Here is a 216,372-nt window from a genome sequence, read left to right as displayed (position 1 = left end):
TGTCCTGGGAGGAGACCGGTGACAAGCCTGTGTCCTGGGCACTCAGGCGCCGAAGGGCCCCCCTCCCTCCATCCTTGGCAGGGACAGGACAGGGTGGAGCTCAGTTGCCCTGGATAAAGCCCTCCTGCATCAGGGAGGCATTGGAACCAGGCAGGAGGGTGACACGAGGAGGCGTGGAGGTGGCCAGTAGCAAGGATGTGCCCTCTGCACACATCCACGTTTTCAATCCCTCTTCCATTTTCTTTCTGAAATATGGATGTAGCCATACATCCCATTAAACACACAATGTAATGGTACTGACTGAAGAATGGCTGTCACCCCCCCACCCACCAGGGTGTCCTGCATGGTGGCCCCCTGCCTGTTCCTCCTCATCTGCCCCTGGGCTTTTCGTGGCTGGTTGATTCCACTCACTAAACCTCACACACCCTCCACGTTCCTCCCTGTTTGGTGACTGTGCTCTGGTGGAGGCAGTGGGACCACAGCTTGTTCACAGCCACTGGCTGAGGCCCATCAGAATCTCAGCTGCCGCCTTGTGAGTGTGCAGGGGACTTCCAGCAGCAGCGATGCCAGGCGCTGGGTGGTGACGGACCCCACCAGCTTGCCCTCTGGGGAGGCTGCACAGACCGTGGCCCACCAAGCATCATTGGCTCAGGAGCTTCCATCTTTCAGGCAGAATGTAGCAACCACCTCGGGGTGCACTTCTTATCACAAGTCCTGTGCACTGCGTGGCTTGACTGGCCACAGGCTGGAGCCTTGTGGGTAGACAGGTGGTGTTTTTGATCTCCGGGACCCATGCTGGGTCAGAGTCTGCCCCACAGTATGCACGTGAGAATGTCACTTAGCAGAGTAACGGCAGTAACAAGCTACAGCCAGAGGAGATCCCGTGAGCCTTTGGTCAGGCCTCTTCCCTGTACTTCTCCACCTGACCCTCACTTTACAGATGAGGGAAGGGAGCAGCTCCATCATTTGTCAAGGCCACATGTGGCTTATGCATTACAGGACTGGGATAAACGAACACCTATAAAAAGAGCCACACCCCGTAGGAGGGCAGGTTATCCGAGGGCCCGGAGAGGCCTCGGAGGAAGAGTGGGCGGAACAGCAGGGGCTTCCAGCAGTGGGACTGCCCTGTTTATTGGGGACCTTTGCCTTCTCTGTCTTCCCGTCTGACTGTGGAGGCAATGACGTTGTCCAGGACGGAGGTGAAAGTAAGGATTCGAGGACAGACACGTCAGGCCGGAAGAGCGTTCTCTGAGGAGGAGAGCTGTGAGATTGAAGCCCATGGCCCACACCCGCCTGCCCCCCTGCCCAGGCTTCTGGGTGGCAGTGCAGCCATCCTGGGGTCCCTGTCGGGCCCACTGGCTGTGGCCAGGGCTGGAGTGTATGCGCACAGGACTCACACAGAATCCAGAAGGTGACAGCAGAACCCAGGATGGGCTAGATTCAGACCAGGGCTGGCCAAGGGCCGCTCAGGCTCGAGGGTCTGGTGAGGGGGCTGCACCAGTGTTCCTCCAGCTCCTGCTCACTACCACCAGCCAGCAGGCCCTGCAGGCCTTGTGCCTCCTGTCCCCCTGCCCTCTCATTCCCCTCTGTTAGCTGTCGCTGGTCTGAGGGCTGAACTGAAGGCTCCCAACCCAATCACTCTACCATCTTCTGAGCCTGAGCAGGGGCTAAACAGGGCCTAGGGCCCACCCACCATGACACTCAGCTACACGGAGCAGACCTGGGTGCTGAGCTCCTTGAAGGCAGGGTCAGTCTTCTCTGGCTCCCCTCTGGGAGTCTGAAAAGCTGGTCCACTGGTAGATGGATGAGTAACCGGTCCCCTGGGCCTGCAGTTGCCTGTGGGGAGGCACCTCAGCACAAGCCAGGCTGACCCTCCCCAGCGAAGGCATGAAATGGACTGAGGCTTCCGGGCCAGAGCCAGGCCTGGGCCCGTGGAGGATGTGGGCCTGCCCTCAGCCTGGAGCCTGGCCTCTCTAGCAGAGTAGCCACTTTCCAAGGGCCACTGCCAGGCTCCCTTCCCTGTTGACACACAGCTTGTTACCACTTCCCTCTTGAAGCTCTCCCAGACTGCCCAGGCAGAATCCCCCAGATAAGGAGACAACCCCGAGGGTCAGGACTTTTCCTGAGGATGCCAGCGGAGCTTCCAGCCCCCAGCCCAGAGCCTTGAGATGGCCAGGCCCAGAGCCTGGTGCCCACACTCCCTAGAGGAGAACAAAAAAAAGTATTTCATTTGTCAACCAGGTGGCGTCCTGCCAGCTAGATTTCTAAGCCTTCCCAAGCAAGAACCAAGGTGACCACCAAGAAACTGCTGGGGCACCCCCAGTAGGGTGCAGGCAACCAACCTCCTGGTGAAGCGAGCATGAGAAAAGCTGGACTTCCCTCCAGGCTCAGAGATCCCATCCTGGGCAGCCTGATGCTGGGATGCCAGCCTCGCAGGACACATGCTCAGCTGGCCCTCTTGTCGGCGCCGTGCCGCTGGTGGGAAGACGGCAGGGCGCTCTGGGCACGAAGTCCAGGCCTGTCACTGTCCTGCACTGAAGAGCAGCCCCGGGCTTCCCAGGGGACCCAGGATGTAGTGTGAGCAGAGACTTCAGCCCCCAGGGAGCTGGGCTGCTCTCCGAAGGGGCAGGCACACTCTGCTGAGGCTATGGCGCGGCCAGGATGGGAAACTGAGGCTGGGGGGTGAAAGTAGATGGGGCTCAAGGGCAGAGGCCCGGCCATGGCACCTCCCAGCAGCCAGTGAGGTTTGCTCCGGGGCAAGGGAGCCACGCCAGGTGCCAGCTGGAGGTGGGGGCCCCAGGGCAGGGGACTGGCCTGCTCTCGCTGCCCCAGGCTCCCCACAGCCCCAGGCCCACAAGGTCACAGCTCCCCCTGGGATCATACCTCCTCCCTCCTACCTGGGAGGGCAGGGCCAGGGGAGATGCCCTCTCTGTCACCTCCTTCTAGCTGGTGGGTTCTACACACTTCTGTTCCTTCAACAAATGGCTGAACGAGCACCTACTGTGCACCATGCCCTGGCTAGGGTCCATTCACCAGAGTTGGACAGAGCAGGGAGGAAGGCCACCAATGTGTTGGGGAGCACGGGGCAGGGGTGGCCGAGCTGGGGGTCACAGGGCAACCCTGTTGCAGGCACCGCCCCTGAGCAGAGACACCAGGAAGAGTCCCAGTATTTCCGGCCGAGTGTAGGGCCCTGGAGCTGTGGGGAGGCACAGCTGGGTCTGGAGGGGCTGGGGCAGGAGAGTGACCATCTCTGCCCTCAGGAGCCTCCCAAGGGACAGGGCGGACAGACCCGAGGCTCATCTGAGTGTGGGGACACCCAGGACTCGGGTTCTGTGCCCGCAGAGAACGCAGGAGAGAGCCAGAGATGCAGCAGGGGCAGTCCACAGTGCGGAGGGCCTGAAGGGGGATCGTGGGAAGGGGCAGGTGGGGGTCCGGACGCAGGACAGAGGGCTGTGGGGGCTCCTGGTAGGCAAGGAGGAAGAGCCAGCCCTGAGAGAAGGGCTTGGTGCACTTGGGCACCCCCAGTGGGGTGCAGGCCACCAACCTCCTGCCACCATCAGCTCTCTTCTGCCTGACACCTGCTGTCTCCAAATCCTGAGGGAATTCTGTGTACATGGAGGTGGCATCCCGCCTGGGACAGGGGAGGGTCACCACCAGCCCAGAGGAGGTGCCAGTGTGAAGCCAATGCCCCCCACCTATGACCCACACAGCCCCAGCACATGGGTGCTTGGCAAAGGCTCAGAACTCCCGGGCCCAGCTATCTGGGAAGCTGGGCCCTTCTGTTCCCGGAGCTGGCGCTGACCCAGGCCCTTCCCCTTGGCAGCTCGGAGGAGCCTGCCATCTAAGATGGGGAGCAGATGGGGGCACCTGGGGTTGCCAAGCAGAGGGTGCCCCCTGTCCCGCCAGCACCCACATGGCAGGATACCTTCGCCTTAGAGACTGAATTAGCCCTGACTCCAGCAGGGGGCAGGGAGTGGGCGCTGCCTAACTGAACCAGGCCCTACCCTCCAGCCCTTCCCCAACACAACTTAGCCGGGGCTGAGCAACCTCAGGGTCCTGGAGTGGCACTGGGCAAGGTGGGAGCAGAGCAGGAGCCAGGCCCAGGCCCACCAGCTCCAGCCCAGAACCGTCCTGGGCCTCCCACCCTCCGGCTCTCGCCAGGGAGGGCCGAGGCCATGTCCTCTGCCTTCACCCTCCCTCCTCCCAGGGCTGCTCTGGGCCGTACCCCAGAGGGACCCCTACAGGTGTTCCAGGAGCAGGGGAGTGGGCATCAGTGCCCAAGTTGGCCCTCGTGTGTGCCCAACTGCCAGTGTGGAAAAGCCCAGGGAAGGCCAAGTAAAGGTGCGGGATCCCAGGGAGCCAGCCCCTAGGAGGGTGGTGACAGCAGGGTAGGGATAGGCTAGGCTGGGGACAGTTTCTGTTTCAAAGTAGAGTCCTCACCCAGGGCCACCCCACAGCCTCAGCAGCCGGCCACCCCCCCAACCCCCACAAAAGACCATTTTCTCCTCCCCAAGAGCATGCAGGGAATCCAAAGGGAAGATGACTTGGGCAGCAGCCTTGCTTGGCACCCTACCCCGAAGCCCTGAAGGCAGCCTCGGGAGGCAGGCGCGGGGCAGGCTGTGCCCTGTCTGGGCCCAGGGGCCGGGCTCTCTCCCTGGGAGAGCGGCTGCCGGGAGCAGCAGGCAGACAGGGGCAGCGAGCAGTACAGCTCTGGAGGCCCAGGGCAGCCACCTCCCTGGGGCCTACTGCAACCAGCAGGGAGGTCTGACTGCCACTTCCAGCCTCTCCCACAGGGGTGCGGGGACATGCGCGAGGCTGGCTGTGGCTGCTGGGGTTCACTCTTCCCCTGGCCCCCGTCAGCAATGACACCAAGCAGGGGTTTGAACTGAACTCAAAGAAACTCACTCTTGAAGAACTCTTACAAACCAACGAAAAAGGACAAGTGACGTGACTGAGCAGCGGGTGAGGGGCCTGGGCAGATGCTGCTACGGACATGTAGACGACTGACACGCAGGTGGCTGCCATCGGTCACAAAGCGTCCATGTGCTCCCCCTCCCGGTCACACGCCAGAGAAACGAAACACACCGTCACACACAGCCATGCCCAAGCACCCACAGCAGCCGTGGCTGGCAGGTGGATGGTGTGTCCCCACTCTGGACAGCTACCTGGGTACGAGGAGCAAAGCATGTGCTGGGCCTTAGCACATGACGCTCAGCAAGACACACCTGTCCCTAAGGACACACTCGAGTCTCCCAGGTCCAACTCACACGAGCCCTCAGCCTCAGAAGGGGTCTATCCATTGTGCCTGAATACACGCCTGTGCTCTGGACCCTGGGCTGAGGCCCCGGCCCCACTGGATGAAGGGTCCTGCTTCCCACCTTCAGCAGCCCCAGGAGAGGCTTACATCATGCCCTTGGCAGGTGCGAAGGCTGAGGCTAGGAGGCACCGGGCCACACAAATCACGAGGCTGGTCTCCAAAATCAGACCACAGACCCATCTGAGGACAGTCAAGCACGAGGGACCCACACCCAGACCGAGGTGGCCAAGAAGCCTGCAGCCTCGCAGAGGAAGGTGTGGACGCACATCACGGTCCACCGCGCTCCAGCACTCACGAGAGCTGCCTGCCTCTGAGGCGCGTCTGCCGGCAGGACAGGCCTCAGGCAATGGGAGGGCACCAGGCTTGTACTTACCAGGGAGGGTCCATGTCTGCCCCTACCTGTCCTCTCTCCCTCCCCTCCCACAGGCCCTGTACCACGACTGATGCTCCGCTGAGAGGGGGATCCTGCTCCCTCCTCAAATCTGCCCCAGTGGAGTGCCGGCAAGACCCCACGTGCCTCTTGAGGTGCATGTGCAAAGGGATGAGGCTTCTATCCAGCGCTCTGCCTCCATCTCTTCTTGGGGGCCCGAGGCCATGCTGCCATGCCGCAAGGCATAGTGGGGTCCTGAGGCAGCTTGTTGGGCAGGCGTGCAAGTGAGCAGCCTCGAGGGATGAAGCCTCACTGCCATGGGGCAAGACCAGCCGCTGAGCACAGCAACCTCAGGGCGTCAGAATGGTGACCACACAACGCTGCTGTTCAAAGCTAAGTCTGGCCTGCAGCCCAGTGAGGGCTGACCGGCATGGGGTGGTCCAGACCTCTCTTGGAAGGATGGGACTGCTGTCCCCAGCTCCCACGTCTACCCCTTGCAGCTTCTGCCCGGGGCACGAGCTGTGTGGGGCTGGATGGTGAGCCCCTGCCCGTGGCTGGCTCCCTGGGAGGCAGGCATGTGGCAGGCACCTGCTCCATGCTGCTCTGACCTGAACGGGGAGGGGATGCAGGGTGGTGGGTATGGGCAGTGGGGGCCAGGGGTGTTGAGCCTCACCCGTCTCTGAGGCCTGAAGTCCCCAGCCCGGCCGCTGTGTCAGCTCTGAGGACTCAGGGGTGCACAGCCCTGTCACACCTTTAGCTCCCAGGCGTGAGGGCCATGGTGCCACACTTCCCACCAGGTGACCACCCAATGCAGAGCCACCACTGGCCAGCAGGGGCCGCCACGCCACCACGTTCTGCTCGTGTCTGGCTGATCCTGCAGGTCAAGGGAGGAAAGGAGAGCAGGTTTCCTCTGGGTGGCTGGCCTCGCCCCCTTCCCCACCGCAAATTACTGGGCCTTTGTAATTTGGTGGCACAGTTGCAACCCCACAGACCAACCCTAAATCCCCACAGTGGTGACCAGATAGCACTTTCAGAAGGACTGTCCCCCCAGCTCTGCCAGATGCTGGGAGGGCAGATGCTCCTGGGTGTCCCCAGCCCAGCCCCCACACGCATCCAGGGCCCCGGTGTTCCTCCAATACCACCTGCCCGCCAGGACCCTGGAGGGAGGGCCTGCTGCTCTGGTGAGGCAGCTGTCACGGCTCGGGCACTGCAAGCCCAGTGGGAAGGGACCAGCTCCACCTCCCACACCCTGCAGACAGTGGGAACCACCACACAGGGGCAGATGCTGCCCAGGCTCCTGTCTCCTGAGCGCCCAGCAAACACAAGGCAGTGGCCTTGGGCTCCCTAAGGCCTTGGGGCACCCTGTGGGGCAGGGTGGGAGCAGCCACGAGGCCTGTTTCCTAAGGAAAGTCAGCTGGTGGGTGACGGGCTTCTGGGCCGCCCCCAGGAGCCAGGATCAGCCTCTGCCCAGGCCACCCCTTCTCTGGGAGGCGCCCCTCGCTTCAGACGCTCAGTGTGCAGCTGTGAAATCTGATTCCATCCCAGAAGGGGCTGCAGATATGTAACATCACAGTATTAGGACAAAGTCACACGTTTCATGGCCTGGCAGAAAGTTCTTTAAAGTCTCTTACAATAATAAAATCCTTGCTTTCTCATCCACAAATACCTGTCTAATCTCACTGAGACAGAATCAAGGCACCAGGTGGCTGGAATGAGACATCACAGCTTCGAGCTCTTTCCCCACCTGAAGGCCAGTGCACAGCAGGCACCTCACTCGTGGCTGGTTCTGTGATCATGCCCAAGGCTTCCTGGGGGAAGCGAGCCACACGGTCCCGTCCCCAGCCAGGCCCACTGCTCCGCCAGCCCCACGCCTTCAGGGACGGCCCATACATAAACTGGTGCAGTTTTACCAGGAAAAGTAAGATGGGCTGTTTATGGATAGTATGAAATACAACCCCAGCACATGACTTATAGGTGACACAAATGCACAACTAAACATAATAAGCTTTTTAAAATGTTATTGGTTCTATAAAAGTGATTTATCTTATTAAATGTAGTCATAAAGAAAAATCAGAGGAAAAGCCACACATCGTCACCCAGTCCGTCACCCAGATGGACACCGTGGATGTCCATTGTACAAGCACCTCTCACATTTACAGAGAACCAGAAAAGTCTAGAAGAACCGCCAGGATAGGGATGTTGGGCTCTGACTCTCTGGTCCTGTTCGAGCACATGTGCAGCTTCTGTGTCTTTTGCCAGCAGGAAGCAGCTGTACCAAAGATCCCAGAAAAGTCTGGGATTTAAACTCAGCTCTGAGAAAATGTGAAAATGTGACCAGTGACTGGATTGCTGTGGATAACCCCGTGAACTATGCAGCCGTCCCAGCACGTATTCCCTGGGGCAGGACTCAGCTGCTTTCTGGGCATGCGCTGAGCTACTCAGCACCCAGCCACTCAACCCGAGGTGCACATGCCCCCCAAATCACTCTGGAGCTCTCCCCGGTCTGGGGGTGTGGTTGCAGGGTAGTGGCCCAGGAAGTCCACATCTTTGTCCCTGGAACCTTGAATCTGACTTTGCCGATGTGATTAAGGCTCCTGAGTGGAGAGGTGGCCCTGAGCTTTCTGGGTGGGCACTGTCACCCCAATGGTCCTTATCAGAGGGCGGCAGCGGGGCCAGAGTCCGAGATGTGGGATGGATGCTGGAGGTCCGCTCTGAGGATGGAGAAGGGCCTGGAGACATGGCGTCTCCGGATACTGGAGACCAACCCCTGAACTGTGCAAGGCAGGCAAACAGACCTGTTTCAGACTGTGGCCTGCAGAATGGATAGAGCAAATGGTGTGTCTGAAGGTTTGATCTGTGGTAACCTGGTGCAGCAGGAAACACAGGTACAGGCTGGCTACTTCGGCAGAGAGACCGCCTGCTGCTGAAGGTGGGAGGGACACGGCTGGCAGTCAGGGAGGCTGCAGCCCTGTACCCCAGGCTGCCTGGTGCCCTGGGTCCCCCGCCACCCCTGCTCTGAGCTGGAGAGCCAGGCCTGACCATGGCAGCCTGACTTCAGCTCATCTCCTGCCTCAAGACACTTGGCCGGTGTTCTGGAAACAGTCTTTGGGCACCTCTGAGTGATGGTGTTGGCTCGTCATGCCATAGGCGAGAAATAAAGGGCAGCCCTGACTGCGGGCCAGGGTGCCTCTAGGGGGGTGGCAGGGACACACGGGGCAACAGACCCGGGGAACCAAGGTGATTCAGGAAGCTGCTGCCCATCGTGTAGCGGTGCGCTGGCCTCGCCCCCCACCTCCTCTCCTGACTGGCCAGGACCATTTATGCCAGCATCATCCCTATTTGCAATTCACTGGATGTATCTCAAAGTGAGAATTTACTCCATCATGTGTAGAGGAAGTTCAACTACACAGGGTTTAATGCAAAACAGCTTTTCAATTTCTCATTCTGAAATAATCTTGGACTTCCAAGAAGCTGTAAAAATAGGACAGAGCTTGTATGCCCAGCTTCCCAAGTAACACCTTAGGTCATCAGGACAATAGTCAAGCGTCCTGCAGACCCTAGGGCCTCACCACCTGCCTGCCATCGTCCTGCCTGGCCCAGGCCCACATGGCGGTTAGGGACTGTCTGCTCCGCCCTGCTGCTCCAGAGCAGAGCCTCAGCATCCTTCAGGAACTTGGCCCTTCCTGAGGGCGCATCCTGGCCTTCATTCTTAAGAACAGACCTCACTTAGGTTTGCCCAGGGTTTTTCCATTAGCTTGCGGCTTTGCATTTTTGGCCAGTTATTACCAGTGATGCTCAGGGTGTCAGACGGCATTCACTGTGGGCCAGCCTCACCCAGTGGTGACCACCTGGCTGGGAGGTGGCCTTCCCATGTGATAGCCAAGCCCTAGAGGGGAGGTCCTCCAGGCTGGGCAGATGCCCCGTTCCACACCCACTATGCCCCATCTTGGGGCCCATGGGCACTCATGTGCAGGTGTTCTCTGCTGTTTGCTGCTCTTCCAAGTTTCCCTCCATGTCAGACTCCACGAATACTGATGCATTCATTCAATCAATCATTTACAGTGCCTTGGACTCCTGAGCAGCAATGCATGCCAGGGGCTGTAGCCCACATACTCATTTTTTTGCTCAAATTGCTGGAGATTAGCCACAGGGTGCTCCTTCCCATGGCCTCCCGTGTTCCTCTGACAAGCCCCTCCATTTCTTCAGCAGTTTGCTTTCTGCCACAAGGTGGTCCTTTCACAGCCTTGGTGTCAGGTTCTTGTCAGAGGGTGGAGTCAGCGTCCAAAACCTGCTACTGGTCGCTGGTTATGGGCCCCTCAGTGGTCAGAGCTGGGACATCCCTGCATGTGGACACGGCACACACCTGTCTGTCTGCATCCAGCTACCTTTACGCATGCTAGAAAACCACGAGTCCGATATGCCTGGCCCTCCGACCTGCAGTACACCTCTGGTCTTTTCACTGTCAGAATATACAGCTTCTGAATTGTTGCCCACATGAAAAACAGATTTACTAGCCAGAGTACAAGAGAGTATCTGGCTCCAGCTTTAAGCAAACTTGTTTCCAAAGTGACAAGGTGAGTCTGTCCCCCATCCCCGTCCACTGGTCCGAGTTTGCATGCATCCCCCAGAGGCTGTGCTTCTGCTGGGGTCCATCTGGGTCCCGCCATCCTGGCCTACGGTCAGAGCATGTGAAACACGACACGGCTCAGGGTCAGCAGTGTGCTGGGGTCCATTCCCAATTCTGTGTCTGCATAAATACGTGGGCATTCCCATGGTTTGCCAGTGTCTTCCTGCTCAGCACATGGTAGACACGGACTTTGGACTGTGCTGTTTTCACTGAAGAACATGTTCACAGCATGAGGCCCCCGAGCTGGTCCGGCCCTGTGGCCTTCCCCACTCTCCGCCACATGGGCGGGCCGGCCAGTGTCTGGCATTTGTACATGGGGCAGCCACCATGGCCGCCGCAATACTTGGCAGTTATGGTGGCTGCGGTGAATGGCCCTCCTCCCTGGCACTTTGTACTGTTGGAAAATACAGCTTGATGGCTGTTTGGTTTGGTGATAAAAACCAAAGCTTTTCATGAACTAGACGCTAATATGCAGTAGGTCTGAAGCCCAGTTAGAAGCCTAAGACAAGAGGCCAAATATGGAGCAGCAGCAAGCAGCAGGGTAAGGGTGCTGAGTGGGTGCCATGCTAGGGGAACCAGCCACAGGCAGGGGCCTGGATTCAGGGAGGATCAGACCAAAAGCCGCCACTGCCACAGGGCTGAAAACACGGGGGCCCGGATGCCAAGGGGACCCACCACTCCTGGCCGAGCAGCAGAGGGAGGCCACTCCTGGGCCCAGGCCTGGGTCCCCACCCACCAGAGCCAAGAGCGCCTCAGCCACCACCAGGGCACTGTCCAAGTGGGGACATGGCCTGGATTCACAAAGGCCAGTGGGCCAGAGTCAGGGAGGGCCAGGTCTCTGGGGGTGCCGGGTCAGAGGGCAAATCCCCACAGACCTACACACACCTAGCGCTCTGTTCATGGCTCTGCACACACCCTGGCCACATTTCAGTCACCCCAAAATCTGGCTGAGGGCATAGATACCTGTGAGGTTTGAGTGACATGCAGGCAGTTCTGATCACAGCCTCACAGCCGGGTAGCAGGCTGCTCTAAGCACTGACGTGGGAAGGTGATGCCAGGTGCCTGGCACACACTCAGGGGACGGAGCAAGGGCTGGTCGCATGAGTGTGAGTGTGAGCCTTCTCATTGAGTGAACACACTACAGACTGACACTGTATTTTCCAGAGTTACAGTACACGAGTCATGATAGCAGACATCTAGTTTTATAAACAGTCTGATAAAAATCAGAAAACAACCTTCTGATTAGACAAATACATGGTATTCAGACAGTACCAGAAAATAAGAGGACAGACGATCCTCTTCAATTGTACTCTATTTCTGTTTAAGAGCAAAAAGGACATGAACAAGCACTTAAGTACAAAACAAGCTACTTTGCCAGGGAAGGTTCTCAGACAGTCGTGTGGACGACGGACTGAAGCTGAGGCCGCCCGGATTGGGGCTCTGTGCGGCGTATTTATTGTGATGTGCAATCACCATGCACAGGTGGCTCAAGCCCACTCTGAGGAGCCTCCCACCTGGCAGAGCACCCCTAGGAACTCTGCCACATGCATAGATTTAAAGATAAACCTCCCACTCAGGTGGAAGAGAATCTAAAAGAATAATTTTTCAAAACAATCCGAGGAGCTTCAGAACATGAACTGTGTCCCTGGATACAAGCCTCACCCACTGAGGTGGGTGTCTGTCTTGATTTTGAAGGACTACCTCCAGGGCCTTCCGAGTCACGCTGCCTCACCAGGGGATGCCAGGTGACAGGGTTAGACGACGGGCTCTGGACTGCATGGAAGACATGGCCTGGTCCTGCCGTCAAACCTGGGTCTTTGCCTCTGACTTTCCGCCCGTCAAATCTCCAAAGCCCAGCTTTTCCAGTGGTTCCTGTGCCATCAGCTGCCTGAAAGAGAAGGTGGGAGCTGTCAGGGCGATGGCAAGAGCTAGGTGCACGCGGGGCCTGGCGGGCCACTCACTCACTACCACTCACTCCCCAACCACGTCTAAGAATGGACTGTGAGTGGCGGCTGGGCCCGGCCCCTGCGTGCCCCCTGTCTCAGGATGGTCAACCCGCGGGAGAGCACCCCTGGGGCTAGGGCGGCCTTGAGCCACAGTCCCTTCCCACACCTGGGACCCCAGGGCCTCTCTGCAACCCCCTCCTCCTGGATGCCTGCAACTCTAGATTCAAGGGGGCAGCAGCTGACAGAAGCCATGCACCCTGGGGCATCCACACAGGCTGCACGCAGCCCCCAGGGTACAAGGTGGGGCCAGGACCAGGGAGGGAAGGGGGTGGGCTGTGGCCGGGCTCCCTGTCCCCCTGTCCGCATGCATGTGAGGGTCCAAGGGAGCCAGCCTCAGCCTGGCCCCCTGGTCACTGAAGGAGTGACAGACAAGGCAGGGCCTGGACAGCCTTTACCCGGTTCTTGTTATCTTACCTGTGCCTCAACATCCAGACCTATCTGTGCAGGCTGTCTCAGGTTACTCCTGCTCCAGGCCCTGCATGGCCCAGAGCCACAGATCCACAGCTGGCCAGAGGCCCAGTCCTGTGCCTGGTCCCCTCTGTGCCCACCTGTGTGCCAGCCTCACGCTGCACCCATTCAGGTCAGAGCCACAAGGCCAGGATGCCCAGCACAGCGCACCCAAAGCCCCCATCCCTCTCCAGCTGCTCACACTCCAAGGAAAAGAACCTGGTGTTTGTTTTGTTCTGTGGGTAGGGGGGCCTTCCTGTCCTATGTGGAGGTGAAGGCACAACATCCCAGCAGGAATTCCACGAGCCCAGGCCTGGGCAGGCAGCTCTCCTCCCAGACCTGTTGGGAGGACTCAGCAGGACCCTCCAGCCCAGTGGCCCTGCCATGCACTGGCCACCACCATTTCTGCTGTTCCCACCTCATACCACTGCAACCACAGCAGGTAAGGATATCCAGGCCCAGAGCTGACGCTAGGGTGAAGCACACGGCGAGTCACCTGGGTCAGACTCAGGGGCCCAGTGTGTGCTGGCCATACTTCTGCAGAAATACAGCTCACAGAGTAATAGCCTGTTATGCAAACTTCCCAAGTGCTCTACAGGCCATCCCATCAAGGAAACAAGATAAGTTTAATAAAACCACTCAAACATGCGGGACTTACTCTCAGAGATGTCAGCCGGGAGACAAGCACAAGGGAGCACGGATGGGGAGGGGTGTGCACTCAGTTTCTGTGTGCTCAACGATTTCCGTCACAGAAGAATACACTTAAAAATAAAGTCTGCATGTAGGCCAGACTGAGTATGTTGTTTGTGCCCCAAAAGCATGTCCTGGGCTGGACTGGCCACCTAGGGAGCAGCCTCCCGCTCCCAGCCTGGGGCCCCAGGACCGTGCCACCTGGGCCCTTTGTCTCTGTGCCTGGCAACGGGCAGCCTCCCCACAGACATCGGTGTCTCCTGCAAGCAAAGTGGCAGGCTCAGCAGGAGAGAGGTGAGGCAGGCCAGCAGCCAGACAGCAGGGGAGACGAACCGGTGAGAACAGACCAGAATGCAACCAACATGAGGTCACTTCGTGACTCAGTGCAGCTCGTTCGTACGCACCCCATACTCCTCAGGCCACAGCTCCACAGCAACCGGTACCTGGCCTCACCCTGATTGTGGCTTTCCAGCAACGGCACCTCACCCTCCCGCACCCTGGCCAGGAGGCCCAGACTGCATGCCACCAGGCACACTAACAGGGCTGTACAGGCCCTTGCAGTCCAACCCACATGGCCAGACCTGAACTTTAAATGTTTTCAGAGGCATAGTAAGACAGTGGATCATTCATATGTTTGCGCTCTTTGCCAACGATACAATCCCATCTTAACAGTTCCTCCATGAAGAATGTGGTCCATGTGGCCCATGCCTAGCATAGATATAGATGCATCTACACCGGACTAGAAGGGCCCGCATCTTCAAGACACAAGCTTAAAAACTTCATTGAGGGCGAGAAGCTGAAAGCTTTTCCTTTAAGACTGGGAATAAGAAAAGGATGCCCACTGCCCCCACTTTTATTCAACATAGTTCTGGAGGTCTTAGCCACAGCAATCAGACAACACAAAGAAATAAAAGGCATCCAGATTGGCAAGGAAGAAGTCAAACTGTCCTTGTTTGCAGATGACATGATGTTACACATTAAAAAACCCTAAAGAATCCACTCCAGAACTACTAGATCTAATATCTGAATTCAGCAAAGTTGCAGGATACAAAATTAATACACAGAAATCTGATGCATTCCTATTCACTAATGATGAACTAGCAGAAAGAAAAATCAGGAAAACAATTCCATTCACAATTGCATCAAAAAGAATAAAATACCTTGGAATAAACCTAACCAAGGAAGTGAAAGACCTATATCCTGAAAACTACAGGACACTCTTAAGAGAAATTAAAGAGGACACTAATAAGTGGAAATTCATCCCATGCTCTTGGCTAGGAAGAATTAATATTGTCAAAATGGCCATCCTGCCTAAAGCAATCTATAGATTCAGTGCAATCAATCCCTATTAAAATACCTACAGCATTCTTCAATGAACTAGAGCAAATAGTTCTAAAATTCATATGGAACAACAAAAGACCCCGAATAGCCAAAGCAATCCTGAGAAGGAAGAATAAAGCAGGGGGAATTACGCTCCCTGACTTCAAGCTCTATTACAAAGCCACAGTAATCAAGACAATTTGGTACTGGCACAAGAACAGAGCCACAGACCAGTGGAACAGAATAGAGTCCAGATATAAACCCAAGCATATATGGTCAATTAATACACGATAAAGGAGCCATGGACAATGGGGAAATGACAGCCTCTCCAACAGCTGGTGTTGGCAAAGCTGGACAGCTACATGTAAGAGAATGAAACTGGATTATTGTCTAACCCCATACACAAAAGTAAACTCAAAATGGATCAAAGACCTGAATGTAAGTCATGAAACCATAAAACTCTTAGAAAAAAATACAGGCAAAAAATCTCTTGGACATCCACCCCGAAACTACTAGAGCTAATATCAGAATTCAGCAAAGTTGCAGGATACAAAATTAACACACAGAAATCTGAGGCTTTCCTATACACTAACAATAAACTAATAGAAAGAGAAATCAGGAAGACAATTCCATTCACAATTGCATCAAAAAGAATAAAATACCTAGGAATAAACCTAACCAAGGAAGTGAAAGACCTATACCCTGAAAACTATAAGACACTCTTAAGAGAAATTAAAGAGGTCACTAACAAATGGAAACTCATCCCATGCTCCTGGCTAGAAAGAATTAATATCGTCAAAATGGCCATCCTGCCCAAAGCAATATACAGATTCTATGCAATCCCTATCAAACTACCAACAGCATTCTTCAATGAACTGGAACAAATAGTTCAAAAATTCATATGGAAACACCAAAGACCCCGAATAGCTAAAGCAATCCTGAGAAGGAAGAATAAAGTGGGGGGATCTCACTCCCCAACTTCAAGCTCTACTACAAAGCCACAGTAATCAAGACAATTTGGTACTGGCACAAGAACAGAGCCACAGACCAATGGAACAGACTAGAGACTCCAAACATTAACCCAAACATATATGGTCAACTAATATTCGATAAAGGGGCCATGGACATACAATAGGGAAATGACAGTCTCTTCAACAGATGGTGCTGGCAAAACTGGACAGCTACATGTAAGAGAATAAAACTGGATCATTGTCTAACCCCATACACAAAAGTAAATTCGAAATGGATCAAAGACTTGAATGTAAGTCATGAAACCATAAAACTCTTAGAAAAAAACATAGGCAAAAATCTCTTAGACATAAACATGAGTGACCTCTTCTTGAACATATCTCCCCGGGCAAGGAAAACAACAGCAAAAATGAGTAAGTGGGACTATATCAAGCTGAAAAGCTTCTGTACAGCAAAGGACACCATCACCAGAACAAAAAGGTATCCTACAGTATGGGAGAATATATTCATAAACGACAGATCCGATGAAGGGTTGACATCCAAAATATATAAAGAGCTCACACACCTCAACAAACAAAAAGCAAATAATCCAATTAAAAAATGGGCAGAGGAGCTGAATAGACAGTTCTCTAAAGAAGAAATTCAGATGCCAACAGACACATGAAAAGATGCTCCACATCACTTGTCATCAGAGAAATGCAAATTAAAACCACAATGAGATATCATCTCACACCAGTAAGGATGGCTACCATCCAAAAGACAAACAACAACAAATGTTGGCGAGGTTGTGGAGAAAGGGGAACCCTCCTACACTGCTGGTGGGAACGTAAATTAGTTCAACCATTGTGGAAAGCAGTATGGAGGTTCCTCAAAATGCTCAAAATAGAAATACCATTTGACCCAGGAATTCTACTTCTAGGAATTTACCCCAAGAATGCAGCACTCCAGTTTGAAAAAGACATATGCACCCCTACGTTTATCGCTGCACTATTTACAATAGCCAAGATATGGAAGCAACCTAAATGTCCATCAGTAGATGAATGGATAAAGAAGATGTGGTACATATACACAATGGAATATTACTCAGCCATAAGAAAAAAACAGATTCTACCATTTGCAACAACATGGATGGAGCTAGAGGGTATTATGCTCAGTGAAATAAGCAAGGCGGAGAAAGACAAGTACCAAATGATTTCACTCATATGTGGAGTATAAGAACAAAAGAAAACTGAAGGAACAAAACAGCAGCAGAATCACAGAACCCAAGAAGGGACTAACAGTTACCAAAGGGAAAGGGACTGGGGAGGATGGGTGGGAAGGGAGGGATAAGGGCGGGAAAAAAGAAAGGGGGCATTACGATTAGCATGTATAGTGTGGGTGGGCACGGGGAGGGCTGTGCAACACAGAGAAGACAAGTAGTGATTTTACAGCATCATACTATGTTGATAGACAGTGACTGTGAACGGATATGTGGGGGGCACTTGGTGAAGCGGGGAGCCTAGTAAACATAATGTCCTTCATGTAATTGTAGATTAATGATACCAAAATAAAACTAATAAAAAAAATAAAAAATAAATCTCTTGGACATAAACATGAGCAACTTCTTCATGAACATATCTCTCTCTGGGCAAGAGAAACAAAAGCAAAAATGAACAAGGGGGACTATATCAAACTAAAAAGCTTCTGTACAGCAAAGGATACCATCAGTAGAACAAAAAGACATCCTACAGTATGGGACAATATATTCATAAATGACATATCTGATAAGGGGTTGACATCCAAATTATATAAAGAGCTCACGCACCTCAACAAACAAAAAGCAAATAAGCCAATTAAAAAATGGGCAGAGGGTCTGAACAGACACTTCTCCAAAGAAGAAATTCAGATGGCCAACAGGCACATGAAAAGATGCTCCACATCGCTAATCATCAGAGAAATGCAAATTAAAACCACAATGAGATATCACATCACACCAGTAAGGATCACCACCATCCAAAAGACAAACAACAACAAATGTTGGTGAGGTTGTGGAGAAAGGGGAACCCTCCTACACTGCTGGTGGGAATGTAAATTAGTTTAACCATTGTGGAAAGCAGTATGGAGGTTCCTCAAAAAGCTCAAAATAGAAATACCATTTGACCCAGGAATTCCACTTCTAGGAATTTACCCTAAGAATGCAGCAGCCCAGTTTGAAAAAGACATATGCACCCCTATGTTTATTGTAGCACTATTTACAATAGCCAAGATATGGAAGCAACCTAAGTGTCCATTAGTAGATGGATGGATAAAGAAGATGTGGTACATATACACAATGGAATATTATTCAGCCGTAAGAAGAAAACAAACTCTACCATTTGCAACAACATGGATGGAGCTACAGGGAATTATGCTCAGTGAAATAAGCCAGGTGGAAAAAGACAAGTATCAAATGATTTCACTCATGTGTGGAGTATAAGAACAAAGAAAAAAACTGAAGGAACAAAACAGCAGCAGACTCACAGAACCCAAAATGGACTAACAGTTACCAAAGAGAAAGGGACTGGGGAGGATGGGTGGGAAGGAAGGAATAAGGGGGAAAAAAAAGTGGGTGGGCATTACTATTAGCATGTATAATGTAGGGGGGGCATGGGGAGGGCTGTACAACACAGAGAAGTCACGTAATGATTCTATAGCATCTTACTATGCTGATGGACAGTGACTGTAATGGGGTATGTTGGGGGGACTTGATAATACGGGGAGTCTAGTAACCATAATGTTCAAGTAATTGTACATTAATGATATAAAAAATAATAATAACTTTACTGTGGCCAGGCGTTTCTAAAAGACATATACAGAAGTAAATAGTTGTAAAATCCTACCTGGGATTTCAGTGCAGAAGGATAAAGAAAAGAGGTTTTCAGAAAGGGTAAGTGGGAAGCAATGTGCGGAATCCTGACACTGAATCTGGGTGATGGTTGTGGAGGTCCAGACTGTCCCCTCCCTGTGCGTGTCTGTGGACTTTCACTAAAAACAAACCAGAGTCCATGGTCAAAATAACTGACCAAGTCAGAAACACACATGCCCGTCACACTCAAATGGCCCCTAACCAACCAGTGAAGACGCCTGGGGTCCTGGGGCCTGAGCAGCGGCTGCACCCCACTTCCCACTGTGCTCACCAGGCCTCCAGGGAGGCCCCGCCACACGCAGACCCAGCAGCTCACTCTCAGGGCCCTCTGCAAGTCCTTCAGCAGCAGGCCAGAAGCCCTCTGGAGTAGCCCCTGCCAGGAGCTGATTCAGTGAGCTTAGAGGTGGGGGGGGCCTGCTCACACCCTCCTCACCTGCTGGCAGAGACCAACTTCAAACTCTTCTCCAAAGCACAGCAGCGCCAAGAAGAAACTCACTTAGCTCCTGATTTTTAAAGCTGTATCCGTTTAAAAGACAGTGATTTAAACACGTGGATCCCAGCAATGTACTATTTAAAGATGGCAAGAGCTGGACTCTAGGTGGCCCTTTGCCAAACAAATCTAGGCCCCTGTGAGCCTGAATGCGAAAAGTGGGCCCAGGCCCTCGCCTGAGGGCTGTACTGCCAAGAATGACCGTCACTCTCAAAGTCTCCAATGTCCTCACAGAGCCCTCAACATACCAGTGGGCCTAAAAACCACAGCGGGCTTTGCCTCGAGGGAAATGTCTGAGTTTGTTACGGGGAAAACGGAAATGGGGCTCAGAGTGGGCTGGTTCATGTCAACCTGTCTCGTAAGCCTCGTGAGCTAATGAAGGGCTCAGAAGGCAGAAATAAGAGCCCCCGGCCCCACTATATAATCATCTGTTCCTCGCTTTCCTCACTGAGGATTAGAACAGTCGTGACCGTCAGGGAAACCTCCGTGGGTCACAGAAACGCTTTACCTGTGCTCTGGTGAATTCTGCTAAGATAGGAAGGACTCTCACCATCTCTTAAACAGCCTATTGTCTTTCCTGCCACACACACTCGGGGCAGCTCCGAGTCTCAGCAGAAGAAAACAGCGCCTATTTTTAAGGTCCGAGAATGTGAAAGAAACGCCTATCCACGACCTCCCCATCTTTTGACTCGGCGCTTTCCTGATGCACGATTCTGAAACCTTAACGGCAGGCGCACCCCAGTTTGGAAAGAAAATTCTCTGAGGAATGCAAATACCACTCAAAACCAGGTTTCCGCGACGGCCGACAACTCGCCCCGCCGCTTGACTAGAGGCCGCACTCCCCGCCGCCGGCCCCGAGGGCACTCGCCTGTCCATCCGGCACTGCAGGTAGTCTCTCGACTCGCTTCTGCACAGAGCATTTTCAAAGCGACGGTCCCGCAGGCACTTCAAGAACCGCTCTTTGAAGTGCTCGCACTCGCCTGGAACGGGAAAGGAGGCGTCTTCTCTCCGCCGTGGAAGCGGGACGCGCCCGCCCGCAGCCCGGCGCCTCCCTCCCAGGAGCGCGTCCCGCGGGGCCCACCGACGCCCCTCACCGAAGTGGTCCAGCGGGAAGCTGCCCTTGTCCGGGGGCCGCGGCTGGAAGCTCTTGGACCCGAAGTTCATGGCGGTCGACATGCCGGCAGCCCCGGAACCGCCGAGCGCCGCACGCAGGGCAGCCTGACGAGCGCCGAGCGCGTCGAGCGGCCCCTGCCGCAAGCCCCGCCCCTCGCCGCGCGGGCGCTTCCCCTGGGCGCTCAGGCCGCGCAGACCCAGCGGGTGGGTTACCGTGCGACCCTCACAGCCCCCCGGGGCAGAACAGTTCCCCGAGGTCCGGCGCCTGGCCCAGGGACGTATAGCTCCAGCCCGCCAGGAGCTGGTCCCCACACATCCCTGCTACACAGCCCCCGGAAATAGACCCCCGCCCCCCAACCTCTGAGCCCGGCCCCCACCCCGGGGCTGGAGCACCGCGTCCCCACCCCCACCGCGGAGCTGGTCCCGGCGCCTCTCTCAAAAGTCCCGCCTCTCCCCAACAGCCCGTTGACGGGAACCTGACCGGCTACAACGAGGAGCTCGCAGTTTGCCTGTATCTGTAATATCTGCTCTTCGTAGGATCAGGTCAGCTGGAGAAAAGAAAATGTTCTTTCAAATGGTCCAAATCTCCGAAAAATTTTCTAACGTATGTACTGAAGAAAATCCGCGTGTGAGTCGACCGGCCGTTGAAGCCGTGTGGCTCGGGGGTCAGCGGACTCAGCGTCCCGGCTGCCCCAAAGCGCTCGCTGCTGGGAGGCTGAGCGCAGAACTGCTTCTCGAGTGTGAGACCCAGGGGTCCCCAGGGTTGGTTCCTAGGGACCCCCGAGGAGGATCTGCCCCAGGCCTGTCCACTCGCTGGCGTATGCCTGGCTGTACACGCATCCCGCCCAACCGCCTCCCATCATCACTAGGCATCCCCTAAGGACACCAGCCATTGGGTTGGGGCCCATCCTCATAAGTTCATCTTAACTGATCACATCAGCAAGGGCCCTTTTGCCAAAAAAGGAGGTCCCGTTCTAAGATACTGGGGTTTAGTCTCAACATATGGATTCAGGAGGATGCAGTTCACCCTTTAACAGAATCAGAGTGCATCTGAATAGCTAAGGCCCTGGCAGGCACTTAGGATTGTTGTTATGGCAACAGTAACAAAGCAAAGGACTCACTGGAGATGCCAGCTTCTCAGCAGGGCCCCTTCCAGCCTGTACCCTGGCTGACCACCCCACCCAGGGCCTCCCCTTTCATGAGGGAAAGGAGTTCACTGCCCTCTCTGCTCACCCTGATGTCTGGGGTTCTGCCAGGAGCCCCTGCCTCCACCCAGCACTCCCGTCACCCCACCCCATGCACCATGAGTGGGAGACCAGCAGGTGGGGCCTCAGCAACACAGAGCTCAGCACTGGGCCTCTGGATGGACTCTCTTTCCCCAGACCCAGCAGGGCCCAGCACCTCCGCTCCCTCTCACATTGGGGCTGGGCTAGAGCAGTTCCTGGGTCCTGCAGAGAACTGCCTGCCCAAAAGCCCTAACATCCCACCTGAGGCCTGCCCCTTAGCAAGGCCTGGCATGGGTGACCCCCAAGGCATCCAGTGCCCCTTGCTGGGTCCCCGGCATGCCTGCTCCTCTGCGTGTGCACTACTGGGCCTCTGGCCCTGGGTGTGGGCTTGGCTGTGTGTCCAGTGCCAGCATGGTTGGTGGGCTGTCTGGCAGGAGTCCTCAGAGGGTCCCAGGCTTCTGGAAAAGCTCATTCCAGTTTTCAGGCCTTGATTGGCCTGGGGCTCTGGGCCCACTTAAGACTACAGAGGGAAAATTGCACCTTGTTCTTGTCATACAAATGACCCTTTTCCTCAGCTGGACCCAGGGGCCATGCTGGGTTACTCATTAATGCGTCCAGGGTGCTTTTATTACCCAGCAAATAGCACTTTTCTACTTGGCTAGATCTCACCACTCAGCAGGCAAAGGGACAGCCCCTCCCTGGGGCTTCCACAGCCTGTCCAGTGGCCTGAGGGACAAGTGAAGTACTGAAGTCCCCATGACCTAGAGGGGACAGCCAACTTTAACTGACGCATCTGTTCCTGTCAAGCGATTGTTGGTTGTACCAGATGTTTAACTGGGACAGAAGAGAAGGGATTTTATCTGCAGCACACAGACCCTGACCCTTATGGCAGGGGAGGACCGTTTCTGGAACCCCTCTTATGTGCCCGGCAGTTTCACAAGAGACCCAGGACAGTGCCTGGCATACAGTGGATGTTCTGTTAGTATGTTTGAAGAATGCACCCAGTTAGGCAGGTGGTATCCTCAGTCTGCACATAGAGAAACAGGCCAAGTCCTTGCCCAGAGGTGTGTGGCCTGTGTGTCCCCCGCTGTGTGTGACAGACCAGATCACTGGTGTGAAACAGCAAACATTTGTGCTTGCTTACAAATTCATAATGTGGGCAGGCCTTGGGGGAGACAGCCCCACGTGGCCCCAGCAGGGGCACTCATGGCTGGGGGCCTGGCCGGGCTCTGCAGGCTAGGGTCCCTCTCCATGGGGCTTCCCTGCTGCTTGGCTTCCTCTCAGAATAGAGGCTGGGTCCTGTGCGCAAGGCCCCCAAGAAAAGTAGGTGAAAGCTGTGTCATAGAGGTCGCACTGCACTGCCCTGCCATGGTCACAAGCCCCCACCCAGCAGGGAACACTGCTCTCAGAGGAGAGGGCAGAAGGCTCGTGGGTGGGCAGTTGCTGTGGCTGTCCTTGGAAGATGCCATCTGCCGCAGCTGACAAGAGGAGGGGCTGAAACCAGGTCTGTGTGACTCCAAACCCCTCTGGGGAGCACCTCCCACCTTCGGGTCAGGGGTGGCCTCAGCCAGGCAGCCAGAGCATTGCATGCTCCTGGCCCTGGGGCATGCTCAGGGTTGGGCATCTGGCCAGCTGGGCCTGGCCAACCAGATCTAACCAGAACAACGCCCGGGGATCTGCGTGAGCCATGAGGACAGAGTGGGCAGAAGATACCCTGGACCACAGCTGGGAGGCAGCGGGCCTGACTGGTGCGTAGTCATCTACTAGGAACAGAGAGCCCACCAACAGTAAGGCCAGCAGACCCCAGAAGTGAGAATTCATCCAAATCCTAATAACATCATCCGGCCCCTGGATCAATCCTTTGATCTTTCCATTTTAATAAATTCTGCTGTCAATGCATACTTCTCAGAAGGCTGAGAACATAGTTCTCAGAGATGTATGCAGAGCATGTGTCCGAGCTTTACTGAACCCATTAGTGAGGAAACTTGGAGAGGTGGAATTTAGAGAAAAATGCCCCTAACCCCGGTGTATCTGTGTCTAGTCAGAGGAGGGAAGGATGCTGGAGCAAGACCACTGAACAGGACAGAGGGCTGGTTAATGTCTCACAGGACAATGAAACCATAACCTTTGGGATTCTCTTTTGTGCCAGGCAGAAACTGTTTGCATTTTTATAGGAAAAAAAAACACTGCCCTTTTCCTATCCTTTACAAGTTAACAAAACTAGCTGGAGCTCCGGCCTGGGGCAACACTAAATGCTAAGTCAAGTGAAGTGACCACTCTGGGGTCAATGGCCAGTGACCTGGAGGGCAACAATGAAGGGGCTTTGCCTTTCCCTGTGTGTGAGGTGAGGTTCATTTTCTGAATACCGCTTGTATGAGTGTCCTGGGGCTGCTGGGACAGAACACCACAACGGGGGGACTGACACACCCCCCACTCCTCTCAGTTCTGGAGGCTGGCAGTCTGAGTCAGGGTGTGGACAGGGACCCCCTCCCAAGGCTCCAGGAGGCTCCTTCCCAACTCCTGGAGCCCCTGGGTACCTGGTGTCCCATCTCTGCCACTGTCCTAGCATGGGAGGACTTCCCTGAGTCTCGGTATCTGTACCCTCTTTTTATAAGGACACCCATCATGGCATTAGGACCCACCCTAATCCAGGATGACCTCATCTAAATTCAATTAGGTCTGCATGACCCCTCTCTACATAAGGTCACTCTGAAGTTCTGGGTGGGCACTGGACCCAGGACTCCGTTCCCAGACCCAGTCTGTTTTTTTTTTCCTATCAAGAGTCCCAGTGGGCAGAGGGCAGCTGGGCCCAGATGCCGTGGGACATGGAGGGGATCCCACCTAGGTGGCTCCAGGCACCTTTGTAGAACCCCCGGGTGCAGGCAGGACCTCGAAGCTCAGAAGTCATGAGCCTGAACATTGTCATTGGTGCCTAGACGATGGGTGTGCTGGCCTCCAAGAGCAGGTCACAGTCACAGGTCACAGGCCGTGGCCTTTGACAGCTGAACACTCACTCTTGAAGCTAGTTCAGCCCACCCTCTGACTGCCTGCAGACCAATGGGAGGTGGTTCAGCCTGCCTGAAATCCTCTGGGGTCTCCAAGGCACATCCCACCCCAGCCTCGTCCAGCTCCTGGAGGTACCGTCCTCCGTCCCTCCAGCTACCCAACCTGCCCTCTGAGGCCCTGGGGCTTCACCACGCCCACGGAGAATGCATCTGGGACCCTTGTGAGCAGCCTCACCTCCATCTTCTAATTCCACTCGCCTTCGCCATGGAACCTGACAGCCAGGGGTTCTGAGACATGGCTGTTGTTCTGGCCCCTCCCTGGTCCCTGAGCACTGTCCTGTCCTGCTGACTGATTCTGGCAGGGCCACAGGGCTGGGGGGGCTGGGTGAGGCAGCCAGGCTGGCCTTGGGCACAGTGGTTTTGGGGTGGACTGCTCCCCCTCGATTCTGGGAGCTCATCTTAGTTTGCAAGAAGGGACTCCAGTCTGAGTGGGCTCAGAGCTCCCAGCCTGAGGCCCTGACCCCAAACAGCAGGCCAGCAGCTCCTCAGAAACCATAGGCACCATGCTGGACCAGACCTCTCTGCAGGGTGTGGAAGCAGGCGAACCCCCTGACACTAATGGTGCCTGAGAGATTCAGGGCTGAGCCCCAAGTTCCTTGCTCACAGGCCGGATCTGACTGATGACTCTAAGCAGCTCTCCTCTGAGAAGCTCTGAGCCCACCCGGCCATGGGGGACTGCCTGCCACATCCCCCCAGGCACACTGCTGGCTCTGTCCATGCTAATCCCAGGAGCCAACCATGGGTTAGAATGCCCACTGTGCAGACTAGGCAGACAGAGGCTCAGAGAGGTTAGGCCACTGCCCCAGGCAGTTCAGTGAGTGAAGGAGGGGTGGGGGTCAGCCCAAGGCATCAGGGTCCTGGGCCTGCGCCCTGACCCCTTGCCTCACTGCATGGGCAGGATGCTGGCACAGCACTGGTCAAAGTGGCCAATGCCCCAGTGGCTGGGCCCTGATTCCTCCTTTGGGAAATGGGGTGACCCCCCTTGGCTGTCAGAAGTAGCTCACAGCTCCTGCAGATAAAACGCCAAGACGGGCTCAGATGGGCTGGTTCTGGGCAGTCCTCCCACAGCAGAGCCGCCCACAGGGATAGGCAGTGGGCAGCACTAAGCCCCAGCCATGGCGCCCAGCAGGGCTCACATGGGCCCTGGAGGATGGAGCCCCAATGGGGGCCCCCACTCAAGCCAGGCACGGCTCCTCTCTGGCTCACTCCAGGCCCCGCCCCCACTACCCCTCTGCTGGGACACCCCAGGGCTTCCTCTGCAGCTCTATGCCCAGCGATTCAGGGACAGTCACTGCCACATGGCCCTTTTAGGACCCCCATGCTGCCAGTGTCTGCAGCTCTGACTCCTGGTTGTGCCCGTCCTGCCCAGGAGCTCAACAATCCTGAACCATCTGAACTGTCCTGAGCAGACGGGACCCCAGCCCAGGCACCCATATCCGCCCTGGAAATGGGTGCTCAGCCCAATGACCCAGAGACCCTCCCTCACTGCGCCCTGTGCTGCACAACATGACTGGCGACCTGCTTGGTGGTGAGCCCCACCCCAGAGGTGCACAATCAAGGCTGGGAGGGGCGCTGGGGTCTGGGGACGGGTGTGGACAGCAGCCCCAGAGACAGGCCCCATGGTGAGTTGCCCGACTGGCGGGAATGGGCCTCTGGCTGCCTCATGTCAGGGCAGATAGTGCAAAGCAGGCCCTGCCGCTTCTGGTGCCAAAGGCCCTCCCCTTCGAAGCTCACTTGCAGAGGCACCTCCTCCCCTCAAGCTGGGCCACCAGGCTTTAGGAGACCAAAGGGCAGCACAGACAGGCAGGGGCTCATAACCCGGCTGCCTGTTGCCCACCTGCCCCTGCCCTGGCCCAGGCCAGTGCCTCCTACCTCAGGAGACATGCAGAAAGCCACTGAGGAACAAACTCAGGCAAGTTTGCATGGGACATGCAGTGGGGCCCTGCTGGTGGCCTCTAAAGGCCCAGGGACCTGAGGCGTTGTTGTGCAGACCCTCGTGGCCATTCCAGGGCCTCTAGGCCTGGTGGCCCCAGGCAGAGCCCCAAAGCCCTGTGAGCCCCGGCTCTGCTGGGGAGACTGAGGCAGAAGGTTGAGACCTGCCTCCATAGCAGCCAGGAATGAGGATGCCCAAGCACGGGGCCCGGCCACTGGCCCCCCAGACAGCCTAGGACCCTGCCACAGGCTCAGCCCCACATTCCACACATGCCTGTCACTTTAAGCTGCCTGACTATCCCCTGCAAACTGCTCGCTCCACATTCTCAGGGTGGTGGGGGCGGGTGGGGTGCTGGCACGCCCTCCTGGAGGCCTATAAGGCACAGGGCGGGACAGTGGGCCCAGGAAGGGGAGCTGGGGCCTCGCCGCCTTCGTCCTCATGGCCCTGCTGCTCCTGGGCCTCTTGGCGCTCCTGGGGCTCTGGGGGCTGCTCTGCGCCTGCACCCGCACCCCCTCCCCAGCCCCTCGCTGGCCCCCTGGGCCGCGCCCACTGCCGCTGGTCGGGAACCTGCACTTGCTGCGAGTGTCCCAGCAGGACCGGTCACTGATGGAGGTAGGGCAGGGCAGGCACGTCCTGAGGCACAGGTCCTGCTGCTGGGCCAAGCCAGCTCTGAGCGCCCATCTCAGGTGCCCCGGCCCCCATGCTCCAGAACCCCTGTGGGGGAGGAGTTTCGTAGCCAGCCTGGCACTGGCCTGGCAGGGGACACATGTGGCCGGGCACCCATCCTGCCTTGGGGAAGAGAAAGACACCCCACCCCCCAGGGAAGCAGATGGGCCATCTGAGGAGCATGGGCCAGGAATGGCATGCCTGGAGGGCTCCCTGGAGGAGGCAGCATTTGGCAAGAGCCTGCAGGAGGGCCAGATTTAGGGGCAGCAAAGGGGAGAAGGCAGTGCTCTTGGGAGTGTGCCTGCCAGGCAGGCCTTTTTGGAGGCCTGATGGCTCTGACCCCATGTTGAGGGCAGGCCGCCCTGACCTGAAGCCAGGAGATGGCTGGCCCAGGGGTTGAGTGGGGGTGCAGGACTGGCCCCCACTGTGAGGGCTGTCCAGCCCCCTCCCCATGGCACAGCTTCCTACAGGTGGGAGCTCTGATGAGCCCCGAGCACCCTGGCTGAAGTGACCCCCCAACTGGGTGCAGGTGCCAGGGTTCTCAGGCCCTGTGCCCAGGGCTGCACCCGAGGCTGCCCTCTGGTGTGCCAGGGCAGAGCAGGCAGTGGAAAGGAAGGGCAGGCCCTGCTCCAACCCTCAGTGCACAGGATGGACGGCAACTCATTTCCTGACCCCAGGTCTGTTTCCTCGTCTGTAAAGTGGGGAAGTGTCAGCCCTCCCTGCCCTGGGCAAGGATGCTGTGGGGACAGAAGGGGACTGAGCAGATGCTGTGGCCCCAGAGGCCAGCCCTTGCCAGGCTTTCTCATTCTGGGCCCTCACGCTGGGCAGGGGGTCAGAGGGAGCAGCCGCTCCTGTCTATCTGGGTTTCAGTGCTGGGAGACAGGGAGCAGGGGTGGGGCCTCAGGGGCCAAGTCCATCAGGCCTGCTCCCATGTGGACCTGGGAGTCCGGCACAGGCCACCTGGAAGGTGGCTCCTCCTACCCCGCCTCTTCTTGGGGCTCAAGAGAGTGTTTCCCCTGAAAAGAAGCTCATGACAGCTACACATAGCACCAAATGGTGGCCCTGCCTTACTGAAGGGGACGTCCCCCAGGCCCTGCTCCAGCCAAGAACACCCCCGGCCACCCCAGCTGCCCCCGTCCCCCACCTGGCCACCCCAGCTCTGAGTGCCTCTGTGTCTGCCCCACACAGGATGGCCTGTAGGGCTCCCAGGGGACCAGGAGGGGGCTGCTGGGTGACCCTTGCCTATCCCCAGCAGCTCTCAGAACGGTATGGGCCGGTGTTCACAGTCCACTTGGGATGCCAGAAGACGGTGGTGCTGACGGGCTACGAGGCAGTGAGGGAAGCCTTGGTGGGCACCGGGCAGGAACTGGCTGACCGGCCCTCCATCGCCATTTTCCAGCTCATCCAGGGAGGTGGGGGTAGGTATGCTGCTGGGGGAAAGGGGCAAAGGCCAGCCCTGCGTCCCAGCCATGGGCGCCCTGGGACCCCAGGAAGGTGGGGGCCCCAGGAGAGCACTCCCAGCATGGTTCTGAGGGAGGGGCAGGCCAGGCGTGCAGAGAGCCGGAGTGCAGTGGGAAAGGCCCAGCCAGGGCCAGCTGCTGGAAGAGCAGGCTCAAGATGAGGCTGAGGCCCCAGACAGGCTGCCTGGGCCCCGATGGCCGCACTTGCTCCCTGCCTGCATCACCTGGAGCTGCTCACCGGGCACCGTCTGGCCCGCAGGTGTCTTTTTCTCGTCTGGGGCACGCTGGAGGGCAGCCCGCCGGTTCACGGTGCACGCCTTCCACAGCCTGGGCGTGGGGAGGCAGCCTGTGGCTGACAAGGTCCTGCAGGAACTGAGGTGCCTCACGGGACAGCTGGACAGCTATGGAGGTGAGTGGGGGCCAGCACACCCCTTCCTGGGGACCGCTCGCCCCTGAGGCCTCTGTTCCCCGCCCCCAGGCCGGCCCTTCCCCCTGGCCCTGCTGGGCTGGGCCCCCTCCAACGTCACCTTCACTCTCCTGTTTGGCCGGCGGTTTGACTACGGGGATCCTGTGTTCGTGTCCCTGCTGGGCCTCATCGATGAGGTCATGATCCTCCTGGGGAGCCCCAGCCTGCAGGTGAGAGGTTGCTGCTCCTGGCGTTGGGTAGGGGAATAGGGAGCTGACCCCAGCACGGCCCCCCACCGGAGAGAGGTGAGCTGCCGCTTCACAACAGCAGCCCCGCATCTAGCCAGGCCAGGCACAGCCAGCTCCTGAGGTCCCTTGGCCCTGTGGCCCAGGTCAGTCCCTATGCTCTGGGAAATTAGGCAGCCTGGAGCAGTGGTCCCTACCGCTGGCCTGCAATAGTGGGGGCGGGGCATTTCCTCCCTGGGGGGGCCTGGATGTCCCCCAGGAGTCCTTCCATTGTCAGAGGCCCCATGACTCCCTGATCTCCAGAGCTCCCGGCCGTGCACTTCCTTCCCCAAATTCAGTGTGTTCATGTTTGCAGCTGCCACCCATAGCCATGACTCCCCTAAGCCCGTGGCCTGTGTGGGGCATATTCACAGTGCCCCCACAGCTTTTCGCCCCAGCCTCAGCCAGGCCTTGAGCCCCAGGCAAGGCTGCCAGCAGCTGCAAGTCCCAGGGCATCTGGAGCCCATGGCTTCTGACACTAGCCCATGGGTGGAGGAGCCTCTGACGCCCACCGGCAGGACTTGGCCTCCCTGCGGAAGCTGGGCTGGCCATGGCCACCCAGGAGCCCCCAAGAGGGGAGGCTGGAGGTAAGGTCAGAGCGTTCCCTGGCCTTCCATCCCTTGGCGGCTGCTCCGCTGAGGTGCCCTGAACACGTGCATCAGGGATAGTTAATGTTCTGGAGGACACAGCAGTGCTGGTGTGGCCCAGAGAGCAGCCGCCACCTACAGAGTCCCGCCTGCATGCTGGACACGTGCAACCCTCCGAACTTGTCAGACGGACAGCGGGCTGAGGAAGCTCTGACGCCAGCAAATCTTTTTCTGAATGGCTTGCAGCAGATTCAAAGTAATCCTCGCGGCAGACCCGCCCCATCTCCATCCTACCACTAGGTGGATGGACAGCAGGGGGTGGGTACAGTCCCTGCTGTGGCCCCATGAAACCACCCAGGCGGGTCACCCGTCCTGTGACCCCTGCGCTCAGAGCCCCACCTGGGGGCACCCTCTTGTGGCTATAGGACTGACCGGTGAACACACCTGCGGACAGGTGTGGGGCCTGCTGTGGGATGCGTGGCCTCACCCCACCCCCCATCTCGCCCCAGCTGTTCAACATATACCCCTGGCTCGGGGCCCTCTTCCAGCTGCACCGGCCTGTCCTGCAGAAGATTGAGAAGGTGCGAGCCATCTTGAGGACCCTCCTGGAGGAGCAGCGGCCCCCCAAGCCCCAGGGGTGCCCAGTGCAGAGCTACATGGATGCCCTGGTGCGGCAATGCCAGGTGCGCACGAGACAGGGGCATCCAGGGCCAGTGGGGCCAGGGAAGGGTCCATGCTGGTCCTGCACCACATGCCTCCACCTGCTGGCTGGGGGCCTCTCCAAGCCTCTTCTCTTAGTCTGTGAAATGAGGTGTGGCCCACCTATCCTCTGGGGGACTGAGAGGAGGCAGTAAAACAACTATGGCTGGTGGTGCCCAGTGGTTCCTGGCTCCGTCTTTTCCACCAGTGTGTCATCTGCCCTTCTTGAGGCCTGGGCTGGGTTGGGGTCCACAGGGCCCAGCCCCCAGCTGAGCCCACAGCCCCACCTCCCCCTGCAGGGGAAAGACCCCGAGGGCCTGTTTGCTGAGGCCAACGTGGTGGCCTGTGCCCTGGACATGGTCATGGCTGGCACAGAGACCACGTCAGCCACGCTGCAGTGGGCCGCCCTCCTGATGGGCAAGCACCCGAGTGTGCAGGGTGAGCGAGCCCTCCTGCCCGTGGTTGGGGGCTTCCAGGCCGAGGGGGCGGGCTCCAGGGACGCTGGCGCCCACCTCCTGCTGCAGGCCAGGTGCAGGAGGAGCTGGACCGTGTGCTGGGGCCAGAGCGGCCTCCCCAGCTGGAGGACCAGCAGCTGCTGCCTTACACCAATGCTGTACTGCACGAGGTCCAGAGGTTCATCACGCTCCTGCCCCACGTGCCGCGCTGCACGGCCACTGACATGCAGCTGGGCACCTACCTGCTTCCCAAGGTGGGGTGGCCAGGACCCACCACAACCCTGAGCCCTCCTGGACCCCAGCACTTGTGGTGGGCTGGGCTGGGCACCTCAGGGACCAAGGGTGCCTGTGGGAGGCAGGAAAGAGGGTTCAGGAGGAGGGCAGCCCTCAGCCTCAGTCCCCGGGGCTTCCTCGCAACAGACCTGGGTCTTGTGTGTGCACGGGGTGGGGTGGGGGGCTGTCACAGGGCTTTGCTGGGGCCCAAGGGATGCTCTACATGTGAGCTGGGGCTAATGCTGGCCCCAGCGGGTGTGGAAGGAGTTGACCCAGGAAGGGGTGGGAGGGACCCCCGGGAGGGACCCCCCATGCTGGGGACCCACTTTCAGGGCTCCCGTCTGGGTCTGCCTGCTGTTTCGCCTGCAGGGCACACCTGTGGTCCCCCTTCTGAGCTCCGTGCTCCTGGACAAGACACAGTGGGAGACGCCCCACCAGTTCAACCCCGGCCACTTCCTGGACGCCGAGGGGCACTTCGTGAGGCGGGCGGCCTTCCTGCCTTTCTCTGCAGGTTCACGCAGGCGAGGGGGGTGGTGTGGGCCCCTCACCTGCTTTGGGAGGCCACGTCACAGGGATGTGGGAAGAAGGCTTGCTGGCTGCAGACACTGCCACAGCCAGAGTTTCCAGTGCCCGCGACTGCCGCTCAGAGCTAGCTGGTGTCTGAGTCACCAGGCCATACTACCAGGTGGCCCCCCAAGTCCTCCCCGGGTGCCCTCTTACCCTCTTCGGGAGACTGGCTGGGCTCACTGGGGCTGCCCTGTCCCTGAAGGCCGCCGTGTCTGTATTGGGGAGGCCCTGGCCCGGTCGGAGCTGTTCCTGCTATTTGCTGGCCTTCTCCAGAGGTACCGCCTGCTGCCCCCACCTGGCCTCAGCCCTGCCACCCTGGATACCACGCCCACCCCGGCCTTCACCATGAGGCCACCGGCCCAGGCCCTGTGTGCAGTGCCCAGGAACCAAGGTGCTGACTGAGGGTGGTCTGGCCTGCACTGCCGAGCAGAGTCCCTGCCTGGGGTGCTCTGCGGATGACGGAGGCAGGATGGATGGCCCACCGCTGGGTACCGCACCTGAGGGTCCCCAGACTTCTCCTGTCTCCCCCAGGGCCCCTAGTCTGAGCAGGACTCCCTCCCTCCTCCCAGACCCCTCCAGCTCCTACCTGTGCACCCAGCCTGCCTCCCACCGGCACCCTGGCTGCCCAGCAACCTCACTGACGCAGCTTTGCCACACAAGCCTCCACAGGACACCATCACACGGGCACACCTATTGTTTATCTACAATTCACATTTATCTGGCATCCTGTGTTCTATCTGGCAACCCCCTCATGACCTGGGGCCTTCCCATCCTGGCCACCCTCACAGTGGGGGCCGCCCTGTCCCACAGCTGAGCAGGCCCAGGCCCTGGGTGGGGGTGCAGTGGGCTGGCAAGGAAGCAAAGCAGCCTTTCAGCCCAACCGCCCTGAGAGCCTCTTCTCTGGTCACTACTCTGCTTCCGCATTTCATCTGCCCTGGACCCTTCCTGTTTTTGAAGCCTTGGCTTTTGAAATTAAAAAGCTTAGAACCAGCTCCTTGCCCGTCTCTATGGCAGGGCACATAGGACTAGGTGGTGGACAGGAGGCTGGGGTCCTGGGCAAATGAGGCGTGGTTTCTGTCTGTCCAGAGTTCACCTTCCAGCCTGGAAGGAGGCTGGGGTGGGGGGCACGCCTGTGCTACCAGCTGGGGGTGAGGACGAGGAGGGCATCGGATTAGCAAAAATCAGTAAATCTGACCATCTGTCCGAGGCAATGTGGGGCACCTGCCCACAGGGAAGCTGGTGAACAGGACACTGGCGGAGACTGGGCGGGGCCCCCACAGACTGGTGGTTCCAGTGTTGGGCACCCCTGCAGAGGGGAGGGGGAAGGGAAGAAACTGCATGACCTCCCCATGGAGCAGTGTCCGGAGGTCAAAGGGAAATGACGCAGACCTCAGGGGCCAGCACACAGATCACAGGCAGGGCTGTGGTGCAGACACATCAGGACGCTACGCTCACAGTGTGGGCCCTGAGGGCTCCAGAGACAATGTGTGGGCTGGTCCGGACCGCTTTGTCTCTGGGGTGTTTGCCTGCCTGTCTGAAATATGCAGCATTTCCACGATATGAGGGGCACGTCATTCGAGGGGTCACATGACCCAGTGGGCACAAATCTGACTTCACGACGTGGGGGCGAAGTAGCAGCATGCTTCAGAGCTGAGGCAGAACATCCCAGACCTGCCGTGGGAAGCTGTGGTTGGAAGGGACCCTGCCCCCGTGAGGAAGGGCTTGAGGGGGCAGTGGGCGGCTGCCGGGAGACATTGGCATTACAGTGGGAAGCTGGCGTCCGGAGGCCCCTTTTCTTCATTTTAAATGCAGAGCTGCTGGGACCCCGTTGATAGGAGTCCCGCCCCCGCCCTCCGCCTAGGAATGGGGTTCAGGGCACCTCCAGGGTGGGTGGGTCCAGCTTCAGCCTGGGCGGCAGGATGCAGAAACCGAGACTTATTTTCTAACTGACGAGACAGGCATGAAAACGGACCACTTCCAAAGGTGTTAAAGTTTTCCTGAAAGACCCCAATTGGTTAGCTTTTGTTCTATGGTAGTTGAATTTGCCAAGCACAAATTTAAAAAGAATTTCTACGGGGCTGACAGGTGAAGGTCCTGGTGGAAAAGGCTTTAAAACCATACTCTCTGTGCCTCTCAGCCCCACAGGCGGCTGTTTGGGTCCCAGGTTGCACCATGGCCTGAAGCAAGCTGGGGAGTGGAGACAGGGGGAGGCTCATGGCCTCCCACCTGCCAGAGGCCTTCAGGGGAGGTGGACACTCCTGGAGGAGCCCCTGAACTCCAGTGGAGGGGTCCACCTGGACAGGCTTAGGGGGCTCTTCGTGGGGCACGTGCCTGCAGCTCTGGCTGGGCTGCATGGAGCCACCCACGGGTGGGAGACCCACACGGTGACTTCAACACCCTGTGGCCCACTGAACGTGGGGACGCAAGCCCTGGGCTGGTGGTGGGCACCCCTGTCCGATCCTGTTCCGAGACTCAGCTCAGAGGGCAGGCTGGGCAGGACCCTCACCCGCCCAAGCCCAGGACTCGAGAGGGGAGCAGGAACTTGGTGCTGCCCTCTCCTGGGGACCCCGAGGATCCCTTCATCTAACTCATCATCGTGGAGACCAGGTGGGATGCAAGGAGCAGTGCAGACACACAGGCCTCCCTGTGGCCTTTCAGACCACCCGCCATCTCTTCACCCTCAAGTCCTAGTTGGTTTTGTTTTGTATTTTTCTTACTATGGCACAACATACATAACATAAACCTACCATCTTAGCCATTCTCGGTCCAGCTTGGGGCAATAAGCACATTCACACCTTTGTGCAGCAGCCCCTCCATCATCCCCAGGACCTCCCAACTCCCCACACTGACCCCGTTCCCACCAAGTGTCCCTCCCCTCCCCAGTCCCCATCATCCACCTCTGTCTCTGGATTTGCCTCCCCCACGGACCTCACAAGGTGGAACCCTGCAGTGTGTGTCCTCCTGTGACTGGCTTACCTCCCCCAGCACGGGGCCCCAGGGTGCATCCCACTGGAGCAGCTGTTGGGACTGCCTCCCTGTTCAGGGCTGAGTAATACTCCATAGTGTGGAGGGGCTGTGCTATTTATCCTTTACCCATCCACGGGCACTGACAAGTTTGGGATCCTATTTCTTGCCGGCTGCACCTCCAGTAAGCTAGGCCTCCAGCTGCACAACCTTCAACACAAGCCCCTGAAGATGTCCATCAGGTGATAGACAAGCTGGATGCCAGGCCTGGGATCATGTGGGCAGCCGTGGCCCCCGGCCTCTCTAGTGGGGGGGACTTCAGGGCTGGCGGGCAGCTTGGCCCAGCTCTGCCTCAGGCTTTAGGGCTGCCCGGACACACCACATGTGCGTTATCCCTCCTAAGCCACAGAGAACCACCTCCAAGCCACAAGCAAACTGTCCAGAACCCAGGCTGAGTGTAAAGTCTCAGGGCCTGGCCTCCCAGAGCAGACATCCTGTGGATGAAGATCAAGCACCCAGGACAGACTCACGCTGAGCTCTCCTGGGCCAGCCTGGCTCCGTGGCCGCCCAACTCCGGAAGCCCCGTGCACTCAGCCTCCCCTGCACCCTGTGCCATGGGGCAACCTCCATCAGGGGCATCCTGGCTGGATAATCATCATACAGCTGTAAATGCTGAACACTGATTTACCCAAAAGCAGAGACAACTCTCCCAGGGGCTCAGGGGGCAGGGAGAGCCGCCTTGGATAGTAGTCAGCAGGTAGCAGGAGACTCCTGGACAACCACTAGATGCAAATCCTAGAACTGGGAGAAGGCACTGCTTCCTGAGGGCCGGCCGCACTGGCCACCACCTGTCACCATCGCTGGTCACCTGGACTGCCCCTATCCACCCTGCCTGCTGGAGAACAGCGTTCTGACTTAGCAGTGCTGCTGTTTACCCACTGGACACACAACTTTGGTAACAACGGGCTTCAGGGTGACAACAAATGCGGCCTTAACATTTCTTCCTGGAGCTCAGCCCACGAGCACTGGCTGCCCCACCTCTGGGAGCAGGTTCACAACCAGACTGAGATGCCCTGCTTGGCGAGTTCAGCACCCGCACGTGCTGGGCAGCCTCCAGTGGGCGCTTCCCCCAGGGCGCCGGCCTGTTCCCCACCTGTAATCTGTCACCAGGTGAGCCCCCATTTGCAGAATTTGGGGTAAATGAACCATAGTGCCCTCATGGCCAACCTTGGTTTTCTCCTGTCCCAGTGGGTGGCCATCCTGTTGGCCCTCAGCTCACCTGCCGTGGACCTCTGGTTTGCTTCCAGTTTTGGGAGTCCGATGGAAGAACAATGGCCATTGTTAGGGAGCTCCTCAGCCCAGTGCCCCCAGGAGGCCTGCTCGGTCAGGGACTAACAAAACCCCTAGGCATGTGTAGCCATCCCCAAGCTGTGGTTTGGCCCCAGGGCTCAGACCCTTCCCCATGACTGACCAGCATGGGAACCCCAGGGCTGCCTGGTTCCAGAGCATGTCCCACACCCAGGTACGCCCCAGTGGTTCCTGTGTCATCTCCCCTCTGCACCTGCTGCCAGTGGGCGCTGTCAGGAGTGGCCCTTCATGCTCCGACAGGAGCTCTCAATGGGGACAGCCCTCCAAGTGTCAGGGAGCATTTCTGCTCCAGTGAGGGAGCCACTGGCCCATTAACAAGGAGGGCAGGGGCCATCACATTTCCCTTCTTGACTTGACTCCCAGGAAACCCAGAGCTACGTTTCCTTGTTAGTCAACAACAGTTCTTTAAAAAGAACCTGCCTCTGCTTTGTATCTTGTGGATCTTCCTTTACTGTAATTTTCCAGTGTGTTTTTCAGATGGTTCAGAGCCCAGGTACAGCGAGGCTGGCACCCTTGCTGCTTGGCTGAAGATCATCTGTGGAGTTGCAACGCAGGCTTACGGCCCCCAAAGCGTCCTGCTCAGCTCCCCACTAACAGACACAGGGTGGCCAGGGAGCCTCACTCTGCCCCAAGAGCCACCCGGCCAGAGCAGGTGCTGGCCCATCATTCTCACCCAGAGGTGGACATGTGTGCACGTGCATGATCAGAATTTCAGCTGCAGCAGGGGTTGGGGTGGGGTCGGGCCAAACATCCCCCAAGGAGTGGCTGAGCGCCACCCATTCACAGTGGTGTGGTGGAGTGACCCAGAGTCCAGGGAAGAAGGAAGCCCTATATAGCCAGCGAGGTGCCCGCCCAGGGCCCAGGTCACCCCATTGGGGTCCCAGTCTGGCTGCTCCAAAGAGCTCCTCACCACGGGTATCCCACCAGCTGAAGCTGCCCTCACAGCAGGCCCCCTGTGCCCACAAACCAGAGTGGGGGATGCTGCTCTGAGACCAAGCCCCAGGGGCCACGGCCAGGGAGGCCCAGCCAGGCCAGGAGTGGCCACAGGAGGCCCAGGGTCTCATTCTGGAATAAGGGGGCCCATGCCCAGGCCCAGGGCCTACACCTCACAATTGGCACTGTGATCCAGGATGTAACTGGTTCTCATCATGCAGCCTCATTGTGTTCTGGGATCTGCAGTCAACCATTTGGGTCACAAATCTGCAATTTTAGCAACACTTGGTGGGCACAGCTCACCGCTCATCATGTGGCTGAGTCCTGAGAGTGCCAGCGGGCAGCTGCCCCCTCTCCCTTCCTCGCCTAGGAAGTCACTTGGTGCCACTCCTGCCTTCTCCCAGTTTGAAAGCTGACCCCTGACCATGGAGTAGAGTGTCAAAGGGCAGTGGACAAGTTTTAAGACTGCCACACCTGCACCACCGTCTGATCCTCTGCTGGGCCTGCAGAGCATGAAGGGCAGGTGGGCGGAGGTGGCCCAGCCGCCACACCCTGAGTGCAGCCTCCGCGCACTCAGAACCCTGTGACTTCTCAGGGCCCAAGGTACATGCTCTTCCTCAACGCACAGACAGAGCAGGTGCACTTCCTGGCCGGGAGGGCAGCCACACAGTCACTGCCAACGCCAGAAGAGGCAGGTGGCAGAGCAGGTGGCCAGAAACAATACCAGAAGTGCTGCCGCTAGGGGCCTCACGGCCTGACAGACATGCACTCTCTCCAGAAAGCTCTTCTGGCGAATGGGGTCACCTGAGAGCCATGGCCTAGGCGGGCTGGTTTTTATTGAAAATGTAGCCAGATTTTTCCTGAAATGGGTCAGCGAGGCCGTGGCATGGCCCAGAAGGGAGGTGAGAGGTGGATAAGCCACAGCCCAGACCTCTGGGAAAACGGCAGAAGACCAGGAAGCATGCGGTCTGAGCAGGGGGCAGCCCACTCCGACGTGCAGGGCCTGGGGCCGGGGCAGGACAACCCAATGTTGATGCACCACAGCTGACAGAAATGGGGGCTCTGGCCAATCCCTAAGACATTCTGGTAGAAAAGTAGAACTTTCCCTCAATAAGCAGCTCCCCTCGGACCTCGGGGGCTCTGGGAAGCCAGGATTGGTGTCTCTGGGCTGTGCCAGAGTGACAGTGCTCTGCTCTGAGAGGATCGCCTGTCTTCATCTATGAACAGTCTCTGACCGAGACAGGAGGGAGAGGCGGTCCTTTCGGAGCTCAAGTGCCTTCAGGAGGAACAGGGCCCAGCCCCTGGAAGCCTGAGACCTGCTGGTGACCTTGCTGGTCCCGGGCTGGAGCCCCGGACCCCTGGCAGGGAAGGCCTGCCCGCCGCCGGGCCCTAGGAGAGCAGCTGTAGCACGTGCCGCACACGCTGGGACTTCTCCAGCAGCAGGGGGTCTGTGCTGTCGCCTACCCCGTCCAGCTGCTGCATGAGGGCTTCAGCCTTCTGCACTGTCAGCTCACGTGCCCGGCCCTTGAGCCCCTCTAGGTAGGCCAGCAGGGTGGAGAAGTGCTCATCAGGGACCTGGAGGGGGAAGAGGACAAGTGTCAGGGGCCAGGTGGGGGCATGTGGCACATGAACACGAGTCAGGGAAATGAGATGTTCGCGGTGGGGACCCCAGCAGGGCTCTTGGCATGGCCACTGGCATCTCAGCCTTCACCGGATGCCTGCAAGGGGACTGTCCAGCCCGGTGTCCTCACGCCAGCGCCAGAGGGGCTTGTGGTCAGGCCGCGGCAGGCACCATTCAGCCTCTGGGCATGTCTGCCAAGGGCCCTCAGGCCACACCTGGTGCCCTGGCACATCACTCCAGGCAGGGCTCAGGGGCTGGGGGCAGCCTGCGGGAGCAGCCCCTGCTCCCATGCCCCACAAACGTCAGGCTCTGGACATCACTGCCCACACCCTTCTGAAATGCCACTGAATCAGCAGTAAAGACCTTTAAAGAGAAAAATCTGCTGGGGCAGAAGAATGCAGGAAAAGATAACTGACAGCATTTTGGCGCGGGAGATGAGTGATAACTGACTTAGCAGACAAGTTTACTGCTGAGAAAACCAATCATATTACAGATCACCCCCACTCTGCCCCCAGGACTCCAGAACCAGCTGGGCCGGCCACTTTCAGAAGTCAGAGTGAGAACAGAAGTGCCGGAAATCATTTAAAAAGCACTTGGTGACTCACATGCCTCCATTTCAAAACTCACTACAAAGCTACAGTGACCAGACAGTGCGGTACTGGCATAAGATGGAATGGAAGCGAGAGTCCACAAATGGACTCTACAGTCCTTCACATCTACAGTGAACTGACAAGGGTGCCAAGTCCTTCCCATGGGAAAGAAACAACTCCCGAGCACATGGTGCCAGCCGGCTGGGTGCCCGCACACAAAAGCATGAAGCTGGATCCCAACCTCACATTCCTATTCAAAAGTTAACTCAAAACGGATCAAAGATGTGCAAGTAAGAGCTAAAGCTATAAAACTCAGAAGAAAATATAAAACATCTGTGACCTTGGATTAAGCAATTTCTTACCTATGACACTGAAAGACACAAAAAAACTCCATATAACTGGCTTCATCAGAATTAGTAACTTAAAATGGTGAATGTTATGGTATGTGAATTTTAAAAACGAAGCAGTTTTCTAAACTAGCAGGTCTCTAGATTCCTTATTCCAATCAGCAAACTGACCGTCCCTTACCCGGGCCACTGAGATGGGTGGTCTGGGGGCTCTGTTCTGGGTTGGTGGGCCAGGTGCAGTGAAAGGGGAGAGAGTATTATCTGCTGAAGGTGAGCCTTCCCAACCACCTCCCCAGTGGGCTTCCAGAACCGCAGCCAAGCTTGTGCCTGCAGGACTAGAAAACTCTATCCTATAATCCAAGGAATACAAGAGAAGAAACCCAAAGATTCTGATACTGGGGTTCCTGAGCCCAGTCCATCAACCTGCATGGGGCACTCACAGTCCTGTCCAGCTTTGTGGGCCCCTCCTAAATAATGGTGCACCTCCACAAGGCAGCAGACATTTGAATAGTTTCTGATTCAAAGTCAGAAGCCAAACAAACCAAGAGCAACCTGGATAAAAGGTTAAGGAGGGAGAAGAAAAAATTAAAAATGTATTATTAGTATCCTAAGGGAAATGAGAAAATGTATTGCACTTATACAAAAAGTAAGTTGCTATAAAATGTACATTCACAGAAAAAGGCCCTGCACCCTTGCTGACACTTGTAATCATCTGTCTTTTGGTCGCAGCTGTCCTGGTGGCATGAGGTGGCAGCTGACTGTGGTTTGAGTGCACTTCCCCAGTGGCTAGTGATGTTCAGCAACTTTACTGGCCATTTGTGTATCTTTTCTGGAGAAATGTCTGTTTAGAGCCTTTGCCCCTTTTTAAATTGGGGTGTCTTTATTATTGGGTTAGAAGAGTTCTTTATATATTCTAGATATGAGTCCCTTATTAGGTATGTGATTTGCATATATTTCCTTCCATTCTGTGGCTGCAGTTTCACCTTCCTGATGATGATGTTGGCAGCACAAAGTTCTTGGTTTTGAAGAGGTGATGTTTGTCCTTTCCATTTGTCACCTGTGCCTCTGCAGTTGTATTTAAGACACCATTGCCCAGCCCAAGGTCATGAGATGTGTGCCTGTTTCCTTCCAGGAATTTTGGTTCCAGCTCTTTACTGGTCTGTGACTCCCTGTCAGTTTTCATACACGGTATGAGGTAGCATCACCCTCACTCTTTTGCGCAGGGACATCCAGCAAAACCAGCACTACTCACAGGAGACGGTTCTTCCTCAGGGAATGGTCTCCGCACTGCCACGAACGCGAGGATCATTCTGGGCTCTCTGCTCAGCTCCACTGTCAGCCCACCCCCGCCTCGGATTTGGCTTTAGCATCGATCTCATCCTATGAAACCCAATCTTATATCCTGCTCTGAATACCCTCGGGCACACACAGACACATGCACGCACACACACATACAGGTGCACACATGTAGGCAGGGGGCCACCACAAGGTCAGGCCTGTTGCCTTAGAGACTCGAAGTGAGGCTCCTGGTGGAAGCAGACACCAGCGGTTTCTGTAGACAAGTCCGCCCAGAAGGCCACGACAAAGCCGCTTTAGGTCATGGTCTCTGCTGCTGTGAGCAGGCAGCTCTGTGCAGAGTCCAGGTGAGGAGTGTCCTGGTGCTCTCACTGTGGAGTGGCAGAGGCTCAAGGGCGGGCCACCCACAAGCCCGCTGGCACCCAGAGGGAAGGGCAGAACTGCAGGAGCACCCCAAGGGAGTCTGGGGGCACACCGACTGTGGGCCAGGAGGCAGATGTACCCTGTGGGCAGCAGTGGGGCATCCAGGGCAGGCCTGCCACCTGTGAGCTGGTCCTACAAGCTGCCCCCCATGGTTGGGGCAGAGCCTGGGGGGTGGGCAACAGGGAGCTACTGTCCTGGGTCCTGTTTGCTGCTGCACTGGTGGCTGAGGGGCTGCTGGGAAAGAACCCCAGGGGACAGGCTGCCTTCAGCCACAGGTTGCTGGTCACAGGGCAAAGCTGTGTAGAGGGAGGCCTGCAAGGCTCCAACTCCCATAGGGCAGGCCTCCTCGGGGGTGGAGAGGCAATTCCGGGGCTTGGATCTGAGGGGAGACAGGGCAGAAATCCTCATTTACTTGGAGGTGGAGCTGTGAGACTGGGTGGGACCCAGAGGCAGGCCAAATGCACCAGGCTGCTGGCGGCGCCTCAGTCCTGCTGGGGCAGCCAGGCCACTAGTGGTTTCCATTACAATAAAAGACTGGAAAGTGTGCTCACCTCCAGTTCTGTTTAACTGGGCTCCCAAGGCAGAAAAGAAGTGCCCTGTCTATAATCCAGGGACCTGAGCCGCAAAGGGTCTCATTCCTGCCTGGGGCAGTCGCGTCCCCAGCACCCCCGCCTGCTGACTGGGGGAGGGCAGGGCCTCTTATCAGGACTTGGTTCCCAGGACTTTAGACCGTCAAACAGCCAGCATGGCCTTCTCCCTCCCATCCACCATCTGGGTATCTTGACCAGGCACTGCCCTGTATCCCAGTGTTTACTGACCATGGCCTGTGCTGGGCCCTGACTACCTCCAGTCCCCAGGCGGGCTTTCAGACACACCTGTCCTGTCTGCAGGGCAGCCCAGGCAGCCTGAATGGATGGGAGGTTTCGAGAGGTAGGCTCTGCTTACCTTCTAACCTGTCAGGCTAGAGGATCCAGGGGTCCAGGAAAGCTCAAGCCCCTGTCCTCCTGGGATTCACATTCTAGCATGGGCACACAAAACATGTGACTACAGGGCGTTAGGAAGCAGCGAGATGCCAAGGCCCCAAGGAAACGTCTCCATCAGGTGGTGAGACAGCTGGATGTCCCTACGCAGAGGAAACCTCACTGACGGCACCAACAAAATTAACACCACAGGGATCCAAGGCCTAAACGCAGGAACCCAAACTACAAAACCCTGAGAGAAAAACTAGGGGATAGCTTTCCTCACCATGAATCAGGCAATGCTTTCTTAGTCACAACACCAAAACCAATCAACTAAAGAAAAAAATGGAAGACTCAGACTTCGTGGAAATGTGAGCCTGGCTCTAGGCCACCATGTGGTCCTGGGATGACTAGGCCTCCGGGGATGGGCCTGAATGAAGGCAGAGGGCCACCTGGCTGGGGCAGTGGCTCAGGGCGCCCTCGGACCCCTCCTCTGGGGGCCACAAATCTTGCAGCATTCAGGCAAGTTGGAAGAGGCCTGGCAGGAGGTAAGCCAGCCGCCACCTCCCAACTTATCACAGAAGCACCTTGGGCTCTGGGAGGGGAGGGACAGTTTCTGGAATATGAGCCAGTAGGTGGTGGGGGCAGTGGGGTGCTGCACATGGCTCCCCACAGGCTCCTATGGGGCACACCTGCTCCACAGAGTTCTTGGGACTGTCTGCCCCTGGGCTTGGGCTCCTGGGAACCAATGTCTGGTGCCCCACTTGGGTAGGGGCAGGTGCCCTGAGCTGCCAAGTGGGGAGCTAGCACAGGGCTGTGCAGGATGGTGGGCTGTGGGGAAGGGGCGGTGAGAGGCTATGGCCATACAGCTGACAGTCTTTGCCCCTGCCCGAGAGTCTTCCCCACCTCATGCTTGTGGCATATCTCAGAGGTGGGCTTACAAGTGCCTCTTTTACGGAGGACCCCACCCCACCCGTGCTCCAGGGGAACCTCAACCTTCTGCTGGGGCTGCTACAACACGGTGAGGATCTCGCCAGTGATGGGCAGCAGCTGCCGAGTCATGAGAGTCCACCCTGGTAGCGTGACACCAACATGACGGGGCACAGCAACGCCCATCCTCGAGGACAGCACCAGCGCCAGATGCAGGTGAGGCCCCAGAGACGGAAGAGAATGTTGGGCAGTTGCCACAGCACAGCTACCCGTGGGGCTGGCTGTGGACACCAAGGTTCAAGGACCTGGGTCTGGTGAGAAATGGATGTCCCTGATCCCAGAGCAGACCCCAAAGAAACAACAATCGCTGAAGGGGTAACTTCCCAGGGGAAGCCAGGCAGACACCTGGCTCCCACAACATTGGCAGTGTCCCATCTGGGTCTGCCCAGGACAGACAGACCCAAGTGGCCATGCTCTGCAGAGTAACTTGCCTCTCCAAGCACGCTGAGGTCAGTGAGGCCAGAGAAGTTCCAGGCAGAGGCATGCCCACTCACATGGCCGTCACCAAGGACAGGCCAAGTTGATGGCGGCCACACGGACTGAGGCTGGTTCTGAGGCTGGATTGTAGGTACACAGAGAACGTCCTTTTCTGCAGGAGATGCACACGCAGTTCTGGGGGGTGACATGGCACCTCCTGGCCTCAGCCTCACCCCCCAACTAGGAGGAGGGGCATGAAGGCCGCTCTCCTGGACCTTCAGCAGCCTCCTTGGGGAAGGTCCAGCTGGACGCACCTTGGCAGGGGTGTCAGGGCCCCTGCGGCAGGGGCAGGAGCTCTTACCCAGAACCCCGTGCAGAGCCTTCCAGGGCCTGGCTTCACCTCTGTGAGATCAAGGGCTGGACTGGGTGCTCCCAGAGCCTCCCCAGCGGTGCCAAGGCCTCTTTCTTACCAGTGCCTGGATAGGCCCTGTGAGAACTAGCCTCGTGGAGGAGTTCCCTGGCCAGGGCTGGCTGCTGGGGCTGCCCTTCCTGGCCCCCACTGCAGGGGAGGCCGAGTGAGGAGGGCCTGGGGACCTCAGGCCAGTGTGGCCCAAGCAGGTCTTGCCAGTGGGCCCTTCCTCTTCCAGTCACTGGGAGACCTGCCCCCCACCCCCCACACAGTGCACACACCTTGTACCCTGGGAGAGCCCTCACCCCACCCCCTGCACACACCTTGTCATGGTCGTACATGTGCAGCAGGAGCCAGGTCTGCCTTGTCTTCTGAAATCTCCAGCTCTTGTGCTTTTGGGCCCAGCTGGGAAAGCAAGGACGTGCCCTTTTAGGTGGACAGAGGAGCCCCAAGGGTCTGCCTGCACCACCTGGCTGGGGAATGTGTGTCCAGGCCCCTAGTGTCTGAGGGGTTCTGGGGAGACCCTCCCCAGCCTGAGGGCAGCAGACACAGGGAGTATGCCTCACCTCCAAACGCCCACTGGGGGCCCTTGGCCACTGGGCCTGCCTCATATCTGCAACAGGATACGAGGAACACGTGGTCCAGGCCACTTGCCAGCCCTACGATTTCATGACTTCAGAATCTAATGTGAGCATTCTGAACCGTGAGCTCAGTCATTGACCCAGAAGTGTTCACTGCGCTGTGGCAGAGACGGCCCTCTGGAGCCACGGTTGGAGGAGAGAGGAGCCAGGGACCCCAACCCCAGGGGCCACGCCGGTCCAGCTCCTCGGAGGTCAGGGAACAGAGACACGTGGCTGTGCCAGCCCCTCCACATGCCAAGGACACAGCAGGAAAGTCGGCCGCCCACACGGAGCCACCTGGGGGCTGAAGTACAAGGAGCAGGCAGCTTCAGGTGCCCTCGTGGGCATCGTCAGGATGGGGTGGCTGCTCCTGCCCCACCGGCGGAGAGCCAAGCCCTGGGACAGAGGCTCCAGAGGTAGAGAGAGGCTCCCACGCCCACTCAGGCACTGACGGCTGTCTGCGGGAAGGAGGCTGTGCACCAGGAGTCCGCCCGCTACTCTCCGGATGTTTGCTGGGGGAGTTCAACCATTCTGTCTGGACAGTGGCTCCTGCTGGGGCAGGTGCAGGCGTCACACCCACACTGTGTTCTGGGGCAGCAGGCCACCCCGCGATGGGTGCTTTGAGCAGGAGTCACAGGGGCTGGGACACACCAGGCCACCACCCCCCGCCTTGGGGAGCAGACGCCCCAGCTCCACCATTCATTGGCATGGCCGGGGTAACAGACTTAAGGCAGCAGGCCCATAGGGTGACGTGTCCAGCTTCTAGAACAGAGCCAGGCCTGGTCTCTGGCACCAGCAGGTGCAGCCCTCAGCAGGGCCCAGGCAAAAGTGTAGCCCGAGGAGGGGAGGCAGTGTCAAGACAGAAGAAAGCAGGACAGTGCGTAAACAGAGGATGAGACAAACAGAAAAGAGGCAGCTGGGCCAAGGGCCCTGCCCCTGTACCCAGGAAGCCACCACAGCCCTGGGGACCCCTCTGCTGGTTACAAAGTGACTGCCTCCAGGTCCAAGGGCACCCTCAGGGTCTGTGACCTACTGGACCCCTCACAAGTGCTCCTTTGCCAGAGGGTATAACAGTAAGGAGAGAGTGCTGGGGGGACACAGTGGGGTCCCAGGGGAAGGCTCCTCCTCCCAGGTCCAGCACCCTTGGCCCCTCCTCAGCTCTGCAACCCAGCAAGTCCCTGCCGTCTGTGGGCCACAGCTGCTCTGGGCTCGTCCCAGCCCTGGGGTTTTGGCCACCCTGGTGCCTGCTCTGGTGAGCCCAGCATCCTCACCCTCACTATGATGGTTCTTCATAATGAATTCCCCGTTCAAGTTACCATGGGGCTCTGTGTCCCAGCTGCACCTGCCCTGCAAGATGGCACCCGACCTCACCCACCAGGGTCTCTGGTGTTCCCCCTGGGTTGGCAGAGCGGGCGGAGGGAGATGTGGCAGTGTTGAGACCACCACCACGGACCAGGACTTGGCTGCCGGGAGCATTACTGCTGCATTGTAACATGGATGCACCATGAGCTAAATTAACGCCTCCTACCCAGTCCTCGGGTCTTGGTCAGCTGAGTCCACACAGTGGCTTAGTGTGCCAGGGCACACACAAAACCAGGGTGTGCTGGGCCGGCTTCAGATAGGCTGAGTGGGCCCGCAGAAACCCGTGGCAGGCAGGCAGGCAGACAGGCAGGCAGGCAGGGGGCCCCAGACAGACGAGAAAGGTGGGACCAGGGGACAGAGGGCTATGTACATTTCCTCCAGCTGGGAAATGAGAGGCAGGGCATGCCAGGGGCCAGTACGAGGGCCACCTTGAGAAGGCAGTTGTCCGCACCTCAGGCTGCACCCCTGGTGAGGGTGCCTCAGCACCCTGGATGGCGGTGAGATGGCACAGCTCCTGCTCGGATGCCAGGCCCAGGGCCCACCCAAGACACACGGGGTAGGGAGGCTGGCAGGTGCAGTGCTTGTTGTGGGTGAGCCCCAGCCTCTGGCAGATGCTCCCTCCCGTGTGAGTCCCCAGCACCTCACAGGAGTGACAGCTGCTGCCTGCAGTCGCCTCTGGAGGGCAGAGTTTGGAGGTGCGGCCACAGACCCACTCCCCACCCACTCCCTCCGGGGCTGGCAGGAAAAATGACCTTTTGTACAGCAGTCTTCACTGCAGAAAATCTGAGTGTGCAGGAGGGAGGTTTGTTCCAGGGCCTGGCCTCGAGCTGTGAGCTTTGTGGCTCGCCCGGAGACCCAAGGCCTCACTGGCAGCCAGGCAGTGCTGACCAGGGCAGGAAGCGATGCCACTGCGGCGTGTGCTCTGGGCTGCATGGGGTGCCGTGCCAGCCCCATGACTCAGTGAGGGTGCTGAGGACAGAGAGGACCTCCAGATAGGGCCCGTGAAGGCAGGTGACAGCGGCTCCAGCATAGGCCTGTGGCCATGCTCCATGAGGAGACACTTCAGCTCCTGCCTTGCGGCGTGGACGTGGCTGGTTTCCAGTCACGACGCATGGCCCACTGAGCCCTGCGGGCCTCACACCTGTACCCCAGGCCCACCACCTCTCCTGCTCCTGTCCAGGGCCGGCCCCCACCCCCAGCTCCCCACCCCTCAGTGCCGCCACAGGGACCCTCCGGCCACCAAACCACGGTGGTCTTCAGTTCTCACCTTAGAGGACAGTGTCTGTACTGAAGGCCCCGCTCCTGTCACACAACAGGGAGACATGACCTGAGCTGGAAGTGCTCAAAACTGGAAAACCTTCTCACATTGGTGAGAACTGAGATCTCGAGTGGCTCTCTGCAGGGCGTGGCTTCCCAGCCCCCACACCAGGTCTCGGCATCTGCCCGGGAAATGCTCACCACTCAGGGAGACACAAACATCCCATCTTCCTGCTATTCCTGGGTTGGTGGCATTGCCACCTGCCTGCCACATGATAGTCATGGCCTCCCTGACACCCTCTTCCTCACCCCACAGCCTGTGGATTGTGGGCAGGAAAACACAGAGCTAAAACCTACCATCTTGGCCACCTTCAGTCCAACTCAGGGACATTAAGCACATCATACTGCCGTGCAGCAGCCCCTCTGTCGTCTCCAGGCCTGTCTCCCTACACTGACTCTCTGTCCCCTGACAATGTCCCTGTGACTGTGACTCCCCAGGGCCTCCCCTCCTCATGGTGTGTGTCCTCTTGCGACAGCCTTGTGTCATGGGTGCTGTGTCCTCAGGGTCCCTCGGCGCTGGGGCAGGTGCCAGCATTTCTGTCCCGTTTAGGGCCGATCATGTGCCACTGTGGGAGGGACGCCCTTTTGCCATTGGTTCACCACTGGGGTGCTGCCACCCTTCAGCTGTGAATGCCGCTCCTGTGAACGTGGGCGTGCAGGCTCTCACTCCTAAGTATCTCCCAAACCTGCCCCCCACTCCCATCTTTATTATGCCCACTCCTGGGCTCAGGTCCTCATGGGCCCCCTGCATTTCCCAGCAGCCCCTCCCAGGAACCCTGGTCCAGTGCCCATGGTGGTCAGGACATAGTGGTGCAGCAGGCCAGGGCCCACTGATGAATCTGACAAGTTCAACTTCCCAGGTACCAGGTCAGGCAGGCAGTGTGACTTTGTGAGCTACTTATGGTGATGAAGGAACTGGGCAGGACAGCAGGTGACCAGAAGCTGCAGGCTGCTGCAGACACGGGGCCTGCAGCTGCCCACCCACAAGCAGGTCACCTGGACACTGCAGCTCCTGGGCCAGGCTGGGGTTCCAGGGTGAGGGACCCACCCTCCAATGCTCATGGGCACCCAGGAGCTAGGGAAGGCCAAGGTCACGGCAGGCCATAGGGACGAGGCCTGGCTGGGCCCCAGGTTCAAAGCCCTGCACAGGACAGAGGACGGAGGATTCCTTCTGCTGGGCAGCAGAGATGGGCAGGTGCAGAGCAAGCGAGATGCGGCTCTGCTGGTCAGAACCCACCCAAGAGGGTCCCAAGTGGAACCTGGGGGCTGTGCAGGGGTGCAGAGCAGGAACAAGTGGGACCCCAGGGCTGCGGTGGGTTGGCCAGAACAGGCGGGTGAGGGAAGAGGCCATGGAGTGGCCTTTCCTCTGGCCCACATAGACACCAGAGAGTGATCCCGCCCTGCTCCAAGGACCCCAGGGGCAAGGCCCTTTACACACACTGTTGGGAGCAGTCACTGGCCATGGCTGTGGGGTGGCAGGCATCAGTGTGTCCACCAGCTGTAAGCCTGCTGGGCCCAGCTGTCTCCAAGAATCCCCAGCCTTAGAGGAGAAATGTGGTGGAGTCTGGTGCTTGCCCACAGCCTCCCTTGCTTCCAAGGCAGGAAAGGGAGGTGGGTAGAACCCCAGGATGCTGAGCAGCCGACTCACCAGCTGCTCAGCCCGGTTCCAGGAACATTCTGCTTCATACAAAGCCCAGGGGAGCCAGGCGACTCCAAACTTCTTCCTAGAAGACAGGGCTCTAACAGCCCTACCGTCTTCACCATGCCCTTCCCAGCCTGTAACTGGGCTCATACATGTGTACAACACGTACACAGCCCCACAGCCCTGCCAGCTTTCCCAGAATTCCCTGCAGGGCCTCCCAGCAATGCCGTCCCTGAACCCAGCTCCTGGTTCTGAGTCCTGCCCTGTGACGATGGCGATGGCAGGGAGAACGCCAGCAGGGCAGTGATGCCACCGCCGGTGGCATGTCATCTCAAGTAGCAGGAGGCCTTCAGGACACCTCTAGGCCATTATTTTTTGGATTCTCACTATGCTATAGGGAGAGGTGGTATGAGACCCCTTACTCTGGGCCTGGTCACTGCCCTGTCCTGGGCTGGCACAACCCTCCTGGCACTGTGGTTTTTGGCCCACAGCCTGGCCTGCCTGAGCACCTCCCCAGGAAGCCTTCCCTGACTGCTCTGGCCTTGGGGTGGGCTCCCCTGCCGCTGTGGCACCGGGCGTGGACAGCTATCAGCCCTGGAGTCTCCACCTGTCACTGGTCAACGAGGCTCGCACCTGCCCCTTACTGACCTGTGTCCAAGCTCCCTGCTCCCAGGCCGTTTATTCCTCGAATGCCCCAATGGCCTGCTGAGGGTGAGGGCGCCAGCTCATGGGGGCCCTAACCCGCTCCAGGTCACAGCCCCCAGGATAACACAGCCCAGGACCTCCTGGCCTTGCTTGCCATTTAGTCTGGGAGCGTGCTACCTCGAGGCAGGCCCTCCCAGCCTGGAGTGGTACCGTTTCCCTTGGCTCGACTTGCTGGCTCCCGACCTGCAACACCTTCTGCACTCAATGCTCCTGCCCTGCCAAGCATCCTCCTACCAACTCCTTCACACCCAGGGATGTCGGCCGCCTGCCTCGATGGAGAGCCAGCTCAGCCCTGGCCTGAGCTCCCTGCACACTGCCACCTGCTATCTCTGGGACCACCACATAGGACGTGGATGGCAATGACCTCTGGATGGGGATAATCTCCCAGATGACTCTGAAGAGGAAAGCACCCCCTGAAAATCCATGGCTAATGGGTTCTATGAAAGTGGGGAGAGCCCCTGGCCAAATGGGCTGTGCTGACCTCCCCTGGGCCAGCTCACTGTCCCTCTCCTGTCCTCCACAGCCAGATGGCCCACACTCCCAGGACAGCAAGGACTCCAGCCAGAGGTGAGAAGGCCCCCACCCCATGAGGGTGTCCACCACTGGCCAGCTGTCCCCACAGAGCAGCTGCGGATCCCGGGAGCATCCTGTCTTCCTCACTATGGGCACAGTGCCCTGAGTCTGTCACAGATGCACCTGGTGACCCCTCCAGGGAGGGGGTCAGAGAGGAGCTCAGCTGGCTCCCAGATTATCCAAAGTGGACCCTCAGCAGTGGGAATGCTCCTGTTACCCTGGGGCCCATGGTCCACTCCTCCATGTGTACCCGCAGCAGAGGAAGATGGGTCCACTCAAAACCCACACATGTGTGCCCTGAAGCATAGTTCACAGCTAGAAGAAGGAAATGCCCTGTCTAGCAGTGGATGAACCAGACTGTCTGGACACAAACAACGGCATACCATTCTGCCAAGAAGGAATGGCATTCTCCCGCAGGTGGGTGCTCGGTGACAGAAGCTGGGCCCAGGAGGCCACGCACTGAATGATTCCGTGCAAGGGAGTGTCCAGGGAACCCAGGCCACAGAGTGGGTGAGCAGCTGCCACCCCCTGGGCTGGTGAAGGCAGAACAGCTGGCTGTGCGACTGTGCGTACACTAGAACCACCAATGGCACATGCTAAATGGGACCTGTGTGACAGGAGACTGTCTCAAAGCCACTGCCCACAGCAAGAGCACCACCATGTCCACGTGGCCAGGCACAGGGACGGCTGCCCTCCCAGCGTGTCCACATGGCCAGGCGCAGGGAAGGCCACCCTCAGACTTAACTTGCCAGCTCTGCCATTTGAGTACAGTGAGTTTGATTTGCAGAAAGCATAACCCCATCATAACCTGCTTCCCGGCAAGAGGAAAACCAGTAGGGGCCCTGCCAGGATATGTGACTCTGAGCCCCCACAGAGGCCCCTAAACGTTCTGGTACAAAGTAGTCCGCTATGCATTTGCCAACGCAGGCCAGACTCTGCCTGCTTCTAGTGGACCGGTTGGTTCCAAGGCCTCCTGCTGTACCGTCCCAGGTACTCTGCCCCCGCAGGCCCAGGGGTCCCCGGGGAGCTGGCTCTGAACCACACCACCTGGGCCCTCAGCCCTAAGCCCTCCCAGGCTGTGCAAGGAGCTCTACTTACCCATGGAGGTAGTCCAGGGCCAGCTGGGCCCCGGAGCGCTGGGTTGGCAGCTTGGGGGCGGGGGTGGTGCCTGCCTCCCGCAGCCGCTTCCTTGCCTCCTTCCTGAGCTCCTTCTTCAGCTTCCTTTCCAGGACCCTCTTCTGCTCGGGGGACAGTGCAAGGTCCGTCTCCTGCCCAGCCCCACATGCCGCTGTTCCCTGAAAGGAAAGGGGTTGCAGGCCTGTCAGGGCTTTGGGAAGGGGAGCACTGCTACAGGCACCGCTGGTGGTGGGTGGGCTTCAGTCAGGGACCCTCGGTCTCCCAGCCATGCATGAGGCTCCGCAAACCCCTCCCTGCCCTGTAACTGAGGAGGGGGTACACGGAGTTCTATACTCTGGGGACCAGCACCTACTCAGAGGCCCTGTGGGGAAGACCAGGTGTAGCTGCTGCCCCCAGCACCCCGGAGTCACAGCTGCCTGGGGTGGATGTTCCTCCCGTGCACCTGCAGACGGAGCTCTGGGCCTGTGGAAAGCCGCACCCTCCTGTGATCCTCATGGGTGGGGGCCTGGCTCAAGGGGGACTCAGGCTTCCTTTAACAAACAGCATGCACTGACCCCTTCTGGTGTGCAAGCCCCCCACACTCCTGAGAACAGGAGGGGCCCGGGTACTGCACACCTTCCCTGAGGGCAGGTGGGCACAGTGAAGGACTGGCTTCTGTCCCCCAGGGGGTGGTAGCCTCCTGGAGCCATCCTTCCCCTACTGCCCCCTCCCACCAATCAAACAAGTGTCCAAAGATGGGTGCGGGGCTGTGGGGACGGCAGTCATGGTCCACCCTTCCTCCTAGAAAACCCAGAACACTCGTGTTTGCTGATCCAGGCAGATGCACCAGGGGCTCGGCTGCTGCCCCCAAGCTTCCAGGAAGTCGAGCGCCCTGCTCACGGGCAGCCTCCCTTCCTTTCCCCTCCCCTCCCCATCACCAGCAGATCCCCTCACACAACTCTGTCCCATGACAACCTTTGTGTTCCCACTCCACACCCGCTCCTTCCTTCCGGAGCTTTCTAAAACCATGGTGCAGCTCTCTCAGCTCCCCTTTCTGCCTCCTACAAAACCAGCTGGAACTCACCAGCCTGCAGTGGCTTCAGGGCTGCATTGGGAGGGCCCTGGCAGCCACACACTTACATGCACACTCCTGACACACATACACTCTCACACACACCTGACACATATACTCACACCCTCCTGACACACATGCTCACACTCACACTCGTGACACACACACACTCACGGACCTCCTGGCTCTTACCGCACAAACAGGGAGAAGTGGCAGCTGTGTGCACCCTGCCTACAGACAGAGCAGGGGAGCAGCCCCCCGCCCACCACCACACCAGCTTCCAGGGCCAGGAATGCCTGAGCCCCCAGAGGAGCCAGCAGGGGCTCCAAGCCCAAGCAGCTGCCAGAGGGGACTTGGTTTTGAGTGGGGTTCGCTGAAGCCTGGGAGACAGGGCTTTGATGATGAGCTGTGGACCTCACTGAAGGCCTGTTTCTCCCTAGCTACCTGCTCAGGCCCTCCAGGGTCTACTTCCTGTGCCCATGCCAACAGGCTGGGGGGTACCACAGACAAGCTGGCACTGAGAGGAGACAGACAACCTTCCACCCACAGGCCAGTCCCTGCTCCTCTGCAGCCATGCAGGTGGCAAGGAGCCAGCCATCCAGGCCTAAGTCCCTGAAAGGTAAGGACCATGGTAGCGGGGGATCTAGGGCACCTGCCAGAACCCTTCCATAGGCCACCAGCCCTGGCAGCACACTCTGTCCCCGAGGCCGAGGGCCTGGTCATATGAGGGGGGCCCTGACCCGTCTAAGGACTGCTGGGGTGCTCTGAGAGGGGCGTGGTCTCTGCAGAAGGGCACAGGAAGGAGGCAGTACAGGGCAGCCAGGGCCGTGGGCTGGCAGCAGGCACCTGAGCCTGATGTTTCCCAGCACAGGCCTGGGTGCAGCCCCACATGAGGAGACACCACTGAAGAGTCCAGCCATTTCTCCTAGGGTTTCTATGACAACCAGCATTAAGGGTCTCTGTCTACACAAACCTGGAAACTGTAGAAATAGCTTCTTTAAATCACTCCTGCCTTGGCCAATGGTGCCCCCACCATGGCAGCGGCTGGGGCCCACACTCCGTGTCCCCAGGGAGCTAAGTGTTTCTCAGAGGAGCTGCTCAGAGAGCTGCAAGGCCCACCCTTGGCAGTGCCAGGGGTCAGGCAGGTCATGGGAGTGTGCCAGGCAGGGGCCGAGGCAAAATAGGGGCCCTCACCCTGGCATGGCCCAGGCCAACAGGCCTCTCAAGATAACTGGAAACAGATTTATAGGTGAAATGTGTTTTAAGGCTGGTTCTAACTAGACATCGAATGTTAGATGGGCCAGACCAACCACTGTGTGTGAATCAAGTGAGGAACTTCTGACCCGAGACCGAGGAGGAGGGGACCCAGGCCCCAGGCAGTCAGCTTGCAGGGATGGCCCTCCCACTGGGCCAGGCATCCTTCCTGAACCCCAACAGGCTTGCGGACATTCCATCCTGCTGCTTCCCTCGGGCTCCTGCCAAGGAAAACCACCAGGGCCCCTCTCCTGCCAACAGTACTGGGTGGGAGCATGTGATGGCCCCTCTCCAGCCCGCGGTCCCCCAGTGCCCACGAGGAGCCCTGGAAGAAGGCACGTGGGCATCCCTTCTGTGAACAGCCAGCCTGGCTTGGAGGTGAGACAGGGGCCCCCCAAGGAAGGAGGAAAGGAGACATACAGACACAGCAAAGTATACCCGACATCGTGATGTCAGGGGGATGCAGATCAGAGCCACAGTGAGGTCAGCTCACACCAGCCAGGGTGCGGCTGTCAACAAGACAAATGGCCAGTGTTGGCGAGGATGTGGGAAAAGGGACCCTGGGCGTGTGGCTGCCATGGGGAGCAGTGTGGTGGCACCTCAAAAACTAACACTTTAATACCATGCAAACCAGCAACTTCACTTCTGGAAATCTACCCAGAGGAGAACCTATGTTCACTGTAGCACTATTTACAACAGCCAAGATACGGAAGCAACCCCAGTGCCCATTGACAGATGAATGGATGGAGACGTGGTACATATGCATGATGGAACATTACTCAGCCGTCAGAAGGAAATCCTGCCATTTGTGATGACATGGATGGACCTAGAGGATATTATGCTGAATGAAATAAGTCAGAGAGAGACAAACACCAGCTGATTTCTTTCACACATGGAATCTAAAAAGCAAAACAAACGAACAAACAAAACAGATTCATAAATACAGAGAAAAGACTGGTAGCAGCCATGGGGCACTGGGATGAACTGAAGTGAAGAGGGAAAAGTAGTGGGGACGTCTGACATCTTGCTCAAGGTGGTTACATGAGTGCACACACACCAAATGTAGTCTAGGATTTGTGCATTTCACTGTGTTTACCCCAGTAAGGGAAATGCATCTCCCTGCAAGGTGCAGCCTCACCCTCCCCTTCAGGGTGCCTCTGGGGCAACACCTGACTCTGTGGTGCTGAATCCCAGACTGGCTCAGGGTTTGTCAGAGGGGCCAGGCAGTGCTGGGGGGCCCACAAGGGACACTGCCTCACAATGGCCCGAGTATGCCCAAGGCTGAGTGGTGCTCTAACTGCCACAGGGCAGCAAGGCTGCAGAGGGGCCAAGCTGCCCACCCTGGGCTCCAGGGCGAGAGCAGCAGCCCTGCGGCTGCCTTGAGCTGGAAATCGAGGGCAGTGAGGACTCTGAGATGCCTGTCTGCGGGCTGCCCAGGGCAGGTGTGGGGTACCGCTGTTGCTTCTCTGCTTGACCACCTCCCAGCCTTCCAGGAGTGCCTAGCTGCCCTTGGGGTGGACTTGACTTTGGTCAAAGACTGTCTTTAATTTTTCCTGGGCCAGTGCCCTACGAACCCAAGCAATGGTTTCAGTGAAAGTACAGAATCTGTGCCTCCTGTTCCTGCATTGCTGGAAGGAAAAGAGGAAGGTGGCAGTGGGGGAGGGCTGTGCCAAGAAGGGACCTGGCCAGGGCCAGGGCAGCTGCTCACCATGGGCCTCACTCAGTCTCTGTGGGAGTCTCAGCATTTCTGGCCCCAGCCAGGTGGGTTTCCCATTGCTGCTAGCATGATGTGAGCGACCACAGCTGTTTTGGGGTGATACCATAGGAGAATTGCAGGCTGGGAACTGTGTAAACTGGTGGAGCCGGAATGGGACCCAGGGGATTGTGGAGGGGTGGGAGGCCCCAGGGCAGAGGCCGGCTGGTTCTGGGACCACAGCTGGAGACTGGTGGGAGCAGCGTAAGGAGGGGGGCAAAAACACATCCAAATGTGTTTGCCAGGGGCTGTCCGCCAGCTTTCATACAGCCGCTGACCCTAGCGGAACAGGGTTTAATACAATTTTCCTTCTGATTGAGAACGAGCTTTCTCTGGTCGCCGATGATCTGATAACTCTCCAAAGAATGAGGTTTTAATTAGCAAATAACAGTGTTGACCTACTCAGCACTACTGCACACAGCTCCCAGAGATGCCCAAGGGCTTGCGGACAAACTATGGAAACAATGAAAAATCTTAAAAGGAACACAGGAGCCCAGTAACAGCAGCTGGTCGGGGCCCCTTCTGGGGACAAACTCAGGGGAAGACAGGGTCTTAAGAAAAGGGGGTGGGGCATGAGGGGGACCACAGCTGCCTGGGAGTGCCCCCTGCCCCGCCCGGCCCCACCCTGTAGACGCCTACAGGGCCCTCTCCACGACTGGAACACCACTGCTCCCCAAACAGGCGCAGATGCATGAGTGGGTGTCTAACTGCAGGGGCACAAGCACAGAACTTCAGAAACATGTTGTACCACACTGCAGCCCTGCTGTGCTTTGGCTTTTGAGATTGGACAAGATACAGAATCTGTTATTACGTGAAATAAAGCATCAGCAACATGTTCTCATCTATAATTGGACGTCTCTACGGTTAAATTTCAAAAGGCACAAAAGCCAGGCACTGTGTGTGGGCAACTCCAGGCAGGCCGCCCAGACAACGGCTGCGGCACCGAGGGGCCAGCACGGCCAAGGGACCCCGAACTTCACCTCCACGGTCTTGTTTCAGCACGTTTTTTGTGGACTACATAAGTAACAACGCAGTGTGGTAGAGACGCATTTAGAAAGTAAAACCTTCCCAGCTTCCAGGCAATGAAAAAACCCCATACACGCACTCAAAAAGCCACACACCAAATGTCCCACAAACTGGGGGATTGGGTGGAGCCCTGGATCAAAGGGGAACCACAGCAAGGCTATAGAGAAAAGCTGGCGCTGTGAGCAGATGCAATGCACAAAATGAATGACACTTTCCTTTGCCCCAGTGACTCCTGCAAGGGACAGAGAAAGGGCACTAACTTCATTTGAAAGGTTTCCATAGCCTCACCCCAGACAGAAAAACCCTCAAGGGCGGGAGGCTGACAAGAATGCAGACAGGTCCCAGGAAGGCACCTTTCCACTCTTGTCCTAGGCAGGGGCTCCTGGGCTGGGGCTCCACAGGGGAGTGCTGGCTCCCGGTCCCAGGCAGGCAGAACCTCCAGCGCCCCAGCCCGCATAGCCCCAGGGGGAAACCCAGCACCATTCCCCACTAAGGGATCCACAGAAGCCAGAGCGGGGTTCTGCAAACTCCAACCAACAGGACACGTGGGGAGAAAGAGCCTGGGGAACACTGCCCCAGGAAGCACGGGCAATGCCAGCTGTGGGCACCGGGATGGCAGATGGTTTCAAACTCCATGTGTCCTCTCCATCCTTTCCTTCACGAGGCCACCTGTGAGCACAGGCCTGCCATGACAACAGGTGCCCTGGAGGACCCCTGGCAGCCACGGCACCCGTACCCTCTATGCCCTCTCATGAAGGGACCCTGCCACCTCTGGTGGGCACTCGGCCAAGGCCGTGGGGGCGGTGCTGGCTGTGGATAGCCAGATGGCGTGTCCCTGCAGTGCCCTCCTTGTCCTGGGCTCTCCCTGCACATCCCCTCTTTGGGGGCGGGGGCTCGCTGGCTGCACATCTGTGTGGCTGCACCAGGTCCACTGCCCAGCACGCCTGTGACCTAGGTCCACTGTACACAACAGTTCCCTGGGGCAGGCCAGGGCCCCACAGGTCCGGGGTTGAGGGCTACACAGCACCTGGTGCTCCCTGTCGGCCCAAGTAGGGCGCTCCAGAGGGCTCTGGCTCCCCAGCTTTGCCCACCTGCTCTGGGCAGTCAAGTCACACCCACAGTAATTTAGGGCCTTAACATGGTGTGCAGACACCCTGCCAAGCACACTGAGCTGCCAACCACACATCAGAGAACCACCTCCACCAGCCCACCCTGACGGCCCTGTCCCAACCCCAGCTGCCCTGACAAACTCTCGGGCCATCTGAAGACCAGAGGCCCTGTGTCTGCCAGGCCCAACTGTCCCAGGGGGCCTGGCAGTGGCCCAGGCTGGACACAGTGCTGCAGGGGAGCCAGGGGCATCCCCGGCCACAGATGTGTGGTCTCACTCTGCAGAGAACATGCTGGTGGTGAACCCCCTCCTCGTGAGGGCTCTCGCTGGTGGGACAAGGAAACTTCAGGAACCTTTTGCAGCAGCTCATTTTTGCAAAAAACACAAGCAGTAGCCAGCAGGATGGATGATTGTGCAAGGTGCAAAGCCTACAGGGCCTCCTGTCCCTTTCCTGGGGTCCCCTCTGCACCCCAACATGGTGCCAGGCCTTCAGAGTGAGGCTTTCCAGTCCCCATGTCAATTTGGGGATGAGCAGCCCTGTGGACCCTCTGTCACAGTCAGCATGAGGGGCAGGCTTCCCAGGAGTTCCTGCAGCCACAGGGCAACACCAGCCCCACCCTACAGTTGGGGGGCTGGAGATGTGGGGTAATGGGGGCAGCTGAAGATCTGCTGTAAGGGCATCACTGAAGGCCATCACCCAGACCCAGTGGAGCACCATGGGAGGCAGGGTGCAGTACTCCTGTTTGCAGCCACTCCCACAGCCTGCTGAGGGCTTCATGTGCCCGGGAAGGAACCACAGTGCTGGCCATGCTCCCCCCGACCCAGATGCCTGGGTCCTGCCACGGCGGCATACACAGGGTTGGCTGGTGTGACCCACCCAGACCCCTTCCCACAGACCCGGAGGCAGTGTCTGGTTTTGAGCCGGGCTGTCTGTTAAATGAGACATCACACTTGGCTCCTCACAGGCCCACCGCCACATGACACACAGGGAGATGCCGCCCATGCCCCGTCATGAGCTACACCTTTCACAGCTACATCAGGCACCCTGGTTGAAATGTCCAACTGCTCTGCACTCAAGCATCTGGCATTGCCTCTGGGCCCAAACTCAGGCTCTGGAAGGGTTAACAGCAGCTCTCTGACCCAGAGTAGGGTCACTGTAATTCCCAGAGCACCCCAGGAGTGAAGGTACAGTGCTGTCCCTCACCTGGAGAGCTAAGGGAAGGAGCCACCCACCCCCAGGAGGCCCTGTCCCACGGGCAGAGCCAGGCAGGGCCAGTTCTGGAAGAGGAAGAGCGGTGGAGGACGCCACACAGGATGTGGAAGATGGAGCAGGCCCACCTCCAGCCGCTGAGGAGAGCTGGGACGCACCACGGACTTGTCCAGACCAACCTGGAAGACAGGAGCTACCAGACGCAATGTGCACAAGGTTTTTCAAAGCAAGGCGAACTTTTTTCCTCAGTGAAATCTTGTGTGGAAGCCCAAACTCAGAAACCGTGGAGCTGCTGAGGATCCAGCATCCCAGGCTCACAGGGGGATCCTACCTCCACCTGTTTGCACAGTAGAGTCATACCTCTTTATTTCTGTGAGGCATTTCATTTTTCAAAATGTGGTAGAAGAAAAACTCCAGCAGGAGACAAAAGACTCAGGACCCACCCCAATTTACATAAAGATCCAAATCCTCCACTGTGAGCTCGAATGCCCACAGCACAGCCCTCGTGTGCTCTGCATGAGGTCACCCAGCGGGCCAGGGTCAGCACTTGGACTCAGTCCTGCCTGACCCCACCACACGGCCAGACAAGGCCCCACACTCAGCTTCTGGGAGGAGGGTACCCATGGGCCTGCAGAATAGCCACCTGGGGAGGGGAGGCTCTGCACCCTGACAAGCCGGGAAGCGGCTGGGGTGAGGATGTGCGGCCACTGCTAGCCATGGCTCCTTCCCACTGAAGGGAGAGCACACAGGCCCTGGGTCTAAGGCCCCATCCACCTCTGGAGGACGACCAGTCGGGAAGCAGAGCCTGAACTCGGCAGAGCCGGCCCCAGCTCCTCCCCGCGGATGCGACTCCCCAGGCCAAGTGTGCACTGTCCTTGTGCAGCAGCCTGCCTTTGCCAGACCTCCTTGTGCTTCAGCACTGAGAAGGGACCACAGTGCAGAAAAACACTCGATGCTCTGTCCCCTCATAGCTGTGGAGCTGGGAGCCCTTGGGTCTGTGTGGAGCTCAGTACCCTGGTGAGAACCTGATCCAAAAACCAGAGGGGAGCAGCTGACATCAAAGCCAGGGTAGCCTGCTTGAGTGTCCCCAGGCCCACACCAGATGACCCCATCTCACCCCCCACTGGCTCTGGCTGAGAGCTGCCCCATGTCCCTCCTGAGCCACCCAGTGCCCCAAGACTAGTCTGAGATTCATCTCACCAAACCTCCAGACATAGGTGTCACCAGGATGGAAGCCCTTTTCCCACTCTCCTGGGGTCTACTCCTTCCCCAGGGTAAACCCAGCCTGTGCTCCAAGCAGGGGGTGTGGGAGTGGGGATCCCCCCCAAGCCTCACCTCAGGACCAGATGCATGACCCGGAGGATCTGCCGGCTGCCTCTGGGAGGTGGGGACGCAGAGGCTGCCCACGTGAGCCCTGCACTGCTGGGGGCCTCAGGCTGTGTGGGATGGGGGGCAGAGGTCAGGGCTCTGCAACTCAGGTAAGATCAAGCCATTTACGTGACCCCACTGCCAGCAGATCATTGTAATGCCCACAGCACAGGCCAGGAGGGGCCCACCTGGTGGAGAGGGCAGAGCTGTCACCTGTGAACCAGAACTTCCTGCTGGCCTGAGTAGTTTTAGGAGCATCACACTACAGGGTACAGAGCCTGGGGTCTGGCTCCCTCTTCTTCCTTCAAAGTGCCATCAGGCAGTGGCTGCGAAGGTGCTTCAACAAAGGGTCTAGCGCTGGAGCCAGGAGCACGGGCTGCTTGTCAGGCCACCCTGGGGTACAAGCCCCCAGGAGTGGGGCCTGTCACAGCAAGTGGGCAGTGCTGTTTCTCACCAACTGCAGCTGGATGGCAGGCGGCGATCAGCCAGCTTCTGGCAGAGGCTGGAGACCAGGCCCAGAGCAGAGCAGCAGAAATATGGAAGCTGGTCCAAGGCAAAGCCCCCTCTTCCTCCGGTTCTCAACGGGCAGGAGCCACATCCCCAGCTGTGTACCTTCAGGTTCCACTCTGGGATGAAGACTAGAAAACTTCATCAGACTTAGTACCATATCACTAAAACTGTAACGCATGAGAGCAAATTACTTTTTCATTTGCTAAAAATGATGAATAAAAGAGCATTTCCCACAATTTTTTAATTAGACCTTTTATTCTGGAGTATCTAGACCCACATGCCATTGCGAGAGGCAACACAGGGCTTGAGCCTGGCCAGGATGAACGGGCCTCTGAACTCAATTCCCAAAGGCTGATTTTTCCAACGTCCCTCACCACTGCCTGTTTGGCTGGACAAACGTGAATGTACTTAGTTGTCTCTTACTACAGGAATGGAACAGGAACAAAATTTCCCCCTTTCATTGTTTGCAAAATCCTAATTAAAACTTATGCATCAACAACTCAGAAGGTTACTGCTTTGATCACTTCTATAAACTGCACAGCCAAGCCACATGGTGGGACCCTGCTGTGGTGGGCTGTGTGGGGTGGGCGCAATGGCCCCGAGGTCCTGGAGGTGCTGACAGTAAGGCAGACATGGGCTCTGGCCTCGAGGAGCTCACAGCCAGATATAAGTGAGCTCCTGGAGGACAGGGAGCGTGGCTGCCCCAGTCCAGGGCGGCTCTCCAGGGCAGGGCCTCCTCACTCAGCCCGGCGACTCCACGGACTATGCAATGTGGTGCGGCCTGCAGGCTCCTTGGGGTTTTAAATGCATGACACAGGACACACGGGCTCAAACTCTGATAGGAGCACCTATCAGAATATAAAAAAGACCAACTGTGTGGCAGTAATGCACCGTGGCAGGTCTAATGAGCTCCTGACAGTGCAGGAGCTGAGGCAGGGGACACAGAGATGCTGTCACTGCCTTGTGCCAGCAAAGCCACCCATGGTCTGTGGCCAACTTTCAGAGTGGAAGAAAATGCTACATTTCAGTCAGAGGTAGTGAAAACTGAGTGCTTCTTTCTCATACAGGCTCAGATTCCCTGAATTTGAGAGCCCTGGGCTCTGACACCACACAGCCCTGTGAGGCCAGGCTCTCCAATGGGGCCCCCACAGGATCCTCCGAGAAAGAATGCTCTGCCTCATCCAAATCTACCTGGGGGCTCAGGCTTGTTCCATCTGGGCCTTGGGGAACAGGATGAGAACTTCCGAACCCCCTTCCCAGAAACACACACCAGCACACCTGTCAAAGGCTCCAGCCTCCCCAGTTCAGATGAGATGGGGGGCTCTGCCTACAGCCAAGCACGGGTAAAGGAGGGCTGGGATGGGGCCTGCAGGACAGGCCAGTGCTCTGGGGAGGGTCCTCCACAGCCATCTTCTTCCAATCTCATGGCCTTGGCTGACAGTGGGGCTTACCCCCCCGTAGAAGCCTGGGGCTTCCAAGCGAAGGCCCCACAGTGCAGCTCTGTGCCCAGCAGGGCAGGGAGGCAAACACCCCAAGAACTGGGAAACCACAACAAGCTGTGGGAGACGGCAAGGCCAGAGTCCTATGGCAGCCAGGCTGAACTTCAGGAGAAACACCAAAGCCTGACTTCCATTCTTGCCTGTCTTTTAACCCAAAGATTTAAAGGAGAGTTTGTGGCTTGGGGCAGGTTTGCTAATAGCCAGTTGCTTGGAAAAGTCAGAAATGCTGATGTACAGATCTGTGTCCTGTAGCCAGGTGGGAGATGACCAGCCCTACAAAACCTCTTAGAGGTCCCATGGAGCTCAGCCTGATGGACGTCAGTACTGTACAGCTCTCCTGAGGCTGTGCTGTGATCAGCTTCTCAAGTTCTCAGGAACAGGTGGTCCTGAGCCAGCAAGGATGGCCCCTCTGCCCACCCCATGCCTGCAAGGTAAGGGTGAGGGACAGGACACACTCTGCCCTCCACTGTCCACAGGCATCTGCACAAAGGGCTCTGAGGACAGCAGTGCCCCCTGCCAAGAACGCTTCTGGGGAGGAGGCAGACCTGGTTTGACTGCCCCGGGACAGACCACTTTTCACAAAGATCAGACTGGGTTTCTGGGAACAGTGTTATGACACTTCAAGTCGCTATTTCTATCTGGGCCATGCCTTGCTGTTTCACAGGCTGCTCACCCCTGCATTCAGACACAGTACATCCTGTCCTGTCCCTGGAGGGCTCACAGTACAGTGGCAGCAGACACATGGAGGTACAGATATAAGGAACACAGACAGACTGGGGCTTTGCAGGAAAGGAGGCAGGTGCAGAAAGACCCCTGGGCTCTCCTCAGAGGCTGTGAGCTGGGGAAAGTGCTCACGCCCCACCCGAGGGAAGGAAGGTGCAGATCAGGTGCCCATGGGATTAGTGAATGACAGGGGCAGCCAAAAGGCAGATGTCTAGAACCCTTCTTACTTCGCAAGCCAGAGGAATCAGCTGGCAGCCAGCCCTTGGGACAGGAGCCAGCCTCCTGCAGCTGCAGTGTAGTGAGCCCTGTCAGGACTGGCCAGCTGGCAGCCTTGGAGCGCTGCAGAAGTTCAGCAACCCCAGTCCTCCTCCATCAGAGCATTATCTGGGCCAGCCGTCCAAGGCACATCGAGAGCCCAGTGACTCAGGGAACACAGTGAAGAGCTCTGAGGTTCGGCCTCAGAGCTGGGGCCACCAGGAACAGCGCAGGAGAGGCATGCAGCTGAGCAAAGGGAGGCCTGTGGAGAAGGGTGTGTGGAGAGCTGCCAGGAGTGTGTGACTCTGGCAGGGAGATGGGGTTGAGGGGAGGAGCAGCACCTGGCTTTGGCATAACTCACACGGCACACGCTCAGATGTCAACTGTGGGGTCCATGCAGACTAGCAGAGTGCCGGGTGCAGACTGACTCCAAAGCCCCAGCAGCTGGCAAGCTCAAGTGTCGGGGAGCAGGGGCAGTCATCAGGGCCTGAGGTCCCCGGGAAGATCACAGAATGCAGAGCACAGGGGAAGTGCAGGCCAGGGAGTGAAACTTATCTGAGGCCAGACACCTACTCAGCATCTGGCAGCGTTTCCACTTCTGGACAGACTCCCCTGCTGCCTCTGCATTTATAGGAGTGTCAGTGGAGTCTCCGTGGGAAGCATGCTCTCTCACACCCAGTCTTCACGGCCTTTGGGAACAGGAAGTCTGAAGAGACCGCCTGGCCTTCCCATTGAGGTTTCCAACCAGCCAGGCATGGGAGACAATACCCCCAGGACACCACCCTGAGCCAGGGGACCTCACAGTATGTTACACCTGCAGAGGGAGTGTGGGCACAGCCATCCAGAAGGGAAATAGCTGCCTATTCAGCAGGAGCAGAGACGTGAATTAGGTATCCTAACCCCAAGGTTGGTCTTCCTGGGCCTCTTGATGCCAAAGGCCATCAAGCCCCCATCACCCGTGCCACTGGCCCTCACTGTCCCCCAGAATCTCAGCTGAGCCTCTGGGCTGATTTCACCCATATCCCAGGAAGCAAACAGGCCTTGGGCAACTCCCCTTCATGTGGTCTTTGGGTATCCACGCGTAGGATGGCCCAGTGGGCCCTCATCTGATTTGAGGCATATGCATGCTGTGATTTATAGCCCTCCCTGTTTCTTCTGTTACTAGCACGACACAAAGGCTTGGAGCACAAGTGCATTATGTGGGGTCAACAGCCAGATGGGGAACGTCACCATTATGGCTTCTAGGCACAAGTGATGACTGTATAGTCACAGTCACAGCCCTGCTTCTGAGGCGGGGAGCTCTGCAGGTCACTAGCCACGCCCATCTCCTTCCTAACTGGACAACTTTGATTGGCCTTCATTCACTTCCTGTGTGAAACAGGCAACTGGCCAGGAACTGAGGCTGCATTTTATTTTTCATCTAGAAACGCAGCTCTGGCCGGCAGATGGGCTTGAGTGGAATACTAAGTCCTGGAGTTGTAAAAGAGTCTAGAAATAACATTTAACACACACAAAACGTACTCCTCTGCAACTTCCAAAAAATTAGCTGACAGGTGTGCCTGATTTAAATAATCAGTGCTGAACTCATAACCCTGATGAAGACGAGATTTCTAATGACCCAAAGCTGCAAACATATATCCCTCCGCACGCTCTCCTCAGCTGCTGGGGGAGGCACGTCAGCACTTGCTCCCCTCAAATAAAACAACGGTTTGGCTCAAGATTTCAAGCTGGAGATCTGCGGACAGTTTACAGCAGCTGCGGCGCACTGTGCTGTCTAGAGAACCCGTGACTTTGGGTACTAAGTGGATGCCCAGAGCTAAACTGTCCTCCGGCACCTTCCTGTCCCACCTTCAGCCCTAGATAACGGGGCCTGGGGCCGCACGGGTGTGCTATGGGAAACCACAGCAGAACGCAGCACTGGCTCCCCGCTGAGGAACCGCAGCCCCCAGACAAGTGCACCGTCACCGCCCATCTCGCAGGCAGCGAAATGCGATTTTCAAGATGGTTTCATCACACCGGGGAACTAACTGTGGGTCAGGCCTCTCCCACACCGCCGGCACTCCCGCGTACACGCGGTAAGTTTTTACAAAGGCCCACTGCCAAGTAACAGCTACTCACAGCCGCACAGCGTCACAAGGGCAAGGCGGGGACCCTGCGCGGCTCGCCTCGCGAGCGCTTCTCGGACCGCCCGGCCGTCGCGGGCAGGCAGGGCCGCCACCGCCGCAGCAGCTCACGGCTCACCCCGCCCCGGTACTGCGGCCGCGAGCGCCGGGCAGCCACCGGAGGCGGCCGCCCGCCCTCGGGGCCCGGGGTCACCGCCGCACGCGGCCCAGCTCGGTCCCAGTGCACACCGATCTCCGCGTCCACCGACGGCGCCCGCCCGGCCGCGACGCACTGCGCATGTCAGGCCTGCCCGGCTCGGCTGGAACCGGATCCAGCCGGCTGGGCAGTGACGCACGCGCGCCGGCCCTCTCGCCGTGGGCGGGGCCCTCGGCGCGCTCTCGTGGCCACCGTCCCCACGCGCGGGCTCCCGGGAGACGCCCGTAGCCGGCGGAGACGCGCCGGTTGAACCAGGCTACCCCTCTAACGAGGTTGTTTCGAAGACGAAACGGAGGCTCAGGGCAACTTCTCCGTCCGCAGCTGGGCGGCCAAGTGGCACGCAGAGACGACGCTCAGGGGTCTGCGGTGCCCCGGCTCCCTAGCAGCTGCCCCACAAGGGAGGCAGGAGGCCACCTGGTGCAACACCGCCCCCCCCCCCCCGCAACCATGTTCTTCAACCGTAATACAGGCCCACTCTGACCGGCAGGCTTTGGCCCTGAGTGCTGTCCCCGCCCCCACACCACCACCTGCAAGGGGACCCTAGCTTCCAGGAGCCCGGTCTGCTGTCTCCCCCCAGGGCCTCTGCAGGCCAAAGGCTCTTCCTTTGCCTGGAGCATTCCTCCTCCCTTCAGGTCTTAAGTCAATCGTCTGCTTCGAGGAAACTTCTGCTTCGAGCCTCCTCCCCATACCGTGGCCCCTCGCACTCCCTCCTGTGGTGACATACACCCGCGGTGGTCCACGGTTAATGCCCAGACCCCACCCAGACCGTGAGTTCCACAAAGGCAGGGCTGCGCACTCTCAGCACTGCGCTGACATCAACAGCAAATAGCAGGCTCTCAGTAGGGACTACTGCAAGGAAGGAGGCCCACAGCTACCACGCCAACACCTTAGACCTCTTCTAGGGCCTAGTTCCCTCCCCTAAGACAAGACTGCAGGTCCATTTTACGATCCAAAGGAAAACCGCACTCCAGCAGCCGGGGGCTATCAAATCCACCCCAGGGCCTACAGTGGCTCTGGTGGGGGGAGGGTCTGTCTCATGCACCTCTGGTAAAGGTCAGACACCAGGCGTCTGGGACACTCTCCTCTGGCTACTGAGGCATGCTCCAGATGTCGTTTCTTCTTTTGCTGCCCACTGTGCACCAGTTAGTGGGTGTGCGGTCCCAACTGCCCAGCCTGATAAGGATCTCCAGGGTCACAGAGCTAACACTACATCTTTTGTGTTTCTCCTCTTGGCTGTTTCACCTCTACTGTAGGCTGGTTCACACACAGGCTTGTGCAAAAGTGGCAGTGGGGGCGGGCACCTAGGGACTGCAGAGACCTTCACAAGAGCTGGATGGAGGAAGAGAAGGCAGGGAGCAGGGTGGGGACATGCCTGGCCACTACTGAGGTAGGGCAGGGACATGGACAAGCATCATGATGAACTTTCCCTGCCTATGATAAAAAATGCCAAGATATAAACAGTATAGTAAGAACAGGAGGGGCTCTATCTTAAGGCTAAGATTCCATTTTAAAAATCAGGGAATTTAGGAGGTATATGATTTCTAACATATTTTTGGTAATTAGCCAACAATCCATCTTAAGGCAGGGGGAGCAGTCCTAAATGGTATGTCCCCACTGCTTGAAGGTAACCACTACCTTGGAGAACAGGATCAATAAATTTCTTGTGTTAAGTTTATCTTACAGAATTATCTAGAAGACTATGGATGGTGACATAATGTCCCTCACCAGAGATAGACATCATAAGACCACACGTCAAGCCTATGCACCTCCCCTGTCCCTGCCCTTTGCCCCATTTTTAAGAGCCTTAAAAGACAGAATCCTAAGCCCTTAAGTGCACCTCCTCTCTCAGGTTGCCCGCACTCCCCTTTCCTCAAGGTACTGTTTGCCTTAATTAAAGACTTCTCACTGCTCATAATTGTGTTTCTTTCTGTACTCTTCTATTAGTGTCTTTGTTACTCTATTTCATTCTCTTCTCCAGACTTAAGCATGTCTTCACTCTGTCCTACTTCAGTCCTACTTTCCAAGTAGGAAAGGGCTACTGAAATCTCTGAGTTGGGCTTGACCATCACCTGGGTGACCTGGACAGGACTGCAGCTGTACAATCATGTCCTGTAGCAGCCTGCCCGAAATCTCCTTTCTTTACCTTTGGGAAGTTCCCAGAACATAATCTCACTCCATCCAGTGCTCTGTGGCTACTCCAAATCCTGGGGTGATAGGGGTTTAGTTCCTATGCTGTGAAGATTCCAGAGGACACTAGACACCAGGTGATCCTGGCTTCAGGAGTTGGCAAGGGACCTGTCCTATGCTTTCTTCTCTTTGCTTATCCTTGCTCTCTGCAGCCTGCATGGCTGCTGCTATTCACTACTACTCTTGCTTTAACGAATTCCTTCCTTACCTGTATGAGAATTCTTTCTTCTTCAGAGTCAAGAATCCTCCCCTGTTCAGCTTGATGTTTAAGCTGGTACGCAAGGAGAGACCTCCCTAGACACAGCTGCTAGACAACACTACCATGGCCTCTGTACTGTGTTCTCACTTCTGCTATCTTGTTTAATCCTTGGGATGCTGGCACCCCGCCCCCCGATCTCTGATGCCTCCATCAGGGTACAATGACATATCATGGACAGCCCCCCAATCTCTGATGCCTCCATCAGGGTACAATGACATATCATGGACAGCATTCCCCACTCAGCTTGGCCAGATCTGGGGTCTGGGGTCCTTCGTTGTTATGGGAATGGCTGGCCTTCTGGCTTTTGCGCTCAGAGCTTCTTCGGCAAAAGACAGCAGTGCACATCCTAAGGGCAAGGGGCCAGAAAATGCATGGGGAACACTGAAGCTAAGACATCCCTGCAGGCCGAGAAAGCAGTGTAGGCACCGACCCCACTCCACCCCTACTCTGTCAAGGAAGTGCTTCCAGGCGCGCTATTTTTAACGCTGATTAAAGGTTTAAGAAGAGAAACAAACTCCCAGGATAAATAAAAATTCTCGTTCTTCTCCTAACCATAGCTTTACTGCATCCGTGCTGAATCACACGCATGTGAGCTCCTAATTATGGGCAGCACACTAAATCTGGAAGCAGACTAACAGGCTTCCACACTGGACAAGGTGCTGAGCATGTGAGGGCAGCTGAGGAAAGGGTGCTCTGCTATCTGGTCACTGAACCCCAGGTTCACCAAAGAGTGAAGCAGGTTCCCTCTATTGGTGATGGGAGCTGCTGGGCAAGTGTGCATCCCAGCAGGAGCAGGGAAGACAAAGAGGGTGGAGAGACCCAGCTGCCTGGCTGTCTTGGTACCACGGGAATGTGCTTCTCCCTGTGTCACTCCCTGTCTTCTTGTTGGCATGGAGAACTTCCACTGTATGCAGAAGCTGACAATTAGTGAATCCTGGCGTTCCACAGTTGTGCCTTTTTCCATTGTCCCCTCACACCAATGATTCAGATGGAACCCCATATGGCACCCTTTTTCCAGATTCAAATCCTTCAGCAGCAGCTCCAACACGATGCTGGGAGATGACGGAGGGGCTGTTGGAGGCCAGCAGGGCAGCTCTGCGCCCACCAGCCTGGCAATTGCAGACCCACACCAAGAAGCACACTTTGCTACCCAGAGAGGAGGGTTTCCTCTGCCCTGGCAAAAGCCCTGCCAATGGGAAGCTGCCACTCCTGGTCTCCTCCAATGGGCTCTTGTGCAAAGCAGCCCCGCCCAGCTCCCCGTCCGCTGCAGACGGTGGGAGGCGGGTGAGGGGGCTTGCCTGTGCTTCCCCATGGTTTGGGGAATCCAGTTGTAATCCCTCTGCCATTGGGAAATAAACCCCATTTTGCTGGGAAAACATCTGGCTGTTATTTTTAAGGTTAACATTAGATATATTTTATGTGTATATAGTATAAAATACAGACATAGATAAAAACAATAACTGGGGCGGAGCAACTTTTAGTAACATCCAGTTGTTCTTTGACTTTGGGGGCATAGTGACTGCTTGGGAAGGGGCCTGTTGAAGCAAATCTCCATGCGTCAAAAAACTTGCTATTTTATCAGACCCCCATGACCATTTTCTGCCACATTTTCAGCTTCTAGAAAACAAACCTGCTGAAAAGTGTCCACTGTTATCACCCCAGTTCTTCACTACCTATGAACCAGATGGCCATGGGGGAACCTATCCCTTACAATGGTACCAAGGGCTTCCAAGTGACGCCGGCTCCTCTAGGGCAGAAAGCGGTCACTTAGCAAGCCCTCCACGCTTGCTCTTCAGTCTACCACAATGTACTGGGGCCCTGAACACTGTTATATTAACAGAGCCACAGGGAGGTCAAAATATATAACCTTACTCTAAACCAGACTCCCAAGAACTCATAGATTAAACATTTCTGTCCCTGAGCATGTCACGTAAGATCAAACTTACCCTATAGGCGCCGAACTACTAAAAGAAGGTGCATTTTCAAAAGGAATATCATCTTGCCTTATTAGCTAGGGCAGCTGCAGCTGTAACTCTCCATGCTATCCTCCCCAACCCCCAAGAGAAAGACCAAATGCAAACAGACTCTGGAGCAGGCCACTGCCAAGTCCCCAACCAGCAGTCCAGAGTCCCCCTCATATAGAGTGCAGCTGATCTTCCCAAACGCCATGCTAAAATAACAGGAAAACCTGCCAAGCCTCAAGACTGGTAAGCAAAGGGCAAACATGATGTTTCTGTACCCCTGGAGAGGCATGCCCTTAGCCTCATAGAGCACTGGGCTGCAGAGGGCAGCAGTGCACAGGCCTGGGTTCAGGAGCGCCACTGGCAACAAAAGGGAGAAGCCAAGTCACGCGGTTTTTAAAACTCGACACCAAACTATGATGCAGTCAGGAACCCAGGGATAGGGCCCAGCTTCACACAGTTCCTACACCCTAGTCCCATGTCTGCCCAGGATGGTGGTGCTGTCCCCACAGACATCGAGGTCTTGCACAGGAGTGGTCGACCACATGGGGAGCAGCTAGCAAGGTTCAGCTAGGTACAAGTTGCAGCCCTCTGGGGCATACCTATGTTCCCCAGATATGGAATGCCGGTTCCGGCTCAGCTGCAGGTCGGGCTCACTTTGAGGCTGGCCCTGATACACACCAACTGTCAGTTGCTCTTCCTAACCCTGTGTGCCCACTTGGCAGAGGAAGCACTAAGTGGCTTATGTGGAGCTGAATGTTCACTTTCCCTGGTTACAACCGGCTGCAGAGCACCCTGTGGGCAGACTTCTTTAAACCTGGCGTTCCTGGGACTTGGACCAGGATCTCTGGGGTCTGAGGCCAATCACACAGAGAAGGTAGCAGTACTTACTTAGGCGGATTGCTAGGAGAACCCAAAGTCCCAAGCCCTGAATCAAGGCCAAAGACCCCAGATTCATATCCTGGTTCTAGTTTCTGCTGTGTGATGGTGGGCAAGTTGCTTAAATTTTTTGAGCCTCAATTAAATTTAAAATGAGGAAAATATGTATTTCACTGATGCTAAGACACACTGTTCCTCCTTTGAACATCTCTAAAGTCAGGATGCTTCTTACAAGTGATAGGTCAGAACGTAATTGTCAGAGCTTTGTTTTCAGTGGTCCATGTAGTAACAGTGTATGAAGCACTAAGGGTATCCTGGGTTTGATGACGTATGGGAGCACATGCCTCGAAAGGTTCTGAGGAACTGGAGCTGGCAGAGTCAGTCCCCTGGGCTGCCGGACATCAGTGCTGGCTACCTGTGACCAGTCTTGGCCTTGGGACAAATGTGGCCCATTGCCAAAAGCCCACCATTACAAAGACTGCAACTACAAAGGTGGGGGACAGAGAAGTTGAGGTAATGACAACATGGTCAAGGGGCTGCTGGGGGTCCAGGAGAGAATGAGGTTCTGCCCTGCCCTCAGCCATAGGCATGTGACCCCCAGTCCCCTTTCCAATCCGCGGTGGGAAGCTGTCCCTGGGACGGGCGGCAGCCTTGTTGCTATCCTCGTTGTTACTCCACTCAACCCTGCTCACACATGAAACTGCAACTGGCGTACTGCGATTTTCGAAAGAAATGTTTTTGGATTCTGCGCCAGAATGTGCTGCTTAAGGCAGTATTACACCGCAAGAATTACGGAATAAATGACCTTGTTCTTTAAACTAACAAGGCTGCAAATAATGCCGTCTTTAAGTGGTTTTCCTGCGGCCAGTTCAGTTTACAAAGAAACTCCTACCACCAGGAAGCAGAGGGGGAACAGGGGAACAGCAAGCTCGCTGGCAAAGGGAGCAGGTGCATCGGGCGGCCCCGATTACCCACGGAAGCGAGGCGGAGGCGGGTGTGCGCGGGCAGATTAGCGCGCCCCTGACTCAGCAAGAACGCGCGCCCAGGGGGGCCGCCAGCCGCACAGCGACCTCCGGACACACGCGCGCCCTGGCCGGAGTCTAGCCCAGATGAGGGCGGAGCTGCCGAGCCGGGGGCGGGGCCTGCCGGGCGGAGCGGCGGTCACGTGTGTACACAGGCCCGCGCTGTGCGCCCCGCCGCCTCCTCTGGCCCCTAGTTGCGCGAGGCGGCGACTGCGTGCCCCAGGCCCAGCGAGCCGGTGAGTGCGTGCCGCGCGCGGGGCTGGCTTCCTCGGCCCCGCTCAGGCGCTGTCCCCTTGGGGCCGGGGCGCTGTCCTCTTGGGAGGTGGGGAGAGCTGTCCGCGGCGCTGCCCTCTTGGGGTGGGGGCGCTGTACTCTTCTGACGTGGGGGTGTTGTCCCCTGCCCATTAATGGGGCCGCCACCGGCCATCCGGCCCCACAGCCAGACCGCGGCCACTGCCCTGCGGTCATTCGCCTGTCCAAGTGCAGGCGGTCAGAAGCACCGCTTATTCCTCCCGTGTCCTGTGGGGGGGCTGTGTTCTCCCGGGTCACCATGGTTATAGCCTTTGTCCCCTCATGATTGCAAAATTTTAGTACGTTCTGGAACTGTGTCTAAGTGGAGATGTCAAGTCTGTTGTTGGTTGTATTGGACACTTGATAAAGCTACAAAATCCTCTGGGCAGGGAAACACTCTCAAAACTTTATAGAGAAGGGCAATGCTCCCCAGCCTCTGGACACCCATTCTGCTAGCCGCAAGAAACGCAGTACTAAGTTAGCCTCCGGTCACTTAGCCCTCTGTGCGGTGGTTGGAGCGCCTCACAGAGCACAGTGGGGAGTCGGAGGGTGGCTTTACTTAGGTGTCCAGAGCACCTCTGACCCTCTGATCTCCACTTTATCACTTGCGATCGCCATTCCACCTTTATAAAACCAGCTCCTTTTCTTGAATGCCAGGACACCTCCTTTCTGCCTACCTGCAGCATCTGGCCAAGGCCAGCACTCATTAGCAGAGGGGCCAGAAGCTGGCTTTACAGGTCTCTGTAAATACAAGAGTAGGAATAAGACAGCTCTGGCCGTGTTGCAGACTGCTCATGCATAATGGTGACCAGACACTTGTAATTGGGGCACCCTGACAGTGGAAAGAGGCACCATCAGCAATCATGCCACGTGATGCCCACACTCACCACAGAGCTCCTTCAGGAACAGCTGTAGAGTCCAGCTCTCCAAACCAGAGCCTCTGGCATCTTCCTGAATGCAGAAGGCCTCTAGAGATCCCTGGCTTTTAGCAGTTGTAGCTTCTGTTTGGTGTGTTCTGTCACAGGAAGCTGGAACAGAGGTAGTAAAGGCCAACGCCCAGGGCCACACATGGCCAAGAGGCCTTTGGCAAGGGTCCAGGTGTGCCTCTACCGAAGACGGGGACACAGCTTTAGGGCAGAATGCAATGTCAATGCTGACTTGGTGTCCCTGAAACTCCAAACCCCTGGTTGGCTGATGATGATAAAAGCAGGGTCCATCCACTTAATGGGGCACATATGGGTTTCTAGGTTAGGATGTGAAAACTGGTGTAATGACACGTACCCTACCTGGCTGGGAGCATGTTTGTGGGACTGAAGCTGGAAGAGGGCCTTACTACTTTCTGGGCCCAGGAGTGGGCTGCAGGGAGAGGGGCTCCAGGAGCCATATGCCTCTGACAACCCCTGGATGTCCTGTGGAAACCTGAAAACTACCTGCCGCCTGGAGCAACCTCTTGGGGAACCACTGTGTAGTGCACACAACAAAATCATGCTCCTACTGCTACAAATAGTGTTTCCCAGTCACGCCCACGGCTTAAAGACACGCTCCCGGCTGTCTTTACGGCTAAAGCGACTTTCAAGACTGGGTAGCATCAGGTCCTTGACCCAAACCATCACCTGGCATCAAAGAACAGAGGGGACTCAACCCAGAGACTAAAAATGTGAATTTTCTCTCTGAGATGCTAAAATGTTATGCTGCCAAGAAGCAGAGCTCAGTCCCGAGACCCTCCCTCGCAAACACAATGCCCTCAAGTTAACAAAGGGATGGGGAAGCGGGCCAGATGTCCTGTCTGTCCCTCAGCAGGTCCACCCTGGGTCTCTCATCCCACACATGCCGTGGGGCACACCCAGGAGTTTCAGTTTTAATTAGAACCCAGCAAAATGAGAGAGCAATTGTGACAAAAATACCTGGCGGGATAAGATCTTCTCTGTGGTTCCAAGCAGGCCCTCATGTGAGGGCACACCTAGGTAAAAGCTGGGGTGCATCTGGGAGCCTGAGGAGGTGTGAGGCCTGCCCAGAGTCTGAAATGGAGACGGGACCTGCCTGCAGTCAGGCCCTTGTTTCTGAGTGAGTCTCGCTGCCTTTCCCCCCAGGCCTGCTGCACCTGGAAGAAGCGTTAGCTTCAAACCCAGTCCATCAGAGGACAAAGGCCTAGCAGCCACTGCTCTATGACAAAACATGTCCCCTCTTCATGGGAGGGAAGCCCAGGGCCCTGCACAGGCGCCCGTCCCACTGCTTGGTCTCAGTCCCCACAGCCCTTCCTGAGCCAGCAAACAGGCCCACGCTCTCCGTGGAGAGAGGCAGCTCTTTGTTTGTGCCTCTGAGGGAGGTTGCGGGGCTCACTCTCACCACCCTGCAGTTTTCAGAGCTGCAGACAGCAAAAGGCTGTAAAACCAAAGCCACGAATCCATGTAAGAATGGTTCTTATCACGCCAGGGAAGGCAGTTGGTGATAGGAATCAGTATGCATAAGCTCTCTGCATTGAAAACATCAGCCTTTCCGGAGAGTCTGGCTCCTACCAGCTGGATGTTAATTGCAGCTAAAGCCTCTGCCCATTAACACAAAAGGAAATAAACACTCAGGAGTCATTTCAAAGCATTTTGATTGTTCCAGAACATTCATCTGAAGTTGAGGCTTACTGTACAGAGAAGGTCCATGGGCTGGGGGCTGTTGGCTGTCCGCTGTGCCGCCCACAGGCCTGCGCCCTCCTCTAGGTATCCGCAGCGTCAGAGGGGCTCCCCCACCCCCACTGTCCCTTCAGCTCAGGGCAGTTCCACTGCTCCCCTTGGGGAGAGCCTTTGTCGTCACCTAATGCATCCTCCTCCCCAGACAAGCCTGCTGGGCTGCAGGCAGCTCTCAGTACCGGGCAGGCGTGTGGCGGAGACAATGGTCAGAGAGGGGCTAATACCCCATATAAAACTCCAAGAGTGGTTACTGTTGCCAGGTGAACGAGGAGAGGCAAAAAAGGGCATTTGAGGCAAGGGGTTTGCATGGAAACAGGAAAGATGCTGGCAAACCAAGTGGGCCTCCCCCAGGCCTCTACCACTGTGCATGCACACTCTCACGCTGGTGCACGCACACACAGGGCTCCCAGGGAGAACCTAACATGACTGACCCCCAACTTCTGGTGCCCCATTTCCATGGAGATCACTATTTACTTTAGCCCTGGATTTCAGCTAAGTTCATTTTAGCTGTTTACAGACATTCGTTTTGAGGGGCTGGTTTATACCATTTTGGGCTCTTTTTCAAAAAGGCAGAGAAAGATGCTGTCTCACCTCCAAATGCCTCTGACAGCAGGCCCGGCACTAGCGGTGAATGAAGAGAAGGGGCCCAGGTCTCAGCAGGCCGGAGGGGGTCACTAGGGAGGGCAGTGCCCAGTGTGTTCTCAGTCATAACCAGCGCTCTGTCTTGCCCGCCCCCTTCCTTTGCACGCTGTGCACTCAGGTGAGGGAAGCACATGTCTCCACCCGTTTCATGATAGTGCAACACCAGGCATCCCCTGCTTGTCTTGTTCCCAAGCCCTCTGACCACAGAGACCTTCAGCCGTGCAAAGTCTCTATGACCTGACCGTGTGTGGCACAGGGTGTGAGGCCCCCAGCGTGCACTCTCGAAGGTGGTGCTCCCTTGGGAGAATGGCATTCGGCTTGCAGCTGTTCCCCCTCCTCACCCTCCCTCCCCATGGGCTTCTCTTTCCAATGTGACAGCTGACAGAGTTTCTGGGTGAAAGTTCTCAAAGCAGCTTCTTCTGCATTTAACATGTGGGAAGAGGGGGTAAAGGTGCCCAACACCTGGGACTGGCCAAGGCCCACCCTTTTGTGCTGTCTATGGCTGGGTTTATTCAACCTTCCCACATCTCCTGATGATTTCCTAAACCGAGGAAACCAAGATAGTAAAGGACCTGCCTAACTAAAGCCACACGGCTGGTAAGCAGTGAGACGGGCTCCAGTCCTGGCAGTCTGGCTGCAGAGCTGAATCCTAACCACAGAGACCCCAAAAAGCTCAGGGTACCTCATAGCACTTGGGAACAATTCTGGTTGTTACCACCTCTGTGCCAGCTGCAGCCTTCAGGGCACGAGCTCCATGAAAGCAGCTGTATTTATCAGGGAGCTCCTGTTTTAAAGCTCCCTTGAGTGGCCAAGGAGTCCTCAGGCCAGGGTGAGTAAGAGAGCTCTGCAGGAGCGGTGCAGTCTAGTCCCACACAGCTTGCTGCTGTGGGTCCTGTGACGTGCACTCCCAGGCCCGGAACGCCGCTGGGATGATGGCCGCTGTGCACCTGTCCCTGTCTGTCCCACTGCACCCCCAGGGTTGGCCACTACAAGCTCAGGCACTCGCTGCTGCTTGGCACCTCCCAGCCCCTCCCTTTCAGGGCTCCTCGGGCCCTGAGCCCCTCTTTCCTGTGGTCTGGCTATCCCCCAGCAGGCCTCCACACTCCAAACCCGTGTACTGCAGTTCCTTCGCTGCCCAGCATGCTGACTCACAGGTCAGCCACTGGTGCTGCAGTGGGGACTGGCAGGGGGCCAGCAAGGCTGGAGCTGAGCATGCTGGCTGGGGCCTCAAGGCTGTGCGATGAGCTCCTACGGAGGCAGCAGGCACCAAAGCCCTGGAGCAGAGCAGGGAGCCATCTGGGACAGGTGGTGCTTCCCCAGATTTCCAAGCCAGCAAAGAGAGCTGCTGGAGCCAGTGCCAGGCCCCTCTACCTTCACCTGAGGTCATGCAGCAGGCCTAGCAGCCTGGGAGTCAGCCATCTTTGGGCTCTCCTCCACAGCCTGTGCAGCTCCTCCATGCCCGAGCCTGGCAGGGAGCTCCTCAGTGCCCCTGAGGTGTACGGATAGCCCTGCTGAAGAGCCTCCCAACCCAGCAAACAGAGGGAGCCCCAGCCCAGGCCACAAGGAAGGATGACAAGAGGCAGATGACAGCCTTAGGGGTTAGAAATTGGCAGGTCTGGGTGAGCATCTTCTTGAAAAATAATTTTTGGAGCCAGAGGGGTCTTGGAAGAAAACTGCTTTTCTCTTATTCACAAGAGCTTTGGTAATGAGTGTCATCTAGCTGAAAACACACAGGTGCTGGCCAGGAGTCCCGGGAAAGAGAGGGCTCTGCAAACATCTATATGCTTAGAAACTGGGATGTGACATGGAGCCTCAAAGGGCCCCCTTCCCTCATGTGAGAAACACACTCACTGGTCCCAACTCAGTAAGTGGACACAGAGGCAGAGAACAGTGGAGCAAGGCTTTAATGACGGTCTTGCAAGATTGGGTATCTGGTGAGCAGACACACCTGAGGCCCTTGGTGCCAAGTAATTTATTCCCTAGTGCACAAGTCCCTCCCCTGGCTCCTCATTGGCTGAGTACTACAGGGTTCACATTCTTTCCCGGGTAGCCTAAGCCAATTATATCCACATTGGGCCTTCTCTTAACATTTGTCTTAATTTCATTGGTAGGTTTAAAAAACTCAAACAGGTATAGCCAGGCCCTTACCAATTCCACCCCCCTACCCCTGCCCAACTCTCAGCCTGAGCAGCTTCCTGGCATATTTTCCACCATGTGGCCCTTTGTTAATACCTTGCTGTTAAAATGTTTAAACCTCCTGGTGGGAATAAATCACATTTAGGTTTTAGGCTTTTTCTAACACTCAGGCCACCCAGAGGATGCTCAGAGACAAAACCATCACCGTGCACCCACCAGCTGGGCCCATAGTCCTCAGCATGAATCAGCCCTCACCCACCCTGCTGAGGCCACACCACAAGCCAGCAGAGGCCCGGGTGGTAGTGCCACAGCACTAGATGCCACAAATGGGTCACTAGCCTTCCGAATCACAAAATGCTGGCCTTGAGACCACAGCGTAGCTTTTCTATAAAGGGTAAGCTGCTGGAGCCCAAGAGGCGACCCCTCTGTGCCATAGGACAGAGGGTCCCAGCTCTTTTTAAAGGCTTCCCACAGCCTTCAGTGCCCCATGAGCAGCATGTGGGATGGGAGTTCTGAGCACTTTCCCATCACATAGCCAGCCTCCTGCCTCAGGACACGAGCTTGCTTCCTGCTCCTTAGATTCTCCCATATGAAAACATCATTTTTGACTTCCTGCCTCTCCAAAGGCTGCCCTTTCTGTGAGGTGCTGGCAGCCACGCATGAGGGAAGAAGAAAGGCCCTGGGCAGCTGTGTTAAGTGTACAGGGGTTATGTTTCAAGTCAGCTTAGGGGCTCACCCCACAGTGGGGGCTGTCTGTCTATTCAGCCCGGGCCTGGGCTCCAGCCTGTTTGCAGGGAGCCACTGTCTGCTCTCCTCTCTCCTGTCCACTGCTGGACCCACAGGCCTGGAACTGACCTGCCCTGAAGCTGTGGAAGCCTCTCCATTCCAATGGAACAGGACTGGTCATGCCTGTCCCACCCCAGCCATGCCTGGACTGGGCACTCGAAAGCTGGCCCTGTCCTCATGTATAGGCCTTCTCTTTGAGACTGATCAGGAAACCCAACAAGAACCCTCATAGAAAGGAGGCATGTGAGTTACCTTTACATCAATAACGAATGCTTCATAGGAAACACATCCTGGGCAACCCCAGGCACATGCATGGTCCCTGCCTGGAGAGCCACCTCCCACTCCTTTCCAAGCCAAGGTGCCTAGTGCTTGACAGGAGCAGGCCAGCCCCCAGATGCACAGGGACCCCTACAGCCCCCTGCTTCCAGCCCAGGGCACAGCCCACCCCCAGCTGAGCAGATGCCCAGGGTGGAGCAGACCTGCCACCATTACTGTGAACCTAGGTAACAATACACCTCCCAGCCAGGTGTGCCCTTGCTCCATGGACCAAGGCTGGTCTGCAGGCCTGGCTCCCCAGGTAACACGCTGCATGCACTGTGGAGAAGCACCCACAGACCTGTGTTGGCCAGGAACCCGAGGGTATGGGGGCGGGGGGTGGGGCTCTGGCTCAGAAAAGCCACCCTGGGAAGAGGCTGGGACCCTGACCAGGGACAGAACCAGGATGTAGCCAAGGAGACACAGTTGGGTTGGCAGGAGCAGGGGTCACGGAGGGATCCTGGGTGCAGCCCTGCAGGAAAGGCGGGAAGATGGGGGATAGGGAGAGCCCTGGTGTCTCATCTAATGAAGTGGCTGTCAGCAAAGCCACTGCTGTGGGTGTGACAAGGGCCTGGGCAGACACTGCCAGTGGGTGCCCGTCCTGCAGGGATCGTGGGGGTGGCATGGCGAGAATGGGAAGGGGGTGGCCAGGCCAGCCAGCACAAGGCAGCAGAGCAGTGGTGTGAGGGCAGAGGCTCTGCCAACGACCCCTTTGGCTGAGGGGCTCCTGGAAGTCAGATCACGAATCCTGCCACATGGGGAGAATGTGGCAGCTCTCAAAATGAACCCTGGCAGGACGCAGAGTGCTCCTCACAGAGCCAGCCATGGTGGCGCTGGAGAAAATGGGCCCAGCCCCCAGCCAGGGGCTGCCATCTCTGAGTACAAAGGGCCCTTCCTGGAAGGAAGGAACAGAGCTCAGCTAACGTGAGGGTGGGAGCCAAACCACTGTTCTCAGGCCCACCTCTTCCCCATACGGCCTCAGGCAATTCCCAGGTTCCTAGACTTGCAAAACCAGAGTGGACAGAAGCCCAGGAGTTAACACAAGGAAACAGTAAGTATGCGGGCAGGGCCTGTGCCCAGGGCTGACTGGGTCACGGGTGCAGAGCGACAGGCAGTGGCCATCCTGCCCATGCACTTTAGACACCTAAGCTGTGATGAGAGGACCAGCAGCTTCCAGCCCAGGGCACAGCCCACCCTCAGGCCTGCTTCCTGCTGAGCAGATGCCCAGGGTGAACCAGTCCTGTCACCACTACTGTGAACCCTGGTAGCAATACACCTCCCGGCCAGATATGCTTTCACTGGCTACCCACACCACCACTGCACTCAACAGACGCACTGGCACACGGCACTGATGGCCAGCAGGCTAAGCCCCAGTGCAGAACACGCCTGCCAGCTCCTCGTTCATCTGTGCTGCACCCGACAGCCTGAGGCAGGCAAAGCAGGCTCCACCTCAGCGGCACCCAGCTGGAAAGGCAAGGAGCTGGCCTGGAGCAGGCAGGGCTGTGTTCCAGTAACACATCCTCTCCATGCAGTGGTGTCCCTGGCCTGTCCCTGGCCCCTGCCTCCCTGCCTCTCACCCTGCAAGCTCACATAGACAAGACTGAACACACCCGACTTTAGGAAATGCCAGCTGGATGCCGTATTTGTAAAGGGTGCAGCCCCATCCAGCAGTACCACAAGCTCCCAAGACCTCTGACATCTGACACTTGGGGAGGCTGACACCCCGGCAAGAACACCAGAGCAAGAGAGCAATGGGTGTTACTGCTGGCTGCCTGGACACGGGGGCTTCAGGCCTGCAATCTGCCCTGGAAATTGTAGTTCTCCTCTCAGACCTGGGAGAAAGCCACACACAGATGCCAGCCCCAACTTATGACACAGAGTTTATAAATTCTGTTTTTATAAGCTGTCAGTACGTCAAGTCAGGCCCATTTTTAATCTAAACCCAGTGCCGGCAGCTGCCTTGTCCTCTTCCACATGTTGGGGCCGATTCAAACACACATGGCCGGCCGGCCAGCCAGCGCGAGCCAGGCCAGACAAGCACATGAGCCAGGAAGGGATTCTACACAGTTTACTCAGCACAGTGGTTTCCCGAGAACACGTCGACTGCATGTCAGGGTGCCCACGCTGCCCCTGGGGTCAGTGCAGGCACAGGCTCGGCAGCCGTGGCCAGGGACTTGGAGAGCAACAGGCCGCCCAGATGCACCGGCCCCATGGCTGCCAGAGCCTTTCACGCGCAACGCCACACCCTGCAGTCCTATCAGGACACACTGCTCATCCTGCAGCCAGTGTGAGCCTGCTCTCCTGCAAAGCACCCTGGGTGCTGGCGCTGCAGTGAGCGCAGCCCCGCCACCGTCCAGCAGGCCCGACCGAGGCCCCTGCTTCATCTGCAGCTTCAGCACATGGGCATCTGCATGGCTGACTTCCTCAAGGAAAACAAGGAACCCGAGGTGCCGCCTTCCACCCCAAGTATCAAAGCCTTGCCAGGTGGGGTGCCAGCAGGAGAGGGGAAACCCAGGCCCTGGGCGCAGCCCTCTCTTGAGCCAGTGTCAGGGAGGGAGCACCCATTCGGTAGGACTTACCACTGGCCCCTCCAGGAACAACCCTGAGTTTCTTGAAACTGGCTGTAAACAGATAGGGAGGGGCCGCTGAGCCTGCCAAGGGAGGCAGAAACTCGTAACTCACTGGAGGTGAAACAATTGGTGTTCTTCCTCGTGGGCAGCACCAAGCTCACACATGCACAGGAAACTCCATGCTGTGCGGGCAGCTGATCAGGACCCCAGGATGTCCAGAGAAACTCGGACTCTCTGGGGTTCTGGTGGCACCTGCACATAGGCTGCATGCTGACAGGGTCTGCAGTGTGGGCAGAGAAACAGGGTGCCATGAGGTAAGGGGCTACTGGCAGCCAGACCAAGGAGGAAGCTGGGCCGGGCGGGACCATAGAGCTGAATGATGCCTGCAGGGAAGCTGGCAGAGTGATCAGGCTTGTGGGACCCAGAGCGGGGCCTCCTGGGAACCCAGCCTGCCTGGCAGTGGTGCAGACCATATGGCTGGCCTTTCTCACTGAAAGGTGACTGGCAGTTCAGCACCTGTCCTGAGGATGGTGGAGGGCCTTCCTTCTCTCATCCCCATATGAGCCGGCTTGGGAACAAGAATGGCTGGGGATATTATGGGCAGACATTAAGGGGCCTTGGATGGAATGCAGGCCAGGCCAGGGGGGAAATGCTCCAGGGTGAGACACCTCTGCAATGGTCGCGAGAATGCATAGGGGTCCCTGGGGACTCGAGGCCACTGAGGTCGGCAGAAAGACAAGCTCCCCACGGCTGTGGACTCCACTTTACTACCAAAACCACAGCTCAGCAGGCAGGACACATGGGAGGGAAGTCGGCATTCACATGCCTGCAGCCGGAGGTACTGGGGACGGACGGGCAGGAGAAAGGAAAGAGCTGTTTCAGTCAGCTAAGTGATGACACGATAGGGACCATTGCCCAGCTGACCAGAGACCACAGCTTCCCACAGAACCAGTACCAAGGAGGGGCTCACACTGGACCCGAGGGTGTTCTGTAGCAGGCCACCTGCCCCCACCCTGGAACCTTGCCCCTGCGGTACAGAGCACCCCACCAGGGCCAGAGGCTGAGAAGCTCTGTGGCTTCAAAGACCAGTGTCAGTGCTATGGGTGATATTACCTCATGAAAGTGACATGACAGCACGTATGGGCAGAGCCAGGCAGGCTTCACCCACGCTGGCCTGACTGAGCATCTTTCCACTGGCCACACATCGTCTCAGGCTGCTGGATGGCATTCATTAGGACTGCAGAACATTCCTGCCTGCTCCGTGGCCTCCATCTGGACAGGAATTCACGTGCCACCAGCCTCATGGTCAGGTGCTGTGGACTCAGGCAGCCACACCCTGGCATGGGGCACCCAACGTCCCTTCCTTTCCTTCATTATGAGTCCTGACCCAATGTATTGGCCAGCACAGTGCCAGCACATGGCAGAGGGTGAGTTTATGGCAGGTATGAGGGACAAGCTGACTTCACACAGATCACAGATGACCACGCCTCTCCCACACCAGGCTTCCTCCTACTCGGGGACAGCACCACCAGAGCTGGCTCCTCACTGTGCCCCAAGCCTGGGAAACAAACATCTGCTTTTGTGCTTGCCTGAGAAGTTTTCTTTCATTGTTCTGAGAGATCTGGGTGGGCCAAACTGCATTTGGGTGAACGTAAGGTTTTCCCCAAAGAATGGTTACACTGCTCAAGAACCTCTGTTCCTTCTTTATGTCATGGCTCCACCTGCCAATCTCGCTGATTCCTTACACTAGCCATGGACCAGCATCCCACACACTACAGCAATGGACAGCTGCCCACTCAAGGCCAGGATGGGGAGGGAGGAGCTGGGTGGCAGGGTTGGAGCTCCCAGAGCTTGTCCACTCCTGGGGAGGACAAGGCCCTGGGTGTCCCACATGCACCCGGCTCCTCAGGTTTCCAGACCCGAGGGCCACACAGCTCACAGAAGCGCAGCTCTTCAGAAGGTGGGGTCCTCAGCCTCCCCAGACACAAACTTCCTGCTCTCCCAGCTCAGTACAGGATGCAGAGCACCACGTAGCAGTCACATACCTGCCCAGGAAGCTGGTGGGCCAGAGTTCTGGTGCTACCAGCTGGTAGGAGCAACAGGGCAGGTTTCTGGCCACCAGACACAGGCGCCGAGGGTGGGGCAGAGAGAGTCCCCTTACACTCACTAGGAAGGGCCTAGGTGGATGCAGAGAGACAGGAATGTGTGTTGGAGGGCTCTGACCTGCCCCCTTGGCAGAAAGGCAGAGTTCACACCAAGATGGCCCAGCAGCCCCAGGCCCACCCCTCCCACCACCAAGGCCTTTCTGACACGGCCGAGGGGCTACCTGTCCCAGAAAAGCCTGGGAGTACGTCACAGCCCCCAGTTATTGCACAGGAGCCCTGGAGGCTGACCAGCCTGCCTGTGGGCGGTTTGCCTTTCTAGTAACACCTTTCAGTAAAGAAGCTGAAACTGAGGATGGCTGGGGAGCCAGCGTAGTGGGGACAGGAGAGTCAGGACCATAGTCCTCTCTGGACTCCAGGCTGGCCTCCCCGGGTCCCACCTGAGGGCTTCTGGCCAGATCACAGCCCCAGGGCATCCTGGATAAATTTCCCAGGTCAGGGTGGCCCCATGTGGCTGTGAAGGTTACTGCAGCCACAGTACCGTGCTGACACAAGGCAGGCTCAGGTCTAGTGATGGCAAATGGGCCTTGGCAGAAACAAGCTCAGAGCAGGGTCTTTCCTGGAAAGGCCGGCAGTGCCTGTCTGCCCTGCACTGGAGAAGGAGCAGGGCTCTCCTCCCGGCCACTCTGCACTTTGGAAGGATCTACAGGCCCAGGGCTCAGACTGAGGAAACAACTAACTTTCTGCTGCCTTTTCCCACAGCCCTGCCGAGTCCCCACCATGTGGAGCTGCAGCCTGCTCAATGGCACAGCTGGGGGTGAGGGCCAGCAACTCTGCCAGCACCTCCATCTGGTCCTGTCCGCCTTCTCCCTGCTCTATCTGGCTGTTGGTGTCCCGGTTGGCTTGGGCTGCAACGCCCTGCTGGTCCTGGCAAACCTGCATGAACAGAGCAGCATGACCATGCCCGACGTCTACTTTGTGAACATGGCCATGGCAGGCCTGGTTCTCAGCATCCTGGCACCCGTGCACCTGCTGGGCCCCACAGCCTCTGCATGGGCCCTGTGGGGCTTTAGCAGCGAGGCCCACATCACAGTGCTGGTGCTGTTCAATGTGGCCTCCCTGGTGACCATGTACTCCACGGCCCTGCTCAGCCTGGACTGCTACATTGAGCGTGCTCTGCCACGCACCTACATGTCCAGCGTCTACAACACCAGGCATGTGTGCGGCTTCATCTGGGGTGGGGCCCTGCTCACCAGCTTCTCCTCCCTGCTCTTCTACATCTGCAGCCATGTTGCCGCCAGGATTGCCGAATGTTCCAAGATGCAGGACACGGAGGCTGCAGATGCCATCATGGTGTTCATCGGGTACCTAGTGCCCACCGTGGCCATGCTCTATGCTCTCGTGCTCATCTCTCGGATCCAGAAGGAGGACACGCCCCTCGACCAGGATGCAGGGAGGCTGGACCCCTCAGTGCACAGGCTTCTGGTGGCCACAGTGTGCACGCAGTTTGGGCTCTGGACACCTCACTACCTGACTCTCCTGGGGCACACGATCCTCACCTCGAGGGGGAAGCCCATTGATGGGCATGCCTTGGGGGCACTGCTCTTCGCTAAGGACTTGTCCCGACTCCTGGCCTTTTCCAGCAGCTCTGCAATGCCACTGCTCTACCGCCACATCAACAGGGAATTCCCTAGCAAACTCCGGCGGCTGGTGAAGAAAATGCACTGTAGGCACCAAAGCTGCCCCCCTAACCAGGCAGCACTACAGCAGGTGATGGCATAGAGGCCTGAGTGCTGGCCCTGCAGGTGCCATTACCACCTGCTTCAGCTGGCTGGCAGAAGTGTCTGGGGGCCCACACCCTGGGGGCAGTCCCGGGGCCAAGCCTGAGGCTGAGGCTCACCACCTGGTAGGTGAGGCAAGTGACTGCAGTGGACGTATTGCACCTTGTACCTCACATGCTCCCAGCTCTCCCGGGAGATGCACTGAGTAGGAGGCGGTGGCATGTTCTCCTGCAGTTGACTGTGTTTCTCCAAAAAAGACCACCCTCAGGCCAAGGCCATGTTGTTCAAATAGTGGGCATGGGGTGTACAGACACGTGTCAGCCCCTCTGTGTGCATAGGTCTTCCCTGCACACATACCTGTCAGCTCCACACCCTAGACCACCCACGGACCTTCGACACCAGACTTTCTAATGAAGCAATGAAAATTTAAAGCCAGTATTTATTTATACTCTGCATTGTTAAAATACTTGATTCCCACCTTATTTTATTTTTGTTTATAAAAAGAGACATTTGGTAGAAGAGTCACAAGTGTTAGAAAAGTACTGAAATGAAGGAGTGGCACCCAGAGCACACGTGGCAGGTGGGCAGGAGGGTGCTGAGTGGTCGCGTGGTAGACGCAGGCATGTGGGCTGAGACTGCAGAGCTTAAGTGCTTCAGAGAGAGGACAGTCAGCGTGGCGGGTTTGAAGCAAGAAGCAGTGAAGTGGCACAGAGGTTGGCTCTCTCCTTACCTACTCCCCTCCCAGGTGACACCAGTTGGCCTTTTGCAGTATGGCTCTGTCCTAAATTAACTTCCTAAAGTGCACACAAAACCAGAGAATATAAATAAACTGGAGACAACTGCCGTTGGGACATCTCACCTGACATAGAACCTGGAGGGGCTGCCAGGGAAGGGGGGAGGGGGGCCGTGTCTGGCCCCAGGGGCCCCCCAGGCAAAAACGCCCTCTTGCAACCATCAGGTCCCTACTGTCTGGCCTGCTCAGTGGGGCAGTAGCTGGTGTCAGCTGAACGGCAGCCCCAGGGGAGGCAGAGCCCAAACACCCAGTCCTTCCACTGCTCCTCCTGCTGCAAACATCCCCTTCACGTGTGGAAATGGGCCGAGCCACCCGCTTGCCCCCACCCCATGCCTTATGGTTCAGTTACAGGCCAGCAACTCCCGTCCCCAGACTCTGAAACCCAGACCCTTTAAAAACAGATTACTTTTCAAGTATGGCAAGTGTGAAGTGGTCTGAGGTATTTTTCGGGAGAGGTGTGATTAGGGTGCTGCCCCACCCACAATGGCCTGCCATATACAAGGCATGCAGACGCCAGGCACAGACCAGCACACGGTGTTTGCTGAAGGGAGAGTGTGAGCTTGGACATCCCTTAAATACAGCTTATTCTCAATGTGAGTCTCCTTACAATGCTTGGTTGAAGAGGAAAATACTTGACCTGGAACTGGTGATCTGGTAGCTCCCATCCTGTTCTTAGGTTTGTGCATCTGAAAAAAATTGCTGTTTTGTTGTTGCTCAGCAATGTACTGTATTTTTCTTTTTACCTTTGATCCCCTTTCCCTGTTTCCCTGCACCCCCGGCAACCACCAGTCTGTTCCCTGTGTCCATGACCGTGTTTTCTTGTTGAGATTCTACACTGAGATCATTCAGTATGTTTCTCTGTCTGGCAGATCTCACCCAGTGTACACCCTCTAGGTCCACACCCTTGTTGTAAATGGCAGGATTTAATTCTGACTCGTGGCTAATATTCCATTGTGTACGCATACCACATCTTCACCAGCCAGCCACTGATGATATAGCACTTAGGTTGCTTCATATCTTGGCTATTGTGAATAATGCTGTAGTCACCATGGGGGTGTACCTGTTGTTATAGAGTCTGTGGCTGTATTTCCTTCAGATAAATACCCAGAAGTGGAATTGCTGGATCATTAGGGTTTTTCCCTCAGCTTTCTGAGGCGCCCCCACACTGCTCCCTGTGGTGGCCGCACACCAGCAGTGCACAGGGCCCCTTTCCCCACGTCCTCGCCAACACCGGCCCTTTGTCTTGCTGACAGCTGCACCCTGGCTGGTGTGAGGGACCTCACTGTGGCTCTGATCTGCATGCCCCCACTGGCATGGAGCCCCTTTTCACATGCATGCTGGCCTCTGTGTGTCTTCTGTGGGAGTGTTTGCTCAGACCCTCTGCCCTTTGTGACCAGATTCTTTGTTGCTGTCAGGGTTCTATACGTATTTTGGGTATCAGCCCCATATCAGATACACTGACCCATTCAGTCTGACAGCCTGAGAACTGAATTCTGACACTTCTGGCCCCAGGGAAATGGAGGGCTCTTTCTGTGGTACTCTACAAGGAAAGTCACCGGTTTGGCCAGAGTCTCTTGGGATACAGCCTAAGTTAGTTGCCACTATGTTACCACCTGCAGAATATGTCACCCCCCACACAGACAGTGTGATCAAGTTAAGAGTCAGCCTCTACAGAACCAAGAAAACACTCTGCGGGATGGTTCCATGGAGCCTGCCGGCTCTCTTGCCAGCAAACTGCAGGCTGGGTCAGAGCACACCTGGGCGGCCTCTGCTGGCAAATGTGTGGCTTCTACTTCCCACACGGCTGCTCCAGGTCAGGTGCCAGGACTGCCCTTCAAATCCTGCAAGCCTCAGGCTGGACCCTCCTTGAGCACACTGCTCTGCAGACAGTCTGTCCCTAAGGCACGAGGTCAGTGCTGCACGGCCTGGTTCCCGTGGCTGTGACCCCATGTGGAAACCTGGGTGCTGCTGAGGGGCTGTGGCACAAGCCTGGCAAGGCAGACATAAGACTTGCACATGCCACCGTGGTTTAGCGTGCGCTGTAGTCACGGCAAGTAGGCTGGGGCCCCATGCACAGCCTGGCTCCTGGATCACCAGGGGACACGGGATCTGGCAGGTGGGGTGGCTTGTGGTGGTGGTGGTATGTTTAAAATAAAAAGACCCCTTTCCTTGGTTACCCTCTCTGCTCTCTGCACCAGGACAAGAAAGGGGTAAATCCTGAAGTCACAGATCCAAGCAGCACATGGTCTCTGCTGCCTGGTCCCTCAGCCCCACTGTTCTTCCCAGAGGGGCCTAAAATCCCTTCTTTTTCAGTATCTCAACGGCTTTGGTTGACAACTGACCAGTTTCTGGTGTCCCTGGGGGCCTGCCTGGGAGGGGCCTACTGGGGAAGTCCTGTGTTCTTCTGCCTGCCCCTGTCCCGATACCTAACTCTGCAGGTGAACATGCTGAAAGCGGGCCAGCTCTCCCTGGTGGAGCATGGTCCTGGGCTGGCCTGGTCACTGCAGACCGTCCTCCCCTCTGAGGCCCTCCCACTGCTTACGCTGCATTCCTGGATCTTCCCCAGGAGCAAGCCCACAGATTTCATTCTGCCACCAGCCCCATGCGCCCCAGTGCTGACTTCCTATTCAACTCCTGTTCGCCCACAGACCTGGGCTAAGGTCACCTTGGATGACCCCAACGTGGCCTGTGTTTCCCTTTTTTTTTTTTTTATGTATAAGATAATCAATTTTATTTTTAAGTAATTCACAAGTCTTCTCTCTTGGGTAGTTTTTTTTTTCTTTTGTTATCATTAATCTACAATTACATGAAGAACATTATGTTTACTAGGCTCTCCCCTATCCAAAGTCCCCCCCACAAACCCCATTACAGTCACTGTCCATCAGCATAGTAAGATGTTGTAGAATCAGTACTTGTCTTCTCTGTGTTGCAAAGCCCTCCCCTTTCCCCCACCCCCATTATACATGCTAATCATAATACCCCTTTCTTCTTCCCTGCCCTTATCCCTCCCTACCCTCCCATTCTCCCCAGTTCCCTTACTTTAGAGTGCAAAAAGAATGTTAAAAATTTAGAGCTACTCAGAGAAGAAAGAGGAGCTATTTGGAAAAAGCCAAGGTAGGTTGTGAACTCAATCCTACTGTTTTTTAATCAACCAGTCCTGTATTTCTTCCAAAGAGTTTGCAAGATGTTTTAAGTTTTTCAAAATTTACATTCCAAGGACATTAATTTTGCTATCAACACATCTTGATTAATATTTTTGTTAATCCACAAAAACTCATCTACCTTGCCATGCACCATTACTTACAATTCCAAAAGGTGAGTAATGGATTTACTTCATTTACATTATAACATTTATTGTGGGAAATTGGATCTATTGCTAATTGTGGCAGATAAGTTAAGGAATCAAACATTTGTTCCTTATTTATAAAAAGCCCTTGACAAAGGTTAAATCGGGGCAAATTAAGTTGAATTACATGTCAAGTTCTTGAGTTTGAAGTCAGGTAGAGAATCTGGGGGCTTTCTCAATTTAATGGTAAATCTGCCTGACTGGCTGCATCTGCTTGCCTCAAGTTCTGTACATATCAGAAGAAAACTCCACACATTCGAGGATAACCACATCATCCCCAAAGTAGATTTGACCCACTTGTCTGCCAGCAGGTGATGAGATAAGCAAATTGGCCCGCAGTGTGGCACGGGGGGAAGCTGCAAAGCCCCGAATCCAAGTGCCCACTCTGGGACCAGCTCACACAGATTCTGGGACAGGAACATGGACCCTGGCAGAAAGCATATGAGACCACACATGGAGTAGGGGCGAAACAGGGAGGGTGCCACAAGAGAACTTTCTAGAATGATGGAGATATCCCGTATCTTGGCTGGGGTGTTGGTTACACAGGTGTATCCATTTGCCAGAACTCCTCAAACCAGTCACTTAAAAACCTGGGCACTTCCTTCCCTCTTGTGTACAATATGCCCGTCTCACACAGGGACATCCCAGCTGCCTGCCGTCAGCATTGTGAGCCTCTGAAATGAGATGCCAACACAAAGATGCTGCCAGACAGACAGCGCTGAGCTGTTAGGTGTCAGCAAGACAACATGTGACTGAGAGCCACCCTCCGAATTAACCCCCCTTTCCAACCCTGAAGCCATACTGTGGGGCTCTGTCCAGTGGCCAGATGGGCTTCCTCTCTCCAGGGCCACCACACGCTGGCCACAAGCCCCCACCCCTGAGAGAGCTGGGCTGCCTGGCAAGAGCAGTGGGACTTTGCTCATGGCAGAGAGGAAGCTTCCAAAGGCTGGACAGCCGGCGCAGCCCAGTAGGTCACGCTAAGGGACAGACTCGATGCCTTCTCTTGCGGCTTTTGCCCCCGCTCCAGCTGAAGAGCACAGGAAGTGGGACCTGTGGCGTGCTCCCCAGCAACCAGGATAAGTAGTAGGCCTTCTCTTTGGAAGCAATTCCTTTAGGCACTCTGGTCAAGAACCCACGTACTTTCAGATGGCAAGCAAATTCTGCTTTCACAAACACACCCCAGCATAAGCAGAGGGAACATCCCACCAGGAGCTACTCTGCACAGATGCACGCACACACACAGATGCTGCCGCGCTAAGGACAGAGCCCACAGGGGTCTGCTGCCTCCTCCTTGGGTGCTCCCAGCTCCCCACCGAGCCTGGGCTGCCTGGGCATCCTTGCCACTCGCCAGTTGTCAAGCCAACCCTGCCAGTGAACATGCAGATGAACATCCTGGTGGTCCAGGCTGTACGGTCTTGCAAATAAAGGCACCTGAAGAGGTAAAAGGCTCAGAGGACCTAAGAGGGGCTGACACTGACTCAATTTCATAAAGCCAGCAGCTGCCATGAAAGCCTGTCACCCTGTGAGACTTACGGCCACACAGGGCTATCACAGAAAGGTGGCCCGTGACAATGAGTCCTGGATCAGGACTGACCGGCTGAGGCCTGTATGCACAGCAGCACAGGCATTGGGCCTGCCACCAAGGTTCCTTGGTACTCCCCCAGACTTCAGAGGTCAAACAAGGAGACACTTCCGCAGGGGAGCTATCACTCTATTATAGGGTGGCACTCACTGCGAGGCCTGTGCACACTGGGCCCCCATGTGCTGGAGCAGGATCTGACACTCTCCGCCTCCCGAGCAGGAAAGAGCCCCTCTCCTCCAGCCTCTGCCAGCCACCCGCAGAGTGGTCCCCACAGCCTCTCTAACCCTCAGCAATGGCACCCATCTGACAGCTGGGTGCACCAGATCATGCTTGTGCATGACATCGCTTGACGCCAGCTAAGCCAGGGGCACTCTGCTGATGTCAGCTGCTGTTCTTGTCAGGTGGGAGACCCATGAGGAGGGGTAGGAGACATGCATATAGACTCTGGATAGTTTTCTTCAGAACCCAAACCACGCCCAGCATCTGCAAGGCTCTGGGCACCTTCCTGCTATGGATCCATCCCAAAGGGGCCATGTGTGCCAAGCACAGGGAAACCAAGCCAGCACGAGCACTGAGGCGGGTTAGGAAGGAGCCGACAGGCCACTGTGGGGACACGGGCACACTGCCCTGCTGGGGGCTGACTGACTGCCCACAGGAGCGCCTGCAGGGGGCCTGTCTGCTCCTCTCATCAGAGCACCAGCAGAGGCCTCTGATCTACCAGCCAAACACCAAGGTGGTGGCCTGGGCTGGAACGGGGATTAATAAATCCCCCAACAGATTCACCTTTCCTCCTGGAGTTGATTAACACAGCAGGACATGGGAGCCAAGAAGGAAAGCTTGACAATAAGTGGTGATATGGGGGATGGGGTCCCTCTGACATGATAGAGATGTACTCTGGCGATGGCTGTGCAACTCCAGGGAATTACTAAACCACTGAACTCTATTTGTAAAACAGGTAAATTACGTGGTATGTAAAGTGTCCCTCAAAGCTGTTTTTAAACATGTGAAGATGTCTTGTAAGTGACAAAGTCAGCACAAAGGGGTCCTGTCATTACTGTTGGTATTACAGGAAATGACAGCAGGCACCCCCTAGCCCCTGACAACCCCTTAGCCCCTACAACCACTATGGATTTGCTGCTTCTGGACACTTCGTAGAGTGATCATGACATGTGGCCTTGTGTGATTGGCTCCCTGCACTGAACACATGTGCAGGCTGCCCATGGTGCCCTGTGGCATCCCTCAGCCCTTTGGGGTGGTGGTATCTGTTGGAGGGGTATTTGTTTGCTATCCACTCATCCGGATGGACACGCATAGTTCTCGCTTTTGGCTGCTGTGAACATGGGCATTCTGTGTGGACAGGGGTCACCTTGGGAGGCTACACAGTGTTTGTAAGCTGGGCCATGCCTGTGGGCAAAGCCAAGGGCAGATGCTATTGCTGCAAAGAACCCAAGCCTGGGGGTCTGGCACTCACATGGCAGACCCCAATGGCACATCCTGTAAGGGGATGGCCAGGAGAGCCACTGCTCTCACAAACAAGCTTCACCTGCCTTCTCAGCACAGGGCCCAGAAACACAGACACGACCTGGGTGCAGCCAGCACTTGACTCAGCTCCCATGTGAGTCCAAAACCCCACCCAGTACAGGTGTCTGTGCACCTGGGAGGGGAGGGCGTGAGGTCAGGCCTCGGTTTGTTCCCTCACTTAACATTCCCTGTGTGCAGGAACCTCTAGCTGCTGTGTGCTTCACCTTACCCTGCGTTTGGCGTTGAGGGGCCCTGGGCCACAGAAGGGATGCTCTGAGCCAGAGACAAGGTGACACCCCACATGGCCCTATGCTGCCCGGGCAGGCATGTCCACCTGCGTGCGATCCCCGAGCAGAGCTGACAGCCTCAGGCACAGGTGTTCTGAGTGGGGGAGTAAGTCAGATCCGTGGAAATGGGAGATACAGACAAGCACCTTTGTCAGAAGACAAAATGTGCTGGAAGGAGGAGTCCTGGGGAGGAGGGTGTCTGAATGGTAGGGGGCAGGGGGCTCGGAAGGGGTCAGGCCAGGCCCAGGAGCAGCCAGCAGAGGCCAGACTGCTCAGACACACGTGGGCCTTCTTCTGGTGAGCATGCCTCCAGGCGGGCTCAGCTCAGATACCTCCCCACACGGGCTGATTTTGCTCCATCAGGCTCTCTGATGAAGGGGGCAGGGGGCAGGCCAGGCCCGCAGGGTGAGGCCGGGGCTACCACCTTCTTCCTGCTGGCCCCCAATCTCATGCCTGCCAAACAGCGTCCCATGGTGCCACACAGGTATGAGCTGAGTTGGCATGTGAGCGCTGTCCCTGTGGAGCCAGTGGCAGTACACTTGTCACCCCTGGGGCAGTGTTGTCCCACACAGCCCACAGGTAGGGCCCACCTGCTCCATCACTTCCAGGGTCCTTACCACAGCCAAGTACAGCTCTGTGAGTCCATCTGCAACAGGAGGAGACAGAGGCCTGTGGTGACCAGAGTGGAAGTGGCAGAGCAAGGCCCAGAGCCATACATTCAGGCTTGGAACCCAGCAGCCTTGCCACGGCCATGCCAGCCTCTCTGCTCCAGTTCCCTTTGCTCAGAGGCCAGCATGGGGGCTTGGGACCTCTGAGTGGCCTGTCTCCAGCTGGTTGTCAGACCAGGAGGCTCAGGGCTCCTCTTGCTCAGGGCCAGGGGGCCACACCTGGGCTCGCTCTGTCAGGGCCTGGCTCAAGGCTGAGTCCCTCCCTGGGTGCACAGGCTCGGGGCACCACAGGGCTGGACTGGGCTGCTGGCCACGGAGGCCAGCAACAAGGTGCCCCCCATACTCTCAACTGCTGGGGCCCAGCCTCCTTGGTGGGTGCCCAGACACAGGCCTGGGAGGGGGGATGAGTTTTCACATGGTCCTTCTGGGCAATGGTGTCCCAGCACTGGACCAAGTGCCATTCCAGGTGCAGGCAGGCGGGGCGATGTGCTCAGGGTCCGGCTGCCTGACGTCTAGCCTGTGGTCAGGCGGATGGCAGACCCCTGGTGGCACCATGCTGGCCTCAGGGCTAGGTACTCCGAGGGCAGGCTCCACCGCTTTCTTACGGCTAGGGAGGCATGAGCCCGTTCCTGTGTCTGGGTTTGGGTCTGACCTGAAGTGGCAGTGGCTGCCTGCTTTCTGGGAAGGACTGTCCTGAAAGCAGAGCAGCACGTGGAATCTGCAGGAAACCATGGGTGTCCCCAGACACTGGGTGGACACCCTGCCTCTCCATCTGTGATGCTAAGTGACCTCCCCACATATGGTGCTTTGAATTCTTCTGGGTCCCATGGCCAAAATGCAGTGTGTGATTTCAGAACTTACGACTGAAGTCCAGTTTTCCTTACAGAAAGGCAGGTCTCTGTACCGCCTGCTTCCAGTGAGCACAGAGCTGCTGAAGGGGAAGGTGTGATTCAACAAATAATCATGTACCAAGAAGCAAAAAAAGAACAGAAGCTTCCCCAAATCAGGAGGGTCTCGAGAAATGAGAACTGCTCACAGTCACTTTCCTATGGCCCTCTTATCTATCCGGAATGTTAAGGTCATAAATTTTCAGAAAATGGAGAACCAGGAGATGTGGAAGATGAAATTGATGAGCTTCTGGTAGGCAAGATGCTAGCTGTGGGAGGCAACAACAGTGTTCCTGTAGAACACCGGTGCAAGCAGTGACACCTCAGTCAAAAAGGTACCGACACCTATTGAACAGGATGAAGAAGGCAACGAGAAATGGGCCATTCATAAATATGACGAGGATCCAAAAGGAAGCCTGTGTGATTGTGCAAAGAGCAATTCTTCAGAAGTCCTGGGAGAAAAGGAATCAATAGCAAGTAAAGACATAAAATAATAAAAAAAAGATTTTCTTCTTTCAAAGGATGATACTGATAAGTCAGAAAAGCATGAAGAATAATAATGAGCCACTCCAAGAAATAAAACCAACAGGAGATCAAATAGCTTTTAAAAGCAATAACAAAGATGCCAACCAGAACCTCATAGGGCAAAATCATCAGGATACTTTACCCCCATATATGAAGAGAAGGTCTAAATCTTGGACAATACTATAAGCATATATTTATGTTCATGGTCACCAAACACTAATTTGAACTTGAAAAACATGGACTTCTGAATAAAAGCTTCTGATAACAGAGTTTTAAATGTATAAGTTAATAATTTGTCCTATTTGGTTTGAATGGTACAACCAGTTTTGATATTTATATATGCTTGTTTTTGACAAGCAGTTTCCAAATATGTGCATCTCAAACTCTTGTTCAAGGGTGTGGCCTTAACTGTTCAGTGTTGCAATAAAAAATATATTTTTATATGTGAAGGTTAAATTAAGATATTTCATAGTTTTTACTAAACAATTTTACTTCTTTATAATTTCACAGGGCAATATTTGCAATCTCAACACTGTAACAGTTTTTAATGTATTTACAAATTTTTCAAAACTGAGTCAAAACTGTTATTAATGAACATACTTTAATAAACTATATGTGGTTGTTTAAAAAAAAAAAAGGTACGGGGAAGGTGGAGCCAGGAGCAGCGAGGACTGCAGCCCTCAGACAGCCCCCCTCTACCTGTGGCGAGACCCCTCGGCACACCCTCTGGAAGGGCCCTGGGAGCAGGGATCCACACGGGTGAGCTGTCGACCCCCAAGAAGCAGCCACACTGCCGCCTGCCTCTTGCTTTCCCTCCACCTCTGCTTTCTGGCCTTCCAGTTTACAACATTTAACAGCTGAGAGACCGGAGCAGTGTCACAACTGAGCAAAGTCTTCCTCTGAAAACTGAAGTTTATTTACATTATAGGTTGGTCTCAATAAAATATACAATGAAATGTATTTTTCTAGCATTTGCGACTAGAAATGACTGAGCAGAGTGCTCAAGTCTCTCTCTTAAGAAAAGATTAACAATTGCCGTATCTGTCTCCTGAACACGAGCCAGGAAAAGTTTGTCAACAGAACACACATCTAGGTGTTGACCGAAGCTGCCAGAAACTTACTGCTCTGGATCTTTATCCCAGAGCAGAAACACAGGGACGTTGTGATGTGGCAAAATTCAATGGACACCTTATAGTAGACCCATTTGGAGCATATATGTTTCTATGGGTCATGAAAGCTGGAAAAGGAGGGCTCTTTCCATGACAGCTGAGGGGCGGGGCGGGGCTGGGGCCCAGACCGTGGGCTTCTACCCGAAGGGTGGGCGCCGGGGGGGCACCTGGGAAGGAGGCGGAAATTTCCAAGCCAGCAGATCCTGCCAGCCTTCCACACAGGCAGCCTTAGTGCCAGGGCGCGCTCAGGGTGGCAGGGGAAGGGGAAGGGAAGGTCCTGGTGACCACCTGGATCCTCTTGGCCAGCAGGAGGGGACCAAATGCCCCTGTGCCAGCTTCACCTGGTGAATGAGACCGCCACCAAGACACTGTGGCAATGTGCTCCCAGGACTGCAGGCCGCTGGGATGGACACCTGGGCTCCCCCAGCTCCTGGCTAGGCAGGGCCCGGGCCCAGGGGGACACACCCTTCCACCCCCAGGGATCTGAATGCAAGCCCAGGGCGAGGTAGGTACTCACACTGCTGCCTCCAGCAGTCCTAGCGGCCCTGTGCCCCCCTCCTCTGCCCGGCCTCAGTCAGGCTGGGTGCGTGCTATCTGACTCCCCAGGCCTGAGCCAGTCATCTCAGGGTCTGGGGGGCCAGGGCAGTGGGGGCCATGCAGGACAAGACTGTCAGGAGAGGGGTCCTTCAGCAGCACCTGCAGAGCACCTGCTGGACCACACAGCCCGGGGGCATCTCACGGCCACACCTGCCCCATCTCTGCAAGGGCCAGGAGGCGGTGGCCATTGGAAACGGCCTGGCAGCTGGCCTGGTCCACACAGAGAGACCACGGTTCTCTCCTGCTGGAGTGTAAGCCTCCCGGGGCACCGGCATCAGCTGCAGCCCTGAGACCCGCAGTGGGGACAGCTCCGCCCCTGCCGTCAGAGCCGATGCCCTGCTCCCTCCAGCTCTGCCCTTCTGCCTCCCATGTTCTGACAGGGCACATCCTGGCTTCCTCGGACCCTCCTCCAAGCCACCCACAGCCCAAACCCAGTGGCATGGCCCCTTCCTGGGGCTCAGGCACTGGGCTGGCAGAGCATAGCTCCTCCGGCTCTGCTCTGGGAGGGACACAGAGCAGACACAGCACAACGCTGAGGGCTAGCAAACACATGGGATGCAGGGTTTCCAGCGGACACATAGTCACTGTGCATCAGGAGATCCTCGAGTGGAATGAGGAGCATGCCCCCTGCCCAGCCTCCTGAGCACCCAGCCACTGAGACGGAAAGGAACACTTGGTTCTCCAGGAGGGTCAGGCTGTGTGCCCTGTCACATGTGCCTCACAGGGAAGCCAGCTGTGCCCACGAAGGCTGCAGGGACGGAGGGCAGAGCCCATGGCCCTGGCCAGAGCCGAGGCCACACATCCCCCGGATCTGTGGGGCAGCAACCACGTCAAGGAGAGGAACAAAAGACTAAAGGCAACAAAATGGAAACCTCCTTCATCCTTATACCTCAATTAGAGTATTTTCCCTAAAACCTGTAAGAGACATTCAGAGCAGTGCCCAGCATCTGGGTCAGGGCCAGCAGGAAGGAGGGGCAAGCCCCACATGAGGTCCCCACAGAAGCGGGGCCAGAAGGCCGTGCTGCACACGGCGCCCTGCCAAGCGGCTGGGCTTGGGCGGCCTGGGCCAGCTCCCCCACACCACCCTGACCTCAGCCACCAGGCCCAGCATCTGCACCCCAGAGCTGCCCACACAGGGAGCTCTAGAGATTGGGATGGTAGCATGCCCAGCCAAGACCAGAAGGCACTAAAGAAGCCAAGTCCTGCCAGAGGGCGGAGGAGGCCAGGCTGGTGGGCGGGGAGTTGAGGAGGGCCCTTCCCATGACTCCCCCCGACCCCTTCCAGCCACCAGGCTCAGAGAGAGGCTGGTGTCCCGCCCCCAACATCGCCCTCGCCTTTGGTGTGGGGCTGCTGGTGGAGCCGCAACCACAGCCAGAGCGAGCACTGAGGCCCCTCAGGGACGGAGCCCCCACTACAGCCCCTGGGAGAGGCAGCCCGAGGCCAGCGCAACCATGGCAATGACAGGAGGGTGTCTGGCAGACCTTGCGCCCGCAGGAGGCCTTGGCCTTGGCCGCAGCCACCCAGGCAAGCTGAGGCCATGGCAGGGCCACCAAGGAGAGCCCTGGCCTCAAAGGTTGATGCTCTTTTTGCAGAAAAATAGTTTCTGAACAAGTGTCCAGAAACAGATAAGCGTCTCAGTGGAGGATGGCTGCTCATCGCTTGCTCCGTGGTGTCTGCTCTGCTGCCCAGACGATGGTCAGGACTTTGCGAGAAGCATGGAAAACCCCTAATAGCCAACGTGCGGCATGGAATCAGCCCACCAGATGCAGCATGCACAGCTCAGCCATGTGAATAGAGGTCTAGCCCAGGACTCAGGCGGCAGCTGGAAGGGAAGCTCCCTACCCCCAGAGCCTGGGGAGCCAGGAGGCACTGCCTCAATCCAGGAGGCTGGCACTCCCTGGGCCAGCCCTCCTTGCCCTCAGGGAGACCCTCATCCTCATCACTGGAACTGGGGTGCCCTCATTTCCCTGCCTTCTAAGTCTGGGGAGGCATCCAGGGTAAGGTGGGCCTCACAGTTCCTAGAACCATTCCGAAAGACTATTTAAGGAGCAACAGCCAAGAGCTGCTGTAAAGAACACAACATTCTCAAGGCTCTGGCCTTGGAGGGCTCCCAGGGGACCCTGGAGCCAGGCCTACGCAGCCTTTTGTGTGGCTCATGGCATGGAAGGGCCCCACAAGCCCGGGCTCTTGGCCTGAAACTGGCAGCAGAATAAGCCATGGGTCTGACTTGGGGGGGATTCTGAGCCTCAGGTGAGAACATGCAGGTGCTGGCAGCAATGCAAACCAGCTCAGCCACATGGGACCCATGGCGGCTCTGTGAGACGCTCATCACACACTTACTGTGGGGACCTGCAGTCCTTGTGGACACAACCCAAGTGCCCATCAACAGCTAGATGGACAAAAGAGAATGTCTGTATACATTATGGAGTATTACTCTGCACGAGAGGCTATCCCACTGTTTGCAACAACATGGATGGGCCCTGAGTGAGCTAAGTCAAAAAAGCCAAGCCTGCATGGTCCCCCTTACATGTGGCCAAGGCTGCGTAACACAGGCTGAATGGCCAGGTCTGTGTGGTACCCTTATACATGGCCAAGGCTGTGTATTACAGGCTAAAAGGTGAAGCCTGTAAAAAAACAGACTAAAATGGTGGTTTACCAAGGGAGGGGCAAAACTGACAGGGTTAAGGGTACAAACATGCCAGGGGAAGTAAATGCGTGGCAGAGATCTGAGCAGGGCAGCGCAGTGTCCCCAGATAACACACACGCACGGATGTGTGCTGTTCACTCCAGTCCACACTCAGCCTCAAATTCATCAAATAAAAAATAATTAAAAGCTAAAAGAAAACCCAACACTCCCACTCTTAGGTATTCATCCAAGAAAAAAGTAAATGTGTGCTCACGAAAAACCTGTGTGCGGGTATCACAGAAGCTTTGTTCATGCCAGAAACGCAGAGACAACCCAATGTCATGCAAATGGTGCCTGGATGAACTGCAGGTCACCCAGGACAACTCCACTCCGCCATGACGAGGAGTGACTCTGACCCACGCAATGTCCCCCGTGAGTCTCAAGTGCGTCAGGCTGAGTGCAGAGCACAGGCGCACCCGACGCTCTGCCACAGCCTAGGTGACAGCACAAGAGCAAACCACGGCTGTCGGGCGCTGGGGAGGGAGGCCCAGAGCTCTGGGGGTGATGAACCGTTTTGTGCTAGCCCAGGGTGTTGTGTACACAACGACATAGCAGGCACCTCGGCCAAACCATGTAGGTTCTGACCTTGATGCCACCATGGGCTGGCTGCCCGCAGGACTGAGCAAATACCTCGCACTCAGTTTAAGGTGGAGTTAGAGCAGTACCCACCTTGTATGGGACTGTAGGGCGCAAGTGAACTTTCCCATAAAGTGCTGCCTGCAGCATCTGGTAGACGGCAAGCACCGTCCTTTCCTGGAGCTCCCAGGCTGGCGGGGCTCTGCTGGTGCCATTGTGCAGAAGGGGAGGTGAGGTCTCACCCACACATCAAGGGTCAGCACCAGAGCACCAACTCCTGACAGTGGACCCAAGTCCTGGCCTCCACCATCCAACTTGCACCTCGGAAAGATGCCATCGCGAAGCTGCAGCTCCTTCCACCCCCAGGAAGGCCCCTTGCCTCTGGAGAAAGGCAGAGATTAGGGCAAGAAGCCAACAAGCTTTTCTGTGGAGGAGGACTCCAGGACAGCCCCTCCCTCCCCCTGGCCACCCAATCACACAACAAAGCTGCATGCTGGGGCCCCTGACAAGGACAGCGTTGTGCACCCCAGAAGCTCCAGAAGGCCAGCCAGTTTGCAGAGCGTGGGTGCCGTTTCCTGGCTTGTGCTCAGGGTCTACAAAAGATCTTTCCAGTTTGCCTTAATTAATAAACACTGCAATCACTTCTCCTCAGCCTGGCCACCACTCTCTTAATCTGGATGACGCTCAGTGTCCTGGGAATCATTCATTACTTTAAGCACCAGCAAGTGGAAAACATTATGTTCCTGTGTGTCTCTCAGACCCAGAAAGCGAGACACACACCTGGAGAATGTTTGGGTCCAGGACCTCACAGGCTTGTGGGGTGGAGGGCAGGGTTCAGAGGGGTAAGCAATATACTTAGGAACCAAAACAACAGGAACGCAGGCAATGCACATCACACACCCAGCAGATGAAAAGGCGACAACACCTTTGCATCAGACAACTGGGTGTCTCGTGCACATGTTTCCAAATGCAGAGTCTGGGGGAACATGCTGGGAAGAAAGGCCATCACCACTGCGCCCCATTTCTGAGTCAGGTGCTACAATCTACAGTCACATTGTGACTCTGCCAGCCTGGCCCCAAGCAAGGACATACTTCCACACACACGTGCTGCTCAGATGGCCCGTGCCCCCTCTCAGATCAGCGGCCCCACCAGGGCCTGCATCTGCCCTGGTGCAGAGCAAAGCAAAGTGCTGTGGAGCCAGGCCCACCCTTGGGCATTCCATTAAAATTAAGTTTGCTTATTTTACTGCTTTCCATTTCCTCTGAATAAACAGCAATGCTGTCTCCCAGCCTCATCTACTGTTCAGTTAAAATTTAAGATGAGGGGTTATGTATGTGGATATGAAATTATTTCTGTGACAAAGATGAGCCAGGAAGGCTGGGTCCTTCCACACTGTGCTTTACAGCCCCAGCGCCAGGACTTTACAGCTCGGCTGGGATAAAACAGCTCCTGGTTGGCCAGGCCGGGCAAGCTGCAATCCATGGGGGCTGGCGTCCAAGACAGGGCACCTTTTCTGTCTCTAGGGTCCACTTGAAGGGGACAGTCCTTCCAGGCAGGCCGGAGTCTGTCAGCATTTCTCTGGGTCCAGAAGCATAACACACGCAAAGCCAGCTCGGAGCGCTGTGAATCCCGCTGCTCCCTCCTTAAGGGCAGGGGCTCTGATGAGATCAGCAGACAAGGTGGGTGGGCTTAAAAGCAAGGTCCCAGCTCCCCAATGCCCAGAAATCCTTCACAGAAACCCCCCCTGGGGAGACGAAGGCCTCTGCTGGGTGGGTGTGCGTGCAGCCCCTGCCCAACCTCACGGGCACTGCGCCCCGCTCCAGTGGTGACCCCGTGAGTCTGCCTTAGAACCCCAATGGGGCAGCCAGCTTCTGTGTCCACCTTGGTGGGAATGGGGTCACACCCAGAAACCTTTCTTCGTGACAAGCGTGCCTGGTGCAGGCTCTGGGCACTGCAGCCCCTGGGCACATGACCAGGTAACACTGCAGGCACACTCCTGTTACAGACTGGGCACTGCTGGAGACAGTCTTCCACCACATGTCCTGCACCTGAGCGGTGTCGTCTCAGCTGTTGAGGATGTCACAGCATCACAGAGTGTCACCTTCTGGTGCACGCACATCTACACGGCTCTGTCCTGAGCCTGGCAACTGGGATGATTGACTTGAGCACCTTCTTCCGGGGGTGTGCCAGGCTGGGGGTCCTGGACACGTTCCTGCCAGATCTCTGGGTCACCAGTTGCTCTCCCTCACCGCCACCAGCCAGCCAGACTACCTGACCACAGCCAACCTGAGCTATGCCATCCTCTCCTTTCTGTCCAAGGTCTGTCACATCAGTGCATGGTACATGCAAGCTGGCAGTGCTCTCTGAGCTCCTGCTGCAGTGTTCCTCGCCCTCTCTACCCATCTGTACATGGCCCAAGGGGGCCCAGAGGCTGGCAACCATCAGAGGCTGTGCCTTCCACAGCTCCCTGGCAGTGGTGGTCCTGCTGGGCACATCCAGGAGCTGCACAAAACTGCTCCATGCCAGGTGGACCTGCTGACTGCCTGGCCTGAGTATGAAATCATTAAGGCTGCCCTGGGCTTGGAGCTGGCCCCTGTGTTGAACCTGGCCTTCTTTATCCTGCTCACTGCCCAGCTGGCCTGGTGGGCAGCTTTTCCCCAGAGGGACTCAGCCTCTGCTTACTGGTAGTTCCGGCCATTGCCCTGACCACGTTTGCCTGCTCACTGCTCTACATTATGTTCCTCCCACAGGCCAGGCTGAAGCTGCAGAGTGATGTTGGCTTACCCAGGGACAGCTCCTCATGAGCCTCTCAGGGCTGCTCCTGTCTGGGGAGAGCTGTGTGCCCACCGTGCTCACCTTCTTCTTCCATGAACCCTGCAGGCTCGTGCTGCTGACCGTTCCCAGTGCCTCACCTGGGTGTGCTGGGGCAGAGGCCAGAAATGGCTTCTCCTCAAATAGAGTACGGACTTAGGTCAGAGCCCAGCCACTCAGAAACCAGGCAGAAGGGCAGGTGAGGGACTCTTCCTGGCAGTTAGGGAGAACTACCCATCTGCTGAAACTCAAGTCTGTTTGGTAAGAACCAATGGGAATGACAGGATTACTTGGAAGCCAATTAAAAACTAGCTTTCTGGAATCCAACTCTATTCAAAAACATGATACTTTGGCCCAATGCCATGCTCACACTTAAAGAAAATCCTGCAAGTCAAGTTCATGGTTAATGTGTATGTGGGGAGCAAAACCTGGCCAGACACACACCCAACCTGCCCGACATTGTTCTCAACTGTGCTGGGGTTCCATGTTTAGGCCATCTATTAGCTGGTGTCTTTCTCCAACCTAACCCAGCCAAATGACAACAACATTATTCAAATAACTTCACAGCCTTGTTATAATCAGATCCTAAATGGTCATGCTAGTTATTTCTATACTGTCAGAGTACCCAGCATGCAGCGTGGGAAGCTGCCAGCTCGGAGGAGCTCGAAAGATTCACAGCCAGGAGGATTAAAGATGGCAGTGTGAGAGGTGAGCCAGAGGCTTCCTCCTAAAACCACATATAATATGAAAATATAATTAATACAACTAATCCTGAAAGAGCAACAGGAAAGAGGACTGCACCAAACTGCATACACCTGGAGAAAAGAATAAGCCTCATGGAACAGGGTAATGTAACAAAGCCATGGCCCGGCGGGATGCAAGACCTTGCCCCACCCCAGCTCACTGGCGGGAGGAAGAGAAACAGAACAGGGAGGGAGTGGAGGCCTGGGACTGCTGAATCCCTAACTCCAGAGATCTACTCTGGGAGCATGAACCTACATTTCATGGTGCTTTCATGATACTCTCGTGATTAGGGGATTGGAAAGCTAAGACAGGCAGAATTCCTGGAAAGGGTGAGATTTCAGCGACTGGCGGAAAGCAGGGATCCATATCCAGCTGCTCTGGGACAAAAGAAAGGCGGGCAGTCTGAGAGACTTCCTAACAGCAAGAGGGCTGCTAAAGGGGCAAGGATTGCACAGAGCTTACTGCTCAGGAGAAAGGACAGTTAGAAAAAATTGTCTGGGTGCACTCTTCCCTGCAGGTTGGGAGCTTTCACGATCTTCAGGCACTCCAGCTCCCTGGCTGGCTACACAGCTCGAAGGACGCCCTCTGTGATACACAGCCTACTGCGACTTTCTCCCAGCCAGCACCACATGGCTCACAAAGCAGCAAACCCTACCCTGGTGTTAGGCCAGTCAGAGGCAAGACCTGTCTACAGGAACTACAAATACAAAGCATAGAAGCTTATACCTGTGTGCTCAGCCCACTGGTTCAGGCAGTGGAGACAGGCATAGCAGCCGGGAAGCAGGAAACAGCTCTTTCTTTCCCCCAGGCACCAATATCACTCCCCTGCACTCCCCTGTGACCCCCAACATTACTTCAGGGGCTGAGCAGCTCCAGATAGTAGAGCTTCTGGGCAATTGAGGGCACCATATAAAAACACGAAATGCCAAAGGAACCTGGTTCAAAGTAAAATTATGAATACAATGCCTGAGAATGATATAAATGACATCGACCTCATGAATCTTCCTGAAAGGGATTTCAAAATAAAAATCATTAACATGCTCATGGAGGTACAGAAAAATATTCAAGAACTCAGGAATGAATTCCGGTCGGAGATCCAATCATTGAAGAGCACAATGGAGGGTATTAAAAGCAGATTAGATAAGGTGGAGATGATAAATGAAATAGAAACTAGAGAAGAAGACTACAAGGAAGCTGAGGCACAGAGAGAAAAAAGAATCTCTAAGAATGAAAGAATATTAAGAGAACTGTGCGACCAATCCAAATGGAACAATATTTGCATTAGAGGGGTACCAGAAGAAGGAGAGAGAGAGAAAGGGATGAAAGTGTCTTTGAGGAGGTAATTGCTAAAAACTTCCCCAATCTGGGGAAGGAGATAATCTCTCAGGCCATGGAGGTGCACTGATCTCCCAACATAAGGGACCCAAGGAAGACAACACTAAGATATATAGTAATTAAAATGGGAAAGATCAAGGATAAGGACAGACTATTAAAATCAGCCAGAGAGAGAAATAAGATCACATATAAAGGAAAGCCCATCAGGCTAACATCAGACTTCTCAGCAGAAACCTTACAGGCCAGAAGGGAGTGGCATGATGTATTTAATTCAATGAAGAGGAAGGGCATTGAACCAAGAGTACTTTATCCAGCAAGATTATCATTTAAATTTGAAGGAGGGATTAAACAATTTCCAGAAAAGCAAAAGCTGAGAGAATTTAACTCCCGAAACCATCTCTACAGTGTATTTTGGAGGGACTGCTATAGATGGAAGTGTTCCTAAGGTTTAATAGCTGTCACCAGAGGTAATAAAATCATAGTAAAGAAAGCAGAACAGCTAATTACTAAACAAATGCAAAATTAAGTTAACTATCCCCAAAGTCAATTAAAGGATAGACAAAGAGTACAGAATATGATACCCTAATATATAAAGAATGGAGGAGGAAGAAAAAGGAGAAAAAAAAGGACGTTTAGATTGTGTTTGCAATAGCATATTAAATGAGTTAAGTTAGACTCTTAGATAGTAAGGAAGTTAACCTTGAACCTTTGGTAACCACGACTATAAAGCCTGCAACGGCAATACGTACATACCTACCGATAATCACCCTAAACGTAAATGGATTGAATGCACCAATCAAAGGAGACAGAGTCCTGAATGGATAAAAAAACAAGACCCATCTATATGCTGCCTACAAGAGACTCACTTTAAACCCAAAGACATACACAGACTAAAAGTGAAGGGATAGAAAAAGATATTTCATGCAACTAATGGGGAGAAAAAAGCAGGAGTTGCAGTACTTGTATCAGACAAAATAGACTTCAAAACAAAGAAAGTCATAAGAGACAAAGAAGGACATTACATAATGATAAAGGGGTCAATCCAACAAGAAGGTATAACCATTATAAATATCTATGCTCCCAACACAGGAGCACCTACATATGTGAAACAAATACTAACAGAATTAAAAGGGGAAATAGAATGCAATGCATTCATTCTAGGAGACTTCAACACTCCACTCACTCTAAAGGACAGGTCAACCAGACAGAAAATAAGTAAGACGACAGACACATTAGAACAGATGGACCTAACAAACATCTACGGAACTCTATACCCAAAAGTAGTAGAATACACATTCTTCACAAGTGCACATGGAACATTTTCAAGAATAGATCATATACTAGGCCACAAAAAGAGCCTTGGTAAATTCAAAAAGATTGAAATTGTACCAACCAGTTTCTCAGACCACAAAGGTATGAAACTAGAAATAAATTATGCAAAGAAAATGAAAAATCCCACAAACACATGAAGGCTTCACAACATGCTCCTAAATAACCAATGGATCAATGACCAAATAAAAACTGAGATCAGGCAACATATGGAGACAAATAATTCAACACTGCAAAATCTGGGGGAAACAGCGAAGGCTGTGCTAAGAGGCAAATATATTGCAATACAGGCCTAACTCAGGAAAAAAGAACAATCCCGTATGAGCAATCTAAACTCACAATTAATGAAACTAGAAAAAGAACAAATGAGGCCCAAAGTCAGTAGAAGGAGGGACATAATAAAGATTAGAGCAGAAATAAATAAAACTGAGAAGAATATAACAATAGAAAGAATCAAAGAAAACAAGAGCTGGTTCTTCGAGAAAATAAACAAAATAGATAAACCCCTCCCAGACTTATCAAGAAAAAAGGAGAGTCTACTCACATAAACAGAATCAGAAATGAGAAAGGAAAAAGCACTACGGACACAACAGAAATACAAAAAATTATGAGAGAATACTATGAAAAATTACATGCTAACAAACTAGATGACCTAGAAGAAATGCACAATTTTCTAGAAAAATACAACCTTCCAAGGCTGACACAGAAAGAAGCAGAAAATCTGAATAAACCAAGTACCAGCAATGAAATTGAACTGGTAATCAAAAACCTACCTAAGAACAAAACTGCCATACCAGATGGCTTCACTGCTGAATTTTATCAAACATTTAGTGAAGACCTAATACCCATCCTCCTTAAAGTTTTCCAAAGAGTAGAAGGGGGAATACTTCCAAACTCATTCTATGAGGCCAGCATCACTCTAATACCAAAATATGGCAAAGACACCACAAAGAAAATTACAGACCAATATCCCTGATGAACATAGATGCAAAAATTCTCAACAAAATATTAGCAAACTGAATTTAAAAATACATCAAAAAGATCATCCATCATGATCAAGTAGGACTTATTCCAGGGATGCAAGGATGGTACAACATTAGAAAATCCATCAACATCATCCACCACATCAACAAAAAGGACAAAAACCACATGATCATCTCTATAGATGATGAAAAAGCATTGGACAAAATTCAACATCCATTCATGATAAAAACTCTAAGCAAACTGGGCACAGAGGGCAAGTACCTCAACATAATAAAGGCCATATATGACAAACCCACAGCCAACATTATACTTAACAGCGAGAAGCTGAAAGTTTTCCTCTAAGATCGGAAACAAGACAAGGATGCCCACTCTCCCCACTTCTATTCAACACAGCACTGGAGGTCCTAGCCATGCAATCAGACAACACAAAGAAATAAAAGGCATCCAGACTGGTAAGGAAGAAGTTAAACTGTCCCTGTTTGCAGATGACATGATATTGTACATAAAAAACCCTTAAAGAATCCACTCCAAAACTACTAGATCTAATATCTGAATTTAGCAAAGTTGCAGGATACAGAATTAATATGCAGAAATCTGTGGCATTCCTATACACTAACAATGAACTAGCAGAGAGAGAAATCAGGAAAACGATTCCATTCACAGTTGCATCAAAAAGAATAAAATACCTAGGAATAAACCTAACCAGGAAGTGAAAGACCTATACTCTGAAAACTACAAGACACTCATGAGAGAAATTAAAGAAGATACCAATAAATGGAAACACATCCCGTGCTCATGGACAGGAAGAATTAATATTGTCAAAATGGCCATCCTGCCTAAATCAATCTATAGATTCAATGCAATTCCTATCAAAATACCAACAACATTCTTCAACAAACTAGAGAAAATCATCCTAAAATTCATATGGAACCACAAAAGACCTCAAATAGCCAAAGCAATACTGAGAAGGAAGAATAAAGCAGGGGGAATTATGCTCCCCAACTTCAAGCTCTACTACAAAGCCACAGTAATCAATACAATTTGGTACTGGCACAAGAACAGACCCATAGACCAATGGAACTAGAGAGCCCTGATATAAACCCAACCATATATGGTCAATTAATATATGATAAAGGAGCCATGGACATACAATGGGGAAATGACAGCCTCTTCAACAGCCGGTGTTGGCAAAACTGGACAGCTACATGCAAGAGAATGAAACTGGATTATTGTTTAACCCCATACACAGAAGTAAACTTGAAATGGATCAAAGAACTGAATGGAAGTCATGAAACCGTAAAACTCTTAGAAGACAACATAGGCAAAAATCTCCTGAATATAAACATGAGCAACTTCTTCTTGAGCACATCTCCTTGAGCAAAGGAAACAAAAGCAAAAATGAACTCATGGGACTACATCAAACTAAAAAGTTTCTGTACCTCAAAGGACATCATCAACAGAACAACAAGGCATCCTATAATATGGGAGAATATATTTGTAAATGACATATCTGACAAGGAGTTAACATCCAAAATATATAAAGAACTCACACACCTCAACACCCAAAAAGCAAATAACCCGATTAACAAATGGGCAGAGGATATGAAGAGATGGTTCTCCAAAGAAGAAATTCAGATGGCCAACAGACACATGAAAAGATGCTCCACATCACTAATCATCAGGAAATGCAAATTAAAACCACAATGAGATATCACCTCACACCAGTAAGGATGGCCAGCATCAAAAAGACTAAGAACAACAAATGCTGGCAAGGATGCAGAGAAAGGGGAACCCTCCTACACTGGTGGGAATGTAAGCTAGTTCAACCATTGTGGAAAGCAATATGGAGGTTCCTCAAAAAACTGAAAATAGAAATACCATTTGACCCTGGAATTCCACTCCTTGGAATTTACCCAAAGAATACAATTTCTCAGATTCAAAAAGACATATGCACCCCTATGTTTATCGCAGCACTTTTTACAATAGCCAAGATATGGAAGCAACCTAAGTGTCCATCAGTAGATGAATGGATAAAGAAGATGTGGTACACATACACAATGGAATACTATTCAGCCATAAGAAAGAAACAAATCCTACCATTTGCAACAACATGGATGGAGTTAGAGGGTATTATGCTCAGTGAAATAAGCCAGGCGGAGAAAAACAGATGCCAAATGATTTCCCTCATTTGTGGAGTATACCAATGAAACAAAACTGAAGGAACAAAATAGCAGCTGACTCAGAGACTCCAAGAAGGGACTAGTGGTTACCAAAGGGGAGGCTGTGGGAGGGCGGGTGGGGAGGGAGGGAGAAGGGCATGGAGGGATATTATGTTTAGTACACATGGTGTGGGGGATCACGGGGAAAACAGTGTAGCACAGAGAGGCAAATAGTGATTCTGTGGCATCTTACTACACTGATGGACAGTGACTGCTTTGGGGTATGGGTGGGGACTTGATAATATGGGTAAATGTGGTAACTACATTGTTTTTTCATGTGAAACCTTCATGAGTATATATCAATAATACCTTAATAAAAATTAAAAAAAAAAAAGTCTTGGCCATACACGTCTTGCCAAGAACAAAGGTTTGTTTTGTCTTTTAAAATTTATCCTTGCACTGGAGGTCTGAGAGTATCACCCACCCACGTTTGAAGGCACTAAAATAAGAAGCACGAGCCCAGTGGTATGAGCAGTGCAATGCGCTCTGTGCCCCGTGACCTGGCAGGCGACATGCCCATGGCAGGAGCCAGGCAGGTCTGCAAGCACTTCAAAAGCCCTGTCTGCCCTGAGACTGTTTGCAGGTCGGCTAGTAACGTATGAACAAAAACACAAGGTTCAGTATTCACCTTATTCCAAAACTGACGTTCATTATTCCTGCTGGACTTACATCTGATGTTCTTAGTTTGGCCAAGGAGACACGCAAAGAGAAGGTGTCTCCCTGGCTTTGTGAGGCCTGTACCTTTATAGCTCCCTTTCTTTTTGTTTTTACGACTTTACTTTTCTTGAGCAGTTTTGGGCTGATAACAAAATTAAGAATTAAGAGACTTCCCTTATATCCCTGCCCCACACGCAGCCTCCCTAACCCCACAAGGTCCCCCAGATGCTGCATGCTGCATCAGTTACAGTCATGGACCCACAGGGACACATCTCCATCACCCACTCCTGGGTTTACCTGAGGGCCACTCCCAGCTGGGCCTTTGTGGTTTGGACTGTGTGATGACATGTGCCCCCAGTACCATGTCACATGGAACCGTTTCGCTCCCTAAAAGCTGCTGTGCTCTGCCTGTGCATCCCTCCCTCCCCAAAACCTTGGAACCTCTGACCTTCTATGGCTCCATAGCTTTGCCTTTTCCCAAAGGTCACAGAGTTGGAACCACACAGTATGGAGCTTCTTCCACTCAGTGGCGTGCACCTGAGGGGCCCCCATGTCTCCCCATGGCCTGATGGCTCACTTCCCTTTAATGCTGTGTAATATTCCAATGTCTAGATAGCTTCTATTTTAATGAATATTTTGTTAATTTGCAAACTCATAACTTTTGGGAGTTTATCTTTTCAATGCCAATATATATCTGTTACTTTGTGGAAGAAAAAGGATCTAGGTCTCACACAGTTAAGCAGTTTCTGTGACATGCCGTTAAAATATTAAATATTTTCAAATAAGGCTCTTCTATTTCTTCTGCATTTACTCACATATTTGTAAGCCTTTCTATGGACTATGTGAGGTGTGCTCCCAGCGCACTAACCCCGAATGTGAATGACAAAGCTGGGGGTCTGGAGTGGAGGCCCCTGCAGTTCTCAAGCAGGCCAGGGAGCATGGGGCTGGCGTGTTCAGGTCTCCTCCCCGCATGGCACCATCACTGTTCATCGGGTGCTGGGCATTGCGTGCCCCTAGCTGAGTGAGTCTCCTGAGGAGCCTTGTGCAGGTCAGCAGGAGCCTCTGCAGCTATTTCCCAGCTTACAGGCAGGGTCTCGAGTAGCTTGCCATTCAGGTGTCCTGTTCTGGGGTCTCTACTCACATCAGGGATGTTCAAAGGCGGTCAGGTGGGACCAGAACACTGACCGGCCCTGTGTCAACTCTGGGAGTTGTTCAGCTTCTAGCTGGCTGGTAGCTACCCTCAGCCCCTCCAGGAGAATCCCCATGCTATGCAGACGTGTTCAGCCACACTCAGGGGCCTGCCACCCTGACGTGGGAGCTCTTTCTTGACATGGTCCCCTGGCAAATCCAGTTCCCCCAGCCTCCCACAAACACAATCTCTGCCCCTCAACATAGCCCAGGCACCCTGTACTACTTAGGCCCCTGTGTCTGCAGACAGGAGTCAGGGTCCAGAGAGGAGCCAGGGCAGGGCAGGCCCAGGCCTCACTGTCCTGGTTTCCTTCTCTCAGAGGGCAAAGTGCCACACTGCCCACTGTCCCAAAGTCTGAAAACAGCTATCTCCTATATTTCATCAGGTTTCTAATGGTTTTTGGCAGGCATGTCCGTTCTCTTACGTCATTCATGGCCAGAAGTGGGGACACCCTAAGCTAATTCATAAATACACAATAATAGACACCAGTGACTCGCTAGTTGTAGAACTGAGTGAGCTGACTAAAAGCTCACTCTGCTCAGGGCTCTTGGAGAAGCTGGTCCTGGGACGGGGAGGGCAATGTGCACAAGGAGCCCAAGGGTTATTCTGTTGGCTTTGGGGCTGCCGCCAGGCTGGACACTGAGAACAGCTCTCCAAGGGTGGAGCCCAGAGAAAGGTCCAGAGCCCACAGAGAGGAGGCACAAGGAATCATGGTCCTCCAGGAGCAGCAGGAAGGCACCTCAACCCGGAAGAAAGCACACACGGAAACTGAGACAAACTGGGACTGAGTGGAAGGAGAGTGAGGAAGAAGCCACGACCTGCAGCAGCTCCCTTTCCCTGAGGACACAGCCTGGGGACCACTACAGTGGGGCAGGACAAGAACCCAGGTCTTCAGCCTGGCATTCTAGAACAAGCCTCCCATAAACACCCCCTGGGGACTGCTGGCCCCTCCCCAGGGCTGCACCCAGTGTGTGCCCACATGGCTGTGGCTGCCATTGGCAGGCAACCCACTCTCAAAGAACCAGAGGAAATGTCCCCAAAGCTCCCAGCAATGGCTGAGAGGACCAGCTGCCCAAAAAGCACCAGCAACCCACCCATGTTGCTCCTTTACAGTGTCATGAACACCACAGGGCACAAGCATGAGCACCCAGCATGGGTGGGGGGCACGACGTGGTAACCTGAACACCTCAAACCCCTCACACAATGGAAAAAGCTCAACGACAGGACTGCAAAGACCCACGGGCTTTCTCTGGGAAATGGCCTCAGATAATGGAGCCAGCACCATGGGGCACGTTGTGGCTGCTTGCATGTCTGCATGTGCCCAGGACTACAGTCAGAGTCACTAACCCACCAGCCAGGACACAGCTGAGCAGGTGGTATCCACCTGCCCCAGCACAGGTTTGGGATGCCTGTGGGACCCAAATGCTGGAAGTGCCAGGTGGCAACCTACCTGTCCCCACCCAGCTGGCTTCCAGGTGCAATATCCACACCCAGAAGGAAAGGCCCCCCAAGCAAGCTGGCCAATGTCCTGGGTGGTTCTAAGACTCTAGGGACCTGGGGGTCCACAACAGGTCTTAGCACAGCCCTCCTAGGCCAGCTTGCAACCGCCTGGGAGGCTGCAGGCTGCTGGTCTGGTGTGGTCACAGGCTACAGGCCACAACTCCCACCCACTGTTGTTCCCATCTGGGCTTTGTCTCATGACCCTGGCCCCTTTCTTTATAGAAGGTGGCACTTGCTTGAATGCTCAGGGTCGTCGTGAGGACCAGCCCTGTGGAGAAACAACCTCCTCCAGCAGGGAGGGGCTCTCTGCTTACCCCAACTCTGGCAATTGAAGATGCACAAACGCTGCATGGCGGCACTGGGTACCTTTCCACGAATGCCCACCCTGGTCCCCTCTGTGGGCAGCGCGCTAGGCTGTGCTTCCCAGCAGACGCCAGCCAGCACTTGCCTCACTCACATGCTGGGGTCTCAACCGCACACGAGTCCTACATTGACTCTGTAGTCCTCTGCTTGGTGTGAAGCCAAAAAAAGTGCAGCCCAGCCACCAGGGATGTGTCTCAGGCAGATGACTCTGCTCACGGCTGATTCCTCATCAGCCCCTCCCTCCCGCTGAGGGCAGCACACGGAGGTTGGTGGGAGGAAAGGTCCCCCAGGGGAAAGCAGAAGACAATGGGGGTCACAGGGGTTCTCTGATGCCCAAGTGCCAGGCACCTGGCCCACATGGCCCAGCCCCACCGACACCACGACCCATGCACCCACTCCCAGACCCAAGTGTGGCATGGAAGGCAGCCTGTTCCCACTGTGGCTGCGTCCACCCTAGGGGTCCATGGTGTAGGAGGGGAGAAGGCCACTCTGAGGGAAACGCCTCTCATGCTGGCCACCTGTAGAAGGTGGCAGTGAGGAAGAAAGCAGAGAGCAGCTCAACCAGAGCTGGGCACACAGGAGCCGGGAGACACATCCCCACTATCCAGCTGTGCAGAGCGGACAGGGCCTCCTGTGCAGCATCCCACTCGGGCAGGCTGCCTGGATTTGCCACATGGCTGTTCTCTGTGTATATCCAACACTGGGGTATATTTGCAAATTTAGCTAAATGAAAGCTGGTCAGACTAGAATCCTTTTGAGGTTCCCCCATTTGTCCTGTCTGGGGATGGACAGAGAAGTCCACGAAGAAACCACATCCAACACTGGGATAAGCATGCTGGCTGACACCGGATGACGCAGGGAGCACTCTGCTGGTGACCTGGCCGGTTAAATTCTCTGTCTCAGTTCTGTCAACAAGATGGTAACAGCAGCCTCTGCTTCCCTGGGGGCTTAATGAGGCACCACCACCACCCCCCGCCAGATACCTGCCCATGCCACATGAACACTCATTCAAAGCTGGTTTAGAGTTCACGAGGAGGCCTTTGTGCTTCACCAAGACCTCCACAAGATGTTCCCGTCCCTACAACACAGGCACCAACCAGGGGCCAGAGGACTCTGTTCCTAAAATCAGGTCCTGTCCCCTAACCAGTACGAGGGTTCACAAGTTACTTAACCAGCCAGCGCTCTAAGGAGATGGTAGGGACCCAAGACCTTGCAGCCCCAGTTCAGCTCTGATTCTGAGCCTTAAGCACAAAATCAGCTACAGCATCTGTTCGAAAGTGAATTCTGTAGAAAACGCACAGGCGTGGCCAGTGACCCACTTAGGAGCCACCAATGCTCAGCCTTCCCCCACCAGCAGGAGAGCGGCAGGCCATGGGTCTGCCAGTGGGGAACAGCTATTTTTAAATGACATGTCATGGCTGTTCCAAGGTTTGGGTTTTATTTATTTATTTAACTCAAGAGGAAGCTGTACTTTCTCATGACTCACTTCTTTCAAAATGGTGTCTCGGGCATTTTTAGTGTCAAAACCATCTTGAGTTTCTGGCTGGCCAAAAGTCATTTAAATCATACCACCCTCATGGATGTTACCATGTCACTCACATGTTTAAGAAGCTAACATACTAGAACTGTAGCTGAACTCTAAAGCTGGAAAAGATTCCTGCACATTAGTATTTTTCCATAAAAACATAACAGACTATGTTGAAAAATATGTGTGTATTTCCCTAAACACGTATGGGAAAGATGTTCAACTATTATCATCCAGAACCTTCAAGCTCACGGGCAAGAGGCTCACTACAGGCAGTAAGCTCACAGAAGCCACATAGGTGGTGGGAGTCAGGGCAACCCAAGGGCCCAGCCCCCAAATGCTGAGGCCACACGCCCGTGCCCACCATTCTCCTGGGGAGTGCAGCTGGCCCCCGGGGCAGGAACGCTGCTGCCACCTGCAAATGCCTGTTCAGTGATACGAGAGACCACTCAGGCCAACCTCACAGCTTTTGAAAACTTAGGTAAAAAGACACCAGAGGAAAGTGTGAGATCGATGTGACTGTAATGGTGACGTGACCACGGGACTCGGCACTAGCAGCCTGGGCCCCATAGACCCCACCGACCTGAACCACGTACTGGGGTGGCCCTGCCAGCCTCTCCAAGTGGGCGGCGAAGCTCCACCACCAGGAAGTGGGTGGGATGGCAGCTGAGCAAGGGCACAGGGTTTTGTGCAGGCAGGTGCCAATACCTGCCAGGCAGGTGCACCTGGGAGGCTGTGAGAGCAAAGTGAGGGCAGGGGACCCCAAGACATGGCTGCCATGACAGCAGAAAAGTACTCTGGTTCTTGATTTGCTTTCTCTTGGGTGTAAACTCAATGAAATTCTGAGGTTGTTTCCCATCTGTAATTCACATACTACTTAGGAAACTTAGTGGTTAGTTTTAAAGCCAGTGAGTTGCTAAAACATGCAAGAATATCTAAGTTACAACAAATGATAGGTTATTATCTAAAATATAAACAGACCTGTTTACAATCCCTTCAAACTTAAAAAAACATTTCATATCAGTGGGTGAAGAAAAGGCACTTAAACTGTAAACTTACATAAAAACGTTTACATAAAAATGTTTAGTAAAAAAAAAAAAAAAACTTCCATAAAAATGTTTAGTGGGACAGAGCTCACCACCAGTGTGGGAGAAAAAAGTCTGGCGCAGAAATGGTTAATGCAGTCTTGAAAGGAGGCTGTCCCAGCAGGGTGGGCGGGGGACCCTATAAAGCCTGCTTGCTGCCTTCCTGCCACAACACTGGCCATTTGGGCAGGCCAGCCCTGCGAGCCAGGCTGCCAGCTGCGCCAGGGCCTCCCCAGCGACCATCTGCCCACAAGTCCAGAGTCACCACTGCCCACAGGACTGTCTGGCGGCACCTCTGGCCTCCCCTGAGCACGCTCCCCAAGGCTTGCTGAGGAGCCCTTCGAGCGACAGAGACCCATCCACACCAAGGCGGCCAGCTGCACCCCAGGTAAGTCCCAGTCTGGGGTTCCAGGATTGTGCAGGGCAGGTGCCCCAGCCGATGATCTTGCTGAGGTGTCTATCATTGTTAATAGCTGCACGCAGATGGGGATGAACCCAGCCATGGACACATCTCCCTAGAGAAAACCCAAACTATGCCCTAACCATCTCAGGGTGACTGCAGTAGAGTGGCTCCACATCTCGGCTCTTTCTATAGCACCAGCCAAAAATAACGTTGCCCAGTTTCTGTCCTAGCAAGGGTCTATCCACTTGGGGACAATGGGCCGGTGCGGCCATGCAGCTCTGCCCATGCCAGGCATTCGCTCAGCCCAGCGGTCTCGCCGGGTCTCCAACCAGCACTGACACCTGGCACAGGGAGATGACTATTCCTCCCCAGAGACCCAACAGACCTGATGAACTGCAGTCTTCTCTTGTAGACATGGACAAGCAGGGCAACCTGAAACAAAATGACACGTACTGTTTAGTGCCCTTTGCATTCCTAAACCTACAGCTGACTTCCCCAAACCTGTCAGCAGGCAGCCAATCTAGCTTCCTCTACTGCTGCATTTGATCACTGTTTGAAAATAACAGTGTCTGTTAAGGTCAAGACTCCTTTACATGGAAAAAGGTGAAGGTTCATGCTAACACTCTCCCCACATATCTAACTGATACAGGGAGGGTTCTACTCATCTATAAGCTTTCCTCTAAAAATGCAGTCTAAAACTTCCCCAAATTTCCACATTTCAAGAGCAAAATGCTCTGTAGTTTTCACAAGAAAATTGAGAGGTTTTAGAGTCTGAGAGCAATGACATTTACATGCTCCCAACTGGTATTAGCTACTGAAGATGAATAAAGAATGAAAAATGGTTAATAAAATCAGATTCATCAACCACAGTGAGGCAACGGTAGCTGAACACTTTTACAATAATAATGGATACCAAGGCCATGATTTATCCTTTTCTTTTTTTCTTTTCCTATTTTTAAGCACTAATTTCAAGCAATAGGTCATAAACGTCTAGCTGGCAATGCTTCAAATAGGATTCCTAATGGCCTCATAGGGCAAGATGAAACGTCAAAAGAGAAGCAGTTCAAATCCACTTCAACGTGGCAGTGGTCAGCTCGGGTCTCCCCGCAGCACTGACACCCGCTGACTGCTCTCTTGGGCCATGCTGTGGGCTGGGGGTGTGGAGCAGCCTCTGGCCTCCACCCACTCAATGCTGGGAGCGCCCAGCATCCCTGGCTGAGTCCACAGAACTTCCAGAGGCACGGGGAACAAGGGCAGGGCTGCTGAGCCGTTTGCAGTGGAGCCTTGTGCCCTCAGTCTGGCACAAGCAAAGGCCCAAGGGACTTGGCTTAGAGTTCTTCTGCACCCAGTTTCTAGGCTACAGACAGCATTAGCATTAGACAAACAGAGCAGGCTTTACAGTAATTTGTTAAGACACTGAATAAATTCTAAGTATTATTTCCTAAAACAATTATCAGTTATGCTCATTTTCTTTTATTTCATATTATGAAACATAAGTTTCATTTTCAGTATCCTAGCTCAGGATTAGCTTTTAAAAAAGCCTGGCTTCTGCTACCGATTTTGTTGTAATGCATCTGCTCCTCCCCACACAGCACTGTTAGCAGATGGGGTCTCTCTCTGCCCCTCTCATTTCTCTTCCCAACAGCTGCTGAAGTAGATTCTGCTTCTTCTCCTGACACAGTAGTTTTCCTAAGATGCCTGCTGCTTCCTCAGCCACAGTCCCCATGAGTGAGGATGACTCACATGCAGTCCCCAACCTAGGCAGCTCTGGGAGCCCTTGGGAAACGAAACAGGTGTCTTTCTACATGGAGCTGTGCTCCCGCTCGGGGCGAGCAGGCCCCCCAGATGTAGGACCTCCAGCCCACACCCATGCACCGTGCCCATCACTCTGCAGCTGCCGGCTGTGTGCCTGGCTCACCAGAAAGCCCCATTCACGGCTAAATTCCTCTTCCCGCTGCCCCCCAGGTGCCCAGGTGGTGAGACACATCAGAGCACTAGGCACAGCAGCTGACACCACAAGCGTGGCCAGCAGACGCAGACACCCACCCACTTCTCTGCTCCATCTTCTGCAAAACAAACCCAAAGTGCCCACGTCCCACTGGTGACGAGATCGGATCCTACAAATGTCTGGCTCACTCCAAAGAATATCACCTTTCTTTCTAAAGATGCATTTATTGTGTAAAAAGGATTTCTGCGAGCCTTCCGGCAAGTCTTGAACGTCGCAGGTCACACAGGGTGTGACTTCGCCTGCACCCATCTGCACCATGGAGATGTACCCCGGCACCCACAACAGCGCCTCCCCGCAGCTCAATCTGACCTCAGCGCTTGCCGGCACTGCCCGGGTGAACCAGACAGGCGAGCTCTCCGAGCAGCAGTACGCCATCGGGCTGTTCCTGTCCTGCCTGTACACCATCTTCCTCTTCCCCATCGGCTTTGTGGGGAACATCCTGATCCTGGTGGTGAACATCAGCTTCCGGGAAAAGATGACAGTCCCCGACTTGTACTTCATCAATCTGGCAGCAGCGGACCTCATCCTGGTGGCCGACTCGCTGATCGAGGTGTTCAACTTAGACGAGCAGTACTACGACATCGCCGCGCTGTGTACCTTCATGTCCCTCTTCCTGCAGATCAACATGTACAGCAGCATCTTCTTCCTCACGTGGATGAGCTGTGACCGCTACCTCGCCCTGGCCAAGGCCATGCGCTGCGGCCTGCTCCGCACGAAGCACCACGCCCGGCTGAGCTGCGGCCTCATCTGGATGGTCTCGGTTTCCGCCACGCTGGTGCCCTTCACCGCCGTCCACCTGCGGCACTCTGAGGAGGCCTGCTTCTGCTTTGCAGATGTCAAGGAGGTCCAGTGGCTTGAGGTCACCTTGGGGTTCATCATCCCCTTTGCCATCATCGGCCTCTGCTACTCGCTCATCGTCCGGGCTCTCGTCAAGGCCCACAAGCACCGTGGCCTGCGTCCCCGGAGGCAGAAAGCCCTTCGGATGATCCTAGCCGTGGTCCTCGTCTTCTTTATCTGCTGGCTGCCTGAGAACATCTTCATCAGCATTCACCTGCTGCAGCGGGCACAGCCGGGGACTGCTCCCTGCCAACAGTCCTTCCGCCACGCCCACCCTTTGGCTGGCCACATCGTCAACCTGGCGGCTTTCTCCAACAGCTGCCTGAACCCCCTCATCTACAGCTTCCTTGGGGAGACCTTCAGGGACAAACTGAGGCTGTACATTGAGCAGAAAACAAACGTGTCAGCCCTGAACCGTGTCTGTCATGCTGCCCTGAAGGCAGTCCTTCCAGACAGTGCTGAGCAGTCAGACATGAAGTTCAGCAGTGCAGTGTAGGCACCCTGCTGCATGGACAGAGACTTGAGTGCATCTCCCACAGGATGCACGCTAGGGCAGGGACTGGCCACACCACACCTGGCCTCAGAACACTGCCAGGGATGCTCCAGTACCTCAGCTGCATCACCCTCAGGGCCCTAGGAACCGCACCACATGCTGCCTCGACTGTACATGTCTGCACACAGAGCTGTCACTGTCCACGCAGCCCACGGTGTAAGGTCACAGGACTGCAGGAAAGGGCTCAGGACCAGCGTGCACTCATGCTCTCTCTGCATGCTGAATCCTGCACAAGACATCTCTGATGTTGGTCAATGCAAAAGAAGGGGGCACCTTAGACAGAACATCTTAGTTTCAAGGTACATCTGCCATCAATTTGCCATCTTGGGGAGAAAATGAAGTTGGAGCCAGGAACCACTTGGTGGATCTACACCAGGTACTGTGGTACAATTCCCACTGGGGGCTTGTGGTTTTCTTGTGCATGCTAGCAAGCACACCCCGAGTCAGAGGGGAAGCGAGGCACTTCTCAGTACACACCTAGCATTCCTCACCCCTCAGAGGGCCACCCCACCAGCACCTGCTGGGTGTATGACGGCTGCTCAGCCACAAAGGTTCTACTCGAAACAGACACCTGCCTGCCCGCTCAGATCCTCTCCAGAAGCTGTTTGTTTACAATCGTCTGTACCTGCACAGAGGTGGAAGGAGACTGGGAGGGTGTAGCACAGAGGGTACCCAGCATGCTGAGGAATGTAAACAGCTCTCACTAAAATGTAAAAACCAATGATTGCTGGGAGTGCTCAGCCCTTCTCAATAAAACATAGTCATGTGCCAACTCTTCTAGTTTTTTACCTAAGTAGCTCCCTAACAGGGCGGGGTGGGGCAGGACTCTCAGCCTGGCAGCTGAACAAAGCACACACAGGCCCCGAGGGTCACAAGGCTCACGCCCCACCTAGAGAACTCTTCTAGAGGCCAGCACCTAGAGCCAGCCACCTGGACACACCTGGCACATTGCTGCACGATCTGTGGGGACCAGGATGAGCTTCACTGTAGATGCCACACATGCCCTGCTTTCCCAGGAGGCTCTACACGGTCCACTCACAGCCCTCAGGAGGTAGTTGGCTGGGCCCAGCCTAAAGGAGGACGGCAGGTTGAGGTCCCACCTCCGTGGGCTCCCACTCCTGGCCTCCCGCCCTACTCAGGGCCACCTTCTGGGAAGTGCCCTGCACAGGCCCAGAGGCCCTCCCATGGGCAGGGCCTCTGGAAGCAGAACATGAGGTAATGTTTACATGACAGGAAAACAAGCCATTTTTAGTTTTATTAGTTTTTTATGGGTGACAATCTCTGGGAGAGTACTTGCCCCCTGCAAACCTCTGCACTTACCAAACTGTGGCCTTGCAGAAGTACCATCACTAGCACTGAGTCCCGCTCAGGACTTGCTTTCTAAATACACACCCCAGGTCTAAGGACAAGGAGACCTCTAGGGGTAGTAGGTTGTACAGAGTCAGCATGGGGAACAGACAAGGCTTGCCTGGGGCACTGTGCCCTACCTCTAGGGGAGGTGAGGCTGAGCCGTGACTCAGGTGCTGGAGTAGCTTGCTAACAAGTGGGTCCTTCCCACCAATTGCCCAGGGCCTCTGGGAGGTCACCAAATCGAGGTGTAAATGGCTTACTGGCCACCGGGCATGCCCTGCAGAGACCAGGAGGAACCCTGCAATGCCCCCTCCCACAGCCCACGCTGGGGGCCCTTGGCCCCGCAGAGCTCCGTGCCCATGCACTGCAGCCTGCAAGCCATGACCACGACGTTTACTAGATGAGTGCTATTCACTGAGCCCCCTGACCTCAGAGCTGGCAACTCCAAAGGGCAGAGCACAGGCACAGACTGGCACTAGGCACCCAGCCGCACACTGAGACCTGCCAGCCATGGTCACTGTGGCCCAGCTTGAAGGGCCGCAATGGCGGCCATGGAGACAGCAGAGTTGGAGAGCACCCAGCTTTCAGCCCCTACAGGGGAGAGGTTGGAATGTAAGGCCTGGTCTGACTGAGGTGCAGACTGGCCCCATCACTCAAATAAAGGAACCAATGCTGTTAGTCTAACTGGATGGAATGATGCAGTTGGAAACTGAGCCCATTCCTAAGCCCACATCCCTATGTGCACAGCTCTCTGCACCCCCAGGTATCTAACAGGTGACATCAAACCGTGCAGAAGCCACATAAAGCCTGGTGCCTGGGCACCAAGAGGTCAATCAAGGTCACAGAGCTGATCCATTCCCAAAGGTGCATCAGATGGGATGTCTGGGGATGGCAGAATGGAGTCCCTTCCAAGGATCTCAAGGTGGTAACTGTCTGAGCATCAGTCAAGGCTGGGGACCTCACCCCTCTGAGGCAGCCCTTGGCATGACCAGCTGGGACTCTCCCGAGCCCTCCATACTTCCATCCAGGGGCCCTGAGCCCACCTCTGAGGTCACCAAGGACAAGCCTCTCCTTGCACAGGGCCAGGACAGACTGTGTGGGCCTGACAGGGCCATCCTTGTACTCATCAGCCCTCTCCTGCTTCTGAAACGCCTCACCACGAGGCCTTTGTCAGCTGGCACCTGCCTCATGCACAGGTTAGACAGGGCTAGACACAGCTCCTACCTCTGCCCTCTCGAAGCCACACCCCACTGTAAAACTGGCCACAGAGCTGCTTTGGGAGTCCATGGATGGAGAGCAGACACGTGCCGGCAAGGGGCTATAAAAGGGCACGCAGTAGGTGAGGGCCGACTTCACAAGCAGGGGCTCTCACTGAGCAGAGCTTGGACCTCTGAAGTCTCTTTTGACCCTGGGAACCTAGAAGCCTTGCTGGGAGACACCAAAGCCAAGGTCACAACCCAGCTGGGCATTCTGCAGCCTGCCCTGCCCACTCAGACACACGCCCTTCTCAAACACACTTGGCTAAGAGCTGAGGCCAATTTAATTATTTTTGGCAGGAACACCAGTTGATAAAATCACTGTTTGGCCGCTTCACTCTTTCCTGGTGACCTGGCTCTCCCAGCTCTGAACTGCACCAGAGCTCAGTGAACAGGGCTGTGGGCAGGTGGGGCCAGCAGTCAGCACCCAGCACTCCTGGCTATGAGGGCAACATGGCTGCCCCCACCTAGACCCCACACCTCTTGGTGAACTGCGCTGAGGATGGGCGGGGAAGCCAGCAGACAAATCCGTGGTGGGCGGCTCCCCAGCATATGGGCAGCAGTTCTGAAAGCTTGAATGTGCTATGAGCAGAGGACAATCAGCAGCTGTACTCACCCTGAAGCCGGAGTTCTCCAGTGGAAGCGTGAGGACAGGCAAGGAGGAGCTGTGCAGCTGGAGGAGTGGGTACTGCTAAATACATATGAATGTGCAGAGGAACAGGGACATGCACATGGGTGTGTGTGTGCTGAGCGTGAGCATGGATGACCACGTACAGTGCATGCACATGTGTAGACACAAATACATGTGCTCACATGTTCCCTAGCTCTGTGTATTAACGGGAGGAGAAGGCCTGGGCAGCCATGGGCAAACCCAGGGGACAGACCCTGGTCTCTAACTCTGAATCCCTGAGAAGGAAGTGGGCTTCTGGGACAATGGCTGATTTGGGCCGGGGCAAGAAGGTGAAGACAAGCCTGGAACGTATTCTGCCTGAAAAAGCTACAAGAAAATGGTAGGGTCACATGAAGGACATAGAGGCCCCACTGAAGGGTTCCCACTGGCCAGATCTGGGGCAATCTGAGCATCAAGATAATTGGGAAGAGTAGACGATTATAAACAATTAAAAAACAAGAAATCACGAGCTGATTCTAATAATAAACAGATATACATAAAATATAAACAAACAAAATTCAATACAATAACACAGGAATAGACAATAGGAACATATGAATGGAGTGGTGGGGCGCGGGGGCTTGCTTATAGCAAAATGCCACCCACTGAAGGGGATGGCAGATCCTCATCCGGCAACTTCACGGAGAGGGTGGGCAGGCCCAAGCCCCCAGCAACCCACTGCTTTAATGCAGGGGAAACAACAAGCACACAGCAGATGGCATGGCTCCAAACCCAGCGCCTTATGAGGGGCCTGCCAAAAGCAGGCCACACACCTCCACATCCTAATCTGGGATCACAATGTAAATCAAACTGGGGGAAATATCAGAAAGTCCAAAATGGGGACAGAGCATTCACCCAAAATGTCATGTCATAAACACAAAGGCAGAGGGAGTGTCCCAAATTAAGGGAGGGCAGAGACAGCAACTAAAGGCACTATGCGACCCTAACATGCAAAGAGGTGCATGACACCGCTGGCAAGGGCACGCAGGGGTCACAGCAGCTCCCCTGGACTGAGCGTGTGCTCCTGTTTAGTGGCACTTAGGCACACATCACGGTAGTGGGAGCTGGGGGCACACACAGAAGGTGGGCATGTGTGTGAGTCGCACACACATGTCCAAGCAAACAGGACACGGTGTGTGGAACATCAGTTCATGCCCACACCCAGAAGAACTGAAACGTGTCCACATAAAAACCTGTACCCAAGTGTTCACAGTGGCAGGATTCGCCAAGAGTCATAAGTCAAAACCACCCATATGCCATAAACAGGTGAGTGAGCCACAAGATGTAGCCCAGTGGCACCATGGGACACGGGCCACATGAGGGAATGTGCCGGGACACATGCTACAGCCTGGGTGACGTGAGCATGCCACTCAGTGAGACAAGACAGAGGCGCGCAGGCTGGTGTGACCCCACTGGTGGGAAATGCCCAGAGCAGACACAACCACAGACAGGCAGACAGGGGTGCCAGGCAGGGCTGGAGGCCATGGGGCTTTTCCCTTCGGGGGAAGAGAAATTCTCAGAACAGCCAGGAGTGTGGTCACACAACTCTGAGCATACAGCAAAGCCCTCATGTGCCCACCCAGGAGGGTGAATTTACAGTATGGAAATTATGTCTCAACAACGCTGTTGTGACCACATGGCTCAGGCTGGGTCCCTTAGCACAGGTGCTGACCCTGCCTGGATCCGCCCTCGTATCTGCAAACAACCGGTGCCTCTGAGGTGAGCAGCTGCTGGACAGCTCACTGCTCTGCACGCTTCCCTCGTAGCCATGACCCTTGCTGAAAATGGAAGGTCTAAGCCATCTGGAGCCCTAGAACCTGTCTTCCAACGTGTACTGGTTTCTCTCCTTCCTTACTGCCTAGTCGTTTGCACCTTCTCCTCTTTTCTGGGGAAATAATCACTGGCGTGTCTTTCGATAGGCTTTCAGATGAGACGCAGAGGAAGAGCTTCCAGAAGATGAAACTGCTCTGGGTCCTTGGGAGCCATGAAGGCCGGTTCCATAGCCAGTGAGGGCTTGAAGTGGGCTGCAGTGGCCGGCAGGCACAGCCCAGGCCTCCAGTTCCCGCGGCTGCTCTCCGAGGTGTCACAGGTTGACGTGCAGCAATGGCACCAGTGAGGAGCAGGGGTGCAGAGACCGATGCCTATTTACTCTGCACTGTGCCGGGGCCCACTTGCTCAGAATGCTAGGACCAATAGCTTTCCTACCCAAGCTGCTCTGACGTCCCCTTTCCCACCTGTGTCATATTTGTGATATAGCTCCTCCTGGAAAAGCCCAGGGGTTCAAGTGCATGAAGCACACCTGTGGTCATCCACCTGACCCCAGTCCCACCCGCACCCCCGCAGGGCCGGGCATGCCCTCTGGGGTGGGCTGTGGAACCAAAGGCAGAGGGGTCCCTGACAAGAGCGGGATGGACCCCTCAACAAGCAGGGTGCAGAGAGACAGCATCAGCGTGAGGAACACAAGGCAGGGGAGCCCGAGAAAGGCTCCTGGCATTCCAGGCTACTCCCTGTGCACGCGCAACTGCGTGGGCTCACACGCTCAGCAGCCCTGCTTCTCCCACTCAGTCTGTGTCCTCAAAAACATGTCGCCTGCTCAGAGTCAATCTGATTTCTACCATTGTCCAGTGGGTGGGGGATCTCGTCTGGGAACGGGGTTTTAAAAGCCAAAGGAACACAGAACAAAAGTACACCAGAGCTGACTGCATTCTAAGCCTACCAGGGTGGGATCAACCTGAACCTTATCACAAGAAATCAGCTGTGGGGCATCCTGGAAGCACTCCAGTTATTATTAGAAAAGGCAGTGCCCTGTCCTCGGGTGGGCCGTTCTATTGAATTCAAACATCTACTGATACTAGGCCCCTGAAGATTAGGGGAGAGCACAATGGAATGAATAACTTTTTATGCAAAGTTCCTGTCCCTTTTCTCCACCCACTCCATGCCTCTGCCTGGACCACTACCAGTGTGCTCACCCTCTTTCAGCCCTTGTCCAGTACTTCGTGTGGGGGTCCGTCAGCCCAGCTGCAGGTGGAGCTACCTGGAAGCACAGGCTGTCCTGGGTCACCTTCGGTCCCCACATGCCCAGGTCCCAGGCTCTGCATGAGGCAGGACTTTGGTGAGTGTGTATGCCTGGAGGCAGGAAGGCCCAGGGCTCTTTCTCAAAGCCTCAGTGTGGTTCTGGACTGTCACCTGGAATATGGGTGAGTCCCCTGTCCCCAAGGAGCTCCAGCTCTTCCAGGGAAGTCACAGTAAACTCCTAAAACAAACAAGAATGGCAGTGGCCACGACTCCCGAGACACAGCCTGGACAGAACATCCAGTTTTCAGCAAAGTGCATTTTTCTTTGCTGACTCAACAATACAAACTGCCCAGCAATGAAGGATGTCATAGCAGGCCACCCTCAAGCCATAAGCTCTTCCTTCGCTTCCCAGGAGCAGCGCCAGCACCCAGCTGCAGCAGCCCATCTACAGGTGAAAAGCAGAAGGTTCCTGCCTCAAAGTTGCAACACAGAGCCCATGAGCAGCTGCAGTACGACCATGCCTGAAGGCCTGGTTTCAGGGCAACACTCAAATCCGTCAGAAAGTCCATGGGGTCACCGAGGATTCTAGTCAACCCCCAACAGGGGACATGATGTCAGGCAACATATGTAAAATTCAACACTAAAGCATGGAAACCTCAGAGAACAGGGAAGAAAGCACAAAAATAGCAGAGGTAAGTGATTTCGGCCAAAGCCACCAATGTCCGAGGACATCTGTCCACACCACACTCCCCCAGTGAGCGAAGGCCCAAAAAGGCTGCACTCCGGGGCTTCCCCCTGACGCACAGGTGGCTGAGCCCCCTGTGTCACCCTCACCCCACCCCCAAGCACACACACACAGAGACTGGGGAACAAGCCCCCTCACAAAGGCTGCCTTGGGAACAAGAAAATGGTCTCTCTGAGGTGCTGGGGGCCAGAAGCCTGAGCCTTGGACAGGAGTTGAGTTGGTCCTCACCAGCTGCACCCCCACAGCTGGCTGGAGCCCATAGGGCTTCCTGAAGGACGCTGCCAGACGCCACCATCCTAAGCTTGGGAAGTAACTGCTAGTAATCAGGAAGCGGGTGGGACAGCGGGGACAGTGGAGGCGGCAGCAGGCAGGTAAGGGCAGCAGAACAACGGACTTCATGCTGGAATGTCAAATGCAGCTCTTGGAACAGCTGTGCTTATCATGATCAACAGGACAAACACCAGAGGTGAAAAACCTGCAGAAGCACAGAACTACAAAGAAAAACCTAGGAAGTGGGCCAAATGCTGCAAAGCATGCACGTCCACAACTCAGACGAAAGAGAGGATCTTAAAAGCACTGTAACTTTTAGGGAAACTGGATCCATAAATTAAAATCCCCTGAGAAATAAATACCCAGGCCCAGCAGGTTTCATTGGTGAATTCTACCAAGCATGAAAAGATGAGTTAACACTAAATACCAGACAAAAACAATAGCAAAAGGGAAACTACAGACCAGTGTCCCTCCAGAATCCGATACAGAAGTCCTGAATACAGCATCAGCAGACCAAGTAAGCACTGTGTAAAAACTGTTATATGCTATGACCATGTGGTGTTTATGCCAGGGATGTGAGGCCCATTCAATATTTAAATGTCAATCGAAATAACACATCACACTTAAAGGCTGAAGAAGAAAAATCACATGATCAGAGCTGATACAGAAAAACTATTTGACAAAAGTCAACATCAGCATGATAAACAGTCTCAGAAAACTAAGATTAGAAAAGAGTTTCCTCAAATGACAGCGAGCACAGCTCTGGGTGGAAGGAAGGAGATGCAAATGGAAGACACAAGGACCACGGGTCTGGATGTAGTGGTGAGGTGGGCACGAGACTGGGAAGTCACCAGGGCAGCCCAAGGACAGGATGGGCCCCGTCTGAAAACGCTGCCCCTTCACAGAGCCGAGCACACCTGAGGGATACAGAAGCGGTGGTGGTGGCCAGACCAGGATGGGAGCAGGGCACTTGGTGAGAAGGGGTGGGATTCTGTGCACTTGCTGAAGCCAACAGGCACCCCAATGGACTGGATATGGGGCAAGAGAGGAGCAAAGGACAGTGTGTGTGGTCCCATTCCTGCGAGGACCTGGAGCAGCCAACTCAGAGATGGAAACTGGATGGATGCCAGGGCTGGGGAGGGGCAGAGGGGGTGCTCAGTGGGGACAGTCACTCCAGGAAGATGTGAAGTCCGAGGTGATGGTGGGGTGCTGTGCAACACAAGCATGCTTAATGTTCCTGTGCTGCATGTAAAATGGCTAAGCAGGTCAACTACGGTACATGTGTCACCAGGATTTCACCAAGCGCTGGAGCACCAGGGCTGCCACTGCTCCCAAAGGGAGACTGCGAATGGTCAGCCTGGGGAGCATGGGACTTGGGCGGGAAGTGAGGTCCCAAGTCCACTGCTGGATGTTCAGGCAGATGTTGAGCATCAGAGGGAATCTAGGTGGAGTAAAGAGGAAAGTCTGACTGGAGCCACACAACTCAGAGGCTGCAAGAGCCCTGAGCCTAGACCCTTGTGCCCACATGGGTGAGTATGGACAGAAGGCCATAGGCGGGCCACTGGCAGAGGTGCCTTTACCAACGTGAGGCACTGCTCAGACTCAGGGCTGTCAAGAGGCCGACCGGACTAAGGGCCACCCGAAAAGAGGCACCTCGTGAGACCACATCTAAGGAGGCACTGGAGGCAGCTGGCACTTCTAACTGGTCCCAATCATCCCCACCTCCCAGTTCGCACACCCTCTGAATGGAATGACATGCTTCTAACCCACAGAACACAGCAAGAATGGCTGGCAGCCACTCCCAAGACCATGTTACCAAAGACCATGACTTCTGCGTCTCTCTCTCTCCCACCTTGGACGAGGTACCCACAGTATAAGCTCCCTACGGAGAGGCTCACATGGCAGGAACCGAGGGCAGCCTTTGTCCAACAGCAGGGACTGTGAGGCCTCAGTCTAACAGCAAGTGATGACTGGATCCCCCTAGCAACTGCTGACGGAGGTGAGGAGCAGGCTGGTCCCCAGACGAGCCTTCGGGGAGACCAGTGCCCCAGCCGACACCTCAGCTGCTGTCTGTGACAGCGTCAGAAGAGCCCTGTAAGCCCCACCCAGACTCCTGACCCACACGAACTTGGTCATTTTCAGGCACATTTTGCACGAATCCGTTACACAACCATAGATAACTGATAGAGCAGCCCATCTAGCAGGACCCACAAATCCCAAGACCTGCAATTCCACTGCAAGGTGTATGTCCCCAGAAGAGTGTGTGCACATGAATGACAGGATGTACATGAGAGCGGACGGTACAGTACTCTTTATAATTGTCAAAACTGTAAACAACTCGGCAACCATCACTAGAACAATGGATAAATGACGGTATATTTATATACTGATAAAAATCAACACTTGGTGCTATTCACAACAGCTGGGTAATGCTTACAAATAACGTTTAGCGGAAAAAATGCAAAAACATGCCCAATCCACTTCTATCAATATAAAGTTCAAATACAGGAAAAACTATCATCCAGGGAACATGCATGGGGAACACAAGTCTAAGAAGAGCGAGTCGGACTGCGATGAGGTGAAGAGCCAGCCGGTTTCATTTCTTGACGTGGGTGTGGTTTCAGCTGCATGCACTTTCCATTTGCATAATTTACAATAAAAAGAGGGGACGGAAAAACGAAGGAGAGACGTCCACTACAGCTCCAGCTCGTCTGTGGCCATAAAGCGCTTGTAGGAAAATCACAGCTACTCATTTTAAAACCCTAGGCTAAAACTAGAATTTAATGCCACAGTCACTACCATCTTCCAAATAAAATGACCTTAGATCTTCAGTAAAACCAAAGGGGTATTTCAAACCCCACCCCATACTCCACACACCTGTTTGTGAAAGTTAATCAAGTACAGGTTGGAAATTAGACATGACGCTAGTAATGCAAGACTCAGAATGAGAAACTTCTGAAAGAAAGAGAAATCTTCCTGGCCTGAAAATACAGTCTAGAGGAAAGTCTTTTCCCCTAAGGGGTGAGCTTCGGAAGAAAGAAAGGCTATGTGAGCAGAGTAGGCAGACCACAGGGAGAGAGGGACACACAGCTTCTGCAGACTCAACCCAACAGCCCCAACCTGAGACCCCCAGCAGGACCCGGGAGGTCACCCTGGGGCTCCTGGGCCCCTCCTGAGGGCCATCAGGTCCTGCCAGAACCTGCCATCCCAGCTCCACTGCACTGGGCCACTCATCCCACCAACACCACAAATGTGTCCGGCTTCCTGCCTCCCTTATGCTCCAATGTACAGTTTTGCCTTAAAAACTCTTAGACACAGTTTAATCTGCCAGTAATGAATATAAACAGAAAAAATAAAGGCTGACTATTCTGCAAACAGCTTATCCTGAGGAAAGGCCCTGCTGGCAGGAGCCCGCCGGAGGAGCCTCAGGCCCCCATTGCCACCCATTCACTCAGTGGTCCCCAGACCTAAGGGTGGCCGGCTTGCCCATCCCCTTGGCCCTCTAGCTGGCGCCTGCTCTGAGGCGAGCACTTGTCGTCTGTGCTCTGCCAACAGCTCCCCTCATTTGTCTGTCTTCAATAAAGTTCTGTTTTCCTTTGAGAGCCCCAGTTCCACCAGGCTGTGAGAGCCCTTGGGCAGTTCTGAAGCTCCGGTGGCTTACTTGCACACCCAACAGTGAGGGGCAGCAAGTGTGTCAGGGGCTGGTGTGTTTTCCAGAAGAGAAAGCAGGTCAGAGAGAAGGGCACACAGGGCCTCAACTTCAGATTCTTTCCGTCAAAATACAAACTACCAGGAAACACCATTTACAGTCCAGGAACACCTCTATGCTTCACCCTAGCTCCCTTTTCAGACCCATGGGCAGTGGCCACATCCCAAGAGAGAACCAGCCAAGGGTGCCAGGTGGCTCTGCATGCAGAGCCAACCCCCAGCCCCGCGGGCAGCACCCGCCTGTCCCCTGCCCGGGTGAACCTCAGCTCCTAGGATGCGGACTGCCGCCAGGCTCTGGCTCAGCGCAATGCAGCCCTAGCTCCGGGTAGGGCCATTAGGACCCTCAAGCCAGCAGCTGCCCAAACTCTTCCAAACCCCATTTCTGGTCTCAAGAATGGTGCTTGCTCAAGACAACATGCCCTGGTGGAAGGACTGCACAGCTGAGGATAAACAATGGATGGTAAGTCAGTCATCTGGGACCACGACAGCATGCCAGCCTAACAGGCAAAACTCGGAGTGCACGCTGCGCCAGGACAAAGGTGTTACCCTCTGGGCTGAGCCTGCTCTTGCATGTGCATGTAAAAGCAGACAGCTATCTGTGAAAACCCCTCTGTGCACAGCACATGGAACAACAGAATTCATTGTATCCTTAAGTCCCAGCTGCCAGATGCTACCAAGTTACTGGAGTGACATTTGGGGACACAAACACGTGGCCATCTTGGAGCACCTGTGGCTGAGAAGGCTGCCGTCACACCAGTCATTCTTGTGTTTCAATCCCCAACGTGCAGCTACATCATCAGACATTTGCTGAAGAGGCTACGATGGAGCCTGACGTCCTCATATGAAATCCAGGACTTCAGAAATTCAGAGCACATTTCACTTATTAGTTAAACCACAGCAAGGTTTATGGAGTGCACACCAGAGGCCACACCTGCCACCTGCATCATCTCACATACTCTTCCTGGCACCCCAAGACGGTCCACAATCACCTCCACAGATGTGATGCTGGGGCACACAGGGGTCACCCTGCCTTGGGTTACACAGCTTTTAAGCAGGGAGCAGGAGACTTACGTGCAGTTCTGACTCTCCAGCCAAAACTCCACTAAGACTCTATTGTGTTTTATAGCAGGAATGTAATTCATAAAATTCTCAGCTCTCAACAAATGTGCAAATTCACTCAGATCAGTTTCTGTGCCACCAAATGTTAATCCCATTCTTGCAGAAGAGCCTATGCTAACAGGTATGTTACTTGTTCTAACAACCACAGAGGTGATGCCAGCTGTGGCTCTCTCAGCATTTACTCACACAGGGTGTTCTTAAGGCAACTCTGTGGGGTAAGCACATGTTTTGCCCCTTGACAGCCTCAGAGAGAAGTACAGTGCCCGGGATCATGCTGAGCCCATCTTGAACACCCAGTGCTGGGCCAGGCACTAGACCGTGGGACCTGGACATTCATCCACACTGTTGATGTCCCGTGGCCACATACTTCAGTGCCTGCCCTGAGTTGCACTGGCTGGGGGCCTGCTTACAGCCATCCCATACTGCAGGCCAGGCTGGCCCTGGGGTCAACGTGCCTGGCTTTAGGTGGCAGCTGTGCGGAGTCCTGAAGAACATGCGGCTTCACAGAGGTGAAGACAGCATCGCTCAGACCAAACCTGACCGTCAGTGTTGGACTGGGACTTCACCCTGCACACTTATTTCTAGCCTTTAAAGATACTACCTATGAGCACAAAATGCAGGCTCATCAACGTGAGCAGCCTCCCAAGGCTACATAGCAGCATTCAGATGTACCTGGCCAGCTCAAAAGGTCTTAAAAGCCTCTTTCTGAGCAGGGACAGTGAAGCCTGGGCAGAAAAAGGCCTCCCTATGCCATAAAAACTTACCAAATGAATGGTAACTAAACTAGACACTGTTTGTGCTCCTAACAGCAGGAGACCTGAGCTCTGTGCCTGGGAAAACCATCTTCAAAGCTACAACTGTTTTCCCAGCTGTGAATACTCCACCCTGGGAAATCTTTTCATACCATGACAAAAATTATTTTGGAAAGATGAGCAAATATTCAGCCTAATCTGCCCATTCTGGTATTTTAGAACTAAAACTGGAGACTTCGTTGTGTACATTGTTGGACTAAATAGTGACTGGTATGTCTCATGAACGTTAGTGAACGTTATAATGAAATAAGCTTCCCTGAATAAACATGGTGCCAACTCACTTCACTGCAAACAATAAATTCCGTGGCTCCCTCTGAACAGCAGGGAAGTGGAGACAATTCCAGCAGAGGACAGGAAGCACTCTGTGGCCACATATTCCATTATTAACACGTACAGTCTAATGGAAGAAAAATGCCTAACAGCTACGATAAAGGAAAACACATCCCTGCACTGAATAAAACTTACCTGGGGGGAACAGGCACATGCCCCAGATAACTGATGAACCACTGGGGCAAACTTCCCTGTAAACCTTAAAATATCCAATTTACACCATGACCAATAATTCAAGACACACTACATGCCACCCTCCTTCTAACGCCAAGAGGAGAGAAAGCAGGCAGGGAAGCAGGCTCATCAGGAGAGCCAGGTCCCCAACCAGTTCTGCCATCAGCCCTGTGCGGGGCTGTGCTTCCTGTTTCTGGTGGGGGAAGAGGGTGTGCCAACCCGGAGCCTCCTGGGCACTGCAGAGAGACGCGGCCCCCTAACCCAGCTGGCTGGTCAGAGCGGGGCTCAGTCTCTGAAACGGCAGGAGTACTAAACCACGGTGAAAGTCCCATCATTACTTCATGAGGTATTTGTGAGGAAACTGGAAGCCTGAGAGCCAGCCATGTTCTTAGAAAGACTCAGGAAAAACCACAAACATGCTAACATACCAAACATTTCTCTCTCTAAACATTTCCACATTTTCTATGGTTTTTCCAATGGGTATGTTTTCTTTTAAAAGGGTCGGGGGCTCTGTTACTAAAAATTAAATGAAGAGCGATGCTTAAAAAGACCCCTCTGAATCAAGTCTGTCTGAAAAGTTCAACTGTGTCCTTCTAAAAGGCACAGAGGGCGCACAGAGGGAGGGAGCAGGGAGCTGGAGGGGCAGGGCGGGTCCACAATTTCTTCAGCTTGCCGCTTTTATTATTTCAATGCTGTATCCTGGGTAAACAGGTGAGATGTTCCCAGGACATGGCTGGTGCAGAGCACTGGAAATACACTGTTTTCATGCTTCACTCGCAAGACAGCTGAGTCATTCCCCCCACCAGTATGCTGCGCAGGGGTGACCCCCACGCAGCCAGAAGCCACTTCCCACTGAAACACCTTTGGAGACTCTTAGAGACAGGCATCACCGGCCAAGTACAAGTTCGAAGGCCTATTGTCAAAGTCAGGGAGAGTCCTCCTGAGCCACAGGGGATGCACAGGAAGACCTGCCCACAGGGCAGCGGGGCACCTCACTCCCTGGCATCTGCCAAGTGGCTCAGCCCCTCCAAGTCCAGCTGAAAAGCCAGAAGCCAACCCTCTCCGCAGCGACTGGAGACACCAACCCCTGGGGTCAAAGGGAAGGCGTGGGGTGCTGCGGAGGCAGTCTGTGCACAGAGCCCAGAAGGCCAGCAGGAGTGGGCTCACTGCAGCCTGGGAGAGGCCTTGGGGACCGGGGGCCGGGGCGGGGGGTTGGATGCTGGCTCAGGGCGAAAGCCATCAACAAAAATAACTCAGCTGGAAAAATATTTGAAATAAAAGAAAGACAAAGAGCTCTTAGCATAAAGAGTATTTTTCAAATCAGTACAGAGAAGATAAACTTTGCAACAGGGCTGGTAAAAACATACTGGCATTCGCAAAGAAAACAACCAACATTATATGGAAAATGACCTTCACAGTGGTAATCAAGGAAATTCAAACAACCATGAGCCTTCTTTTTCTGTCACACTGGAAAACATAAAAAAATTTACAGTACCCAAGACTGACGTGGGGACTCTTCCAGACAGAGAAGAAAATACTCCTTTATGGAAATACAGAGCAGGGCCCACTCTGCACTAACCGTAGCCTATCTTGGGCAGAATTCAGTCTTCCTGGTCTCTTCTATACGTTTCCCTGTATTTTCTCTTTTTTTTTACATTGGTCATCTAAAACTCAGGAGAGGTACAAACATTGCTTTTTTTAAAGTTACACTTTGCTGAGTTATTCTCTGCTGACCATGAGGCAGCAAAGGTCATGAACATCACCCTGGCTGAGGGGGAGTACAGGCCGTTTTCCTTGGAGGGCAGCCAGATCCCCACAGTAGTGGGGACACTTAGCTTCCAGCCATTCTGCAAAACTTCAGATTTGGCAAATGAGCCAAGAAAATACATTTCAGAGATGAGACACACGTACTCATGGCCAGCCCAAACGGCCATTGCTTGGGACCCCAGCCTTCACCTTGCCTGCTGAATTACACCCAAAAAGCTCGTGGAAAGAGAGACAAGGGTGAGACACATGGGCAGGGCGGACAAGGGCCATGCCCCACTGCACCCAGCAGCATGGGCCTGCCCAGTGCCAGTCCACGGGGCAGTTTCTAGAACAGGTAAAGCCAATTGTACATACCACCGAACCTGGAAAAGCAAGAGCTTTAACCCTGTCTCCCCTACTTCCCAGGGCAATTTCAGCAGCCCTTTTCAAAATGTAAGCACCACGATCCACGATCAGAATGACTAAAAAAAAAGTAGCAAAACACCAGATGTTGGGGAAGACACAGAGAAGCAGGGTCTCACACGATGAAAGTGGGAATGCAGATGGGACAGCCGCCTGGAAAAGTCTGGCAGGTTCCCAAAGAATTAAACATGCATGTGCCAAATGGCCCAGCGAGTCCCCTCCTGGGCATGTACCCCAGAGGAGGAGAATCTGATGTTCATGGGTGTTCACAGCAGCTTTATTTGCAAAAGCAAAGTTCTGAAAACCCAAATGTCCTTCATTCTGTGAGTGGAGGGCTACAGAGAGGTGACACGAGGGAGCATGTGGGGACAGTATATCTCTGCATCTTGATGTGGTGGTTACAGAAAGAAGCCTGCATCCACACATGCAGAACCAGCGAAATCGGAGTAGGTCCCTGGTTGCACCAGGGTCTGCTTCCCAGTTTCTACAGTCTGTTGTCAGTGGGGAACCTGGGGGAGTGTACACAGGACCTCTGTATCATTTTTTTGGCAATTTGACTACTTATCTATAATTATCTCAATGATAAATCTTCTCTATGAAAACAGAAGTGGGACCCAACAGCACAGCTCTTACCAGCTTTCCACAACACTGCTGCCGTCCGGCAACACACTGACACAGCGCTGAGAGCCCCCCGGCCCACCCACCCAGGAGTGGCCCGCACACAGGGCCAGCACTCCCAGTGCTTCTCCCAGCAGTGGCAGGGGGGAAACCAGAGGGCCATCAGCAGGATGCTGGAAGGGCCCCAAACACAGCCCCAGCCCAGGCACCCCAGGACAGGCTCACTGCCTCCTATCCTACTCAGGCCTTGAATCTTTGAAGGGCCACTGCATGCAAAGCAGATGTCTACCTCTCTAATTTATACTCATTGCTCCCAGTTCTGATGTCAAGTGTGAGCGAGCAGATGAAACAGCGCCTCTATGACACAAGACAGTCCCTCAAGGATTACAGGCAGCATCAGGGACTCACCAAACAACTACCACCACCACCCCAGATCAGCTCCTCCTCACAATGTCCTCAGGACATGGCATCCCCAGCCCTCCCCATGGAGGCCGAGCAGCAGAGAGCCCAGATGGCTCAGCACACCAGCAAAAGCTTTGTCCTCGGCAGCACCTCTGGCACTTAATGTTCCTGGATTTCTGGGCAGGGCTTCCATGTTCCATGGATTTGCAAGGAGCCCAGTCAACAGTCTCCCCGTGGACACAAGGGTTAGAGGCTGGGGCCCACTCGAGGGCCTGTGCCCCAGGAAAGGGCACAGGTGTCCCAGCACAGGTAGGTGGAACACCAGCACAATCTGGTGGCTCACTTACTGTCTATGTAGATGCTAACTTTGCATTTCGAACCAAATGGCCTGTCAATCACAAGTGTTATATTTGCCCTCTCATCAGCCCCTGTGCTACAGGGCCCATGGCACCTTCCCGCTGCAGTGTGAGCATCCATACCCAAGACCACAGCAGTTGGGAAAGCTACGGGCCCAGAGAAGGGCCTTGCTGTCTTTCAAACACAGTACAATCCCTGGGCTTCCTCTCAGATGTGGAGATCCAGAACTCGGGCCACCAAGACCTGGTGCCTATGTGAGGAGACCCCCATCAGGGGCAGGTGCCCTGTGCGCGGGACGAAGCCAGGTGTGCTAGCTGCGTGGGCCCTTTCCAGCCTCAGTGGGCTCTATCGTGTAGACCAGAGAATTCAAACTCTGGGCCCAACCCCCACGCCAGCCCATTCAGGTAACTGCGCCTTACCTGGACACAGCTACGCCATTCTGCTTCTGTTCCAGAAAGGCGGCTGGAGCAGAATGACAAATACCACATGGCCCACAAGCCTGAGACATTTCCTAGCTGGTCCGACAGAAGAAATTTACTAAATCCAATTTGATTTAAACCAACTCTCTGCTGGTAGGAGGTAGAGGGATGATGACCAAACACACAGACCAGAATATAAACATCAACCATTTTTATAAAGCATCAGAGAGCTCATAGAAGAGTAAGCGACCTCCAGGCCCACACTGAGGTCATAACAGGAGGAGTGCAACAGGAGGCACAGCCATCGTGTCCTGAGGCGACCCGACAGTCCCTGAAAGTCTGAACTTCGGCTTTAGTGGACGCACAGTGGGAGGGGGTGGCCTCAAAGTCAGGGCCCCCAAAGGCGGGAGTCCAGACGGAGAGAGCCCCTCTGCATCTCTGCAGCCTTGCACAAGTCCTGTGTGAGTCCAAGTTGCTGTGTTTGCCTTTCTGCCTGGAAGACCCAGACAGCTTGTGCACTGCTCTTGGCATGCTGCATCCTGGCACACTGCACGCATGTACATGGGAGATCACGCCGGGCTGACAGCCCTCGGCACAGTGCACGTGTGTACATGGGAGATCACGCCGGGGCTGAAAGCCTCGGCACAGTGCATGCGTGTACACAGGAGATCACGCCGCAGTCGGCTGCCCTCAGCACATTGCATACGTGTACACAGGAGGTCATGCCGCAGCTGGCTGCCCTCAGCACACTGCATGTGCATATATGGGAGATCATGCCGCAGCCGGCTGCCCTTGGCACAGTGCATGCTTGTCCATGGGAGATCACGTCAGTGCTGGGCTGCCCCAGAATCACACTGATGTCGCTGGTTTCTTGAGAAACACTCACCTTCTGAGATAAATACAATCCAAAAAGATGTGTCTGACTTTATAACTTTTTCTGCTCTTTATGGGGTGAGGGTTTGTAGGAGGTACAGCTCGTTTTCAATCATGTTTGGGTGCTGAATCTTACCAAACGCTCTCCGGGCGTGTTCCAGAGAAGAAGGCCCACACTGCCACTTAGCGCCTGCGAGAGGAGACCACAGACAGACCTGGCCACTCCCAGCACCAGAGTCCGCTCTCCCTGCACCTCCCCACCCAAACAGTGATGCTTGTGACTGTAAAGCCAGACATGAAGGAGCAAGGCAAGTGAGCCCTGGCTCGTCCTAAAGCAAGCACAATTTCATAGACCTGCTATTTTTTGCTTCAAGTTGTATGCTGGAAAAGCCAGAGCAAATTACCATATATAGGAGGACATCCTGAAGCTACCTAATCTCTGCCCCATCCCCAAGGAAAAAACCACCTGTCTATTTATCTCCCTTTATAAAGCAGAATTCTTTCCACAGTTTATCAAAATCCACTGAAAAAAATGTGTAACAACTAACATTCCCATGACCTATTAAATATTAAAACATGTAAGTTAATGTAATAGGAAATGAAAACTCTTTTTAACAGCACAAAACCCCAATTATTAACATATTTGCCAAACAAGTTAAACATCCTTTGGTCAAGCTGCTACTAAGTTTTATCAGTTTATAGAGAAGTTAGGTTAAGGGCTAACATGGAGAATGAGAGGAGATGAGGAGGGGAAAAAAGGCTGGCCCGGCAAGGAATGTATGTTTCAGGAAGGATGTGGGGCAGGAAGACCCTGCCCAAGAGGGCAGGGGCACCCCTGTGGCCAAGTCAAGACCCATGGGAAGCCCAGACCCCAGGAGCAGCCACGTGGATGGTGGTAACCACACCAACCCTCACCACCAAGCTTCATTTCTATGTCATGTTACGCGATAAAAAGACAAATTAGGTCTATGCCACCCGAAACTTTGCTATAGGAATGCTGTCCAGGTCACTCATTCATTGAGAAATATGTAAGATCCGTTCAGAGAAAACAACAAAACTTAACTGAATGACATAAAAAACAACAGAATTTTTTCAATAAACCACAGAAATTTATGAAATCAGATTCAAAAATTCATACAAATAAGAAAACACATGACAAATGTCAAGAACACTGCCCCAAAAAACAATTAAAAAATGGGACATACTTACTCTACTAGATATAGAAACATGTTTCTAAAAACTAAAGTATCACACAGTATGGCAGGAGAAGTTAAATTATGGTATGTCAAGATAACAGGACAGTATGTGACAGAATTTAGAGAAGCATATAATTAATTAAGAGAGAAGACTTCTTAAGGGGAGAATACAATTAATAGAAAAATAAGCAAAAAATGTGATGAGGAAATTCATGGGAGAAAGAAATGCTTAAAGTAATTTTAATATGTCTTAGTCTCACTAGTGATCAGAAAAATGTAAATTAAAACAGATTCTACTCTTCATCCACCTGATTAGCAGAACAGGAAGGCAGCTGTGACCCAAGAGCACTGGGCCTTCCCGGCAGGAAGCACCAGCAGTAAACGTGCAGCCCCTCTGCCTGCCCGTTCCTTCTGGGTGTGTATCCAAGAGAAATGGTCGCACACATACACAAACCGACAAGCTGCCCTGCTGTAAATGCTGGGAACAAGGCACATGACCATTAGCAGGGGAGGTGACACTGTCAGCCCCCACCAGGGAAGTATCACGGGGGCAGTAAAACTATTACAGTGGGCCCACACACCCTGATTTGGAAACATTTCCAGGACACAGTAAGCCAAAATGGCATGTTAAATAAAGTACAAACCATAAAATAAAAATTGATAAATTGGACTTTGTCAATACTTAAAACTCCTGCTCTTCAAAAGCCACTGTTGAGAAAATAAGACCAGCCACAGACTGGGAGGATGTATGTTTGCAAAACAAAAATCTGATAAAGGAATACAGCCAGAATACATAACAAACTCTCAAAACTCAATGAGAAAACAGCCCAATCAAAATGGGGAAGAGGACTGAACACACTTTGCCAAAAACAGCCTACACCCAGCTCCTCACCATTAGTTGTCAGCGATGTGCTCACAAAACTGAGGGAACTCATGATTTAAATGTGCAGTTACACCACAATGAAGCTGCTCTAAAATCCACACAAAGTGACGTGGCCAGACCCATGGGCACAGCCGAATTCCAAGTGCTGACACACGTGGGCCCCTGGGGCTGTTGTGCCCACGGTCGGGGCACACGGTATGTGGCCACTCTGGAAAGCCCGATGCAACGTTACTCACCCATGAGAAGGAACAAACACAGGAAGCAACAGAGCAGCCTGTCTCCTACCAATTCCCTGCAGGCCCCAGGGAAATCCCTGAGCACACTGGGGGCATTTGGTAACGATCCCCAATCTCCTACTCCCACCCCCACCAGGTTAAGGACAAAAATCCACTGCCAGGTCAATAATACTTCTTGAGGCAGACGCCACTGGTATGAAGTACTTTGGCTCTGAGCAAGTTCTCAGGGCCATGAAGTTCACAACCTCAACTATTTGATGGTTTTGTAAAGTACTTGTAGGCTTAGTGTCTGCCAAGTTCCCATCTGATTTTCAAGATTAGAAAGGAGGGAAATGCTGGTCCATCCTGAGTAGCTTTGCTTCCTTCCCACGTAAGCACCACTCCGTGGCCTGGAGAACACTGGCATGCAAGGCTTGGCCTCCCATGGCCTACTGCTCGTGGCTCAGCAAAGCCCGGACTGGGCAAGGCTGCCCTGGACCCTGGGACCTGACCAGCCATGGGTGGGACACATTGTTTTCTGAAGGAAAAGTGGTTATTTTCTTTCTAAAAGTTCCCTGTCACCATGCCTTCCAGACTGTCCCTTCTGTCTGGCCAATACCGCTGAGGCCTTTCTCCCACCTACTCAACAACATTTGCAGTGTGAGGGCAGGTGCCAAGAGAGTGCTGGCAGATTCCTTAGCTGGTGCTGGTGGTGCCAACTGCCCATGCTGGGCCACCCACTGACGGCCAGTTCTCAGCCCAGGCACACTAAGGGACTGGGGCTGGCGACACGTTAGGTCCCTCATGTCCCTCTGTGTGCTCTGAAAGGAAGCCCAAGCGTGAGCCTCTTGTCTGTTACCAGGTGACCACACAGGCCAGCAACTTCTCCAGCTGCACCGCCTGAGGCACTACGGCCTCTCGATGTCCCCGCAAAGGTGTTTTTTAAGTGGAAAATGCTCTGCAAACCTAAGGATTCTTGTGAGATGCACTGTGAAGGAGCCCGCTCAGCACCCACTCAGGGCCGTCAGCAGGCAGAGCAGCTGCCGCCTGGCTCACCCATCCAATCTCCAGGTAGCATCTACACCCTGGGCACCCGCCAAAGCATGCAGCCCCCTGCTGGCTCTGAGGTGGCAGCTGTGTTGATGCCATCCCACAAGGCCCTCCTCAGTGAGAATGGAGACAGGGGCATGGCCTGTAGAGCCTGCCCAGGGCTCACTGCTGCTGAGCAGGTCACCCCTTTGAATTTTGCGGCCCTGACCAGTAGCCAGTCCTAGACAGGTTCAAGAACCTGAACTCCTATGCCCGGGCCCACAGGGAGGGTTTTAAAAAGTCAAGAAACTGGCAGGATAGGGTGAACTCTGAGACCCCTCTGGTCAAAGGCATCATCCTTAAGAGGAAGGGTGTGAGCTCCCCCCAACACTCGTGAGCCCCAATCTGGCAGGATTGAGGGAGTAGGCTCAGTGCAGGGGCTGGGACCCTCCAGAGACCTATAGTGGGTCAAATAGAACGAGTGGGCAAGACACCTGGCAGCTCTTCCTTCTACCTAGGGACACAGGGATGTATGGGGGCATCACAGACAACCCTCCTCTTTGCTTCAGGACTGCAAGGCCTGGCAGGTGATTGGCGAGTGAGCTGAGCAAGTGAAGTTGGAGTGAACAGGTCCTCGCTGCCTAGAGCCGCTCCAAGAAGGTACCAGGAAGGGAGCACCACGCATGCTGGGCCAGATGCTGAATGGGAGCCCTAGCCCCACAGAGGCTGCCCAGGGGCCAAAAAGCCCATCCCTGGAGGCTTGGACACCCCGATGCAGCCTTGGGGCACTTGCACTATGGAAGTGGCTGCAGAGACCCGCAGGTCTATCCCGATGGAATCTTCCAGAGGATAATACATGGCCCAAGTGGGACAGAGGCTTCTCTGTTCTCCGTGTGGATTCCAGAGGCTGATCGGGGCCCAGGGGTGGTGGGGGGAACAGCCCAGTACTTTTCCACATGCTCCCAGGAGACAGGATGTGCTCTCTAGGCCTAGTCCACCTGCCCTCCTTAAATTAGGCACAGTGTTCAATGTTCCTTCTTTACAAAATGCCTGACGCTGCTTTTTTATAATTTCCCATGAGAACCAGAGGGTGAGTGAGAGAGAAAGCGTTTTTATCGGCTGAGCCCAGGATGAACTCTCCGGGATGAAGTGGCTCCGTTTCCTTGGGAGACTGGCCCCAGTGATGCAGGAAGGGTCTTCAGAACCCAACCCCTAAGCACAGTACCTAACCCACAGAGAACCAGCTGGAAATGCCTCTGCTGCCCAGCATTGCCCTGGGGGCAGACCTTCAGAAAGTCAGAGCGCCTCGGCCTCCAGGCGGAGGGCTGCGACCCCTGCTGGCTGGTCAGCCTCCAGGCACAGGGCCAGGGGCCCCACGCTGGCCTTCCCAGGTGCATTTCAACTTCTGCCCGCTGCTCCTCAGAGCCACAAACCCTCAGCAGTCATGGGCACGTGACTCTGGAAGGAAGCCTCTGTGCAAACCAAACAAAACTCAGGCATCAAGAGAGCTGGAGGGAAACACCACGATTCTCTGCTTTCCGCTTTTGCTTTCCAAATTTCCCAAATTTCTTTAAATCAACATGCATTAATAATGAAAAGTAATCCTGTACTTCTAAAAAATTACCAGAACTTAACAAAAAGAATATAACTACTGACCTTAGGCAGAAATGTTAACCTCTGCCTCTATTTGTCTTAAACCCACAGTTTTGTGGGTCCTACCAGTAGCCAGCAGCCAGCAAACAGGTCATTAACAAAGGAAAGCTGGAAGCTTCATTACAAATTTAAAAACACCAAGGTGATCGTGTGCAATTCACTTGAAAGAAATTGGAGGAACCCAGAAAAAGCAGGAAGCAGAAATCACCCAAGAAAATCAGGTGTAACGAGGTTCTGTGGGACCTAGAGGTGGGCCGGACCACCTAATAGGACCTCCAGTAGTTCTAAAACAACTGCTTTCCATCAGGATCTGGAAACCAAGATACAACTGAGACTCAAGTGGTGGGGAAAGCGAGGATACCAGCAAATGGCCTGGGCACAGGCGCTTGCTAGGAGCCTGCACTCAGAGCCAGATGTAGTCCCTGGAAACAGCCGGGGTCCCTGCAGGACTTCTGTGCACAGGACAAAAGGTGCCGTGTGCTCAAATGAACTTCCTGACTTAGCGGGTTCCTGACCAAAGAGAACGCAGAGCACGGGGTACCTACGACAAGTCGGGGTTCTGGGCCCCAGCCTGGCTCCTCCAACTCCACTGTGGTGGCAGCTGAGAGACGACCCCCAGCTCCAGGTGGGCACAGATGTCAATACACAAGCATACTTCACACCTGAGCAGCTCCTCTCTGCGCACACCCTGCACTCACAGCATCCACCCCATGGCACCTCTGACAGGGCCACAGAAGGATGCTTTAGTCCACCCATCTCACGAAAGCACAGAGCTGCTTGTGTGGATGGAGCCCTGGAGTTATCTAGACTAGCCCTCATCCAACTGGGCACATGTACCCTGAGGGACGCAAGACTTGCCACAGGGTCAGAGCACAGGCGGCCTCCAGGAATCCCTCTAGGCTGCTAGGACCACATGTGCTGAACACTGTTCTGTGAAAAGGCTCAGCACGGGTGTGCTCGAGGGGCTGGTAGGCAGGTGGGCTCTCTCTTCTGCCTCCCGCTACACAATAGCCTTTCCCCACTTCATTTAAGAAAGGCTGTCACCCTGCCCTGGGCATAAAAACTTCAGGGGCACTAAACAAAGGCATAGTTTGAAATGCTGGACTTATAAAGCAAATGAACGTAATTAGCCAGCACCCAATCCTCAATCCGTCAGGTGGTTTCCAATTGTTTCTTCATGCAGTTACGGTCCCCATGGGCAAAGGCCACATGGCCTGCCATGCTCCATTGCAATGTGTGCCTCAGCAACGCTTCTTCATGGTGAGTGAGTTGTCAGAACTCATAATATCTTACACCGATCTGATCAACTGCATACTAGGAATTGTGAAGACAGCTTAATATAAAAGAAAAAATTTTAACACCCAGAATTCAGGGTAACAGAGAACAAATTTGGATGTATATACATATTTTTCTGGCAGATTTATGTTATGCCATGCATTTTTATGTTAAGGTGTGTACTCCTAAGTACAGATTCCCAGCCACACTTCAGAAATCACTGTGTGAAGGGCCTCTCCTGTCGCGTATGCTACGCCAGCCTGGATCCTCAGGGCACAGCTCCGAAGCCCAGCCCCAGCCCCCGCCAACAACCAAAGTCCCTTTAGTATGGCACCTAACACAGCAATCTGTAGATCCAACGGCGGTAGAAAGGCAGTCGTGGTGTTCCAACCTAAGACTTACTGAAATCCTTACCTGCCCTACAGTTGCTTGTAGAAGGCACTTGTAACCTGTTCCTGCCTCTGCTCCACCCACACGGACACCAGCAACACGACCACCCAACCCTCCCCAGATCAGGAAACCAGGAGACACAAATGCAACTGTGGCGCCTACCTGGGGGTGGGCCTCCTTGCCGCCTGGCTCAGCTTCAGGTGCCAGCAGGATCTCCTGTGCTGACGCCTTCTTCCATTTTTTGTTCTTTTTGTCCATCATTTTGGTAACTTTTCTCTTCTGTTTTGCCATTCTGCAGCAAAGAAAGTAAACTGCTAAATACATAGGAAATAAAAGGTCTTAGGCCATATAATATTTCTAAACAAAGGGGGTCAGGCCCTTTCCCGTTGTAAAGGAAATACAAAACTTTTTCAGAAAATATGGAAAATAAATAAAAGTTAAAAGAAAGTTGAGCCCCTGATTTCATCACCTGTGGACAGCCAGTCCAGCATTCTGGTGTGTTTCCCAAGTATTTTACTTAACATAGCTGCAATCATACATGCGTGATACAGTCCCTGTATTTCTAACTAAACATGAACACAAAGTTTTAAGATTAAGAGAAATTCCATTTTTAGTGGCAGTATCAAAATTTTCCAAAGGTGAAAATTAGGGAAATGTGTCTACTTCCTCATTACTAACTATTTAGAGTTACTTTTATTTTCTACTATTCTGACCTAATTCGTATTTCCCCATCATGGGATGCTGCAGCACTACACAGGCAGAGGGTGACTGTCACATGCCCTGTCACTGGGGCATTCAGTCACGCCAGGGGGTCTGGCACCGACTGGGGCCACGTAAGAGGAATGCCATATGGGTGCCCGGTTAAGACTGCTTTCTGAGGCACAGCAGTGGCCAGGACTCCACGGGTAAGAAGAGAAAACAACGCATGGACTCTAAAACCATGGCCTCTGTGCACTGTGTGATGGGGGTCAGGAGGAATGGCCAGTGTCCCAAGACCTGGAGGCATGCTGAGTTGGGGGAGAGCCCCCCTTCCCTCCTCCCCTCCTTCCCGGGCAGCACTGGCTGCGGGTCATCTGAGGGATCCTGGTTGGGGGGGTCTTCAGTGAAGATCCTTAGTGGGGCCCTCCGAGGGGAGATGTCTGAGGGCAAACATTTGAAGGTTGGATGCCCAAGGGAAACCTCCAAGTGGGGACGTCAGCTTAGGGCTACGACAAGTGGAAGGAGTGGGGAGTGGCTCCTAATAGGTACAGGGTTTCTTTTGGAAGAAGGAAAATGTTCTGAAATTAGGTTGTGGTTGTGGTCACAGAACCCTGTGAATATATGAAGCAAAAGGGAATACTAATCTCTTTCAAATTGTTTGTCATAAGTTTAAAAATTAATGCCCCAGTACTGCTTTTCCCCTCCTTTCCCCTAGAGGTAACCCTGTTTCACAGAGTGGTTGTGAGGATGGCATGAACATGTGTGAAGCACCCGGCACATCCAGAACCAACCTCACCAGCTTCCCAGGTGCACACATTTGCTGGAACAGTTGTTGAAAGAACCATATTTATGCCATTAAAGTTGTATATCACATCTACCAGCCAAGGTTGAACTTCGCTGACTTCACCCTCTGCATCGGCACTATTTAAGTGGCCTAGCATCACCATCAGAAAGCATAAGGCCCCCTACTTATAACTCCTTACAGGCCTTTCTGCAAAAAATCAAGGGACTCAAACTTCTATAAAGCAATGCCAATATTAGTTTTCCCCATATTAGGTGGCAGGGAAGGAGCAGGTTCAGAAGGGCAGAGGGTGTTACATAATGATATTTACCACTAAAATTAGTACTGATTGTGAGCTTACCATGTGCCAGGCCCTGTTCCAAGTGCTTTACGTATATTAACTCATTTACTTCTTGTGACCAAAGAGGAAGGCACATAGATGAGGAAACTGAGGCACACCTATCAGAGTAGGAAATTAGTAAGGCAGAGCAAAAGCTACATCATTTGCACATTATTTAGAAATATGGAAGTAATTCCAGTAGAAAGAGCTAAAAGGCTAAACTACGCTGCCTCTGAGGAGTAGGACTCAGAGGAGTAGGCAAGGGAGAGGGCAGCTGATTACTCTTTCTAGGTAAGTCTCCTAATACCATGTGAGTTTTTTAGTTATACGCACACATTACATACCTAATTTAATAGGTTAAAAAATGCCATTTTTTACATTAAAGATTTTTAAATTCTATTATTGAGTGTTGGCCAGAAAATGATGACAAAGATACCATCGCGCCTGTTGACAGGAGGGTGAATCGGCAGCCTTTCTGAAAGCTGATTTTATGGCATTCACCAAGCACTTCGGCTCAGTGATTCCCTCCTGGGCATTCAGCCTAATGAAATAATATTGGACAGAGATTCATATACCAGGATGGTAGTGACATTCTGTAAAGGATGATAATACCTCTAATCCTAAAAAGCTGAAAACACCACAGTTGCCCAACAGTGCATATCGGGGAAGCAAACGGCTCCTTCATGCCGGGGAAAGCACCTACACAACCAGTACACACTGTGGCCTCCCAGAACAGGAGTAAGAGTTCATGGTATAACGGGAAGTTAGACGCAGGGGAAAGGCTGTGTATATGAAGTACGACTCCTGCTTTGCAAGAGAAACTACACATAAATATGCACAAAGGAAAAAACTAGAAGGGAATACATTAAAATAGCAGCATCTTAGGGAGTTAGAATCACTAGAATGCTTATTTTATTTCCCTTAAACTCTTCTGTAGCTTCTACAACAAAAGCAGAAAAAAACACCTTATTTTAAGATAGCAGCACAAGTGCTCAGTGAAACAAACCGCTTCCCAACGGAAAGCTGCCCTCTAGCTTGAGCAAACGTGAGGAAGCCAGCTCAGGGCTAATGGGCCAGTCTGGAGGCACAGATCAGGGCAAGTCAGGTCAACAGGCTGAAGCAGCCAGGTCTCCAGGGCTGAAAAGAAACTCCAGCCTGAAAGAAATCAGTCAGCCTACTGGAAAAACATCATTCTTTAAATCTGAAAAGATGGCCCAAAGCCCTGGATGTGTTCCTCACCCAGCGATTCTAAGTTGCCTCCGAGGTGTCTTGGCAGGTTAGAGGAAAGGGCACCTCCCAACTCCCTGGGCAAAGGCACTGAAGGAGGGCCAGGCCCTCACCATGCACAGCCCTCTGGGGAAGCAGTCTGAGGAGTCCAGAACCGCAGCTTCACTCCTGTCTGTTGGGATACAGGACTGTCCAAGTTCTGACTTGCCCACTTTGACAAACAGCTTCCAGACTCCACTCAGCTGCTACCTAACTCTACTTTCTCCCTCCCTTGTCCAAACTCCAAACTCATTACTACAAAAACAATCATGCCACTCACCGAGCCCACCTCCCCTCAATCTAACTCACTTGGATCAGCTCCATGGGGTCCAGCCAGTCTTGGACTTCCCCAGACCTGCACTGTGCTGACCACAGCACCCCAGCAGCCTGCCAGCCTCACTGCACCTCGCAGAGTTCTGGGCCTGGCACACCCAGCTCCAGCACCTGCTCCTGCCTGGTGGGAAAGCCCCCCAAAAAGCCTCACTTTGAATCAGAAGCCCTGAGCATCAGGGGATCTCTAGGGCTGTCAGCAATTCCCCCGCAGGTCCCCACTGCTGCCACAGGATCCCAGATCACAATTTGCCTCTCCTAATCTCTGAAACCCTGACGTCTCCTCTTTCTGTAGAGGAGGAGCCTGACACCTGACCACTGAGAAAAGCAATTGCAAGGGGACTCCCACAGATCCACATCTTCCCATGCACCCCCAAGAATGGCTCTGAGCAGCCCCTCCTGAGCCATGCCCCCTCCTTTCTCAACTCATGTTTCCCAATCTTAAGCCCCTCTCCACTCCACACACTCTATCCCCGTTTCACCACCTTCTGCAGCAAAACTCAAGAGCTGTCCACTCGCACTGTCCTTAACTCCTGCCCACCCCTTCTCTCTTGTGCCCTCAGGCTTTCGCCCACCACTGTCCCAACACCTTATTATTATTATTATTATTATTTTTTTTAATAATTATTTTTTATTGAAGGGTAGTTGACACACAGTATTACATTACATGAGTTTCAAGTGTACAACACAGTGGTAGAACATTTATATACATAATTCTAGGTTCCAGCTATCACCCTACCAGGCTGTTACAATATCTTGACTATATTCCTTATGCTATACATTACATCCCGGTTACTAATTTATTTTACCATTGGAAGTCTGTCCTTCTTTTTTTTTTTTTTGTGAGGGCATCTCTCATATTTATTGATCAAATGGTTGTTAACGACAATAAAATTCTGTATAGGGGAGTCAATGCTCAATGCACAATCATTATTCCACCCCAAGCCTAATTTTTGTCAGTCTCCAATCTTCTGAGGCATAACAAACAAGTTTTTACATGTAGAACAAATTCTTACATAATGAATAAGTTACATAGTGAACAGTACAAGGGCAGTCATCACAGAAACTTTCGGTTTTGCTCATGCATTATGAACTCTAAACAGTCAGTTCAAATATGAATACTCATTTGGTTTTTATACTTGATTTATATGTGGATACCACATTTCTCTCTTTATTATTATTATTTTTAATAAAATGCTGAAGTGGTAGGTAGATACAAGATAAAGGTAGAAAACATAGTTTAGTGTTGTAAGAGAGCACATGTAGATGATCAGGTGTGTGCCTGTAGACTATGTGTTAATCCAAGCTAGACCAGGGCAATAAAACATCCACGTATGCAGAAGATTTCTCTCAGAACAGGGGGGGTGAGGTTCTAAGCCTCACCTCTGTTGATCCCCAATTTCTCACCTGATGGCCCCCCTGCGACTGTGCCTGTCTTAGGTTGTTCCTCCCTTGAGGAATCTTACCCGTCTCTGGCTAACCAGTCATCTTCCGGGGCCATACAGGGAAATGTGAAGTTGGTAAGTGAGAGAGAAGCCTTATTGTTTGAAAAAGTTAGCTTTTTACTTCTTTGCATATTTATGCCCTGTGGCTTCTATGCCCAGCATTTGTCTTGAGGTATCTTTACCACTTGGAAGAATTATGATACTCGGTAAATTTGATATGAGGCACGAATTCTATTTAAGGGTTGTAATTAGGAAGGAAGAAGAAAAGCTATAGAAGTAGCAGGCGGAAGAAAACATGGGAAGATTGATTATTTCTTTGATATATCTTCTTGTAGAGTAACTTCAGCATGTATAGGTTTTAAGCTACTACTTAAATTGCACACACACATTAACATAATAGGAGTATAGTTACATAACCAAAGCATATCTGTAATTACCAGCCATCTCCAGTGAAACCAAGAAAACCAGTTAGGCACCTTAGGCATTTGTGAAAACTTATCTATGATATGGTGGATATTGTCCAACTGAACTTGAACAGTCTGAGAGAAATCAGACAAATTAAAACAACCCATTCCTGGGGACTGTTCACATGCCATATGTTCTTTTAACAGTAAATAGTTTGTAGTTGTAAGACTTTGGAGCGCTACAATTTGCACTTCTCCAAATTCTTGGTTGAGTTCCAACAGTATAGATCCAGTCCAATTTTGTTGTTTTACTGTATGCACAGGCCAGCTTAGCTATCCCAACACCTTATTATTAAGATCACCCCCGTGAGCTGCGGACAAAGACTCTGTGCCGGACCATCCCCAGCCAGGCTCCTCTGAGCTCTCTCTCTACTAGGCCTCAACCTTAGCTTATGAAGACGTGAACAAAACACTAACAGAGCTTTTAACACCTCAAGGCCACACCCCTACCATGACCCTGGTCTGCTTAAAAAGTGCCTGCCTGAGAAAACCCAAGGCTGCCAAAACGATCCAGCCGACACCTGAATAGAGGGCTTCGTCCCCCCCAGCCACCTAGAGGGCAGAAACCTAACTTGCGTACATGTTATTGGCAAGCCCAGAAGGTTTTCACAGGGACCAACATCTCCATCCTGTTTTGGGGATTTCCCTACTAACTCTGAGTGACCCCTTCCCCCTCCTTCTCCCTCCAAAACACCCAAGCTCCTCCATACAAATCCAAGGTGAGTGCAATTGACACTCTTCTCCCTTATTGCAAGTTACTCCCAGTTAACATCTATCCTTACTTTAACTACACTCCGGCTTTGCTCACTTCTGCCAGGAAATCCCATGGCCAATTCCCAGCTCTCATCTCACCAGACCTAACAGCAGCACTGGACAGGTGCTGCTCCCCTCCTGAGACGCTCCTTCCTCTTTGCTTCCAAGGCAGACACCACACTCTCTTGCCTCTCCTCCTACCTCTTCACCTCCCTGACCCCTTGACATGAAGGACCCTGCCTCAGTGTTCCACCTACTCTCATTCTCTCAGCATTCTCATTTAGCTGTGTGGCTTTACATACCAACTGTATGCTGATGATTTCCAAATTTCCCCCTGAACTGGACTACTACACTGTCAACTCGTATACATATCACCAACACCCACACAATCCTCTCACAACAAAGTGTCAAAGTCCACATTCTGACCACCCCCTCCACACAGCTAGCTGGTCCTCCTGCAGCCGTCATCCCCTCAATAAACGGCCATCTGGCAAAATCCAGATTGTAGTAATCTAAAATCTGTGGAGTCAGCCACAGCTCTAGTTTCTGAGACATCCAATAGAGCAGTAAACTCGGTTGGCCTTAACTCCAAAACACATCCAGAATTCGAGCTTCCACTTCCTCTACCATAAACCCGGGTCCTGCCACCCTCTCTCATCTGGAGTATTCAATAGCCTCTGCCCTGGCCCCCTGCCCTTCCAGTGCATTCCCACACAGCATCCATAATGACTTTTAAAATACGAAGTCAAGTTACAGCTCACCTCTGCTGGAAAACGTCCCAAGGCTTCCCATCTCACCTAGAGAAAAAGTCCGTGTCCTCGAAAGCGCCGGTAGGTCCCACGAGTCCGCGCTGCTCCGCGTCGTCCTTCCCTCACCTGCTCTCTCCCCGTCTCGCTGTTCATTGCGCTCCCACGTGGTTCACCTGCTCCCATGTCTCCCCCCTCCACCAGGGGTGTCTGCCAGTCACCAAGGTGTCTCGCTGTTTTAATCTTCTGCAGGGGAGCTAATCCCTCCTATTTTTCACTCTCTCCCCCTCCGGAACGCGGGTCCACCAGAGCCGAGGCCGTTGGTTACCTCCACGCAGGCGCCCGCGCGCTGACCCGGAGGCCGTGCGGACGCGCAGGAGAAGCCCACCGAGCTCTCCCAGGGGAAGGGGCGGGACAGGCAGGGCGGCGAGTGGAAGGACTGCGGAGCGGCGGGGTGGAGGTGCGCAGCCAGCTGTCTCACACAGCCGGAGCAGCCGCCTACCTCCGCTCGTCTGCCCACCCCCGGCCTCCCGCCCGGCCCGCGCACCCACGCGAGGGCCTCCCCGCCACCCCGCGACCCCGCCACCGCACAACCCTCACCTACCTGCGCGTGGCCGCCAACGCTGGCTTCCGGCAAGCGCCCAGGGAACACGATCCCGCCCTCCAGAGCGGCGCCGCCCATTGGCTGAGGCCCGCCTCCATCTCCCTATCGGCCAATGGCAAGCGGCAGCCGTTCGGAGGCGGGCCAGGCGCGGGCGCAGACCGGTAGCGTAATCTCTGGGCGCCGCGCTGACCAGGACTGGCGGTTGCTAGGCGACCTCCAAGTGCGAGCGGGCGCGGTACGGCGCGCGCCGGGTTTCCGGCTGCGCGGGCTCTGTCCTGAGCATCACAGTCTCACGCGCGTTGCACGGGTGCCGGCGTTGGGCTGTGGCGGAGCTGCGTGCCCGTTTGTTCCGCGGGGCGGGCGTGCCGGCCGCGGTGGGCTGGGCTCGCCACGCGCGCCTTCCGTCCGAAGCGTAGCGCGCCCTCCGGTGGTAGATGGCGGAGTGCGCTGTGGGCGCGGAGCGGCGGCTTTCAGTGCAAACGCCGGGACCGCCCAGGGGGGGCCACTTGTGCGGCCGCCTCGGCGGGGCCACCCCGGGAGGGCCGGACTCGGGTCCGGGGACGTGGCCCAACAAGCGGCGCCGACTAGCTTGCTTCCGACCGCGTGCTGAGCGCCCGTCTAGGGCACACAGCCTCCGGGGCTCCCTCGGGCGCAGCGCGGGCCTCAAGCATGTGCTTGCCAGCTGCCCGTCTCGGAAGGCGTTCCGCGTTCAAACTGCACCCCCCGGCTTCACCACTCCACTGAAAAACTAGTTTTCATCCGCACATAAGCTTGAATAATACGCAGCAAATAAAAACATGACTGTATTTGTAATCTATTGTTTGTTCTTGCTTTTTTCTCCCTTTTTTTAAAGGCCCGGTAATATAGGTAATTTAGATGAGGGCCATTGGAGGTCACCTGAGAGGCTTCCTACCTCAAGGGGCATAGGTGCAATAATATGATCTGGTCTTAGAGGGGGATGCTCTGGCATGCCCCAGCTAATGGATGCCTAAAAACCTCAGTCATGTAGCAAACCCTGAAGCTCAGGACCGACACACACCTTCTTACCAGGGCGTCCAGAGCACTTACCATTTGCTATTCACCAGGTCTGATTAGCATGATGCCATCAAAACGGGATCAGTGGATGATCAAGCATCCAGTGTCCATTAGACATTGTCCCTCAGACACTGACAGGAATCAGGAATGTTACTATGGCCCCTAACCAGACAATAAAATGTGAACTGCTGTCCCTCCCATCTGAATACAAAAGGCTTCCAATGCTCTCTCTTGATGGGGACAGATCAATAGTCACACACCAGGTGCCAAATGCTATGTTGATCTGTTTAAATAGACTCTACAACACAATTTATAATCACAGCTGTAATTAGAGGCCACCACTCAGCTAGATTGACTGCGGTTCACTGTCACCACCAAAACTCATGTATGTGGAAGTCACTCATGCTCTTAAGTATTTGAAGAGGGCCCTAATCTCGGCAGTTCCACCCAGGATAAGGCACTGCTTCAAATGGACACTCCTGGCCAGTTAAGGCAGTTTTAAGTGGCTTCCAGTTGGCCCTCCTACCACAATGGTTCTCGCCCCACAGGTTAGAACTCTAAGGAGAAGGTTCTGGCAGCTGTTAAGTACCCCCAGCCCAATTTGCATTTAGAGATGGGGAAATGACCACAGAGTGAGTCTGTGGGTCCACTGGACCTGTGGCAGAAGAGGACTGAATTAAATCTCTGGGTTGAAAATTTAACACTAACATTAACTTGAAGATGAACTCAAGTAGCCCCCAGAACTTTGTAACTACTAAAAGGTGGCAGTTTCTCTTTGTTCTCCCTGTTTTCTGAGTCTCAGGGTCAGAGACAAGGCAGAAGGCTGATTTTGCAGAAGCCAAGCCACCCTGTCCCAGGGGCTTGAGGAGGAACCGATAAGAAAAACAAAAAGCAATTGAATCAGCCTGAGAATGTCTGCTTAGATCCTTGCCAGCTGCTACTTTCTACATCTGTGAACACCATGGCCTCTCTCCCACGAGTTCCCCTCTAAAAGCCCTAACTGCTGGTGCTTCAGGGGACAGCGGTTCTTTAAGCACCAGCCTGACACTCCCCCACTTGCCGGCAGATTGATAAACTATTCTTTCCTTTCCTTGGAAACTTGTCATGGTGTTTTGTGGCTTGACTTTGCTGACAAGGACCAGTTTTTGGTAACAAATCTGCAAGAAAAACTGGGGCCAGGACTCCATTTCTTAACTGGCCTGTCAGGCTCCCTCCAACAGGAAAGCCAGGAATCTCAGCACCATGGAAGCAGTACCTTATCCCAGGCGGAATTGCAGAGATTAGGGCCCTCCTCAAGTGTCTACTAATGGATGAATGAAAAAAGAAAATGTGGTATATCCACACGATGGAATACTACTCAGCCATAAAAGGAAAGTATTGCTAATACATGTGACATCCTGGACAAACTCTGAAAACATTATGCTAAGTAAAAGCAGCCAGTCCCAGAGGACCACATATTGTATGATTCATCTATACGAAATGTCCAGAACAGGCAAATCCACAGGGACAGAAAGTAGCCTAGTGGTTGCCAGGTGCTGGGGGAGGGGGCATGGGGAAAATGCGGAATGCTCAGTGGGCACAAGTCTCCTTTTTGGGCATGAAAATGTTCTGCAGCTAAATGGAGCTGGATTACTCACTTTAAGATGGCTAAAATGGTGAACTTTTATGTTACTGATTTTTTGCTCCAATAAGAAAGTACTTGTCCCTCCTTTAATGTAGTTGTATCACCCATTTAAAGGGTAACCGTGTTCATCTGTTTGTCTTCAGTTCAAGGCCCACCCCCTGCCCCGGACATCTGTTGAGTTTCATTGACTATGTAAAACACTAACATGAACCCAGACATTAAAACTGCACAAGCAAGTCTATGCCAAGAGGTGGCATGCTCTCCCCTTCACCTCGCCCCCACCCCTCCCACCTCACCCCATGGAGGTGCCCAGAATTAATTTCCTTAATTTCTGGTTTATCTTTTCTTTTCTAGCAAAAATGAGCAGATGTATGGATATTTATTTCTTCTTTCTTACACACAAAAAAGCACATTCTTCTGCACCATATTCCTTCAAACCATCAGTATATCCTGGAAATCTGCCATCAGTTTACAGACACTCTTTTTATTCCTTTTTACAGCCTCATGGCACTGCACAGGGCAGATTCACTGTGGCTCATTGAACCACTGCACATGGCGTGGAGATAATCTCCGATCCTGCAATGACAAATTATGCCATAATGAATAATCTTGTGCACACGTGTTTTAATATTATCAATGGTATAGCTTCAGGATAGATTCCTAGAAGTGAGATTGTTAAATATATATTTGTTTTGCTAGATACTGCCAAATTTTCCTAACGGTTTGTGCCATTTGGCATTCCCACCAGCAATGTGTGGAAATACCTGTTGCCTCACAGCCTTGCCAACAGAGTATGCTGTCCAAGATTGGATTTCTGCTAATCTAATCTGAGAAGTAGGAACCCAGTCTGGTTTTAGTTTGTGACTCTTCTACCAGGAGTGGGGCCGAATGACCTTTTATACACCCAAGGACCCCCCTTAGGTACTCTTTGTGTTAGCTCATATCCTTCACCCACCTTTCTTCCTGGTTCCTGACCTTTTTCCCCTCAATGTTTAAGTTCTTTATATATTAGAGATAGAAACCTTTAACCGTGATCTATGTTGCAAATACTTTCTCCTAGTTTGTCATCTGTCCTTTGATCTTGCTTATGGTGTTCTTTGCCAGGCAGTGTTCATCACTATGAACATCTTCCTTCATAGCATCTGACTTTGGATCAGTGAGAAAACCTTTCCCCATACATGTTATACAGAAATTCACCCATGTTTTCTTTTAGTATTTGCCTGGTTTCATTTTTTACATTTGGGTTTCTGATACAAGTCCTTTGTGTGTAATGTAAGGTATAGATGCAATTTTATCTTTTCCTAAATGGCTATTCAGTTGAACCAACACTTTTTAAAAAATCCATCTTTGGCCCCAGTGATTGGAAATACAGCTCTTATCACATCCTAGTTTCCACTTGGGTCTGTTCCCAAAGTTTCTGTTCTATGCTTCCAGTCCGTCTCTTCATGTGCCAGCACCATGCTGTTTCAATGAGCAGGTTCTATGGTGTCGTCACAGCAAGCGGGGCTGGCCCCCAGCTCTTCTGTCTCCCTGCTGCTCTTACATGCTTAGTTTTCCATACAAACTGGAGTATCAACTTGTCCAGTTCCAGAAAAATGTTAGCATTTTTACCAGGATCCTCTTGGATTTAAAAGTCATCTTTATGATATGGAGTCTTCTTTCTGAGAGCAAGGACTGCCTTTCCCTTAATTTGTGTCCTTTTCTGCCTTTCATGAGTGTTTCAGTTTTATCTGATGCAGGTCCACATATATCTCACACTTTCTCCTAAGTACCATACTTTATCTTTACTTGCCATTGTAAGTGCGAGTTTTCTCTTCCATCAAATCCTCAGATTATCATTTATGGGAAAGAAGACTTGACTCCTGTGTGCTAGCTTTATATCGTGTTACCTTATGAGATTCTTCCATTGTTTCAGGAGGTGTGTACATTTTACCATCTTCCTGCCTCGTGGAACACTATTTCCTGATGGCTGAGATACTGTAATCTCGTTTTCCCCTTTCTTCAGTGTTAATGTCCTTGAGACTTGGTCTCAGGAGCAGTACTATGTCTTCCTTCTGTCTCTGTCTGTCTCTCCTTCTTCCCGGCTCTGTGACTTTTATCTGTTGCCATGGCTTTCAATCCACGTACACTAATGACTCCAAATTCTACTTCTAGCCTAGGCCTCTAAACTCTCAACCTGCACGTCCGCCTCCTGCTGGGCTTCACTACACAGCAGCCTAAGAACTATCTCAGACCCACAGGTTCAGAGTTAAGCCCCTGATGTTCCTTCCAAACCTGTCCCTTCCTTATCATACCTGCCCCCTCCTTTCCTGTCTGGTAAGTGGCACCCAAGAGGCGGGGTGTCACCCTCGCTCCTTGGCCCTCCCCCTGCACATTTGCTGATTAAAGCAGAAGGTGCAGTGGACTCTGCTGGCACCTCTCTTGCCACCTCAGGTCACTTCAGCACCTGTGACGACCCGCTCCCGCATCTGCCCCGACCCATTCTCCACCTCACAACAGCCAGGAAGATCGTTTTACAAGGTGGATCAGATCACTGCAATATGCATTTTGAGGGTAAAACGTTTGCAATTTAAAAATTCCTTCAAGGCTTCTGGAACCATCCTGAGGCCTAGTGGATACTCGTCCTACTTGTGAACTGGAAGCTGTTTGCAGAACTGTGACCCACGTGACAAATGCAGCTCTAAGGAGGCCCTCTCCTTGGAGCAGGGCGTCATGGCCACATCTGCTTTTGCTGTTATTTCTATTACCACAAAGTCATCTTTTGGCTACATAAGAAGCACTTGCAAATTTAGTGGCACCACTCTGGAATTCCTTACCATGCTATTTATGCTCTCAGAAGCAAATGCACATTTAGGCAGACTCTGCACTGTATACCCTGTGTGTGCACAGACTCCTGGTGGCGAAACTGGGAAGGTCTGATCCAGAAGCCTCCCTGTGCTCCTGCCGGGAATGCCGACTGAGCCAAAAAGTGGGGCTTGGACACCTTGGTACTTTTCTCACTGCACTGTCGTGAGACTGGGCCGAGACAAAGCTCTAACTTAGTCCAGAATGATAAAGAAATCTCCAAAATATAAAATTAGCCAGCTGCTCTGTCATTATGTTTTTTTTAAAAGACCATTTTAAAAGGTAATTTTTGTAGCAATTCTACTACAAGAAAACTGGAGCCTTTAATGGATTCTAGGAAGAAGACCTCACAATGTGCATCAGGAGCGTGTATGGATTCTACAAATGTGGGTTTTAGCAGAGCTCCCCAAACATCCTCGTGAGAGGGAGGAAGAACTAAGGGGTGATACACTCAAACAAAAGAAATTAAAAACAGCAAACCACCTCTTCACACAACATTTCACTAATACCACAGCCTAAACACGCTCCTCTTTGCTCTTTCTGCAATACCTAGTCACCTTGTGTAGCAAACCACAAGTTTAAGGTTTTATATCCATTCAGCAAAATAAAGCAAAGTAAAATTTATCTGGGGAAGGAAGGTTCACAGCAGACCTTCCCCAGATAAAAAAGAAAAGTCAAACTAGTTTCTTACCATGTCCCCCAACACATAACACATTTACAATACTGAATGTCAGAGATCCTGACTCTGAAGCTTAAAACTTAGTAAGTTAAGAATAATTCAGCGACTAACCTATTTCAGGTTTTGTCTTAGGCTTATTGCAAAGATTAAGTTTGGGAGGTTAATTAAAAATGTATTTAAAAACATCCTCAATCCCTTCCAGCATGAATAATCCACACACTGGTTTAGAGTGGATGGGCCAGTTCTATCATTCTTCCTGTGATACTGCACCCAGTTTCTCACAGGAACTGACATTCTCATGGGCCCTCAGCCCCGATTCAGAGGAAGGCCTCGGGGACATCTTGTGAACCTGATACGGTGGTACACATAGCAGAAAGCTAGCAGCAACTGATCTCTCCAGGCTGCAGACTTAACACCAGACACCAGGAACCAGGTATTCAGGCTTGGGGCCCTGCCCAGAATGGCCCGAGCCCAATGCAGGAGAGCCAGGGAAGCCCCCTCGGCAGGCAGGCAGAGACTCCGCTCTACGTGGATGGGGTGGGAAGACCCAAGGCCTCAGGCCCTGGCGACAAGGACTGGTCTGTTCAGCTTAGACATGGGCTCACTCCCATCGCCACAGACCCATGATTCCTCAAAAGATAAGAGCGAATTTCTGGAGGCTGACCGCACACTCACACATCCAGTGGGGGAGAAGTGGGGCCACGGGGTGGGCAGCGCCCAGGAGCGCCTGCCCCCCTCTCAGAGGCCGCGGGCTTCCATCTGAGACTCTGCAGCTGGGCTTCTGAGGATTCTCTGCCCTGGAGGGAAGCTTGGAAAGTGAGGCACAGGGCAGCTCCTTGGGAGCCTGCTGACAGTGTGCTCACGCCCCATAGTTTCTGTGGCTGCTATATGCAGGGGCAAGAAATGATGCCAACAGGTCATACAACTGGCTCAGGGACACCCATCCAATGGCTATGGCACAACTTAATCCTGACCTTTGCAACTCAAAAGTGCCTTCCTCCACGGTGTGCTTCTCAAATGTTCCCACCAAAGCTCCCCAGTGGCTAAGCAAACCCCTTCCCACTCCGGACAGAGGAAAACAGCACAAACTTATTGCTAAGTTTTTTCCCAAAATGCACCTGAACTTTTGACACTAAAAAATGAAATCTCCAAGGATGGTACAACATTCAACTATCCATCAACATCATCCACCACATCAACAAAAAGAAGGACAAAAACCACATAATCATCTCCATAGTTGCTGAAAAAAGCATTTGACAAAATTCAACATCCATTCATGACTAAAACTCTAAGCAAACTGGGCACAGAGGGCAAGTACCTCAACATAATAAAGGCCATATATGACAAATCCACAGCCAACATTATACTTAACAGCGAGAAGCTGAAAGCTTTTCCTTTAAGATCGGGAACAAGACAAGGATGCCCACTCTCCCCACTTCTATTCAACATAGAACTGGAGGTCCTAGCCATGCAATTAGACAACACAAAGAAATAAAAGGCATCCAGATTGGCAAGGAAGAAGTTAAACTGTCCCTGTTTGCAGATGACATGATATTGTACATAAAAAACCCTAAAGAATACACTCCAAAACTACTAGATCTAATATCTGAATTTAGCAAAGTTGCAGGATACAAAATTAATACACAGAAATCTGTGGCATTCCTATACACTAACAATGAACTAGCAGAGAGAGAAATCAGGAAAACGATTCCATTCACAGTTGCATCAAAAAGAATAAAATACCTAGGAATAAACCTAACCAGGAAGTGAAAGACCTATACTCTGAAAACTACAAGACACTCATGAGAGAAATTAAAGAAGATACCAATAAATGGAAACACATCCCATGCTCATGGACAGGAAGAATTAATATTGTCAAAATGGCCATCCTGCCTAAATCAATCTATAGATTCAATGCAATTCCTATCAAAATACCAACAACATTCTTCAACAAACTAGAGAAAATCATCCTAAAATTCATATGGAACCACAAAAGACCTCGAATAGCCAAAGCAATACTGAGAAGGAAGAATAAAGCAGGGGGAATTATGCTCCCCAACTTCAAGCTCTACTACAAAGCCACAGTAATCAATACAATTTGGTACTGGCACAAGAACAGACCCATAGACCAATGGAACTAGAGAGCCCTGATATAAACCCAACCATATATGGTCAATTAATATATGATAAAGGAGCCATGGACATACAATGGGGAAATGACAGCCTCTTCAACAGCCGGTGTTGGCAAAACTGGACAGCTACATGCAAGAGAATGAAACTGGATTATTGTTTAACCCCATACACAAAAGTAAACTCGAAATGGATTAAAGACTTGAAGGTAAGTCATGAAACCATAAAACTCTTAGAAGACAACATAGGCAAACATCTCCTGAATATAAACATGAGCAACTTCTTCCTGAACCCATCTCCTTGAGAAAGGGAAACAAAAGCAAAAATGAACTCATGGGACTAATTCAACCTAAAAAGTTTTTGTTCAGCAAAGGACATCATCAACAAAACAAAAAGGCATCCTACAGTAGGGGAGAATATATTTGTAAATGACATATCCGACAAGGGGTTAACATCCAAAATATATAAAGAACTTACATGCCTCAACACCCAAAAAGCAAATAACTCAATTTACAAATGGGAAGACAATATGAAGAGACAGTACTCCAAGAAGAAATTCAGATGGCCAACAGACACATGAAAAGACGCTCCACATCACTAATCATCAGGGAAATGCAAACTAAAACCACAATGAGATATCAGCATCAAAAAGACTAAGAACAACAAATGCTGGCGAGGATGTGGAGAAAGGGGAATCCTTCTACACTGCTGGTGGGAATGTAAGCTAGTTCAACCATTGTGGAAAGCAATATGGAGGTTCCTCAAAAAACTAAAAATAGAAATACCATTTGACCCCGGAATCCCACTCCTTGGAATTTACCCAAATACAACTTCTCAGATTAAAAAAGACATATGCACCCCTATGTTTATCGCAGCACTTTTTACAATAGCCAAGATATGGAAGCAACCTAAGTGTCCATCAGTAGATGAATGGATAAAGAAGATGTGGTACATATACACAATGGAATACTATTCGGCCATAAGAAAGAAACAAATCCTAGCATTTGCAACAACATGGATGGAGCTGGAGGACATTATGCTCAGTGAAATAAGCCAGGCAGAGAAAGACAAATGCCAAATGATTTCCCTGAAGCAAAACTGAAGTAACAAAATAGCAGCAGACTCAGAGACTCCAAGAATGAACTAGTGGTTACCAAAGGGGAGGGGTGTGGGAGGGCGGGTGGGGAGCAAGGGAGAAGGGGATTGAGGGGTATTATGTTTAGTATACATGGTGTGGGGGATCATGGGGAGAACAGTGTAGCACAGAGAAGGCACACAGTGGATCTGTGGCATCTTGCTGCACTGATGGACAGTGACTGCTTTGGGGTATGGGTGGGGACTTGATAATATGGGTAAATGTAGTAACCACATTGTTTTTTCATGTGAAACCTTCACAAGAGTGCATATCAATCATACCTTAATAAAAAATTAAAAAAAAATAAATCCCCTCCACCCCCCCAAAAAAAGAATTCTCCAAACTTTCTACTCATTAGTATTAGCACTAGGAACATTTAAAATGCCCCTGTGGCTTCCCTGTCCCTTGACACACTGCCATATGCACTCGGGGAACTGCTCAGTGGCACATGCATCAGCTGACCTCTGACCCCCTTAGCTTTAGATTCTCCAAACAGGCCATCAGGGAAAAATGCTCTGCTTTGTTCATTAAAGATGTAGCTACCTAAAGGGGACATGATGTTTTTACCAGATTAGGGAAAAATCAAATGAAACAGCTGATGAGGGCATGGGGAAACTGAGGTAGAGCAAGCTGCAGGACTTTCTGGATGGCCACCTGGTGCTTTGAACCAAAACTGACTCCACGCGTCCCCTCAGCAGGACAGCACTGATGTTATACCTCCAGGGACATCACCAGAGCAGAGAAGCAGCGACATGTCCCATCTAGAAGGTTGTGCAGCCATTCAGAAACGAGCCCTGCTAGTGTTGGTGCGGCCAGATGCTCAGGGAGGCTGAAGAGGCAGGTGGGGCGGCAGGAGACCAAGACCTCCCCATCTGTAACCACACGTCCTTCATGCTAATTTGCAGAGCAGGATGAGCAGGGCATTTCACTTTCCTCACTTCCATACCCTCCTGGGCTAGAATATCTGGTAACACAGTGCTTAAGGGGAAATCTGAGCACCCAGGTCTCTCCCAGCTGAGGTGCAGCAGGCCCCACTCCGCAGTCCGCTTCCTGAGGTCAGCCGTGGTCCGGAGGTAGATGATCCTCCTGACACCGTCCTGTCAGTGGCAGCCTCACGCTGGGTCACAGAGCTCATGTCACTCACCTCGCCTCACCACATGGGCATTTCATTCACATCAAAAGGGTGAATGCAGGACAGTAAGCGTCGGAGGGAGACCATTCACATTACACGTGACCTCCCACAGGACATTGCCACAGCTGCTCCACTTGTTCATGCTTGTTATTGTTGGTAACCTCTTCCTATGCCTAATTTATAAATCAGACCTCTTCAGAGGGGTGTATGTATAGGAAAGACAGAGTCTATTTAGGGTCAGTACAATCCATGGTTCCAGGCGTCCAACTGGAGTCTGGACCCCACCCCCCTCAGATCAGGGGGAATACTGAACCGCACTTAAATATTCCATTCTCAAGACAAATGTGAGCAGACTCCTGAATTGGTAATTCTTCCTAATAAAAGGTGGATATTTTTGACCTTTAGTTTGATAAAAAACTGCACTAATAGGAATATAACGCAAGCTCCCCGTTTTTAAAACTTCTAGTAGCTAGTTTAAAAAAAACAAGTAAAATTAACTTCTATGTTTTATTTAATCACATCCAAAATATCACTTCAACATGTAAACAGTATTTTAAACAATGAGGTATTTTACTTTTCTTTTGGTATTGTCTTCAAAACCCAAGGTTTCAGAGTCTCAACTGGGACACATCTCAACTGGGACTTAAGACCTGACCTGTATTTAGGTTTCATAAAACTTACACTTGAAAAAAAATAGATTCACATACCCAAGTTCCTAACATACTTAAAGGTTTTCTGAAAGATCGAGTCAGCAGCTTTCACTCAAACTTAACGTGTGGTCCCGAGGCCCTCAGCACCACCCGGGAACTTAGACGTGCACATTCTCAGGGTCTCCCCAGAGCCACAGAATCAGGAAGTTTGGGGTGGGGCCTGCCGTCTAACAGCCTTGGCAGTTGAGGCTAAAGGTTGAGAAGCACTGTCCCAGAATGAAACCACCAGGAGAGCTGGAACTGGCTTTGATCACCTGTGTGCACAGTGGGACTAAGTATGGCCCCTCCCCCATCACATACTGAGTTTGGGGAAGCTGAAGAGTAACCACTTGGGTCTAGGTTGGCCCAGGTACAAAGGGGTGTCCGAAACATTCAGATGGATGATCTGGTAAAATCAGGACCAGCTCAGATGGCATTCTGACACCTCCCTGACCCGTTTCCTAACTCCCAAGGTCCCAGGAACGGGGCTGTCCATGGAAGTCTACCGCCTAGAGTCTGTAAGGTCGCATGACTGTACTCTCAGTGGAATGGGACCAGTGCCGTGCAGGTCCAGCCTCTGGACAAGGACTCTCAACAAGGCAGGCAGAAGTCCTACCCTCTTTCCTGGGCTCAGATGGAACATGAGAACACAGCGTGATCAGCTGTCTGTTGTTTAAGTGATAGAAGCTTCCAGAAGACTAGGTCCTTGCCTGACTCAGCCCAGGGCAGAGCAGCTCTTGACCTGGCACACTCAGATCCTTTTTCTCTAAGTTAGCTCTGAAAGTACTAGAGCACAATGTTATCTACAAAGTTAAAATCACACACCGAGTAAGCTGATGTGCCTGCCTGGACAAACACAGCCATGTCATCTCTTTACTTTCCACCTGAAAAAGAATGAAAGAATAGCTTATTTTCTTAGATTTTTCTTAACTAGAAGCAGTTGACCATATAAACACTTAGGCAAGATACATTATTTTAGAAACGAACTATAAAATGTTGCTGCTTGAATACATTTTGTGCTGGAGTGATCTATATTTGTAATTTAGGGAGAGCCCTGTACCACCTTCCTTACGAGTAAGCTAGCCACCAAGGGAACACGCAGCTGCAGTCGGGCCTTTGACTACATTACAACCAATTTTCAGTGTTCGCTCCTGGGACAAAGACTGCTACACCCAATACAAAAGCAACTCTGTGCACACGTGCCATTTAGACCAATACCTGAATTGCTGAGCTGGCCAACTGGAAGACTGTGTTTACAGCTCCCGAGGGCTTGGACTCCGAGGCTCCCGCAGCTGAACACAGGCACAGAAGGCTGCGAGTACTTGCCCGACCCCTTCACATTTGCTAACCAGCAAAGCCACACCCTCAGGACAGTTAACTCACCCTGCTCAGGGACAGACAAGAATCAATCAAATGCAGCTAAAAAGTAATTTATGCCTCTAATTTTATTCAGTAGCAGGCTCAGGCAGACGTTTGCACTGCCTTGAGGAGTACTCCTGGTTAATAACACTATGAAGGAGTTGAACTGTGTCCCCACCAACTGTTAGTTTCAAGTCCTCAACACCCAGGACCCCAGAATGTCACCTCACTTGGAAGCAGGGTCACTGCAGGTGTGACTGGTTACAGAACTCACTGTGGAGGAGAGCAGGACCCTGACTCCATGACTGGTGTCCTTAGAAAGGGCACATGTGGTCACAGACCGGCACAGAGGGCTGCCATGGGAAGATGGAAGCAGGGCTGGAGGCGACGTGTCTGCCGCCAGGGAGCTCCAAGGACGGCCCCAGACCCCCAGCAGCGAGGGCGGGCCTGAAGCAGTCTCCCTCAGAGCCTCAAAAAGCACTAGCCCCACCCACACCTTGACCTGGGACTTCGGGCCTCCAGATTGTGAGAAATAAACTTCTGTCATTTAAGCTGCCCCATGTGTGACACATTGTTATGGAGGTCACAGGAAACAATACAGCTAGAATCCAACTTTAATTTAGAATCCAATTTTAATTTAGAGTATATTCATCCAAACTCCTACGAGTATTTGACATCAATGACTTTGCACGGAACAATGCTCAGTCGTTCCAGCCCCACCTTGGGGTTTAAGCTGGTTCTGCCGTTGCTGCCCCACGCTGAGCAGCCAGAGGCTCTTCTCACCCGGCCACATCCATGGGGCCGAGCCCTCGCCTGCAGCTGTGATCCAGAGGGTGTCTGTGCTGAATGCAGAAATTGCCATGACACTGGTCACAAGCCACCTGCAGCATCTCTCTCTTCTTGCAGCCCTCCTTTGAGCACTGGTATGTGAAAATCTGAAAAAGCAAAAGTTGCTTAAATATTTCAAAAAGCTCCAAGAAGCAATTTTTCAACAGGCCTGAATCAAACCATTAGTATTTAAACTAAAAGCAGTTCTTAGCTATATGGAACAAAGACACTGAAATTCAAACATCTGACTGTCAGGTGAAAAGATGAATATAATTAAGGAGACACAACAAGGTGAAGAGCACAGCACAGTGAGCTGAGGACTCACATGAGGTAACTGGAGCTGCTTGCGATAAACACCAGCCCAACCCAGCGGCAGGGGGAAGGCCAGGCCTGAGGCATCGCACACAGTCCCACACAGGGCGGCCGGCTCCGGGGGCTCTGGGGACAGTGGAGGCTGTCCCCATCGGGGGCAAGGGGGCTGGAATGCCTGTGTGTAGCCCCTGCACCCATTAATAGCTGCTGGGGTTTCTTTTAGGAGAAGGGGAAGACGATGGTGCTATAGATTCCCAGGCAATTTCAACTCTGAAGGTAAGAATGTCAGTAAAGATGGGTGTCAGCAGCCTGAGGACACAGCCCTCCAGCAAGGACAGAAGGTGAGGTTGGCCTCAAGGGGCCTGAGCATGTGCAAACAGAGTATCAGTGGTGCCCATGCCCGGAGGGAAAAGGAGGGCACACACACTAGGGGGTGGACAAGGATGGGGGAGACTCAGGGTGTAAATCTGACTTAAGCCAAGAATAAGGATCACCTTGTCAATTTGGGAGCAAGGTATGCCCAGTAGAGCTGTGGTCTTGTATAAAAGCAGGGAGGTTTTAAAAGGCCTACCAGAAGCCTGGAGGGCAGAAAGTGGGTGCAGAGCGAGAGCAGGGTGGAAGGTAATAGGGTTGGAGGGGGACTGGAGCAAGCTCGCTAACTGAGGGCGGGGGCAGTAGGCTGAGGAACACAGACTTTATGCTTGCGTGTCTGACAGTGAAATGAACGGGCCTCATGTGTTTATGTAACTGAAGTCATTATGTATTTAACGTGTTAGATGTTATATATTTGTGATAGTTGATAACTCACACCACGATCCACAACCAGAAATGGGTTTAAGCTTGACAAAAGCCAATTCCCAGAAGACAAGCGTTTTTAGAGCCCATGTACTTGTTTTTAGAGTAATAGGACTGGAAGTTAGGAGTAGTGTGCCTCTAAGAGCAGCCAGACTGGAAAAATCACCCAAGCAGAAAGGCAGGGCCTCAGGAAGGGCAGGCAGCATAGCTGGCTCTGACCAGACCTCCAAGGCAGCCTGGGGGGCCTAAGGGCTCTGAGAATCTGCAGTCCAAGGGGAGAGAACAACCTGCAGTCTACTGACTGCAAACCTCACCAAGTCTCCTTGGACTTCTGGTTAAGGACAGAAAACTGAACACAAGTATTGGCTCTGACTCCTCCAGAAAAACAAGAGAGATTTTCTGAAAAGGATAAACATATGAGGGCAAAGAAGAAACCAGCCACAAGATTTTAGGGGAAAAATAGCTCCTGGGCAGGTAGTGATCGACTGGCAGACACAGGAAAGCCAGGTTACAGCAGGCCAGGAGAGTCCCTGTGAGCAAACTCCCAGGGCTCAGACATGGGTGCCGCTGGGACAGGAGGGAGGGCTGCGAGTCTGGCAGACTGCAGTGGGCAGGGCCCCTGAGGAGCACAGGAGGGGCCTGGAGGATGCTCCATGTGCCCCCGAGAAGCTGGAAGCTGGGAGGGAAATACAACGCCGCCTCTGGAGAATGTGATTAGCCCAAGAAAAAACCCCAAAGCCAGAGCTCCAGGCTTCCTTAGAAGTGGGCCAGGCAGATGGCCCACAGCCAGAGCCAGAGCCCACACCACTCCCACAGGGCAAACGAGCAGCCAGCGGCAGACCACCAGGACATGTCCTGTGACACAGACACACCTGGCAGATCACACAGGAAAGGCCACCTGTCCAGGATGCCTAGTATCCAAGTAAGAGTCTGAAGGCAACCAAAGAATCCAAGATGACACTTCCAGAAAAAGCAGGAGAGTTTCCAGTTTGGAGGGGCCACTGAATGCCCACATGACAGGTGAGGTCAGATCTACACTAGGAACATTCAACATGAAGCTTACAAACTCTGGGACAAAGAGGGGATCCTCCAACTGCCAGGAGGAAAGCTGGTCCCATAAAGGACCAGGACAGAATGGCTGGGGAATTCTCTAGACCAGTAGCCAAAGTAAGAAACGAACGAAAGCCTGCAAACATCCGAGGGAAGAGTTCAAAGCAAGGACGTTATCCCAGGCTGCTCATAGATGGAAATGGAGAATGGAAGACCTGCACGATGTATGCTCTCAAGTTACCTTCCATTCCTCCTCCAGAGAACAAGTAGTGGATGTCCTCCCACCACAATAAAGGAATAAACTAAGAAAACAGAGGACACAGGAAACCAGGGACCCATCATAAGGAAGATGCAGAGAAGGAGGGATTCCCGCCCCCTAGGAAAACACATTGGGGATCTCTCGGCTGCATCCTCAAGGTGAGAGGCCTGGGCTTCAGTCTGCAGCAAGGGTGGGAGTAGAAGAGAGTGGGTATGGGTGAGTGTTAGAATGGGGACAGCTCACCACTCAGCTCATGCTGTGTGAATAGGTAAAGCCCCAAACTAAAGGGACAGCAAGACACACTCGCACTACAATACACATACGTGGAAAAAGAAGAACACTCCAAACAAAACTGGCTAAGCACTGATAGTACAGCTGACCCTTGAACAGCAAGGGCTTGAACTGTGTGTGTCCACTGATAAGCAGATTCATTTCAGTAAATACTGTAGAAATTTTTTGAAGCACAGCCACAACATGAAAGAACATTTCTTCTCCCTACCTTACTTTATGTAACAACACAGCAATAATAAACATAACACACAAAATAGAAGTTAACCAAATGTTTCTTACCAGTAAGGCTTCCCATCAACAGGGGGCTGTTAGTAAAGATTTGGAGTCAAAAGTTAAACGTGATTTTTGACTTTGCAGAGAGAAGGTCAGTCCCATCCTGAGCTAAGGGTCAACTGTGGTCTCTGGAGAACAGGCTTGTTGTTTTTTCCTAACATGCTTTACTTGCAGATGAACAGATATCTGACTAATAAAAATGCTAATGCTACCAAAGCAAGAACTCCAAATGTTCAAATTTTACATGCTTTTACACTTTCGTAGGCAGAGCATAGGAAAAAAGTGCTTAGTAATAGAACAGTTCTAGAAAACTTCATTAACTCTTATCTTGGGAGAAAAAGGGTGAGATTTCTGTAGAGAAAGCAAATCCTAATGTAGATTCCACTATTTAGAGAATGTTTCTGTGACTGAACAAAACCCATGCCATTCACAACACAGGAAAACACTATACTAAGTGAGGGTTTTATTTTGTACGTGCATAACTAGGACAGCTTTCATAATCAGGTAACTGACTGTGTTTCCCTAAGAAAAAATACTAACAGTCAGAGGTGACACAGACTCTGTGCTTACCTTTTCTCTCTTCCCAGGATATTTACAATCTCTGTCCATGTGCTCACCAACCACCACATCTGGTATCTCCCCCTTTTTTATTGGGATTGGATTGTTACAAAGTGGGCATACTGGGACCTGAACATCCTAAAAATAGTAAGATGACATTGCAGATTCAGACAATCCAACTCACAAAAGAAAAGGTACAATGGCTTAGTGCATTTGAAAGCAGGGAGAGGACAAACACTGGCATTTCAGCCACTCATGAGGTGTTGTTAGTGTAACAGATTACCAATAAGGCATCCCTGAAACCTGCCGATAAAGCTGCCCTAAGAGGGATCTAGTGGGATTTAAACATAACAGACTACCTACCAACTGTAGACCTGAGACAGTCAGACAAAAGCAGTCAAGGAAGGAAGCTGGTGAAACCACTCTGGAAGGTCTCAGAACAGCAGGCTGTCCATCCAGCACCATCTAGGAGAGGGGTAACCTGCCCAAACAGCTCCAGGTGAAGGTGACAGAAGAAAATAGCCCTAAGACCCTCCAGCTCTAACTGCCACCAGCCTCTCTGAGCCTTTGTGGCTTCCCACGTGGCTTTTACATGCAGGGAGACCCACTCATCAGCTGACAGGGAGCACAAGCTAGCCTGGGATCTCAGGACAAAATGGCCATCCAAGCCCAGAACTTGGGGGTTTGGAGGGAATGACCAAAGACCCCAGCAGCTAAATGCCCAGTGCAATTGAAAGACCTGAGCCAGGGCAGGAGCTGAGGATACTTAGCACAGCCAGACAACCAAGGTGACAAGTCACAGGCAGTCCCCTAACCACAGGGTCTATGTCTGCTCTGAGGAGAGAGGCACCCAAGAGCTCTCCCTCAGTTGGCAAGTCTGCCAAATTAAGAAACAAAGCATTGCTAATGATCTCTAGCCACACTCACTGTCTAGGGACTTGGAGAGGTTAAATCAACAAGTAAACGGGGTGGTTTGGCCTCATGATCAGCTCCTGGTAAATAAGAGAAATGTGAGTCACCCTCCCCCACCCGTCATGGTGGCCTGGAAAACACTGGAGTGTCAGACCCTGGCCAACTCAGGTCAAAGTATGTAAAGCCCAGTCACTCACTTGTCTAACTGCCATCATGGTGAAGCAGCCAAGGACTCATACAAAGAGCTCACTCAAATAACCTCTGAACCTCCCAGGACAAACTGAATACAGGGTGGGAGCCATCAGAAAAGTCAATAACAAAAGTCTTACACCTTTGGACTTAGCAAGTCAACTTTCTCAAAGTAATCTTCTGTTTTCTAGTGCGTGCTATCTGAATCACCTAAATATGACATCTTGGCTGCAGATACCCACGTAAGTATTTTTAGATACCTTCCACCTCAATTATTAAACCATTTCTTACACCCCATGAAGACACAGCTATGTTTCCCTTGGTGTAATGAATTAAAGGAACTAAGTATTTTAACCTGTAAACTAAGCTTTGACTACACAAGTCCCTGGAAATACAAGCTGTTGCTTTAGCACCGTGCTGCCCAGAACTCCCTGTGAAGGAGGCAGGCCCACGTACCTGCACAGTATAGCAAGCACTGCCACACAGGGCTGTTCAACACCTGAGCTACACCTGAGATGTAGCTGTGTGACTGAGAAACTGGACTTTGATTTCATTAAATTAACAGCTACATGTGGCTAGAGTCTACTATTTTGGACAGCACAGCTTGAGGCAGTGAAGATTAGAGACTTCTGGGTAAAGCCTGCTAAGTTACCTTCTTGAATGCAAAAGGACACTTGTGTGCAGCACAGGTTAAATGATCTTTACAGAAATCTTGCTTACATGCATCACATTTTAATGGAAGAAAATCTAGAAAAAAAAAATAGTGAAGTGTTTTAAATACTAGAACCAAAGAATTACAGATCATATTAAACAGGCATTTACCTACTCCAAGTTCCTTATACCTATCAAATACATCCTAGAGGTATCCATGTGAGAAAAACTGGGGATCATGAATTCACAATGCCAGTAACACTGAAGAACCGACAGAGTTATGCCTTTCAAGGTGATCCCTAGCAGGTAGTATCCAAGCAGTTAAGCAGCACACTTTGTACCCTTGTCATCTGGCTGTTGGGTGGGTGCTGAGCAACAATGCTGAACAGAATCCACACCTTGGGCCACCTTCCCAATATTGAAAGACCAAGACCCAGAGAATAGCAGCTAACAGACACCATGGCCAATTCTTCCCCACGAAACAGCCAATAAAATACCCACTTTTCTATTAATATTCTCTTAAAAGCACTTACCTAGCAGCTTGCAAGTTTTTTCTGAACAGTGCTTCCCCAAATCAGGGAACTCCATGAGAAAGCGTCCAAAAGAATGGCAGGATGAAGTATAACCTGCAAGAATCAGAACAGTTAGGAAGGCAAAAATGGCCCTAATTCTAGTCACCAGGATTTACAATTAACAGCCAATGAAGGTAAATGAACATGCTCTGTAAAGAGTGATAAACATCCAAGTCAGCCTGGGGCCCAGCAGGGCACTGACGCATCTCAAAGTCCTCTGCCAGCAAAGAGCAAAACGGGAGTTTCGCACAAGCACCACCTCATTCACCTTTTAATTCATCTCATTTAAACGTATTTTGACTCTACTGACAGGGGCTTCCCGTATTCACTTTACATGGCTGCCAGGGAAAGTTACAGCTTTGGTGAAGTTTAAATCATTATTTCATCTACCCATTAACACTTGTTTACCCAAACATAACTCTGTTACCAAGTGCCAAATCACATTAGTTGAGCACACTACCCCAGAGAGATTCAGATGTTTAACTCCCTTATGAATTGAGTTTCACTTATAACTTAATTCTTAATAATTAACCTGTAGTTGATCAGGGAGAAGAACAAGCCGTTCACTCACCGTGGAAAACAGGTTACTGGTGGCGCTACTGCACTTGAGAGAAACTGGAGTCCATCGCACTCCTCATAAGCCCCCCTCCATGTTCCGGCACCCAGCAAACCTCTCTACATTGTCCTTCCCAGAATTCAGATCCCGACAGCCTTTTCCGGACCTTTCCATCAGCTCTCTCCACTCCTTGGGGCGTCTCCTATGCTGGCCCTTGAGCCTGGAATACTCCGGCCCCACCTGGATTCCATCTGCTCATCCCCTTGGGTCTCGGTTTGGAGCGTCACTTCCTCAAAAGGGGCTCCCCAACACCCTCACCACGCCCATTCACACATCCCCCAGTCTTACAGACCCTCTAACTCCTTTCCCAACACACTCATCCGGCTTCCAACTGCAAATTCATTATTTATTATCAGCTCTAACGAGCGCAGAGCCTAACAAGGGCACGACACCGAGTGGGTGTCCCAAATCTTTTGCTCAAAGAACTGCCGAGGGTTCGTCGTCCATCCCGATAGTCTAGTGCTTAACACCCCCCAGCAGCGGTGTGAGGGCCCCTGGACCGGGGTCATTCTGCTACGACGCTACGCCCTAACTGTTCCAGCCGGGGCCCGAGAGGCTGGAGAGGCTTAGGACCCCACGGACTGCCTCCCGTGCGACCCCAGGGCAGGCTACCTGGGATGGCCCGCACCTGGCTCTTGCCGGAAGCCCGGGCAGCAGCGAACGCGAGCGGAGCGCGGCGGGGACGAGAAGTGTGTCCCTTTCCGTAGTCAGCCGCGGGGCAGGAGACCAAATGGACAAGCAGAGCCGAGTCCGGGCGGCAGCGGACGTCCGTCGGCGTCCGCGGGAAAGCGCAGCATTGCGCCGCTCTGAGCCCCCAGCCATTTATCTTAGCCGCCGCGGCCCCGGCATCCCGGGCGCGCCCCAATACGTCACCGCCAGACCAGCCAATCACCCCCCGCCGCTGCCGGACGTTGCCACACGCCCCGGGTCTTCAGCGCTGGGCCAGCCAATCCCGCCGCGCCGTGGCCCCGTTGGCCCGCCCAGTCCTCACCCCTCGCCAGCCTTCTGGAACAGTCCGGTAGCGTCTCGGGGCAGCTGATTCACGGTGAGGCGGCTCTGCGCAGGCGCACTGTGCCAGCCGCGAGGGCGGGAAAGCTGAGCCTTGCGCGAGAGGCCGCAGTTGCCTCGGGGCCGCGCCAGACTTTCGGGAGGCCGGGGGGCTCCGCGGACGGGCACAGGATCGGAGCCGCCCGCAGGGTAAGCGACTCTGCATGCGGCCCGGCCCGCGGGATCCTGGCATGCCGAGGGGTTGCCCTGCAGTCCGGGGAAAGCCTCTGCTTTAAATGGAACGAGTTACTCAAGGATTTAGAACTTACAACCTCCTGGATTCCCCGTATCTTAGCATTTTGCCTCCTCTGCTCCATCCCACCCCCTCCCCCTGCAAACGTGACTCTTTTGGGCCAGCGCGTCCCAGCTGCGGAAGTGAGCGGCTGCTCCGAGGGGCACGAGGTGAGCGTCCTTCAAGCGTCAGCCCCTGACACTAGCCTTCCGTGTTTCTGCTAAAGATGCCTTGTGTAACACCTGTTGCTCATCCTTGACTTCTCGCGGCCAGCAGCCCCGCCCTTACTGGAGGCGGTGTGACTACTGGGCGTGTGTGTGTACCCTGAGGCTCAGGGGCCGGCCTAAACTGCAAGACCGCCAACAAGATTCAAACGTGCGAAAACCGCGGCCGCAAATAGGCCGCCAAAAGGACGCTTGTCTGCAGCATCCGAGCTGAACGAGAGGGCCAGCGTCACCTCTTTGGCCCTCACCTGGGGATGTCATCGGGAAACCAGTTTCTCACCGAGCTGCTCGTGCTACAAAGAACCACGAACCACCCAAGCCTGGCTTTTGGAGTTAAAAATAAACGTCAGCACAAGTACCAAATGATTTCACTCATATGTGGAATATAAGAACAAAGAAAAACTGAAGGAACGAAACAGCAGCAGACACAGAACCCAAGAATGGACTAACCGTTACCAAAGGGAAAGGGACTGGGGAGGATGGGTGGGAAGGGAGGGATAAGGGTGGCGAAAAAGAAAGGGGGCATTACGATTAGCATGTATAATGTGGGAGGGGGGGCATGGGGAGGGCTGTGCAACACAGAGAAGACAAGTAGTGATTCTACAGCATCTTACTACGCTAATGGACAGTGACTGTGAAGGGGATTGTGGGAGGGACTTGGTGAAGGGGGGAGCCTAGTAAACATAATGTTCTGCATGTAATTGTAGATTAATCATAACAAAATTTTAAAAAATGCTGGCATACATGTAATATGTTACAGTGATATTTACTGTCATTCTATATAGCCATTAAAAATGTTGGCATGAATCTAAATTTATTGGTATGTAAAGCTTCATATGATATGCTAAATAAAAAGGTCAGTAAAAATGGTAATAAATAAATAAATAAACGTCTGCAAGTAGGCAATGAGCAATATGGAATGTATAAATGAGGATTGGCTGTGTGCGTATGCGTTCCTTAGTGTCTGAACTGTCTGAGACTATGCTGTAGACATGATGCTCCATCATCCTTACATACTCCAGTGTTTATTTCCACAAAGATTTCCTATATAACCACTGTCCAGCCACCTACGTGAGAAAATCCATATTGTAACAATATTAAGGTCCAATCCAGGACCCTATTTGGATCTTGCCAACTCTGATGACAATGTCTTTTTCCTTTCTGCTCCAGGATCCCATATTCCCTCTCTAAGTCAGGGCAGATCCTCAGTCATTACTGCCCCTGAGTTTTTATAAAAGATCTCAGACTTTTTATACATGCGAGATGACTAAGGTAAGGGTCCATGGATGCTTCAGGTCCAGACTCAGGTGGTGTTTTCTTGGTAGGACTGCAGAGGCAGTGCTATGCTTATGGAAGCACTGGATTGCAACCCATCCTACCATGGGTGATACTAATCTTGATGAGCTAGTCATATTAATGTCTGCTAGGTGCCTTAATTTTTTTTTGTGTAAATGATTAGTACTTTGTAGGGAGTTACTCCCAAGATTCCACCGTTACTTTTCATCAACCTGCACCTGACAACCTTAACCTCCACCAGTGAGTGTGTCTGAATTACTATGATGGTTGCCACATAGTGTGTTTTAAGTTTCCATCATTTCTTCTATACTTAACTAGTTGGCATTCTATTGTAAGGGAGAGATTTTGTTTTTTATTCATCTGTGCATATCAGTGTGGACTCATGGGTTTCTATTTTACTCAGTGGTTCATAGTCTGTTGCTATCATTATTTATTTTGATGTTCAAATTATCTCAGTTTGGTCACTGAGAGACCCATCAGCCGGCTCCTGAGTCTGCTTGACAGGCTGCCATCATTCTTTGCACTCATTTTTACCTTCTGGCACAGATGTCTCAGGCTCATTTTGTACTCTTAATAACCCAGCCCTAGAATCAGCTGTTTTCCCAAGGAACATTGTTTCTTTTTATGGAAGGATGGTATTTAGGACCCAAGATTTAAGTATGTGGTATGCTTATTGCTACTAGAGTGTCATTGCTTCTAGGCCTTCACAGTGCACACAGGCTATGAAATATATGTGTATATGTGTCTGCGTACATACACATTTATAGGGTTATATCTGTGTGTGTGTTTTATATATATCTATTAAGTGCATATCTGTAACCTCAATTCCAGTCTCACACCTCAGGGTTCTTTCTAGCATTCTCCCCTTCCATGTTTATGAATACCTTCTAAACCAGGAAAAAAACTGACTTTCATCATCCTCAGTATATTTTCTTTTCTTTGTGGTCAGTTTATTTGCTTAATGTAATGAATAGCTCTGCCCATCACCTTCACCTGCCGCCTTTGTCACCGCCCCCTTGGCAGCCCACGTCCTGGAGCAGTGGTGGGCACGCTGCTCCATAGGCCTCCTCCCCCTGCCCCCTTTCTTCCAGTTAGTCAAAATCCAATGCCAGTCCAGGCCTTCACTTTTCTTCCTGAAGAATTGTTTTAAAGAAGAAAAATTACTAAGAATAAATACAAATGCAAGCCTTTAAAATGGTTATTACTCATGGGTCAAACATCACATATGTATTATTATTATCCTTATTAATAATCCTAGTATAGAGCTTTAATTTCTCAGGCCTTTTGATAAATACAAATATCCATTACCTTAATGCTATAGGAAGTCAAATTTCCAAAAGTCAGTTAAGAATGTTAGATAACCAGAGTGTTAAAAAATAAAATATAATTAATCAATTGCTATCAGAAAAATGGGATAGATATTACCTTTTTCTGTAAACTTTATCCTGGGTGTTGAAGTGAAAAGTCTAGGTTCATGTATTCCCAGATTATTTGGGTCTTGCTAGAATCAGTTTTAACACACATAAAATGCAGAGTTTTATGTTATGTTTATATTAAGGTTTAACTACTGAGTTTTAGAGCAGAAATCCAAATTCTTTGATTCAAATATGCCATGCTCCAAACTTATAATTTTACATTCGGTAGTATATTAGTTTCTAGTTGCTGCTGTAACAAATTATTACAGGTTAAGTGGTCTAAAACAACACAAATTTATTGTTTTTGGAGTTCTGTAGGTCAGAATTCCAAAATACATCTTACAGGCTTAAAAGGAAAGTGCCGCAGGGCAACTTTCTTTCTGGGGGCTCTGATAGCGTACTGTCCCTTTTCCAGCTCCTACACATTGTCCACCCTCTCTGGCTTGGAACTGCAGGCCACAATCACACCACTTTGACCTCTGCCGCTTTTGCCACATGCCTTTATCTGACCCTTACTTTCCTCTGTCTTTCACTTCTTTCATGGAAAATTACCTCATTGGCCCACCTGTGTCATCCAGGTCATCTCCCTGCCAAAGGATCTGGACCATAGTGACATCTATAAAAAAGTGACAGACTCTCAATTCCTGGGATTGGGACATGGACATCTTTGCCAGAACACAGGGAGCAGCCACACTTAACTGCCACAGGGAAACACGAGACTATTCTTTAAAAGTAAAATGTTAAAATTTCTCAGTGTTACACAATACTTTTATCTACTTTTTGAAATATAAAAAACATTCGATGAAAAACTTCAAAACTTCGAATAAATGATGTTGAAAAGACCAACATTCATAAATGAGTTTTTAACCAAAGAAGAGAAATGTACTTGGACACTACTCTCCCTTCCCCAGTGTTAAACAACAAAATCCATGTAAATTCAAAGATCTAATTGGCTTTATTGAGCAGTTCATGAATTGGCAACATCCCCTCCAGCAAGCAGAGCTGCTGGGTGGAATTTTACAAAATGGGAGTTTTTTATAGACAGGAGGGTGGGGGCATTTACTAGCAAAAAAAAAGGGGTTGTTTCAGGCAGGGACACCTCTTAGGGAGCAGGGCAGCGGGGGTCTTACGATGTACACCACCCCATCTTCTTTTAGAGCAGATGGAAAGGGCTCATGGGATAGCTTATCAGTGATGTGGACCAGAAAATTCCTGTTTCTGGGGGAGGTTGAAACTGGGTTTACGTATTAAGCCCTGGTGTGGTGACTTGGCTGAGCAGAAGTGACCCCATGTTGGGCCTGTTTCTTTTCAACACCAGACACAAATGCACACACTCACATGTGTGCACACATGAACAGATGGGCACCTGCGTACTCTTTAAGAACCAGAATTCACCCACAGAATCCCAAGGGTTTTACCAGGAGTATACTTGGTCCACCTCTGCTGTTCATGGTCCTGATCTGGCCAAGCCCACACCGAATTGTTACAGAAGCAAAAGACTATGAAGTCAGTGTTATGTAGCTTTTTGTCATTAACTGAACAGCAGTCACTGCAGACATGGAGGAAACAGTGAGAGAACTACAACTACAAGAGCAGCCCTGACACCGGGACCAAGTCCTGCAATCTTGGGATAAACGTGAACATGTGAGGTGTTGCTCCCTAAAGAGGAGCACAGAAGGGTTTCTTGACAGGAATCTGCTCCTGGGGAAGATGCTGTGAGGACGGCTGACATGACAACAAAGGACTTAGACTGTTGCCTAAACTGAGTTCATAAAGCAGCAGCAGGGATTGAGAGGACTGACTCTACTGTGGGTAAAATGCTATCACCCAGGATTGCACGCTGGAGAAATGTCTGTGAAGGGAAGTGCCAACCCATCCGGCCAATGTCTCTGTTGTCTTAAGAAATGGTCCCCACCACCCCATCCAGCAGCCACCACCCAATCAGGCAGCAGCTGTAAGTGTGGAGGCAAGACCCTTCCCCAGCAAAAAGATCATGACTTTGAAAGCGCAGGTGGTAGTTAACATTTTTTAGCAATAAAGCATTTTTGATTAAGGTATGTACATCAGTTTTTTAGACAATACTCTTACATATCTAATAGACCACAGTTTGGTATAAACATAACTTTTATATGCACTGGGAAACCAGAAAGTTTGTCTCACTTTATTGAGATATTTGCTTTATTGCATTGGTCTGAACCAGACCCACAGTATCTCCCAGGGATGCCTGTATATCATTTGTGGTATTTCCCCATAACAAACGTGCTTGATGCTCAGCTGCAGATCTGATCTGAGCTACTGTCCATCACTGCCTCAGTATTCCTAGTCTTGGGACCAGAGAAACCTAGTCCAGCACAAAATAACAATGGTGCAAAGTCATCCGTTTGTTTTCAAGTTTGTGTTGGTTCCAGAGTGGGTTCTGAATAAGTAATGATCATTCTGATTTCCCATCCCAGTGACTCATTCCCTTCCTGGCCAGGCCCCTTTGCTACCCCTCACGTTGTTGCATTAAATATTAAAGTCCCTTTGTGGCTCTGTGCTGGAGGCAGTGGCAGTTTTTGTGGAAAAATTCCTGCCGGTTGGCTGCTGGGTTTGTTCATTATTTTAATCTATGCATATTGGCTAGGACTGTGACATCGCTTCTTTTTTCCACAAATATTAGTTTGAAATTGAGAGGGAATCAACTTCCCCTGCGGCCTGGAGGCAAAGGAGGGCTCTCACACACTCAACTGGTCCCGGTCACCACATGTAGCTGTGGGACCGACACGGTGCCCTTCAGGCCGCCCCACCTCCTCTCTTTAAACCAGCGGGAGCATTTAGGCCGTCCCAGCCAGTTGCTGGCCCTCAGGCCAGGGCTCTGTTGAAGGTCTGCTTCACACAACACGCTTTTCTGGTGCCATGGGCAGAGGAGGGGGAGGCATGAGGTCTGAGCTTGTACCACGCACAAAAGCGAGGACTGAAGAAAAGGAAGAAGGCGAGGAAGAAGAGACACGCAGCCCGGAGCGGAGCCCGGAGCAGAAAGGGTGTGTGACCCAGGCCGCGGGCGCCAGGGTGTCTGCAGAAGGGGCAGGAGTCGCCCGGAGGCTGCCTGAGACGGTGGGCCCGGTGGGTATCTGGGGCCCGTGGGGCCGTGCTGTGTGCTGGGGAGGACAGGCTCGCCGCGTGGAGGTGCAGGAGCCGAGGGAGCTGCTCCTCGGTGCAGACCCCTGCCGCGCGCCTCCGCGAGTGCAACCTCGGCATCTTCCGCACAAGGTGGGGCGCCCGCTCCCGGCGCTGGAATCGGAGGAAAACAGTCTTCTGTTCGAGTCAGAGATTCGAACAAAGGGTCTGGCCCTGAACGCTTTACCTGGAGACTCAGGTTCACTTTAGTTTCTTAATACAGGCTTTGTTCCTTGCGACCAGGAGCCCACCTGTCCTTTTTGCTGCCAGTCAGGCCCACGCCAAGTTCAGTCTCATCGGTTGGGCTGTTGGGAACGCAAGGCGCTAGATCTAGAGAGTTCTTCCTGAAGGGGGAGGGCATGGAGGGAAGGGGACGGCGCAGGCTTGCTGAGGGGCAGGGGAGGCAGGTGCAAGCCCCCCAACCACCCCAGGCCCCTGCATGATTCTTTGGAAAGGGCTCCTGTGTACTTCTTGCCAGCAGTGGAATCTAAAAACACGCTAATTGCAGCGATAAACCACCAGCCCCTTCCCTACAGGCCTTCATCCCAGGGCCTCGCCTCCCAGGAGGGTCCTGGAGAGCTGCTCGGAACCCCCCTCAGCGGGGCGCCTCCCCCAGTGAGTGAGCATTCGCGGGCAGCCCCTGGTGAGAGCTCAGGCAGCTTGCTGGCTGGATTCCATCTCCGTGCACGGCAGGGCTGCAGGGCCAGACCTGTGCCGCCTCCCCAACACTTCAGGGCTCACCTGGACAGTCGGCGGGGCCTGTCCTATGAGAGGCCAGGGGCCGAGTCACCGAGGCACTGACAGCCCTCGGCTGCTGCTGCAGAAGAAAAGCGAAACCAGTGGTGCTCAGGGGGTGAGGGAACCCCTTTCCCCACCACACACCCCAAGCCCACGGATTTAGTTAGGAACTTAGAATTCTCCCCCTAATGACTCCAGCTGAAGCAGAAGAGGAAGTTGCAGAGCCTCCCGTGTCTGTGTTCATGCTGCCTTCTGATGGTCAGGTGGGCCAAGGGGGACTGCAGACATGGTGTTTCAGGCCCAGCCTGTCCTGGGTTCACCGTGTGAGCCAAGTTTTCTCCCAGTCATTTTAAGGGTTTTTACACCATTCCGAGACAGCAGAAGAGGGCCCCGTGACAGCACGGGAGCGAGTGGGGAGCAAGAAGAGACACTGTGCTGCAAACCCGAGATGTGACAGGGCCGTGGCCACTCCCTGTGAGGCCACTGAGGGTTGTTGCGCACTGGAAGGCCATACCGCAGTCAGCCAAGGCAGCTGGACTACAGAGCTTCCCCCAAACTGAATTCTTTCTGCCTCAGGGTGGCGCCTGCAGCCCTGAGCATGCACGCAGGTGGCTAGCAGTGGAAGTTTTGGTCACTTGGGTTAACACAGTCATGACGTGCTCATTCAGCAGCTGCACAGCCAGCCCCATGCCAGACCTCGGTTCCATCCCTGGTGCCGGTGTCCTGTGTAAGGCCTGCGCTTTCTCCCAGAACAGGCCATGCTCCAGGGTGCCTTGTGCTCCTGTGATGTCACAGTTGTCATCGCTCAGCGTGTCCCAGGTGCTTCCTGTAAGCTTGCCCAGAGCACATCTTAAACACTCCTGTGACCAATTCCATCCTGTGAAGTCCACACAGGTAAGAGGACCAAGAATACCTGACAGTAAGGAGGCCGGTAAAGAAGCAGAGCAACAGAGCTTTTCTGAAGGGTAAGCAGACCCCTCAAGAGGAGAGTGAGCTGGGTAAAGTGGAACATGCGAGGGGATGAGTGACAACACCTCAGTGCTTCAGGTGCAGAGCTCGACGGGCAGCTGTGAGCCTTCCTAACTGTCCATGCAGGGGCGAGAATTAGGCTGCGGGAGGGGCCCTCCTGTGCTGTGTGCGCAAGTGCATCGCAACTGAGTGCTGTGCTCGCAGGGCCCTGTCCTTACCACTCTCTTTCTAGGTAAAGGTACAAAACATGTTTAAGGTTCTTTACCTTCTTCCCCACAATAATAACTGGCAGTCACTCAACTCCTGTGGGTGTCCTAAACGAGGAGCACGCCTGGAGACAAGGTTGCCATGGCTAGAAAGCACTGGCTTTTGCTGGCTTGGACTGGCATTGACCAGCAGGCGTCCTGGAGAATGTTGTCCTTGGTAAAATCACCCCCACTTTATGCCCTGAGTCTTGTTGCACAGTGAAAAGGCTGGATGTTCTGCCAAGCAAACAGGCATGTAAGTCAGAGTGTGGGTTATCTGTCAGGGTGAGGGAAGCTGGAGCTATGCTGACTTTTGGAGCATCAACATTAGTGCCAAGAAAGATTGTGATGTGTTGCTTGCCATGTGAAAATGCAGGAAGCAGGCCGGTACATGGCTACTGCAGGTCACTTGATGGCATGGAATTTACACCAACAGGACACAGATGCTTGGGGTCACATCATTGTTTCACTGTGGTAAAAACATAGAATATAAAATATACCATCTTAAGTATTTGTTAAGTGTACAGTGGTGTTAACAGTATGCACATTGTTGTGGGACAGATCTCCAGACTTCCCTTGCAAAACACACTCTATCCCTGTTAAACAAGAAATGCCCACCGCCTCCCCCAGCCCCTGCCCCCCACCATCCTACTTTCTGTCTCCATCAAGTGACCCTCTAAGGCCCTCATATGAGTGGATCACAGTGGGTGTCCTTCTGCAACTGGCTTGTGGGAACTGGCAGAATGCAACTCATGAAGGAAGCTCTGGCTGCAGTCACTTCGTCCCAGGGTCTGAAGTCTCACCTCTGTCAGGGCCAAGTGTGTTCCTCTGCTGCAAGAGACAAGGAGGGCAGGGGGCAAGACTGGCCTTGCTGCAGGAGCCTAGGAGTCTATGCTGTGGTTCTCCTATTGGGCTTGTCATGAATTCCACAGTGTCTTTCCTGCCTCGGACACCCAGGCTGTAGGGTCTGCCAGGCGGGACCTCCAGTGGAGTTGCTGCAGTGCCTTTCCTGCTCTGGGCCCCACTCAGAGCTGGTCACCTTTGGTGGCACCCAGCACATGGCAAGGGGTGTTATTCCTAAGTGCACAATGTGCTCCTTCCAGAACCTAGAGAAGCTACCATGCAAGACTTTTTATCCCTAGCACTTTACTTTGGAAGGAATTTTTGACATGCCTCAGACTAAGAGAGCCCTTAAAATTTCACTGTGAGGAGTCTGAATGGGCACAGGATTTAATGCCCACCCTCTGGAGAGCATGTGCCTTACCAAGGCCTACAGTGTACTTTCCAGTTCTTGTTTATCTGGCCCCAGTAACATGATGTCATTGAGACTGTGGACCAGTGTGATGATCTGCAGAATGTCCGGGTGGCCCAAGGTCCCTTCAGCCTATTTTATAAAGGCTGGAGAGTTAACACAGCCTTTAGATGTGTGCTGTTGTCCTTCTGGGAATGTGAACTGCTTCTGATCCTCCATAATGGTGGAGATGGAAGGGAATGCACTGGCCAAATCATGTACCAAGACTGAGTGGATCTTCTCTAGCAGAGATCGCATCTGTTACATAGCTGCACACGGGGCTTGTTGGTTAGGTTTACTATAGTTCACTGTCACATTTCATGATTGGTGTTGTTCTCATTGTGGCCACTATTTAAATGGGTTACAGTGGGGACTGCTCACTAACGCTTTATCCTTTAAATGCTTGAGGATGGAACTAATCGCTGCCTCTCCCAGGAATGCATTACTGTTTTGACTTCTGTCTTGGCAAGGGTGCCACAGTTTCAGAGGCATCTACTTGGCCTTTTATCCTGTGATATCCCCCTACATGCCAAGGAACCCATTAGGGTTCTTCCACTTACCAAAGGTGCCCTCCAATTATGTATTTGGGGACATGATTGCTGCTTGGGGCCAGAAGACCCACTGGTCATGATGAGGTTTTTGATCCCCAAGTATAAATGACGACCTGGACCTCAGATCCAAGAGTCCTTGAAATGTCTGGGTAATCCCCTTTCCTCGGTGTAGGGTGGTCTGTGCGTGGCTATTGGCCGTAGATCCCTGTAGGGAAGGCCCAGGCATCATGGCAGTTTGCACTGGCTGGGGTTCATGTCTCTCTTCCTCATAAGGACCCAGGCCCTCCTTCAGTCAGCGGGTAACAGTTCTGCTAACTGAGCAAAGGACTGTGGCTTCCCTCAGTCCCTATCATCCGTGGATGACTTCTCTTGATTGTATAATCAGGTACTATCTTTTCAATTGCCTACCTATCTGTCCCCTAGGAATACTGTGTTTATTAACCACCTTCATAACTATAAGCATGTCCCCACCTCCCCCTCTAACACGCTGCACTTGCTGCTCTTGCAATAATTGCAGCCAGCTTGCTTTGATACCTGAGCTGCCACCTGTTATGCTGGGATCCTAATGCCTTTGTTACCATGAGACCCCATTCTGAAACAGCTCTGCTGTTGCTCTGGCTTACAGGGCACAGGAGCTGCCGAGTTCCTCATGATGCTGGTGCCCCTCCCCAGCCCAGTCCTTATTGATCTGGCCGAGAGTCCTGTGCCCTCTGTCAGCTGTGGCTGGCTGGTGTGTCCAGCCTTACATGGTGCATCCACATTAGCAGACCCACTTCTCTGAGACCTTTGCCTCCTTCTCCCACTGTGCGCCACGGCAGTTAGTATATTGTGCTTTGATTGCTGTGAGTCATTACTCTTTCCAAACTCCCAAGAACCATCCTAGAAGCAAATTAACCCTGTCTCCTGATGTGAACCCCCGGGCCCTGGGAAAAGCGTTTCCTCACCGGTAAACACTTCCTTGCCATCTGATATTTTGCCCCTTGATCCAGCATATCCTGGTGGCACATTTGACTGTGTCTTGCAGCTCCTTCGAGACATAATCACTTCCTCCTTGCCAGGCTCTGCTCATCCTTGGCTGGGCTGTATTGTAATCTGAGCCTACTTAGCAACCTGGTAGACCTCCAGGAAGATGGGACTACTAGCCTTTAATAGGGACCTGGGGTTCAAGGATTCTTGAGTGCATCAGCCTAGTTGGTTTGATCCCAAGTTTTAGGGGCCCACTGCTTCTAGTTGGGGCCTGACCCTGGCACAGGAGACTTGCCAGGGTTGAAAATTCAACCTTTTCTGAGCTCTGCTGCCCTTATCGTTAAGCCCCATGCCTGACTCTCCATTACTCTTGCAAAGTGTGAGGTCTCTTTATGTGCTTCCAGAGGAGCCCTGGGGTGTCACACTTCACCTTAAATAAATGACTAACCAACTGCATTTCTTATCTTCCTCCAGCGTATCCATAGCACCTAACAACAGCCACCCCATTCCAGGGTCCTGATGCTTGGAACTTCCTCCACATGTCCCAAATGCCTGAGACATCACACCAGCTAATGTAATCCCTTCCAGTGGTATCCCATCCCAATTTATCAGTTAAAAGGTTTTCTTTTTATATTAATGTATTTCACTTTTTAAAATGGTTTTAGGCTTACAGAAAACTTGAGCAGACAGCACAGAGAAGTCCCAAATATATCCCTCTCTTCCAGCACAATTTTTCCCCATTACTGCCATCTTGCATTAGCATGGTGCATTTGTTGGGATTGATGAACCAATATTGATACAGTATTATTAATTAAAACCCATAGTTGATAAGGTTCTCTTTTTGTGTTGTCCAGTTCTGTGGGTTTTAACAAATAATGTCCTGTATCACCATTACTTTATCACTCAGAATAATTTCATGGCCTTTAAAATCCCATGTGTCACCTATTTATCTTTCCTCTGAAATCCTTGTCAGCCACTGATGTTTTGCTGTCCCCATAGTTTTTGCCTTTTCCAGACTGTCACAGAGCTGGAATCATACAGTATGGAGCCTTCTCAGACCAGTATCTTTCACTTAGTGATACACATTTAAAGTTTCTCCATGTCTTTTCATGGCTTGAAAGCTTATTTCTTTTCAGTGCTAAATAATATTCCATTGTCTGGATGGACTACAGTTTGTTTATCCATTTTGAAGGACACCTTGATTGCTTCCCAGTTTTGGCAATTATGGGTAAAGCTCCTTTAAACATTCATGTGCAGGTTTTGTGAGGACATATGTTTTCAATTCAATTGGGTAAATACTTAGGAGCACAATTGCTGTATACTATGAGTATGTTCAGCTATGTAAGAAACCAGAGACTCTCCCCACCAACAGTGAGTGGGCATTCCTGTTGCACTATACCTTCACCAGCATTTGGTGGTGTCCATGTTGTGGATTTTAGTCATTCTAATAATTGTGTAGTGGTATCTCATTTTTATTTTAATTTGCAATTCTCTAGGGGCACATGACATTGAGCATTGTTTCATATCCTTGTTTGCCATCTGTCTATCTTCTCTGATAGAGTGTCTGTTTAGATCTTTCACCCATTTTTTTTAATTCGCATGTTTATTTTCTTGTTGCATTTTTAGTTCTTTGTAAGTTTTGAATGCAAGTCCTTTATCAGATACCTGACCTGTAAACATTTTCTCCCAGTCTTGGACTTTTCTTTTCATTCTCTTAGCATGTTTTTCACAGAGCAGAAGTTTTTAAAAGTCCAGCTTATCAATATTTTCTTTCATAGATCATGTTTTTGGTATTGTATATAAAAATTCATCACTAAACCCAAGGTCAACTAGGTTTTCTCCTGTTATCTTTTAGAAGTTTTATCATGTTGCATTTTACAATTAGGTGGTTTTAAATTATGATCCATTTTGTGTTAATTTTTGTGAAAGTCATAAAGTCTGTGTCTAGATTCCCTCTCTCTCTCTTTTTTTTTTTTTGGTATGTGGATATCCAATTATTCCAGCATCATTTGTTCAACAAAACTATTTTTTCTCCATTAAATTGCCTTTGCTCCTTAATCAAAGATCCATTGACTATATGTGTGTGGATCTGTTTCTGGGCTCTCTTTTCTGGTCCATTGAGCTACTTGTCTCTCCTTTGCTAATACCAGACTATCATGATACCTGTTGCTTTATAGTAGGTCTTGAAATCAGATAGCATTGAAAGGTTTAACAATTTTTTCACTGTGCCAGGGGTTATCAGCGCTTACCTGATGACTGCTAGTGAAAGGTCCTCATTTCCAGCCTCACTGCCAGCTGGCCAGGGACCCAGCTCAAAGGTCCTTTTAGGGTTTACTTTCTGGGATCACTCTTGGTACTGACTGTCATTCCCTAGAAACAGACCCTGAAATGGAGAGCCGTGTTCAGGGGCTTATTGAGAGGTTCTTTCATGAACAATGCCTGGAAGGACACAAGAGAGGTAGGCTAGGTCAGACGGTGAAGTTGAAGTGCAATGTAATTGCAGCAGGGCGCACACTAGGAGTTCTACAGCTGGGATGCCCCTTCATACTCTCAACCTGAGGCAAAGGGGCTGGGCCATTTTGCCTCCGCACCGACTAGTTACCCAAAGTGAGTTCCCCTCAGAAGAAGCATGACTTGAGGTGAGGAAGTTCCCTTCAGTGCAGGGCGGTTCCCTTGGAGAGAGACGCAGCTATGGCACGAGCATCGACCTTGAAGAGTTCTGGATGGCACAGCACACATCCACCACACTGTCCTTGGGATCTCGGCAGAAACCTCACTCGTCAGAGAAGCTGTCTCCATTTACACATGAGGCAAACATGGTTTGCCAGGCCACTTCACTGTGAGCAGATCTTTTAAGCTACTAACAAGATCTGGAGGCCTATCTCTGCACCATGAAGGATGCTGACAGGGGAAATTCAATATTAATCTTTAGTTTAAAAATATTAACCCAGCACTTAGGATAGGAATTGTGGTGTCTTCTCCAAAGGCTAGGAGACGAACTTCCCATCTGTCAATATTAATAGAAGCAGGGATTAGAAATTAGTTGGGGGCTTAACTGATATTTTTAGAGTTCCACTTGAAAGGGATAAGGATTCTAAAAACAGGAAAGTGGAACATGCTATATAAGTCAGTAAAGGATCATAGTTAGCTTCATGTCCTTTGTAAAGAAACTATTACATATTATGTGGGAGGATTTAACTGTAAAATTGCTTGAAAAGCTGAATTTGATCTGAGACAAGCAGCCTAAAGAGAGGAAACTTGCCCATAAATTGTATTAGAAAATTTTAAAGATATTATAAACAGATTATAAAGATACTATGACAGAGAATGAGAATGCTTTGTGTAGCCTGCATGTATGGAGAATTTGATGATGCTGTACTTACAGGTTTATTCTGAAGGTAAGAAGGGGAAAAAGATGTAACAAGAACTAGTGAATTCCACACGTTCATGCAGATGCCCATTCCAGCCACACCGGTAGCTGGAGCCAGTGAGACTGACTCATTAGCTACCCCATGCTGTGCACGGAGCCTGTCCGGAGAGGCGACTTGGTCAGTGATGAATGTGTGCACGAGCAGATGGATTGAACTTGTTTCCCCAGTACCTATTTAAACAGGAAGTCTAAGCAGTGAGGAAAGACTTACATGTTTCTAAAAGGAACTCTCCTTACCCTTCCTTTTAATGGGAAAGAGCAAGGACTTCTTTCCATGAAGGATAACCAGCTTGCAGAGGCCCTGTTGAATCCTTAACCCAAAGATGTGATTCTTTGGAGAGACAGCTGGTGAATGTGCTCTGGGCAGACAGAGACACTAATGGGCAATAGAAACCTTCACTTAGAAGCGTAAGATCCCAATAGGCAGAGGTGAGATGGAAGGAGGCAGGACTGTGGTTGATGAGCTAATGAGGACAGCCACTAAGAACCTGGGTTTTCAGCAGGTGGTCAGGAGACTCTAAGTCATGATATCAGGGCAGTGCTGCCAAGAAGATGGGTGTGGTGAGAGGTCCTTGGACCTACAAACCCAGTACTCAGTGGTCCTTGTTAGGGAAATATGGGGCAGATCCAGATCTCCAAGTGAGCATGGTCAGGCAGGCCAGCTGTCAGTTGTGGAGAGCCATGGAAGAAATTAATATTACCCCAGTGAGCCATAATCATAAACAAAACAAAAATGTCCACCCTCAGCACTCTCATTCAACATCATATGTAAAGTCCTAGCTAATACAGTAAGACAGGGAAAGGATATACAGATATACAGTTTGGGAAGAAAGAAATAAAAAACCTTGTTTGCAGATGACATGAGTGTAGAAAATCCAAGACAAAAAACAAACAAAAACACCACTTAGAACTAATGAGTGAGGTTTCAGGATACAGGGTTAATATACAAAAGTTAATTGCTTTCCTGTATACTAGCAATGAGTAATTAGAATTTGAAGTTTAAAATGCAGTACTATTTCCAAAGTGAACCATGCAGGTGAACTGGAACTCTCACCCCGAGCCTTTGCATTTTCTGTTCCCTCTACCTAGAAGACTTTTCTCCCAGGTGGCCCCAGGACTCACTCCTTGACATCCTTCAAATCATCTCTCAGACAGCTATCTTCTTGGAGCATTCTTGGAGTCAGAATAGGAAACACCAGGAATCTGTCTCCCCAAAGAATCTGTCTGACGTAACTGTTTGGAACTCTGAAGTCTATTGAAGGTTTGCAGTGTCCAGTGGAAGGCTTAGTAATTGCAGTTGATTCTGTCAATTTCAGCTCTTAGCATAGTAACAGCTACCTATCCCCAACCTCTGTCCCGGGGCAGGAACCTGTACATGGATTTCCAGAGCAGCTTGCCTGCAGCTTGATTGCTCATTGCTGCTTCTGATCACAGAGATACAAAGAGGAGGGCAACCGTTATTGCACCTCCATCTATTGTCACAAATCCCTCCCCCTCTACCTAAAGTGACTTCCAAGGGATTTAAAAGGCTGGCACCCTTCCTTCCCACTTCATTTTTCTTCTTTTTTCCCTTTTGGGAGTCAGAAATTTAAGACTAGGGCATTGAAAGGCAACTGCATATGTGGAGGAAAATTAAAAAGTGACTGTGCATGCCCAGAGAAAGGAATAGGCTCAGAAAATACCTCAGAACACCTAAGGTTTATATCCCAGGCTGATCCTTAGCACAGAGACAGGCTATAACAAATTTAAAAAAAAAAACAATAATAAAAGCAGCAAACCCTGGGAGAGAGGAAGAATCTAATTTCCAGGGTTGCCACATTGTTAGATTCAAATGTCCAGTTTTCAACAATAGCAACAAAAAAATCACAAGGCATAAAGAAAAGGATATTATAGCCCATTCAAAGGGTGAGGAGGGGATCAACAGAAACTGTTTCTGAAAAAGACCTGACAGAGTCTACTTGATAAAGACCTTAAAAACAACTGTCTATCTTTAGCATCTTACTGTACAGATAGACAGTGACTGCAATGGTTGGGGTGAGGACTTGATAATATTCATGAATGTTAAAACCTTCATAAGATTGTATATCAGTGATACTTTAATTAAAAAGAACTATGTAAATGAAGTTCAAAGAACTAAAGGAAGATTTTGATAAAGTCATGAAAATGGTACATGAACAAAATGGAAAATCAATAAAGAGATAGAAAACCTAAGAAGAAACCAAAAAGAAATGCTAGAGCTGAGAAGCATGGTAACTGAAATGAAAAATTCACTAGAGGGATTCAAAGGCAGATATGAACAGGCAGAATAAAGAACCAAAAGGTAGGATGATGGAAATTATTGCATCTGAGGAAGAAGAAAATAAAAAGGTTGGGGGAAAGCAAATGGGGCCTAACGGACTTGTGGGACACTACAAAACAGACAAACATATGCATTATGGGAGTCCCAAAAAGAAAAGAAAGAGGGGCAGAGAGAATATTTGAAGAAATAATGGCTGAAAACTTCCCAAATTTTATGAAAGACATGAATTTAAACATCCAAGAAGCTCAGTGAACTTCAAGAAAGATAAACTGAGAGACCCAGACTGAGATATTGTGGGACCCCTGCCTCCATTTTGTGCCCTCCATCTCGAATAACTATGTCCCCTACATGACCCCTGCCTCCATTTTGTTCTGTGTCCTCCATCTTGAGTAAGAAGTTTCCCGCTCAGGCCACGCCCATTCCCATGGAAACCATGCCCAGCAACCTGTGCAACAAGACCCTGACCCTCCTCAACCAATCAGCTAAGGTCACAATAAACCACCCCCCTTGGAAAGCCCTTAAACTGTTCCAAAAGTATAAAAGCAAAAAGGGAACTTTGTTCAGGGTCTCAGACCAAGTCCTGTGTTCTGACGGGCCACTGAGACCCTAGTTTGAACTAGCAATAAAGACCTGTTTTGCTCTTGCATCTCGCGACTGAGCCTGGCGACTGCGGCTCCACACGGGGGACTCAAGGAAACGGGGCACAACAATATATTATAATAAAAAATTTAAGAAGACAAAGACAAACTTGAAAACAGAAAGAGAGAAGTAACTTTTTGCATACAAGGGATCCTCAATAAGATTATTGATTAGAATAAGATTAACTTTGGAGGCCAGAGACAGTGGACCTATATATTCAAAGTACTAAAAGAAAAAAAAAACCTGTCAGCCAAGAATCTTATATCCAGTAAAACTGTCCTTCAAGAGTGAGGAAGAAATTAAGACACTTCCAGGTAAACAAAAACTGAGGGAGTTAATTTCCACTAGACCTGCTCTGCAGGAAATGTTCCCTGGAGTCCTGCAAAGTGAATGGAAAGGATACTACTAGACAGTAACTCAAAACCATATGGAGAAATAAAACTCTCAATAAAGGTAAAAACACAGGAAATTATAAAGCTAGTATTATTGTAACAACAGTTTATAGCTCTACTTTTTGTTTTCTATGTGATTTAAGAGACTAATGTGTATAAAATAATTATTAGTTTGTGTTTGGGGGCACAAAGTATATAAAGATTTAATTTTGTGATGTCAACAACTGAAAGGAGTGGGGACAGATGTAAAGGGGCAGGGTTTTTGTATATTTTAGAAGTTAAGATGGTAGAAATTCCAATTCGTTTTATAACTTTAGGATGTTAAATGTAATCCCCATGTTTACACAACTACAAAGAATTAGCAATAGCATATACACAAAAGAAGACTAATGCAGGATATGAGGGACAAAAAAAGCCACAAGACAGAGAATACAAAAAGCACAATAGCAGAAGGAAGTCCCTCCTTATCAGTAATTACTTTAAACATAAATGGATTAAACTCACCAATAAAAAAAACAGAAGTTGGAGAATGGATAAAAACATATGATCCAACCATATGCTGTGTACAAGGGACTCACTTTAGATCTAAAGACATAAATAGATTGAGAGTCAAAGGATGGAAGAAGACAGCCATGCAAATACTAACCAAAAGAGAACAGAGGTGGTGCTACTTATATCGAATAAAATTGACTTTAAATCAAAAAGGGTTACAAAAGACAAGGACACTACATATTAATAAAAGGCTCAACACAGCAAGAAGATAAAACAATTATAAACATTTATATACCTAATAACAGATTGAAAAATGTATAAAGCAAAAACTGATAGACTTGAAGGGAGAAACAGACAGTTCTAAAATTTGCACATTTCAACACCCCACTCTAAGTAATGGGTAGAACAACCATATAGAAGATGAGGAAGGAATTAGAGGATTTAATACAATAAACAACAAAATCTTCATACATATACAGAACATTCTACCCAATATCAACAACATATACATTCTTCTCAAGTGCACATGAGATATTTTACAGGACAGACCATATATTAGACCACAATTTAAGTCTCAATAAATTTAATAACTAGTTATCATACAAAGTATATCTTCTCCAAACACAACAGGATGAAGTTAGAAATCAACAGCAGAAGTAAAGTGGAAAACTCACAAATATGTAGAAATTAAGCATACACACTTAAAGAACCAATGGTTCAAACAAGAAACCACAAAAGCAATTAGAAAATACTTAGAGATGAATGAAAACAGAAAAACAACTACCAAAACTTATGTAATGCAGTGAAAGCAGTGTTAAGGGAGAAATTTAGCTATGCATATTCACAGTTTTTAAAAAAAGGGATCTCCAAATAACAACCTAACTTTACAACTGAAGAAACTAGAAAAAGAAAAATACACTAAACACAAAGCTAGCAAGAGGGAAGAAATAATAAAGATTACAGCAGAGACGGTTGAAATATAATAGAAAAATAATAGAGACAATCAATGATACCAAAAGTTGGTTCTTCAGAAAGATTAACAAAATCAACAAACCTTTAACTATATGGATTAAGGGAAAAAGAAGACTCAAATTAGTCAGTCATGAAAAACCCACAGCAAACATCATACTCAATGGTGAAAGACAGAAAGCTTTTCCTCTAAGATCTGGACCAAGGCAAGAATATTCACTTTCACCACTTTCATTCTACATATTATTAAAGTCCTAGACATAACAATTAGGTAGGAAAAAGGACGGGCATCCATACTGGAACTGAAGAATGGAATAGAACAGTTGAAGAGACTACAGAACCCAGAAAAAACTCTCACACATATGGTCAAATGATTTTTGGCAAGAGTGCTAAGACCACAAGAGAAAACAGTACTCAACGTCACTAATCATTAGGGGCATGCACATCAATGCTACAATGAGATACCATCGCAAACCTATTAGGATGGCTACTATTTAAAAAAAGAAAGAAAAGAACGAATATTGGCAAGGATACAGAGAAACTGGAACTATTGTGCACTGTTAGTGGAAATGTAAAATGGTACAACCACTATGGAAAACAGCACAGCTGTTCCTCAAAAAATTACAAATAATCATATGATATGAGAATTCCACTTGTGGCTGTATACTCAAGAGTTGAAAGCAGGTTCTCCAAGACATATTAGCACACCCATTTTCATAGCAGCATTATTCACAGTAACTAAAATGTGGAAGCAACCCAAGTGTCCCTCAAGAGGTGAATGGGGGAGGGGCAGAAGATGGCGGCGTGAGTAGAGCAGCGGAAATCTCCTCCCAAAACAACATATATCTATGAAAATATAACAAAGACAACCCTTCCCAGAATAAAGACCAGAGGACACAGGACAATATCCAGACCACATCCGCACCTGAGAGAACCCAGCGCCTCGCGAAGGGGGTAAGATACAAGCCCCGGCCCCGTGGGAGCCGAGCGCCCCTCCCCCCAGCTCCCGGCGGGAGAAGAGCAGGCAGAGCGGGAGAGAGACGGAGCAGAGGGCTGCCGAGCACCCAGCCCCCGCCATCCGGGCCAGAGTGCAGGGCGCTCGATACTAGGAAAACAGGGCAGCAAGAACAGTGAGCAGGCACTGGAGGCTGGGCGACTGAGGGCATAAGAAAAGCGCGCGACCATTTTTTTTTTTGCTTTTTTGCTGTTTTGTTTTGGCAAGCGCTTTTTGGAAGTCTTAAAGGGATAGGGACCCCAATAATAGGGAAACAGGGCAGAAAGACCGGTGAGCAGAGGCCTGAGGCTGGCACCAGAGAATAAAGAAAAACGAACGACCACCTTTTTTTTTTTTTTTTTTTTTTAATTAAAAACTTTTTTTTTTTAATTAAAAAAAATTTTTTTTTTCTTTTTTTTTGGTGGGCGTTGTTTTGTTTTGGCGGGTGCTTTTTGGAAGTCTTAAAGGGGCAGGGCGGGTCACTTAATCCAGAGGTAGGGAATCCGGGATCTCTGGGCACCCTAACCCCTGGGCTGCAGGGAGCAGGGAGGCCCCTTACGGAGATAAATAGCCTCCCAGCAGCTCCTGCTCCAACGCGACTCCACCATTTTGGAGTAGCTGCCCGAGCCAGGCCACGCCCACAGCAACAGCGGAGATTAACTCCATAGCAGCCGGGCAGGAAGCAGGAACCCTGTCTGCGCGCAGCTGCGCAGCACAAGCCACTAGAGGCCGCTGTTCTCCCAGGAGAGGAGGGCCACAAACCAACAAGAAAGGAAGTCCTTCCAGCCGTCACTCGTCCCAGTTCTGCAGACTATTCCTATCACCATGAAAAGGCAAAGCTACAGGCAGACAAAGATCACAGAGACAACACCAGAGAAGGAGACAGACCTAACCAGTCTCCCTGACAAAGAATTCAAAATAAGAATCATAAACATGCTGACAGAGATGCAGAGAAATACGCAAGAAAAATGGGATGAAGTCCGGAAAGAGATCACAGATGCCAGAAAGGAGATCGCAGAAATGAAACAAACTCTGGAAGGGTTTATAAGCAGAATGGATAGAATGCAAGAGGCCATTGATGGAATTGAAATCAGAGAACAGGAACGCATAGAAGCTGACATAGAGAGAGACAAAAGGATCTCCAGGAATGAAACAATATTAAGAGAACTGTGTGACCAATCTAAAAGGAACAATATCCGTATTATAGGGGTCCCAGAAGAAGAAGAGAGAGGCAAAGAGATGGAAAGTATCTTAGAAGAAATAATTGCTGAAAACTTCCCCACACTGGGGGAGGAAGTAATCGAACAGACCACGGAAATACACAGAACCCCCAACAGAAAGGATCCAAGAAGGGCAACACCAAGACACATAATAATTAAAATGGCAAAGATCAAGGACAAGGAAAGAGTGTTAAAGGCAGCTAGAGAGAAAAAGGTCACCTATAAAGGGAAACCCATCAGGCTAACGTCAGATTTCTCAACAGAAACCCTACAGGCCAGAAGAGAATGGCATGATATATTTAATACAATGAAACAGAAGGGCCTTGAACCAAGGATACTGTATCCAGCACGACTATCATTCAAATATGACGGTGGGATTAAACAATTCCCAGACAAACAAAAGCTGAGGGAATTTGCTTTCCACAAACCACCTCTACAGAACATCTTACAGGGACTGCTCTAGATGGGAGCACTCCTAGAAAGAGCACAGCACAAAACACCCAACATATGAAGAATCGAGGAGGAGGAACAAGAAGGGAGAGAAGAAAAGAATCTCCAGACAGTGTATATAACAGCTCAATAAGCAAGCTAAGTTAGGCAGTAAGATACTAAAAAGGCTAACCTTGAACCTTTGGTAACCACGAATTTAAAGCCTGCAATGGCAATAAGTACATATCTTTCAATAGTCACCCTAAATGTTAATGGGTTGAATGCACCAATCAAAAGACAAAGAGTAACAGAATGGATAAAAAAGCAAGACCCATCTATATGCTGCTTACAAGAAACTCACCTCAAACCCAAAGACATGTACAGACTAAAAGTCAAGGGATGGAAAAACATATTTCAAGCAAACAACAGTGAGAAGAAAGCAGGGGTTGCAGTACTAATATCAGACAAAATAGACTTCAAAACAAAGAAAGTAACAAGAGATAAAGAAGGACACTACATAATGATAAAGGGCTCAGTCAAACAAGAGGATATAACCATTCTAAATATATATGCACCCAACACAGGAGCACCAGCATATGTGAAACAAATACTAACAGAACTAAAGGGGGATATAGACTGCAATGCATTCATTCTAGGAGACTTCAACACACCACTCACCCCAAAGGATAGATCCACTGGGCAGAAAATAAGTAAGGACACGGAAGCACTGAACAACACAGTAGAGCAGATGGACCTAATAGACATCTATAGAACTCTACATCCAAAAGCAGCGGGATATACATTCTTCTCAAGTGCACATGGAACATTCTCCAGAATAGACCACATACTAGGCCACAAAAAGAGCCTCAGAAAATTCCAAAAGATTGAAATCCTACCAACCAACTTTTCAGACCACAAAGGCATAAAACTAGAAATAAACTGTACAAAGAAAGCAAAGAGGCTCACAAACACATGGAGGCTTAACAACACGCTCCTAAATAATCAATGGATCAATGACCAAATCAAAATGGAGATCCAGCAATATATGGAAACAAATGACAACAACAACACTAAGCCCCAACTTCTGTGGGACACAGCAAAAGCAGTCTTAAGAGGAAAGTATATAGCAATCCAAGCATATTTTAAAAAGGAAGAGCAATCCCAAATGAAGGGTCTAATGTCACAATTATCGAAATTGGAAAAAGAAGAACAGATGAGGCCTAAGGTCAGCAGAAGGAGGGACATAATAAAGATCAGAGAAGAAATAAATAAAATTGAGAAGAATAAAACAATAGCAAAAATCAATGAAACCAAGAGCTGGTTCTTCGAGAAAATAAACAAAACAGATAAGCCTCTAGCCAGACTTATTAAGAAGAAAAGAGAATCAACACAAATCAACAGTATCAGAAACGAGAAAGGAAAAATCACGACGGACCCCACGGAAATGCAAAGAATTATTGGAGAATACTATGAAAACCTATATGCTAACAAGCTGGGAAACCTAGGAGAAATGGACAACTTCCTAGAAAAATATAACCTTCCAAGATTGACCCAGGAAGAAACAGAAAATCTAAACAGACCAATTACCAGCAACGAAATTGAAGAGGTAATCAAAAAACTACCAAAGAACAAAACCCCCGGGCCAGATGGATTTACCTCGGAATTTTATCAGACATACAGGGAAGACATAATACCCATTCTCCTTAAAGTTTTCCAAAAAATAGAGGAGGAGGGGATACTCCCAAACTCATTCTATGAAGCTAACATCACCCTAATACCAAAACCAGGCAAAGACCCCACCAAAAAAGAAAACTACAGACCAATATCCCTGATGAACGTAGATGCAAAAATACTCAACAAAATATTAGCAAACCGAATTCAAAAATACATCAAAAGGATCATACACCATGACCAAGTGGGATTCATTCCAGGGATGCAAGGATGGTACAACATTCGAAAGTCCATCAACATCATCCACCACATCAACAAAAAGAAAGACAAAAACCACATGATCATCTCCATAGATGCTGAAAAAGCATTTGACAAAGTTCAACATCCATTCATGTTAAAAACTCTCAGCAAAATGGGAATAGAGGGCAAGTACCTCAACATAATAAAGGCCATCTATGATAAACCCACAGCCAACATTATATTGAACAGCGAGAAGCTGAAAGCATTTCCTCTGAGATCGGGAACTAGACAGGGATGCCCACTCTCTCCACTGTTATTTAACATAGTACTGGAGGTCCTAGCCACGGCAATCAGACAAAATAAAGAAATACAAGGAATCCAGATTGGTAAAGAAGAAGTTAAACTGTCACTATTTGCAGATGACATGATACTGTACATAAAAAACCCTAAAGACTCCACCCCAAAACTACTAGAACTGATATCGGAATACAGCAAAGTTGCAGGATACAAAATCAACACACAGAAATCTGTGGCTTTCCTATATACTAACAATGAACCAACAGAGAGAGAAATCAGGAAAACAACTCCATTCACAATTGCATCAAAAAAAATAAAATACCTAGGAATAAACCTAACCAAAGAAGTGAAAGACTTATACTCTGAAAACTACAAGTCACTCTTAAGAGAAATTAAAGGGGACACTAACAGATGGAAACTCATCCCATGCTCGTGGCTAGGAAGAATTAATATCGTTAAAATGGCCATCCTGCCCAAAGCAATATACAGATTTGATGCAATCCCTATGAAACTACCAGCAACATTCTTCAATGAACTGGAACAAATAATTCAAAAATTCATATGGAAACACCAAAGACCCCGAATAGCCAAAGCAATCCTGAGAAAGAAGAATAAAGTAGGGGGGATCTCACTCCCCAACTTCAAGCTCTACTATAAAGCCATAGTAATCAAGACAATTTGGTACTGGCACAAGAGCAGAGCCACAGACCAATGGAACAGACTAGAGAATCCAGACATTAACCCAGACATATATGGGGTTATCAATTAATATTTGATAAAGGAGCCATGGACATACAATGGCGAAATGACAGTCTCTTCAACAGGTGGTGCTGGCAAAACTGGACAGCTACATGTAGGAGAATGAAACTGGACCATTGTCTAACCCCATATACAAAAGTAAACTCAAAATGGATCAAAGACCTGAATGTAAGCCATGAAACCATTAAACTCTTGGAAGAAAACATAGGCGAAAACCTCTTAGACATAAACATGAGTGACCTCTTCTTGAACATATCTCCCCGGGCAAGGAAAACAACAGCAAAAATGAGTAAGTGGGACTATATTAAGCTGAAAAGCTTCTGTACAGCAAAAGACACCATCAATAGAACAAGAAGGATCCCTACAGTATGGGAGAATATATTTGAAAATGACACATCCGATAAAGGCTTGACGTCCAGAATATATAAGGAGCTCACACGCCTCAACAAACAAAAAACAAATAACCCAATTAAAAAATGGGCAGAGGAACTGAACAGACAGTTCTCCAAAAAAGAAATACAGATGGCCAACAGACACATGAAAAGATGCTCCACATCGCTAATTATCAGAGAAATGCAAATTAAAACTACAATGAGGTATCACCTCACACCAGTAAGGATGGCTGCCATCCAAAAAACAAACAACAACAAATGTTGGCGAGGCTGTGGAGAAAGGGGAACCCTCCTACACTGCTGGTGGGAATGTAAGTTAGTTCAACCATTGTGGAAAGCAGTATGGAGGTATATCAAAATGCTCAAAACAGACTTACCATTTGACCCAGGAATTCCACTCCTAGGAATTTACCCTAAGAACGCAGCAATCAAGTTTGAGAAAGACAGATGCACCCCTATGTTTATTGCAGCACTATTTACAATAGCCAAGAATTGGAAGCAACCTAAATGTCCATCAATAGATGAATGGATAAAGAAGATGTGGTACATATACACAATGGAATACTACTCAGCCATAAGAAAAGGGCAAATCCAATCATTTGCAGCAACATGGATGGAGCTGGAGGGTATTATGCTCAGTGAAACAAGCCAAGCGGAGAAAGAGAAATACCAAATGATTTCACTTATCTGTGGAATATAAGAACAAAGGAAAAACTGAAGGAACAAAACAGCACCAGAATCACAGAACTCAACAATGGACTAACAGGTACCAAAGGGAAAGGGACTGGGGAGGATGGGTGGGTAGGGAGGGATAAGGGGGGGAGAAGTAGGGGGGTATTAAGATTAACATACATGGGGGGGTAGGAGAAAAGGGAGGGCTGTACAACACAGAGAAGGCAAGTAGTGATTCTACAACATTTTGCTATGCTGATGGACAGTGACTGTAAAGGGGTTTATAGGGGAGACCTGGTATAGGGGAGAGCCTAGTAAACATAATATTCATCATGTAAGTGTAGATTAGTGATACCAAAAACAAAGCAAAAAAAAAAAAGGGCAGTTCCTGTGTGGTAACCTCCAACGAGTTCTACACAAGGGTATAAAGGGCATATAAAAGTGTAGGCAAAGGGTCTGTTTGTGTTTATACAGAGGATCAAAGCCTAATTGGGCTACCCCGAAAATGAACTAAGATACGATATGAAAAAGAACTTCCAACATCTGCACTCTCTGGAAGACTCATACCAGAAGATGATCATCAAAAAACCCCAACAAAGATCCACGCACTGCTACAGCTGTAGATGCACTCATCCCACCAGTTCCTGGACTTGCCATGGGAATGAGGAAGGAGATATCTAAGCTGGCCTGTGCATACAGTAAAACAACAAATTTGACTGGATCTATACTGTTGGAACTCAACCAAGAATTTGGAGAAGTGCAAATTGTAGCGCTCCAAACTCTTACAACTACAGACTATTTACTGTTAAAAGAACATATGGCATGTGAACAGTCCCCAGGAATGGGTTGTTTTAATTTGTCTGATTTCTCTCAGACTGTTCAAGTTCAGTTGGACAATATCCACCATATCATAGATAAGTTTTCACAAATGCCTAAGGTGCCTAACTGGTTTTCTTGGTTTCACTGGAGATGGCTGGTAATTACAGATATGCTTTGGTTATGTAACTATACTCCTATTATGTTAATGTGTGTGCGCAATTTAAGTAGTAGCTTAAAACCTATATACGCTGAAGTTACTCTACAAGAAGATATGTCAAAGAAATAATCAATCTTCCCATGATTTCTTCCGCCTGCTACTTCTATAGCTTTTCTTCTTCCTTCCTAATTACAACCCTTAAATAGAATTCGAGCCTCATATCAAATTTACCGAGTATCATAACTCCTCCAAGTGGTAAAGATACCTCAAGACAAATACTGGGCATAGAAGCCACAGGGCATAAATATGGAAAGAAGTAAAAAGCTAACCTTTTCAAACAATAAGGCTTCTCTCTCACTTACCAACTCTACATTTCCCTGTATGGCCCCGGAAGATGACTGGTTAGCCAGAGACGGGTAAGATTCCTCAAGGGAGGAACAACCTAAGACAGGCACAGTCGCAGGGGGGCCATCAGGTGAGAAATTGGGGATCAACAGAGGTGAGGCTTAGAACCTCACACCCCCTGTTCTGAGAGAAATCTTCTGCATACGTGGATGTTTTATTGCCCTGGTCTAGCTTGGATTAACACATAGTCTACAGGCACACACCTGATCATCTACATTTGCTCTTTTACAACACTAAACTATGTTTTCTACCTATATCTTGTATCTACCTACCACTTCAGCATTTTATTAAAAATAATAATAATAAAGAGAGAAATGTGGTATCCACATATAAATCAAGTATAAAAACCAAATGAGTATTCATATTTGAACTGACTGTTTAGAGTTCATAATGCATGAGCAAAACCGAAAGCTTCTGTGCTGACTGCCCTTGTACTGTTCACCATGTAACTTATTCATTATGTAAGAATTTGTTCTGCATGTAAGAACTTGTTTGTTATGCCTCAGAAGATTGGAGACTAACGAAAATTAGGCTTGGGGTGGATTAATGATTGTGCATTGAGCATTGACTCCCCTATACAGAATTTTATTGTTGTTAACAACCATTTGATCAATAAATATGAGAGATGCCCTCACAAAAAAAAAAAAAAAAAAAAAAAAAAGGACAGACTTCCAATGGTAAAATAAATAAGTAACCGGGATGTAATGTATAGCATAAGGAATATAGTCAAGATATTGTAACAGCTTGGTAGGGTGATAGCTGGAACCTAGAATTATGTATATAAGTGTTCTACCACTGTGTTGTACACTTGAAACTAATGTAATGTAATACTGTGCATCAACTACCCTTCAATAAAAAATAATTATTTAAAAAAAAAAAAAAAAGAGGTGAATGGGTAAGTAAAATGTGGTCCATCCCTAGAATGCGATACCATTCAGCCTTAAAGAGGAAGGAAATTCTGATATATGCTACAACGTGGATGAATCTCAAGGACATCTTGCTAAGTGAAATAAGACAGTCAGAAAAAGATAAATACTGTATGATTACACTTACATGAGTACTTAGAGTCATCAAAATCATAGAGATTAAAAGTAGGATGGGTGCTAGGGGCTGGGACCAGAGGGAGCACTGGGTGATTGCTTAATGGGGACAGACCTTCGGTTTTATAACATGAAATGAGTTCTGGGGATGGACTGCAATGACGGCTGTATAACATTATGAATGTATATAATACCACTGAACTATACTCCTAAGAATTGTTGAGCTGACAAATTTTATGTTACATGTATCTTACCACCATATATATTTTTTGAAGCTATCGTTTCAGTGAGGCCAACCTTCCTTGACCTTCCTATCACCACCCTCACAGTTTCCCCTGTATTCCTTTATTTTTATCTTCAGTACTCTTACCGTTTCACACCCCATCTTCTTTACTTAGTTTTCTGTACTGGATGTGTTTCCCCCTAGAATGTAAGACAAGGATTAGTGTTGGTTTTGTTCATGGCTGTATCCCAGCCCCTTGAATGCCCTGACACATAGAAATTTTCAAAAAGTATTTGTTTATAATAGCTTTATTGAGATATAAGTCACGTATCATGTAGTCTACCCATTTGCAGTGTATAACTCCGTGCCTTTAGCACATTCACGGGTCTGTGTGGCCACCACCCTTGGACGCCAGAACATTTCATCAGCTCAGAAAGAGCCCCCTCCCCATCAGCAGTCACCCCCCCGTGGCCCACAGCCCCCTAGCCAGAGACAGGCACTGCTGCTCTCTGTGTCCACAGATGCACATAAGTGGAACCACACAGTTGGTGGTCTTCCACCACCAGTTTCTTTCACAGGCAGATTGTCAAAGCTCACTCATTTAGCTTGAATCAGCACTTCATCCTCATTTTACCTTTTTCCTCCCCACCTTGCCATTAGGGTTCTGCATGCCATCTTTTATCCAGCCCGGCTCAAATTTCACCTCCTTTGCTAATCCTCCCTGATGTAGAGCACCAAAATCTGAGGTGCCTGACGTAGGACCACATTGCTCTTTCAGAAACAGACATTTGGCCTCCTGTCCAACAGACAAAGGTACAGCTTGCTCAACAAATCTAAAGGACTGAACTATTTACTCTCCAGAGACTGTGGTTCCTAGTTTTCTTTAACTAGGGTTGATTTCCCACAGTGTTGCTCCTGAAAGATAATTCAGTCTCCTAGCCAATACACCTGACAGTCTCCTAGCCAATACACCTGACAGTCAAACCCACTTTACTCCCGCCACCAAGCAGCACGAGGCAAGCATGACAGCGATTCACACCAGAGAGACCAGATCCCAGGTGGATGAAGAGACTGAGGCATATTCTGCCATTTCTGTGCGTGAAGAACAAGGACTTACCTTCCCTGCAGAGTGTGGCGTGCCTGCTTCTGCTGAGAGCATTTCAGAGCCAGAGTTGGGCTTTGTGAGCTTGGTGAGAGGTTGTCTCCACCTTTTCCAACCACTTACAGATCAGGCTGATCATTAGAATCACCTGTGGGTATTTAAAAACTATAGCTACCTGTGGATAAAATGAGAGTTCCTGTGGCCAGGATTCTCACCTGACCCTGGTTGACTAGCTCACTGCACACCTGTGGGCAATACGTGGCTGTTGACTCTATATAAAGAGCTCCACCCAGTGCTCTGGGCATGACATGGTGGCACGGCTACAAGGCTGCAGGAGAGCAGAGGCTGGAGTGGTGGCAGTGCCTAGGACAGAGGCCCAGAGGATGGCTGTGCAGGACAACTGTGCAGAGAGGCCCAGCAGACAGCTGTGTGGGATGACTGTGTGGGACAGCTGTGCAGGCAGAGAGGCCCAGAGGACAGCTGTGCAGGACAACTGTGCAGAGAGGCCCAGAGGACGGCTGTGCAGACAGAGGGGCCCAGAGGCAGAGACTGGTTTGCTGTGTGTAGATTTGCTCTGAGTGAACGGGATTTTAGTGACTGACCTGCCACCTGGAAATAAAGTTGGGTATAACCCTTTCACCCCAAGAATGCTTTACTGTCATTTTCTTTGGTCACATTGAATCCATAGCAAACTTGCCCGGGGCTGAAACCCATTGGCAAGACACTACCAGGGCCCCATCTTAACCTGCTGCATCAGAATCTCTGGGGATGTGACCTAGTCCTCTGAATTTTAAAAATCACCAGCAGGTGGGAACCCACCGTGCTGAGCTGTAAGCTCCTGGAGGGCACGAGCTGGGTGTTCATGTTCCCGTGCCACAGCACCTGCCCCCACATGGCCAGCGCACCCAGCACAGAAAGCCCACGAGTGCCGATGAAATGAATGTGTGCCTGGCCAAGCACTGCAGACATCTTTACAAAAGGGCTTTACAATTGAGGTGAAATTCATGCACATAAAATTCACTGTTTCAAAGTGCACAATTCACTGGCATTTAGTACATTCATAATGTGTACAACCACCACCTCTATATAGTTCCCAAAATTTCCATCCCCCTAATGAGACCCCATCCCCATTAGGCAGTTACTCTCCAGCAGCCCCTGGCCACCACTAATCTACTTTCTGACTCCATGTTTCATATAAATAGAATCACATATGTGTCCTCTTGTGTCTGGCTTCCCTCTCCGAGCCTGATGCTTTCAGGGTTCATCCAGGTCATAGTGCACATCAGTGCTCCACTCCTTTTTGTGGCTGAGTAATACTCTGCTGCCTGGATATGCCAGCTTTGTTCATTCATCCATTGATGACATGTAAGGCAGTTTTAATATGCACCTCTGTAAAGCCAGCTAGCGGAGGATTCGCCACACAGGACCACTCTCTGAATGAACCTGAGGAGCACTTGTCTTGCTCATTCGCGGGTGCTTTGATCCAGCCTACACAAGGCTTTTTTCTGACTTAGGGGAGTGTGACAGCTGTGGCCATTTCTATGGAAATGCAGTTAGCCTCAGAAGCTGCTCTTGAGGGAAACCTCAGGGAAAAGGTTTCCAGAAAGCCCTATATATTCAAAGCTTTCCCAGTCGCTTTGATTTGAGCCTCAAAAATCCTATGGTAGCCCAGGATCCTCTGCAGAAGGGCTAATCTCTCTCTTGTTGCCGGTGTCTTGCTGGTGAGCCGCCTTGCCACTGTGGCTGCTGCGCCATGGCCAGGCCTCAGCATCGCGGGCCCGTGGGCTCCCAGGACAGGCCTGCCAGCCCCGGGGCACGCTCACCACTGCCCTCCCGCAGGTCACCGCTCACAGGTTTTGAGTTGACACACTGGTCCACAAGCCCAAGAACCTATTAAATAAGAATGTCACAGGAAAACTTGAGGATGTTATCCTGAGACCCCTGACCCTTTCACAGAATAAAGAAAATATGTACCCTCATTTCCTCTTGTCTTCAGGATTCCTGTGGGTGTGAGGCCCTTGAAACACAGAACTGGTCAAAACGAGGTAAAGTACACCTTGCGGTCAGGTGCGTTTCTCCTGGGCACCCATGTGGGGCTGGAGCCCCCAGATGAGCCATTGCATCAGAGCCCAGCATTCTGTGGTTCGCTCTGCAGCAGTGTTACTGAGAATATAGCACATACGAGGTCCTACCCCAGGGCACAGAGTGGTGACCAACACAAGTCCCTGCTCCCATGACCTGCCACTGGCAGTTGTCACCAACGTAGCAGGCAAGGACTGTGGGCCTCTGGGGTCACTGCCTCCCCAGGTGCCTCCCCCACCTCAGCCTCCCTACCTGCCATGCCACACGGATGGTAACACTGTCAGGGTGGTGGCTGCTGGCCTGGAAACCCACAGCCCTGTCACAGGGGGTTTGCTGTGCATAGAGGCCTTGTGGCCTTGACTCTTCCCATCCCACACTCAGCCCGCAGCACAGAGAAGTGGGCACCTGAGTTGCAGGCAGACAGTCTGCAAGCTGGGTGGGATCTACAGGGAAGCTGGGGCCCCATGAGAGGGGGCAGAGGTAATGACCCTCAGTCCTGGGGTCCAGAGCAGGACTGACAGTCAGCAGAACATAGACCATGTCCCCAGGCCACAGCAGGGCAGTGACAAGCTGCATCCTTGGTTGTGCAGAAGAGACAGTGCACAGATGCTGGGAGGGAGGGGGTCAGAGACCCCGGGAGGGAGACAGAGTCCCTGTAGGCCTTGGGTCCAGGCCTTTTCCTCCCCACTGAGTTCCTACAGCTGACAGCCTTTCTGTAAAGCTGCCTTGACCATGTCCCTGTGTCTTGATCAAACGGTGTCCCCAGGAGCCTTTAGCCTTCAGAGAGAGGGCAGCACATCTGGCGTGCATCCTCCAAGACCCTCCTTTTCCCTCTGACACTTACCTTTCAGACTGAACCTTCTTTGTTGAGAATCAACCTCCCCAAATTAAGTCACCCAAATTCCCAAGTTAGCTGAAAAACCATTTTTCTTGCAAACGTTACATGAACATAATTTAATATAAGGCATGAACTAATAAACTAAGGACCATATATTATAGCAGTAGCACAGTAAAAAGCAATCCACTACAAGGGACAAAAGAATAGTTTTTTAGCCAAGGGGAAAAGAAAATAAAATAGAGGTAAGATGTAAGTTATATTCTGCACATAAATAACTTTAAAGAGAAACAATAAAGATGACTTCCATAACCTTTAATTTATTTGGGGAGAGATCATTTCATTGTAGTAAAATAAGGTGATATGTTTAGCTGAAGTTTTTTTTATCACAATTAAGTAGTTTCTTAACAAAGACACAAGAGGCAAGAGTCATTTTATGGGGATCTTGAGATTCTGGGGATATGCAGAATTTCTTTCCACCTTAGTGGCATGGATTTCAGCAGGGCAAACAAATCCCCCTCCATCCAAAAGGTGACTAGTGATCATTAACATTTTTAAACTCCTTTCAAAATCTCATCAAATATATTAACCCAAACATATATGGTCAATTAACATGTGATAAAAGAGCCATGGACATACAATGGGGAAATGACAGCCTCTTCAACAGATGGTGTTGGCAAAACTGGACAGCTACATGTAAGAGAATGAAACTGGATCACTGTACAACCCCATACACAAAAGTAAATTTGAAATGGATCAAAGACCTGATTGTAAGTCATGAAACCATAAAACTCTTAGAAAAAAACATAGGCAAAAATCTCATGGACATAAACATGAGCGACTTCTTCATGAGCATATCTCCCTGGGCAAGGGAAACAAAAGCAAAAATGAACAAGTGGGACTATATCAAGCTGAAAAGCTTCTGTACAGCAAAGGACACCACCAATAGAACAAAAAGGCATCCTACAGTATGGGAGAATATACTCATGAATGACAGATCCGATAAGGGGTTGACATCCAAAATATATAAAGAGCTCATGCACCTCAACAAACAAAAAGCAAATAATCCAATAAAAAAATGGTCAGAGGAGCTGAACAGTCAGTTCTCCAAAGAAGAAATTCAGATGGCCAATAGACATGTGAAAAGATGCTCCATATCGCTAGTCATCAGAGAAATGCAAATTAAAACCACAATGAGATATCACCTCACACCAGTAAGGATCACCACCATCCAAAAGACAAACAACAACAAATGTTGGCAAGGTTGTAGAGAAAGGGGAACCCTTCTACACTGCTGGTGGGAATGTCAATCAGTTCAACCATTGTGGAAAGCAGTATGGAGGTTCCTCAAAAAGCTCAAAATAGAAATACCATTTGACCCAGGAATTCCACTATATGCACCCCTATGTTTATCACAGCACTATTTACAATAGCCAAGAAATGGAAGCAACCTAAGTGTCCATCAGTAGATGAATGGATAAAGAAGATGTGGTACATATACACAGTGGAATATTATTCAGCCATAAGAAGAAAACAAATCCTACCATTTGCAACAACATGGATGGAGTTAGAGGGTATTATGCTCAGTGAAATAAGCCAGGCGGAGAAAGACAAGTACCAAATGATTTCACTCATATGTGGAGTATAAGAACAAAGAAAAACTGAAGGAACAAAACAGTGCAGAAACCCAAGAATGGACTAACAGTTACCAAAGGGGAAGGGACTGGGAAGGATGGGTGGGAAGGGAGGAATAAGGGGGGGAAGAAAGGGGGCATTATGATTAGCATGTATAATTTGGGGGGCAAGGGGAGGGCTGTGCAACACAGAAAAGACAAGTAGTGATTCTACAGCATCTTACTACGCTGATGGACAGTGACTGTAATGGGGTCTGTGAGGGGGACTTGGTGAAGGGGGGAGTCTAGTAAACATAATGTTCCTCATGTAGTTGTAGATTAATGATACCAAAATAAAAAATAAGATTAAAAAAATCTCATCAAATAAAATACTATTTAGCAATAACGAATCACGAACTATTGATACGCACAAGTTGGGTGACTCTACCCCGAGTGAATGAAAGCCAGTCCCGAAGGTCACGAACCGTCTGATTCTGTTTATGTAACATTCTTGAGATGGAAAATTATGTAAATGGAGAACAGGTGAGTGACTGCCCGGGTCAGGGATTGAGGGAGGGATTGGAGGGAGGAAGGTGTGGTTATAAAAGAAGGGACCCTGTGGTGGCGGATATGTGACCCTACACATGAGACCAAACCCACAGGTCTGAGTGCCCCACATGCACAAATGAGCAGGTGCAGAACTAGGGAAATAAGAGTAAGGTGGGTGGATTGGACCCCTGTCGATACGTCAGTATCAGTGTCAGCTTCTGAATATCCCGGCTGTGGTGCTGTGCCGGAGCTCTGCAGGACACTGCTCTTTAGGGGAGCAGAAAATGATACGTGGGATCTCTCTGTGAGTCTAATTATCTCACAATAAGAAGTTTCATTTTTAAAAAGGGGGATAAGAGGAGGGGGCGGAAGATGGCGGCGTGAGTAGAGCAGCGGAAATCTCCTCCCAAAACAACATATATCTATGAAAATATAACAAAGACAACCCTTCCTAGAATAAAGACCAGAGGACACAGGACAATATCCAGACCACATCCGCACCTGAGAGAACCCAGCGCCTCGCGAAGGGGGTAAGATACAAGCCCCGGCCCCGAGGGAGCCGAGCGCCCCTCCCCCCAGCTCCCAGCGGGAGAAGAGCAGGCAGAGCGGGAGGGAGACGGAGCCCAGGGCTGCCGAACACCCAGCCCCAGCCATCCGGGCCAGAGTGCAGGGCCCTCGATACTGGGAAAACAGGGCAGCAAGAACAGTGAGCAGGCACTGGAGGCTGGGCGACAGAGGACATAAGAAAAGCGTGCGACCATTTTTTTTTTTGCTTTTTTGCTGCTTTGTTTTGGCGAGCGCTTTTTGGAAGTCTTAAAGGGACAGGGACCCCAATATTAGGGAAACAGGGCAGAAAGACCGGTGAGCAGAGGCCTGAGGCTGGCACCGGAAAATAAAGAAAAACGAACGACCACCTTTTTTTTTTTTTAAATAAAAAATTTTTTTTTTTTTAATTAAAAAAATTTTTTTTCTTGTTTTTTTTTTGTGGTCGTTGTTTTGTTTTGGCGGGTGCTTTTTGGAAGTCTTAAAGGGGCAGGGCGGGTCACTTAATCCAGAGGTAGGGAATCCGGGATCTCTGGGCACCCTAACCCCTGGGCTGCAGGGAGCAGGGAGGCCCCTTACGGAGATAAATAGCCTCCCAGCAGCTCCTGCTCCAACGCGACTCCACCATTTTGGAGTAGCTGCCCGAGCCAGGCCACGCCCACAGCAACAGCGGAGATTAACTCCATAGCAGCTGGGCAGGAAGCAGAAACCCTGTCTGCGCGCAGCTGCGCAGCACAAGCCACTAGAGGCCGCTGTTCTCCCAGGAGAGGAGGGCCACAAACCAACAAGAAAGGAAGTCCTTCCAGCCGTCACTCGTCCCAGTTCTGCAGACTATTCCTATCACCATGAAAAGGCAAAGCTACAGGCAGACAAAGATCACAGAGACAACACCAGAGAAGGAGACAGACCTAACCAGTCTTCCTGACAAAGAATTCAAAATAAGAATCATAAACATGCTGACAGAGATGCAGAGAAATACGCAAGAAAAATGGGATGAAGTCCGGAAAGAGATCACAGATGCCAGAAAGGAGATCGCAGAAATGAAACAAACTCTGGAAGGGTTTATAAGCAGAATGGATAGAATGCAAGAGGCCATTGATGGAATTGAAATCAGAGAACAGGAACGCATAGAAGCTGACATAGAGAGAGACAAAAGGATCTCCAGGAATGAAACAATATTAAGAGAACTGTGTGACCAATCTAAAAGGAACAATATCCGTATTATAGGGGTCCCAGAAGAAGAAGAGAGAGGCAAAGAGATGGAAAGTATCTTAGAAGAAATAATTGCTGAAAACTTCCCCACACTGGGGGAGGAAGTAATCGAACAGACCACGGAAATACACAGAACCCCCAACAGAAAGGATCCAAGAAGGGCAACACCAAGACACATAATAATTAAAATGGCAAAGATCAAGGACAAGGAAAGAGTGTTAAAGGCAGCTAGAGAGAAAAAGGTCACCTATAAAGGGAAACCCATCAGGCTAACGTCAGATTTCTCAACAGAAACCCTACAGGCCAGAAGAGAATGGCATGATATATTTAATACAATGAAACAGAAGGGCCTTGAACCAAGGATACTGTATCCAGCACGACTATCATTCAAATATGACGGTGGGATTAAACAATTCCCAGACAAACAAAAGCTGAGGGAATTTGCTTTCCACAAACCACCTCTACAGAACATCTTACAGGGACTGCTCTAGATGGGAGCACTCCTAGAAAGAGCACAGCACAAAACACCCAACATATGAAGAATCGAGGAGGAGGAACAAGAAGGGAGAGAAGAAAAGAATCTCCAGACAGTGTATATAACAGCTCAATAAGCAAGCTAAGTTAGGCAGTAAGATACTAAAGAGGCTAACCTTGAACCTTTGGTAACCACGAATTTAAAGCCTGCAATGGCAATAAGTACATATCTTTCAATAGTCACCCTAAATGTTAATGGGTTGAATGCACCAATCAAAAGACAAAGAGTAACAGAATGGATAAAAAAGCAAAACCCATCTATATGCTGCTTACAAGAAACTCACCTCAAACCCAAAGACATGTACAGACTAAAAGTCAAGGGATGGAAAAACATATTTCAAGCAAACAACAGTGAGAAGAAAGCAGGGGTTGCAGTACTAATATCAGACAAAATAGACTTCAAAACAAAGAAAGTAACAAGAGATAAAGAAGGACACTACATAATGATAAAGGGCTCAGTCAAACAAGAGGATATAACCATTCTAAATATATATGCACCCAACACAGGAGCACCAGCATATGTGAAACAAATACTAACAGAACTAAAGGGGGATATAGACTGCAATGCATTCATTCTAGGAGACTTCAACACACCACTCACCCCAAAGGATAGATCCACTGGGCAGAAAATAAGTAAGGACACGGAAGCACTGAACAACACAGTAGAGCAGATGGACCTAATAGACATCTATAGAACTCTACATCCAAAAGCAGCGGGATATACATTCTTCTCAAGTGCACATGGAACATTCTCCAGAATAGACCACATACTAGGCCACAAAAAGAGCCTCAGAAAATTCCAAAAGATTGAAATCCTACCAACCAACTTTTCAGACCACAAAGGCATAAAACTAGAAATAAACTGTACAAAGAAAGCAAAGAGGCTCACAAACACATGGAGGCTTAACAACACGCTCCTAAATAATCAATGGATCAATGACCAAATCAAAATGGAGATCCAGCAATATATGGAAACAAATGACAACAACAACACTAAGCCCCAACTTCTGTGGGACACAGCAAAAGCAGTCTTAAGAGGAAAGTATATAGCAATCCAAGCATATTTTAAAAAGGAAGAGCAATCCCAAATGAAGGGTCTAATGTCACAATTATCGAAATTGGAAAAAGAAGAACAGATGAGGCCTAAGGTCAGCAGAAGGAGGGACATAATAAAGATCAGAGAAGAAATAAATAAAATTGAGAAGAATAAAACAATAGCAAAAATCAATGAAACCAAGAGCTGGTTCTTCGAGAAAATAAACAAAACAGATAAGCCTCTAGCCAGACTTATTAAGAAGAAAAGAGAATCAACACAAATCAACAGTATCAGAAACGAGAAAGGAAAAATCACGACGGACCCCACGGAAATGCAAAGAATTATTGGAGAATACTATGAAAACCTATATGCTAACAAGCTGGGAAACCTAGGAGAAATGGACAACTTCCTAGAAAAATATAACCTTCCAAGATTGACCCAGGAAGAAACAGAAAATCTAAACAGACCAATTACCAGCAACGAAATTGAAGAGGTAATCAAAAAACTACCAAAGAACAAAACCCCCGGGCCAGATGGATTTACCTCGGAATTTTATCAGACATACAGGGAAGACATAATACCCATTCTCCTTAAAGTTTTCCAAAAAATAGAGGAGGAGGGGATACTCCCAAACTCATTCTATGAAGCTAACATCACCCTAATACCAAAACCAGGCAAAGACCCCACCAAAAAAGAAAACTACAGACCAATATCCCTGATGAACGTAGATGCAAAAATACTCAACAAAATATTAGCAAACCGAATTCAAAAATACATCAAAAGGATCATACACCATGACCAAGTGGGATTCATTCCAGGGATGCAAGGATGGTACAACATTCGAAAGTCCATCAACATCATCCACCACATCAACAAAAAGAAAGACAAAAACCACATGATCATCTCCATAGATGCTGAAAAAGCATTTGACAAAGTTCAACATCCATTCATGTTAAAAACTCTCAGCAAAATGGGAATAGAGGGCAAGTACCTCAACATAATAAAGGCCATCTATGATAAACCCACAGCCAACATTATATTGAACAGCGAGAAGCTGAAAGCATTTCCTCTGAGATCGGGAACTAGACAGGGATGCCCACTCTCTCCACTGTTATTTAACATAGTACTGGAGGTCCTAGCCACGGCAATCAGACAAAATAAAGAAATACAAGGAATCCAGATTGGTAAAGAAGAAGTTAAACTGTCACTATTTGCAGATGACATGATACTGTACATAAAAAACCCTAAAGACTCCACCCCAAAACTACTAGAACTGATATCGGAATACAGCAAAGTTGCAGGATACAAAATCAACACACAGAAATCTGTGGCTTTCCTATATACTAACAATGAACCAACAGAGAGAGAAATCAGGAAAACAACTCCATTCACAATTGCATCAAAAAAAATAAAATACCTAGGAATAAACCTAACCAAAGAAGTGAAAGACTTATACTCTGAAAACTACAAGTCACTCTTAAGAGAAATTAAAGGGGACACTAACAGATGGAAACTCATCCCATGCTCGTGGCTAGGAAGAATTAATATCGTTAAAATGGCCATCCTGCCCAAAGCAATATACAGATTTGATGCAATCCCTATGAAACTACCAGCAACATTCTTCAATGAACTGGAACAAATAATTCAAAAATTCATATGGAAACACCAAAGACCCCGAATAGCCAAAGCAATCCTGAGAAAGAAGAATAAAGTAGGGGGGATCTCACTCCCCAACTTCAAGCTCTACTATAAAGCCATAGTAATCAAGACAATTTGGTACTGGCACAAGAGCAGAGCCACAGACCAATGGAACAGACTAGAGAATCCAGACATTAACCCAGACATATATGGGGTTATCAATTAATATTTGATAAAGGAGCCATGGACATACAATGGCGAAATGACAGTCTCTTCAACAGGTGGTGCTGGCAAAACTGGACAGCTACATGTAGGAGAATGAAACTGGACCATTGTCTAACCCCATATACAAAAGTAAACTCAAAATGGATCAAAGACCTGAATGTAAGCCATGAAACCATTAAACTCTTGGAAGAAAACATAGGCGAAAACCTCTTAGACATAAACATGAGTGACCTCTTCTTGAACATATCTCCCCGGGCAAGGAAAACAACAGCAAAAATGAGTAAGTGGGACTATATTAAGCTGAAAAGCTTCTGTACAGCAAAAGACACCATCAATAGAACAAGAAGGATCCCTACAGTATGGGAGAATATATTTGAAAATGACACATCCGATAAAGGCTTGACGTCCAGAATATATAAGGAGCTCACACGCCTCAACAAACAAAAAACAAATAACCCAATTAAAAAATGGGCAGAGGAACTGAACAGACAGTTCTCCAAAAAAGAAATACAGATGGCCAACAGACACATGAAAAGATGCTCCACATCACTAATTATCAGAGAAATGCAAATTAAAACTACAATGAGGTATCACCTCACACCAGTAAGGATGGCTGCCATCCAAAAGACAAACAACAACAAATGTTGGCGAGGCTGTGGAGAAAGGGGAACCCTCCTACACTGCTGGTGGGAATGTAAGTTAGTTCAACCATTGTGGAAAGCAGTATGGAGGTACATCAAAATGCTCAAAACAGACTTACCATTTGACCCAGGAATTGCACTCCTAGGAATTTACCCTAAGAATGCAGCAATCAAGTTTGAGAAAGACAAATGCACCCCTATGTTTATTGCAGCACTATTTACAATAGCCAAGAATTGGAAGCAACCTAAATGTCCATCAATAGATGAATGGATAAAGAAGATGTGGTACATATACACAATGGAATACTACTCAGCTATAAGAAAAGGGCAAATCCAATCATTTGCAGCAACATGGATGGAGCTGGAGGGTATTATGCTCAGTGAAACAAGCCAAGCGGAGAAAGAGAAATACCAAATGATTTCACTCATCTGTGGAATATAAGAACAAAGGAAAAACTGAAGGAACAAAACAGCAGCAGAATCACAGAACTCAAGAATGGACTAACAGGTACCAAAGGGAAAGGGACTGGGGAGGATGGGTGGGTAGGGAGGGAAAAGGGGGGGAGAAGTAGGGGGGTATTAAGATTAACATGCATGGGGGGGTAGGAGAAAAGGGAGGGCTGTACAACACAGAGAAGGCAAGTAGTGATTCTACAACATTTTGCTATGCTGATGGACAGTGACTGTAAAGGGGTTTATAGGGGAGACCTGGTATAGGGGAGAGCCTAGTAAACATAATATTCGTCAAGTAAGTGTAGATTAGTGATAGCAAAAAAAAAAAAAAAAAAAAAGGCAGTTCCTGTGTGGTAACCTCCAACGAGTTCTACACAAGGGTATAAAGGGCATATAAAAGTGTAGGCAAAGGGTCTGTTTGTGTTTATACAGAGGATCAAAGCCTAATTGGGCTACCCCGAAAATGAACTAAGATACGATATGAAAAAGAACTTCCAACATCTGCACTCTCTGGAAGACTCATGCCAGAAGATGATCATCAAAAAACCCCAACAAAGATCCACGCACTGCTACAGCTGTAGATGCACTCATCCCACCAGTTCCTGGACTTGCCATGGGAATGAGGAAGGAGATATCTAAGCTGGCCTGTACATACAGTAAAACAACAAAATTGGACTGGATCTATACTGTTGGAACTCAACCAAGAATTTGGAGAAGTGCAAATTGTAGTGCTCCAAAGTCTTACAACTACAAACTATTTATTGTTAAAAGAACATATGGCATGTGAACAGTCCCCAGGAATGGGTTGTTTTAATTTGTCTGATTTCTCTCAGACTGTTCAAGTTCATTTGGACAATATCCACCATATCATAGATAAGTTTTCACAAATGCCTAAGGTGCCTAACTGGTTTTCTTGGTTTCACTGCAGATGGCTGGTAATTACAGATATGCTTTGGTTATGTAACTATACTCCTATTATGTTAATGTGTGTGTGCAATTTAAGTAGTAGCTTAAAACCTATACATGCTGAAGTTACTCTACAAGAAGATATATCAAAGAAATAATCAATCTTCCCATGTTTTCTTCCGCCTGCTACTTCTATAGCTTTTCTTCTTCCTTCCTAATTACAACCCTTAAATAGAATTCGTGCCTCATATCAAATTTACCGAGTATCATAATTCTTCCAAGTGGTAAAGATACCTCAAGACAAATGCTGGGCATAGAAGCCACAGGGCATAAATATGCAAAGAAGTAAAAAGCTAACTTTTTCAAACAATAAGGCTTCTCTCTCACTTACCAACTTCACATTTCCCTGTATGGCCCCGGAAGATGTCTGGTTAGCCAGAGACGGGTAAGATTCCTCAAGGGAGGAACAACCTAAGACAGGCACAGTCGCAGGGGGGCCATCAGGTGAGAAATTGGGGATCAACAGAGGTGAGGCTTAGAACCTCACCCCCCCGTTCTGAGAGAAATCTTCTGCATACGTGGATGTTTTATTGCCCTGGTCTAGCTTGGATTAACACATAGTCTACAGGCACACACCTGATCATCTACATGTGCTCTCTTACAACACTAAACTATGTTTTCTACCTTTATCTTGTATCTACCTACCACTTCAGCATTTTATTAAAAATAATAATAATAAAGAGAGAAATGTGGTATCCACATATAAATCAAGTATAAAAACCAAATGAGTATTCATATTTGAACTGACTGTTTAGAGTTCATAATGCATGAGCAAAACCGAAAGTTTCTGTGATGACTGCCCTTGTACTGTTCACTATGTAACTTATTCATTATGTAAGAATTTGTTCTACATGTAAAAACTTGTTTGTTATGCCTCAGAAGATTGGAGACTGACAAAAATTAGGCTTGGGGTGGAATAATGATTGTGCATTGAGCATTGACTCCCCTATACAGAATTTTATTGTCGTTAACAACCATTTGATCAATAAATATGAGAGATGCCCTCACAAAAAAAAAAAAAAGAAGGACAGACTTCCAATGGTAAAATAAATTAGTAACCGGGATGTAATGTATAGCATAAGGAATATAGTCAAGATATTGTAACAGCCTGGTAGGGTGATAGCTGGAACCTAGAATTATGTATATAAATGTTCTACCACTGTGTTGTACACTTGAAACTCATGTAATGTAATACTGTGTGTCAACTACCCTTCAATAAAAAATAATTATTAAAAAAAAAAAAAAAAAAAAAAAAGGGGGATAAGAGTCTCCCTGGAGTCCAGCCCTCCTGGGCACCCACACATCAGCCGGCCACACAGGTAAGAGGGGAGGCTGAGTAGTCCTTCAGACTCCGCTCTTGGCGCTCACTGGGGTAGAACCCCATGCGCTGCCCTGCGTATGCCCAGGCTGTCACAGGGCTGCTCGCACGCTCACAGGAGGCTGACTGCAGTGCAAGCAAGGGGCCAGCCCGCCCCTGCTCGTGGCCAAGGCTGCTATCCCTTACCTCTCAGATAGTCTTCAGCTTACATGGGGAGCAGTTTGCCAGCATTTCCAACTTTGTTACTATTACTGCAGCCACCATTGCTTTCC

At 51.6% G+C, this 216,372-nt stretch overlaps 6 protein-coding genes and 1 long non-coding RNA gene across 17 annotated transcripts; 4 read left to right on the top strand and 3 right to left on the bottom strand.

Moving 5' to 3' along the window:
* Positions 1-11,497: 11,497 nt before the first annotated feature.
* LOC118936100 (cytochrome c oxidase assembly protein COX19) lies at positions 11,498-20,530 on the bottom strand. The gene is made up of 3 exons (XM_057487479.1): positions 20,215-20,530; positions 19,985-20,100; positions 11,498-12,198 (listed from the first exon to the last, which is right to left on the bottom strand). The coding sequence occupies exons 1-3, from the start codon at positions 20,294-20,296 to the stop codon at positions 12,118-12,120; spliced, it is 279 nt and encodes a 92-aa protein (XP_057343462.1). The 5' UTR covers positions 20,297-20,530; the 3' UTR covers positions 11,498-12,117.
* Positions 20,531-26,853: 6,323 nt separating this feature from the next.
* Positions 26,854-32,845, top strand: LOC118936096 (cytochrome P450 2W1). Of its 4 annotated transcripts, none has more exons than XM_036932864.2 (9): positions 26,854-27,069; positions 28,379-28,541; positions 28,843-28,992; positions 29,062-29,219; positions 30,370-30,543; positions 30,859-30,997; positions 31,084-31,268; positions 31,657-31,798; positions 32,057-32,845. In XM_036932864.2, exons 1-9 carry the CDS (start codon positions 26,896-26,898, stop codon positions 32,254-32,256), a joined length of 1,485 nt encoding a protein of 494 aa, XP_036788759.1. In that variant the 5' UTR covers positions 26,854-26,895; the 3' UTR covers positions 32,257-32,845. The 4 variants fall into 4 exon arrangements, with proteins under 4 accessions (XP_036788759.1, XP_036788758.1, XP_036788763.2 ...); XM_036932863.2 differs by having other exon boundaries at positions 28,376-28,541; XM_036932866.2 differs by having other exon boundaries at positions 26,966-27,069; positions 28,312-28,541.
* Positions 32,846-35,317: 2,472 nt separating this feature from the next.
* C10H7orf50 (chromosome 10 C7orf50 homolog) lies at positions 35,318-151,890 on the bottom strand. 7 transcript variants are annotated; one of them, XM_057487477.1, is made up of 6 exons: positions 60,752-60,765; positions 60,265-60,485; positions 51,880-51,989; positions 51,489-51,685; positions 38,530-38,694; positions 35,318-36,721 (listed from the first exon to the last, which is right to left on the bottom strand). In XM_057487477.1, exons 2-6 carry the CDS (start codon positions 60,279-60,281, stop codon positions 36,635-36,637), a joined length of 576 nt encoding a protein of 191 aa, XP_057343460.1. In that variant the 5' UTR covers positions 60,282-60,485; positions 60,752-60,765; the 3' UTR covers positions 35,318-36,634. The 7 variants fall into 7 exon arrangements, with proteins under 7 accessions (XP_057343460.1, XP_057343459.1, XP_057343461.1 ...); XM_036932872.2 differs by lacking the exons at positions 51,880-51,989; positions 60,265-60,485; positions 60,752-60,765 and adding exons at positions 44,495-44,576; positions 144,486-144,615; positions 151,752-151,872 and having other exon boundaries at positions 35,334-36,721; XM_057487475.1 differs by lacking the exons at positions 51,880-51,989; positions 60,265-60,485; positions 60,752-60,765 and adding exons at positions 44,495-44,576; positions 144,486-144,615; positions 151,163-151,682 and having other exon boundaries at positions 35,338-36,721.
* Positions 64,053-67,518, top strand: LOC130679187 (uncharacterized). Its single transcript, XR_008992254.1, has 2 exons — positions 64,053-65,359; positions 67,275-67,518. It is a non-coding gene; the product is annotated as an uncharacterized LOC130679187 (long non-coding RNA).
* GPR146 (G protein-coupled receptor 146) lies at positions 71,820-86,060 on the top strand. Its single transcript, XM_036932871.2, has 2 exons — positions 71,820-72,147; positions 84,197-86,060. Exon 2 carries the CDS (start codon positions 84,215-84,217, stop codon positions 85,214-85,216), a length of 1,002 nt encoding a protein of 333 aa, XP_036788766.1. The 5' UTR covers positions 71,820-72,147; positions 84,197-84,214; the 3' UTR covers positions 85,217-86,060.
* GPER1 (G protein-coupled estrogen receptor 1) lies at positions 115,946-120,890 on the top strand. Its single transcript, XM_036932869.2, has 2 exons — positions 115,946-115,982; positions 117,963-120,890. Exon 2 carries the CDS (start codon positions 118,262-118,264, stop codon positions 119,336-119,338), a length of 1,077 nt encoding a protein of 358 aa, XP_036788764.2. The 5' UTR covers positions 115,946-115,982; positions 117,963-118,261; the 3' UTR covers positions 119,339-120,890.
* Positions 151,891-164,991: 13,101 nt separating the features above from the next.
* On the bottom strand, positions 164,992-172,558 carry ZFAND2A (zinc finger AN1-type containing 2A). 2 transcript variants are annotated; one of them, XM_036933036.2, is made up of 5 exons: positions 172,313-172,558; positions 171,030-171,122; positions 170,498-170,592; positions 168,757-168,882; positions 164,992-165,313 (listed from the first exon to the last, which is right to left on the bottom strand). In XM_036933036.2, the coding sequence occupies exons 2-5, from the start codon at positions 171,082-171,084 to the stop codon at positions 165,158-165,160; spliced, it is 432 nt and encodes a 143-aa protein (XP_036788931.1). In that variant the 5' UTR covers positions 171,085-171,122; positions 172,313-172,558; the 3' UTR covers positions 164,992-165,157. The 2 variants fall into 2 exon arrangements, with proteins under 2 accessions (XP_036788931.1, XP_036788932.1); XM_036933037.2 differs by lacking the exon at positions 172,313-172,558 and adding an exon at positions 171,640-172,146.
* Between the last annotated feature and the right edge of the window lie 43,814 nt (positions 172,559-216,372).

The sequence above is a fragment of the Manis pentadactyla genome, chromosome 10 (genome assembly GCF_030020395.1).
Source record: "Manis pentadactyla isolate mManPen7 chromosome 10, mManPen7.hap1, whole genome shotgun sequence".
In the NCBI taxonomy this organism is placed as follows: domain Eukaryota; kingdom Metazoa; phylum Chordata; class Mammalia; order Pholidota; family Manidae; genus Manis; species Manis pentadactyla.
Note: the sequence above shows the minus strand (reverse complement) of the source record. Positions and strands in the feature narration are given on the sequence as shown.

Excerpts from the sequence above, each read along its gene's own strand:
- C10H7orf50 (XM_036932872.2), bottom strand. The coding sequence starts at position 151,849 with ATGGAGGCGGGCCTCAGCCAATGGGCGGCGCCGCTCTGGAGGGCGGGA. Across the intron at positions 38,695-44,494 it reads ACATGTACGACCATGACAAG|GTCCCTGATGAGCACTTCTC; the intron begins GTGTGTGCAGGG and ends TTCCCCCTCCAG. Across the intron at positions 36,722-38,529 it reads AGTCCCAGCGTGTGCGGCAC|ATGATCTTCAGCCAAGCAGC; the intron begins GTGCTACAGCTG and ends GCAACTCCACAG.
- ZFAND2A (XM_036933036.2), bottom strand. The coding sequence starts at position 171,084 with ATGGAGTTCCCTGATTTGGGGAAGCACTGTTCAGAAAAAACTTGCAAG. Across the intron at positions 170,593-171,029 it reads AAAAACTTGCAAGCTGCTAG|ATTTTCTTCCATTAAAATGT; the intron begins GTAAGTGCTTTT and ends TTTTTTTTCTAG. Across the intron at positions 168,883-170,497 it reads GTCCTTTTGCATTCAAGAAG|GATGTTCAGGTCCCAGTATG; the intron begins GTAACTTAGCAG and ends TACTATTTTTAG.
- LOC118936096 (XM_036932863.2), top strand. The coding sequence starts at position 26,896 with ATGGCCCTGCTGCTCCTGGGCCTCTTGGCGCTCCTGGGGCTCTGGGGG. Across the intron at positions 28,993-29,061 it reads ACAGCTGGACAGCTATGGAG|GCCGGCCCTTCCCCCTGGCC; the intron begins GTGAGTGGGGGC and ends CCCCGCCCCCAG. Across the intron at positions 31,269-31,656 it reads GCACCTACCTGCTTCCCAAG|GGCACACCTGTGGTCCCCCT; the intron begins GTGGGGTGGCCA and ends TTTCGCCTGCAG.
- GPR146 (XM_036932871.2), top strand. The coding sequence starts at position 84,215 with ATGTGGAGCTGCAGCCTGCTCAATGGCACAGCTGGGGGTGAGGGCCAG.
- LOC118936100 (XM_057487479.1), bottom strand. The coding sequence starts at position 20,296 with ATGTCGACCGCCATGAACTTCGGGTCCAAGAGCTTCCAGCCGCGGCCC. Across the intron at positions 20,101-20,214 it reads CTTCCCGCTGGACCACTTCG|GCGAGTGCGAGCACTTCAAA; the intron begins GTGAGGGGCGTC and ends TTCCCGTTCCAG. Across the intron at positions 12,199-19,984 it reads AGTGCCGGATGGACAGGCGA|CTGATGGCACAGGAACCACT; the intron begins GTGCCCTCGGGG and ends TCTTTCAGGCAG.
- GPER1 (XM_036932869.2), top strand. The coding sequence starts at position 118,262 with ATGGAGATGTACCCCGGCACCCACAACAGCGCCTCCCCGCAGCTCAAT.